This window comes from Engystomops pustulosus, chromosome 7 (genome assembly GCF_040894005.1).
Source record: "Engystomops pustulosus chromosome 7, aEngPut4.maternal, whole genome shotgun sequence".
In the NCBI taxonomy this organism is placed as follows: domain Eukaryota; kingdom Metazoa; phylum Chordata; class Amphibia; order Anura; family Leptodactylidae; genus Engystomops; species Engystomops pustulosus.
This window is the reverse complement of record NC_092417.1, coordinates 13,568,751-13,830,260: the sequence shown is the minus strand read 5'-3', so window position 1 is coordinate 13,830,260 and position 261,510 is coordinate 13,568,751. Positions and strand designations below refer to the sequence as shown.

Below are 261,510 nucleotides of genomic sequence, written 5' to 3'. Positions count from 1 at the left end.
CCGTGAGGTCTGCAGGAATCTCCTCCATGCCAGTTGCGGGCACCCGGTTACTCCTGACAATCCTCCTGCCCCCGGCTCTGCAGGTCACAGCCCGGGGGCACAGCGCACCTTTACCTGTTACTAATATTTCATTCTTCACTAATAGCTTTACATACACAGCAGAACAGTCCAGCCTGGTGCTATCCATGGCGCGGGGAGACTGTCCTGGTGGTCAGTGGTCCCATTGGTTCCCAGCTGGGCTAGTGGTCAGGGTCATTAGATAATTAGCATATTTTGGGGCAAAACTAAAGGCAAATAAATATTGCTTGGGTACGGGGTGGGCTAGAGAAAAAATTCCAACTGTGCCGGAATCTGTGGAGCGGCACCTATTAAAGTATTTGGTTAAAGGGGTGAGAGGTTCCCTTTAAGAACATAAGGTGAGTGTACATGAGAGCAGGGCAGGACATCTCCTGGTGTCAGTCTACACTGTCCTTCTAGCATTGTATTCTGGAGAGGTTGAGGTACAAGGTCGGAGCCCTGGGAGAGGTCGTGGGGTCGCTGCTGGTTTGTGTCTCTCCCTAAGCTCCCCGGATTACAGGCAGACAGGAAGAGCCGGATCCCCAATTACCTGCCGCGCACATGAGGGGGAATGGCGGATTTGATTACCAGATTACATGGAAAGTGCACATTTCCCAGAGAGATTGTCGTAGACTAAGGATTAACCTGGAGGAAAGAAGAGATGAAATAATAATTACCCAGATAAATGTGGAGGCTACAGCATCGGGGGAGGGGGGCACCTGTCATCAGAGAGCGGCAAGAGGGGGGGGGGGCACCTGTCATCAGAGAGCGGCAAGAGGGGGGGGGGGCACCTGTCATCATCAGAGAGCGGGGGTGGGGCACCTGTCATCATCAGAGAGCAGGGGGGGGCACCTGTCATCAGAGAGCGGCAAGGGGGGGGTGGCACCTGTCATCAGAGAGCGGCAAGGGGGCACCTGTCATCAGAGAGCGGCAGGGGGGGGGCCTGTCATCAGACAGCAGCAAGGGGGGGGGGGCCTGTCATCAGAGAGCAGCAAGGGGGGGGGGAACCTGTCATCAGAGAGCGGCAAGGGGGGGGCACCTGTCATCAGAGAGCGGCAAGGGGGGGGGGGACCTGTCATCAGAGAGCGGCAAGGGGGGGGGGGACCTGTCATCAGAGAGCGGCAAGGGGGGGGGGACCTGTCATCAGAGAGCGGCAAGGGGGGGGGGGACCTGTCATCAGAGAGCGGCAAGGGGGGGACCTGTCATTAGAGAGCGGCAAGGGGGGGCACCTGTCATCAGAGAGCGGCAAGGGGGGCACCTGTCATCAGAGAGCGGCAAGGGGGGGGGACCTGTCATCAGAGAGCGGCAAGGGGGGGGGACCTGTCATCAGAGAGCGGCAAGGGGGGGGGGACCTGTCATCAGAGAGCGGCAAGGGGGGGGGACCTGTCATCAGAGAGCAGCAAGGGGGGGCACCTGTCATCAGAGAGCGGCAAGGGGGGGCACCTGTCATCAGAGAGCGGCAAGGGGGGGCACCTGTCATCAGAGAGCGGCAAGGGGGGGGACCTGTCATCAGAGAGCGGCAAGGGGGGGGGGAACCTGTCATCAGAGAGCAGCAAGGGGGGGGACCTGTCATCAGAGAGCAGCAAGGGGGGGGCACCTGTCATCAGAGAGCGGCAAGGGGGGCACCTGTCATCAGAGAGCGGCAAGGGGGGGCACCTGTCATCAGAGAGCGGCAAGGGGGGGGGACCTGTCATCAGAGAGCGGCAAGGGGGGGGACCTGTCATCAGAGAGCGGCAAGGGGGGGGACCTGTCATCAGAGAGCGGCAAGGGGGGGCACCTGTCATCAGAGAGCGGCAAGGGGGGGCACCTGTCATCAGAGAGCGGCAAGGGGGGGGCACCTGTCATCAGAGAGCGGCAAGGGGGGGGGACCTGTCATCAGAGAGCGACAAGGGGGGGGACCTGTCATCAGAGAGCGACAAGGGGGGGGGGCCTGTCATCAGAGAGCGGCAAGGGGGGGGGGGGCTGTCATCAGAGAGCGGCAAGGGGGGGGACCTGTCATCAGAGAGCGGCAAGGGGGGGACCTGTCATCAGAGAGCGGCAAGGGGGGGGACCTGTCATCAGAGAGCGGCAAGGGGGGGGGACCTGTCATCAGAGAGCGGCAAGGGGGGGGACCTGTCATCAGAGAGCGGCAAGGGGGGGCGGCCTGTCATCAGAGAGCGGCAAGGGGGGGGGACCTGTCATCAGAGAGCGGCAAGGGGGGGGACCTGTCATCAGAGAGCGGCAAGGGGGGGCGGCCTGTCATCAGAGAGCGGCAAGGGGGGGGGGCCTGTCATCAGAGAGCGGCAAGGGGGGGGGGGCTGTCATCAGAGAGCGGCAAGGGGGGGGACCTGTCATCAGAGAGCGGCAAGGGGGGGGACCTGTCATCAGAGAGCGGCAAGGGGGGGGACCTGTCATCAGAGAGCGGCAAGGGGGGGACTTGTCATCGGTGAGTGGCAGGGCAGGTGTCTGGTGATTGGACCGGGAAGTCTAATGATGATTCTGGAACGGTACCTGTCCTTCTAGAAAACAGCACTTGTTGTGATGTCAGTGTTATGGGGGCTGTGGGTGTCAGTGTTATGGGGGGCTGTGGGTGTCAGTGTTATGGGGGCTGTGGGTGTCAGTATTATGGGGGCTGTGGGTGTCAGTGTTATGGGGGCTGTGGGTGTCAGTGTTATGGGGAGCTGTGGGTGTCAGTGTTATGGGGGCTGTGGGTGTCAGTGTTATGGGGAGCTGTGGGTGTCAGTGTTATGGGGAGCTGTGGGTGTCAGTGTTATGGGGAGCTGTGGGCGTCAGTGTTATGGGGGGCTGTGGGTGTCAGTGTTATGGGGGCTGTGGGTGTCAGTGTTATGGGGGGCTGTGGGTGTCAGTGTTATGGGGGGCTGTGGGTGTCAGTGTTATGGGGGCTGTGGGTGTCAGTGTTATGGGGGCTGTGGGTGTCAGTGTTATGGGGGCTGTGGGTGTCAGTGTTATGGGGAGCTGTGGGTGTCAGTGTTATGGGGAGCTGTGGGTGTCAGTGTTATGGGGAGCTGTGGGTGTCAGTGTTATGGGGAGCTGTGGATGTCAGTGTTATGGGGGCTGTGGATGTCAGTGTTATGGGAGCTGTGGGTGTCAGTGTTATGGGGGGCTGTGGGTGTCAGTGTTATGGGGGCTGTGGGTGTCAGTGTTATGGGGGGCTGTGGGTGTCAGTGTTATGGGGGCTGTGGGTGTCAGTGTTATGGGGGGCTGTGGGTGTCAGTGTTATGGGGGGCTGTGGGTGTCAGTGTTATGGGGGGCTGTGGGTTGCGGTGTTATGGGGGGCTGTGGGTGTCGGTGTTATGGGGGGGGCTGTGGGTGTCGGTGTTATGGGGGGGGGGGGCTGTGGGTGTAGAGAGTATATGTACAGTAACCTGCAGGTGTCCTGTTTACATCTGGTGCCCTTGCTCCGGCCAGGACTCCCATCTTATCTGCACGAGGTACGGGGGAGGATCGGATACACAGATGAGAACATGGAGCTGTTGATGTGTATCGCCTGCAGTCATCTGGCCCCTGTACAACATAGGTGTGTCTGGGGGGCCGCACCGGAGCAGGTCCTGTGGCGCTCCCGCCTCTGGGAGAGTGCGGTGACAACCAATATGGCCGACAACAGCATTTACCCTCCTGCCTGGTGTTATGAGCGGTATCTCTACCAGTTATGTAATAGCCCCCTTTATCTAGAAATATGACATCCCAGTACCAGTCATAATACACACCTCAGCTGCTGCGGAACCTCATAATACACACCTCAGCTGCTGCGGAACCTCATAATACACACCTCAGCTGCTGCGGAACCTCATAATACACACCTCAGCTGCTGCGGAACCTCATAATACACACCTCAGCTGCTGCGGAACCTCATAATACACACCTCAGCTGCTGCGGAACCTCATAATACACACCTCAGCTGCTGCGGAACCTCATAATACACACCTCAGCTGCTGCGGAACCTCATAATACACACCTCAGCTGCTGCGGAACCTCATAATACACACCTCAGCTGCTGCGGAACCTCATAATACACACCTCAGCTGCTGCGGAACCTCATAATACACACCTCAGCTGCTGCGGAACCTCATAATACACACCTCAGCTGCTGCGGAACCTCATAATACACACCTCAGCTGCTGCGGAACCTCATAATACACACCTCAGCTGCTGCGGAACCTCATAATACACTCCTCAGCTGCTGCGGAACCTCATAATACACTCCTCAGCTGCTGCGGAACCTCATAATACACACCTCAGCTGCTGCGGAACCTCATAATACACACCTCAGCTGCTGCAGAACCTCATAATACACACCTCAGCTGCTGCATTGCACATAATACACATTTCTCAGCGGCAGCAGAACCTTGTCCTACACATCTGAGCTGCTGCAGAACCTCAACATGTACATCTCCTATGCTGCAGCACATCATAATACACACATCAGCCTTGACATAACCTCAAAATGGAGTTGCTATGCAAGCAATTGTCTATCTCCTTGTGACCTTCCTGCCCGAGAGGGAGGTTCATCTGGTCATTCCTCCTGTCACACACACACAGATATCCCATAACTGGCCACACAGGTCCTGAGTGTCCTCCCCGACAGGAACGTGGGAACAGGTGTGAGGGTTATTTACCTGCCGTGACACCTGCTCAGACGGTGCCTCAGTACTTAAAGGGGAATTCCACTATAAATGATTTCCTGGAATGTCACAGGAGATAACACTGGAGGGACCTGTGAGCTGGCGGGGCAACTTCTGGCTATCTGGTAGTGGTCAGACCTTGTGTAGGACCTCAGTGGGTGACAAACCTCGTGCTCACATGGTTGTGTTACCAAAATCGGCAGAGAAGGGGGCTATATGCATGGCCGCAGATGGAGGGTCATGTGATCTCTTATGGTAAGGTCCTGGCAGGGTGATTTTTTGTGGACAGTTAGAGATCACATGACCCTCTATCTGCGGCCATTTTGTGGTCAGGAATCTCTGGCTGATGAGGTGAAAAAACAGGAGGCTTCACTTCAAATAAAGAAAGCGGAGCAGAACTATTAATAAATGTGTATTGGTAAATCACCTAATATCCTACTGCCCACACTTACACACACATTACAAAAAACATGAGGTAAAGTGACCAACCCCTTTAAAGGTTTTCTTAGAATTTAATTTGTAGTTGATTTCGGTAGGTACAGCATCTATATGTAGCACCTTTAAGGGTCATCTGTAGCATACACCCCTACAGGTGCTCCCTGGGGCCTATATTTATGTGGATGATTCTTTAGGCAGGTACTTTCTGCAGCCTCTGCATGCAGCAGCATATCCCCTTATAACAACACGCAGATGCTCCTGCCAGTATCTGCCTAAATCAACCAAATATATTCAACCTGCAGAGATATAATTGCCTTATGTAGAAGGACTTACAAGGCTAATGGAGACTCACATTTTTTTTTATTTCTTTAGGCAGGTACTTACAGGAGCCTAAGGGATCACCGGTACAAGGTAAGGTGTCACAAGTCCCATTCATTCAAGAATCAACATACACACAGCAAAATAAAAACAGATTACTATAAGAGTGTGGTAAAATATGGCGACCATGCTTTATTATTGAGGACCCAAAATTTATTCCTAAAATAATTAGTTAAAATATTCATAAAACCTCCACTAACAAAACATCCCGTCCAGATCCCAAGACGGTCGACACTTCTATATGGGAATAGCTAGGCTTATTAGCCAATCAAAAGGGTGCCTACAAATGTTAGCCTGGAAACACCATTTTTATTCGTCCAGTCCATGACCAATCGCTGCTCACCTTTCCTTATCACGAGGTGGGAAGAAAAGTGCGGGAAATTACCTCACAAAACACGATTACCTCAACCTGAGGTAAAATAATTTCTGTTAAGGGACACCATGTGGTACATTTACTTACCCGGTCGTGTCGCTATCACCGCTGTGCGTTGTCCGACGTTAATGGACGCGATTCACAAAGATTGTGCGCTTGATTTCCTGCTTGCGTCGCTCCCTCTTAATGTCCGTCGGAGTTCACCTTCTTCATCTCGGTGTATGTAAGTGTTTGGATTGTGACGCAATTTAAATGTTAAATTCCGCGCTCAGTCCGAATCCGTCGGATCGTCCCATGGCCTGTCGCATGACAGCCGGCGCCGATGCGGCAAAATCTTATGGTGTGCGACACAATCTTCATCTAGATCCCTGTCCAGGCAGCGCGATCCCCGAAAAGTCAGAAAACCCAACGAAAATGCGGCCGCATGACCCTTATTAAATAAGCCCCCATGTGTCCCCTTACACAAATAGTTCCAGGGAGCCCCTACAATTATGGGGCATCTATAGGGGCACATGTGGCTGGTATGTAAAGGGGTATTTCCATATAGGTAGGATATGCTATGAGATGTTTTAAAGGTGCGATATATTTGTCAGAGGTTGACATGGAGTTTTGGAGCTGCCACAATCTTTTTGAATCATAAGGCCATCCATGACTACACGGCTCCCAAGGTCCCTCAGATCTTCCTTCTTCTCCGAGACGTAGGGAAGGCGTCGGTAATGAGGCATCGCAGATTTAATTTACAAAAAAGCCATAATTACCCACATCCCATTTACAGCAGGGAGACGGGCGCTGCGTCTACGAAATACACAAACAGCTGCCGCCTGGAGCCGACGACTTCCAGGCGAGGTCTGAAATTGACAATTTTTTTTGGCAAAATCGAGATGCCCTTAAAGGGGCCACATACATTTCTGGTAGCCATCGTGGGTTTGCACCCTGTAGGGGTAACGTGTCGGGGGGGGGGGGGGGGGGGGGTCTTGAACCCGTTAGTGTGATGTAATGAGTTTCAGATGAGGTGACCCTATAGAAATATGACAGAATAATTCCAAAGTCACAGTGTTGGTCCAGAATTTGGCGCAGGAGGGAGTCATTGGAAAGGGGAGGGTGGCTAAAGGAGGGGGCACAGCTTCAACCAACTTCTTTCCCTTCTCCAGGGGGATGGCAGGTCTCATACAAAGCCTTTTCACTTTTCTTCAAAAGGACAGAAGGCGGTAGTCAGGGAGCAGGTCCTCACCCGTCACAGTACACCCCATCACCCGGCCCGCCTCTACACACTCATTGGGTGTAGAAGAATAGGAAGCAGAACACGCAGGGTTAACTCCTTGTGTAGCCGAAGACTGGGGTTTATTGTCCTACAAGCTACAGAGGACGGGAGGGCGAGGAAGGGGTTAACAGGAAAAGCCAGACAGTAAATAAGTAATGAGGAGGCAGAGTATAGAAATGTAAGGTGATCCACGTGTGGGAACTGCAAGGTGGAGGGAGACAGGTAGGTAGGTAGAGATAGATATGAGATAGATAGAGAGATATGAGAGCGATAGATAGATAGATAGGAGATAGATAGATAGGAGATATATAGGAGGTAGGTAAACAGATATGAGATAGATGGATAGATATTAGATAGATATGAGAGAGAGATGGATAGATAGATAGATATGAGATAGATAGATAGATAGATAGATATGAGAGAGAGATAGATAAGGGATAGATAGATAGATATAGATATGGGATAGATAGATAGGAGATAGATAGATAGATAGATAGATAGATATGGGATAGATAGATATGAGAGAGATAGATAGATAGATAGATATGAGATAGATAGGAGAGATACATAGATAGATATGGGATAGATATGGGATAGATATGAGATAGATAGATATGGGATAGATAGAGAGATAGGAGATAGATAGATATATATATATGAGATAGATAGATATGAGATAGATAGATAGATATATTAGATAGATAGATATATGAGATAGATATGAGATAGATAGATATGAGATAGATAGATAGATATATGAGATAGATAGATAGATAGATAGATAGGAGATAGATATATGAGATGGATAGATATGAGATAGATATGAGATAGATAGATATGAGATAGATAGAGATAGATAGATATGAGATAGATAGATAGATATAGATATGAGATAGATATGAGATAGATAGAGATAGATAGATAGATATGAGATAGATAGATAGATAGATATACGCACATGAGATGATACGAGATACTAATAGGACATCACATTTTGCCTTTGGGTTCCTCCTTACAGACATTTCTACTCTTTGTAGCTACTTGTCTCCCCCTGCTGGAGGATAGAAGTGATACTCGCTGATAGATAGTCACATACAGGAGTGGAGTATAACAGATACAGATGGTTTGGGGTGGTAGCCCAGGGGCCCAAGGCCACCCAAACCACCCACCAAATTTTATACTGAGAAGGACCATCCCCCATGAAATCTTCATATATCCGTTTTCGCTCTCAATATACAAGTACACAAGAGCCATTTCAGGACTTTTGAAGGTCCTCAAAAGGTCCGAAAACCACAGAAGGGCTGTGGCTACTGTGACTTGGCTACAGTGGGGCAATATGACTACTGGCCACTGTGGGGCAACGTAACTATTGGCTACAGTGGGGGCACTTTTTTTTTTTTAGTATAGCCTGCAATGGCAACGCCAGCAATTGCTAGGAACATTCGGGAACATTCTTGCCAGGCGATCGGGTGTATAATACCAGCGGTATAACAGCTTATGTCTTGCTTCTAAGTGTAACGTACTTCGAGGTGCTTGAAATTTGAATTCCCACTCCCCGTCATCCTACCTAACGCTAAAGAATAGGAGATGTGCACCATTATATACATATTTTGCTGCACATTCTACATCATGATATGTATATAACATATATGTGATGTATACATGCTGTGTATGGTGTGTATATATATGCTTTATGTCTGTATATGGCACTATATGTGGGTGTATATGCTGTACATGTTGTAAGAGTGTATAAATGTGTGTATGAGTGAAGAACTGTATGTTTATGTGTATATATAATATATGAATGTAATCTGCATATTTTAAAGTGGGAAGGGGGGCCCCATTCAGAAGTCTGCTATGGGGCCCTGTCTTTTCTAGTTACGCCCCTGCTCCCCTAAGAAGTGTCTAATTCTTAAGAATTTATATAAATCATTTCCGGGCACTTTAAATTTGTCACAAATGTCTGAAAATGCCATTAGGTGGTTTTGCTCCCAAATGTCAGCAATTGTTGTTCTCCCCCAATTCGACCCAATTGCCAATTCTTAGGTCCCCAACCAAATGTGGAAGCAATGCACAAGGTAAATCTGTAGAGAGCAACCTGATGTTTCCACAACCGCGTGGTTCCTCCGGACTCCCGATGTCTTGTTATTATCGGATATTTATTATTAAAATATGGTATATATAATGCTCTGTCGCAACGCGTTTCGGTCCGGTACCCGGACCTTCTTCAGGCAGTATATACAAGGTAAATCTGTCACTTTTAGAGAGAATAAGTTCTTATTTTTTGTGTTTTTCCCCCATATTTTCTAACCATTCTTTGCTATTGCCAGTCTAGGAGCAGGAAGAACTTGGCCTGTAATAGCTAGAGACCAAAGTTTAATCGGGAGTAAAGTGCCGGGGGAGGACATTGTTCTCTATTTGTACCCAATGTTTAGATTCTCATAATGCAAACCATTGTCTAGTTTGGTCCAAAATAGTAGCCTCATAGAAGCTTGGTAATCCGGAATACCGTACTTTGACAAAGTGGCCCGTAGATAATCTTGGTCCACTCTGTGAAAAGCTCCAGACCTACAACATATCTCCCACACCTCAGAGCTTTACATCTCTCAAACATCTCCCTTATCGAGATGACTGCTCCAGAGATGTTCCGCCCTCTTACTGTGCCGTACTGAGAGCCTGATAACAGTGCTGGGGACAAACAGACTAATCTAGAAAAGAGGATTTTTGCCAGAATCTTCCTGTCGACATTCAAGAGGGCAATCGGCCTCCAGTTCTTGATGTCACTAGGCTCCTTACCTTTGGACAGCAGAATAAGGGAGGACACTCTCATGGATGGAGGCATCAGGTGATTTTCCAGACAATTAGTAAACACATCCACAAGGATCGGGGCCAAGAGGTCTCTGAACTTCTTATAGAATTCAGCTGTAATACCATCAGGACCTGGTGTTTTCTTCAGATTCAACTTACCATTGGCCGCTTTAACCTCCTCCTCTGTTATTCCTGCTGTCAAAGGAGAAAAGTCCAAATCTCTAGTGTCAGGACCTGGAGTTGCCTCCAAGAATTGAGCCATTTTCCTCTTTATTCTGAAACAAGTCAGCACAGTATGATCTCACCAACCCCTTGTGAAAACACCCTGGTAATCTGTGAGACCTGTGATTGATTTCTTAGCCACATGTTCCCAGCAATTCTCATAGGGATCAGGGGCCCCTAATAATCCCGCTCAAGCACCAGGGACGTGTAGCGGCTGTACTGATACTGCTTGATCTCAGACTTCAGTCGGTCGATCGTTTGATTGTCATCCCCCACCCCCAGAACACAATGGGGCAAGTTTACTTACTCAGTCCCTGCGCGATTCCCGATATATTCTGCATGTGCCGCTTCCCCGCTAATGTCCCCGGAGTTCATCGTCTTCTTCCCTATGCCTGTAAGTGCTTGGCTTGCGACACAATTTTGAAGTTAAATCCCGCGGTTTGTCTGAATCCGTCGGATCGTCCGACGGCTTCCCCCGACTTGTGTCACATGAAAGCCGTCGCATTTGCACCAAAATCTGATCGTATGCGACAAAAACCCCTTTTAAATCCCTGTCCCAACGGCGCAAAGCGGAAACCGTTGGGATGTCCGCCGAAAAATTAGTAAATGAGCCCCAATGACTGTAATTATTTTCTTTTCAATGACTGTTACTCTTAACCTTCTTCACTGACAGTGTCTTTAAGAGGTTGACAATCTCCTCCTTGAGGTCCTCCCAAGAGTCAGCCATGTTGTCATAGACCGCTACTCTCTGGAGCTGGTCCTAAAAAAGGGAATGGGAAAAAAAAAATGTCAACCTAGATGCTGGAATTAAGTCTCCAATATGGGACGACCTTCTCACTCATCCCATCTAACAGACGTGCAAACGCAATGTCTATTCTGCTGTTCCTATCAGCACAGGAGTAGGTTTTTTAGGGTTAATACATGACTTAGATCAGCCTGTGATACGATGTTCTGTAGGACCCTGGAGGTTCCACTGCTCTGCCCGAGGACCTGTCACCTGATGACATGGCAAATATTGAAATCACCCGCCTTTAGCTAAGGTGGTCAGACGCGTCTCCTGCAGGGAGAAGACATCTCCGTTGAGATATCTCAGGTAGTCATATAGGGGCATATTTATCAGGACCTCTGCGCACCGCCAGTGGCGCAGAGGCCCTGAAATAATCTCAAATGCTAGCTTATTGCTAGTTTTTGCGATTATTTTTCTCAATCCGCCACCTTCACGCCAGTGGGGCGCGGCCGGCCGAGTGGGGGGCGCGGCCGGACTGGAGTGGGCCGGCGCGGGGCGTTACTGTCCCCGCGCCTGCGCACTCGCTGCTGCCGGCGACTTTTCATACGCAACTGGCAGCCCGATACAGCCCGAAATATCCCCCATAGTGTGTGTTTCATCCTTCTTACTTTGATGCTGTTGATGTTGCTAGAAGCAACTTTCAGAGAGAATCCAGCCACCAGAGCAGCGACCACCATCATCATATGTCAGAGTCCTCCTGTCTACCACATGTCTCCATGTCTGACTCCACAGTGGCCTCTACAGGAGGGGGCTTCTTTTTAGTTAGATGATACCAACCAATACATTCCAGCTCACGCTCATAATCTCCATCTGACAAATTATTATACCGGTTAGATAGAACCATGACCCCGGCATCACCACTGGCTTGTCACCTGGTCTTAGGCTCCGCACCGTACTCCTCAGGCTTACGGGAGGATTTATCCTTTTTCTTTGTCCTCGTTTTCAGTAGGTGTTGAGGTTGATGTCTTAGGCTGGTCCCGAGTGACAACCTCCACACTCCCCTGAGCACTATGTGACAGCCAAGGTTCTGGTACTGTATCACCTGACCCTTGTAGTACCTCCCGCCTCATTAGAATTTGTCCTGACACCAAGACCTCCTACATCATCTAATCATCTGAGAAGTTCCTGGAGATGTTGTGCCAGGCCTCTGGACAATCCTTGTGTGTGGGTGGCCAATCTCTCCACAGAGGTTACATTTGACCATCTCACAGTCGGCTCTGAGATGTCCGACCACCCCACACAGGTTACATTTCACCACTGTAGATATTTTGGCCACGTGACCGATCCTGCCACACCTGAAGAACTTTCGTGGTTGCAGACGCCTTTCTCTCTACTTATGAAGAAGGAGTTGGGGCGGTGTGGGGTGATGTTATCATACCGGCGTATCTTCCACCCTACAATCTAGATAACATCAGCCTCTCTGTTTTTGGAGAGATCAGACACAAGATCATAATGGCGCCTGAGCCACACCGGAATATCCTGAGGAGGAACTGACTCATTCCACAAGATGACGTTCACAACCACAGTATCCGGCTCGGAAATGTGAACAAATATACATGTACTCCAGCCATCAGCCTCCCTGAAACCGGGGAATCCATCCCAGAACCTGTCCAGACTAGACATGAGCTTAAAGCCGGCGTCATAGCCCTGGACTGGTAGGTTTCTGATTGTCACAATCTTGGATGGTGTCAAGCCCATCTGGTGACATAGAAGATGCGGCACCACAAACCTTACATGAGGGAGAACTTCCTTAGCGCCTTGTTTCTTAAACTACACCACATTGGTCCTACAACGCCTGCCCAGTGTGGTGTGTCCGCAGTTAATGGAGGGGGCGCCATGGCTCTAGGCATTTCTGGGAGGTTCCTGACGGGGATCACTGTGGTTTTTTGGGGGTGAAGGTCTGGTCTAGAGGGACCTGACTCATTTGGGGGGCTTTATCATAGTGGGAAGAAGTCACACATTATCCTATCCCACCTCCTATCCCCCTCCCACCTCTATGTTTTTATCAGACGGCTACACCTCACAGACAGACTGCATGTTATCACCAGTCACCGACCCCTAAGAATGTCCACCATTGTCACCAGTCTCATTCCCAACAACATAGTTCTCCTGGGTCACTGCATCATCCTGACACACAGATACATGTCCACTGTCCTGCTGCACAGTCACTGCTGGGACTTTTGATACTACAGGTCCATGCACCTGCTCAGAGACTGCTGCGGGGGCTGCTGCTGATCTTGTACTCATCCCTTCTGCAAAGAAAAAAAGTTTTGATAATCTGCTGTGTCACATGTTAGGGTGCTACTGGGGGAATGGATCCTGCCTGTGCTGTAGGGGTCCTGGGTCACAGCTCTGCTTCTGCTGGGCAAAATGATCCCTGTTGTTAAGACTCGGACAGTAGTTATATACTTGTACATAGGGGGCAGTATTATAGTAGTTATATTCCTGTACATAGGGGGCAGTATTATAGTAGTTATATTCCTGTACATAGGGGGCAGTATTATAGTAGTTATATTCTTGTACATAGGGGGCAGTATTATAGTAGTTATATTCTTGTACATAGGGGGCAGTATTATAGTAGTTATATTCTTGTACATAGGGGGGCAGTATTATAGTAGTTATATTCTTGTACATACGGGACAGTATTATAGTAGTTATATTCTTGTACATAGGGGGCAGTATTATAGTAGTTATATTCTTGTACATAGGGGGCAGTATTATAGTAGTTATATTCTTGTACATAGGGGGCAGTATATAGTAGTTATATTCTTGTACATAGGGGGCAGTATTATAGTAGTTATATTCTTGTACATAGGGGCAGTATTATAGTAGTTATATTCTTGTACATAGGGGGGCAGTATTATAGTAGTTATATTCTTGTACATACGGGACAGTATTATAGTAGTTATATTCTTGTACATAGGGGGCAGTATTATAGTAGTTATATTCTTGTACATAGGGGGCAGTATTATAGTAGTTATATTCTTGTACATAGGGGGGCAGTATTATAGTAGTTATATTCTTGTACATACGGGACAGTATTATAGTAGTTATATTCCTGCACATAGGGGGCAGTATTATAGTAGTTATATTCTTGTACATAGGGGGGCAGTATTATAGTAGTTATATTCTTGTACATACGGGACAGTATTATAGTAGTTATATTCTTGTACATAGGGGGCAGTATTATAGTAGTTATATTCTTGTACATAGGGGGCAGTATTATAGTAGTTATATTCTTGTACATAGGGGGCAGTATATAGTAGTTATATTCTTGTACATAGGGGGCAGTATTATAGTAGTTATATTCTTGTACATAGGGGCAGTATTATAGTAGTTATATTCTTGTACATAGGGGGCAGTATTATAGTAGTTATATTCTTGTACATAGGGGCAGTATTATAGTAGTTATATTCCTGTACATAGGGGGCAGTATTATATTAGTTATATTCTTGTACATAGGGGGGCAGTATTATAGTAGTTATATTCCTGTACATACGGGACAGTATTATAGTAGTTATATTCCTGTACATAGGGGGCAGTATTACAGTAGTTATATTCTTGTACATAGGGGGCAGTATTATAGTAGTTATATTCCTGTACATACGGGACAGTATTATAGTAGTTATATTCCTGTACATAGGGGGCAGTATTATAGTAGTTATATTCTTGTACATAGGGGGCAGTATTATAGTAGTTATATTCTTGTACATAGGGGGCAGTATTATAGTAGTTATATTCTTGTACATAGGGGGCAGTATTATAGTAGTTATATTCTTGTACATAGGGGGCATTATTATAGTAGTTATATTCTTGTACATAGGGGGCAGTATTATAGTAGTTATATTCTTGTACATAGGGGGCATTATTATAGTAGTTATATTCTTGTACATAGGGGGCAGTATTATAGTAGTTATATTCTTGTACATAGGGGGCAGTATTATAGTAGTTATATTCTTGTACATAGGGGGCATTATTATAGTAGTTATATTCTTGTACATAGGGGGCAGTATTATAGTAGTTATATTCTTGTACATAGGGGGCATTATTATAGTAGTTATATTCTTGTACATAGGGGGCAGTATTATAGTAGTTATATTCTTGTACATAGGGGGCAGTATTATAGTAGTTATATTCTTGTACATAGGGGGCATTATTATAGTAGTTATATTCTTGTACATAGGGGGCAGTATTATAGTAGTTATATTCTTGTACATAGGGGGCATTATTATAGTAGTTATATTCTTGTACATAGGGGGCAGTATTATAGTAGTTATATTCTTGTACATAGGGGGCAGTATTATAGTAGTTATATACTTGTACATAGGGGGCAGTATTATAGTAGTTATATTCTTGTACATAGGGGGCAGTATTATAGTAGTTATATTCTTGTACATAGGGGGCAGTATTATAGTAGTTATATTCCTGTACATACGGGACAGTATTATAGTAGTTATATTCCTGTACATAGGGGGCAGTATTATAGTAGTTATATTCTTGTACATAGGGGGCAGTATTATAGTAGTTATATTCTTGTACATAGGGGCAGTATTATAGTAGTTATATTCTTGTACATAGGGGGCAGTATTATAGTAGTTATATTCCTGTACATAGGGGGCAGTATTGTAGTAGTTATTTTCCTGTAAATAGGGGCAGTATTATAGTAGTTATATTCTTGTACATAGGGGGCAGTATCATAGTAGTTATATTCCTGTACATAGGGGGCAGTATTATAGTAGTTATATTCTTGTACGTAGGGGGCAGTATTATAGTAGTTATATTCTTGTACGTAGGGGGCAGTATTATAGTAGTTATATTCTTGTACATAGGGGGCAGTATTATAGTAGTTATATTCTTGTACATAGGGGGCAGTATTATAGTAGTTATATTCTTGTACGTAGGGGCAGTATTATAGTAGTTATATTCTTGTACATAGGGGGCAGTATTATAGTAGTGATATTCTTGTACATAGGGACAGTATTATAGTAGTTATATTCTTGTACATAGGGGGCAGTATTATAGTAGTGATATTCTTGTACATAGGGGGCAGTATTATAGTAGTTATATTCATGTACATAGAGGCAGTATTATAGTAGTTATATTCTTGTACATAGGGGGCAGTATTATAGTAGTTATATTCTTGTATACAGGAGCAGTATTATAGCGGTTATATTCTTGTACATAGGGGGCGATATTATAGTAGTTTTATTCTTGTACATAAGGGGCAGTATTATAGTAGTTATATTCTTGTACATAGGAGGCAGTATTATAGTAGTTATATTCTTGTACATAGGAGGCAGTATTATAGTAGTTATATTCTTGTACATAGGGGACAGTATTATAGTAGTTATATTCTTGTACATAGGGGGCAGTATTATAGTAGTTATATTCTTGTACATGGGGGGCAGTATTATAGTAGTTATATTCTAGTACATGGGGGGCAGTATTATAGTAGCTATATTCTTGTACATAGGGGCAGTATTATAGTTATATTCTTGTACATAGGGGGCAGTATTATAGTAGTTATATTTTTGTACATAGGTGGCAGTATTATAGTGCAGTATTATAGTAGTTATATCCCTGTACATAGGAGGCAGTATTATAGTAGTTATATTCTTATACATAGGGGGCGTTGTTATAGTAGTGATATCCTATACATAGGGAGCGGTATTATAGTAGTTATATTCTTGTACATAGGGGGCAGTATTATAGCAGTTATATTCTTGTACATAGAGGGCAGTATTATAGTGGTTATATTCTTGTACATAGGGGGTAGTATTATAGTATTTATATTCTTGTACATAGGGGGCAGTATTATAGTAGTTATATTCTTGTACATAGGGAGAAGTATTATAGCAGTTATATTCTTGTACATAGGGGGCAGTATTATAGTAGTTTTATTCTTGTACATAGGAGCAGTATTATAGTAGTTATATTCCTGTACATAGGGGGTAGTATTATAGTAGTTATATTCTTGTACATAGGGGGCAGTATTATAGTAGTTATATTCTTGTACATAGGGGGCAGTATTATAGTAGTTATATTCCTGTACATAGGGGGTAGTATTATAGTAGTTATATTCTTGTACATAGGGGGCAGTATTATAGTAGTTATATTCTTGTACATAGGGGCAGTATTATTGTAGATTTATTCCTGTACATAGGGGGCAGTATTATAGTAGTTATATTCCTGTACATAGGGGGCAGTATTATAGTAGTTATATTCCTGTACATAGGGGGCAGTATTATAGTAGTTATATTCTTGCACATAGGGGGCAGTATTATAGTAGTTATAGTCTTGTACATAGGGGGCAGTATTATAGTAGTTATATTCCTGTACTTAGGGGGCAGTATTATAGTAGTTATATTCTTATACATAGGGGGCGTTGTTATAGTAGTGATATCCTATACATAGAGAGCAGTATTATAGTAGTTATATTCTTGTACATAGGGGGCAATATTATAGCAGTTATATTCTTGTACATAGAGGGCAGTATTATAGTGGTTATATTCTTGTACATAGGGGGTAGTATTATAGTATTTATATTCTTGTACATAGGGGGCAGTATTATAGTAGTTATATTCTTGTACATAGGGAGAAGTATTATAGCAGTTATATTCTTGTACATAGGGGGCAGTATTATAGTAGTTATATTCTTGTACATAGGAGCAGTATTATAGTAGTTATATTCTTGTACATAGGCGGCAGTATTATAGTAGTTATATTCTTGTACATAGGGGCAGTATTATTGTAGATATATTCCTGTACATAGGGGGCAGTATTATAGTTATATTCCTGTACATAGGGGGCATTGTTTTAGTAGTTATATTCTTGTACATAGGGGGCAGTATTATAGAAGTTATAGTCTTGTACATAGGGAGAAGTATTATAGTAGTTATATTCTTGTACATAGGGGCAGTATTATAGTAGTTATATTCTTGTACATAGGGAGAAGTATTATAGTAGTTATATTCTTGTACATAGGGAGCAGTATTATAGCAGTTATATTCTTGTACATAGATGGCAGTATTATAGTGGTTATATTCTTGTACATAGGGGGTAGTATTTTAGTATTTATATTCTTGTACATAGGGGCAGTATTATAGTAGTTATATTCTTGTACATAGGGAGCAGTATTATAGTAGTTATATTCCTGTACATAGGGGGCAGTAGTATAGTAGTTATATTCTGGTACATAGGGGGCAGTATTATATCAATTATATTCTTGTACATAGGGAGCAGTATTATAGTAGTTATATTCTTGTACATAGGGGGCAGTATTATAGTAGTTATATTCTTGTACATAGGGAGCAGTATTATAGCAGTTATATTCTTGTACATAGATGGCAGTATTATAGTGGTTATATTCTTGTACATAGGGGGTAGTATTTTAGTATTTATATTCTTGTACATAGGGGCAGTATTATAGTAGTTATATTCTTGTACATAGGGAGCAGTATTATAGTAGTTATATTCTTGTACATAGGGGGCAGTATTATAGTAGTTATATTCTTGTACATAGGAGGCAGTATTATAGTAGTTATATTCCTGTACATAGGGGGCAGTATTATAGTAGTTATATTCCTGTACATAGGGGCAGTATTATAGTAGATATATTCCTGTACATAGGGGCAGTATTATAGTAGTTATATTCTTGTACATAGGGATTAGTATTATAGTAGTTATATTCTTGTACATAGGGGGCAGTATTATAGTAGTTATATTCTTGTACATAGGGAGAAGTATTATAGCAGTTATATTCTTGTACATAGGGGGAAGTATTATAGTAGTTATATTCTTGTACATAGGGGCAGTATTATTGTAGATATATTCCTGTACATAGGGGGCAGTATTATAGTTATATTCCTGTACATAGGGGGCATTGTTTTAGTAGTTATATTCTTGTACATAGGGGGCAGTATTATAGAAATTATAGTCTTGTACATAGGGGGCAGTATTATGGTTGTTATATTCTTGTACATAGGGGGCAGTATTATAGTAGTTATATTCTTGTACATAGGGGCAGTATTATAGTAGTTATATTCTTGTACATAGGGATTAGTATAATAGTAGTTATATTCTTGTACATAGGGGCAGTATTATAGTAGTTATATTCTTGTACATAGGGAGCAGTATTATAGTAGTTATATTCTTGTACATAGGGAGCAGTATTATAGCAGTTATATTCTTGTACATAGGGAGCAGTATTATAGTAGTTATATTCTTGTACATAGGGGGCAGTATTATAGTAGTTATATTCTTGTACATAGGGAGCAGTATTATAGCAGTTATATTCTTGTACATAGATGGCAGTATTATAGTGGTCATATTCTTGTACATAGGGGGCAGTATTATAGTAGTTATATTCCTGTACATAGGGGGCAGTATTATAGTAGTTATATTCTAGTACATAGGCGGCAGTATTATAGTAGTTATATTCTTGTACATAGGGAGCAGTATTATAGTAGTTATATTCTTGTACATAGGGGGCAGTATTATAGTAGTTATATTCTTGTACATAGGAGGCAGTATTATAGTAGTTATATTCTCGTACATAGGGAGAAGTATTATAGCAGTTATATTCTTGTACATAGGGGGCAGTATTATAGTAGTTATATTCTTGTACATAGGGGCAGTATTATTGTAGATATATTCCTGTACATAGGGGGCAGTATTATAGTTATATTCCTGTACATAGGGGGCATTGTTTTAGTAGTTATATTCTTGTACATAGGGGGCAGTATTATAGAAATTATAGTCTTGTACATAGGGGGCAGTATTATGATTGTTATATTCTTGTACATAGGGGGCAGTATTATAGTAGTTATATTCTTGTACATAGGGGCAGTATTATAGTAGTTATATTCTTGTACATAGGGATTAGTATTATAGTAGTTATATTCTTGTACATAGGGGCAGTATTATAGTAGTTATATTCTTGTACATAGGGAGCAGTATTATAGTAGTTATATTCTTGTACATAGGGAGCAGTATTATAGCAGTTATATTCTTGTACATAGGGAGCAGTATTATAGTAGTTATATTCTTGTACATAGGGGGCAGTATTATAGTAGTTATATTCCTGTACATAGGGGGCAGTATTATAGTAGTTATATTCTTGTACATAGGGGGCAGTATTATAGTAGTTATATTCTTGTACATAGGGAGCAGTATTATAGCAGTTATATTCTTGTACATAGATGGCAGTATTATAGTGGTCATATTCTTGTACATAGGGGGCAGTATTATAGTAGTTATATTCCTGTACATAGGGGGCAGTATTATAGTAGTTATATTCTAGTACATAGGCGGCAGTATTATAGTAGTTATATTCTTGTACATAGGGAGCAGTATTATAGTAGTTATATTCTTGTACATAGGGGGCAGTATTATAGTAGTTATATTCTTGTACATAGGAGGCAGTATTATAGTAGTTATATTCCTGTACATACAGGGCAGTATTATAGTAGTTATATTCCTGTACATAGGGGCAGTATTATAGTAGATATATTCCTGTACATAGGGGCAGTATTATAGTAGTTATATTCTTGTACATAGGGAGCAGTATTATAGCAGTTATATTCTTGTACATAGGGAGCAGTATTATAGTAGTTATATTCTTGTACAAAGGGGGCAGTATTATAGTAGTTATATTCTTGTACATAGGGGGCAGTATTATAGTAGTTATATTCTTGTACACAGGGGGAAGTATTATAGTAGTTATATTCTTGTACATAGGGGGCAGTATTATAGTAGTTATATTCTTGTACATAGGGGGCAGTATTATAGTAGTTATATTCTTGTACATAGGAGGCAGTATTATAGTAGTTATATTCTTGTACATAGGGAGCAGTATTATAGTGGTTATATTCTTGTACATAGGGGGTAGTATTTTAGTATTTATATTCTTGTACATAGCGGCAGTATTATAGTGGTTATATTCTTGTACATAGGGGGTAGTATTTTAGTATTTATATTCTTGTACATAGGGGCAGTATTATAGTAGTTATATTCTTGTACATAGGGGGTAGTATTTTAGTATTTATATTCTTGTACATAGATGGCAGTATTATAGTGGTTATATTCTTGTACATAGGGGGTAGTATTTTAGTATTTATATTCTTGTACATAGGGGCAGTATTATAGTAGTTATATTCTTGTACATAGGGAGCAGTATTATAGTAGTTATATTCTTGTACATAGGGGGCATTATTATAGTAGTTATATTCTTGTACATAGGGAGTAGTATTATAGTAGTTATATTCTTGTACATAGGGGGCAGTATTATAGTAGTTATATTCTTGTACATAGGGAGCGGTATTATAGTAGTTATATTCTTGTACATAGGGGGCAGTATTATAGTAGTTATATTCCTGTACATAGGGGGCAGTATTATAGTAGTTATTTTCTTGTACATAGGGGGAAGTATTATAGTAGTTATATTCTTGTACATAGTAGGCAGTATTATAGTAGTTATATTCTTGTACATAGGGGGCAGTATTATAGTAGTTATATTCCTGTACATAGGGGGCAGTATTATAGTAGTTATATTCCTGTACATAGGGGGCAGTATTATAATGGTTATATTCCTGTACATAGGGGGCAGTATTATAGTAGTTATATTCTTGTACATAGGGGGCAGTATTATAGTAGTTATATTCTTGTACATAGGGGCAGTATTATAGTAGTTATATTCCTGTACATAGGGGGCAGTATTATAGTAGTTATATTCTTGTACATAGGGGGCAGTATTATAGTAGTTATATTCCTGTACATAGGGGGCAGTATTATAGTAGTTATATTCTTGTACATAGGGGGCAGTATTATAGTAGTTATATTCCTGTACATAGGGGGCAGTATTATAGTAGTTATATTCTTGTACATAGGGAGCAGTATTATAGTAGTTATATTCTTGTACATAGGGAGCAGTATTATAGTAGTTATATTCTTGTACATAGGGGGCAGTATTATAGTAGTTATATTCTTGTACATAGGGGGCAGTATTATAGTAGTTATATTCTTGTACATAGGGGGCAGTATTATAGTAGTTATATTCTTGTACATAGGGTGCAGTATTATAGTAGTTATATTCTTGTACATAGGGGGCAGTATTATAGAAGTTATAGTCTTGTACATAGGAGGCAGTATTATAGTAGTTATATTCTTGTACATAGGGAGCAGTATTATAGCAGTTATATTCTTGTACATAGATGACATTTTTATAGTGGTTGTATTCTTGTACATAGGGGGTAGTATTATAGTAGTTATATTCTTGTACATAGGGGGCAGTATTATAGAAGTTATAGTCTTGTACATAGGAGGCAGTATTATAGTAGTTATGGTAGAAAGAAAAACGACAAGAATATGGACTCCAGCAGTGAGTAACAAGGAGATGATCTTAGGAGTAAAAAATGTAAAAAATTCTTCTTTTATTTAAATCTTCATTAAAAAAACTTGCAGTTAGCAAGAAAAACATACATGGGTGGCACACCAAGACATGACACAAAACACGTGGTGCTTGCGGTAACGCGTTTCGGACCTTAGGCTGTATGGTCCTTACTCATACCTCATATTCTTGTACATAGGGGGCAGTATTATAGTAGTTATATTCTTGTACATAGGGGGCAGTATTATAGTAGTTATATTCTTGTACATAGGGGGCAGTATTATAGTAGTTATATTCTTGTACATAGGGGACAGTATTATAGTATGTCAGGATCAGTGGTAGTGGATCCTCTGGACCATCGCAGACAATGACGTAAGCTAACACCCGGGAACCGGAGTCTAAGTGGCAACCGGTTTTCACCAGAGCCCGCCGCAAACGAGTTGGACTCGCAGCAGCGTGGTACCACCAGGTCATTCCAAAGGCTTCAGTAGCGGCCCAGGCGAAGTACATAATCCTAAGGCAAGATTGAGTCGGGGACAGGCAGAAGGTGAGGACGGGCAGCACAGGATCAGAGTCAGTGACATTACGGAAAGTCTGGACAGGCAGCACACGAGCAAGGTCATGAAAGGAATTGAAGTTACAATGGGAAATCAGGATAATTGCACAGGGCATCAGGAAAGATTTCTCTAAGGCTATGAGGCACAAAGATCCAGCAGGGGACACAGGAAGGGGCTAGAATTAATCAGTAACCTGTAAAAATTTAAAGGGCCAGCGTGCCAATAATTGGTGCTGGCAGGCCCTTTAAATTTTTACAGGCCGGAGTGCGGGCATCACGGAGACTGCCGATGGAGTGGGGAAAGGTGAGTTGCTCGCTGGGGCACAGGGGTATACACGTGTGCGTCTGCGACCCGGGATATGGGTAGCATGGGAAGCCGTGACAGTACCCCCCGCTTCGGCCACCCCCTCTTTTTGGACTGGAGGAACCTTTGTGGAATAGTACGATCCATGATGTTGTCCTTAGGCTCCCAAGACCTTTCCTTTGGCCTAAACCCCTTCCAGTCAACAAGAAAGAACCGCTTCCCTCTGAATGACTTCATACCCAGGACCTCTTTCACCTCATAGACATCAGTGGAATGCGCCTCAGGAGCTGGAGGTGGTACTTGCCGGGAGAAGCGGTTCAGGATGACTGGCTTCAGAAAGGAGACTTGGAAGGAATTCGGGATGCACATGGTGGGAGGAAGGTGGAACTTATTGGCCATGGGATTGATGCGCTTCAGCACCTCAAATGGACCGAGATAGTGAGGACCAAGTTTGTAGTTGGGAACCTTCAGCCTAACATATCTAGAAGACAGCCACACCTTATCACCCAGAGAGAAGACTGGAAGAGACCTGTGTCGCTTGTCGGCCTGGGTCTTGGTGCGGACGGAGGCCCGAAGTAGAGACTGCCGTGTTTACTCCCAGATGGACTTGAGATCTTGAAACTGGACCCGAGACAATGTGCAGGATCCATGCAGCCGAATGATGTGCAGGAAGAACAGGCTGGCACGACGTGGAGCTGACTGCAGACCTGGCAGATGGACAAAGTGGGACATCTTAGAGAAGCAATCCGTTAATACCCAGATGACCGAAAGAAGATGGGATATCCGTAATAAAGTCCATGGCTATGAGAGTCCACGGGCAACTGGGCATCAGCAATGGGAGCAGCAGACATGCAGGCTTGAGACATGATGAATTCTTACGGGCACAGGAAGCGCAGGAACCCACAAAATCTCAAACGTCCTTGACCAGATCTGGCCACTGGTAGTAACGATATATGAGAGCAATAGATCTCTGCACCCCAGGGTGCCCAGCCACACGAGAGCAATGTCCCCAAGTTAGTATCCACTTCCAAAGAGCAAGTCGGACATAGGTCTTGCCAGGAGGAAGCTGCCATAAGTCTACAGGAGCAGCAACAACCAGTCGTTCCAGAGGAACGATATGACGAGGAGCTGATTCTTCCCCAACAACATTGGAGGCACGAGAGAGAGCATCAGCTTTGACGTTCTTCTCAGCTGGATGGAAGTGAATTAGAAGGTTGAATCGAGAGAAGAAGAGGGACCAGTGAGCCTGACGAGGATTGAAACGCTGAGTAGTCTGGAGATACAGGAGATTCTTGTGGTCAGTGTAGATAAAGACCGGATGATGAGCTCCTTCGAGAAGATAGCGCCATTTCTCCAAAGCTAGCTTTATGGCCAGAAGTTCCCGATCACCAATGGAATAATTTCTCTCAGTGGCTGAGGGTTCAAGCTTTGGGCCCTTACTGGGTGAGGACGGCTCCAGCACCAACGGATGAGGCGTCAACCTCCAACTGGAAAGGCTTCTCCTTATCAGGCCATGTGAGAACTGGTGCACAGGCAAAGGCAGACTTCAGCTTAGGGAAAGCTTCTTCAGCCACCTGAGGCCAGAGTCTAGAATTGGCGTTCTTCTTGGTCAGCACCACAATAGGAGATACAAGAGAGGAGAAATGTGGAATAAATTGCCGGTAATAGCTGGCAAAGCCCAGAAATCTCAATATGGCACGTAGTACCACTGGGCAAGGCAGTATGGCAGACAATTTGGCAGGATCCATCTGTAGTCCTTTGTCAAAATGATGTATCCCATGTATGGAAGACTACTCTGATGAAATTGGCATTTCCCGAGCTTGGCATATAAGCAATTGGCCCTTAGGCACCTGAGAACTTGCCAGACGTGGATCAGAATATCGCCCAAGTAGACAACGACACTAATCTCTGAAGATATCGTTGACGAATTCTTGCAACACTGCTGGGGCATTGCGGAGTCCAAGATACTCAAAATGCCCGTCACGAGTATTGAAGGCAGTCTTCCACTCATCGCCTTCACAGGTGCGGATGAGGTTATATGCCTCTGCAGATCCAGCTTGGTGAAAATCTTGGTACCCCATGGGCGATCAAAAAGTTCAGTGATGAGAGGCAAAGGGAAGCGGTTTTTCACCGTGACTTTATTGAGACATGGTAATCGAAGCATGGATGGAGGGAACCATCCTTCTTGGCCAGTCGAGCAATGGAGTGCATTGCTACAACCATCGGAGACCCAAAAGGGCGTAGACTGGGGGAGCACATAAAATGACAGTCTCTCCTTGTGCAACGCCCCAATTTGCAGAGACAGGGGCTCAGTACGATACTGGAACGGGTCATGGAGAATCTGTCCACTGACGGAAGAACTAACCAGTGGCTTTTCTAGGCGAACCACAGGAAAGTGATGCTGGGAGACCAAGGCAGCATCCATGAAATTCCCTGCATAGTCCAGTAAGGCTGAGACTTAAAGCGGGTTGCCTGTTCCAAAACTGAGAAGAGCAGGGACATTCAGACGAGGAGAAGCTTTGCTCTCATTCGGGATGCTTGCGGTTGTTCCAGACGTTGCTCACCAGAGCACATCAGTAAACCGGATGTCTATTTGAGTGGTCAAAGAGATTAGATCACTCAGCTTAGAAGGGAGATTTCGTACAGACAGGGCGTCTTTGATCTGACGAGACCGTCCCTTTTTAAAAGTTGCAAGCAAGGCCGCCTCTTTCCATTCCAGCTCGGAGGCTAAAGTACGGAACTGGACTGCGTAGTCTCAAACAGAGGAGTCCCCTTGACGCAGGTTCAACAGTGCAGTCTCAGCAGAAGACGCCTGGGCAGGTTCCTCAAAGACCGACTGGAATACAGCGAGGAACGCGGTGAGAGTAGTCGTGACCAGATCGTTCCTGTCCCAGAGGAGAGTGGCCCATGACAGGGCTATCCCGTAAAGAAGGCTTATCACGAACGTCACCTTAGCCCGTTCTGTGGCAAACTGTAAAAGCATCAGTTCGATATATAGGGAGCACTGAGTAATGAAGCCCCTTCATAACTTGGCCTCACCATCATATTTGGAGGGCATGGATAGACGCAGCCTGGGCTCAGCAGTAGACAATGCAGCTGTAGAAACGGGAGTTACCGCAGGTACTGGAAGCTGATGCTGAGTAGCCAACAATTTCTGCAGGGTGGCGGTGTGTTGTGCAAGTTGCTGTCCTTGCGCGGCAATCTGTTGAGACTGCTGGACCACGATGGTGGTAAGGTCAGCCATCTCAGGTAGTGGAACCTTGGTGGGATCCATGGCCAGATATTACTGTCAGGATCAGTGGTAGTGGATCCTCTGGACCACCGCGGATGATGACGTAAGCCAACACCTGGGACCAGAATTTAAGTGGCACCAGGTTTTCGCAAAGCGGGTTGGACTTGCTGCAGCGTGGTACCACCAGGTCGTTCCACATGCACGACTTTGCACGTCCTCGGTGGCAGCCAAGGCGAAGTACAGAATCATAAGGCAAGATCATAGTTGGGGACAGGCAGGAGGATGAGACAGCACAGGATCAGATTCGTGGACATCGCGGAAGGTCTGGACGGGCAGCACAAGAGCGAGGTCAGGAATGGAATCAAGGTCACATGGGAAATCAGGATAATTGCACAGGGCATCAGGAAAGCTTTCTCTAAGGCTATGAGGCACAAAGATCCGGCAGGGGACACAGGAAGGGGCTGGAAATAATCAGGAAAGGCGGCTGGCCAGCAATAACTACCATTGCGCCGGCACTTTAAAATTTACAGAGCCGGTGCGCACCCTAGGAGACGGAACACACACCGGAGAGATTGTGGCCCAGTCCTCTATACAGATCTTTTGGGACTGGACAACATGTTCAACTCCCTCAAAAGATCCAGGACCTGGAAATGCTTCATACGTAACCTCTCCTTAGATGCCCTGGCTGTGTGTTTTGGTGCATTGTCATACTTGAAGACCGAACCACGACCCGTCTTCAATTCTCTTATTGAAGGAAGTAGGATGTTGGCCCAAATCTTGCGATATATATGGCCCCATCCATCCTTCCAAACACTATATTGGCTACAGTTTGGACATTGGCTACTGTGAGGACATAATAGTGACCTGTAGGGGAGCAAGAGAACTTTATTACCGTATATACTCGAGTATAAGCCGAGGTACCTAATTTTAACACAAGAAACCGGGAAAACCTATTGACTTGAGTATAAGCCGAGGATGGGAAATGCATTGGTCACAACCCCCCAGTATATAGCCTGCCAGCCCCTATAGTATATAGCCAGCCCGCCCCCTGTAGTATATAGCCTGCCAGCCCCCTGTAGTATATAGCCTGCCATCCCTCTGTAGTATATAGCCTGCCAGCCCCATGTAGTATGTAGCCTGCCAGCCCCCTGTAGTATATAGCCTGCCTTCACCCCTGTAGTATATAGCCTGCCTGCACCCCTGTAGTATATAGCCTGCCAGTCCCCTGTAGTATATAGCCAGCCAGCCCCCTGTAGTATATAGCCAACCAGCCCCCTGTAGTATATAGCCAGCCAGCCCCAATAGTATATAGCCTGCCAACCCCTGTAGCAGGGGGACGTATGTAAGGGCGCAAGCTTTCGGCTGCACATACGTGGGGGTGTCACAATTCATCTTGTCGATAGGATGTGTCCCCATCGATGATTTAACACAGTCAGGGGTGACAGGAGAAATGGTAACGCCTAGTTGTCAATTTATTCATGCATTCACGGAAGAATAACAGGAGCAAATTCCAAATTTGGGTAGTTCAAAATTGTTATTTCACTGAGAATACAAGTATTTACAAAGATGTCAGGATTGATGCTGCATCCACCTGTATAGTCTACAGGTGCAGAATATAGCGCGGCAGAGGTGACTGCTCTCTAATTGTTTTTGTCATGTGACACCCAGTGGTTCTAGTCACTTATGTTCTTATTATTTATGGATCCATTTCACAGCATAAGACTTCATTTACTTCTTTCCAGAAACATTGGACTATCACATGTAATGTTCCTCCAAGTGATGGTCTGACTGATGTTACTACAGGGAATTAATGAACCGCTGTTATATATCCGCTCTGCAGACTCCTATGTATACACTAGATGGCGCTAACAGCTCGAGAATCCGCTGATAGGGAGCGTCACCCCCTATAATACACTAGAAACAGCAGCACATTATTACTGTGTAATGTACAAGGAAGAGGCTTTACCATAGGAAGTATTCACATAGCACATCACAGGGAGAAAAGCATCACAATTATTTAGTACATCCCTATATCCAATCCAAAAGCAGATAGTAAGTCTGAAAGAAAAATGTACAGAAATATAACTACTATAATACTGCCCCCTGTGTACAAGAATATAACTACTATAATACTGCCCCCTATGTACAAGAATATAACTACTATAATACTGCCCCCTATGTACAAGACTATAACTACTATAATACTGCCCCCTATGTACAGGAATATAACTACTATAATACTGCCCCTATGTACAAGAATATAACTTCTATAATACTGCCACCTATGTACAGGAATATAACTACTATAATACTGCCCCCTATGTACAGGAATATAACTACTATAATACTGCCCCCTATGTACAGGAATATAACTACTATAATACTGCCCCCTATGTACAAGAATATAACTACTATAATACTGCCCCCTATGTACAGGAATATAACTACTATAATACTGCCCCCTATGTACAAGAATATAACTACTATAACACTGCCTCCTATGTACAGGAATATAACTACTATAATACTGCCCCCTGTGTACAAGAATATAACTACTATAATACTGCCCCCTATGTACAAGAATATAACTACTATAATACTGCCCCCTATGTACAAGAATATAACTACTATAATACTGCCCCCTATGTACAAGAATATAACTACTATAATACTGCCCCCTATGTACAAGAATATAACTACTATAATACTGCCCCCTATGTACTAGAATATAACTATTATAATACTGCCCCCTATGTACAAGAATATAACTATTATAATACTGCCCCCTATGTACAAGAATATAACTACTATAATACTGCCCCCTATGTACAGGAATATAACTACTATAATACTGCCCCCTATGTACAGGAATATAACTACTATAGTACTGCCCCCTATGTACAGGAATATAACTACTATAATACTGCCCCCTATGTACAAGAATATAACTACTATAATACTGCCCCCTATGTACAAGAATATAACTACTATAATACTGCCTCCTATGTACAAGAATATAACTACTATAATACTGCCCCCTATGTACAAGAATATAACTACTATAATACTGCCCCCTATGTACAGGAATATAACTACTATAATACTGCCCCCCATGTACAAGAATATAACTACTATAATACTGCCCCTATGTACAGGAATATATTTACTATAATACTGCCCCCTATGTACAGGAATATAACTACTATAATACTGCCCCCTGTGTACAAGAATATAACTAATATAATACTGCCCCCTATGTACAAGAATATAACTACTATAATACTGCCCTCTATGTACAAGAATATAACTACTATAATACTGCCCCCTATGTACAGGAATATAACTACTATAATACTGCCCCCTATGTACAAGAATATAACTACTATAATACTGCCCCCTATGTACAAGAATATAACTACTATAATACTGTCCCCTATGTACAGGAATATAACTACTATAAAACTGCCCCCTATGTACAAGAATATAACTACTATAATACTGCCATCTATGTACAAGAATATAACTACTATAATACTGCCCCCTATGTACAGGAATATAACTACTATAATACTGCCCCCTATGTACTAGTATATAACTACTATAATACTGCCCCCTATGTACAAGAATATAACTACTATAATACTGCCATCTATGTACAAGAATATAACTACTATAATACTGCCCCCTATGTACAAGAATATTACTACTATAATACTGCCCCCTGTGTACAAGAATATAACTACTATAATACTGCTCCCTATGTACAGGAATATAACTACTATGATACTGCCCCCTATGTACAAGAATATAACTACTATAATACTGCTCCCTATGTACAGGAATATAACTACTATGATACTGCCCCCTATGTACAAGAATATAACTACTATAATACTGCCCCCTATGTACAGGAATATAACTACTGTAATATTGCCCCCTATGTACAGAATATAACTACTGTAATACTGCCCCCTATGTACAAGAACATAGCTCCTATAATACTGCCCCCTGTGTACAAGAACATAGCTCCTATAATACTGCCCCCTGTGTACAAGAATATAACTACTATAATACTGCCCCCTGTGTACAAGAATATAACTACTATAATACTGCCCCCTGTGTACAAGAATATAGCTACTATAATACTGCCCCCTGTGTACACGAATATAACTACTATAATACTGCCCCCTGTGTACAAGAACATAACTACTATAATACTGCCCCCTGTGTACAAGAATATAACTACTATAATACTGCCCCCTGTGTACAAGAATATAACTACTATAATACTGCCCCCTGTGTACAAGAATATAACTACTATAATACTGCCCCCTGTGTACAAGAATATAACTACTATAATACTGCCCCCTGTGTACAAGAATATAACTACTATAATACTGCCCCCTGTGTACAAGAATATAACTACTATAATACTGCCCCCTATGTACAAGAATATAACTACTATAATACTGCCCTCTATGTACAAGAATATAACTACTATAATACTGCCTCCTATGTACAAGAATATAACTACTATAAATCTGCCCCCTATGTACAAGAATATAACTACTATAATACTGCCCCCTATGTACAAGAATATAACTACTATAATACTGCTCCCTATGTACAGGAATATAACTACTATAATACTGCTCCTCTATGTACTATAATACTGCCCCCTATGTACAGGAATCTAACTACTATAATACTGCCCCCTATGTACAAGAATATAACTACTATAATACTGCCCCCTATGTACAAGAATATAACTACTATAATACTGCCCCCTATGTACAAGAATATAACTACTATAATACTTCTCCTATGTACAAGAATATAACTACTATAATACTGCCCCCTATGTACAAGAATATAACTACTATAATACTGCCCCCTATGTACAAGAATATAACTACTATAATACTGCCCCCTATGTACAAGAATATAACTACTATAATACTGCCTCCTATGTACAAGAATATAACTACTATAATACTGCCCCCTATGTACAAGAATATAACTACTATAATACTGCCTCCTATGTACAAGAATATAACTACTATAATACTGCCCCCTATGTACAAGAATATAACTACTATAATACTGCCTCCTATGTACAAGAATATAACTACTATAATACTGTCCCCTATGTACAAGAATGTAACTACTATAATACTGCCCCCTATGTACAAGAATATAACTACTATAATACTGCCCCCTATGTACAAGAATATAACTACTATAATACTTCCCCCTATGTACAAGAATATAACTACTATAATACTGCCCCCTATGTACAGTAATATAACTACTATAATACTGCCCCCTATGTACAGTAACATAACTACTATAATACTGCCCTCTATGTACAAGAATATAACTACTATAATACTGCCTCCTATGTACAAGAATATAACTACTATAAATCTGCCCCCTATGTACAAGAATATAACTACTATAATACTGCCCCCTATGTACAAGAATATAACTACTATAATACTGCTCCCTATGTACAGGAATATAACTACTACAATACTGCTCCTCTATATACTATAATACTGCCCCCTATGTACAGGAATCTAACTACTATAATACTGCCCCCTATGTACAAGAATATAACTACTATAATACTGCCCCCTATGTACAAGAATATAACTACTATAATACTGCCCCCTATGTACAAGAATATAACTACTATAATACTGCCCCCTATGTACAAGAATATAACTACTATAATACTGCCCCCTATGTACAGTAATATAACTACTATAATACTGCCCCCTATGTACAGTAATATAACTACTATAATACTGCCCCCTATGTACAAGAATATAAATACTAAAATACTGCCCCTATGTACAGGAATATAACTACTATAATACTGCCCCTATGTACAAGAATATAACTACTATAATACTGCCCCCTATGTACAAGAATATAACTACTATAATACTGCCCCCTATGTACAAGAATATAACTACTATAATACTGCCCCCTATGTACAAGAATATAACTACTATAATACTGCCCCCTATGTACAAGAATATAACTACTATAATACTGCCCCCTATGTACAAGACTATAACTACTATAATACTGCCCCCTATGTACAAGAATATAACTACTATAATACTGCTCCCTATGTACAAGAATATAACTACTATAATACTGCCCCCTATGTACAAGAATATAACTACTATAATACTGCCCCCTATGTACAAGAATATAACTACTATAATACTGCCCCCTATGTACAGGAATATAACTACTATAATACTGCCCCCTATGTACAGGAATATAACTACTGTAATACTGCCCCCTATGTACAAGAATATAACTACTATAATACTGCCCCCTATGTACAAGAATATAACTACTATAATACTGCCCCCTATGTACAAGAATATAACTACTATAATACTGCCCCCTATGTACAAGAATATAACTACTATAATACTGCTCCCTATGTACAAGAATATAACTACTATAATACTGCCCCCTATGTACAAGAATATAACTACTATAATACTGCCCCCTATGTACAAGAATATAACTACTATAATACTGCCCCCTATGTACAGGAATATAACTACTACTATTATAAGTATTGATCTTTTTGGTTAGTGTATTATAGGCACAGAGTGTTGTGTGGGCACAGAGCGGGCGTTCTCTCTGGCACGGAGAGCTTTGGGCAACCTGTAATCTTCTCTACTCCAGTGGCTTCCAAACGGTGTGGGATGCCAGCCTGGCACCAGAGTGCGGTATAAAGTGTCTGCCAGCCTTGTGTAACAGATGTTATGGAAAGCAGGACGAAACCTCCACTAGTCAGACGCATGTAAACGGCCACATTATAAGAACTGTGCCCTGGCACAACAGTTTGGCAAAATGGCCGCCGGGCCCCTCTGGCGCCCCCCATTGTTGCTCAGTTTATAATAATAATAATGATCATAAAACATTCTGCTGTGATTTATCCCGCCAGTCAGGAGCCGCTCCGCGCTCGGGTGCCAGGCCAGGGACCCAGATGGCAGCGCCACAAAGACCCCGTGTTATGAAACAAAGTGTGCAAACAGATCCGTGTGTGCACACAAGATTATTCCGGAGCAGGCGAGGCGCCGCAGCAGCTGCTCCCCTGCCGGATTCTGCCGGAAAATTCAATCCCACAGTCAATAGAAGGAAGCAGATGAGGCTCCGCCATAGAACAGACCTTGAAAATCTGGAGAGCGACGGGCGAGCCGATCCAAGACGTCTCAAGGCCAATGGGTCACCCCAGGTGTAAGGTCACCGCTGCCGCAATGCAGGACATCGCTCCTGTACCTCCTGACTGATACATAGTGATACATCCTGCAGATTATTACACTACTGAACTCTCTACAGTTCTGCAGAACATCTCTACCACCTGGGAGATGCAATGCGATATATCCTGCAGACAGAGCAAAGTTCCTAAGTTATTTAGCCAACAGGGCGAAACTCAAATCAGCGGCCACCCGAAGTTACTAAAATCAACAAATTGCCTCTACCACGAATTAAAATACAGCTCCAGAATCAAACTCCTACAGCACCAGCACAAGGGGCTCTACAGAAATACACCAAGACCAGTTCCAGCCAAAAGTATAGCACCAAAACCAGACTCCAGCCAAAACTATAGCACCAAAACCAGACTTCAGCCAAAACTTCACCACTAAAATCAGACTCCAGCCAAAACTACAGCACCAGCATCAAGCTCCGTAGATTAATGCAGCACCAGCACTAGCGTTTCTACAGAAATACAACACCAGGACCAGTTCCAGCCAAAACTATAGCACCAAAACCAGACTCCGGCCAAAACTTCAGTGCCAAAACCAGATTCCGGCCAAAACTACAGCACCAGAATGCAGCTATGTAGATTAATACAGCACCAGCACTAGGGTCTCTACAGAAATACAGCACCAAATCCAAGCAACAGCCCAAAGTACAGCACCGGATCCAGGCTCCAGTCAGACATACAGCACTGGAGTAAGGCTCTATTCAGAAATACAGCACCAGGACCAGGCTGCAGACAGAAATACAGCAATAGGGCAAGGCTCATCCAGAAATACAGCACCAGAACTGGGCTCCAGCCAGAATTACAGCACCATATCTAGGCTCTAGCTACAAATACAGTACTCAAGCAAGGCTCTGTACAGAGATACACCAGGGCAAGTCTCCATCCAGAAATTCAGAACCAGGCTTCATCCAAAACTACAGAACCAGGACTCAGCTTTGTCCAGAAATACAGCACTAGTTCTAGGCTTTGTAAAGAATTACAGCACCAAAACCAGGTTCCAGACATAAATATAGCATTAGGGTACATCCAGATGGGCAGAATTGCTGCCATTTTATGGCTACAATGGAAGTCTATGGCTCCTGGTCATGGGGCGTTGGGTCATCGCACCTCAAAATATCAGTCTTGCCATATATTTAGACAGATTTGCGGCAGATGCAGGCTCCACCCAAAAATACAGCACCATAACCATGCTTCATCCAGAAATACAGCACCTCAGCAAGGCACCACCGGTCATAAATACAGCACCAGAACCAGGCTTCAGCCAGAAAAACAGATTTAGGCTCCTGCAAGAAATAGACCACCAGAGCAAGGCTCCATTGATAAAAACAGCACCAGAACCAGGCTTCTGCTAGAAATGCAGGGCCAGATCCAGGCTCCACTAGTAAATACAGCACCAGAACCAGGCTTCCGCCAGAAATGCAGGGCCAGATCCAGGCTCCACCAGTAAATACAGCACCAGAACCAGGCTTCCGCCAGAAATGCAGGGCCAGATCCAGGCTCCACCAGTAAATACAGCACCAGAACCAGTCTTTCGCCAGAAATGCAGGGCCAGATCCAGGCTCAACCAGTAAATACAGCACCAGAACCAGGCTTTCGCCAGAAATGCGGTACCGGATCCAGGCTTGAGCAAGAAATACAGCACCAGAGCAAGGTTCCATCCAGAAATAGAGCAGCAGAGCAAGGCTCTGTCCAGAAATACAGCACAAAAACAAGGCTCCAACCACAGATACAGCATCACACCGAGGCTCCTTTTAGAAATTCAGCACCATTACCATGCTCCTGCCAGAAATACAGAACCAGAACCAGTTTTTGTCCAGAAAAACACCAGAACCAGTATCCAGAAAGAAATATAGCACCACGTCCAGGCTTCAACCAGAAATATGCAACCAGATCAAGACTCCAGCCAGAAGTACACCTGTCCAGATATACACCAGAACCAACTCTATCCAAAGCACCAGAACCAGGCTCTAGACAGAAATACAGCACCAGAATCTAACAATTTTCAAAAATATAACTTCAGAACTGTATATTCAGTAATTTATATATAGGCTTCCCTGTCTGGACCCAATGATCAGCACCCTAGACAATCACAATATTGAGCCTGGTGACCATTTATGGCTATTTATGACCATTTATTTACAGTATCATAGTTGTACACTGTGGCACTGATATATGTTGTTTCCTTGATTTCCTAGACACAGTTAATCATGACATCTACTATAATGTAATATATAATGTATACTGTAATATAATGGTGGCAATGTTAGTTGTCCCCTTGGGTCCCTAGATACAGATGTAGATGATAACCTCCATGGTGATGTTATAATAGCGGCCATATTGGCTGTCACCTTCCCTCCTTAGACACAGATGTAAGTGACAGCCACTATGGTTGTGTTACAAATTCGGCCATATTGGTTTTCACACCGCTATCTTTGAAGGTTAAGCTTTAATGGCAGCTTTTATAGGTTGTCACTCTGCTTTCCTAGACTGATGTATGTGACAGCCATTGTGGTGATGTTATAAAGGCGGCCATGTTGGTTCTCATCCATGTTTCCTAAATGCAGATGTACATGAGAGCCTCCTATGTGATGTTAAAGTGGCAGCCTTGATGGCAGCCATATTTGTTGTGACTTTGCTGTCCTACAAGTCTTAGCCTTGATGGCAGCCGTCTTGGTTGTGACTTTGCCTCCATGGCAGCCATTTTGCTTGTCACTCTTCTTCTTTAGACACAGGAATAAGTGACAAACTCTAGGGTACAGATACAATGGGTGACAACCCTTGAGGTACAGGATGTAATGGCAGCCATATTGGAAAATCTGATCGCCATATTTTATTTCAAAAGTGTTTGTTTCTTTCATCTTTGGTAGATTTACAGCATCACGGTTGATAATATAGGGATCTTTATGTCCTGCCCTTAGACCGTATATACACTCACCGGCCACTTTATTAGGTACACCTGTCAAACTGCTCGTTAACACTTAATTTCTAATCAGCCAATCACATGGCGGCAACTCAGTGCATTTAGGCATGTAGACATGGTCAAGACAATCTCCTGCAGTTCAAACCGAGCATCAGTATGGGGAAGAAAGGTGATTTGAGGCCTTTGAACGTGGCATGGTTGTTGGTGACAGAAGGGCTGGTCTGAGTATTTCAGAAACTGCTGATCTACTGGGATTTTCACGCACAACCATCTCTAGGGTTTACAGAGAATGGTCCGAAAAAGAAAAAACATCCAGTGAGCGGCAGTTCTGTGGGCGGAAATGCCTTGTTGATGCCAGAGGTCAGAGGAGAATGGGCAGACTGGTTCGAGCTGATAGAAAGGCAACAGTGACTCAAATCGCCACCCGTTACAACCAAGGTAGGCAGAAGAGCATCTCTGAACACACAGTACGTCGAACTTTGAGGCAGATGGGCTACAGCAGCAGAAGACCACACCGGGTGCCACTCCTTTCAGCTAAGAACAGGAAACTGAGGCTACAATTTGCAGAAGCTCATCGAAATTGGACAGTAGAAGATTGGAAAAACGTTGCCTGGTCTGATGAGTCTCGATTTCTGCTGCGACATTCGGATGGTAGGGTCAGAATTTGGCGTCAACAACATGAAAGCATGGATCCATCCTGCCTTGTATCAACGGGTCAGGCTGGTGGTGGTGGTGTCATGGTGTGGGGAATATTTTCTTGGCACTCTTTGGGCCCCTTGGTACAACGCCACAGCCTACCTGAGTATTGTTGCTGCCCATGTCCATCCCTTTATGACCACAATGTACCCTGTAACATCTGATGGCTACTTTCAGCAGGATAATGCGCCATGTCATAAAGCTGGAATCATCTCAGACTGGTTTTTTGAACATGACAATGAGGTCACTGGACTCAAATGGCCTCCACAGTCACCAGATCTCAATCCAATAGAGCATCTTTGGGATGTGGTGGAACGGGAGATTCGCATCATGGATGTGCAGCCGACAAATCTGCGGCAACTGTGTGATGCCATCATGTCAATATGGACCAAAATCTCTGAGGAGCTTCCAGCACCTTGTTGTATCTATGCCACGAAGAATTGAGGCAGTTCTGAGGGCAAAAGGGGGTCCAACCCGTTACTAGCATGGTGTGCCTAATAAAGTGGCTGGTGAGTGTATAGCCGCACCTCTAAATAGAGTGGGATTACCCAATTTGCATCCATTTTCTGAAAATTAGGGACCATCCCGGCAAATTCCGGGACAGTTGTAAAGTATGAACAACAGTTGCCAACCCCTGAGATACAGGACACATTGGCGGCCATATTGGTAGTCGCCCACATTTTCTTGAAATTTTGTGATAAAACCTTGATGAAAAGGTGAAATTCTCTTGACTGTACCCCTATCTTCCTAATAGTCGCATGCGGAAGTGATGGCAGGGGGGGGCAGCGTGCGGCTCTTCTCCGTGGGGACCCTCCGCTGCCCGTGTACAGGCTTCCAGCTCAATCAGTACTTTCCCTTTCACTATGTAATGAAACAGACTCGGCCACACAATTGAATTTCATTCATTTTGCTAAAACGGTTGTGTAGTCCAGCTGTGCCCGGGCTCGGAGACCACTCAGGCAGCCTCTTCAGGAGACCCCCCCTCCTCGGCTACGCCGCCGCTGCTTCTTCTTCTTCTCCTTGGAATGAACATAGTGAGCAGCCAGTCTGTCGGCATGACGATGCCGGACGGCCGAGCTGAATGGCCATTAAGTGGAGGCTTTGTATGGTGTACAATGGCCGCCATATGTCAGCGGCGCTAACAATGGACATCCCAGAAGGCCCGCAACAGCGGCAGAGCGTTCCCTCTCCTCACACCGCAATCATCTGTTGCTCTGCACTCACTTCAAGCAACCTCTGGGAGCGGAGATGAGGAGGAGGGGGGCCCGCGCCTATTTATATTTACTAGGGAGGAGGGAAAATTGGATTTATATGAGATGTGACAAATAAATCCCATTGTTCTGGAGTCTGTAATAACACCGGAGAGACCGCCATCGCCACCGCCGTATTACCTCCTAGTCTGATGGCTGTGTGGAAATTAAAGGGATCAATGAAAGTGTTTGATGACCCTAATCAATATCTACTTATCTATCATCTGTCGATCTATCTCCTATCTATTTATCTATCTATCTATCTATCTATCTATCTATCTCATATCTATCTATCTATCTATTTATCTATCTATCTATCTCATATCTATCTATCTCGTATCTATCTATTTATCTATCTATCTATCTATCTATCTCATATCTATCTCATATCTATCTCGTATCTATCTATCTATCTCATATCTATCTATTTATCTTGTATCTATCTATCTATCTCATATCTATCTCATATCTATCTATCTCGTATCTGTCTATCTCATATCTGTCTATCTCATATCTGTCTATCTATCTATCTCATATCTATCTATTTATCTTGTATCTATCTATCTATCTCGTATCTGTCTATCTCATATCTGTCTATCTATCTATCTCGTATCTATCTATCTATCTATCTCATATCTATCTATCTCATATCTATCTAATATCTATCTATCTCGCTACCTATCTTATATCTAGCTCATCTCTATGTATATCTATCTATCTATCCCATATCTATCTATCTATCTATCTACCTCTATATATTTATCACATATCTATCTCATTGCTATATTTCTGTTATATTTCTGTAAGACCTCTGCCTGTCTCATGTGGAGTTGTATACGGCTATTGGCAGCTCGTTATGGACCTGTCTATAATGAAGGATGTGACATTAACCTCCTTTATCATCACATCAGATTAGATGTGACCATAATTGGGAAGCCCCTAGAAGGAGGATGTCATTGATCAGTGCAGTGCCTCACATCTGTATAGGTCACAGCGGAGCCGCTCACCGTCATATCCAAGGGCAGGCGCTTTGCCTGGTGACATCAGCACAGGGACAATAGTCCTGCCTATGAATAAGTAGTCCATGAGTACATGTGCACTAGTGATGAGCTGGTTGGGCAAAATTCAGGTACAACAAGTTTGGTAAAATCTGGTTTGGGACCTGCACTTGACACAAACACAAATGAAGACCTGAATTTTAACTCCCAAAATGACTGTAAAATTGGGATATTAATAACTAGAGGGCTGAAAAAGTGTGGCAGTAATAGGGCAGTAGCCCTGACAAAAATAGAATATAGAAAGTACATAAAATAACATAAAAAAATAAACCAAAAAATGATCATAAAATTTTTTTGTTAAAAATATACTTTTAATGTCAGAGCACTTAAAGGCATTCTGCGTGTTCAAACCCAGTTATTTATATAGAAAAATTACACACCCTTCCTTAAAATCCAGCTACTGCGGTATCTGACAATTTCAAGTTGTCAAGTAACACTGACATAAATACTTCTAAGACTGGTAGTGTGAGGTAACTGACGCAAATCGGTCTAAGACTGGTATTTGAACTTAACACTAAACTGCAAACTGTACTGAGACTGTGCTTTTAAGATATTGGTGGATGACTCTAGGACTACAAACCGTTCTGAGACTGTGCCTTTACTATATTGCTGGATAATGCTGGAACTACAAATTGTACTGAGTCTGTGCCTTTAAGATATTGCTGGATGATGATGGAACTACAAACCGTACTGAGACTGTGCCTTTACTATATTGCTGGATGATGCTGGAACTGCAAACTGCACTGAGACTATGCTTTTAAGATATTGCTAAATGATTCCAGGACTACAAACCGTACTGAGACTGTGCCTTTACTATATTGCTGGATGACTCTAGGACTACAAACCGTACTGAGACTGTGCCTTTAAGATGTTGCTGGATGATGCTGGAACTGCAAACTGTACTTAGACTGTACTTAGAAATGATAATAGTACTAAGTCTGGTCCTGCACTACAGAACCACTGGCATGTGCTGTATGAGGGGATGAAATCCGATTGCTTAAGGTTTCTCCAAACACGAACCTGTAGCACAAACCGCAGAAGCTGTTTGGCTTCAGGTGTCATGGGTGCCAAATCTGCCAAATTCGGTTAGACTAAATTTTGGTGGTAGAGGACCTACTCATCATTAATGTCCATCATTTCCATGATGACCGCCTACACTCATATATTATAACATGTTTTAAGTGGGTGAAATGAAGCAATGGCTCTCAAAGTGGGACAGGAAATGTTGTCATGGGGGATAATCATCTTATAGGAGCCGTGGAATTCCAATCTTTGATAGGTTAACGCCTTCGGAAGTCTTACATCTACCTTCAGTCTGATCACGGGCTGGAGCTGTGCTAGTTTACTTATGACCAATAGTCAAATACATGGTCAACCATAAGGAATAGATGACACGTGAGGGGCAAACACCAGGTGATGGCGGTCCACCTGCCCATTGTAATACCGGCTCACCATCTCTGTATAAACATATGACTGGATCATTGGTGGATCATTGCCTTGTCTGACTTTTGTCATCACTGTAAAGGTCACCTTGGTTAATGGTATGCATTACATCTCCTAAACTCGAAATTTGCATCTTTCAACTTCGCCTAGTATATCCGACGACAACGACTTATTACATTTACGCACTTCCAATCCTCTAAATATCACTCTGTGTTTACCTAAGGATCTGAGGTCGCATCTTTAAGAAGCTCCTCGGACACATCTTGCCCCCGTGGAGACATTATCTCCAGCACAGTAAATATTCAGCCAGGCGACTGGTTCAATCTCCATGCCCCCCTCTGTGTTCCCTTCTACTCTTCGCTCCCGGAGCTGGGGCGACATGGTAGCTCCAGAGGGTCATAAGCTTTTGCAAACATTGGTATTTATAGACCACAGCAAGAGACAGGGATGGTCCACCTCGAGCCAGTGACTCGTCCTCTTCACTTGGAAGCTATGTGAGGGTCCGATGGTTGCCCGCTCAGTAGAGCGTTGATTAAAATTCATCTTCTTGGATGGCGGATGGCCATTTCACACTCCTTCACTCGATTTTTCACTCTGATGTTGCCTATTTTTTTGATCTAATGCATCCCTGCTGGGAAGCGATGCTACCGTGTCCAACCGATTCTCTGAAGAAATTTGGAGCAACTGAACGAACAGCTGCAGCCCTCGTTCCCTGAGGGGACCCCCATGTTCTGAGGGTAAACAAAAGCAAAAACCATGGTAGAGCTAACCCCTTCCTCTCTGGTCACAAGCATTCAACAAGCAAAAGACATACTTGACGATTTCATAATTTTGGATCTTTTTTTTGGATGAGGCGCTCAGTAATCTCTAATATGTCTGAGAACCTTTCTAAAAGACTACCTCTTTGAGAAGGCCACTCCATTATCCAGAACAGATTATCTGTTTCACTTTGGATTGCACTAGTCCAACCTTCATGAAGAAAACCACCGCTCTAGAAGACCAATTTGTGACTTAATTTCGATGGAATTCTCAAAAAGGTTCAATGTATAATAAATATATGCCTCAAAAAGCATGAAACATAAAGAATGCACATAGAGTGGAGGAAGTCTTCTTCTTCAATGACAGTTGACCAAAAACTAGATCATCCAGTAGTCATGTTTCATGTGCGACAGAAGCCAGTTTTGACCACATGGACAATCAAACTTTGAGGGTAAAGTAGAGGCCTTTTACAGGCCTTATGCCGGAACTCACAGTATCATATATCTCCTATATGGAACAAATATTTGCACGTCCAGATATGACCATCTGAGATAGTCTTTACTGAAGACTGCTACTCCTCAAGACTCTTGTCACGGGTACCCCCGCAATCAATGTAACGGATCGCGGGTACACCCGCGGCCCTCTCCATGACGCTGCGCCCCCCCGGCCCGCACTCACCTCTCCACGCTCCTGCTCCCGTTCCTGGCTAGCCCGTGCGCGCCCCCGCTTGAGGATTTAAACGGCCAGTGCACCGCTGGTTGGCGCTGGCACTTCCAGGTTTCCCATAAAGACCGGCCGCTCCCATCACCCCCTGCTGGATCTTTGAGCTCACAGTGATAAGAGAATGCTTCCTGGTTCCTTGCTCCTCGTCCCCGTTCCTGTCTTACCTTGATCTCCTGTTGCTAACGTTGGACTTGAACCTTGTTTCTGCATCTCTTCCACCAGCTCTGATTACCACCCTGAACCTGACTACGACACTGTCTCCTGAATTGGTACCTCGACCTCAGCTGCCACCGCGGGCTAGTCGCACCTATGGAATGCCCTGTTGGCACCCCGCCGGAGCAAGACCATCCCGCTTTGCAACTGGCTCCGATGAAGACCAGGTGCCACTTAGATTCTGGTCTCAGGTGTTGGCTAGTACCATCTCCCGCGGTGGTTTAGGGGATCCACTGACCCTGAGCCTTGACAATTGTCAGCTTGGAAGAGAGCGACTCACCTGGTGGTGTCTTACATCAAACAAATGGGACACATTGAAATCCAACATGCCTAACCCTTCCTGCCCCAGCGTGAGAGCTTCCCGTAAGTCACAGGCTCACCCATTACATTTCCAGGGCAGTGTCTGTGACTTAGAAGCTACTTCCCCAAAGAGGTCAGAAGCCATTTTAGGAGATAACCAATGTGGCCAGAGAGCAGGACTATCCTACGTAGCCAATGTATTCCCAACTTTTGTTTTCTAGGTGGAGGATACATTGATAATCAGTTGCCCTTCCTGCCCATTCAATGCCATATAACAATCAATAAAGCCGCTCAATGGGGTTGCCATCCACTTCTTAAAGCATCATGTATGGATTCAAGGACACTAGGATGACCCCTTCGTTGTGGCCATATATAACGTCGCTCAGCTTTCCTTTAACGCTGAAGGACAAGGAGCTTAACTTGTCAGAACGAAGGAACCTTTGGTTGTGTAGGGGTTAATATTGGGACAGCTGCGGCCGGGGCTCATAAATGAGAATCCATCAGAATGACCTCTGGAGCGAGAGCCCCCCCCCCCCCCTTGATGGCGGATGATATTAACAAGGCGGCATCTACCAATCACAGCAACTTCAAAGACTCAATTACAAGTATTGATCAGGCCCAGGCCGGGTCACCGCGCCGCCTCCCATGTGGGAGCGAGGATGAGCCGGGTAATAGAGAGATGACACCCTCTCTTGGTCGCCTCCTTTGTCTGGTGATAAATGGGCACACCTCTCCGCCCCGGGCCTGCTGTCACCGCCATCTACACCAGGCCTGGCGATGATCTCCCCGGGGAAGACTCACACAGCTGACCCTGGCTTGTGCGGTCTTAAGTCATGGAGGGGCCTGTCTGCTCGGCCCATCTTCCCGCATCTCCCCCTCCCACCCATCTCCCCTCTGGCTTTTAATCTTCACACCCCCCTCTATACAAAGTGACAGAGACTCCAGCGGAGAGGGAAGTCAGCGACGAACAATGACTGAGGTCTATCATGTGGCCAAATACAGATCTGTGTCTAGAAAAGTCCGTCAGCGATATTCAGCCGTATACCAAGAATGCTGGGTAGTATACAGCTCTCAGCCTTCATCACACAGTAATGTCACGGTACAGGGATAATACACACAGTAATGTCACAGTATAGGGATAATACACACAGTGATGTCACAGTACAGGGATAATACACACAGTGATGTCACAGTACAGGGATAATACACACAGTGATGTCACAGTACAGGGATAATACACACAGTGATGTCACAGTACAGAGATAATAGACACAGTGATGTCACAGTACAGAGATAATACACACAGTGATGTCACAGTACAGGGATAATACACACATTGATGTCACAGTACAGGGATAATACACACAGTGATGTCACAGTATAGGGATAATACACACAGTGATGTCACAGTACAGGGATAATACACACAGTGATGTCACGGTACAGGGATGGTACACACAGTGATGTCACAGTACAGGGATAATACACACAGTGATGTCACAGTACAGGGATAATACACACAGTGATGTCACAGTACATGGATAATACACAGTGATGTCACAGTACAGGGATAATACACACAGCGATGTCACAGTACAGGGATAATACACACAGCGATGTCACAGTACAGGGATAATACACAGTGATGTCACAGTACAGGGATAATACACACAGTGATGTCACAGTACAGGGATAATACACACAGCGATGTCACAGTACAGGGATAATACACACAGTGATGTCACAGTACAGGGATAATACACACAGCGATGTCACAGTACAGGGATAATACACACAGCGATGTCACAGTACAGGGATAATACACAGTGATGTCACAGTACAGGGATAATACACACAGTGATGTCACAGTACAGGGATAATACACACAGTGATGTCACAGTACAGGGATAATGCACACAGTGATGTCACAGTACAGGGATAATACACACAGGGATGTCACAGTACAGGGATAATACACACAGTGATGTCACAGTACAGATATAATACACACAGGGATGCCACAGTACAGGGATAATACACACAGTGATGTCACAGTACAGTGATAATACACACAGGGATGCGACAGTACAGGGATAATACACACAGTGATGTGACAGTACAGGGATAATACACACAGTGATGTCACAGTATAGGGATAATACACACAGTGATGTCACAGTACAGGGATAATACACACAGTGATGTCACAGTACAGTGTAGATGACCCCATAGCAGGTGTTATTTCGGCCTCACAGGTTGTTACATCCATGTTCCTGATTTTCCTCCATGGGGCACAGCTTTCTTCCAGCCTGTTCTCTGATATCCGGACTATTGAGTCATATTATATATTATAGGACATTTTCTGTCCATTATCTGGCGTTGGGGGGAGGGTCCTGGAGCAGGTAGCACAGATGGCACTATACGAACCGGAAAAAAGCAGGGCTTGCCCTTTAAATTTTTAAAGGGGCTGACAATTTCATGGGCGGTAGCGTGCGGCTAATAAGATGTAAGATGTAGATGGCCGCGCGCCCTGTGGCCGCCTTCCCTTGGATCTCTCTGGATGGAGTCCTGGGTGGCGGAGGCTGGAGATATTGGTTCTGTCAGCAGGCATTATGTAGCAGTGTTAATACGGCGGCACAGCGCACATCTTCTCTTAGAAATTCAATTTCCTGATTAATCTTGTCATCCTGTGACACTGCCGAAATCAGGTTTGATTTACAAAGAATAGGATCTCAGGTCCGTCCCCTGGAAATTCATCTGGCCCCGTCCTTATGAATTATGTAGAGTGTGGATACAACAGATGTATCACTCCACGCCACGAATATCATTATCCGCCGAGACGTGGGGGTAGAGGTGCACCCAAATATGCCATCTATATTCACATGTACGTCAATATGATACAGAGCGGTGTATCTAAGCCATACCATATACCATGCCATACCATATGCTAAACCGATATATCTAAGACCACCATGCGTGATACTAGATCTTAACCAATATATCTAAGCCCAACATGTGTGATACTCAATCCTAAACCGATATATCTAAGCTCACCATGCGTTATACTCAACCATAACCCGATATATCTAAGCCCTCCATGTGTGATACTCAATCCTAAACCGATATATCTAAGCCCTCCATGTGTGATAATCCTAAACCGATATATCTAAGCCCAACATGTGTGATAATCCTAAACCGATATATCTAAGCTCACCATGCGTTATACTCAACCATAACCCGATATATCTAAGCCCTCCATGTGTGATACTCAATCCTAAACCGATATATCTAAGCCCTCCATGTGTGATAATCCTAAACCGATATATCTAAGCCCAACATGTGTGATAATCCTAAACCGATATATCTAAGCTCACCATGCGTTATACTCAGCCATAACCCGATATATCTAAGCCCTCCATGTGTGACACTCAATCCTAAACCGATATATCTAAGCCCTCCATGTGTGATACTCAATCCTAAACCAATGTATCTAAGCCCAACATCTCATCATAATCATAAACCGATAGATCTAAGGCCACCAAGTGCTCTATGCTAAACCGATATCTAAGCCCACCATGTGTGATACTCAACCCTAAACCGATATAAGCCTACATATCTGATACTCATTCATAAATCGATGTATCTAAGTCCACCATGTGTGATACTCAATCCTAAACCGATATATCTAAGCCCTCCATGTCTGATACTCAATCCTAAACCAGTATATGTAAGCCCTCCATGTGTGATACTCATCATAAACATAAACCAATATATCTAAGCTCACCATGCGTGATACTCAACCATAAACCGATATATATATATATATCTAAGCCCTCCATGTGTGATACTAGATTCTAAACCAATGTATCTAAGCCCTCCATGTGTGATACTCATCATAAACATAAACCAATATATCTAAGCTCACCATGCGTGATACTCAACCATAAACCGATATATCTAAGCCCTCCATGTGTGATATTAGATTCTAAACCAATGTATCTAAGCCCAACATCTCATCATAATCATAAACCGATAGATCTAAGGCCACCAAGTGCTCTATGCTAAGCCGACATCTAAGCCCACCATGTGTGATACTCAACCCTAAACCGATATAAGTCTACATATCTGATACATATCTGATACATAAATCGATGTATCTAAGCCCACCATGTGTGATACTCAATCATAAACCAATATTTCTAAGCTGGACCAGATGTATCATTTGTTTTTTCTGTTGTTTTTGCGCCTTTTCATAGTGTCGCACACAAAACTAGCTGCGCAGCAAAAATAACGATCTTTCCCTCATTTATCCTGCCAATCCAGATGTTTTGCTGTGCCTAATGATATTCATCATTAGCAACTGAGAAGCAAGCACTGAGCTCCTGAGCAGAGCAGCTTATCCCCAGCAGCAGAGCTCAGCAGACACTACAGATACTACACACACTACGGACACTACACACACTACGGACATTACACACACTACAGACACTACACACACTACGGACACTACACACACTACAGACACTACACACACTACAGACACTACACACACTACAGACACTACGTGCAGCCTCTGTTTACAATTCATGACCTTCTATTTACAAACAATCTGCAAAAGCAGCAGCTCAGAGCAGGAAAGAAGAGAAGTGAGTGGGAGCTGCAGACAGGACAGAGAATTGTCCCAGTGTAGCAGGATAGAAGACAAGTTTGTGGGAGCTGCAGCCAGGACAGAGAAGTGTCCCTGTGTAGCTGGATAGAAGAGAAGTTTGTGGGAGCTGCAAACAGGACCAAGAAGTGTCCCTGTGTAGCAGGATAGAAGAGAAGTGAGTGGGAGCTGCAGACAGGACAGACAAGTGTCCCCTGTGTAGCAGGATAGAAGAGAAGTGAGTGGGAGCTGCAGACAGGACAGACAAGTGTCCCCTGTGTAGCAGGATAGAAGAGAAGTGAGTGGGAGCTGCAGACAGGACAGACAAGTGTCCTGTGTAGCATGATAGAAGAGAAGTGAGTGGGAGCTGCAGACAGGACAGACAAGTGTCCCCTGTGTAGCAGGATAGAAGAGAAGTGAGTGGGAGCTGCAGACAGGACAGACAAGTGTCCTGTGTAGCAGGATAGAAGAGAAGTGAGTGGGAGCTGCAGACAGGACAGACAAGTGTCCCGTGTAGCAGGAGAGAAGAGAAGTCTGTAGGAGCTGCAGACAGGACAGAGAAGTTTCCCTGTGTAGCAGGATGACCACACTGGTGTCTGAGAAGGATACTGGCCAGAATTACAGCAGAAGATCAGCAGCAGAGGATCCCCTCCAGAAGAAGCCACTGCTGAGGAGGTCAGTGGGTGCTGGGTGTCACACACCTGGGTGCTGCTGTGAGGGTCAATCTCATGCTGGGGTGCAGGAGAGAAGCAGAGAAAAGCTTGTAGAAGGTGTAGAAGGAGCACATGTAAGAGCCCGAATCTAGCATTGTGCCTAAAGTAAAGTGATTAATAAGAGGCAATCTAAGCGTGATACTCTATCCTTAATTTTATATATATATATAATCCCACATGTGTCATAGTCACCAGGAAGCGATATCCACCACATATGATACCTCATCATAAACCCCATCATAAACTAATATATCTAAGCTCACAATATATGATACTCTCTGATAAACCTATACATCTAAGCCCACCATGGGTGATGCTTTATGCTAAAGTGAAATATCTAAGACCGTTATTTATGATGCCAAGTACTGAACTGTATATCTAAGCCTATTCTGAGAGATGATGTCTCCTGAGATTATATATCTAATTTTATTTTCTGCCCAGTGTATGCGTCATGTCGTCTTGTGAGCTGCTGAACACATCATTAGTGATACGGTCTGTTGATCTGTGTATCTCATCCTAAAGTGTGTGATACTGTCTGCTGAACTACAGTGTCTAAGCTTATTATATGTGATACAGCTGAGCCAGTGTATCCAAATCTGTCATGTGCGATACAGTCTGCTGAGCTAGTATCTGAGCCTGTCATGTGTGATACTATGTGCTGAGCTGGTGTATCCAAATCTGTCATGTGCGATACAGTCTGCTGAGCTGGTATCTGAGCCTGTCATGTGTGATACTATGTGCTGAGCTGGTGTATCCAAATCTGTCATGTGCGATACAGTCTGCTGAGTTGCTATGTCTAAGCATGCCATGCGTGATACTATGTGCTGAGCTGGTGTATCCAATCCTTTCAGGTATAGTACAGTCTACTGAGTTGCTGTAGCTAAGCCTACAATATAGTGTATCCAAGCTGTTCGGGTATGATACTGTCAGTTTAGCTGTATCTAATCCTATAACAGTGCATTTGTGTGTGGCCTCCCCTCAGGCCTGACGTTTACACAGCTGCCAAGGTTACACAATGAGAAGCGGCGGCCATCTTGTCTGAGTTGTTTACATCCAGAGTCAATGGCTTCTCCTCAGCAGTGAGTGCTGTATACACACAGGCCGGGGCGTCCTGACAATGGAGGTGAAGTGATGTATTGTGCGCTGAGATAACACACGCCCCGCCGCCTCTCTTGACCTGACATCAAATGCTCATTAAGAAGGGGATAATACGATGGCGGCGGATTACGTGAGAGCAGGCGACAAGAGATGCTGGGATCACAGACCAGGGTTCAGGAGTGATCAACTAAAACTGTTTCTTACATCGCAGGCTTAGATACAGTGCCTTATCACATAGTATCACACAACACAAGACTTAGATACTCCATTTATATAATCACATGTCATAGGTTTAGGTACGCCAGATAGTTTAGATAACTTTAGATACGTCGACTAAATAGACTGTATTTCACAAAATAAAGTTACATCAGTTCAAAGATGTGCTTAGACACGCCAGAGTTTAGCAGATAGTATCACATGTTATTGGCTAAGGTACACTTACTTCCAGCACAGTATCCACCAGATAGGATTAGATACGCCGCCTTAGTAGACAACATCATACATGATAGGATAAGTTTCATCTACTCTCCAGATTATATCATATAGGATAAGCATGGATTTGTCAGCTCAGTAGGCAGTACCACACATGATGTGCTTAGATACACTGGCTCTGAAGATGTACTAAACAAGATAAGCTTAGATATTCCAGCTTATACATGATAGGATTACATTCAGCAGTTCAGCTGCCAGAATCACACATGACGCACTTAGATACTGACGCACTTAGATACACCAGCTCAACAAACTGTATCACATACTATAGGTTTAGATACATTGGTTTAGCATACAGTATCACACATGACTCACTTAGATACACTGGCTTAGCACACAACAAATAGAATCACCAAATATCAACAAATATTGTCACGCATGATTAGTTTAGATGCACCTGTATCACAGTATCAGATATAGAAGGTTTAGATACACTGGTTATATTGCAGTATTCCCATGGTATAACTAAAAATATTATGTATCACACATAATAAGCTTAGATACAACAACTATTATGTGAAATATATTAATATTTAAGACCTAAGATGTTACCTATGTTGACCAACCCAGAAGTCGTCGATATATATAGGACTCCCCTGACCGGCTCATGTTTTTCCAGCAGGGGGCACACTTCTTTTCTCATAAACATGTAGGTACCGTATATACTCGAATATAAGCCGACCCAAGTATAAGCCGAGTCCCCTAATTTTACCACAAAAACCTGGGAAAACCTATTGACTCGAGTATAAGCCACGGGTGGAAAAATGCATTGGTCACAGCCTTCCCAGTATATAGCCTGCCGGACCCTGCCCCATAGTATATAGCCAGCACCTGCCCCCCAGTATATAGCCTGCCAGCCCATATCCCCCAGTATATAGCCAGCAGCGGGGGAAGAAGGAAAGCTGAGTTTTGATATATTTTTTTACTCGAGTATAAGCCGAGTTTGGGTTTTCAGCACATTTTTTGTGCTGAAAAACTAGGTTTATACTCGAGTATATATGGTAAGTAGGAAGTTTGACAACCCCCTTTAAAAGTCTCCCATTCCAGTCATATCAGATGATAAAATACAAAGGTGACAAATAAATAGACTGAAATGCGTTTCTCTGTTAATTTTTTTTTTTTAATCGAATCCTTCAACTTTTTTAAGAAATCATAAATAGTCTCCATTCTAAACACATAAAACATTGTCAAAATATTTACAGAATTTTTTTTTTTTCTTTTTCAAGAGCATATTTAAAGGTCATCGAACATATCTACAGAAGAGGCTCTCTGCGGCAGAACGGAGGTAAGACTTGAGTCCTGGATGACTGTGCTCGGTGGCCAGTGCCCAAGTCCGGGTGAAAATTTTTGTCTCGTTTTTCAAAGATTTTTTTTTTTGTTTCCTTGTAAAAAAAAGTGCACAACACAGCAAATAAATAATGACTCATATAAATAAATTAAAAAATAAATAAATTAATTTGTTAATTCCTGGCACGCACCATTTAAGGGGGTGGGGGGTGGGGATGGAGTTAAAAACATGAAACGAAGGCAACACTAGCTGGAAACATAATAGGGCGTCGATAAATCACCAACACTGAGGTGAGAACTTAGATTCGAACTTATGGGTTGTGTGGGTTTTCGCAACATTTTGGAGGATTTATAATCCATGGCAGCTCAGAAATCTAAGGCGGAAATTTCATCATTGCTCAATACATTTTATGGACTGTAGAGCTTTCTAGTAGATTTGAGGTGGTCTCAAATAGCAAATAATAGCTGGTTCTGGTTCTTGTCTGGTCCTGGTGGCCTTTTGACCAATTCTCACTGATTATGTTGACTTGTACTGGAAACCCCACCCACAAGGAACTTGGAGAACTTGTCCTCCTCTCTACTGGCTCCGAAGTAGACCTGCTTTCATATTAGGTATAACCTTCTCCAGAAGGTAGGACATTCTATCTGCATTCTATCTGTAATCTATCTAGTAAGTACAGAGGATATTACGTTACCTTTGGCTATGATGTTATTTTAGATTCTACGTGGTTGTCCATCATGCTCCTATCTAGAGTAGGTAGTATTGGTTGTTGCGTTGAGTCTTCAGAATATGAGTTACTGAGGTTGGAGTTATCGCATGGTATATCTTCTCTTCTACTCACCACCAATTAAGGTCATCAATGTAGACATATCTACCAACCAGAAGCAATTCAGACTCAAAGACGAAGCACTCTTGGTTAACGTCCAACGAACAAAGACTAATCGACTAGATATTGGTTTTCATATGAAAGGAAAGTGCACATTTGATACTAAATTCTCAGTGAGTAAAATCCTGCCTAGAAACGGACTATGTATTCAACTATGCCGATAGGAGACTGTACATGGGGTGGCAGTAGTAGCCTTTGAATGATGCGGTGAAAGGAGCGAAAGGTGAGACTTATGTTTAAAATATGAGTGCAATATGGTATCCATATGTGACGTATGGATTGATCAATAAATGGAGCTTAGTGGTGGAAGAGTTCTCCACCATTGGTTGTCCATCTAAATTTGCCTGAACAGGAAGATCTCAAAGGTTCCACCGCTGATCTTTCCATCATCTCAGGCTCCATCTATGTGCCCGGTGAATATCTGCCATGGAGGAGGAATCATAGCTAAACCACATTCTTGGAGATCAACCTTCACTAAAATTCAAAAGTGCAATTTGACCTGCTTTTTTAGAGTTTTTTAGCAATTATTTAAGAAGGTCTTTACAGTTGTTCTTCAAGGATGAGCTTGTCTTTGTCTTCAGTAAACTATATGTATAGGTAGCTATGATTGTTGATCTTGTTATGGAAGTAGCATGGAACAGTTGACCAGAATGGGTGATATCTGAAAGGCAGAAGCTTTACATTCTAGGTTAGGAGGTGGGGACTCTACAAGAAAATCCATGACAAAAGAGAAGACTTATGGTCCCACAGGTTCTCCTATGTCATAAAGTCCTACTTTGTAGCTGAATACAGCAGCATGACATAAAAAAGGATAGATTGCTCCATTTAGTGCACCTTGGATCACACATCTAAAACGTGGTTAAGGTAGGAGATGTAGCAGATAGCTAGTCGGAGAATCTCAATTTTAGACAGTTTCTTGTCTGGGGGAAGAGTTGGCAGAAGCTTCCTCAACTCTGCAAAGGCCAAGTTGAAGGCTTCGACCCTTATGCGTTCCCGTGTAGCGTGCGCCGTACGGTATTTGGCTGTTGCTCTCCTCCGTCTTCTCCTCTCCTCTCGACTTAAGTGCTGAAGCTCCCGTTTGACTGCATCACTGGCTTCGCAGATCCGTGTTTCTCCACACAAACTGATGCCACCTGCATCGTTAAGTCCTCCTCCACCGCCACAATCACTAAACACGGATTCAGTCTCGGAATGAGCGGGGATTTCTGTTTGTTCGGAGTTTAACATCATTCCTCTCTTTTAAGATTGTGTCCCTTTCAGATTCCTCAGATCAGTAGATAAAGTGCTTCACAATGGACGTCTTCCGGATCTCATGGATCACTTTGAAATGTACGCTTCACGGTGCAAAATGTGTGGCTTTTGGTCACGTGGTGGCGCGTTTGCAGGGCTCATATAATGGGGTTCAAGAGAAAATATTTAACTCGTAAAAGTCTTCAGCTGAGATTAAGCTTTTATTTTCCTCTCTTTGCTCTCTCGTTCTTGTTTTTCCCCCTGGAACAAAAGAGAAATAGAGAAATTACAAAAGGGTTCCTTAATGGCTATGAAGGGAATTGTGCCAACAAGATAAAAAGCCAATGTAATGGGAATGAGATAGTATGTGATGTCGGAGAAGAATAGAGCCATAGAATATAAAGCTAAATAAAAAAAAGAAATAATGCAATTAAAAACATTGTATAACGAAGCGGAGGTTCAGCCCAGGCATGATAAATAGAGCAATAGTAGATACAAACTATAGAACTCTGTTCACATCTCGTATACCGTAAGCATAGAATATGCTGGCATATCATTTTTTGGACAAAAATTTTTTAGATTTTTAAAGAGCAACACAAGTGGAAAAAATATAAATAATTAGTATACATTTGAAACCTACAGGTGACTTGAATATTCTATTCTATAAATGGTAAACCTAAAAGTTATAAGTTGGAAAATTATCCTCCTCTAGAAGACTCAAATTTGAACTCCGATTGAATTCAGTCTGAACTTATTATACCACATATGGGCAAAAAGACAGATTGCTCTAATCATAAAAAAAATTGCTTGCTATTATACGGTGATTATTAGTGTCTTTGAGTATGATAGGATAAAACCTAGATTTTGGTACCGTAATGGGGTCCGAATCAATACCATTCTTCATCAATAATAAAGTTATGGACTAGATAGACATATAGGACAAAAAATGTGTAAGCCTTTGGAGAAGGAAACCAGCACTTTACTTATCACTACGTATACATTGTCGAAGCAATTTCCATCCACTGAGATTGTTCCAACCGTAAAAGAGATCGTTATGGGATGAAAGTTCTGTTGAATAGACATCTGGAGCTTCTTGATTTCCAAGGCTTCATTCACACGGACGTATGAAAACGCCCATATCCGTACCGTTTTTTTACGGGTTACATACGGCCACATTCATTTCAATGGACAATACGTCTAACCATTTATATTGCCGTTTTTGCCACTGTAGCGTACCGTATACTGGCCGTATAAAAATATAGAGCATGTCCTATTTTCTCCCGTATTTCAGTCCTGTATGCCCTAGAAGTCTATGGGGACGTATAAAATACGGGTCACATATGTGCTGCATACGGATGAAAAACGTCACATATATACGGGCTCATACGGCCCGTAAATACGGGACTGGAGAAATCATACGGTCGTGTGAATGTAGCCTCAGACTCAGATTTTTGCTACCACGAAAATTCTATTATATGGTGATGATTAGTGTCTGTTGGTATGATAGGCTAAAACCTAGATGTTTGGTACCGTAATGGGGTCCAAATCAAGCCCATTTTTTTTTTTATCAATGGTATGATTTTGTGTAATCACATGGCGGTGTACTCTTTATAGCTATATGGTCCTGTGAGTGTGTGAGTAAACCAAGATATATGTTTAATCTTCCTCCAGAGATATTTATCAGACAATAAGTGATATGGTCATTCACTGTGATTATTCCAACCATAAAAAAATCAAAAAACCATAACCATAAACCATAAAAAGTTCTCTTGTATGTACATCTGTAGCTTCTCAACTTCATTTAGGCTTAGTGTTTGCTACGATCATGGGAAGCAGGTCAAGTCCACTCTCGAGACATGATAGACTCATGGTTTTTCTAAACAGATATTTAAAAAAGGAGAATTTTCTGTAATGACATGGTGGACTGTGGTGTATGGTGGAGGAGTGAAAGTGCTATGGGTGGGCATTCAAATATAGGGGTTTAATGAGTTTCATATTTGAATTATGACATGATCTAGGACCCCATGGCGGGACCTAAATACAGGTACAATGTAAATTTGAATACAAATGGGGGTCATTTACTAAGGGCCCGATTCGCGTTTTCCCGACGTGTTACCCGAATATTTCCGATTTGCGCCAATTTCCCTGAATTGCCCCTGGATTTTGGCGCACGCGATGGGATTGTGGCGCATCGGCGCTGGCATGCACGTGACGGAAATCGGGGGGCGTGGCCGAATGAAAACCCGATGGATTCGGAAAAACCGCCGCATTTAAAAAAAAAAAAAAGTGTCGCGGAGCTTGCACTTACCTTCACTCAGCCTCAGTGTATTCCAGCGCGTTTCGGGGAACTTCAGCGCAGCAGCGCCACCTGGTGGACGTCGGAGGAACTGCCTTAATAAATCCCGGCCGGACCCGAATCCAGCGCAGAGAACGCGCCGCTGGATCGCGAATGGACCGGGTAAGTAAATCTGCCCCAATATGTATATAAATACTGAAATCAACCTGTGGTAACTATACTATCCATACATATTTGAATTATGACATGATCTAGAACCCCATGGCAGGACCTAAATCCCCCTAAATCACACTAGAAGTGGGGGATGATATTTAAAGTCATCGACATCTGGCAAATCTACAATTTTCGGCTACAGAGTGGAGATGAAAGTTGAGCGTCCCCTACATGGCCATATTGGGTATCACTCAGCTTTCCCAGGAACAGATATTCCTAAATATAAACTGAATATCATATTTAACAATCTGACAAAAGAGGACAAATGAAGGACATGAGAAGGTATAAGAGAGGGACGTGGAGGGTTACGTGCGCATGTACAGCGTAATACATTAGTCATGAGAAATAAGATGTCATAGTAATGGCAGATATATTATGTGTCAGGGGAAGGGGACGGAAACATTAATGGAGAGAAAATAACCCAGAAACGAGCTCGGAACAAGGGAAAGATGGATGACAGGCCGGAGAGAAAAAATCACAAAGATTATTCCCTGAGTAAAGTGTCTTTTCCTCTCACACTAAGTGGAGATGACGGGGAGGACAAATGAGGGAGATGGAAGCGAGCACCCAAAGGCACCGGCCAGCGCCCCGGGGGGGCGGGGGGCGGGGGAGCCGCGTACATTTCATAAAGATAGATGTAAATGAAAATGCATTTTTCTCTGGGGTCTCCTGAGACAGGACAGGTGGTGGATGGATGGGAAGGAGAGACGGAGGGAGGGAGAGAGAGAATGGGTCTGGGGTGGGGGGGGGATATTAAATTAGCCCGTATGTCACAGATTCTACCACTGGAGACATATGGAACCCAACACAGCTGTTCTGTGCAACGTGTCTGAAAAGGTCTCAACTCTGTGGGGGTCCCAGAGGGAATGTGACATAGATAGAAGCCCCTCCCTGTAATGCTTCCTTATCACCCATGGAAACAATTTATCCATCTATCTATCTATCTATCTCCTATCTATCTATCTATCTATCTATCTATCTATCTATCTATCTCATATCTATCTCATATCTATCTATCTATCTCATATCTATCTATCTATCTATCTATCTATCTATCTATCTATCTATCTCCTATCTATCTATCTATCTATCTATCTATCTATCTATCTATCATCTATCTATCTATCTATCTATCTATCTCATATCTATCTCATATCTATCTCCTATCTATCTATCTATCTATCTATCTATCTATCTATCTATCTATCTATCTCCTATCTATCTATCTATCTATCTATCTATCTATCTATCTATCTATCTATCTATCTATCTCCTATCTATCTATCTATCTATCTATCTATCTCATATCTATCTCATATCTATCTCCTATCTATCTATCTATCTATCTATCTATCTATCTATCTATCTATCATCTATCTATCTATCTATCTATCTATCTATCTATCTATCTATCTCATATCTATCTCATATCTATCTCCTATCTATCTATCTATCTATCTATCTATCTATCATCTATCTATCTATCTATCTATCTATCTATCTATCTCATATCTATCTCCTATCTATCTATCTATCTATCTATCTATCTATCTATCTATCTCATATCTATCTATCATCTATCTATCTATCTATCTATCTATCTATCTATCTCATATCTATCTATCTATCTATCTATCTATCTATCTCATATCTATCTATCTATCTCATATCTATCTATCTATCTATCTATCTCCTATCTATCTATCTATCTATCTATCTATCTATCTATCTATCTATCTATCCCCTATCTATCTATCTATCTATCTCCTATCTATCTCCTATCTATCAATCTGTCTAACAGCTTATTCCAAGCAGCACAGTGCATAAACAAACCACAGATGTTCTGGTGGAAGCCTCCAAGGATTCAGCCAATTTTTCCAAAAATATCTGAAGAAAAGGTGAAAATCACTGAGCGGTGTATCTTTACTCCATGTAGTTGTCAAAGATCCACCACAGAATGATTTCACCTTACCCTTAGAGTACTGCCTTTTTCTTTGGATCTTTCTATTTCATGTCTATCTATCTATCTATCTATCTATCTATCTATCTATCTATCTATCTCATATCTATCATCTATCTATCTATCTATCTATCTATCTATCTATCCATCTCATATCTATCCATCTCATATCTATCCATCTCATATCTATCATCTATCTATCTATCTATCTCATATCTATCCATCTCATATCTATCATCTATCTATCTATCTATCTATCTATCTCATATCTATCATCTATCTATCTATCTATCTATCTATCTATCTATCTATCTATCCATCTCATATCTATCCATCTCATATCTATCCATCTCATATCTATCATCTATCTATCTATCTATCTATCTATCTATCTCATATCTTTCCATCTCATATCTATCCATCTCATATCTATCTATCTATCTATCTATCTATCCATCTCATATCTATCATCTATCTCCTATCTATCTATCTATCTCATATCTATCTATCTTATATCTATCTATCTATCTATCTCATATCTATCTATCTCATATCTATCTATCTATCTATCTATCTATCTATCTATCTATCTCATATCTATCATCTATCTATCTATCTATCCATCTCATATCTATCATCTATCTATCTATCTATCTCCTATCTATCTATCTCATATCTATCTCCTATCTATCTCATATCTATCATCTATCTATCTATCTATCTATCTATCTCATATCTATCTATCTATCTATCTATCTATCTATCTATCTCATATCTATCATCTATCTATCTATCTATCTATCTCCTATCTATCTATCTATCTATCTATCTATCTATCTATCTATCTATCTATCTCATATCTATCTATCTTATATCTATCTATCTATCTATCTATCTATCTATCTCATATCTATCTATCTATCTATCTCATATCTATCTATCTATCTATCTATCTATCTATCTATCTCATATCTATCATCTATCTATCTATCTATCCATCTCATATCTATCATCTATCTATCTATCTATCTCATATCTATCATCTATCTATCTATCTATCTCATATCTATCATCTATCTATCTATCTATCTCATATCTATCATCTATCTATCTATCTATCTATCTATCTATCTATCTATCTCATATCTATCTATCTATCTATCTCATATCTATCATCTATCTATCTATCTATCTATCTCATATCTATCTATCTTATATCTATATATCTATCTATCTATCTATCTATCTATCAATCTATCTATCTCATATCTATCCATCTCATATCTATCTATCTCATATCTATCATCTATCTATCTATCTATCTCATATCTATCTATCTATCTATCTCCTATCTATCTATCCATCTCACATCTATCCATCTCATATCTATCTATCTATCTATCTATCTATCTATCTATCTATCTCACATCTATCCATCTCATATCTATCTATCTATCTATCTATCTATCTATCTATCTATCTATCTATCTCATATCTATCTATCTATCTATCTCATATCTATCATCTATCTATCTATCTATCTATCTATCTCATATCTATCTATCTTATATCTATATATCTATCTATCTATCTATCTATCTATCTATCAATCTATCTATCTCATATCTATCCATCTCATATCTATCTATCTCATATCTATCATCTATCTATCTATTTATCTCATATCTATCTATCTATCTATCTAAGGTTTAGGAAGAGGCAGCACTCCAAAAGGTAGTTTCAAAAAAAGTGGGGTGTCTTTATTCCATGAGCGACGTTTCAGCTCCTTACGAGCCTTTTTCTAGCTTGAAAAAGGCTCGTAAGGAGCTGAAACGTCGCTCATGGAATAAAGACACCCCACTTTTTTTGAAACTACCTTTTGGAGTGCTGCCTCTTCCTAAACCTTATATTGCAGTCCCCCTGCCTGGGGACTTACGGACTTGCACCCACCGGAGTTGCTGTGCTGCTCTAAACTTTCCTTTTTCTTCTATCTATCTATCTATCTATCTCATATCTATCTATCTATCTATCTATCTATCTCATATATATCTATCTATCTATCTATCTCATATCTATCTATCTATCTATCTATCTCATATCTATCTATCTATCTATCTATCTATCTATCTATCTATCTCATATATATCTATCTATCTATCTCATATCTATCTATCTCCTATCTATCTATCTATCTATCTACTATCTATCTCCTATCTATCTATCTATCTACTATCTATCTCCTATCTATCTATCTTTCTATCTATCTATCTATCTATCTCATATCTATCTCCAATCTATCTATCTATCTATCTATATTTTATCTTTATATCTGGATGGCGAGTTTACTCACACGATCTTTCCATCTGAAAGAGTTAACATGAGATCCCAGCTGTTGGTGCTAGGTAAGGCATGAAATGCGGAGTTTATGGTAGATTAGGGGAACATTGTAGCCGCCGGCCATCCTCATCCCCATCTCCTGCACTCATTGTCAGGGACAACCTGTGGAGGACCATCTCCAGGTGTTTCCAGGAAGCTGCAAATCCCAGGACTGGGAAATCTAGTGGATGTGAGAACTTTGAGGAGAAGATGTGTATGAACTATGACTTATTAATACACAGATAATACATTACATATAAGGATGATAGATATGAGATAGATAGATAGATATGAGATAGATAGATAGATAGATATGAGATAGATAGATAGATAGATAGATATGAGATAGATAGATATGAGATAGATAGATAGATAGATAGATAGATAGATAGATAGATATGAGATAGATAGATAGATAGATAGATAGATAGATAGATAGATAGATATGAGATAGATAGATAGATAGATATGAGATAGATAGATAGATATGAGATAGATAGATAGATATGAGATAGATAGATGATAGATAGATAGATAGATATGAGATAGATAGATAGATAGATAGATAGATAGATAGATAGATAGATAGATAGATAGGAGATAGATAGATATGAGATAGATAGATAGATAGATAGATAGATAGATATGAGATAGATAGATAGATAGATAGATAGATAGATAGATAGATAGATAGGAGATAGATATGTGATAGATAGATAGATAGATAGATAGATAGATAGATAGATAGATAGATATGAGATAGATAGATAGATAGGAGATAGATAGATATGAGATAGATAGATAGGAGATAGATAGATAGATATGAGATAGATAGATATGAGATAGATAGATAGATAGATAGATATGAGATAGATAGATAGATATGAGATAGATAGATAGGAGATAGATGGATATGAGATAGATAGATAGATAGATATGAGATAGATAGATAGATAGATAGATAGATAGATAGGAGATAGATAGATAGATATGAGATAGATAGATAGGAGATAGATAGATAGGAGATAGATAGATAGATAGATAGATAGATAGATAGGAGATAGATAGATAGGAGATAGATAGATAGGAGATAGATAGATAGATAGATAGATAGATAGATAGATAGGAGATAGATAGATAGATAGATAGATAGATAGGAGATAGATAGATAGATAGATATGAGATAGATAGATAGATAGATAGATAGATAGATATGAGATAGATAGATAGGAGATAGATAGATAGATAGATAGGAGATAGATTGATAGATAGATAGGAGATAGATAGATAGATATGAGATAGATAGATAGATAGATAGATAGATATGAGATAGATAGATAGATAGATAGATAGATAGATAGATAGATAGATAGGAGATAGATAGATAGATAGATAGATAGATAGATAGATAGATATGAGATAGATAGATAGATAGGAGATAGATAGATAGATAGATAGATAGATAGATAGATAGATAGATAGATAGGAGATAGATAGATAGATATGAGATAGATAGATAGATAGATAGGAGATAGATAGATAGATAGATAGATAGATAGATAGATAGGAGATAGATAGATAGATATGAGATAGATAGATAGATAGATAGATAGATAGATAGATAGATAGATAGATAGATAGGAGATAGATGGATATGAGATAGATATATAGATAGGAGATGGATAGATAGAAGATAGATAGATAGATCTCATATCTATCTAGAAAAGGGGGAAAAAAGTTTTTTTGAAGCACAATGTGAACAAGCCCCAGTGTGTGCGTGTGTGTGTGGGGGGGGGGGTGCAAAACTAGGCTTCAAAATCCAGGTACATGACTTACATACATATACAACAAAACCTTGAGAGAGGTGCACACTGCACTGAAACATCGCTTGTCTTGGAATAAATCTCCTATTACACCAACTATCCGGGGTGCTGTTTCATATTTGTTGGATATCTATCTCCTACCTATCTATCTATCTCATATCTATCTATCTATCTCATATCTATCTATCTCATATTTATCTATCTCATATCTATCTATCTCATATCTATCTATCTATCTCATATCTATCTATCTCATATCTATCTATCTATCTATATATCTATTTGTAGGAAAGAGGCAGCACTCTCCTTCTTTTTTATCTATCTATCTATCTATCTATCTATCTCATATGTATCTATTATCTATCTATCTCCAATCTATCTATCTATCTATCTATCTATCTCATATCTATCTATCTCATATCTATCTCATATCTATCTATCTCATATCTATCTCATATCTATCTATCTATCTATCTATCTATCTATCTATCTATCTCATATCTATCTATCTATCTCATATCTATCTCATATCTATCTATCTCATATCTATCTCATATCTATCTATCTATCTATCTATCTCATATCTATCATCTATCTATCTCATATTTATCTATCTCATATGTATCTATCTATCTATCTATCTATTTGTAGGAAAGAGGCAGCACTCTCCTTCTTTTTTATCTATCTATCTCCTATCTATCTCATATCTATCTATCTCATATTTATCTATCTCATATGTATCTATCTATCTATCTCATATCTATCTATCTCATATTTATCTATCTCATATGTATCTATCTATCTATCTATCTATCTATCTAACTATCTCATATCTATCTATCTATCTATCTATCTATTTCATATCTATCTATCTATCTATCTATTTCATATCTATCTATCTATCTATCTCATATCTATCAATCTATCTATCTATCTATCTATCTATCTATCTATCTCATATTTATCTATCTATCTATCTATCTATCTATCTATCTATCTATCTATCTATCTATCTCATATCTATCTATCTATCTATCTCCTATCTATCTATCTATCTATCTATCTATCTCATATTTATCTATCTATCTATCTATCTATCTATCTATCTATCTATCTATCTATCTCATATCTATCTCTCCATCTCTCTTTCCATACATATGTTGCACTCTACAGATTTCTTATGCCTCCTCCCATCAGATGTGAGTCCTGTCTATACCATTTATAATAAGTGCTGGTAGTCCCTGGTGAGTGCCTCCGGATAATACCCATATGTCATCCCCCTCTCTCCATCTTATTCCATGGTGACATGGCGCTGGGCGGAGGGGCCGGGGATGATTAATGGGCACACCTATTGTCAGGAGGAAAGCAGGATAAATATGGCCTCTTTTCCGTCCCAGGCCTGGGAATTTCATCTGATTACCGTGGCCGAGAGCTCCGGATTGTAGGGCACCTCGCTAACCAGTAATGTAATCTCCGAGATTAGATTCTGGGAACAAGGTGCAAAATACACGGGAAGATATTATATCATCTCGGCAGCCATCATCCATAACCATTGTCATCATCAAATTACAGCAGGCACAACATATGTGTACACATGTCTATTGCTGTCCATTGTCAGGATTCATCTATCATCAATAAAGTTTAGCAAAAAATATCAACAAAATTGACAACTAGATAAATTCGTCACCAAAGTTTAGACATACACATAGCTAGGGTTGGGGTAGAAGAACGTTACAAGACTTTAGAAAACTCGAATTGGACAAAACTTGTACCAAAAAGTTCCGCTTTCGCGCTCCGATAACAATGCGGAATTCGTAAACCCCCAACCGTGACAGTCAAATGACAGAGAAGAGTGCAGGAAATTGGAACTTATGAAACGGGGAGGAATTTTTTAAAATCAAATTATCAACACATTTAGGTAGAAGTGATCATATTCTCCGTTTTGCTTGTCGCGTGAATTTTTTTTGTGTGTTTTTCTGACGTCGAACTGAATTTTTAAAAGAATTTTAAAGCTTCAATCTCAGTTTTTTTATGTCGTTTTATGAAACCCATTAATTTAACCCCTTATTTGTTTTCTACTCCTAATTTTTAGTGTTCACACAACTTTTTTTATGCTTTTGGCAGAAATTAAACAACTTCAAAAATAATTTAAAAAAAATACATGACTTGTTCTACCGAGTTTTGTTCATTTTATTTATATTTTGTAATTTCCAGCTCGTTTAGCCAAATCTTATTTTATATCTTAAGTTTTTTTAAATGAAAAAAATATTTAAAAAAAAAATAAAGTTTTTGTTACTGAATTCCCAGTAGGTTGTGAACAGAGAGGAGATTTTTTTTTTCCTTTCCTTTAATGAGTGAGGTAGCTCCACTCTCAGCTCATTAGTGAGGACAATAGGATTAATGTAGTGAAATTTCTCCCGCGCTTGATGGGATTTTACCGGCATTGATGCGGTTTTAAGATCCTACAGTAACGTAAGTTGTAAAGTTTTTTTTGTTTTTTTTTTTTTCTTGCGTGTCATACTCAATCCACAAAACTTGTGCACTATGAAATGTAATGTAAGAGGCATCCAGTTGATGCCGGCTGCTACGTCTCTGTGTATCAGCAATCACACGGCCCACTGGAGCCTCGTTAGAGGTGTTTATTGCTTAATGAAATGTGAGCTCCTGGAGAAAAAAAAAAAACTACAGTGACGGAACAAGGAAAGTTGGGATTAAACATCATCCGAGAAAATTCCCTAATTGCTTATAAATCCATGTAATAGGGGAAAAGTGGGAATTTCATGGGTTTTTCAGATAGTTCTGTATTCTGTATAGTTCTGTATAATTGTAACTGGGCTCTAAGGGGTTAAAAACAGCTAAAAAGAGATTTTTTTTTTTATGATGAAACTTTTTTTCTTTTTTTAAATTAAAAGCGATCAATTAGGAACTAAAATTTATAAGACAAAAAAAAAAAAAGATCATTTAATCATGTTAATTGAACAGATTTAACAAGTGATATTTAATGTTTCTAAAAATCTTTAGATATTCGTTTTATTGATAGTTTTAAATTTTCGATTTTGCATTTCATTTCTAAATAATTAATTGTTTATTATTATGTCACCGGTAAATCACATAGGGGAAGTTTGGAGTGTTTTTAAAGGGTTAAAACTATTTTTAGTTCCTATAATAATTTTTAAAAAAAAAAATTCAGTTAAAATAGTTGTTTAGTAGAGATGTAGAATTTAGGACAATCAATTTATTGGTGAATCGATAATAAAATGAATATTCAGAATTTGTCTTACGAACTATTTTGTTCAATCACATTTGGGATTAGTTGAAATGTTTTTGAACTTGTCGAAGTTTTCATCGTTTTTTTTTTTCTTTAATTAATTTGAAAAATTGTGGATTGTGTAAATTGTTGTGAAGGCGACATTCAACAGGGCAGAGAGATGTGAAAAGATTATCAGGCTGACATACGGCTCGGTATTGAATCGCCCATCTGTCACAAGTTAGGAGGATGTCAGTGATCAATTGTACAGAATTGGTAATTGTCCCTTTGTGTACAACATCCCCTCCGCCAGTGAAATCCTTCTATGCAACATATGTGCGGATGGAGAGATAGATAGATTGATAGATAGATATGAGATAGATAGATAGATAGAGATAAGATAGATAGATAGATAGAGATAAGATAGATAGATTGATAGATAGATATGAGATAGATAGATAGATAGAGATAAGATAGATAGATAGATAGATAGAGATAAGATAGATAGATATGAGATAGATATGAGATAGATAGATAGATATGAGATAGATAGATAGATAGATAGATAGATAGGAGATAGATAGATAGATAGGAGATAGATAGATAGATAGATAGATAGATAGATAGGAGATAGATAGATAGATATGAGATAGATATGAGATAGATAGATAGATAGATAGATAGATATGATAGATAGATAGATAGATAGATAGATAGATAGATAGGAGATAGATAGATAGATAGGAGATAGATAGATATGAGATAGATAGATAGATAGATAGATAGATAGATGTACACAGATAGATACATTAAATACATAGATAAAACATAAATGTATCTGTGATTTATTAATACTCTATTGAGGCATATTACTATATAAATATTCAGTGAAAAATATAAACCATAGATTGAAATATATACAAAATAATCAACTAAAATGAAAAGTTACATGAAATAAGAGTAACATGTATCATTATGTTTCCTGCCAGACATGTATAATCCTATACTGATACCCAGGTCACACATCTCCTGTCTGTACAGCAGTGACCATACACGCTGCTCCCGTTAGATTGTAAGCTCTTGTGACAAGGATATTTTGGTCTCTTTGTTTTCCCTTCCCCTGATTTTAGTCCTAATCCACAAATTTTACAAAGTGGATATGAAATCAGCGGGCGGGCGTTGTCCTCGCCCTGGGGTCACCAGTCACATCTCACTGTGTGATTGACAGCTGTCAGCCCGTTCATGTGGGTTAACCCTTTGCTGGCACCGCAGCCTGTCACCCTGCGGGGGATTGTGTTTTGGTGCTGAACAATGTTTGTTGTCAGTGGAGAAGATCCCACCCTGGACGGGGAGGAAGCATATGACTGACAGATGCTGGAGGTATCACTGCCATCCACTCTCCAACCACTGCCACAAACTTTCCAGACAAAGGGGAATGGGAGCCCTAGCAGGGGCTACACGGGTAGCTGGAAAGATGGATAGATAGATAGATAGATATGAGATAGATATGAGATAGATAGATAGATAGGAGATAGATAGATATGAGATAGATAGATAGATAGATAGATAGATAGGAGATAGATAGATAGATAGATAGATAGATATGGGATAGATAGATAGATAGATAGATAGATAGATAGATAGATAGATATGTGATAGATAGATAGATAGATAGGAGATAGATAGATAGATAGATAGATAGGAGATAGATAGATAGATATGAGATAGATAGGAGATAGATAGATAGATAGCAGATAGATAGATATGAGATAGATAGATAGATAGATAGGAGATAGATAGATAGATAGATAGATAGATAGATAGGAGATAGATAGATAGATAGATAGATAGATAGATAGGAGATAGATAGGAGATAGATAGATATGAGATAGATAGATAGATAGATAGATAGATAGATAGGAGATAGATAGATGGATATGAGATAGATAGATAGATATGAGATAGATAGATAGATAGATAGGAGATAGATAGATAGATAGATAGATAGATGATATATTCCAAACATGGAGCAGAAAAATAGACATGATATAGATACACAAGATAAATGTATTATACATTTGAATATAGACAGAAGACATTACACAGAAATATAGAAGTGACATAGATCTGTAGATAGATATGAGGAAGATAGATAAATACTTAGATAATAGATATTACATGGATGAGATGACTATATGGATATGATATAAATATAGACAGACAGATAATTGAATGTAATATTCTGTAACTACAAACTTTACCCATTTTCTGAGACCCCATTATATTCCTACGCCCCCCCCAGTATGTGTCTCTCTGGTCCTCACCTGCACATTGTCCTCCTCCTGTGTCTGCGGCGCCCTCCTCAGGTATCCATGTATTCTGGGGGTATCAGGGCGTCAGATAAAGTTTCCTTCCTGGGCTGCGGGGGGGACAGATCCCAGACACACATATAGGAGGTAAGCAATCATACACCCATGTGTATAGGATCTCCCTATATATATAGGGTGACAGCGAGCACACCACATGAGGAAGAGGTGGCCGCTCTCATTGGCCGCGCCACAGCCTTCCATCATACATATTAAACAGCTGGGATGGCAAGACATTGGCTGGCAGGATGGGAAAACCCTGGGGATGGGAGGGGGAGGCGTTGGAAGAGCTCCGGTGACTTGGCTGAGGGGCAGAGGGAGAGGACCAGGACTGGCTGGGGGATGAGGACATCTGTTCAGCATGCATATTTCATAAAGGGATGGGGGATAGATAGATAGGAGGGAGAGGGAGCCCGGATCTACGGGCTGGGAACACTCAATCAGGGAAAGCGACAGACAGCAACACCCGTCACCGCTCTGGCAACACCTCTCTGCCCTAATAAAGTTTCACAGCGCCGTTCGCCATGAACTTTCACTCTCTATGATGCATCTCACCAGCGCCGTGAACTTCCACTCTCAACAACGCATCTCAGTGATCACCTTAAAATTACGACCTGTACAACATACCTCATCAGCCGCCGTAAACGTTTCCACTCTGCGACGCATCTCACCGCTCGCCGTGAACTCTCACTCTTTACGACGCATCTCACCGGTCACCATGAACTTTCACTCTCTACGACGCATCTCACCGGTCACCAGGAACTTTCACTCTCTACAACGCATCTCACCAGTCACCATGAACTTTCACTCTCTACGACGCATCTCACCAGTCACCAGGAACTTTCACTCTCTACAACGCATCTCATCGGTCACCATGAACTTTCACTCTCTACGACGCATCTCACCGGTCACCGTGAACTTTCACTCTCTACGGCGCATCTCACCGGTCACCATGAACTTTCACTCTCTACAACGCATCTCACCGGTCACCATGAACTTTCACTCTCTACGACGCATCTCACCGGTCACCATGAACTTTCACTCTCTACGACGCATCTCACCGGTCACCGTGAACTTTCACTCTCTACGACGCATCTCACCGGTCACCGTGAACTTTCACTCTCTACGACGCATCTCACCGGTCACCGTGAACTTTCACTCTCTACGACGCATCTCACCGCTCACCGTGAACTTTCACTCTCTACGACGCCTCTCACCGGTCACCGTGAACTTTCACTCTCTACGACGCATCTCACCGGTTGCCATGAACTCTCACTCTTTACGACGCATCTCACCGTGAGCTCTCGCTCTATACGACGCATCTCACCGGTCACCATGAACTTTCATTCTCTACGACGCATCTCACTGGTCACCATGAACTCTCACTCTCCACGACATATCTCACCGCCCCCTTTGAACTTTCACTCTCTACGACGCATCTCACCGATCACCGTGAACTTTCACTCTCTACGACGCATCTCACCGGTTGCCATGAACTCTCACTCTTTACGACGCATCTCACCGTGAGCTCTCGCTCTATACGACGCATCTTACCGGTCACTGTGAACTTTCACTCTCTACGACACATCTCACTGGTCACCATGAACTCTCACTCTTTACGACGCATCTCACCGGTCACCGTGAACTCTCACTCTGTACGACGCATCTTACCGGTCACTGTGAACTTTCACTCTCTACGACGCATCTCACCGGTCACCGTGAACTCTCACTCTGTACGACGCATCTTACCGGTCACTGTGAACTTTCACTCTTTACGACGCATCTCACCGCTCACCGTGAACTTTCACTCTCTACAACGCATCTCACCGGTCACCATGAACTTTCACTCTCTACGACGCATCTCACCGGTCACCATGAACTTTCACTCTCTACGACACATCTCACCGGTCACCATGAACTTTCACTCTCTACGACACATCTCACCGGTTGCCATGAACTTTCACTCTCTATGACGCATCTCACCGGTCACCATGAACTTTCACTCTCTACGACACATCTCACCGGTTGCCATGAACTTTCACTCTCTATGACGCATCTCACCGGTCACCGTGAACTTTCACTCTCTACGACGCATCTCACCGGTTGCCATGAACTCTCACTCTTTACGACGCATCTCACCGTGAGCTCTCGCTCTATACGACGCATCTTACCGGTCACTGTGAACTTTCACTCTCTACGACACATCTCACTGGTCACCATGAACTCTCACTCTGTACGACGCATCTTACCGGTCACTGTGAACTTTCACTCTCTACGACGCATCTCACCGGTCACCGTGAACTCTCACTCTTTACGACGCATCTTACCGGTCACTGTGAACTTTCACTCTCTACGACGCATCTTACCGGTCACTGTGAACTTTCACTCTCTACGACACATCTCACCGGTCACCGTGAACTCTCACTCTTTACGACGCATCTTACCGGTCACTGTGAACTTTCACTCTCTACGACGCATCTTACCGGTCACTGTGAACTTTCACTCTCTACGACGCATCTTACCGGTCACTGTGAACTTTCACTCTCTATGACGCATCTCACCGGTCACTGTGAACTTTTACTCTTTACGACGCATCTCACCGGTCACCGTGAACTTTCACTCTCTACGACGCATCTCACCGGTCACCGTGAACTTTCACTCTCTACGACGCATCTCACCGGTCACCGTGAACTTTCACTCTTATTGACAATCCTTACATTTGTGGTGAACATGATGGCGCTGCAGCATCCGCCATGACACCGGGCGGGATATATGGTTATTACACCGCCATATAATGAACAGCGCTATAATATCCTGATTATTACTTTATGAGTTTCCTTTTTCTATTTCTGTTTTCCTAATAACGCGCCTCGCAGTTTCACTTTAATTATTTAGTGACTTGGAAAATGTGTCGCGTCTTCCTGTCAGGATACGGGATTGTGAAGCGGCGGGGTAGGGCAGTGGATGGCTGTAGCACCGGGAGAGAGGCAGGTGAGGGACGCAGGTGGGAGCGCAGCGGGTGAAGAGTTAAATAGGCTGGTTTTAGAGGTTGATGCAAGGATGGAGCGATGTGCTGCAGATCTCTATAAAGAGAAGTGGTGGGATTATCTGAAGGACATAGAGGAGCAATGTTCTGCAGATCTCTAGGGAAGCCACTGGTGTAATGATCTGCGGGATATATCACTATGTATCTGTCAGAAGATAAAGGAGCGATGCTCTGCAGTACTTTAGAGAGGTTTTTGGTGAAATAATTTGCAGGATATATCACTGTGCATCTGTCAGGGGACAGAGCAATGGTCTGCAGATCTCTAGAGAGGTCGGGGTGTGATAACCTGCAGGATCTTTCTCTATGTATCTTGGGGCAAAAGAGCGAAATTCTGCAGATCTCTAAAGAGGTGAGGGGTGTAATAATCTGCAGGATTTATCATTATGTATCAGGAGGTAGAAGAGCGATGTTCTGCAGATCTCTAGAGAGGTCAGGGGTGTAATAATCAGCAGGATTTATCATTATGTATCAGGAGGTAGAGAAGTGATGTTCTGCAGGTGTCTAGAGTGGTCAGGGGTGTAATAATCTGCAGGATTTATCATTATGTATCAGGAGGTAGAAGAGCGATGTTCTGCAGGTGTCTAGAGTGGTCAGGGGTGTAATAATCTGCAGGATTTATCATTATGTATCAGGAGGTAGAAGAGCGATGTTCTGCAGGTGTCTAGAGTGGTCAGGGGTGTAATAATCTGCAGGATTTATCATTATGTATCAGGTGGTAGAAGAGCGATGTTCTGCAGATCTCTAGAGAGGTCAGGGGTGTAATAATATGCAGGATTTATCATTATGTATCAGGAGGTAGAGAAGTGATGTTCTGCAGGTGTCTAGAGTGGTCAGGGGTGTAATAATCTGCAGGATTTATCATTATGTATCAGGAGGTAGAAGAGCGATGTTCTGCAGATCTCTAGAGAGGTCAGGGGTGTAATAATCTGCAGGATTTATCATTATGTATCAGGAGGTAGAGAAGTGATGTTCTGCAGGTGTCTAGAGTGGTCAGGGGTGTAATAATCTGCAGGATTTATCATTATGTATCAGGGGGTAGAAGAGCGATGTTCTGCAGATCTCTAGAGAGGTCAGGGATGTAATAATCTGCAGGATTTATCATTATGTATCAGGGGGTAGAAGAGCGATGTTCTGCAGATCTCTAGAGAGGTCAGGGGTGTAATAATCGGCAGGATTTATCATTATGTATCAGGAGGTAGAAGAGCGATGTTCTGCAGATCTCTAGAGAGGTCAGGGGTGTAATAATCTGCAGGATTTATCATTATGTATCAGGAGGTAGAGAAGTGATGTTCTGCAGGTGTCTAGAGTGGTCAGGGGTGTAATAATCTGCAGGATTTATCATTATGTATCAGGGGGTAGAAGAGCGATGTTCTGCAGATCTCTAGAGAGGTCAGGGGTGTAATAATCTGCAGGATTTATCATTATGTATCAGGAGGTAGAAGAGCGATGTTCTGCAGATCTCTAGAGAGGTCAGGGGTGTAATAATCTGCAGGATTTATCATTATGTATCAGGAGGTAGAGGAGCGATGGTCTGCAGATACAGCTATGTATTCTTTATTGCCTCTCTTGTCACCAGTAGGGGGAGCAGTTTTGTATGTAAATTAGGGGTCGTGTTGTCCTCACAACCAATCAGCGTTTTCCTTTTCGGTTGTATCATCAGTGGCTTCTTTATATTAAAGGAAACCTACCTACCTACCTGCGCGTTGAAGATGTCAGGGGGCATATAGTAGGGACTTCAATGTCAGGGGGCGTATAGTAGGGACTTCAATGTCAGGGGGCGTATAGTAGGGACCTCAATGTCAGGGGGCGTATAGTAGGGACTTCAATGTCAGGGGGCATATAGTAGGGACCTCAATGTCAGGGGGCATATAGTAGGGACCTCAATGTCAGGGGGCATATAGTAGGGACCTCAATGTCAGGGGGCGTATAGTAGGGATCTCAATGTCAGGGGGCGTAAAGTAGGGACCTCAATTTCAGGGGGCGTATAGTAGGGACCTCAATGTCAGGGGGCATATAGTAGGGACCTCAATGTCAGGGGGCATATAGGAGGGACCTCAATGTAAGGGGGCATATAGTAGGGACCTCAATGTCAGGGGGCATATAGTAGGGACCTCAATGTCAGGGGGCGTATAGTAGGGACCTCAATGTCAGGGGGCGTAAAGTAGGGACCTCAATTTCAGGGGGCGTATAGTAGGGACCTCAATGTCAGGGGGCATATAGTAGGGACCTCAATGTCAGGGGGCATATAGGAGGGACCTCAATGTAAGGGGGCGTATAGTAGGGACCTCAATGTCAGGGGGCGTATAGTAGGGACCTCAATGTCAGGGGGCGTAAAGTAGGGACCTCAATGTCAGGGGGCGTATAGTAGGGATCTCAATGTCAGGGGGCGTATAGTAGGGACCTCAATGTCAGGGGGCGTATAGTAGGGACCTCAATGTCAGGGGGCGTATAGTAGGGACCTCAATGTCAGGGGGCATATAGTAGGGACCTCAATGTCAGGGGGCATATAGTAGGGACCTCAATGTCAGGGGGGGTATAGTAGGGACATCAATGTCAGGGGGCGTATAGTAGGGACCTCAATGTCAGGGGGCGTATAGTAGGGACCTCAATGTCAGGGGGCATATAGTAGGGACCTCAATGTCAGGGGGCGTATAGTAGGGACCTCAATGTCAGGGGGCGTATGGTAGGGACCTCAATGTCAGGGGGCGTATAGTAGGGACCTCAATGTCAGGGGGCGTATAGTAGGGACATCAATGTCAGGGGGCGTATAGTAGGGACCTCAATGTCAGGGGGCGTATAGTAGGGACCTCAATGTCAGGGGGCATATAGTAGGGACCTCAATGTCAGGGGGCGTATAGTAGGGACCTCAATGTCAGGGGGCATATAGTAGGGACCTCAATGTCAGGGGGCATATAGTAGGGACCTCAATGTCCGGGGGCGTATAGTAGGGACCTCAATGTCAGGGGGCGTATGGTAGGGACCTCAATGTCAGGGGGTGTATAGTAGGGACCTCAATGTCAGGGGGTGTATAGTAGGGACCTCAATGTCAGGGGGCGTATAGGGCCCCAGCGCCATATGTCCATGGTCCATTGTACCATCTCGGATCCTTATTGTAAATAGAAATTCTATGGACCATGAAGGGCAAATAGGAAATGTCATATTACTAAAAATGACTACAGTCTGATAATAATACCGCCATCTCTACAAGGTCCAGCGTGTGCTACATACAGAGTAGACGTGCGCTGCTACGCGACAGGTTCTCATATTAACGAGTCCTATAAATCTTCTCATATACAGCAACGTCCTGACCCCGAGTTCTGTGTATGACTCTTTCTTCTCACCCCTTCCTCACTGGATCTTCTTATCTCTGTGCCATGTGTGCAGTATTATATCGGAGAGTATAGTAGAATTAGAGAAGTAGATAAGTGATAGATACGAGATACATACGGTACATACTGTAGATAGATAAATCTTGTCTGGATCTACTAGTCGATCAACTTCTGACTGAGAAAGACCACTGGGGGCGGATCCAAACCCCCGATCCAGGAGGCTCCGACCTCCTGCTTAATATCCGTCAGCGTAGACCTAATTGCGGAAGGTAGAACTTCTCTTTACCCTGCACCCGAACTTGGCACTGGCGTTAGATGAAGGGGGTCCGGGCCACGGGGGGACCAGCTATAACCTGCACCTTTTCAGAACTGACCACCGGCACAGCAAACCATGTAAACCTGCATAAACCTTTATTTCTATTTCAACCAAAAGGAGTTCAAAAACTCTGGGGGGTGGGGGTGGGGGGCGGGGATTCATTTAGTGCCGGCGTATGATAAATGTGCCACCAGGTCTAATATATCCAACCAGGGCTTTGGTAAACTTCCATTTTTATCCTCAACGTGTGATCATTTAGGGAATCTGAAATCCTCTATTTCTACGTCAAGCAATAGTTATCCGAAACCATCACATGGAAACATCAACTTCTACTCAACTCATTGGGGCACATTTACTTACCCGGTCCTGTCGCGATCCAGCGGTGCGTTCTCCGACGAGGATTCGGGTCTTCCGGCGATTCACTAAGGTCGTGCGCCCGATGTCCACCAGGTGTCGCTGCTGCGCCGAGGTCCGCCGGAGTTCACCATCCTATTCCTGGTGCACGTGAGTGATTGATTTTGCGACACAATTCGTTTTTTAAATTCTGCAGTTTTTCCGAATCCATCGGGTTTTCCGACGGCACGGTTCCTGCCGTACGTCCAGAAATTGCACCTATTCTCCACCTTATGCCTCGTCCATGGCAAGTGGGAGTGGTGGGGTATTAAGGAGGCACGGTCAGTAGCGTAGTGGGCGCAGTTTAAGGTCAGACCTGGTGTAGAACTATCTGCGGTGCATCACCTGCTCCCGCCTCCCGATAGTTCCGATGAGTGCCAGGTGGCAGGGGTTGCATCATTCCCTGCCTACGTCTACCTCAATCCAAAACCTGCATAAACCTTTAAATCTTGGCCAACCAATAATGCTTCCAAATCTCCACATGGATAGAGCAATTTATCCCCTATTGGCCATGCCTACTCAAAATTAACTACTTTTTCTACATCAACCGATGGAGTTTTTCGAAAACATACCATGGATAGACCAACATTTACTCAACTATCATCTCCGGCATAAAGCACATTGGAAATTCTCCAGAGACTTTAAGATTCTCAGCATCTTGGACGCAGATGACAAGGAGTTGGTTGATGATGACTTTTGGTTCATAGATGTACTTGATTATTATTTGAGTAATTAGCCTCCTGACAGAGCGTTGCGTCTGTGAGACACGGAGGCAAAACATTCTTTCTTCTCCATTGATCTCCACATACAATGGGTCATTTATTACAGAGCTGACAGATTGCCGTCTTCTCCAACCTGTTGCCCAGAACGAGGGTCTTCTGTGCTTCCCTTTAACATCTGTTTTACAACCGACTACATCTCCATTAAACAGTTTTTGTTCACCCAGGATCATATGTTGCACCAATCGGGTCCATCATGGTTGGCCATACTTTTGGGATACCCATTTTTTAGCTCCTTTTAGTCACATTGGGCATTTGAGTCATAGAGAACAACATAAGACAACTTGGTGGCACAAAGCTCTGACATTTATAAAAAAAAATCTCAACCTTTCCTTAAGGTTCAAAGATTCCATGTTAAAAACATTGCCCATTGTATAATCACAGGGATCTCCAGGTGAGGACTGACCAATACCTCCTGTAAAATAGCACATTGGACTCTAGTTCTCCATGTTTCGGAAACCCAAGACAATTTAGGGCACAAGCTCAAAAATATGCAGGGTTATCTCCCTCAAGAATTACCCTTCAGAAGATCTCATGGAAGAACATAACATCACGATGGAGATAACACACAAGAAGATAACATTATTCAGAAGACAACATCACCCCGGGGATAACACGTCAGAAGATAGAGCATGTCACAAGGGAGCGTCACTTGTCATATTGTGCCAGAGTATGGAGACATGTCAGAAGTCAACATGATTGATAAGATAAGACATATTCACCAATAAGATAGACATGTCTAAAGACAACTTCACAGAGAAGTTGGAGACATTTCAGAAGACAATGGGGGTCATTTACTAAAAAAAAAAAGTGTCGCGAGACTTGCACTTACCTTCACGAAGAATAGGCCGGTGTACTTCAGTGCATTCCAGCGGGCCTCGGGGAACTTCGGCGCAGCAGCGCCACCTGGTGGACGTCGGAGGAACTGCCTTAGTGAATCCCAGCCGGACCCGAATCCACCGCAGAGAACGCGCCGCTGGATCGCGAATGGACCGCGTAAGTAAATCTGCCCCAATATCACTGATAAAACAGAGAAATTTCACAAGACAATGGGGCAGATTTATTTACCCGGTCCATTCGCGATCCAGCGGCGCGTTCTCTGCGGTGGATTGGGGTCCGGCCGGGATTCACTAAGGTAGTTCCTCCGACGTCCACCAGGTGGCGCTGCTGCGCTGAAGTTCCCCGAGGCCCGCCGGAATGCACTGAAGTTCACCGGCCTATACCTGGTGAAGGTAAGTGCGAGTTCCACAACACTTTTTTTTTTAAATGCGGCGGTTTTTCCGAATCTGTCGGGTTTTCGTTCGGCCACGCCCCCCCCCCCCGATTTCCGTCGCGTGCATGCCAGCACCGATGTGCCACAATCCGATCGCGTGCGCCAAAATCCCAGGGCAATACAGGGAAAATCGGCGCAAATCGGAAATATTCGGGTAACACGTCGGGAAAACGCGAATCGGGCCCTTAGTAAATGACCCTCAATATCACTGATAAAACAGAGAAATTTCACAAGACAATTTCACCAATTACAAAGAAATATGCCAGAAGACAACATCCCAGAGAAGTTAGAGACATGTCAGGAGATAACACCACTGATAAGATGGAGACATATCAGTAGACATCATCTTTTGAAGCTCCGGAACCAGGACTATAACCGACATGAATAAATTGCATTACCCTGAAAGACACTTCTTGGGGGCGGTTCAATTTCGGACACTCATGGAACTTTTCCGATGTCGGAAGATGATGGTGGAGATGTTTCCAGTACTTCATTTTAATCCACTGGTAATATTGTTGCTTAGTCAATACCCTAGGCCTCATTTTCTTCAGATTTTGGTACCATCCATTCATAGGAAATACTTTCCTTGGTGGCAATGGTGAAGGCATCACAGTAAGCCTTGGCCCAGAAGATTCCAGAATCACAGTGAAGTAGAACTTTGCATCTTAACTTTACACAAAATAGTAATGAGTAAAGTTTCCTTCAAGGTCAAGAATCACCATGATGTAAGACACAGCAGAGGACAGCTTGCCGCCTCACGGATCGTATCAATGGGCCAAATGTTTCTCCTAAACTGTATGGTCCTTTCTGTTAATGATAAGAACAGATTTCCGAAGAATATGTGAGCCCACGTTAAATTAGAGACTAATAAGCGCTGGAGATCGGCCAGGGCTACTGCAACTTCTTCTCGTAATTCAATTAGACGTTCTTTACTCCGTAGTTTGGGTTTTTTTTTTTTTAAACAAATACCGTAAAATGTGACTTCTTCTGAGATTGTGAACAGGATGACATTACACAGTATAATATGGTTAGCCAAGCATGCAAATTTTGGCAATACTGTGCCAAGCATGTGATATAGTTTAGATTTTTGGCCTACGTTCTTTGGATATAGGGGAAATAAGGGATTGGGCATGTTGATTTTCAACATACCCAATCCTTTGTTTAAGATAAAGCAGTGGTGTCTGGTAGTTTTCTAGTCCCTTCAGAAGAATATGATAATGCTTGGCTACCAGCTATTGAAGAAGCATGGACTCCATTGAAACCAAGGTAGAGGTCATCTACTCTGTCATAAAGCATATCCTGGCTCAAAACTCATGTTGTACCAAGGATATGTAGGATATGCTGGTCCTTTAAGAAACCCTAAACCTTACAGTGTGTTACCAACCAACCTCTTGCACCTGAGGTATACTTAAGGCGCCTTCCTACACAGGTTTCTAGCTTGTTAGTTTGCATCTGCTCTTGTGTCTCCTGACTACTCGTGTTTTGACCTGGGCCTATTTACCTGACTGACCTTGTTCTGCCAGCTCTGACCCATAAACCGTGCATCAGATTAAACTAACTCTGCGTGCTCTGACCATAGATGGTCCATGGAGAACATCATAGATGATAGATGGTGCAGTGCACACTTGACGAGTCATCTGTCAACAAAGAGAGGCTATTCCTATAGTTAACAACCTGGTGGTTCCATGCACCAGGTCTATCAAAGGTTCTGATCCACCGCGATAGACTATAAAAAAAGAGTTTTGTGGACCAGATTGAACCAACAGAGATTGGTATTACATTTGACCACCATGTTGAAGAAGTAGAATCATGAAGAAACTGATCCCCAACGATGGGAAATACATTCGAAATCAGAGGGTATAGTCAACTTTGATGGTTCTTGGAATAGAAGCGACAATGAAGCTTATCAACCACAGTCTAAAATGAAGTATGGCTGGTCCTCCACCAATGAGCTCTATCAAGCATTACACATCTCTCCCCATTTTGGCCTTAAACATTTGCCTGTGATCATCAGCTACACCTACTACCCCACATTAGTGACAATCTATAACTGAAGGCACAATCCTTCCAAGCCAATACCATCTTTCCTAATTCAAAACCTGGCCTTGACCTTAGCCTTGTTTCTGGAATTTGCTCCTATAGATTTATCACCTGGTGCTTGCAGTGAAGGCCTCCTGGTTTATCTGATCTTGACCTCAGGTCATGACCTCTGACCATCCTCTGCTCTATGCATTCCTAGTAGCCTACCATCCACTAGCTGCTGATTACTCTGAAGGCTGCGGCTTGAAAAATTATTTAGAGGGTTCATAACTTTTACAGTGGGTGTGAGGACACTTTGAAGAAATGCCAAGTTTCAGCGAAAACCCAGGATGTGTCCACTTCCGCCCATCAGTGAGACCAAGTTGACCGGCCGACTGTGGAGACATCACTAGAACGGTGGTGATTGTCTCCAGTGGTGATGACCACTGTGACCATGACAAAAAACCTTTGAGGGAGCAGCAGAAACAGAACGACACAGCAACGTGGGATTCGGCTGGTAAACATTGCTCTGTTTCTTAACCTGTACCTGAAACCAGGCATCCCCTTTAAGAAAGAGGAACAAGTAGGTTCCTAAGATTCCCGACTTCAAGTTAGTCAGAAACTTAGCAATGATGAACTTCTCTGGAGAGAACTTTAAGAGTAACATGGAATTAAACCTACAAGGTCCATTAAGACGTGACCATGACTGAAGCCCACCATGGTCCAATGCTAAGACCATTCATGGAGACGGTGAAGATGTTTGTGTTGCTGAGTCTACGTAAAGATCTATCTTTGGAATAATGGAAGAGACATATCAGATCACTGAGTTATGAGATGACAACGAATATGAGAAACCATCTACGTCCTACAGATAATGGCGAAAATGATGTCTATGTTGTCCCCCTGTGACCAGTCGTTGACCCTCACAAAGTGATGTTACTTGAGGGCCACCTTGTATGTGCTCTACAGAAAGTCCATGGCCTTATTTCCCACTCAGAATTCCAGAGCGAGAGAGAAGCCGGGACAAGTTCTCCCTCCCACCAACTTGACACAGATGGTCTCGGAGGCCTTGCAGTAAGAGACATCGCTGCGGAGAAGAAGAGGGTGGTGAGAGGCAGAGTGGATCAGGTGTGGAGTGCAGGCTTGCATCATCGTTGCCATGGCACTGATTAAAAAACAATATCGGCCTAATGAGCTTGTGGCAATAACATCACCCACCCTGAAATTGAACACACACGCGCCCAGACAGACATCTGACACACACACACACGCGTGGAGACATTAACCCCTGCACTAAGTACACAAACACCTACACAATGCAGAGGAAACACAACCTGAGGGGGAGGCCGCCATATTATTAGATACCACAACACCAACGTCTACTGAGAGAGATAACAAAAATACATACCAGACAGAGAGATACAAAGATAGAGAGATAGATATGTGATAGACAGATAGATAGATATGAGATAGATAGATAGGAGATAGATAGATAGATAGATACAAAGATAGAGAGATAGATAGATAGATATGAGATAGATAGATAGATAGATATGAGATAGATAGATAGATAGATATGAGATAGATAGATAGATAGATAGATAGATAGATAGATAGATAGATAGATAGATAGGAGATAGATAGATAGATAGATATGAGATAGATAGATATGAGATAGATAGATAGATAGATATGAGATAGATAGATAGATAGATATGAGATAGATAGATAGATAGATAGATAGATAGATAGATAGATAGATAGATATGAGATAGATAGATAGATAGATAGATAGATAGATAGATAGGAGATAGATACATAGGAGATAGATAGATATGAGATAGATATGCGATAGATAGATAGACATGAGATAGATAGGAGATAGATATATAGGACATAGATAGATAGATATGAGATAGATAGTTATGAGATAGATAGATATATAGGAGATAGATAGATAAATATGAGATAGATAGATGTGAGATAGATAGATAGGAGATAGATAGATATGAAATAGATATGAGATAGATAGATATGAGATAGATAGATAGATAGATAAATAGATAGACATGAGATAGATAGGAGATAGATAGATAGATAGATATGAGATAGATAGATAGATAGATAGATAGATAGATAGATATATAGATAGGAGATAGATAGATATGAGATAGATAGATAGATAGATAGTAGATAGATAGATAGATAGATATGAGATAGATAGATATGAGATAGATAGATAGATAGATAGATAGGAGATAGATAGATAGGAGATAGATAGATAGATATGAGATGGATAGATAGATAGATAGATAGATAGATAGATAGATAGATAGATAGGAGATAGATAGATATGAGATGGATAGATAGATAGATAGATAGATAGATAGATAGATAGATAGATAAATAGATAGATAGGAGATAGATAGATAGATAGATAGATAGATAGGAGATAGATAGATAGATAGATAGATAGATAGGAGATAGATAGATAGATAGATAGATAGATAGATAGATAGATAGATATGAGATGGATAGATAGATAGATAGATAGATAGATAGATAGATAGATAGATAGATAAATAGATAGATAGGAGATAGATAGATAGATAGATAGATAGATAGGAGATAGATAGATAGATAGATAGATAGATAGATAGATATGAGATAGATAGGAGATAGATAGATAGATATGAGATAGATAGATAGATAGATAGATAGATAGATAGATAGATAGATAATAGATAGATAGGAGATAGATAGATATGATAGATATATAGATATGAGATAGATAGATAGATAGATATGGATATGACATAGACTATTAGATATCAGTGTTATGTGTTAGGGGGTCGCTGTGCACCACATAGATGTCCCAATCTCCGATGTTGCGTTGTCCTCTCCTCCCTAGTACGGAGACTTCTGATAGTTTCACTCCTCGCACGCTCCACAGACCCCCATCACCCTCATCCTCCGCCCCACGGGGCCTCACATCTCGGTTTCTGGGATGAGTTCCTATTTGCCCCCCGCAGCCTCTTTTCCTGCCTCTTCCTTCCAGCGGGGGAGGCACGGAGCACATCACAGCTGCCTCCCCAGCTGATCCTCCGCTGCAGTTTGGGCATCCTGCCGGCCAGTGGCGGAGGCCGAGGACGGTTTTCGGGATGTGACATGGAGGCCTCTTGATCTCATTCCCGATGGGAACTTTATGCAGAGCCGGGGGAGTGCGTCCAGATGAGGCTCCGACGCCGGCCCGGAATGTTCCATGTATCTACTCAGATTTCATGATAGAAACTTCCAGTTTGTGCATTTTATCCATCTATCTCCATCTGTTTCTTCACATCACTCATGATTAACTCCATGTTTCCCTGCCAGAAAGCGACTGATGCCGGGGTGTGCCTTTAAACTTCCGGGCCCCACTGCAAAGTCTATAATTGGGCCCCCACCGCCCCTGTGTTATGTATCATACTGGTATCATCTTGTGTAGCAGAAGGGTCTCCTCACCAGGAGTCGATATCAGCTCCTACCTATGACTGCTTTCTTCCAGAAACAGCGCCCCCCCCTGTCCAGGGGTTGTGTCTGGTATTGCACCTGCTTCCTCTGAGCTGCAGTAACACAACCAGTACATAAGACGTCCGTATTTTTAGGCCCCGGCACTTACTGTGGTTGGTATATTTAATTCCTATGTCTATTAGACCCTCTCCCAACCAGGCGTTTTTGAGCCCCGCCACCTGTTGTAGTCGATATCTTTAAGTCCCGCCCCCTCTACTCTGTCCGGTATTTCTCTAATTCCTTCCCAGTATGTTTGATTTCTGCTCCCTTTGGTAACCAATATTTTTGAGTCTTGCCCCGTACTATGCTTCACATTTTTAAGACCTGTTTAGGACTGTGACAGGTATTTTTGAGTCCTGCACCCCCTGTTGTTTCTATTTTTTAGTCTTTCTGGTATTTTTGGCTCAATCAGTCTCAATCACTGCTGTGGATAGGATTTTTTTGAAAAGTACCGTCTGTATTTTTGAGACCTGATCTCTGTTGTAGCTTTTTGGTCCTGAGTCCCGTGTTCTTGATGGTATTTTCGAGTCCTGATACCTGTCGTAGCCACTAATGTTGAGTCTTGTTGGTATTTTTGGGACACAATTCCTGTTCTTGTTGGTAATACTCAGTATTGTTAATAAAAGTAATAATTCTTTATTTATATAGGGTCTACAGATTATGCAGAACTTGCCAAATCAGTCCCTGTCCCCAATGGGGCTCACATTCTAATCAACCTAACAGTATGTTTTGGAGTGTGGGAGGAAACCGGAGGAAACCTACTAAGTCCCAATACCTGTAATACCCAGTATTGTTGACTCCCGATTCCTGTAATACCCGGTATTGATAAGTCCCGTTCTTTGTAATACCCGGTATTGATAAGTCCCGTTCTTTGTAATACCCGGTATTGATAAGTCCCGTTCTTTGTAATACCCGGTATTGTAGAGTCCTGATCCCTGTAATACCCGGTATTGTTGGGTCCTGTTTCCTGTAATACCCGGTATTGTTGGGTCCTGATTCCTGTAATACCCGGTATTGTTGGGTCCTGATTCCTGTAATACCCGGTATTGTTGGGTCCTGATTCCTGTAATACCCGGTATTGTTGGGTCCTGTTTCCTGTAATACCCGGTATTGTTGGGTCCTGATTCCTGTAATACCCGGTATTGTTGGGTCCTGATCCCTGTAATACCCGGTATTGTTGGGTCCTGATCCCTGCAATACCCAGTATTTATAAGTCCCGATCCCTGTAATACCCGGTATTGTTGGGTCCTGATCCCTGCAATACCCAGTATTGTTTGGTCCTGATTCCTGTAATACCCGGTATTGTTGGGTCCCGATTCCTGTAATACCCGGTATTGTTGGGTCCTGATCCCTGCAATACCCAGTATTTATAAGTCCCGATCCCTGTAATACCCGGTATTGTTGGGTCCTGATCCCTGCAATACCCAGTATTGTTTGGTCCTGATTCCTGTAATACCCGGTATTGTTGGGTCCCGATTCCTGTAATACCCGGTATTGTTGGGTCCTGATTCCTGTAATACCCGGTATTGTTGGGTCCTGATTCCTGTAATACCCGGTATTGTTGGGTCCTGATTCCTGTAATACCCGGTATTGTTGGGTCCTGATTCCTGTAATACCCGGTATTGTTGGGTCCTGATTCCTGTAATACCCGGTATTGTTGGGTCCTGATTCCTGTAATACCCGGTATTGTTGGGTCCTGATTCCTGTAATACCCGGTATTGTTGGGTCCTAATTCCTGTAATACCCGGTATTGTTGGGTCCTGATTCCTGTAATACCCGGTATTGTTGGGTCCTGATTCCTGTAATACCCGGTATTGTTGGGTCCTGATTCCTGTAATACCCAGTATTGTTGGGTCCTGATTCCTGTAATACCCGGTATTGTTGGGTCCTGTTTCCTGTAATACCCGGTATTGTTGGGTCCTGATCCCTGTAATACCCTGTATTGTTGGGTCCTGATTCCTGTAATACCCGGTATTGTTGGGTCCTGATTCCTGTAATACCCAGTATTTATAAGTCCCGATCCCTGTAATACCCGGTATTGTTGGGTCCCGATTCCTGTAATACCCGGTATTGTTGGGTCCTGATTCCTGTAATACCCGGTATTGATAAGTCCCGTTCTTTGTAATACCCGGTATTGTAGAGTCCTGATCCCTGTAATACCCGGTATTGTTGGGTCCTGTTTCCTGTAATACCCGGTATTGTTGGGTCCTGATTCCTGTAATACCCGGTATTGTTGGGTCCTGATCCCTGTAATACCCGGTATTGTTGAGTCCTGATTCCTGTAATACCCGGTATTGTTGGGTCCTGATCCCTGTAATACCCGGTATTGTTGAGTCCTGATTCCTGTAATACCCGGTATTGTTGGGTCCTGATCCCTGTAATACCCGGTATTGTTGAGTCCTGATTCCTGTAATACCCGGTATTGTTGGGTCCTGATTCCTGTAATACCCGGTATTGTTGGGTCCTGATCCCTGTAATACCCGGTATTGTTGAGTCCTGATTCCTGTAATACCCGGTATTGTTGGGTCCTGATTCCTGTAATACCCGGTATTGTTGGGTCCTGATTCCTGTAATACCCGGTATTGTTGGGTCCTGATTCCTGTAATACCCGGTATTGTTGGGTCCTGATTCCTGTAATACCCGGTATTGTTGGGTCCTGATTCCTGTAATACCCGGTATTGTTGGGTCCTGATTCCTGTAATACCCGGTATTGTTGAGTCCCGATTCCTGTAATACCCAGTATTGTTGGGTCCCGATTCCTGTAATACCCTGTATTGTTGGGTCCTGTTTCCTGTAATACCCGGTATTGTTGGGTCCTGATTCCTGTAATACCCGGTATTGTTGGGTCCTGATCCCTGTAATACCCGGTATTGTTGAGTCCCGATTCCTGTAATACCCGGTATTGTTGGGTCCTGATTCCTGTAATACCCGGTATTGTTGGGTCCTGATTCCTGTAATACCCAGTATTTAAAAGTCCCGATCCCTGTAATACCCGGTATTGTTGGGTCCTGATTCCTGTAATACCCGGTATTGTTGGGTCCTGATTCCTGTAATACCCGGTATTGTTGAGTCCCGATTCCTGTAATACCCGGTATTGTTGGGTCCTGATTCCTGTAATACCCTGTATTGTTGAGTCCCGATTCCTGTAATACCCAGTATTGTTGGGTCCTGATTCCTGTAATACCCGGTATTGTTGGGTCCTGATCCCTGTAATACCCGGTATTGTTGGGTCCTGATTCCTGTAATACCCTGTATTGTTGAGTCCCGATTCCTGTAATACCCAGTATTGTTGGGTCCTGATTCCTGTAATACCCGGTATTGTTGGGTCCTGTTTCCTGTAATACCCGGTATTGTTGGGTCCTGATCCCTGTAATACCCGGTATTGTTGGGTCCTGATTCCTGTAATACCCTGTATTGTTGAGTCCCGATTCCTGTAATACCCAGTATTGTTGGGTCCTGATTCCTGTAATACCCGGTATTGTTGGGTCCTGTTTCCTGTAATACCCGGTATTGTTGGGTCCTGATCCCTGTAATACCCGGTATTGTTGGGTCCTGATTCCTGTAATACCCGGTATTGTTGAGTCCCGATTCCTGTAATACCCAGTATTGTTGGGTCCTGATTCCTGTAATACCCGGTATTGTTGGGTCCTGTTTCCTGTAATACCCGGTATTGTTGGGTCCTGATTCCTGTAATACCCGGTATTGTTGGGTCCATCCCATCTTATTTTTGAGTCTCATCTCACATCCCGGCATATTTACTCCTCTTCCCAGCTGTGCGTAGTGTTTCCAGCTCTTAACTCTGCCGGAGTCCTGCTCCCTAATAAGCTCAATATTTTGGAAACTTGCATCTTATTGTGCCCAATATTTTTTTTAGTTTTGCCCCTAATGTTCCCTGAGTCCAATCTCCTTTTATGGCTTGTGTTCCTGAGCTGCACCGGGGCCCCCCTAGGTTTGGTAGCCTTTATGAAGCCATTGATGTAGAAGTGCTGGGAGAACATACTGGAGAGCCGAGGAGGATGACCCTGTGTATGCCGCTCCCTGGTTCTTCTCAGTGCTCCCACCTAAGAACACCTACGCCACAAAGCTTGTAGAGCCCCCTCCAGCTCCAGGATAACCTCCTCCTACCTGTCGCTGAGTAATCAGGTGGATCTGACAGATGGAGAAGATCCCAAAAGACCCATCCACCCACAGGAACGCTCCGAATAGACATGTAACCCAAGATGAACCAGACCCTCGATGGCCACAAATAACGCCACCTAGGGGAATACAGGTGGTAGCAGGTCCATTATCAGGCTGGATCTGGATACGCCTCATGTTCAAGGAGGAACTTCAAGGAGAACTTGTATCTTTATTTTTGAATTTTTCTCTCTTCATTTTGCGTTTTTTTTTTTTTTTGTATTTGCACATTTTTTTGTAACTTTTTTGCGCCTAATTCATCTCTGAAGTGGTTGATGTTGGTGCATGGTGTATCAATGGTTTGCGTCTTAAAAGTTGCAAAAAAATGTGCAAATACTCTCCAGTCCCCAACAGTGATTTTTGTTTAGGTTGTGCCAAAAACGTAACAAAAAAATTGCGCAATAAAAGAGCAAAAAGGTAAAGGTATTGAGCCCGGAGATACATCAAAGAGCAGACGTGCCCTGAGGTAGCAGTCCTGAGACTCCTCACCGGGGAGCGGCAGTGTAGGGGTTACGCGTAGTCTCGCCATCCCGGCACACGTGTAACTCACGGCAAGTAGTGACATTAAGCGCACAGCGGTGACCATTACATTGTACTATGGGGGCGGCCGGGGCGCGGGGCCAGCGCCTGCAGCCATCACAGACCTGGACGCCTGCCCCGCTCTCCATAAAACCTGCTGCCTTGACAATCCCCTCCAAGCAGAGACCTCCGCATAACACAGGGGTGGGCGGCCTAAGTGGGCCACAGGTGCAGCGTTTACACATGCCCATAGGGGCCACTAACTCTTACACAGGAGCAACGAGCCAAAGCAGCGCCGCAGCCTCCGTCACATCACCTCCTATTACAGCGCACAGCTCTATAAGCAGGGAGGGGGGGGGTATGCACCGCCACCGATATTTACTCCAAACTACAGCAGGACCTTGTATAGTGTTGTCCGCCAGCACGGCCGGCAGATACATCATGAGGTCTAAGCCCCCTGATATATCCACCATGGCGGCTGGGGGGCATTATCATATGATAAATATACCCTATAGTGTCTAGATCATATATCCACATAGGGGGGACGTTTAAAAAAGGCAAAGACTCATTTGAGCAAGAATTCTTTTTTTTCTTTTAGTCCCTGCAGTCACAGCACAATGTGGTCCGGACATTGTACAAGCTGAGACTTTGGGGCAGATTTACTTACCCGGTCCTGTCGCGATCCAGCGGCGCATTCTCCGACGAGGATTCGGGTCTTCCGGCGATTCACTAAGGTCGTGCGCCTGATGTCCACTAGGTGTCGCTGCTGCGCCAAGGTCCGCCAGAGTTCACCAACCTATTCCTGGTGCATGTGAGTGATTGATTTTGCGACACAATTCGTTTTTTAAATTCCGTGGTTTTTCCGAATCCGTCTGGTTTTACGAGGGCCACGCCCCTTGGATTTCTGTCACGTGAAAGCTGATTGCGCAAAACGAAAAAATTCGGGCAACCCGGCGAAAGTGCGGCCGCGGAGCCCTTAGTAAATGAGGCCCTTTATGTGCAGAGATGAAGCCCTGAACGTTCTGTCTCCTTTTTTCAATCTCGTTTCATTATTAGTCACAGATGAGATTTACTTTGTAGGGTAAAAATTAGAGACAAATTTGGGGCAAAATAAGGCGCAAATGAATCGGACATGTGAGAATTCCAAAGCGCATTTACTAAGGCAGAACTAGATCCATCATAACTCACAAGCCAATAAAAGAACAAACCAGGCGCAAAAATAGGCGAAACTAAGACCCACTATGATTAATGTCCCCCATTGTGTATTCTGTCGGAGAAGTGTAGGGGGCGCCAGATTTAGGAAGACCGTGCCGCGCCCTGTCCACTCCACAGACTGCACAAGGTTTGATATATGTGACCCTGTGTTATTTTGCAGGAAGAAGAATCCTGTGTGGAGCTCTTTCCTCTCCCTGCTGTGCTCTGCTCCTCAGCTCCATTATTCCACAGGTTCACTGTTACAGTCAGGGCCGGATTAAAGGAGGGGCTCCCGGGGCTCGAGCCCCGGGGCCCCAAACACTTTCACTTTTAAAGGGGCCCCCACCAGTTTCCGACTAAGGCTGGCAGGTTATATACTAAAGGAGCTGAAAGGCTATATACGGAGGTTGGCAGGCTGTATACTGCAGGGGCTGGCTATATACTTCCTAAAACATTGTTGGAAGGGCCCCCACCACCCTTGATCTGGTCCTGGTTACAGTAAAGAGGTCTTGTTGCCTATAGAGATTAACCTTTTTTTCCCATTAAACGTGTTTCCATCATGTATGTCCACCCACTCCAGGGCATTCTTTGTTATGGTAATATATTTAGGTAGTAACATTGGTCCTTGTATTGTATCTATGTAGTAATCTTGGTTCTGGTCCTGTATCTATCAAGTAATCTTAGCTCTGGGTATGCATCTATTTAGTAATTTTGGTTCTGTTCCTGTATCTATCTTGTTAGCTTGGTTCTGGTCCTGTATCAATGTAGTGATCTCGGTTCTGATCCTGTATCTATGTGGTAAGCTTAGTTCTGATCCTGTATCTATGTAGTAAGCTTAGTTCCGCTGTTGTATTTATGTAGTAATTTTGTTTTTTGGTCCTGTATCTTTGTAGTAATATTGATTAAAGTTATGTATCTATTTAGTAATTTTGGTTCTGTTTCTGTATCTATCTTGTTAGCTTAGTTCTGGTTCTGTATCTATGTAATGATATTGGTTCTGATCCTGTATCTATGTAGTAAACTTAGTCCCTGTGTTGTATTTATGTAGTAATTTTGGTACTGTTCCTGTATCGAAGTAGTAATCTTGGTTCTGATCCTGTATCTATGTAATAAGTTTAGTACTGGTTATGTATTTATGTGGTAATCTTGGCTTTGGTTATGTATCTATTTAGTAATTTTGGTTCTGTTTCTGTATCTATCTTGTTAGCTTAGTTCTGGTTCTGTATCTATGTAATGATATTGGTTCTGATCCTCTATCTATGTAGTAAACTTAGTCCCTGTGTTGTATTTATGTAGTAATTTTGGTACTGTTCCTGTATCGAAGTAGTAATCTTGGTTCTGATCCTGTATCTATGTAATAAGTTTAGTTCTGGTTATGTATTTATGTGGTAATCTTGGCTTTGGTTATGTATCTATTTAGTAATTTTTTCTGTTCCTATTTATGTGGTAAGCTTGGTTTTGGTCCTGTATCTATGTCATAATCTTGGTTCCAATCCTGTTTATATGTAGTAAGCTTAGTTCTGGTTTTGTATTTATGTGGTAATTTTGGTTCTGGTCCTGTATCTACGTAGTAATCTTGGCTCTGGTTATGTATCTATTTACCAATTTTTTTTTCTGTTCCTATTTATCTGATTAGCTTGGATGTGGTTCTGTTTCTTTGTTGTAATCTTGGTTCTGATCCTGTATCTATGTAGTAAAATTAGTTCTGGTTTTGTATTTATGTGGTAATTTGGGTTCTGGTCCTGTATCTGTGTAGTAATCTTGGCTCTGGTTATGTATCTATTTACCAATTCTTGTTCTGTTCCTATTTATCTGATTAGCTTTGATGTGGTCCTGTTTCTTTGTCGTAATCTTGGTTCTGATCCTGTATCTATGTAGTAAGCTTAGTTCTGGTTATGTATTTATGTGGTAATTTGGGTTCTGGTCCTGTATCTGTGTAGTTATCTTGAATTTGGTATTGTATCTATCTGGTAAGCTTGGTTCTGATCCTATATCCTATGTAGAAAGTGTAATTCTGGTGTTGTATGTATGTAGTAAAAGTTTAGTACTTCCCCCCATGGAATATGTTTAGTGTTATTATGTTTCTGTATTGGAAGTTTCCTTAAATTTACTGTTTTTTATGCACTAAACATCAAATTATCTAAAAACTTTAGACTCATTGGTGATGCCACAGCCCACGGCCCCTGATAATCTTACATTTATACTACTACACAACATCACAGAGATAAGATAGGGGAGGGGTGCACAAAATGTGCCAGTCAGGGAGCCTAAAATATATACATAATACCGCCCTATAGTACTATGATGGGAGCTGTGGGGGCTCTGGTTGAGTTGCGGGGCTCTGGTGAAGCAGGGGTTACGCTTCCCAGCACAGGAAGGGTTAAGGCCGTCTGTTCCTCCGCACAGCACAGAGCCGGGGATCTCCCTCGAGTGTCCGCCCGCAATATGTCACCTCCCGTCTGCCAGGACCGGCACTGCAGCCATAATGCTACACCAGGGTGTGAGTGCGGGCAGCCGGGGAAGGGATCACATCACTCCTCAGCACCTCTATCCCCAAAACCTGCACCCATCACATACTCACATACCCGACCTGTCAACCAAAGCCCCGCCCCCTTGTATAATTGAGACTGTAAAGGGTAACCCCACCATCCCTCACCGATAATAACTACAGCTGGATGACAATGTTCCCTTAATAAAGGGCGACAATCAATCTCCTGCTATTGAAAATAATAGAAAGGTTGTCACTGCCCCGCCCCCATGACCGGATGGAAATTTACAGGGTAACTCCACATTATTGTATCATTTACAAATAAAAAAGAAAAGAAGAAACTCCCTTAAATACTCTAATAATATATGTGACTTTTCTGATTATAAAAGTATAACAGAGGTCACGGCCCCGCCCCTTTTACTCCATTGGAACTTAAAGGAAAAGTCCACATTTCTTTATGACTTATACATCATGTTGATACTGTGGGTAATAATTCATCCATCGGTGGGGTCACAGACCATGAAAAGATTAATAAGTATCATATGTAAGAGAGTTAATATTTGGTGAAATATGGACTTACCCTTTAAGCACATCTATGGTATTGTAGGCGGGGCTGTGACAACTTATGCTACTTACGCAACATTCTTCATAGAAACGAAATAGAAGTTGTCACTTTTACAGGTCTTGTCCTTGGATATCTCAAGCTCCACCCCTATTGCCACACTTAAAGGACGCTTGTATCCAAACCGAGAGGTAGTCACAGCCCCGCCTCCATATTACTGAAGATTATTTTACACTTCTCTCTGATATATTATGATGATGCATCTACACCAATTATGGCGACACCCATTCTTCTCTGTATGAATGGGAACGAGAAGTAGTCGCTGCCACACCCCTTTTATTGTATGTACATTTAAAGGGTAAGTCCACATGAGTGTATCACTTCGATTTCAGGGCTAATGAAATATACTCTGACAATACTGATGAGACATTTATATATTATGGTGACAAGGACACTCCTGTTCTTGAATGGGAAAGAAAGGTTGTCACAGCCCCGCCCCCACTTAAAGGAATAGGCCACACAACTCAATAACTCATTAATATTAATGCTGTGAAATATTCTGACACCCGTGATTCAACTGTTGATGGTGACAACCACTCAGTGGCTCCTAAATGGGAGATATGGGGAAGGTGTCACAGCCCCGCCCCTGTAATTGTAAGTTGCACTTAAAGGATTTGTCCACACTTCTCTATAGCTTTGATTTCATGACACTGGTATGTACAGAACATATGGCTTCATCTATTGGTGGTGACAGAAAATCTTCGGTTCCTTAAAGGAAAAACAGAGGTTGTCACAGCCCAGAGCCTTAAAGGATTTGTCCACCTTCCTCTCTAACTCTCATTACTAAATCCATGTTGTAATATGTAGATTTTGGCAGAGGATGTAACCCCTTAGTGTTCACAGCTCCCGGTATCTGTCCTATCACTTAGTCACGGGTCCCCAGCCAGGATTTTGGTGATGTGTATGTGCTCCAGGTCCAGGTGTTGGAGAGCCGGATAGCTCATGTGTGAAGCGATAGGATTGGATGCCGGGCTCCAGGATCACTCGGAGCACACAGGATATTGATGCGCATGGATTTATCTATATCTTCAGTCTTCTGAAGCTGGGTGACAACTAATACGGCCGCCATAGGAGGATGTCACTCCTCCCCCTCTAGAGAAGGTTCTGCAGGAGGCCGGGGGCATCAGAGTGAGGAGCTGGAACATGGAGCATCCAGGTCACCCCCAAGGTCCTGGCAGCCATCGCTCCGGGGCCTGGCACCATCCAAGCTTCCTAAATGACAGTTCTGTCATCTCACTAGTCGTATGACCCCAAATCCACCGAGCAGAGAGCAATTATCTATCTATCTATCTATCTATCTCCTATCTATCTATCTATCTATCTCCTATCTCCTATCTATCTATCTATCTCCTATCTATCTATCTATCTATCTCATATCTATCTATCTATCTATCTCCTATCTATCTATCTATCTATCTATCTATCTATCTATCTATCTATCTCCTATCTCCTATCTATCTATCTATCTCCTATCTATCTCATATCTATCTATCTCATATCTATCTATCTATCTCATATCTATCTATCTATCTATCTCCTATCTATCTATCTATCTCCTATCTATCTATCTATCTATCTATCTATCTCCTATCTATCTATCTATCTATCTATCTCATATCTATCTATCTATCTCATATCTATCTATCTATCTATCTCCTATCTATCTATCTATCTCCTATCTATCTATCTATCTATCTATCTCCTATCTATCTATCTATCTATCTATCTATCTATCTCATATCTATCTATCTAACTATCTATCTCCTATCTCCTATCTATCTATCTCCTATCTATCTATCTATCTCCTATCTATCTATCTATCTCCTATCTATCTATCTATCTCCTATCTATCTATCTATCTATCTATCTATCTATCTATCTCCTATCTATCTATCTATCTATCTATCTATCTATCTATCTATCTATCTATCTCATATCTATCTCATATCTATCTAACTATCTATCTCCTATCTCCTATCTATCTATCTCCTATCTATCTATCTATCTATCTATCTCCTATCTATCTATCTCCTATCTATCTATCTATCTATCTATCTCCTATCTCCTATCTATCTATCTATCTATCTATCTCCTATCTATCTCCTATCTATCTCCTATCTATCTATCTATCTCCTATCTATCTCCTATCTATCTCCTATCTATCTATCTATCTCCTATCTATCTATCTCATATCTATCTATCTCATATCTATCTCCTATCTATCTATCTATCTATCTCATATCTATCTCATATCTATCTATCTATCTATCTATCTATCTATCTATCTATCTATCTATCTATCTATCTATCTCCTATCTATCTATCTATCTCCTATCTATCTATCTCCTATCTATCTATCTATCTCCTATCTATCTATCTATCTATCTCCTATCTATCTATCTATCTATCTATCTATCTATCTATCTATCTATTGGCACCATCCAAGCTTCCTAAATGACAGTTCTGTCATCTCACTAGTCGTATGACCCCAAATCCACCGAGCAGAGAGCAATTATCTATCTATCTATCTATCTATCTCCTATCTATCTATCTATCTATCTCCTATCTCCTATCTATCTATCTATCTCCTATCTATCTATCTATCTATCTCATATCTATCTATCTATCTATCTCCTATCTATCTATCTATCTATCTATCTCCTATCTATCTATCTATCTATCTCCTATCTCCTATCTATCTATCTATCTCCTATCTATCTCATATCTATCTATCTCATATCTATCTATCTATCTCATATCTATCTATCTATCTATCTCCTATCTATCTATCTATCTCCTATCTATCTATCTATCTATCTCCTATCTATCTATCTATCTATCTATCTATCTATCTCATATCTATCTATCTATCTCATATCTATCTATCTATCTATCTCCTATCTATCTATCTATCTCCTATCTATCTATCTATCTATCTATCTATCTCCTATCTATCTATCTATCTATCTATCTATCTCATATCTATCTATCTAACTATCTATCTCCTATCTCCTATCTATCTATCTCCTATCTATCTATCTATCTCCTATCTATCTATCTATCTCCTATCTATCTATCTATCTCCTATCTATCTATCTCCTATCTATCTATCTATCTATCTATCTATCTATCTCATATCTATCTCATATCTATCTAACTATCTATCTCCTATCTCCTATCTATCTATCTCCTATCTATCTATCTATCTATCTATCTCCTATCTATCTATCTATCTCCTATCTATCTATCTATCTATCTATCTATCTATCTCCTATCTCCTATCTATCTATCTATCTATCTATCTATCTCCTATCTATCTCCTATCTATCTCCTATCTATCTATCTATCTCCTATCTATCTCCTATCTATCTCCTATCTATCTATCTATCTCCTATCTATCTATCTCATATCTATCTATCTCATATCTATCTCCTATCTATCTATCTATCTATCTATCTCATATCTATCTCATATCTATCTATCTATCTATCTATCTATCTATCTATCTATCTATCTCCTATCTATCTATCTATCTCCTATCTATCTATCTCCTATCTATCTATCTATCTCCTATCTATCTATCTATCTATCTCCTATCTATCTATCTATCTATCTATCTATCTATCTATCTCCTATCTATCTATCTATCTATCTATCTATCTCATATCTATCTATCTATCTATCTATCTATCTCCTATCTATCTATCTATCTCCTATCTCCTATCTATCTATCTATCTATCTATCTATTATCTATCTCATATCTATCTATCTCATATCTATCTATCTATCTCATATCTATCTAACTATCTATCTCCTATCTCCTATCTATCTATCTCCTATCTATCTATCTATCTCCTACCTATCTATCTCCTATCTATCTATCTCCTATCTATCTATCTATCTATCTATCTATCTCCTATCTATCTATCTATCTATCTATCTCCTATCTATCTATCTATCTATCTATCTATCTCCTATCTCCTATCTATCTATCTATCTCCTATCTATCTCATATCTATCTATCTCATATCTATCTATCTATCTCATATCTATCTAACTATCTATCTCCTATCTCCTATCTATCTCCTATCTATCTATCTATCTATCTCCTATCTATCTATCTATCTCCTATCTATCTATCTATCTATCTATCAACTATCTATCTATCTCCTATCTATCTATCTATCTATCTATCTCCTATCTATCTATCTCCTATCTATCTCCTATCTATCTATCTATCTATCTATCTATCTATCTATCTATCTATCTCATATCTATCTATCTATCTATCTATCTATCTATCTATCTATCTATCTATCTCCTATCTATCTATCTATCTATCTCCTATCTCCTATCTATCTATCTATCTCCTATCTATCTCATATCTATCTATCTCATATCTATCTATCTCATATCTATCTATCTATCTATCTATCTATCTCCTATCTATCTATCTATCTATCTCCTATCTATCTATCTATCTATCTATCTCCTATCTATCTATCTATCTATCTATCTCATATCTATCTATCTCATATCTATCTATCTCCTATCTATCTATCTATCTCCTATCTATCTATCTATCTCCTATCTATCTATCTATCTCCTATCTATCTATCTATCTATCTATCTATCTATCTATCTCCTATCTATCTATCTATCTATCTATCTATCTATCTATCTATCTATCTATCTCCTATCTATCTATCTATCTATCTATCTCCTATCTATCTCCTATCTATCTCCTATCTATCTATCTATCTATCTCCTATCTATCTATCTATCTCCTATCTATCTCCTATCTATCTCCTATCTATCTATCTATCTCCTATCTATCTCCTATCTATCTATCTATCTATCTCCTATCTATCTATCTCATATCTATCTATCTCATATCTATCTATCTCAAATCTATCTCCTATCTATCTATCTATCTATCTATCTCATATCTATCTCATATCTATCTATCTATCTATCTATCTATCTATCTCCTATCTATCTATCTATCTCCTATCTATCTATCTATCTCCTATCTATCTATCTCCTATCTATCTCCTATCTATCTATCTCCTATCTATCTATCTCCTATCTATCTCCTATCTATCTATCTCCTATCTATCTATCTCCTATCTATCTCCTATCTATCTATCTATCTATCTCCTATCTATCTATCTCCTATCTATCTCCTATCTATCTCCTATCTATCTCCTATCTATCTCCTATCTATCTATCTCCTATCTATCTATCTATCTATCTCATATCTATCTATCTATCTATCTATCTATCTCATATCTATCTATCTCCTATCTATCTATCTATCTCCTATCTATCTATCTATCTCCTATCTATCTATCTATCTATCTATCTCCTATCTATCTATCTCCTATCTATCTATCTATCTATCTCCTATCTATCTATCTATCTATCTATCTCCTATCTATCTCCTATCTATCTCCTATCTATCTATCTATCTATCTCCTATCTATCTATCTATCTCCTATCTATCTCCTATCTATCTCCTATCTATCTATCTATCTCCTATCTATCTCCTATCTATCTATCTATCTATCTCCTATCTATCTATCTCATATCTATCTATCTCATATCTATCTATCTCATATCTATCTCCTATCTATCTATCTATCTATCTCATATCTATCTATCTATCTATCTATCTATCTATCTATCTATCTCCTATCTATCTATCTATCTCCTATCTATCTATCTCCTATCTATCTCCTATCTATCTATCTCCTATCTATCTCCTATCTATCTATCTCCTATCTATCTATCTCCTATCTATCTCCTATCTATCTATCTCCTATCTATCTATCTCCTATCTATCTCCTATCTATCTATCTATCTATCTCCTATCTATCTATCTCCTATCTATCTCCTATCTATCTCCTATCTATCTCCTATCTATCTCCTATCTATCTATCTCCTATCTATCTATCTATCTATCTATCTATCTATCTATCTATCTATCTATCTATCTATCGGTATCAGTCTATCTACCCATCTCTCTGTCCTGTGGATGCAGTGAGATCCCTCTTCTCTATCCTGGGTGGTGGTGTCTTCTCCAGGCTGAGGACTTCTCTGGCCCTTTGTAGTTGGGTGCTGGATGTTCTGGGAGGACCGGATATAGGCGGGGTGTTTCTATCTATCTATCTCCTATCCATATATCTATCTATCCATCGCTATCCGTCTTTCTATCCACCTATCTGTCCTGTGGATGCAGTGAGATCCCTCTTCTGTGTCCTGGGTGCTGGTGTCTTCTCCAGGCAGAGGTCTCCTTTTTACCCTTTCATGTTGGGTTTTGAATGTTCTGGGAGGACAGAATGTGGTAGGTGTCACTATCTATCTATCTATCTATCTATCTATCTATCTATCTATCTATCTATCTATCTATCTATCTATCTATCCATCTATCTATCCATCTATCTATCCATCTATCTATCCATCTATCTATCCATCTATCTATCCATCTATCTATCCATCTATCTATCTATCCATCGCTATACGTGTTTCTATCCATCTCCCTCTCGGGTGGATGCAGTGAGATCCCTCTTATGTGTCCTGGGTGCTGGTGTCTTCTCCAGGCTGAGGGCTTCTCTGGCCCCTTGTAGTTGGGTGCTGGATGTTGTGTGAGGACAGAAGGTGGGGGCTGTATCACCCAGGTCCCTCTCCCCCCCTTCTGTTTTGCAGATTCCAGGTTTTGTGTGCATTAGGTGACAGAAGGTCCCCATGCTTGATAACCAGACAATCTGTCACTGCCTGTGATGACAGATTTGAAGAGGTCTCCCTCCTTGGCGCTCCTTTGTTTTCCTCGGGCTCCTCTTGTATGAGATTGCTCTCTGGCCCCCCGACTGCCTTTGTCTGCGGCCTGCTAGCCAAATAGTGACAGCAGCCTCCTATCATAATATGGGACTAATCGAGTCTGCCGTAATCCCATCCAATCTAATTACACGTAGACCTCTTCCCGTGGCCTCCTTCTTTCTCCAAACCGGGCAGCTCCCACCTCCATCTGTCAGGCCGCCCTCACATTGTCCACCCATCTGTGGCCGCCTCTGCCTCTGGCTCCCCGTACCTTTCTAACCTCATTACTACCTATTGATTTCATCCAGTCTGCTGATTTTCTCACACGTCCCCTTAAAATATTCCTTAAAGGGCCCTGCCACATAAAAATCCAAGCTCCTCCGGTAAGTGGACGGGTCCTTGAGACTTCGCCTTCTGTCAAGTTACGGAGAATTGTATTCAGCTGTTTCTTAGTCACATCTGTTTCTGGGAAAGAGGAACGAGAACTATAATGGCTGCCGGTACAACGTCACACAGAAGGGGCACCCAGCTTTCCCAGAATCCGGAATGGCAGATGTTTCTATGATAGAAGAATAGCTACAACATAGATAGAACTATAGAACATTACTCGACCAATTATTACAGGCACATGTCATATATAGATGTGTCCCTTCTATAAATCTGTATGACCCAACTCTTTGCATAGAAATATAAAACCAAAAAAGAATCAAGAGTATTCACTTCCAATTAAATCAAAAAAAGACGTAAAAATAGATATGAATAACACACATATTAAAAAAAAATGTAATTAAAAAAATTTTTTTTTTAATATGTGTGTTATTCATATCTATTTTTATGTCTTTTTTTGATTTAATTGGAAGTGAATACTCTTGATTCTTTTTTGGTTTTATAGACCTATAGAACATGCAGTGAGACAATGGGGCTCATTTACTAAGTGCCTTGAATTGCCCCAGGATTTTGGTGCACGCGATCGGATTTCGGCACATCGGCGCCGGCTTTCACGCAACAGAAATCAGGGAGCGGGGGCGTCGGATAACCTGACGGATTCGGACAACGCGCGAGATTTAACAATTAGAAATGTGTCGCAAGACACGCACTTACAGGCATCGGGAAGAAGAAGGTGAACTCCGGCGGACCTCGCCACAGAGGCGACGGATGCAGGAACACAAGTGCACGATCTTAGTGAATCGCACCGGACCCGAATCCTCGTCCGACAACGCACCACGAGATCGCGACAGGACCGGGTAAGTAAATCTGCCCCAATATCTAGAACTTCAAAGATATCGTGGAGTTTAAGAAGTGAGAAAGTGGGATTTTTAGAAAGAGACTGGACTAAAGCTAAGGGAAGGGAAGGATCCTGCAGGCAGGGCATGGGTGGGGTTATACTCATAGAAACATAAGGGAGGGATCCTGCAGGCAGGGCATGGGTGGGGTTATACTCATAGAAACATAAGGGAGGGATCCTGCAGGCAGGGCATGGGTGGGGTTATACACATAGAAACATAAGGGAGTGATCCTGCAGGCAGGGCATGGGTGGGATTATACTCATAGAAACATAAGGGAGTGATCCTGCAGGCAGGGCATGGGTGGGGTTATACACATAGAAACATAAGGGAAGGATCCTACAGGCAGGGCATGGGTGGGGTTATACACATAGAAACATAAGGGAGGGATCCTGCAGGCAGGGCATGGGTGGGGTTATACACATAGAAACATAAGGGAAGGATCCTGCAGGCAGGGCATGGGTGGGGTTATACACATAGAAACATAAGGGAAGGATCCTGCAGGCAGGGCATGGGTGGGGTTATACACAGGGAAACATAAGGGAAGGATCCTGCAGGCAGGGCATGGGTGGGATTATACTCATAGAAACATAAGGGAGGGATCCTGCAGGCAGGGCATGGGTGGGGTTATACACATGGAAACATATGGGGAGGGATCCTGCAGGCAGGGCATGGGTGGGGTTATACACATAGAAACATAAGGTAAGGATCCTGCAGGCAGGGCATGGGTGGGGTTATACACATAGAAACATAAGGGAAGGATCCTACAGGCAGGGCATGGGTGGGGTTATACACATAGAAACATAAGGGAGGGATCCTGCAGGCAGGGCATGGGTGGGGTTATACACATAGAAACATAAGGTAAGGATCCTGCAGGCAGGGCATGGGCGGGGTTATACACATGGAGACATATGGGGAGGGATCCTGCAGGCAGGGCATGGGTGGGGTTATACACATAGAAACATAAGGGAAGGATCCTGCAGGCAGGGCATGGGTGGGGTTATACACATAGAAACATAAGGGAAGGATCCTGCAGGCAGGGCATGGGTGGGGTTATACACATAGAAACATAAGGTAAGGATCCTGCAGGCAGGGCATGGGTGGGGTTATACACATAGAAACATAAGGGAAGGATCCTGCAGGCAGGGTTTACACATGGAAGAAGGAGATAATGCAGCTCAGCTCTTTGTAAGATGGATCTCTGTATAAAGCAACTTAGTAACAGCAGCTCATATCCATGTCCAAGGTGGATCTGGTAACTATACACTAACCTACTTCTATTTCTCACATATAAAGGTTAATGATCTTTTGGAAAAGGCATGTCCAGCACCTGGTGTCATAAATCTTAGTGCACAGAGTAAGGTTGAAGGATTTACAATGCTTAAATTGAGAGAAACCACAGAAGATCAAAATGTAGTATGGCAGTTTGAGGCCCCTCTGTCTTATGGGCCCAGTCCCAACTTTGAACAATGCGACCTCTAAAGATACATTACTGGATTCTGGGCAAGAACCAAGAGGGGGTTAAGTAAATTATTAAGGGGGTAAAGCATTAGGCAGGACCTCGTTAGGTGAGGTTTAGGTAGAAAGACAGAAAGTAGGACCTAGATTGAAGTAAGTAAAGAAGGACTTGGAGAGAAGAGGTCAATTATAATCACAGAAGTCTCGGCAGAAGCTGGACATGACTCGAGGAGGCAGAATCAGAAGAAGAAAAACTGATTTGAAGCGAGATGAAAGGGCCGAAGCTGAGGCGGTAATAGATGCAGCCGGAGATGAGATGTCAATAACCGGAGATGGGAATGGAGATCGGAAACTGTTTATGGAGATTGACCAAGAAGCAGAGAAAATAGAAATGAGATAAGAACGTGGAGACGGGGAATCAGAAGAAGACGAAGGATTTCCACCAGGCTGTGATTACCTTGCCCTCCTTTAGGCCGAGGAACTTCACAACTCTCCTCTCGGTTTTTTTTACGTTTTTTCCTTCCTTGTGGATGAGTAGAGCGTTCCGCTGACTTCCCGATGTTTCATCACGAGAGATAACCCTCAGATATGAGTCATTGTGTTCACTAAGTGTTCCCGAGAGAGACACGGGGGCTCAGCTGTCGCCGCTATTTACCAAATAACATATGGCAAAAAGAGGGGAAAAAAATACTAATAATGCAAAGAAAGACCAAGCGTGCTAAATCAGATTTAATCAGTCTGACTGCCGCCCCAAGCCGCCTGATTTATCCGAACGCCACAATGTAAAGTGTGTACTACTGTATCCAAATCATGCACAGGTGATGGTTAACCCTTCCCGATAGCAAACGTGAAATAAACGTAGGGGGTCAAGGCCGAAGCCGCTGTGGAGGTCGCCCCATTACATTGTGGAGGAGAGGACCTCACATCCCGACACGGCTTCATTACTTACTTCATATCATTCAGATGTATCAAATAATTGTGGGAGGAAGAAATCACACTATTATTCTTTGAAACAAGGGACAAAGGACCATCAGGACTTCAATGGAATCAATGGCACCCTAAACAATTACAGTTGTGTGGTCTACAGACATCCATACTGTCCTTCTCTGAATAATGATCAGCAGGTCCAAAGTGGTGGAGATAGATCTCCATTTAAGACTGCCCTATAGGCCAAGGGATCAATGGGGCTTCAAGTTCTTGAAAGAAGAGGGCATCCATAAGAAGATGACATCCATAAGAAGATGACATCCATAAGAAGAGGACATCCATAAGAAGATGACATCCATAAGAAGAGGACATCCGTAAGAAGAGGACATCCAAAAGAAGAGGACATCTGTAAGAAGAGGACATCCATAAGAAGAGGACATCCGTAAGAAGAGGACATCCGTAAGAAGAGGACATCCATAAGAAGAGGACATCCATAAGAAGAGGGCATCAATATGAAGAGGACATCCATAGGAAGAGGGCATCCATAAGAAGATGACATCCATAAGAAGATGACATCCATAAGAAGAGGGCATCAATAAGAAGAGGACATCCGTAAGAAGAGGACATCCATAAGAAGAGGACATCCGTAAGAAGAGGACATCCGTAAGAAGAGGACATCCGTAAGAAGAGGGCATCCATAAGAAGATGACATCCATAAGAAGAGGACATCCATAAGAAGATGACATCCATAAGAAGAGGGCATCAATAAGAAGAGGACATCCGTAAGAAGAGGACATCCATAAGAAGAGGACATCCGTAAGAAGAGGACATCCGTAAGAAGAGGACATCCGTAAGAAGAGGACATCCATAAGAAGAGGACATCCATAAGAAGAGGGCATCAATAAGAAGAGGACATCCATAAGAAGAGGACATCCATAAGAAGAGGACATCCGTAAGAAGAGGACATCCATAAGAAGAGGACATCCGTAAGAAGAGGACATCCATAAGAAGAGGACATCCGTAAGAAGAGGACATCCATAAGAAGAGGACATCCATGAGAAGAGGACATCCATAAGAAGAGGACATCCATAAGAAGAGGACATCCATAAGAAGAGGACATCCGTAAGAAGAGGACATCCATAAGTAGAGGACATCCATGAGAAGAGGGCATCAATAAGAAGAGGACATCCGTAAGAAGAGGACATCCGTAAGAAGAGGACATCCGTAAGAAGATGACATCCATAAGAAGATGACATCCATAAGAAGAGGACATCCAAAAGAAGAGGACATCCATAAGAAGAGGAGCAAATGACCATCTCAAGGTATTATAATAAGTCATGAGAAGTACCTCCTGGAATGGCTCCCCAATTCTCCTGCTCTAAGGTGACCCAAGATAAGATACTATTCCAATTTTATGGTGGTTAATTGTGGGTAGAAGGTGCTACCAGATTATCATACTGGCTTTCTATGAGAAAATTGGAAAAGGGGAACGACAGGATGCTAAACCCTCAGTAGACAACTCAGTCATGTGTCTACGGCGTGGAACCAGCCTGAAATGCTGGTCAAGAAGACTTAAGATAAGTACTAAAAAATAGAGACTTTCCTACAGCTTTTCCCGATGTTTGTATTGGATAAAGTTTTCCAAATAAATGTGAATATGATTTGTATATACTTGTAGCCTGAAGTCAGTGGTGAAGTGTTTTGGTAATTGATGCACGCCGAGGTTGTGAGGTTACCTCATTTCTACCCTGGCTATACGTTCCTCTGTACACCGAAGCGTTTGCCTCTATATCTAAGTGGGGAATGACCATCAGGCCTTCTTCTACTAACACAGGACCTTCTCTTTCTTCTTTTTCAAATTTAAGAATTAAGAAATACGTCAAATTATTTGAGTTTTCTTACCTACAAACATTTAAAACTCACACACTCTTTGTAGAAGAAGAGGGCATCTAGTTGGTCCTATTGCTCTTCTATGAGTATGGGTCATATTGTTTTTGGATGGAATGGTGGGTGCTACCATGAACTATGAACAAAATGGGTGCAGACTACTGATCCAGTTAAATCTAGAGAAGAAAAAAATTTTTTTGGTATCACCAGCTCCCAAGTTGAGCATATCCTAGTATGTGGAGGTGGAAATGATGCTCCTTCCACTAACAGTTATTTTAGGCATTTTGGTACCATAATGTTCCTCACAACCCAGTTGTTCAATGGTACTCCATTTTTTTAAACAAATATTGTGGGGTGAAATCCAGAAGTCATACTGTCTTTCTATCAGGAGCAGTTGACCACCAGGACCTCTTGTTGTAGAAGAATGGCGAGTACCACCGGAAAAAACCGTCTTGACCTTCTATTCCCTTGTAAAGATTTTGTTTCACCAAACCATCTATATCTTGGTGTGACTCTCTCTCGAATCAATCGATGAAGCGGAATACAGAGATTTTTTTTCCATCTTCCTCCAAAAATGTCACCTGCATATTTTGGATCCACTGAAATGTAACATGAGAGATTTGTGGCGTCACGTATTGGCGAGCCGGCAGCACTGTTACCCTGCCGGTTATGAGCCGGTGTGGCGCCAATACTGAAGGGTGACAGCACGGTTTGCCAAAACAGATGGAAGCTGCGTCAGAAATGATGGGATATGTCAGGTGCACCTGCAGTTTTTGAGAAGCGTCTTTGAAACACAACCATCACAGAACAGAACAGAACATGAAGACCGGGCCGGGTTACACAAGGTGGAAGCGAGGTAGAGAAGGTGCAGAGTGATCCTTAGTTTTGCTCAAGGTGGTCAAGAAATATTCCATTGGTCAGTTTAAGGCTGAGTGACCTGGTCTTCTTCTGACGTTGCCATAGCCATCAAACACTTGAAACAGATATGGTCCCTGTCGTCTTAGTATAGTCTATGTAGGTAACCACCTGTGGAGAAGACCTACAGTAGTAGACTCAGTGTAGGCTGCATTAACCATAACTATGGACAAAAACTAAACCGGGTCACCTAAAGATCTTGAGAATTACAAGGTCCTTGTCCCTAATTTGTCCCCGACTATCTCTGCCTACACAGCGGTCAGAGAGCCCTCTGCAGTTCTGACGCTCGACCATAGCATTACCTAAACACACTCTACGATGGTCGCGCTAGCGTGAGAATAGCCGAGGGCTCTCTGACCGCTGTTTGGGTGGAGTCAGTCAGGCCGCAATTGTTGAATAATTAATTATCGGCGTAGTGGTCCCAATATAGATCTTGGGGGTCTCTCTCTTATACCATGAGTCCAGTAGTGGTCCCAGTATAGATCATGGGGTCTCTCTAACCATGAGTCCCGTAGTGGCCCCAGTACAGATCCTGGGGGTCTCTCTCTCTTATACAGTGAGTCCAGTAGTGGTCCCAGTACAGATCCTGGGGGTCTCTCCCTTATACAGTGAGTCCAGTAGTGGTCCCAGTATAGATCATGGGGTCTCTCTAACCATGAGTCCCGTAGTGGCCCCAGTACAGATCCTGGGGGTCTCTCTCTTATACCATGAGTCCAGTAGTGGTCCCAGTATAGATCATGGGGTCTCTCTAACCATGAGTCCAGTAGTGGCCCCAGTACAGATCCTGGGGGTCTCTCTCTCTTATACAGTCAGTCCAGTAGTGGTCCCAGTACAGATCCTGGGGGTCTCTCCCTTATACAGTGAGTCCAGTAGTGGTCCCAATATAGATCTTGGGGGTCTCTCTCTTATACTATGAGTCCAGTAGTGGTCCCAGTATAGATCATGGGGTCTCTCTAGCCATGAGTCCCGTAGTGGTCCAAGCACAGATCCTCGGGGTCTCTCCCTTATACAGTTAGTCCAGTAGTGGTCCCAGTACAGATCCTGGGGGTCTCTCCCTTATACAGTGAGTCCAGTAGTGATCCCAGTATAGATCGTGGGGTCTCTCCCTTTTACAGTGAGTCCAGTAGTGGTCCCAGTATTGATCCTGGGGGTCTCTCTCTCTTATACCATGAGTCCAGTAGTGGTCCCAGTACAGATCCTGGGGGTCTCTCTCTTATACCATGAGTCCAGTAGTGGTCCCAGTACAGATCCTGGGGGTCTCTCTCTCTTATACCATGAGTCCAGTAGTGGTCCCAGTATAGATCCTGGGGGTCTCTCCCTTTTACAGTAAGTCCAGTAGTGGTCCCAGTATTGATCCTGGGGGTCTCTCTCTCTTATACCATGAGTCCAGTAGTGGTCCCAGTATAGATCCTGGGGGTCTCTCCCTTTTACAGTGAGTCCAGTAGTGGCCCCAGTACAGATCTTGGGGGTCTCTCTTTCTATTATACAATGAGTCCAGTAGTGGTCCCAGTATTGATCCTGGGGGTCTCTCTCTTTCTTATACTATGAGTCCAGTAGTGGTCCCGGTCTCTCTCTTATACAGTGAGTTGAGTAGTGGTCCGAGTTTCCATCCTAGGGTCCTCTACGTATAACCTTAGTCTGTAGTGCACCCATGGTACCACCCAGTGGGGGCGCCAGTCTGTGCTGTGTTGCCATTGAGCTGGTCCTGGATATCCCATAGAGGAGAGCTGCCTGGGTCCTGAAGAATGTCTGGGCTTGTCCTCGCTCCATGTCGCCCGCTCACTTGTTGCTTCTCCTCTATTGTTCCTGTCTCTCGCGCTCCCACTTTTTCTTTCCATTTTATCGGTTATTGTTCTCTTTTATCTGCTGTCTCTTTTCTTCTGCTTTTATTCTCTTTCCCTCCCAATTAAATTGCCTCTCCATCTCTCTGTCTCGCACACTTAGCCACCTGAACCAGGCATGAAATACGGCTGGCAAACAATAACCAAACCGCACTCCGCTCCCAACACCGAGCCCACCTCCTCCATCGCCCGTAAATAATTCATGGAGGATCCCGCTGCACCCAGCCGCCACATCTCACTGTTATAGCGCTCCCCCATAATTCATAGGAGAGGATGGAAAGGGGGGCACGGGGACCCAGCGCTGGCCAACCACCACAGGCATTACATCTCTGCCACCCCTCAGGTTCTGCACGCCCCCAGTGGTGTCATTATGTAATTACATGATAAACTGTTCCCAATAAGTCCACGTCCTGTGCGAATATCCACAAACACGGAAGAAATCCCAGAGCCTGGGAATCATCACACCATGAGAAGTAGTACTGTGCACTGTATATATATACAGGAGAAGTAGTACTGTGCACTGTATATATATACAGGAGAAGTAGTACTGTGCACTGTATATATATACAGGAGAAGTAGTACTGTGCACTGCCCGTATATACAGGAGAAGTAGTACTGTGCACTGTATATATATACAGGAGAAGTAGTACTGTGCACTGTCCATATATACAGGAGAAGTAGTACTGTGCACTGTATATATACAGGAGAAGTAGTACTGTGCACTGTATATATATACAGGAGAAGTAGTACTGTGCACTGTATATATATACAGGAGAAGTAGTACTGTGCACTGTATATATATACAGGAGAAGTAGTACTGCGCACTGTATATATACAGGAGAAGTAGTACTGTGCACTATATATATATACAGGAGAAGTAGTACTGTGCACTGTATATATATACAGGAGAAGTAGTACTGTGCACTGTATATATATACAGGAGAAGTAGTACTGTGCACTGTCCATATATACAGGAGAAGTAGTACTGTGCACTGTCCATATATACAGGAGAAGTAGTACTGTGCACTGTATATATACAGGAGAAGTAGTACTGTGCACTGTATATATATACAGGAGAAGTGGTACTGTGCACTGCATATATACAGGAGAAGTAGTACTGTGCACTGTCCATATATACAGGAGAAGTAGTACTGTGCACTGTCCATATATACAGGAGAAGTAGTACTGTGCACTGTATATATATACACAGGAGAAGTAGTACTGTGCACTGTATATATACAGGAGAAGTAGTACTGTGCACTGTATATATATACAGGAGAAGTAGTACTGTGCACTGCCCATATATACAGGAGAAGTAGTACTGTGCACTGTCCATATATACAGGAGAAGTAGTACTGTGCACTGCCCATATATACAGGAGAAGTAGTACTGTGCACTGCCCATATATACAGGAGAAGTAGTACTGTGCACTGTCCATATATACAGGAGAAGTAGTACTGTGCACTGTCCATATATACAGGAGAAGTAGTACTGTGCACTGTATATATATACAGGAGAAGTAGTACTGTGCACTGTCCATATATACAGGAGAAGTAGTACTGTGCACTGTATATATATACAGGAGAAGTAGTACTGCGCACTGTATATATACAGGAGAAGTAGTACTGTGCACTGTATATATATACAGGAGAAGTAGTACTGTGCACTGTATATATACAGGAGAAGTAGTACTGTGCACTGTATATATATACAGGAGAAGTGGTACTGTGCACTGTCCATATATACAGGAGAAGTAGTACTGTGCACTGTATATATATACAGGAGAAGTAATACTGTGCACTGTCCATATATACAGGAGAAGTAGTACTGTGCACTGCATATATACAGGAGAAGTAGTACTGTGCACTGTATATATATACAGGAGAAGTAGTACTGTGCACTGTCCATATATACAGGAGAAATAGTACTGTGCACTGTATATATATATACAGGAGAAGTAGTACTGTGCACTGTATATATATACAGGAGAAGTAGTACTGTGCACTGTATATATATACAGGAGAAGTAGTACTGTGCACTGTATATATATACAGGAGAAGTAGTACTGTGCACTGTCCATATATACAGGAGAAATAGTACTGTGCACTGTATATATATACAGGAGAAGTAGTACTGTGCACTGTATATATATACAGGAGAAGTAGTACTGTGCATTGTATATATACAGGAGAAGTAGTACTGTGCACTGTATATATATACAGGAGAAGTAGTACTGTGCACTGTATATATATACAGGAGAAGTAGTACTGTGCACTGTCCATATATACAGGAGAAGTAGTACTGTGCACTGCATATATACAGGAGAAGTAGTACTGTGCACTGTATATATATACAGGAGAAGTAGTACTGTGCACTGTATATATATACAGGAGAAGTAGTACTGTGCACTGTATATATACAGGAGAAGTAGTACTGTGCACTGCATATATACAGGAGAAGTAGTACTGTGCACTGTCCATATATACAGGAGAAGTAGTACTGTGCACTGTCCATATATACAGGAGAAGTAGTACTGTGCACTGCCCATATATACAGGAGAAGTAGTACTGTGCACTGCCCATATATACAGGAGAAGTAGTACTGTGCACTGCCCATATATACAGGAGAAGTAGTACTGTGCACTGCATATATACAGGAGAAGTAGTACTGTGCACTGTATATATATACAGGAGAAGTAGTACTGTGCACTGTATATATACAGGAGAAGTAGTACTGTGCACTGCATATATACAGGAGAAGTAGTACTGTGCACTGTCCATATATACAGGAGAAGTAGTACTGTGCACTGTCCATATATACAGGAGAAGTAGTACTGTGCACTGTCCATATATACAGGAGAAGTAGTACTGTGCACTGCCCATATATACAGGAGAAGTAGTACTGTGCACTGCCCATATATACAGGAGAAGTAGTACTGTGCACTGTATATATACAGGAGAAGTAGTACTGTGCATTGTATATATATACAGGAGAAGTAGTACTGTGCACTGTATATATATATATATATATACAGGAGAAGTAGTACTGTGCACTGTATATATATACAGGAGAAGTAGTACTGTGCACTGTATATATATACAGGAGAAGTAGTACTGTGCACTGTCCATATATACAGGAGAAGTAGTACTGTGCACTGTCCATATATACAGGAGAAGTAGTACTGTGCACTGCATATATACAGGAGAAGTAGTACTGTGCACTGTATATATATACAGGAGAAGTAGTACTGTGCACTGCCCGTATATACAGGAGAAGTAGTACTGTGCACTGTATATATATACAGGAGAAGTAGTACTGTGCACTGTATATATACAGGAGAAGTAGTACTGTGCACTGCATATATACAGGAGAAGTAGTACTGTGCACTGTCCATATATACAGGAGAAGTAGTACTGTGCACTGTCCATATATACAGGAGAAGTAGTACTGTGCACTGTCCATATATACAGTAGAAGTAGTACTGTGCACTGCCCATATATACAGGAGAAGTAGTACTGTGCACTGCCCATATATACAGGAGAAGTAGTACTGTGCACTGCCCATATATACAGGAGAAGTAGTACTGTGCACTGCATATATACAGGAGAAGTAGTACTGTGCACTGTATATATATACAGGAGAAGTAGTACTGTGCACTGTATATATACAGGAGAAGTAGTACTGTGCACTGTCCATATATACAGGAGAAGTAGTACTGTGCACTGTCCATATATACAGGAGAAGTAGTACTGTGCACTGCCCATATATACAGGAGAAGTAGTACTGTGCACTGTATATATATACAGGAGAAGTAGTACTGTGCACTGTCCATATATACAGGAGAAGTAGTACTGTGCACTGCATATATACAGGAGAAGTAGTACTGTGCACTGTATATATATACAGGAGAAGTAGTACTGTGCACTGTATATATATACAGGAGAAGTAGTACTGTGCACTGTATATATACAGGAGAAGTAGTACTGTGCACTGCATATATACAGGAGAAGTAGTACTGTGCACTGTCCATATATACAGGAGAAGTAGTACTGTGCACTGTCCATATATACAGGAGAAGTAGTACTGTGCACTGCCCATATATACAGGAGAAGTAGTACTGTGCACTGCCCATATATACAGGAGAAGTAGTACTGTGCACTGCCCATATATACAGGAGAAGTAGTACTGTGCACTGCATATATACAGGAGAAGTAGTACTGTGCACTGTATATATATACAGGAGAAGTAGTACTGTGCACTGTATATATACAGGAGAAGTAGTACTGTGCACTGCATATATACAGGAGAAGTAGTACTGTGCACTGTCCATATATACAGGAGAAGTAGTACTGTGCACTGTCCATATATACAGGAGAAGTAGTACTGTGCACTGTCCATATATACAGGAGAAGTAGTACTGTGCACTGCCCATATATACAGGAGAAGTAGTACTGTGCACTGCCCATATATACAGGAGAAGTAGTACTGTGCACTGTATATATACAGGAGAAGTAGTACTGTGCATTGTATATATATACAGGAGAAGTAGTACTGTGCACTGTATATATATATATATACAGGAGAAGTAGTACTGTGCACTGTATATATATACAGGAGAAGTAGTACTGTGCACTGTATATATATACAGGAGAAGTAGTACTGTGCACTGTCCATATATACAGGAGAAGTAGTACTGTGCACTGTCCATATATACAGGAGAAGTAGTACTGTGCACTGCATATATACAGGAGAAGTAGTACTGTGCACTGTATATATATACAGGAGAAGTAGTACTGTGCACTGCCCGTATATACAGGAGAAGTAGTACTGTGCACTGTATATATATACAGGAGAAGTAGTACTGTGCACTGTATATATACAGGAGAAGTAGTACTGTGCACTGCATATATACAGGAGAAGTAGTACTGTGCACTGTCCATATATACAGGAGAAGTAGTACTGTGCACTGTCCATATATACAGGAGAAGTAGTACTGTGCACTGTCCATATATACAGTAGAAGTAGTACTGTGCACTGCCCATATATACAGGAGAAGTAGTACTGTGCACTGCCCATATATACAGGAGAAGTAGTACTGTGCACTGCCCATATATACAGGAGAAGTAGTACTGTGCACTGCATATATACAGGAGAAGTAGTACTGTGCACTGTATATATATACAGGAGAAGTAGTACTGTGCACTGTATATATACAGGAGAAGTAGTACTGTGCACTGTCCATATATACAGGAGAAGTAGTACTGTGCACTGTCCATATATACAGGAGAAGTAGTACTGTGCACTGCCCATATATACAGGAGAAGTAGTACTGTGCACTGCCCATATATACAGGAGAAGTAGTACTGTGCACTGCCCATATATACAGGAGAAGTAGTACTGTGCACTGCCCATATATACAGGAGAAGTAGTACTGTGCACTGTATATATACAGGAGAAGTAGTACTGTGCATTGTATATATACACAGGAGAAGTAGTACTGTGCACTGTATATATATATATACAGGAGAAGTAGTACTGTGCACTGTATATATATACAGGAGAAGTAGTACTGTGCACTGAATATATATACAGGAGAAGTAGTACTGTGCACTGTATATATACAGGAGAAGTAGTACTGTGCACTGTCCATATATATACAGGAGAAGTAGTACTGTGCACTGTATATATACAGGAGAAGTAGTACTGTGCACTGAATATATATACAGGAGAAGTAGTACTGTGCACTGTATATATACAGGAGAAGTAGTACTGTGCACTGTCCATATATATACAGGAGAAGTAGTACTGTGCACTGTATATATATACAGGAGAAGTAGTACTGTGCACTGTATATATATACATGAGAAGTAGTACTGTGCACTGTATATATATACAGGAGAAGTAGTACTGTGCACTGTATATATATACAGGAGAAGTAGTACTGTGCACTGTATATATATACAGGAGAAGTAGTACTGTGCACTGTATATATATACAGGAGAAGTAGTACTGTGCACTGTATATATATACAGGAGAAGTAGTACTGTGCACTGTATATATATATACAGGAGAAGTAGTACTGTGCACTGTATATATATACAGGAGAAGTAGTACTGTGCACTGTATATATATACAGGAGAAGTAGTACTGTGGACTGTATATATACAGGAGAAGTAGTACTGTGCACTGTATATATACAGGAGAAGTAGTTCTGTGCACTGTATATACAGGAGAAGTAGTACTGTGCACTGTATATATACAGGAGAAGTAGTACTGTGCACTGCCCATATATACAGGAGAAGTAGTACTGTGCCGTGCCCAAGTATACAGGAGAAGTAGTACTGTGCACTGTATATATATACAGGAGAAGTAGTACTGTGCACTGTATATACAGGAGAAGTAGTACTGTGCACTGTACATATATACAGGAGAAGTAGTACTGTGCACTGCTCATATATACAGGAGAAGTAGTACTGTGCCGTGCCCAAGTATACAGGAGAAGTAGTACTGTGCACTGTATATATATACAGGAGAAGTAGTACTGTGCACTGTATATATACAGGAGAAGTAGTACTGTGCACTGCCCATATATACAGGAGAAGTAGTACTGTGCACTGTATATATATATATACAGGAGAAGTAGTACTGTGCACTGTATATATATACAGGAGAAGTAGTACTGTGCACTGTATATATATACAGGAGAAGTAGTACTGTGCACTGTCCATATATACAGGAGAAGTAGTACTGTGCACTGTCCATATATACAGGAGAAGTAGTACTGTGCACTGCATATATACAGGAGAAGTAGTACTGTGCACTGTCCATATATACAGGAGAAGTAGTACTGTGCACTGCATATATACAGGAGAAGTAGTACTGTGCACTGTATATATACAGGAGAAGTAGTACTGTGCACTGTCCATATATACAGGAGAAGTAGTACTGTGCACTGTCCATATATACAGGAGAAGTAGTACTGTGCACTGTCCATATATACAGGAGAAGTAGTACTGTGCACTGTCCATATATACAGGAGAAGTAGTACTGTGCACTGCCCATATATACAGGAGAAGTAGTACTGTGCACTGCCCATATATACAGGAGAAGTAGTACTGTGCACTGCCCATATATACAGGAGAAGTAGTACTGTGCACTGCATATATACAGGAGAAGTAGTACTGTGCACTGCATATATACAGGAGAAGTAGTACTGTGCACTGTATATATATACAGGAGAAGTAGTACTGTGCACTGCCCATATATACAGGAGAAGTAGTACTGTGCACTGTATATATATACAGGAGAAGTAGTACTGTGCACTGTATATATATACAGGAGAAGTAGTACTGTGCACTGTATATATACAGGAGAAGTAGTACTGTGCACTGTCCATATATACAGGAGAAGTAGTACTGTGCACTGTCCATATATACAGGAGAAGTAGTACTGTGCACTGTCCATATATACAGGAGAAGTAGTACTGTGCACTGTCCATATATACAGGAGAAGTAGTACTGTGCACTGCCCATATATACAGGAGAAGTAGTACTGTGCACTGTATATATACAGGAGAAGTAGTACTGTGCATTGTATATATATACAGGAGAAGTAGTACTGTGCACTGTATATATATACAGGAGAAGTAGTACTGTGCACTGTCCATATATACAGGAGAAGTAGTACTGTGCACTGCATATATACAGGAGAAGTAGTACTGTGCACTGTCCATATATACAGGAGAAGTAGTACTGTGCACTGCATATATACAGGAGAAGTAGTACTGTGCACTGTCCATATATACAGGAGAAGTAGTACTGTGCACTGCATATATACAGGAGAAGTAGTACTGTGCACTGTATATATACAGGAGAAGTAGTACTGTGCACTGTCCATATATACAGGAGAAGTAGTACTGTGCACTGTCCATATATACAGGAGAAGTAGTACTGTGCACTGTCCATATATACAGGAGAAGTAGTACTGTGCACTGTCCATATATACAGGAGAAGTAGTACTGTGCACTGCCCATATATACAGGAGAAGTAGTACTGTGCACTGCCCATATATACAGGAGAAGTAGTACTGTGCACTGCCCATATATACAGGAGAAGTAGTACTGTGCACTGCATATATACAGGAGAAGTAGTACTGTGCACTGCATATATACAGGAGAAGTAGTACTGTGCACTGTATATATATACAGGAGAAGTAGTACTGTGCACTGCCCATATATACAGGAGAAGTAGTACTGTGCACTGTATATATATACAGGAGAAGTAGTACTGTGCACTGTATATATATACAGGAGAAGTAGTACTGTGCACTGTATATATACAGGAGAAGTAGTACTGTGCACTGTCCATATATACAGGAGAAGTAGTACTGTGCACTGTCCATATATACAGGAGAAGTAGTACTGTGCACTGTCCATATATACAGGAGAAGTAGTACTGTGCACTGTCCATATATACAGGAGAAGTAGTACTGTGCACTGCCCATATATACAGGAGAAGTAGTACTGTGCACTGTATATATACAGGAGAAGTAGTACTGTGCATTGTATATATATACAGGAGAAGTAGTACTGTGCACTGTATATATATACAGGAGAAGTAGTACTGTGCACTGTATATACAGGAGAAGTAGTACTGTGCACTGTATATATATACAGGAGAAGTAGTACTGTGCACTGTATATATATACAGGAGAAGTAGTACTGTGCACTGAATATATATACAGGAGAAGTAGTACTGTGCACTGTATATATACAGGAGAAGTAGTACTGTGCACTGTCCATATATATACAGGAGAAGTAGTACTGTGCACTGTATATATACAGGAGAAGTAGTACTGTGCACTGTCCACATATACAGGAGAAGTAGTACTGTGCACTGTATATACAGGAGAAGTAGTACTGTGCACTGCCCATATATACAGGAGAAGTAGTACTGTGCACTGCCCATATATACAGGAGAAGTAGTACTGTGCACTGCCCATATATACAGGAGAAGTAGTACTGTGCACTGCATATATACAGGAGAAGTAGTACTGTGCACTGTATATATACAGGAGAAGTAGTACTGTGCACTGTATATATACAGGAGAAGTAGTACTGTGCACTGCATATATACAGGAGAAGTAGTACTGTGCACTGTCCATATATACAGGAGAAGTAGTACTGTGCACTGTCCATATATACAGGAGAAGTAGTACTGTGCACTGTCCATATATACAGGAGAAGTAGTACTGTGCACTGCCCATATATACAGGAGAAGTAGTACTGTGCACTGCCCATATATACAGGAGAAGTAGTACTGTGCACTGTATATATACAGGAGAAGTAGTACTGTGCATTGTATATATATACAGGAGAAGTAGTACTGTGCACTGTATATATATATATATACAGGAGAAGTAGTACTGTGCACTGTATATATATACAGGAGAAGTAGTACTGTGCACTGTATATATATACAGGAGAAGTAGTACTGTGCACTGTCCATATATACAGGAGAAGTAGTACTGTGCACTGTCCATATATACAGGAGAAGTAGTACTGTGCACTGCATATATACAGGAGAAGTAGTACTGTGCACTGTATATATATACAGGAGAAGTAGTACTGTGCACTGCCCGTATATACAGGAGAAGTAGTACTGTGCACTGTATATATATACAGGAGAAGTAGTACTGTGCACTGTATATATACAGGAGAAGTAGTACTGTGCACTGCATATATACAGGAGAAGTAGTACTGTGCACTGTCCATATATACAGGAGAAGTAGTACTGTGCACTGTCCATATATACAGGAGAAGTAGTACTGTGCACTGTCCATATATACAGGAGAAGTAGTACTGTGCACTGCCCATATATACAGGAGAAGTAGTACTGTGCACTGCCCATATATACAGGAGAAGTAGTACTGTGCACTGCCCATATATACAGGAGAAGTAGTACTGTGCACTGCATATATACAGGAGAAGTAGTACTGTGCACTGTATATATATACAGGAGAAGTAGTACTGTGCACTGTATATATACAGGAGAAGTAGTACTGTGCACTGTCCATATATACAGGAGAAGTAGTACTGTGCACTGTCCATATATACAGGAGAAGTAGTACTGTGCACTGCCCATATATACAGGAGAAGTAGTACTGTGCACTGTCCATATATACAGGAGAAGTAGTACTGTGCACTGCCCATATATACAGGAGAAGTAGTACTGTGCACTGCCCATATATACAGGAGAAGTAGTACTGTGCACTGCCCATATATACAGGAGAAGTAGTACTGTGCACTGTATATATACAGGAGAAGTAGTACTGTGCATTGTATATATACACAGGAGAAGTAGTACTGTGCACTGTATATATATATATACAGGAGAAGTAGTACTGTGCACTGTATATATATACAGGAGAAGTAGTACTGTGCACTGAATATATATACAGGAGAAGTAGTACTGTGCACTGTATATATACAGGAGAAGTAGTACTGTGCACTGTCCATATATATACAGGAGAAGTAGTACTGTGCACTGTATATATACAGGAGAAGTAGTACTGTGCACTGAATATATATACAGGAGAAGTAGTACTGTGCACTGTATATATACAGGAGAAGTAGTACTGTGCACTGTCCATATATATACAGGAGAAGTAGTACTGTGCACTGTATATATATACAGGAGAAGTAGTACTGTGCACTGTATATATATACATGAGAAGTAGTACTGTGCACTGTATATATATACAGGAGAAGTAGTACTGTGCACTGTATATATATACAGGAGAAGTAGTACTGTGCACTGTATATATATACAGGAGAAGTAGTACTGTGCACTGTATATATATACAGGAGAAGTAGTACTGTGCACTGTATATATATACAGGAGAAGTAGTACTGTGCACTGTATATATATATACAGGAGAAGTAGTACTGTGCACTGTATATATATACAGGAGAAGTAGTACTGTGCACTGTATATATATACAGGAGAAGTAGTACTGTGGACTGTATATATACAGGAGAAGTAGTACTGTGCACTGTATATATACAGGAGAAGTAGTTCTGTGCACTGTATATACAGGAGAAGTAGTACTGTGCACTGTATATATACAGGAGAAGTAGTACTGTGCACTGCCCATATATACAGGAGAAGTAGTACTGTGCCGTGCCCAAGTATACAGGAGAAGTAGTACTGTGCACTGTATATATATACAGGAGAAGTAGTACTGTGCACTGTATATACAGGAGAAGTAGTACTGTGCACTGTACATATATACAGGAGAAGTAGTACTGTGCACTGAATATATATACAGGAGAAGTAGTACTGTGCACTGTATATATACAGGAGAAGTAGTACTGTGCACTGTCCATATATATACAGGAGAAGTAGTACTGTGCACTGTATATATACAGGAGAAGTAGTACTGTGCACTGTCCATATATACAGGAGAAGTAGTACTGTGCACTGTATATACAGGAGAAGTAGTACTGTGCACTGCCCATATATACAGGAGTAGTAGTACTGTGCACTGTATATATACAGGAGAAGTAGTACTGTGCACTGCATATATACAGGAGAAGTAGTACTGTGCACTGTATATATATACAGGAGAAGTAGTACTGTGCACTGCCCGTATATACAGGAGAAGTAGTACTGTGCACTGTATATATATACAGGAGAAGTAGTACTGTGCACTGTATATATACAGGAGAAGTAGTACTGTGCACTGCATATATACAGGAGAAGTAGTACTGTGCACTGTCCATATATACAGGAGAAGTAGTACTGTGCACTGTCCATATATACAGGAGAAGTAGTACTGTGCACTGTCCATATATACAGGAGAAGTAGTACTGTGCACTGCCCATATATACAGGAGAAGTAGTACTGTGCACTGCCCATATATACAGGAGAAGTAGTACTGTGCACTGTATATATACAGGAGAAGTAGTACTGTGCATTGTATATATATACAGGAGAAGTAGTACTGTGCACTGTATATATATATATATACAGGAGAAGTAGTACTGTGCACTGTATATATATACAGGAGAAGTAGTACTGTGCACTGTATATATATACAGGAGAAGTAGTACTGTGCACTGTCCATATATACAGGAGAAGTAGTACTGTGCACTGTCCATATATACAGGAGAAGTAGTACTGTGCACTGTATATATATACAGGAGTAGTAGTACTGTGCACTGTATATATACAGGAGAAGTAGTACTGTGCACTGCATATATACAGGAGAAGTAGTACTGTGCACTGTATATATATACAGGAGAAGTAGTACTGTGCACTGCCCGTATATACAGGAGAAGTAGTACTGTGCACTGTATATATATACAGGAGAAGTAGTACTGTGCACTGTATATATACAGGAGAAGTAGTACTGTGCACTGCATATATACAGGAGAAGTAGTACTGTGCACTGTCCATATATACAGGAGAAGTAGTACTGTGCACTGTCCATATATACAGGAGAAGTAGTACTGTGCACTGTCCATATATACAGGAGAAGTAGTACTGTGCACTGCCCATATATACAGGAGAAGTAGTACTGTGCACTGTCCATATATACAGGAGAAGTAGTACTGTGCACTGCCCATATATACAGGAGAAGTAGTACTGTGCACTGCCCATATATACAGGAGAAGTAGTACTGTGCACTGCCCATATATACAGGAGAAGTAGTACTGTGCACTGCATATATACAGGAGAAGTAGTACTGTGCACTGTATATATATACAGGAGAAGTAGTACTGTGCACTGTATATATACAGGAGAAGTAGTACTGTGCACTGTCCATATATACAGGAGAAGTAGTACTGTGCACTGTCCATATATACAGGAGAAGTAGTACTGTGCACTGCCCATATATACAGGAGAAGTAGTACTGTGCACTGTCCATATATACAGGAGAAGTAGTACTGTGCACTGCCCATATATACAGGAGAAGTAGTACTGTGCACTGCCCATATATACAGGAGAAGTAGTACTGTGCACTGCCCATATATACAGGAGAAGTAGTACTGTGCACTGTATATATACAGGAGAAGTAGTACTGTGCATTGTATATATACACAGGAGAAGTAGTACTGTGCACTGTATATATATATATACAGGAGAAGTAGTACTGTGCACTGTATATATATACAGGAGAAGTAGTACTGTGCACTGAATATATATACAGGAGAAGTAGTACTGTGCACTGTATATATACAGGAGAAGTAGTACTGTGCACTGTCCATATATATACAGGAGAAGTAGTACTGTGCACTGTATATATACAGGAGAAGTAGTACTGTGCACTGAATATATATACAGGAGAAGTAGTACTGTGCACTGTATATATACAGGAGAAGTAGTACTGTGCACTGTCCATATATATACAGGAGAAGTAGTACTGTGCACTGTATATATATACAGGAGAAGTAGTACTGTGCACTGTATATATATACATGAGAAGTAGTACTGTGCACTGTATATATATACAGGAGAAGTAGTACTGTGCACTGTATATATATACAGGAGAAGTAGTACTGTGCACTGTATATATATACAGGAGAAGTAGTACTGTGCACTGTATATATATACAGGAGAAGTAGTACTGTGCACTGTATATATATACAGGAGAAGTAGTACTGTGCACTGTATATATATATACAGGAGAAGTAGTACTGTGCACTGTATATATATACAGGAGAAGTAGTACTGTGCACTGTATATATATACAGGAGAAGTAGTACTGTGGACTGTATATATACAGGAGAAGTAGTACTGTGCACTGTATATATACAGGAGAAGTAGTTCTGTGCACTGTATATACAGGAGAAGTAGTACTGTGCACTGTATATATACAGGAGAAGTAGTACTGTGCACTGCCCATATATACAGGAGAAGTAGTACTGTGCCGTGCCCAAGTATACAGGAGAAGTAGTACTGTGCACTGTATATATATACAGGAGAAGTAGTACTGTGCACTGTATATACAGGAGAAGTAGTACTGTGCACTGTACATATATACAGGAGAAGTAGTACTGTGCACTGCTCATATATACAGGAGAAGTAGTACTGTGCCGTGCCCAAGTATACAGGAGAAGTAGTACTGTGCACTGTATATATATACAGGAGAAGTAGTACTGTGCACTGTATATATACAGGAGAAGTAGTACTGTGCACTGCCCATATATACAGGAGAAGTAGTACTGTGCACTGTATATATATATATACAGGAGAAGTAGTACTGTGCACTGTATATATATACAGGAGAAGTAGTACTGTGCACTGTATATATATACAGGAGAAGTAGTACTGTGCACTGTCCATATATACAGGAGAAGTAGTACTGTGCACTGTCCATATATACAGGAGAAGTAGTACTGTGCACTGCATATATACAGGAGAAGTAGTACTGTGCACTGTCCATATATACAGGAGAAGTAGTACTGTGCACTGCATATATACAGGAGAAGTAGTACTGTGCACTGTATATATACAGGAGAAGTAGTACTGTGCACTGTCCATATATACAGGAGAAGTAGTACTGTGCACTGTCCATATATACAGGAGAAGTAGTACTGTGCACTGTCCATATATACAGGAGAAGTAGTACTGTGCACTGTCCATATATACAGGAGAAGTAGTACTGTGCACTGCCCATATATACAGGAGAAGTAGTACTGTGCACTGCCCATATATACAGGAGAAGTAGTACTGTGCACTGCCCATATATACAGGAGAAGTAGTACTGTGCACTGCATATATACAGGAGAAGTAGTACTATGCACTGCATATATACAGGAGAAGTAGTACTGTGCACTGTATATATATACAGGAGAAGTAGTACTGTGCACTGTATATATACAGGAGAAGTAGTACTGTGCACTGTCCATATATACAGGAGAAGTAGTACTGTGCACTGTCCATATATACAGGAGAAGTAGTACTGTGCACTGTCCATATATACAGGAGAAGTAGTACTGTGCACTGCCCATATATACAGGAGAAGTAGTACTGTGCACTGCCCATATATACAGGAGAAGTAGTACTGTGCACTGCCCATATATACAGGAGAAGTAGTACTGTGCACTGCCCATATATACAGGAGAAGTAGTACTGTGCACTGCCCATATATACAGGAGAAGTAGTACTGTGCACTGTATATATACAGGAGAAGTAGTACTGTGCATTGTATATATATACAGGAGAAGTAGTACTGTGCACTGTATATATATACAGGAGAAGTAGTACTGTGCACTGTATATATATACAGGAGAAGTAGTACTGTGCACTGAATATATATACAGGAGAAGTAGTACTGTGCACTGTATATATACAGGAGAAGTAGTACTGTGCACTGTCCATATATATACAGGAGAAGTAGTACTGTGCACTGTATATATACAGGAGAAGTAGTACTGTGCACTGTCCATATATACAGGAGAAGTAGTACTGTGCACTGCCCATATATACAGGAGAAGTAGTACTGTGCACTGTCCATATATACAGGAGAAGTAGTACTGTGCACTGCCCATATATACAGGAGAAGTAGTACTGTGCACTGCCCATATATACAGGAGAAGTAGTACTGTGCACTGTACATATATACAGGAGAAGTAGTACTGTGCACTGCTCATATATACAGGAGAAGTAGTACTGTGCCGTGCCCAAGTATACAGGAGAAGTAGTACTGTGCACTGTATATATATACAGGAGAAGTAGTACTGTGCACTGCCCATATATACAGGAGAAGTAGTACTGTGCACTGCCCATATACACAGGAGAAGTAGTACTGTGCACTGTATATATATACAGGAGAAGTAGTACTGTGCACTGTATATATATATATATATACAGGAGAAGTAGTACTGTGCACTGTATATATATACAGGAGAAGTAGTACTGTGCACTGTATATATATACAGGAGAAGTAGTACTGTGCACTGTATATATACAGGAGAAGTAGTACTGTGCATTGTATATATACAGGAGAAGTAGTACTGTGCACTGTATATATACAGGAGAAGTAGTACTGTGCACTGTATATATATACAGGAGAAGTAGTACTGTGCACTGTCCATATATACAGGAGAAGTAGTACTGTGCACTGCCCATATATACAGGAGAAGTAGTACTGTGCACTGTATATATACAGGAGAAGTAGTACTGTGCACTGTATATATATATACAGGAGAAGTAGTACTGTGCACTGTATATATACAGGAGAAGTAGTACTGTGCACTGTATATATATATACAGGAGAAGTAGTACTGTGCACTGTATATATACAGGAGAAGTAGTACTGTGCACTGTATATATATACAGGAGAAGTAGTACTGTGCACTATATATATATATATACAGGAGAAGTAGTACTGTGCACTGTATATATACAGGAGAAGTAGTACTGTGCACTGTATATATACAGGTGAAGTAGTACTGTGCACTGTACATATATACAGGAGAAGTAGTACTGTGCACTGCCCATATATACAGGAGAAGTAGTACTGTGCACTGTATATATATATACAGGAGAAGTAGTACTGTGCACTGCCCCAGTATACAGGAGAAGTAGTACTGTGCACTGTATATATATATACAGGAGAAGTAGTACTGTGCACTGCCCATATATACAGGAGAAGTAGTACTGTGCACTGTATATATATGCAGGAGAAGTAGTACTGTGCACTGTCCATATATATATACAGGAGAAGTAGTACTGTGCACTGCCCATATATACAGGAGAAGTAGTACTGTGCACTGTATATATATATATACAGGAGAAGTAGTACTGTGCACTGTATATATATACAGGAGAAGTAGTACTGTGCACTGCCCATATATACAGGAGAAGTAGTACTGTGCACTGTATATATATGCAGGAGAAGTAGTACTGTGCACTGTATATATACAGGAGAAGTAGTACTGTGCACTGCCCATATATACAGGAGAAGTAGTACTGTGCACTGTATATATACAGGAGAAGTAGTACTGTGCACTGTATATATATATATATATATATATATATACAGGAGAAGTAGTACTGTGCACTGTTTATATATACAGGAGAAGTAGTACTGTGCACTGTATATATACAGGAGAAGTAGTACTGTGCACTGTATATATACAGGAGAAGTAGTACTGCGCACTGCCCATATATACATGAGAAGTAGTACTGTGCACGGTATATATACAGGAGAAGTAGTACTGTGCACTGTATATATATACAGGAGAAGTAGTACTGTGCACTGTATATATATACAGGAGAAGTAGTACTGTGCACTGTATATATATACAGGAGAAGTAGTACTGTGCACTGCCCGAGTATACAGGAGAAGTAGTACTGTGCACTGTATATATATACAGGAGAAGTAGTACTGTGCACTGTCCATATATACAGGAGAAGTAGTACTGTGCACTATATATATACAGGAGAAGTAGTACTGTGCACTGCCCATATATACAGGAGAAGTAGTACTGTGCACTGTATATATATATATACAGGAGAAGTAGTACTGTGCACTGCCCCAGTATACAGGAGAAGTAGTACTGTGCACTGTATATATATATACAGGAGAAGTAGTACTGTGCACTGCCCATATATACAGGAGAAGTAGTACTGTGCACTGTATATATATGCAGGAGAAGTAGTACTGTGCACTGTATATATATATATACAGGAGAAGTAGTACTGTGCACTGCCCATATATACAGGAGAAGTAGTACTGTGCACTGTATATATATATACAGGAGAAGTAGTACTGTGCACTGCCCATATATACAGGAGAAGTAGTACTGTGCACTGCATATATATACAGGAGAAGTAGTACTGTGCAGTGTATATATATACAGGAGAAGTAGTACTGTGCAGTGTATATATACAGGAGAAGTAGTACTGTGCACTGTATATATATACAGGAGAAGTAGTACTGTGCAGTGTATATATACAGGAGAAGTAGTACTGTGCACTGTATATATACAGGAGAAGTAGTACTGTGCACTGTATATATACAGGAGAAGTAGTACTGTGCACTGTATATATATACAGGAGAAGTAGTACTGTGCACTGTATATATACAGGAGAAGTAGTACTGTGCACTGCCCATATATACAGGAGAAGTAGTACTGTGCACTGCCCATATATACAGGAGAAGTAGTACTGTGCACTGCCCATATATACAGGAGAAGTAGTACTGTGCTCTGTATATATACAGGAGAAGTAGTACTGTGCACTGTATATATATATATATATATATATATATATACAGGAGAAGTAGTACTGTGCACTGTATATATATATACAGGAGAAGTAGTACTGTGCACTGCCCATATATACAGGAGAAGTAGTACTGTGCACTGTCCATATATACAGGAGAAGTAGTACTGTGCACTGCCCAGTATACAGGAGAAGTAGTACTGTGCACTGCCCCAGTATACAGGAGAAGTAGTACTGTGCACTGTCCATATATATACAGGAGAAGTAGTACTGTGCAATGTATATATATGCAGGAGAAGTAGTACTGTGCACTGTATATATATATACAGGAGAAGTAGTACTGTGCACTGCCCATATATACAGGAGAAGTAGTACTGTGCACTGTATATATATGCAGGAGAAGTAGTACTGTGCACTGTATATATATGCAGGAGAAGTAGTACTGTGCACTGTATATATATATACAGGAGAAGTAGTACTGTGCACTGCCCATATATACAGGAGAAGTAGTACTGTGCACTGTATATATATATACAGGAGAAGTAGTACTGTGCACTGCCCATATATACAGGAGAAGTAGTACTGTGCACTGTATATATATATACAGGAGAAGTAGTACTGTGCACTGCATATTTATACAGGAGAAGTAGTACAGTGCACTGTATATATACAGGAGAAGTAGTACTGTGCACTGTATATATACAGGAGAAGTAGTACTGTGCACTGTATATATATACAGGAGAAGTAGTACTGTGCACTGCCCGAGTATACAGGAGAAGTAGTACTGTGCACTGTATATATACAGGAGAAGTAGTACTGTGCACTATATATATACAGGAGAAGTAGTACTGTGCACTGCCCATATATACAGGAGAAGTAGTACTGTGCACTGTATATATATATACAGGAGAAGTAGTACTGTGCACTGCCCCAGTATACAGGAGAAGTAGTACTGTGCACTGCATATTTATACAGGAGAAGTAGTACAGTGCACTGTATATATACAGGAGAAGTAGTACTGTGCAGTGTATATATATACAGGAGAAGTAGTACTGTGCACTGTATATATATACAGGAGAAGTAGTACTGTGCACTGTATATATACAGGAGAAGTAGTACTGTGCACTGTATATATATACAGGAGAAGTAGTACTGTGCACTGCCCGAGTATACAGGAGAAGTAGTACTGTGCACTGTATATATACAGGAGAAGTAGTACTGTGCACTATATATATACAGGAGAAGTAGTACTGTGCACTGCCCATATATACAGGAGAAGTAGTACTGTGCACTGTATATATATATACAGGAGAAGTAGTACTGTGCACTGCCCCAGTATACAGGAGAAGTAGTACTGTGCACTGTATATATATATACAGGAGAAGTAGTACTGTGCACTGCCCATATATACAGGAGAAGTAGTACTGTGCACTGTATATATATGCAGGAGAAGTAGTACTGTGCACTGTATATATATATACAGGAGAAGTAGTACTGTGCACTGCCCATATATACAGGAGAAGTAGTACTGTGCACTGTATATATATATACAGGAGAAGTAGTGCTGTGCACTGCCCATATATACAGGAGAAGTAGTACTGTGCACTGCATATATATACAGGAGAAGTAGTACTGTGCAGTGTATATATATACAGGAGAAGTAGTACTGTGCACTGCCCATATATACAGGAGAAGTAGTACTGTGCAGTGTATATATATACAGGAGAAGTAGTACTGTGCACTGTATATATATACAGGAGAAGTAGTACTGTGCAGTGTATATATACAGGAGAAGTAGTACTGTGCACTGTATATATACAGGAGAAGTAGTACTGTGCACTGCCCATATATACAGGAGAAGTAGTACTGTGCACTGTATATATACAGGAGAAGTAGTACTGTGCACTGTATATATATATATATATATATATACAGGAGAAGTAGTACTGTGCACTGTATATATATACAGGAGAAGTAGTACTGTGCACTGTATATATATACAGGAGAAGTAGTACTGTGCACTGCCCATATATACAGGAGAAGTAGTACTGTGCACTGTATATATATACAGGAGAAGTAGTACTGTGCACTGTATATATATATACAGGAGAAGTAGTACTGTGCACTGTATATATACAGGAGAAGTAGTACTGTGCACTGTATATATACAGGAGAAGTAGTACTGCGCACTGCCCATATATACATGAGAAGTAGTACTGTGCACTGTATATATATACAGGAGAAGTAGTACTGTGCACGGTATATATACAGGAGAAGTAGTACTGTGCACTGTATATATATACAGGAGACGTAGTACTGTGCACTGTATATATATACAGGAGAAGTAGTACTGTGCACTGTATATATATACAGGAGAAGTAGTACTGTGCACTGCCCGAGTATACAGGAGAAGTAGTACTGTGCACTGTATATATACAGGAGAAGTAGTACTGTGCACTGTATATATATACAGGAGAAGTAGTACTGTGCACTGTATATATATACAGGAGAAGTAGTACTGTGCACTGTATATATATACAGGAGAAGTAGTGCTGTGCACTGTATATATACAGGAGAAGTAGTACTGTGCACTGTATATATACAGGAGAAGTAGTACTTTGCACTGTATATATACAGGAGAAGTAGTACTGTGCACTGTATATATATATACAGGAGAAGTAGTACTGTGCACTGCCCATATATACAGGAGAAGTAGTACTGTGCACTGTATATATATGCAGGAGAAGTAGTACTGTGCACTGTATATATATATACAGGAGAAGTAGTACTGTGCACTGCCCATATATACAGGAGAAGTAGTACTGTGCACTGTATATATATATACAGGAGAAGTAGTACTGTGCGCTGCCCATATATACAGGAGAAGTAGTACTGTGCACTGCATATATATACAGGAGAAGTAGTACTGTGCACTGTATATATATACAGGAGAAGTAGTACTGTGCACTGAATATATATACAGGGGAAGTAGTACTGTGCACTGTATATATATACAGGAGAAGTAGTTCTGTGCACTGAATATATATACAGGAGAAGTAGTACTGTGCACTGTATATATATACAGGAGAAGTAGTACTGTGCACTGCCCGAGTATACAGGAGAAGTAGTACTGTGCACTGTATATATATACAGGAGAAGTAGTACTGTGCACTGAATATATATACAGGAGAAGTAGTACTGTGCACTGTATATATACAGGAGAAGTAGTACTGTGCACTGTATATATATATATACAGGAGAAGTAGTACTGTGCACTGTATATATATACAGGAGAAGTAGTACTGTGCACTGTATATATATACAGGAGAAGTAGTACTGTGCACTGTATATATATATACACAAGAGAAGTAGTACTGTGCAGTGTATATATATACAGGAGAAGTAGTACTGTGCAGTGTATATATACAGGAGAAGTAGTACTGTGCACTGTATATATATACAGGAGAAGTAGTACTGTGCAGTGTATATATACAGGAGAAGTAGTACTGTGCACTGTATATATACAGGAGAAGTAGTACTGTGCACTGCCCATATATACAGGAGAAGTAGTACTGTGCACTGTATATATACAGGAGAAGTAGTACTGTGCACTGTATATATATATATACAGGAGAAGTAGTACTGTGCACTGTATATATATATATACAGGAGAAGTAGTACTGTGCACTGTATATATATATATACAGGAGAAGTAGTACTGTGCACTGTATATATATACAGGAGAAGTAGTACTGTGCAGTGTATATATACAGGAGAAGTAGTACTGTGCACTGTATATATACAGGAGAAGTAGTACTGTGCACTGTATATATATACAGGAGAAGTAGTACTGTGCAGTGTATATATACAGGAGAAGTAGTACTGTGCACTGTATATATACAGGAGAAGTAGTACTGTGCACTGTATATATACAGGAGAAGTAGTACTGTGCACTGTATATATATATATACAGGAGAAGTAGTACTGTGCACTGTATATATACAGGAGAAGTAGTACTGTGCACTGTATATATATACAGGAGAAGTAGTACTGTGCACTGTATATATACAGGAGAAGTAGTACTGCGCACTGCCCATATATACATGAGAAGTAGTACTGTGCACGGTATATATACAGGAGAAGTAGTACTGTGCACTGTATATATACAGGAGAAGTAGTACTGCGCACTGCCCATATATACAGGAGAAGTAGTACTGTGCACGGTATATATACAGGAGAAGTAGTACTGTGCACTGTATATATACAGGAGAAGTAGTACTGTGCACTGTATATATACAGGAGAAGTAGTACTGTGCACTGTATATATACAGGAGAAGTAGTACTGTGCACTGTATATATATACAGGAGACGTAGTACTGTGCACTGTATATATATACAGGAGAAGTAGTACTGTGCACTGTATATATATACAGGAGAAGTAGTACTGTGCACTGCCCGAGTATACAGGAGAAGTAGTACTGTGCACTGTATATATACAGGAGAAGTAGTACTGTGCACTGTATATATATACAGGAGAAGTAGTACTGTGCACTGTATATATATACAGGAGAAGTAGTACTGTGCACTGTATATATATACAGGAGAAGTAGTACTTTGCACTGTATATATACAGGAGAAGTAGTACTGTGCACTGTATATATACAGGAGAAGTAGTACTGTGCACTGTATATATACAGGAGAAGTAGTACTGTGCACTATATATATACAGGAGAAGTAGTACTGTGCACTGCCCATATATACAGGAGAAGTAGTACTGTGCACTGTATATATATATACAGGAGAAGTAGTACTGTGCACTGCCCATATATACAGGAGAAGTAGTACTGTGCACTGTATATATATGCAGGAGAAGTAGTACTGTGCACTGTATATATATATACAGGAGAAGTAGTACTGTGCACTGCCCATATATACAGGAGAAGTAGTACTGTGCACTGTATATATATATACAGGAGAAGTAGTACTGTGCACTGCCCATATATACAGGAGAAGTAGTACTGTGCACTGTATATATATGCAGGAGAAGTAGTACTGTGCACTGTATATATACAGGAGAAGTAGTACTGTGCACTGCCCATATATACAGGAGAAGTAGTACTGTGCACTGCCCATATATACAGGAGAAGTAGTACTGTGCACTGTATATATATATATATATATATATATACAGGAGAAGTAGTACTGTGCACTGTATATATATACAGGAGAAGTAGTACTGTGCACTGTATATATACAGGAGAAGTAGTACTGTGCACTGTATATATACAGGAGAAGTAGTACTGCGCACTGCCCATATATACATGAGAAGTAGTACTGTGCACGGTATATATACAGGAGAAGTATTACTGTGCACTGTATATATATACAGGAGACGTAGTACTGTGCACTGTATATATATACAGGAGAAGTAGTACTGTGCACTGTATATATATACAGGAGAAGTAGTACTGTGCACTGCCCGAGTATACAGGAGAAGTAGTACTGTGCACTGTATATATACAGGAGAAGTAGTACTGTGCACTGTATATATATACAGGAGAAGTAGTACTGTGCACTGTATATATACAGGAGAAGTAGTACTGTGCACTGCCCGAGTATACAGGAGAAGTAGTACTGTGCACTGTATATATACAGGAGAAGTAGTACTGTGCACTGTATATATATACAGGAGAAGTAGTACTGTGCACTGTATATATACAGGAGAAGTAGTACTGTGCACTGTATATATACAGGAGAAGTAGTACTGTGCACTGTATATATATACAGGAGAAGTAGTACTGTGCACTGTATATATACAGGAGAAGTAGTACTGTGCACTGTATATATATACAGGAGAAGTAGTACTGTGCACTGTATATATACAGGAGAAGTAGTACTGTGCACTGTGTATATATATACAGGAGAAGTAGTACTGTGCACTGTATATATACAGGAGAAGTAGTACTGTGCACTGTATATATATACAGGAGAAGTAGTACTGTGCACTGTATATATATACAGGAGAAGTAGTACTGTGCACTGTCCATATATACAGGAGAAGTAGTACTGTGCACTGTATATATATACAGGAGAAGTAGTACTGTGCACTGTATATATACAGGAGAAGTAGTACTGTGCACTGTATATATACAGGAGGAGTAGTACTGTGCACTGTATATATATACAGGAGAAGTAGTACTGTGCACTGTATATATATATACAGGAGAAGTAGTACTGTGCACTGTATATATACAGGAGAAGTAGTACTGTGCACTGCCCGTATATACAGGAGAAGTAGTACTGTGCACTGTATATATATACAGGAGAAGTAGTACTGTGCACTGTATATATATACGGGAGAAGTAGTACTGTGCACTGTATATATATACAGGAGAAGTAGTACTGTGCACTGTATATATACAGGAGACGTAGTACTGTGCACTGTATATATATACAGGAGAAGTAGTACTGTGCAGTGTATATATATAGGAGAAGTAGTACTGTGCACTGTATATATATACAGGAGAAGTAGTACTGTGCACTGTATATATACAGGAGAAGTAGTACTGTGCACTGTATATATACAGGAGAAGTAGTACTGTGCACTGTATATATATATATATATATATATATATATATATATATATATATACAGGAGAAGTAGTACTGTGCACTGTATATATATACAGGAGAAGTAGTACTGTGCACTGTATATATATACGGGAGAAGTAGTACTGTGCACTGTATATATATACAGGAGAAGTAGTACTGTGCACTGTATATATACAGGAGACGTAGTACTGTGCACTGTATATATATACAGGAGAAGTAGTACTGTGCAGTGTATATATATAGGAGAAGTAGTACTGTGCACTGTATATATATACAGGAGAAGTAGTACTGTGCACTGTATATATATATACAGGAGAAGTAGTACTGTGCACTGTATATATATACAGGAGAAGTAGTACTGTGCACTGTATATATATACAGGAGAAGTAGTACTGTGCACTGTATATATACAGGAGAAGTAGTACTGTGCACTGTATATATATACAGGAGAAGTAGTACTGTGCACTGTATATATACAGGAGAAGTAGTACTGTGCACTGTATATATACAGGAGAAGTAGTACTGTGCACTGTATATATATATATATATATATATATATATATATATATATATATACAGGAGAAGTAGTACTGTGCACTGTATATATATACAGGAGAAGTAGTACTGTGCACTGTATATATACAGGAGAAGTAGTACTGTGCACTGTATATATACAGGAGAAGTAGTACTGTGCACTGTATATATACAGGAGAAGTAGTACTGCGCACTGTATATATACAGGAGAAGTAGTACTGCGCACTGCCCATATATACATGAGAAGTAGTACTGTGCACGGTATATATACAGGAGAAGTATTACTGTGCACTGTATATATATATACAGGAGACGTAGTACTGTGCACTGTATATATATACAGGAGAAGTAGTACTGTGCACTGTATATATATACAGGAGAAGTAGTACTGTGCACTGCCCGAGTATACAGGAGAAGTAGTACTGTGCACTGTATATATACAGGAGAAGTAGTACTGTGCACTGTATATATACAGGAGAAGTAGTACTGTGCACTGTATATATATACAGGAGAAGTAGTACTTTGCACTGTATATATACAGGAGAAGTAGTACTGTGCACTGTATATATACAGGAGAAGTAGTACTTTGCACTGTATATATACAGGAGAAGTAGCACTGTGCACTGTATATATACAGGAGAAGTAGTACTGTGCACTGTATATATACAGGAGAAGTAGTACTGTGCACTGCATATATACAGGAGAAGTAGTACTGTGCACTGTATATATATACAGGAGAAGTAGTACTGTGCACTGTATATATATATACAGGAGAAGTAGTACTGTGCACTGTATATATATACAGGAGAAGTAGTACTGTGCACTGTGTATATATACAGGAGAAGTAGTACTGTGCACTGCATATATACAGGAGAAGTAGTACTGTGCACTGCATATATACAGGAGAAGTAGTACTGTGCAGTCTGTAGACCTCTGGCTATGGTGGTCTGCCATGCACCATGTGACCTGCTCGCCCTCCTCATCCCTGGTACATGTTTTGGATGGTGTGCGCCCCCTGTGCTGCCCGTCGCGTCCTTGGCAGGAAACACAAACTAATTATCTAGAAAGATGCTCGGGGTCCGCTAGATGCAAATGGAGAAAGTCTCGCTCCCTCAAGATCCCTTCATCTTTTTGCCTGTAAATATATTTGGAGCTGGCGCTGTGTTCAGCTACATCTTCCAGTACAGATGCCCATTACTGACCGCTGCACCCACTTGGTGGGTACTATGTGTCCTCCCCCACCATCAAAGTACAATGTGTGCAGCATCTCCGCAGAGACTGACGGTTACTCCATCTCCCAGGAGTAGTCAGTGATTAACCAATCGGAGAGCAGGAATCTCTCCATCCCTTTTATATGATTGGCTGAGGTGCTGTCTGTCAGAAACAGCGCCACTTCTGTCCACAGGCTGTGGCTGGTGTTGCAGTTCAGCTTTATTCCTGTAATACCAGCTACAACCTACAGACAGGTGTGGCGCTGCAATTTTAAATGGGTGATCCTAGAGGGCAGGGCTTATAGAAATGTATATACCGCAGAAAAACCTGACCTCTTCTTATACACGAGTAGATAAAAAAAAAATAAACGTACATACTCACCTTCCGCCGCTCCGTGCAGCTCCTCGTGCTTCTTCTCTTCAGTTGTAGCAGAGTGGATAGAAAAGCGATATAACCGAGAGCAGGGGCTCGCGCCCGGATCTCCTCAGGTCTGTGGGACATTTGTCCTCCCCACTCTCATCACGATCCGTGTCCTCAGGACATGCACACTGCTTTCTCCTGCAGCCTCCCGGAGAATATTACTACCAGGAGGCTGCAGGACCTGTGATGATCACGAAAGCACCGAGCTGGGGTGAGGGGGAAACATGATAGGAGCTAAGGGAAGGGGGAGAACATGGGGACATTACTGGGGGGATGTGTGTGTATTGGCACAACCACATGGGGGGGGGGGTGTACAGGAGGGGCCATTACTGAAAGTGTAACATGCATCGGGGCCCTACCACCCTAGCAACGCCCCGGCCGAGAGAAAGGTTTTTGATGAAATTCAAGGCAATTATTAATAACTCAGATCATCCACTATTTGAGACCTTGAATGCTAGGAAACGCTTGTTTACAGGTAGCAGGGGCGTAACTAGTAGAGGCCGGGCCCCATAGCAGACTTCTGAATGGGGCCCCCTTCCTGCTTAATAAACATATTACACTCATATATACACACACATCACAGATACACACTCATATACCGCATATATACATCACATATATGTTATATACATAATGGGGGTCATTTACTAAGGGCCCGATTCGCGTTTTCCCCACGTGTTACCCGAATATTTCCGATTTTTCGCCGATTTTTCCTGTATTGCCCCGGGATTTTGGCGCACGCGATCGGATTGTGGCGCATCGGCGCAGGCATGCATGCGATGGAGATCGGGGGGCGTGGCCGAGCGAAAACCCGACGGATTCGGAAAAACCGCCCCATTTAAAACAATAAAAGTGTCGCTTGGGACGCGCTTACCTTCACTTGGTCCGACTCGGTGAATTTGAGTGCGTTCAGATGCTTTTCAGCGCAGCAGCGCCACCTGGTGGACGGCGGAGGAACTACCTTGATGAATCCCGGCCAGACGCGAATCTAGCGCAGTGAACGCGCCGCTGGATCGCGGACGGACCAGGTAAGTAAATCTGCCCCAATATTCTGTACAATGTGCAGCATAATGGTGGTCATTTACGTTCTCCGACGAGGATTCGGGTCTGCTGGGATTCACTAAGGTCGTGTACCCGATATCCAGCATGTGTCGCTGCTGCACTGAGGTCCGCCGGAGTTCACCTGGTTCTTCTCGGTGCATGTGAGTGCTTGATCTTGCGACACAATTCGTTTTTTAAATTCCATAGTTTTTCCGAATCCGTTTGGTTTTCCGCTGGCCACGCCCCCGAGTTCTGTCGCGTGAAAGCCAGTGCGATTGCACGTGGAATTCGGTGCAAAACGGAAAAAGTCACGAAAACCCGATGAAAGTGCGGCCAAGGAGCCCTTAGTAAATGACCCCCAATATCTATATAATGGTGCACATTCTCCATTCTTTAGTGTCAAGTCAGATGTCGGGGGCCCCTGATACTGGGGGCCCCATAGCAGCTGCTACCCCTGTACTTTCCCCCTGAGTAGTAGAACTTGAACATGATTGAATAGCATCCTGAGATTGATCCTGCTCTTTATGTTGTGCTGTGCATATTTTATGACTTGTGTTTTTTTTTAAATATGTTTTATCTTGTGAATATCACGGAAGATAAGCAAAATTTCCCCTTGGGGATAATAAAGTTTTGTCCAATCTAATCGGACAGATGAATAGAATATATACTTACCTCCCAACCACTGTCCCTGCTCAAGCGGGACAGTCACTGGAGACATCAATTCTGCTGGCAGGGACGTAACTACAGTAGTAGCAGCCGCTATGGGGCCCGCAGTGTCAGGGGGGCCCCGTCATCCAACCTGACACTAAAGAATGGAGCATGTGCACCATTATATAAATATTGGGGGTCATTTACTAAGGGCCCGATTCGCGTTTTCCCGACGTGTTACCCCAATATTTCCGATTTGCGCCGATTTTCCCTGTATTGCCCCGGGATTTTGGCGCACGTGACTGGATTGTGACGCATCGGCGCTGGCATGCACGCGACGGAAATGGGGGGGCGTGGCCAAACGAAAACCCGACGGTTTTGGAAAAAACGACGCATTTTATTAAAAAAAAGTGTCACTGGACTCGCGCTTACCTTCACCAGGTATAGGCGGGTGAACTCCAGTGCGTTCCGATGCTCTTCAGCGACACCTTGTGGACGTCGGAGGAACTACCTTAGTGAATCCCGGCCGGACCCGAATCCACCGCGGAGAACGCGCCGCTGGATCGCGAATGGACCGGGTAAGTAAATCTGCCCCATTGTGGTGCACATTGTACGGTATACTATGTATATAACATATGTGTCATGTGTACAGGCAGTCCCTGGGTTATGTACAAGATAGGTTTCTTGGGTATGTATTTAAGTTGAATTTGTATGTAAGTCGGAACTGTATATTATTATTATAATTGTAGCTCCAGACAGATTTTTTTTTTTTGCTGTAATGGGACCAAGGATTATCCATAAAGCTTCATTACAGACACCTTACAGCTGATCATTGCAGCCTGGGACTATAGTAACATCCAGAGAGGTCACCAGAGGTCACAGTGGGCAGAGGGGTCCGTCTGTAAGTTGGGTGTCCTTAAGTAGGGGACCGCCTGGGGTTACAATAAGAGGGGGAGCCCTTTATATTATTTGTAAGAAGTTGGGTGTTAGGAAGGCATCTGCTCCGTGTTGTACTTGCCGACAGGTGGACAGTGATAGGTAGGTGTACATATAGAGGTAGGTGTAGATATAGAGGTAGGTGTACATATAGAGGTAGGTGGTGGAGGATGTGACCCCGGATCTGTCTCTGCTGTGTCTGGGTGCTGTGTCTGGGTGCTGTGTCCGGGTGCTGTGTGTGTGTGTAGGACATGTGTTCCCTTGGCACGATGTAGATTTTTCCAGCATCTTTTGCCCCTTAGGGCTGGAGGCAGCTGTCACCTCTCCCTGCGCCTCCGCCTCCGCCCCTCCCCCACTGCACAGGCAGCCGGGGTCAGAGGTCATGGGAGTCACAAACACCTTTCATTTCTGAATAATAAACCCGAGAATCTGAAAAGATGGAGAACAGAGAGATCCGGGAGTAGATAGAAATCTCATATCTATCAGAGAGACAGACTGACTGTATATCAGTGACTGGGGGACCACCCTAGAGACATCCCAGAAGATCTACAGAGACCCCATAGACCACCACATCCTGACCCGCAACCACTACCTGTCCGGGCGGCACAGACAGTACCAGGGCCAGGAGGTCCAACTCCTGCTACACTGCTCCAAATACTCAGCAGTGAGGGACACTCACTTCAGGAGACTCTCAGATCTTCTCCTGGACGGAGGGAGAGGAGACCACAATGGCCATAGCACAATATGTCACTGCCGGGCCATAGGGACACTGAGGACATGTGATATACCATATATATTTCTTATATATTCATATATTGTCACATATAAGAATTACTACAACCCCCGCACCCCATGTCCCCCCGCACCCCATGTCCCGCGCACCCCATGTCCCCCCGCACCCCATGTCCTCTTCTCCCACAATCCCACATTTTGTACATACTATTCTAACTTGTATTTGGTCCTGTCAATAAAGCTTCTTTGAATTGGATATATAAGAAGAAAATAAAGTCCAAGGCCGCATAGTGCGCCGGTCCCTGATCCGGAGGGGCAGCACCTGCATCTTGTAGGTGTATGGAGAAATATCTATTCATATACGAAGGCAAGTTTTTTTTGCCAGAATTTCATGTAAGTCCATTTCTATTAAAACTATTGGCCCCGATCTCTCCTGTACAGTAACCTCGCTTTCCTACAATGTCCCTTCTTATCCCGGCAGCTGCTCGGAGAATTTATCCCATGAAGTCCTCACCTGTGTCACAGGCTCTGGGTCCTATTGTCAGGGGAGGACTAATATTTCTTAGCCAGAAAAACAATGCACTAGGTCTTATTTTGTATATATCTGTGTGTCTGGTATCTGCACTGCTGTTATATATCTGTGTGTCTGGTATCTGCACTGCTGTTATATATCTGTGTGTCTGGTATCTGCACTGCTGTTATATATCTGTGTGTCTGGTATCTGCACTGCTGTTATATATCTGTGTGTCTGGTATCTGCACTGCTGTTATATAACAGCAGTGAAGATACCAGACACACAGATATATAACAGCAGTGAAGATACCAGACACACAGATATATAACAGCAGTGAATATATATACACACATATATAGAGCAGCAATGAATACACTGCACACCAGGGCGGCCATCAGGCACAGACATCACTGACTCTCTCTTAGGTTGTAGCTGGGTTCTTCCCCCTCTTCTTTCTGGTGGACTCCTCACAGGTGCCAATCCTTCTCCACAGGGAACAGAAAGTCATGTCCACTGGTCATTAAAGAATGTGCTGCCTTGGTGGCCTCTAGAGCACAACTCCACACCGCGTCCCTAATAATACCAAAGTTACAGTGTAATATCTCTTAGATTGCAACTATGTCCTTCACTGCGCTCCTTAGTGATTTAACTCTTATAACTGACCATGATGTGCCCCCCGCCCCGCCTATACAGGTAATATATGGTGACCCTTTAATATACTATGTATAGTGTATACTACAGTAGCTCCCCCCTCATTTATTCATATTTACCAAATGCCTTGTCATAGTGCACAGACACCCCTTTAATGTGGCAGAGCAACACCCTCACCTTTAATATGGCACAGAAATTCCAGCCTTAATTTAGGAAAGCACCCCCTCGTGGCACAGCAACCGAATATGCCCCCCCCCCCCCAGCAGCTCCTCTTCTTATGGTGCCTCCCATAGAAGATACTGCGCCCTGTCCAACAGGTAGCTGCCTAAATGTAGCACGGCGGCCCCCTTCGCGGCATGCCGGTGGCCCCCCTCTATTGACGCCTGGTGGCGCCCCCCCTCAGCCCTTATTGACGCCCGGTGGCGCCCCCCCTTAGTCCTTAGTGTTGACAGGGCCCCCTGTGTTATACATAGGATGCAGGTAGTGCACTGATTACTTTGTAGATTTGAGGTCTGGGATGGAACCTCCTAAATCTGGGTAACAGGTGGCGCCCTAGGTATGTGCCTACCTATTGCTCTGGTCCTTATAACACATGAGTGATAGATTATTGTATAGTATCTAAGCCTCTGCTGTGTGATACAGTCCTCTGTGGTGATACGTCCCTGGGGCCGTGTGACATTACGTGGAGTTTCATCAGCGCAGGACGACATTACACAATCCCCCGATGTGCACAGCCCACAGGCGGGGGGGGGGGCTCCATCACCCAGCTTTCCCAGGGGTGAGAGTGTTTGGGGCAGGTAAATGGTCACCAGAGTCATAAAAATTTGACAAAAATAACATGTAAAAAATTCCACAATGTTACATTATTATCAGTAGTGCAGGGGTTAAACCCCGGAGGATGAGGATCGCGCAACTCCGCTGTCATCTCCCATCTGTCACGTGACCCTCCGCGGGGTTAGACCCAAACAGCTGGAAGAGGGGAGAGACGTGGGTAACACCCCCCCCCCCCCCCAAAGAAATACATAGGAGGAGCGACACCTAGAGGCCACAGCCAGTACTACAATACTCTCCATAGAGATCTACAGGAGCAGCGACACCTAGAGGCCACAGCCAGTACTACAATACTCTCCATAGAGATCTACAGGAGCAGCGACACCTAGAGGCCACAGCCAGTACTACAATACTCTCCATAGAGATACACAGGAGAGACACCTAGAGGCCACAGCCAGTACTACAATACTCTCCATAGAGATACACAGGAGAGACACCTAGAGGCCACAGCCAGTACTACAATACTCTCCATAGAGATACACAGGAGAGACACCTAGAGGTCACAGCCAGTACTACAATACTCTCCATAGAGATACACAGGAGAGACACCTAGAGGTCACAGCCAGTACTACAATACTCTCCATAGAGATACACAGGAGAGACACCTAGAGGTCACAGCCAGTACTACAATACTCTCCATAGAGATACACAGGAGAGACACCTAGAGGTCACAGCCAGTACTACAATACTCTCCATAGAGATACACAGGAGAGACACCTAGAGGTCACAGCCAGTACTACAATACTCTCCATAGAGATATACAGGAGGAGCGACATCTAGAGGTCACAGCCAGTACTACAATACTCTCCATAGAGATACACAGGAGAGACACCTAGAGGTCACAGCCAGTACTACAATACTCTCCATAGAGATATACAGGAGGAGCGACATCTAGAGGTCACAGCCAGTACTACAATACTCTCCATAGAGATATACAGGAGAGACACCTAGAGGTCACAGCCAGTACTACAATACTCTCCATAGAGATACACAGGAGACACACCTAGAGGTCACAGCCAGTACTACAATACTCTCCATAGAGATATACAGGAGGAGCGACACCTAGAGGCCACAGCCAGTACTACAGTCATGACCATAAGTTGTGAGAATGACACAAATCTATTGTCACATGATGTGTTTGGTTTGTCAGGTGTTTTTATCACATACAGAGATACAAGTGCAATCATATTATGAGGAGCAGAAGCTTTTATTGTCAGGTGGGAGGAGTTACTGCAGCGAGTCAGTATCTGCAGGACCTCTCCTTCTTCTCCAGGACCTCTGCAATTCTCCCTGGCAGCTCTCACTCACCTCCTGCACCAAATCCTGACTGATCGCCGTCCATTCCTGCACAATCACTGCTGCATTCTGTCACAATGTGTTGGTTTTTGTTTGTCCAACAGTCTCTCGATAATTGACCAGAAGTTCCATCATGCTGGAGAAGGCATTGTTCATCACCATCTGCTCCTGGAGGGTCGGGAGAAGCGGCTCTTGGAGGACATTCTGCTCCCATTCTTTATTCATGGAGGTGTTTTTAAGCAGATTCCCTTGGCTGAGAAACCGCCCCCCCCCCCCCCCCCCCACACACACACACACACACACACACACACATGAATGGCTGCCGGAGGCTTTACAGGTGCAGGAGACAGGACTGGGGGCATCGCTCACCTTGTCTTCTCCCAACAATCACAAAGGGGATTCATCAGAGAAATGACCCCCCCCCCTCAGTCCTCAGCGTCCACTCCCTGCACCTCCTGCAGAATATCAGTCTGTCCCTGATGGTTTCTGGAGAGAAGCGGCTTCTTTGCTGCCCTCCTGGACACCAGGCCTTGCTCCAGGAGTCTCCGCAGTGTCACAGTGCGTGCAGATGCCTCACACCTGCTGCTGCCATTCCTGAGCTCTGCACTGCGATGCTGGGAGCCCCATCCCCAAGCTGAGACACTTGTAAGAGACGGTCCGGGCGCCTGCTGGTCCTTCTTGGGCTTCCTGGAGCCTTTTTGGTAACAATGGAGCCTCTCTCCTTGACTTCCTTGATGATGCGATAGATTGGTGACTGAGGTGCAATCTTTCTAGCTGCGATACTCTATCCTGTTAGGCCAGTTTTGTGCAGTGCAATGATGACTGCACGTGTTTCTTTAGAGATAACCATGGTTAACAGAGGATAAACAATGATGCCAAGCACCAGCCTCCTTGTAAAGTGTCCAGGGGTGTGATTCTTACTTAATCATGTCAGATTGATCCCCAGCCCTGTCCCCACCAGCCCCCCGCACCTGTGTTACTGGAGACATCACTGACACCATGACAGCTGCTCCACCTAAGGCTCCTGCAATGAAGCTGATATGTGTTTTGGGGGAAAAAGTTCATTTTTCTAGGCAAATATTGACTTTGCAATGAATTGCTGATAAGCTGATCACTCGTTATAACATTCTGGAGTATATACAAATTGCCATTATAACACCTGATGCAGGAGACTTTGTAACAATTACCATTTGTATCATTCTCAGAACTTATGGCCATGACCGTACAATACTCTCCATAGAGATATACAAGAGGAGCGACACCTAGAGGTCACAGCCAGTACTACAATACTCTCCATAGAGATATACAAGAGGAGCGACACCTAGAGGTCACAGTCAGTACTACAATACTCTCCATAGAGATATACAGGAGGAGCGACACCTAGAGGCCACAGCCAGTACTACAATACTCTCCATAGAGATATACAGGAGGAGCGACACCTAGAGGCCACAGCCAGTACTACAATACTCTCCATAGAGATACACAGGAGAGACACCTAGAGGTCACAGCCAGTACTACAATACTCTCCATAGAGATACACAGGAGAGACACCTAGAGGTCACAGCCAGTACTACAATACTCTCCATAGAGATACACAGGAGAGACACCTAGAGGTCACAGCCAGTACTACAATACTCTCCATAGAGATATACAGGAGGAGCGACATCTAGAGGTCACAGCCAGTACTACAATACTCTCCATAGAGATACACAGGAGAGACACCTAGAGGTCACAGCCAGTACTACAATACTCTCCATAGAGATATACAGGAGGAGCGACATCTAGAGGTCACAGCCAGTACTACAAGGCTTTAGACATCAGGTGATGTTTCCCCCTGCTGGTATCATAGTGGCACTACAAGCCCTTTTCCTGGCACGCAGTGGATACAGGAGTTTCCTACACATTTGATTTTTTTTTTTGTTTTAGTCCTTTTATTAAATTTTTGTAAAGTAGAACATAGAAAAACACAAAATCAATGAAAAAAAAAAAAAAAAATCCAAAAAAGTTGTTCTTTAAAATCATATGGCGACTTCTTTCATCCGAATAATTCTGCGGTTGGCGAATTAATTGCTCCGGATTTCAGAGGATTGAACAAAATCTGGAAAAAGTAGTGGGCACTGGTGTAGTGCGGGCGATGTGATGCCCATGTGTATCGCTGTCAGGGGTATAACCTCTGGTCGGCGGGTGGCTGGTTAGAGGGGGTTAACTGGACTGACCAATGAGAAGCCTGCAGTACATCCACATCATCTTTTCATTGGCTGGCAGACAGTGCAGTCCTACCCAACAGTCTTTCCACTAACCAATGAAAACCAGGTAGATCCGGGTGCGATGGCTACTAACCAATAGACAGACTGGACGTTACACTTGGTACCACCCCATCTTTCCATTGGCCGGCAGACATCCCATCCCTGTGACCCAGGCCTCCTATAGGCTGGGACAGGATTTAGGAGCTACCAGGAGCGCCTCCTCCTATGTTATAGGCTGGGCTCCACTTTGGAAATGAATTAACCCTTTGTAAGCTGCATAGTAAAGCAGACATCGACAGAGGATGTGTTTGGTCCTGGATCGGGAGCTCAGCGTCATCTTCTTGCACGTTATCTTTCCTATTGATTTATTTTTTTTTGGGGGGGGGGGGGGGGGGGGAGTTTTTATCTCGGTCACGGACGCTGCTTAAATTATAATAGGAACAAAAAAAAAAAAAAATGAACCATCGTAGTCCCTTCCAGTGTGGATCCATAATGAAAGCAGCCTGGGCATCGCACCCAACCAGTGCAAGCAGTAGATATCACAGTCCTCCGTCCAGCAGGGGGCGCTACAGTCTCTAGTAAGTCCCTGAGGCGTCTTCTTGTGCGCCGCTCGTGAACAGTATGTGCGCCTTGGAGTTGATAAAGTAAGTGGCTCCGAAGGATAAGAGGAGGACGATGACGCCCACCACCAGCGTTATCACCTGCAGGGGGGGGCGAGAGAGGACGACACGTGAGGAAGGCGATGGCGTCTGTACTAGAGCAGGTGACTGCAGGGGACACTTACCTCCAGCTGGTGACTGGGCACCAGGAATATGCGGCCTCGGATCTCCTTCCAGCGACTCTCCGTCCAGGTGGAATATTCGGTGGAATCCCACTCGTTCAACTCGAAGGCGGGAGACTCGGCCAGGTGACTGCGCAGGGTGCTGCGTACACAATACGGGGAGCGGGTGGTCGTATTGTTGTCTAACGGGCCCTGCACCCAAATGTATTCATAAAGCTAGAAATGGAAAGACGACAAAGATCAATGGAAGTCACAACAGAGGTGAGGAAGCAGCAAGGCATCCTGGGAGACCACTTACCTCTCTCTGAGGATCCGTCGCTTTGTCCGGGCTCTGACATTCCTCCTTGGTGTAATTCACCACCTGCCCGGTGAGGTTGGCGAGGACGGAGATGAGGAAGCTGGTGGGGGGGTTAGGGGTGGGCTTGCTCCCCAGGGAGGTGGCTGTCACATAATACTGGGGGGGCTTGTCCTCTACAAACCAAACAAAACCATTAATTACCCCATAGTCACAAAATTTCATACTTCAAAATTACTTAATTTTTGAATCATATTTTGTTAAAAAAAATAAAAAAAACTTGGAGGGGGGGGGGGCACTCACTTTAAATGAAGTTACAAAATTATTTTACATTTACATGCCAATTTTTGGACATTTGGTTCATACATCCAGTTGACATTTTTTTAAATAAAAATTGTAAAAATAAAATTATATTTACAATTTTTTTTTTTTATAACTTTTGTTCATTTTGACAGTTTCTTTGTGCATTTTATGTAATTTAGCAAACTAGAAAAAAGTTTTTATTTTATCCATTTAATTTTAACGCCAATTTCTAACCATTTATTTGCACAGGTTTTTTTTTTTTGTAATTTTTGTTACCTTTGAATTTTTTGGGGCATTTCCTAATTTTCATTTGCACCGTTTTGTGCACTTTTAAACCTTTCAATTTTTTTTTTTATAATTTTGTAATCAATTTTTTTTTGACATTTTAGTGTCACATCTACAAAACAAAACAAATTAAAACCCCTTGAAGGGAACCAGCCTTCAGATTCTGCCCCACTAAACTATAAGCACCCCCCCAGGTGAGGGATGAAATATCCTTTTTAGAATCCCCTCTTGTGTGTAATCTTCTTAGTTTACCTATTAAAAAAAAAAATCTCCTTCGAAGTCAGGCAAATATGACTCTTCTCAATCGTTTCCACATGAGAGGAGTCATTTGTAGGGGTGATGCCACTTCAGAAGTCCCTATAGTGTGTTCTATAGCACCTAGAAAAATGAGTTGTGTGTCATATTAAAGATACAATTCTCATCTTTCAGATGACATCAGATTTGTGGCTTGTGAGCTACAGAACCAGTGATACCGGCAGCTGCAGACACGGCTGGTAATGCAAGATGCAGATAGAGATCCAGTTCCTGCCTGTATGTCCAGTTCTGTAGCTCACAGAACCACACGATTGGAAATGTAACTTTTATATGACACCAGCTGCACGTTTCTAGGTGCTACACAACAAAAGACCGGGGCGATTATCACGGCTCCAGTGAGAGCAGATGTGGACGCGGTTCCAGAGACAGGAGAGATGGGACAGCCGGGTTTTCATCTGATACAAAGTCACAGCATCCAACATGTCCGGGGAATGCTGGGAGTTGTGGTTCTGCAGCAGGACCAGACTTACCTAGATGCCCTTTCCAGTCGGACCTAATGATGGACTGGAACCAGCTGTTGTTAGACATCACCAGGAACCCGTACAACATCCGAGTCACCTAAGCAACAAATATTACACAATGTGAGCGGTTTTTGCTTGAATTCAAAATCACCTTCTCCAGTCACATCCAAAGCTGCATGAAAAAAAAAAAAATTCTGAAGGCCACGTCCAAAACCAGGCATGTGACCCGGTAGCTCGGCCGTGACTGTGTAACTGCAGGATTTTTTACGCAGCTTTAGACCTAACTGGAGCAGAACTGTAAAGCTGTTAAGATTCAGAACTTGTGTTTGGAGGAGGAGTTTCTTACCGATTTCTCGTCGACCTTGATCTGGGCGGGGTCCTTACCGCCGGCCTGCTGGTACAGGGTCCTGGCGAGCAGCGTGGCCACATCTGTGAGAGACTGGGGAGAGGAGAAGACATTAGACTGTATGTCGGACCTCCTCTCGCTTCTTAAGGGGGTCCAAACACCAAGCAAGGATGAGTGACGTCATAGAGGAGCGCAGCCAATCAGGATAAGGGGGTGTGGCTTCTCCGCTAGACACACAGGAAGTGCCAATCATTAGCCAGTCCAGGCGCTTCCTGGGTACTGGAAGATACCACGATGCAGAGAGAGGGGGGGGGGTGCAGGCAGATTGGGATCTGATGATAATGTCTGATCAGTAATCAATCATTTCTTTTGTAAAATTTAGTCGAAAAATTACTTTAACCCGTGAGGCACTGCAATCATTACTGATCAGAGTAAGGGGGCGCTCCAGAGCAATCACTGGATGAGAGGAGGTGGCCGGAGAGCAGGCAAATTATTGGGCATCTACCACCAAAATTAAAGATTGTATGCAAATGAGCCTGATGGGCTCCAGGCTCCACTAACACCTATGGAGCCTGGAGCCCCTCAGATTCATTTGCATAAAATCTTAAATTCTGGTGGTAGATGCCCTTTAAAGGTCATGACTACTAAATTCCTTAAAGAGGTTTTTCCCTGGTTAACCACACAACCCCTTTAAGTCACCCCCGGGGGTCACCTGAGCGGCTTCGGTGACGTAGTTTAGAGCCTCCTCCTTGGAGAGTCCGCTGGGATAGTTCATGTTGATGCTGGCGGAGGTGTCGTACATGCTGTTGTAGTACCTGCAGGAGGAGGAGAGTACCGCGTCACAGGGTGCCCCCTAGTGGTCATAACAAGGAGGATGTGGAGGTAGTGATCATCTTACTTGTTCCGGTACGTTGCATTGTGGTCGGTCAGCACTATCCCCGGGATATTCCGGGCCCTCAGGAACCTCTGGAAGGAGGCAGGAGGGAGGGCCTGGGATTGGTCGACTTCTTGCAGTGTGACATTAGTGTCTTTGCTAGAATTTTTCAGCACATCAATCAGCTGCTCCACCTAGAGGCGATGTAGGGCATTACATTAGAGGGCTGATCCACTTCCCCTGCATCTAGAGGGAACAAAACTACTACAAGGTCACCTACCTCCACATTCACAGAGTCATTGCTCCGAGAGATGGGATCAGTGTGGATCCACAGGGAGGAGTCCTCCCTCAGCGCCACCTGGTGGACACAACACAGGAATGCAATACAAGATTAAAAAGGGATCCATTAGCAATGTTTATGTATGGTCCCTGGTGAGATGTGTCATCACACCTATGTGTACGTTAGTAGCAGCAGGACTGTGATATATGGATTTATATTCCAGGATTGTGGCATGTCCTCACACTGCTGTGCTCTTAGTTCTGTGCACTGCTCAAGAGTAAAGACTGTACCAAGCATCCGTGCGGAGCAGTTCAATGCAGAGAGCCAGGTGCGCAGCAGTGTGAGGGCTCCCCCCACCGTGCATGTGTAAAAGCTAAAAATCTACATTTCTATCCCAGGATTGTAGCTCCACTATGGCACTTCAGGGTGTATCCTCACACTGCTGTGCTCTTATTCTCATCTCCCTGCACTCCACTTCCCCCGAGTAATATCTGTAACGTTGTGATGACTACAGAAGTCATTTAGAGCAGAGTTGGTAAGTAGCTCAATGCAGGGAGCTCCGAGCACAGCAGTGTGAGGACACCCCATGGTGCGCTTAGAGAAGGCACAAACCCCTTCTGGACTTAGCGGTGGTTTGTGCATATTGCAGGATACTTGCCGCCCCATTTCTATAAGTGGTGATAGAGCGGAGCTGCAGTGTAAAGCGCAGGGGACAGGCGCCATACATTGTGTAATCACCTGACTCAGCTCCACAAAGGTGTGAATGTTCTGCAGCCGGACGGGAAACCTCCCCTTCTCCATGTCGTAGACCATCCGGGAACTGCCGATGTAATCAAACACTTCCTGGAGGGGGAGACACAAAGAGAAGGTCACCAAGGAGGACAAATCTGCACTGCAGAACTACAACTCCCAGCATGCCCAGACATCCCGCATGGAGAATACACAACACAATACAATGTCAAAGAGTGAAACAATAAAGCAGGGCATGATAGGTGTTGTAGTAGTCAGTAGCACCAGTTCTAGCTCTCTGATTGGCCAGAGAAGAGACTCTTACCCCCTGGAAGAAGGTAAACATGATATTCCTGGGTAGGTCCTGGGAGTCCGGCGCCTTGTGAATGGCCTCCGCCGCTGCCAGCTGCGTCACCAGACTGGACACGGTGCTCTCAGCCGCCGGCGCCAGGTTCCAGAAGAAGGAGCGGCCGTCCAGCTGGGGAGAGAAGGGGAGGAGTCACACAATCTGACTACATCTGACTACACAAGAGCGGGGGAGGGGCATCACTTACCCTCGCAGCCGACACCACCACCTGCTCCTCGGGCGCCAGGAACCCGGAGCTGTTGACGGGTCTCACGGTGCTCCAGACGTTGTAACCAGCGAGAGAATCGCACACAGCTTCTAAAGGACAGGGAGGGCGTCACTACATGGGAGGAGCTTACAATAATCTGACATGTGGGAGGGGTTTAAACAACTGAGCCACACACTCACCAGGGTTTATACTGAAGGACATCTGGATGGAGTTGCGCCTCATGCAGGTGACGGTGCTGGTGACCGCGTGCATGGCAGACACCAGCTGCATGGCGCACAGCGGGTACTGGGGGGCGGAGCCGTTACCAGGGACATTGTGATCTCTGTAACACTGCAGAGAGGGGAAACCGTCAGCAAGAAGGGGAGGAGGAAGACATGCACACACACACACATATATTATATATAATACCTGCTTAATAACCTCCGTCTCATTCTCATCCTGTAGGAGGAAGACGGGAAACTGGAAATCTTCATAAGACATCCCGCTACCCAGAGGATTCCACAGCGTCTTATTACAGTGCGAGTACTGAGCCCCACGCTGATCCGTGTACAGTCCTGCATATATGGCAGTATTATAGTAGTTATATTCTTGTACATAGGGGGCAGTATTATAGTAGTTATATTCTTGTACATAGGGGGCAGTATTATAGTAGTAATATTCTTGTACATAGGTGGCAGTATTATAGTAGTTATATTCTTGTACATAGGGGGCAGTATTATAGTAGTAATATTCTTGTACATAGGGGGCAGTATTATAGTAGTTATATTCTTGTACATAGGGGGCAGTATTATAGTAGTTATATTCTTGTACATAGGGCCAGTATTATAGTAGTTATATTCCTGTACATAGGGGCAGTATTATAGTAGTTATATTCTTGTACATAGGGGGCAGTATTATAGTAGTTATATTCTTGTACATAGGGGGCAGTATTATAGTAGTTATATTCTTGTACATAGGGGGCAGTATTATAGTAGTTATATTCTTGTACATAGGGGGCAGTATTATAGTAGTTATATTCCTGTACATAGGGGGGCAGTATTATAGTAGTTATATTCCTGTACATAGGGGGCAGTATTATAGTAGTTATATTCTTGTACATAGGGGGCAGTATTATAGTAGTTATATTCTTGTACATAGGGGGCAGTATTATAGTACTTATATTCCTGTACATAGGGGGCAGTATTATAGTAGTTATATTCCTGTACATAGGGGGCAGTATTATAGTAGTTATATTCTTGTACATAGGGGGCAGTATTATAGTAGTTATATTCTTGTACATAGGGGGCAGTATTATAGTAGTTATATTCCTGTACATAGGAGGCAGTATTATAGTAGTTATATTCTTGTACATAGGGGCAGTATTATAGTAGTTATATTCCTGTACATAGGGGGCAGTATTATAGTAGTTATATTCCTGTACATAGGGGGCAGTATTATAGTAGTTATATTCCTGTACATAGGGGGCAGTATTATAGTAGTTATATTCCTGTACATAGGGGGCAGTATTATAGTAGTTATATTCCTGTACATAGGGGGCAGTATTATAGTAGTTATATTCCTGTACATAGGGAACAGTATTATAGTAGTTATATTCTTGTACATAGGGGGCAGTATTATAGTAGTTATATTCTTGTACATAGGGGGCAGTATTATAGTAGTTATATTCTTGTACATAGGGGGCAGTATTATAGTAGTTATATTCTTGTACATAGGGAGCAGTATTATAGTAGTTATATTCTTGTACATAGGGGGCAGTATTATAGTAGTTATATTCTTGTACATAGGGGCAGTATTATAGTAGTTATATTCTTGTACATAGGGGCAGTATTATAGTAGTTATATTCCTGTACATAGGGGGCAGTATTATAGTAGTTATATTCCTGTACATAGGGGGCAGTATTATAGTAGTTATATTCTTGTACATAGGGGCAGTATTATAGTAGTTATATTCTTGTACATAGGGGGCAGTATTATAGTAGTTATATTCTTGTACATAGGGGGCAGTATTATAGTAGTTATATTCTTGTACATAGGGGGCAGTATTATAGTAGTTATATTCTTGTACATAGGGGGCAGTATTATAGTAGTTATATTCTTGTACATAGGGGGCAGTATTATAGTAGTTATATTCTTGTACATAGGGGGCAGTATTCTAGTAGTTACATTCTTGTACGTAGGGGGCAGTATTCTAGTAGTTACATTCTTGTACGTAGGGGGCAGTATTCTAGTAGTTATATTCTTGTACGTAGGGAGCAGTATTATAGTAGTTATATTCTTGTACATAGGGGGCAGTATTATAGTAGTTATATTCTTGTACATAGGGGGCAGTATTATAGTAGTTATATTCTTGTACATAGGGGGCAGTATTATAGTAGTTATATTCTTGTACATAGGGGGCAGTATTATAGTAGTTATATTCTTGTACATAGGGAGCAGTATTATAGTAGTTATATTCTTGTACATAGGGGGCAGTATTATAGTAGTTATATTCTTGTACATAGGGGCAGTATTATAGTAGTTATATTCTTGTACATAGGGGCAGTATTATAGTAGTTATATTCTTGTACATAGGGGCAGTATTATAGTAGTTATATTCCTGTACATAGGGGGCAGTATTATAGTAGTTATATTCCTGTACATAGGGGGCAGTATTATAGTAGTTATATTCTTGTACATAGGGGCAGTATTATAGTAGTTATATTCTTGTACATAGGGGGCAGTATTATAGTAGTTATATTCTTGTACATAGGGGGCAGTATTATAGTAGTTATATTCTTGTACATAGGGGGCAGTATTATAGTAGTTATATTCTTGTACATAGGGGGCAGTATTATAGTAGTTATATTCTTGTACATAGGGGGCAGTATTATAGTAGTTATATTCTTGTACATAGGGGGCAGTATTATAGTAGTTATATTCTTGTACGTAGGGGGCAGTATTCTAGTAGTTACATTCTTGTACATAGGGGGCAGTATTCTAGTAGTTACATTCTTGTACGTAGGGGGCAGTATTATAGTAGTTATATTCTTGTACATAGGGAGCAGTATTATAGTAGTTATATTCTTGTACATAGGGGGCAGTATTATAGTAGTTATATTCTTGTACATAGGGGGCAGTATTATAGTAGTTATATTCTTGTACATAGGGGGCAGTATTATAGTAGTTATATTCTTGTACATAGGGGGCAGTATTATAGTAGTTATATTCCTGTACATAGGGGGCAGTATTATAGTAGTTATATTCCTGTACATAGGGGGGCAGTATTATAGTAGTTATATTCCTGTACATAGGGGGGCAGTATTATAGTAGTTATATTCCTGTACATAGGGGGCAGTATTATAGTAGTTATATTCTTGTACATAGGGGGCAGTATTATAGTAGTTATATTCCTGTACATAGGGGGCAGTATTATAGTAGTTATATTCCTGTACATAGGGGGGCAGTATTATAGTAGTTATATTCCTGTACATAGGGGGCAGTATTATAGTAGTTATATTCTTGTACATAGGGGGCAGTATTATAGTAGTTATATTCTTGTACATAGGGGGCAGTATTATAGTACTTATATTCTTGTACATAGGGGGCAGTATTATAGTAGTTATATTCCTGTACATAGGGGGCAGTATTATAGTAGGTATATTCCTGTACATAGGGGGCAGTATTATAGTAGTTATATTCTTGTACATAGGGGGCAGTATTATAGTAGTTATATTCCTGTACATAGGGGGCAGTATTATAGTAGTTATATTCCTGTACATAGGGAGCAGTATTATAGTAGTTATATTCCTGTACATAGGGGGCAGTATTATAGTAGTTATATTCCTGTACATAGGAGGCAGTATTATAGTAGTTATATTCTTGTACATAGGGGGCAGTATTATAGTAGTTATATTCCTGTACATAGGGGGCAGTATTATAGTAGTTATATTCTTGTACATAGGAGGCAGTATTATAGTAGTTATATTCTTGTACATAGGGGGCAGTATTATAGTAGTTATATTCCTGTACATAGGGGCAGTATTATAGTAGTTATAATCTTGTACATAGGGGGCAGTATTATAGTAGTTATATTCCTGTACATAGGGGCAGTATTATAGTAGTTATAATCTTGTACATAGGGGGCAGTATTATAGTAGTTATATTCCTGTACATAGGGGGCAGTATTATAGTAGTTATATTCTTGTACATAGGAGCAGTATTATAGTAGTTATATTCCTGTACATAGGGGGCAGTATTATAGTAGTTATATTCTTGTACATAGGGGGCAGTATTATAGTAGTTATATTCTTGTACATAGGGGCAGTATTATAGTAGTTATATTCTTGTACATAGGGGGCAGTATTATAGTAGTTATATTCTTGTACATAGGGGGCAGCATTATAGTAGTTATATTCTTGTACATAGGGGGCAGTATTATAGTAGTTATATTCTTGTACATAGGGGACAGTATTATAGTAGTTATATTCTTGTACATAGGGGGCAGTATTATAGTAGTTATATTCCTGTACATAGGGGGCAGTATTATAGTAGTTATATTCCTGTACATAGGGGGCAGTATTATAGTAGTTATATTCTTGTACATAGGGGGCAGTATTATAGTAGTTATATTCTTGTACATAGGGGGCAGTATTATAGTAGTTATATTCCTGTACATAGGGGGCAGTATTATAGTAGTTATATTCCTGTACATAGGGGGCAGTATTATAGTAGTTATATTCCTGTACATAGAGGGCAGTATTATAGTAGTTATATTCTTGTACATAGGGGGCAGTATTATAGTAGTTATATTCCTGTACATAGGGGGCAGTATTATAGTAGTTATATTCCTGTACATAGGGGGCAGTATTATAGTAGTTATATTCTTGTACATAGGGGGCAGTATTATAGTAGTTATATTCTTGTACATAGGGGGCAGTATTATAGTAGTTATATTCCTGTACATAGGGGGCAGTATTATAGTAGTTATATTCCTGTACATAGGGGGCAGTATTATAGTAGTTATATTCCTGTACATAGAGGGCAGTATTATAGTAGTTATATTCTTGTACATAGGGGGCAGTATTATAGTAGTTATATTCCTGTACATAGGGGGCGGTATTATAGTAGTTATAGTCTTGTACATAGGAGGCAGCACACATGTTATTTAAAGACAAAACTCACCAAATCCATCATTAGGACATGGAAGGTCCGGGGAGAAGCCTTCGGGTGGAGGGGGTTTGGCGTACATCACTGCTATCCCAGATATCCTAGTGCTCTCCTTAAATTTCAGCATGGTGTCTCTGATGAAGATGAAGCATTAATTAATGATCTGTATAATTATTATCATAAAACACATGGAAACATCTATCAGTCACGTTGTACCTGGTGAACAGGTGACCCTCTAGCAGCACCATGTATGGAGGGTCGGGGCCGCTCTCTAGTACCCAGGATAAGTCGTCTTCCTTCTCCACCACATGAATGACGCCGGTGTCACCATTTCTAGAGGCTGAAGAGTAATAATGGGATTATTATTAATATTATAAGAGGTGACAGCAGGTCAGTTCTTCTTCTTATGATTATTAATTCCTTTATTTGCTTTCTTTTCAAGACATTTTCCGGTTGTTTCCTGGTCGCTGTAGTTTTGTATTTGTTCTGGTCTTAAAGGGCATCTGCCACCAGGATGAAGGACTGTATGCAAATGAACCTGGAGCCCCTCAGGTTCATTTGCATACAGTCCTTCATCCTGGTGGTAGATGCGCTTTAGTGTAATGTATGTGACCCCCCCTACTGATTGTACGGGAAGTTACGGGAGGCTTGAAGCCATATTCACTTTACACATGTGGTGTATACAGGGGAGTCACTCAGCTTTCACTAGACTCTGAATGGTACAATTAAAGGCGTTGTCCCAGAATAAACTTTGGATCAGTGAGGGGTCAGACAGTCACAGAAGCCAGAATAAGATGGCACTAAGGTCCGTATACAGATGCAGGGGAGGACAATGTGGCTGCTCAGGGTCTGGGTAAAGCTGGGTTGATACCTCATCCAGCAGGGTACTTACACTGGCAGCCGATCTGGTGGGTGGCGTTGAGGAGACGCACGCAGGGGGCTGTGCTGTTTAACTTGACGTAGATCTTCCTCTCGACCGAGCTGCCCCGGCACAGAGCTGCAGGGGAGACACAAGAGAAGACATTATAGTAACAGGAGGAAAGAGCAGACGACCATACTGTGGAGGCTAATTAGTTAATAATTGTAATGAGTGTATTTGACCTCTGCCAAGAATAGACATTGTACAGCTCTGAATGACAGCTGTAGCTGGACTCTGCAGGACACTTCCCCCTCACTAGACTTTCTAGCTTTATGTAAAGGACATACATGGCATCATGTCTTCTCATGTCCTATGTCATGTGTCTTAGATCGTGAGGGGCGGTCCCAGGATCTCACTGTAAATGATAAAGATGATTTGAATGCTCGGGGGGAAGTGGATGAGATGGAGCACTAAGCAACACGTGTCACCTGTGTTTCTGTCTCTACCCCCATCTCCTTAACCAAGGGGGGGGGGGTCTGATCTCCCTGTATGTATACTCTCACACCCACAGATAACTGGTCATAGCCACCGCAGCATCAATACAGATACAACTATAGAGAGAAGGAGGCCACACCACATCTCACCTACAGCTCACTCATGTTTTACCCTTTAATCAAGAAACTTAGAGGATTAAAGGGAACCTGTCACCAGGGACCTTATTTTCACTACAGACAGTTTGTAGAAGCCCATCACACCTGCATTACAATTCTGCCTTCGCTAAGCATTTGCATTACAATATTATTGTGTGTTATAACTTACCTGCAGAATCCTCTGTGTAGTCCCAGGGGTTGGGCTTTGGTTTGGATGCATTTAAAAAAACAAACATGTGACTTGTCTGTGCTGCAGACTGCTCAGCTCTCAGCCCCCACTTTTCTGCTCCTGTACAGCTCCTCCCTCCTGCTCCTTCATAGAGCTCACATCGGACATCAGAGGGAGAGGATGAGCTGTACAGGAGCTGAGGAGTGAGTAGCACAGACAAGTCACATGTTTGTTTGTTTTTTAAATGCATCCAAACCAAAGCCCAACCCCTGGGGCTACACAGAGGATTCTGTCAGGGAGCAAGGTAAGTTATAACACACAATTATATTGTAATACAAATGAGAGGCAGATGTGCACTGCAGGTGTGAGAAGCTTCTGTAACCTGTCTGTAGTGAAAATGAGGTCCCTGGTGACAGGTTCCCTTTAACTGGTAATATTGTCCTGGTATCTCCCTCCACTAGGAGGCGCCATTGTCACCAAATATTCAGTGTTTATGTGATGTCTATGAGGAGCATCACATGAGAACATCACATGCACTCAGTGCTCCCCCAGGCTGGGAGCACAGCGCCCCCCACAGGTCTCCTCTCACCTGCCAGCAGAACCAGGCACAGGCCCAGACTCCTCCATCCCGGCCTGGATCCCCCTTTCTCTCCAGCAGCCGCCATGTTCATCGTCCACTAGCTGCTTCCGCCTTACTCTTCCTAATCGGAAGTCCAGAGGAGCGGCCATAATGACAGCGCCGAGCACTTCCGCCCGTCTGTGATGTCACTTCCGCCCTTACTCTGTGACAGGAAGAGGGGCAGAACCGCGCTTGATGGTATCTGGGAGGACCAGTCTCGCGCATGCGTAGTAGAAGTCAATCAGGTCCAACGCGGCACTTCCGGGATAGAGGGTGACGTGTGCCGGAGAGAAGCGGCGGAGGAGACTGACGGAGACGGACATGCTGACCAAATTCGAGACCAAGTCTGCCCGGGTGAAAGGTATCGGGGTGCAGAATGTGGGGGGTTGCAGTGCTGTGCACCCGGCAGAGGGAGGGGTGAGGCCTTAGTGGGCGGGGCCTGAATGACTGGGCCATGGTGTACCTAAGTATACAGGGGGTACCCCAATATGTGGGGCCCAGACTCTGGCACCCCAGTGGCTTGTGGTATTCCACTACAGGATGTGACACCCCAATATGTCAGATACTATATCTGATACTTCAATATCTGTGGGATCGGACACCCCAATATATGAGAACCTTATTCAGAACCTTATTCCAGGCCGCATTATGTGTCTTCCCTCATATGACTTACAAGGATGTAGAGAAACACAAACCTAATTCTGAAATCTCCTACAAATGTCTGTTCTATTCCTGATCTTGGGATTCAGGACATGGGGTGAGCAACATTTATAGCTCCAAAGACCGAGTACTATCCTACTGGGCGGCACCAACAACCGCAGCGCAGCACAAAATACCAACCCAGAAATAATATATACCACAGGACAGAAAACAAACCCCCCTGCATTCAGAGCATCCAAAAAAAACAAAACATATACTTTCTCCTTCCTGCACCACACTGCGGCCCCTTCTCTCCTCCATGTGCACTCCAATTGATCAGAACCATCTACCCCTTTTAGTCAGAACAGAGGACTACAGGGGTGAGAGAAATTCCCTTTATCCAGACTGATCAGGGCTACTGGTCAGCTTGGTTATATTCGGTACAGGCGGTCCCTACTTAAGGATACCTGACTTACAGACAACCCATAGTTACAGACGGACCCCTCTGCCCACTGTGACCTCTCTGGATGTTACTATAGTCCCAGACTGCAATGATCAGCTCTAAGGTGTCTGTAATGAAGCTTTATTGATAATCCTTGGTCCCATCACAGCAAAAAATGTTGAAACTCTGATTGTCTGGATCTACAATTATAAAATATACAGTTTCGACTTGCATACAAATTCAACTTAAGAAAAAACCTATGGACCCTATGTTGTACATAACCCGGGGACTGCCTGTATAATAATAATAATAATTCTTTATTTATATAGCGCACACAGATTACGCAGCGCTGCACAGGCATGTCAAATTGGTCCCTGTCCCCATGGGGCTCACAATCTAAACAACCTAACAGCATGTTTTGAAGTGTGGGAGGAAACCGGAGTACCCAGAGGAAACCCACGCAAACACGGAGAGAACATACAAACTCTTTGCAGATGTTGACCTGGGTGGGATTCGAACCCAGGACTGCAAGGCAGATGTGCTACTCACTCAGCCACCGTGCCGCCCTAGTATAGTAACCCTTTTTTTTTGTGACTTCTAGGCCTGAGCTTTCACCCTAAGCGGCCATGGGTCCTGACCAGCCTGCACAATGGCGTCATCCAGCTGTGGGACTACCGCATGTGCACCCTGATTGACAAGTTTGATGAACACGATGGTGAGTGACATTGACACCTCTTCCCTTGAGCGGGCGTCATGTGGTTGGGACATCTCTCCTGAGCGGGCGCTTCCCCCTCTTCCCCTCAGCGGACGCCTTGTTATAGGGGCAACTCCTCTGCCCCTTAGCGGGCGCCATGTTATAGCCCATTGATAATGACTCTTGCCTTTCTCTGTGACAGGTCCAGTGCGTGGCATCGACTTTCACAAGCAGCAGCCGCTCTTTGTGTCCGGAGGAGATGACTACAAGATTAAGGTGAGTGGAGTCTGCTCCTGTAGTAACCTAAGTCTGCCTGCAGGGGGAGGGTATTATGCGACCGTCATCTGGTCATGTCTTCTGTCCCCAGGTCTGGAACTACAAGCTCAGGCGCTGTCTCTTCACCCTCTTGGGTCACCTGGATTATATCCGCACCACTTTCTTCCATCATGTAAGTGTCTGCACAAGATGTAGTCATGGGGGGAGGGGCTCGGAGTACAAGAGATTTATAGGAGTCAAAATAAAAGAATTCCACAGCCCCAATATTATGAGCTTGGCAAAACCTATGGTATGAAGCATTGCAAGCGTAACAATTCTTTTGCATCGGGGTCTGTAGGATTTGGGATGTTATATTCTGGGAATGTTGTTTTGCAGGAATATCCCTGGATTCTCAGTGCCTCCGATGATCAGACCATCCGTATCTGGAACTGGCAGTCTCGCACCTGCGTCTGGTAAACCCCTATAACCCGTCTGCCCAATGGGGGGTGAGAAGGGGATTGTTCCCAAATTCTAACCCGTCTCTTTCCTCCCGCAGTGTCCTGACTGGTCACAACCACTACGTGATGTGCGCCCAGTTCCACCCCTCCGAGGATTTGGTAGTGTCCGCCAGCTTGGACCAGACAGTGCGCGTTTGGGATATTTCTGGTGAGCTGCCCAGGTCAAGGGGGTCACCTGAGGGGGGCGTCTCACACTCTGAACTGCAGAAGCTGAGGAGCAAACATTAAAGGGAGTGCCCACAGATTGTGATTGATTGACCTATGTCAGGAAAAGACACCGGTCTCTGATCAGTGAGGGCCCGATGTGATGTCTGTGTGTCACAGATCAGAGATGGATGATCCTGCACTAGGGCTGTCAATCACAATATGTGGACTGCCCCTTAAAGGCAATGTCTCAGGAGTGAAACTGGTAGGTAGAGCAGGGATCCCGCGCCTCACATTTCATCTAGTAAATAGAGACGTCAGGCCTAAGGGTGGCAGAAATGAGAACTCCCACAATTCCTTGCTTTCTTTAGTAATTTGCATTCTAGGAAGTAAAACATTGAAGTTCAGAAATTAGTTGATAATCAGCAGAATTAGAAAGTACATCTGGACGTTAAAGGGGTTGTCTGGTGGTTTAAAAACATGGCTGCTCTCTCCCATAAACAGCGCCACACCTGACCATGGTAGGTGCTGGTATTGCAGCTCAGGTGTATAGAGATGAATAGGGCGCGGTTGCTATACCACGCTGGTGTGGCGGCCATGTGTTTTTAACCTCCAGACAATCCCTTTAATACTAACGTAGATGTAGATGCTCAGGACTCTTAAAGGGATACTCCAGCCTAGTAAGGCATTGCTGTTTCCATGTTTGGATTCCTCTTGTTTCTGCAGTTTTGAGTGAGTCTCGCCCCCACTCACATTTTCGGAGTACACGGCAGATACGACCAGTGGATGAGAGATTATGGCCGGGGTGGGGGGAAGGGCGACGCCGCGCACTTTACTCGCCCCGGCCATAATCTGCATGAACATGGAGGGAACGCTTCTCTCCACCTCTTCTAAAGCTATCGCTGCCGTCTACCTCCTCTAACTCATTGCATGAGCCGTTTAACCCTTTGTGAGCTGCATGCTGCCAGAGAGGGGAGAGTTTGTGAAGAGACAGGGGTCTTATGTGTATTAACATCACAATGTTACATGTTCTTCAAGGGAATGTCCTTAATCTTCCGGGGGGAGGGGGGGCGGCACAGTTATCTGTAATAACATAGACGTTTTAATGATAGGTATTGTGTAGTTTCATATTAATACCACGCTAGATGGCGCTGTTGCTCTTACTAAAGTTGTTTCCAATACATTCTCCGTTTCCGGTAGGGGTCACGTTATGGCCTCTGCTGGTCCTATGAGGGTGGGTGTCCACCCATAGCATGTCGTATGTGATCTAACCCGCAGATATTACACGCATGTCTGTCCTGCCGTAACCACGTAACGAGTATTAACCCCCTCCGGAGCGGGAAGCTCTCACTGGTCCATCGTCAGTGTCCTCGCCGCCCTCTTTATTTGTGCAGTCACAGACATTTTCCATTCATGCTGCTGCCATGTCCATCACCCCACCCGCCATCATCTGAGGAACAAGAGAAGGAGGGGCCTGACATGGCCCTCCCATAGGGGGCTGTGTGTAGTGGGGCGTCAGTGGAGCTACCCCGTAGGGAGCTGTGTATATTGGGGTGTCAGTGGAGCTCCCCCATAGGGGGCTGTGTATATTGGGGTGTCAGTGGAGCTCCCCCATAGGGGGCTGTGTATATTGGGGTGTCAGTGGAGCTCCCCCATAGGGGGCTGTGTATATTGGGGTGTCAGTGGAGCTCCCCCATAAGGGGCTTTGTTTATTTGGGTGTCAATGGAGCTCTGATATATTTTCACCATTCCTGGGGTGTAAACACTTGCTTTGTTCCGATGGATTTCACATCTGAGGGTTTGTTACAGTTGCATTGGGTCTAGTCTACACTATAAAAGCTAAACCACCCGGGTGACAAAAGGTTATAGTGCAAAAAGACCATAGTCCTGGCTGTTTTGCTCGCAGAGGAGTGTAACAAAGTATCTGCTGGGAAATATTGGGGTCTCTATTAGATTTCAGCCTCTCAACCTTAAAATTCCCTGACAGCAAGCAGAGAACATACATTGGGGCTTGTTTTGTAAATCGTTAAGGTCCATAAAAGCCAATCAGAGCGAAGCTTTCATATCTGAAACTGTTTAGGGAACTTGAAAGCTTATCCCTTATTGGTTGCTATGGGGCTTCCATGTAAGGCCCAGGCAGTGAGACTGCTTGTGCTATCCATAGCAACCAATCAGAGCTAAGCTTTGATATTTGTCTTACCAGTTTTACTAATGAAATCTGAGCTCTGATTGGATTCTGTGGACATAACTGAAAGTAAAGGCCTAGCTCCCTGTGTGGTCGCAATGAACCAATCAGAGCAGTGCTTAGAATTTTTTCAGCGCAGGGTTGAATATGAAAACTGGGCTCTGATTGGTTTCTATGGGCTTCAAGATGAGGCCTACTCAATACAGCTGCCTGTGGGATCCATAGCAACCAATCAGAGCTTAGCTTACAGTTATTTATACCAGCTTTATTAATGAAAGCTGAGCTCTGATTGGTTTCTCTGGACGTAACTGAAAATAAAGGCCTAATAATAATAATCTTTATTTATGTAGCGCCATCAAATTCGGTAACTTTACAAATCAAACAGCTGAGCCTTCATGTTTCCATTGCTGTTTGTGACCGGCAGAGGTTGTGCTGTTAGTACAGTAGAAGTGTCGTCACAGTGTGTCAGTCAGCAGGATGTTCCGTTCCCTGCCCCTGTTCACGTTGTCCTTCTTATATAACCTGTCCATCCTTTACTCTCCTCCCATGGAAAGGCCTAAGAAAGAAGAACCTGTCTCCAGGCGCTGTAGAGACTGACGTCCGGGGCCTCACCGGGGTCGACCTGTTTGGGACCACCGACGCTGTGGTCAAGCACGTCCTCGAGGTTTGTAATGCCGTGTGTGTACCAAAGATTTCAGGGAGATGGAGGGAAGACTCTTTATTTTTTCCTAATAGAGCGCCACATCTGCCATCAGGTCGTGTCTGGTATTGCCGCTCAGATCCAAAAAGTCTGACCTGCCATGCAAGACAAAATCTGTAGATGCCTGGGGTGCTGCAGCAGCTGCAGTACCGGGCACAGCCACACCAGGCTGTATGGTGCTGTGTTATTGGTTACCTATTATAGGTGAATGACACTATTATTCAATCAGGGTACATCCCCTTTAAGGCGAATGGAGTAAGTTCTTTCCTACTTTTACTCCAATAGGGTCATGACCGAGGAGTTAACTGGGCGGCTTTCCACCCCACCATGCCTTTAATTGTGTCTGGGGCTGACGACCGCCAGGTCAAGATCTGGAGAATGAACGGTAAGTGGCCCTCACCTCTGCACCTCCTTACATTGTGGGTCACATGGCTACAAAATGCCCATCTCCATGTCCCCTTAAAGGAGACCCTCTAAGTGCCTTTTATACATGTGCAATGAAGATGGACTCACCCTTGTCTGTATCTCTGTTTTCCAGACTACGCTGCGCCCCCTACAGGCCAATTCCCAATAGACCTGACTAGAGGTGTCGTCACGCATGTAGCATATGTGTGGATACAGAGCTCTGTAGTTCTACTCGCCCCCTATTACCCCATCCTGTCCCAATTGACGATGGAGGATGGAAAGTTTGCTCCTCCCACTTGTCCGCATCTCCTCTTGGAATTGAGTTATCACTTTAAAGGACACCATAATGTGGGCAGTAACACTACAGACGCCCTGATTACTGCAGTGATATCATAGAACTGTTTTTTAGCTGCTTTTTTTTCATGATCAGCTCCGCCCCTTCCTTGCTGCCTTATAGAACATGTGTGACTTCTGCACTGACAGGTTGTCTTTTATAACTATAACTACCAGCATGCACTGCTACTTCCTGCATCACTAAATATCACTTATAATAATCAGAAACTTTGGCCGAATAGTGAGTGCAGCTCTGGGGTATAATGCAGGATGTAACTCAGGATCAGTACAGGATAAGTAATGTCATGTATGTACACAGTGACTGCACCAGCAGCAGAATAGTGAGTGCAGCTCTGGGGTATAATGCAGGATGTAACTCAGGATCAGTACAGGATAAGTAATGTCATGTATGTACACAGTGACTGCACCAGCAGCAGAATAGTGAGTGCAGCTCTGGGGTATAATGCAGGATGTAACTCAGGATCAGTACAGGATAAGTAATGTCATGTATGTACACAGTGACTGCACCAGCAGCAGAATAGTGAGTGCAGCTCTGGGGTATAATACAGGATGTAACTCAGGATCAGTACAGGATAAGTAATGTCATGTATGTACACAGTGACTGCACCAGCAGCAGAATAGTGAGTGCAGCTCTGGGGTATAATGCAGGATGTAACTCAGGATCAGTACAGTATAAGTAATGTCATGTATGTACACAGTGACTGCACCAGCAGCAGAATAGTGAGTGCAGCTCTGGGGTATAATACAGGATGTAACTCAGGATCAGTACAGGATAAGTAATGTCATGTATGTACACAGTGACTGCACCAGCAGCAGAATAGTGAGTGCAGCTCTGGAGTATAATACAGGATGTAACTCAGGATCTGTACAGGATAAGTAATGCCATGTATGTACACAGTGGCTGCACCAGCAGCAGAATAGTGAGTGCAGCTCTGGGGTATAATACAGGATGTAACTCAGGATCAGTACAGGAAAAGTAATGTCATGTATGTACACAGTGACTGCACCAGCAGCAGAATAGTGAGTGCAGCTCCGGGGTATAATACAGGATGTAACTCAGGATCAGTACAGGATAAGTAATGTCATGTATGTACACAGTGAATGCACCAGCAGCAGAATAGTGAGTGCAGCTCTGGAGTATAATACAGGATGTAACTCAGGATCAGTACAGGATAAGTAATGTCATGTATGTACATAGTGACTGCACCAGCAGCAGAATAGTGAGTGCAGCTCTGGAGTATAATACAGGATGTAACTCAGGATCAGTACAGGATAAGTAATGTCATGTATGTACACAGTGACTGCACCAGCAGCAGAATAGTGAGTGCAGCTATGGGGTATAATACAGGATGTAACTCAGGATCAGTACAGGATAAGTAATGTCATGTATGTACACAGTGACTGCACCAGCAGCAGAATAGTGAGAGCAGCTCTGGGGTATAATACAGGATGTAACTCAGGATCAGTACAGGATAAGTAATGTCATGTATGTACACAGTGACTGCACCAGCAGCAGAATAGTGAGTGCAGCTCTGGAGTATAATACAGGATGTAACTCAGGATCAGTACAGGATAAGTAATGTCATGTATGTACACAGTGACTGCACCAGCAGCAGAATAGTGAGTGCAGCTCTGGGGTATAATACAGGATGTAACTCAGGATCAGTACAGAATAAGTAATGTCATGTATGTGCACAGTGACTGCACCAGCAGCAGAATAGTGAGTGCAGCTCTGGAGTATAATACAGGATGTAACTCAGGATCAGTACAGGATAAGTAATATCATGTATGTACACAGTGACTGCACCAGCAGCAGAATAGTGAGTGCAGCTCTGGAGTATAATACAGGATGTAACTCAGGATCAGTACAGGATAAGTAATGTCATGTATGTACACAGTGACTGCACCAGCAGCAGAATAGTGAGTGGAGCTCTGGAGTATAATACAGGATGTAACTCAGGATCAGTACCGGATAAGTAATGGCATGTATGTACACAGTGACTGCACCAGCAGCAGAATAGTGAGTGCAGCTCTGGAGTATAATACAGGATGTAACTCAGGATCAGTACAGGATAAGTAATATCATGTATGTACACAGTGACTGCACCAGCAGCAGAATAGTGAGTGCAGCTCTGGGGTATAATACATGATGTAACTTAGGATCAGTACCGGATAAGTAATGGCATGTATGTACACAGTGACTGCACCAGCAGCAGAATAGTGAGTGGAGCTCTGGAGTATAATACAGGATGTAACTCAGGATCAGTACCGGATAAGTAATGGCATGTATGTACACAGTGACTGCACCAGCAGCAGAATAGTGAGTGCAGCTCTGGAGTATAATACAGGATGTAACTCAGGATCAGTACAGGATAAGTAATATCATGTATGTACACAGTGACTGCACCAGCAGCAGAATAGTGAGTGCAGCTCTGGGGTATAATACATGATGTAACTTAGGATCAGTACCGGATAAGTAATGGCATGTATGTACACAGTGACTGCACCAGCAGCAGAATAGTGAGTGCAGCTCTGGAGTATAATACAGGATGTAACTCAGGATCAGTACAGGATAAGTAATATCATGTATGTACACAGTGACTGCACCAGCAGCAGAATAGTGAGTGCAGCTCTGGAGTATAATACAGGATGTAACTCAGGATCAGTACAGGATAAGTAATGTCATGTATGTACATAGTGACTGCACCAGCAGCAGAATAGTGAGTGCAGCTCTGGAGTATAATACAGGATGTAACTCAGGATCAGTACAGGATAAGTAATATCATGTATGTACACAGTGACTGCACCAGCAGCAGAATAGTGAGTGCAGCTCTGGGGTATAATACAGGATGTAACTCAGGATCAGTACAGGATAAGTATTGTCATGTATGTACACAGTGACTGCACCAGCAGCAGAATAGTGAGTGCAGCTCTGGAATATAATACAGGATGTAACTCAGGATCAGTACAGGATAAGTAATGTCATGTATGTACATAGTGACTGCACCAGCAGCAGAATAGTGAGTGCAGCTTTGGAGTATAATACAGGATGTAACTCAGGATCAGTACAGGATAAGTAATATCATGTATGTACACAGTGACTGCACCAGCAGCAGAATAGTGAGTGCAGCTCTGGGGTATAATACAGGATGTAACTCAGGATCAGTACAGGATAAGTATTGTCATGTATGTACACAGTGACTGCACCAGCAGCAGAATAGTGAGTGCAGCTCTGGAATATAATACAGGATGTAACTCAGGATCAGTACAGGATAAGTAATGTCATGTATGTACATAGTGACTGCACCAGCAGCAGAATAGTGAGTGCAGCTTTGGAGTATAATACAGGATGTAACTCAGGATCAGTACAGGATAAGTAATGTCATGTATGTACACAGTGACTGCACCAGCAGCAGAATAGTGAGTGCAGCTCTGGAGTATAATACAGGATGTAACTCAGGATCAGTACAGGATAAGTAATGTCATGTATGTGCACAGTGACTGCACCAGCAGCAGAATAGTGAGTGCAGCTCTGGAGTATAATACAGGATGTAACTCAGGATCAGTACAGGATAAGTAATATCATGTATGTGCACAGTGACTGCACCAGCAGCAGAATAGTGAGTGCAGCTCTGGAGTATAATACAGGATGTAACTCAGGATCAGTACAGGATAAGTAATATCATGTATGTACACAGTGACTGCACCAGCAGCAGAATAGTGAGTGCAGCTCTGGAGTATAATACAGGATGTAACTCAGGATCAGTACCGGATAAGTAATGGCATGTATGTACACAGTGACTGCACCAGCAGCAGAATAGTGAGCGCAGCTCTGGGGTATAATACAGGATGTAACTCAGGATCAGTACAGGATAAGTAATGTCATGTATGTACACAGTGACTGCACCAGCAGCAGAATAGTGAGTGCAGCTCTGGGGTATAATGCAGGATGTAACTCAGGATCAGTACAGGATAAGTAATGTCATGTATGTACACAGTGACTGCACCAGCAGCAGAATAGTGAGTGCAGCTCTGGTGTATAATACAGGACGTAATTCAGGATCAGTACAGGATAAGTAATATCATGTATGTACACAGTGACTGCACCAGCAGCAGAATAGTGAGAGCAGCTCTGGGGTATAATACAGGATGTAACTCAGGATCAGTACAGGATAAGTAATGTCATGTATGTACACAGTGACTGCACCAGCAGCAGAATAGTGAGTGCAGCTCTGGAGTATAATACAGGATGTAACTCAGGATCAGTACAGGATAAGTAATGTCATGTATGTGCACAGTGACTGCACCAGCAGCAGAATAGTGAGTGCAGCTCTGGAGTATAATACAGGATGTAACTCAGGATCAGTACAGGATAAGTAATATCATGTATGTACACAGTGACTGCACCAGCAGCAGAATAGTGAGTGCAGCTCTGGAGTATAATACAGGATGTAACTCAGGATCAGTACAGGATAAGTAATGTCATGTATGTACACAGTGACTGCACCAGCAGCAGAATAGTGAGTGGAGCTCTGGAGTATAATACAGGATGTAACTCAGGATCAGTACAGGATAAGTAATGTCATGTATGTACACAGTGACTGCACCAGCAGCAGAATAGTGAGTGCAGCTCTGGGTTATAATACAGGATGTAACTCAGGATCAGTACAGGATAAGTAATGTCATGTATGTACACAGTGACTGCACCAGCAGCAGAATAGTGAGTGCAGCTCTGGGGTATAATACAGGATGTAACTCAGGATCAGTACAGGATAAGTAATGGCATGTATGTACACAGTGACTGCACCAGCAGCAGAATAGTGAGTGCAGCTCTGGAGTATAATACAGGATGTAACTCAGGATCAGTACCGGATAAGTAATGGCATGTATGTACACAGTGACTGCACCAGCAGCAGAATAGTGAGTGCAGCTCTGGAGTATAATACAGGATGTAACTCAGGATCAGTACAGGATAAGTAATGTCATGTATGTACACAGTGACTGCACCAGCAGCAGAATAGTGAGTGCAGCTCTGGGGTATAATGCAGGATGTAACTCAGGATCAGTACAGGATAAGTAATGTCATGTATGTACACAGTGACTGCACCAGCAGCAGAATAGTGAGTGCAGCTCTGGGGTATAATGCAGGATGTAACTCAGGATCAGTACAGGATAAGTAATGTCATGTATGTACACAGTGACTGCACCAGCAGCAGAATAGTGAGTGCAGCTCTGGGGTATAATGCAGGATGTACATGTATTATTGGGGATATTCTTGGTGCCATTTTCTGATGCTTGTCCTGATTTGGTGCAGAATCCAAGGCCTGGGAGGTGGACACGTGTCGGGGACATTACAACAACGTCTCCTGCGCCGTCTTCCATCCTCGCCAGGAACTGATCCTCAGTAACTCTGAAGATAAAAGCATCCGCGTCTGGGACATGTCCAAGAGGTGAGTTGCGCCCCCTACCTGTGTGTAATGATAAATATAAAGGGGGGGCTCTTGTGACTGCGCTTTACTTATGTAAATGTTCTTCTCCGACTTAGAACTGGAGTCCAAACCTTCCGCCGAGATCACGACCGCTTCTGGGTCCTGGCCGCACACCCCAACCTCAACCTCTTTGCTGCAGGTAAGATCATTGGGGATCCAGGCATCATGCTGGGACTTGTAGTTGTGATGCAGCTGTGGACTCCCCCGCTGACATGTCGCTGATCTCCTCCAGGACACGATGGTGGGATGATCGTATTTAAGCTGGAGCGGGAGCGTCCGGCCTACGCCGTGCACGGGAACATCTTGTACTACGTCAAGGACAGATTCCTGCGTCAGCTCGACTTCAACAGCTCCAAGGACGTGGCCGTCATGCAGCTCCGGAGGTGAGATCCACTATATCAGAACCACATACTGGGTCATGACTACAAGAAACGGGACAAAAGTATCATTATAGGGGATACATTAACCACAGAAATTATTAATATCTTCCACATCTCCTCCCCACTGCTCTGAGTAAAAGCTGTAGCATGATTCTGGCTGAATGAACATGGATACAAGAATAGTATCTACACGTCCTGTCTCTATTCCAATCTAATTGTGTCTTCTCTGCGCAGCGGCTCCAAGTTCCCGGTCTTCAATATGTCGTATAACCCGGCCGAGAACGCCGTCCTGCTCTGCACGGTAAGAAAAGCCGCATTTTGTTGTATAAAGATCTCTGCTTCATGTCGGTGACTGGAGTCATTATCAGATGCCCAAAAACACATGAACTGACCCTGAACTGACAGAGCGGAGGAGTTTGTTACAGTGTATCAGTCTAGGTAATTGGTGTCCAGGGACAGCACCTAATACCGCCCCTTAATTTTAAGGGGCTCCTGGAGGTCTGTCCGGACAGGCCAAGGAGTGATCCACTATCCTGATGAAGTGTAGCTTACCAATACACTGTAACAAAGCTGCTGCGCTGTGGGAAGGGGAAATTTTCAGGTTAGGGTATGTTTAATATAGGATGGAGAACCTTTTGGGGGATTAATCCCAAATATTTTTGTTTCCTGTGGACAGAGGGCCAGTAACCTGGAGAACAGCACGTACGACCTGTACACAATCCCCAAGGACTCCGACTCCCAGAATCCTGATGGTAAGAGCTGGGGTTGTCGCAGAATTGTGACTACAGGTCTGGAGTATATTAAAGACCCCCCCCCCCCCTTCTATCTCTCTGCTGTACATTACCCATAACACCTTCTCCTTCATCCTCCTCAGCTCCAGAAGGGAAGCGTTCCTCCGGCCTGACCGCCGTCTGGGTGGCGCGGAATCGGTTTGCCGTCCTGGATCGCATGCACTCAGTGAGTGGCGGTGCTTGTGTTATATGGTATGACCTTCGCCCACCTCCGGGCTGCCTCTCTGACCTCTCCTCCCCCCACAGATCCTCATCAAGAACCTGAAGAATGAAATCACCAAGAAGGTCCAGGTGCCAAACTGCGACGAGATCTTCTACTCCGGAACCGGGAACCTCCTGCTCCGAGACGCCGATTCCATCACCTTGTTTGACGTACAGCAAAAACGGTAAAGACAAGCAGAGCACGACTTCCCTGGACACTGTACTTCCGGGGAGATGCAATACTGAGCCTCTATACAATGTAGTGAAGAGATTGCTGAGCACCTGGGACCCCAATATGAGATGAAGTTGTAAGGATAAGTTATCACTATCCCTTAGAGAAGTTTTGCCTTCAGACGATCCCTACTCAATAAGCCATTGACTATAATACTGATGACAAAATCATTTTTCACTCCGGTAATCTTTTCAGCAGCCTGACTGTAAGTCTTTAGTTTCCCTGCAGCTCCCCCACAGGAGAAATAGAGTATTACACACAGGACAGGACCTCCAGAGCTAAATATACACCCATTATCAGGCTAATCCTAATCTAAGATGGATCTATAGGGCCTGACCTTTAGGTTAGGGGGGTAACCATGCCATTGTTACCCTGGGCAGTGCTCCCCTATGATCAGACTATGAATACATTGCTGTTACACACTTATCTCTGCACACAGGACTCTTGCATCCGTGAAGATCTCCAAAGTGAAGTATGTGATCTGGTCTTCAGACATGTCTCACGTGGCGCTCCTGGCCAAACATGGTGAGTAAAGATATGCAGCACCCATGGGCAGGGGCACCCATTTATTTATACGGAGTGGCTCATTTCCATCCATCCATCCACAGCCATTATGATCTGCAACAGAAAGCTGGAGTCTCTGTGTAACATCCACGAGAACATCCGGGTGAAGAGCGGAGCCTGGGACGAGAGCGGAGTGTTCATCTACACAACCAGCAACCACATCAAATACGCGCTCACCACCGGGTATGTACAGGGGGAATAGGACGTATTCATGGAGTCTAAAGGGGCGCCATGCGTTATAGTCATCTATTTGTAGAAGTAACAAGGCTCACTAGTCAGTCATTGTCATTGCAGGGACTACGGCATCATCCGGACCCTCGATCTGCCCATATACATTACAAGAGTGAAGGGGAACAGCGTGTACTGCCTGGACCGGGAGTGCCGCCCTCGGGTGCTCACCATCGACCCTACAGAATTCAAGTTCAAGTTGGCCCTTATTAACAGGAAGTACGATGAGGTAGGTGTAAGCGTCTCCATTCTGTGTCTGCACCATGGTCTTATCCCATTCAGCACTCCTGGCTGGTGCACCCAAGGTGCCCCCCTACCCCCACCTAGGCCTTGTACCCGGTCTGGCGCTCCCCCCTCCTGGGCCACTGCCTGGCTTCATCCTCTCTGCGTCTCCCTAGGCTCTCACCCTGAGGCTCCTGCCAAATATTCTGAATTGTGCTGTGACAGTCGGCCATGAACTCTCTCTCTCTGCTCGTAGGTCCTGCACATGGTGAGGAATGCCAAGCTGGTGGGCCAGTCCATCATCGCCTACCTGCAGAAGAAGGGGTACCCAGAGGTGGCGCTGCACTTTGTCAAAGATGAGAAGACGAGGTTCAGCTTGGCCTTGGAGTGCGGTAACATTGAGGTAAGTAGCTGATCCTCAATTAACCTCTTCCCTAATGATGAAGGTCCTGGCAGGGCTCTACTTAAGCATTTCTATCACATATGTCAGCGTCCTCCACATCTTCAGATGTATTCCTCTATAGCTAGAGGTCGGCCTCTAACCTCTCCCTCCTCTGACCTCACCAGATCGCCCTGGAGGCGGCCAAGGCCCTGGATGACAAGCACTGCTGGGAGAAGCTGGGCGAGGTGGCTCTGCTACAGGGCAACCACCAGATCGTGGAGATGTGCTACCAGCGCACCAAGAACTTCGACAAGCTCTCCTTCCTCTACCTGATCACCGGCAACCTGGAGAAACTGCGCAAGATGATGAAGATCGGTAAGTGGAGCCGCAGGAGGCGGGAGGGTAGCAGGGCACATGGCCGGCAGCACGGGACTCATGTCTTCTTCTACTTGTAGCTGAGATCCGGAAGGACTTCAGTGGTCAGTACCAGAACGCCCTGTACCTGGGAGACGTGGAGGAGAGGGTAAAGATCCTCAAGAACTGCGGGCAGAGTAAGTACCCACCCACCAGTGGTGGTATGACCGACTTCTTACTCCTACCCCCTTATCTAATACACCCCCTTCACCTGCGCAGAGTCTCTGGCCTATCTGACCGCTGCCACCCATGGGATCACCGAGGAGGAGGAAAATCTACAGGAGACGTTTGACCCCGAGAAAGAAATTGTAAGTTCTCGATCAGGGGTACAAAGAGCGTCCCCTAGTGGGGAATACAGGCATAGGTTAGGGTCCTAGGGCAAGATATCTGGGGGGTACAAAGCATAGAGATGGCCATGTTTCCAGAACACCTGTAGGGGGCAGCACATGGTCACCTCGGGCCCCTGCTCTTCTGATATAATCACTAGTGTATAATCTGTGCTCACATTGTACAGATCCCAGAGGTGGATCCAGATGCCAAGCTGCTCATGCCCCCTCCTCCGGTGATGCCCCTGGACACCAACTGGCCTCTGCTCACCATGTCTAAAGGCTTCTTCGAAGGAAGCATAGCCGGGAAAGGTAGGTTGTCCTGGAGAGATGTGTAATCATACCTCTGTGTATGTAAGTAGCCGCAGAACTGATTGATTTATATTCCAGTGAATTCATCTAATGCACTGGAGATGTGTCCTCACACTGCTGTGCTCTGTGCTCTCTGAAATAAGGGTTAGGTATTTTCCCTGGAGAGATGTGTAATCAGACCTTTGTGTATGTTGTTGGTAGCAGCAGGACTGTGATATAAGGAATTATATTCCAGGATTGTAGCTGCTGCACTGGGGGTGTCCTTACACTGCTGTGCACTTGGGCAGTTTTTCAGCTTTTCCTTTTCGCTCTGGGTAAAACTTTTGGTTTAAAAAGTGCAGCAGTGACGTAGTGCAGAATACATGAGACATTTCTCTGTGCAGAGAGATCAGAGCACAGCAGTGTGAGGATGATGATGACAGCCGGTCTGGAATGATCTCCTTTTATCACCCATTAGGTAAAGGAGCGATGGCGGCTGACATTGATGTGGACACGGTGGGAGGAGAAGGCTGGGGAGAAGACGCTGAGCTGGCGCTGGATGAAGGTGAAGGCAGCGGCCCGTGTTCTGTGTCCTCCCTCCTCGTGTCTTCTATACGTGTGTGTGTGATCCTCACCTCTCCCACCTCTCATTCCAGATGGATTCGTGGACGCCGGTGAGACATTCGGAGATGATGCTCCCGGAAAGGGACAGGAAGAGGGAGGCGGATGGGACGTGGAAGAAGACTTGGACCTCCCTCCGGAGCTGGTGAGTAGACCTGGATCTTCAGGAGGTCTGGAGGTGGACTTCATCTTCAACTGTTTCCTATAACTTCGGTTGTCTTCTCCTCAGGACATTCCTGCTGGTTCCTCTGCTTCAGGAGAAGACGGCTTCTTTGTGCCACCTACTAAGGGCACTAGTCCTGGACAGGTAGGTTGCCCTCTACTACACCTGCCATGGTATCTTCTGCAGTATAATGGGCCTTCGATCATCTCTCTATCTTCTTCATCCCTAGTCTTGGTGTAACAACTCCCAGCTCCCTGTAGACCACATCCTGGCAGGATCCTTCGAGACGGCCATGCGGGTAAGTTCACCACAAGCCTTAGCATCGTCCTCTGCCATGGGATTGGCACAGCAGATGTGTGACCTCAGTCTTCTCCTCTCCGCAGCTCCTCCATGACCAGGTGGGGGTGGTGAACTTTGCGGCGTATAAGCAGCACTTCCTTCACACCTTCTCCAGGGGGCGCAGCACTTACCTGGCCCTGCCTGGGCTGCCAGCCATGTACGCTTATCCACAGCGCAACTGGTAAGGAGTTATTCTATATTTAGCCTACCTGCAGCTACCACTAGGGGGAGCTCATTACCTTACATGCAGACATACACAAATCTCAGTAGTCAGAGCCGAGACTGAGGCTCATTCGCACGTTGGAGCCATCTGCCGTCCCCTAATCATCACACAGGTCACAATATGGCTTCCCTCACCCTATAGGAAGGACGCAGGATTGAAGAACGGACTCCCGGCCGTGGGCCTGAAGCTCAGCGACCTGATCCAGCGCCTGCAGCTGTGCTACCAGTTGACCACATCCGGCAAGTTTGAGGAAGCGGTGGAGAAGTTCCGGCTGATCCTCCTCAGCGTCCCCTTACTGGTGGTGGACAACAAGCAGGAGATTGCGGAGGTGCGGCGAGGGGGTCCTGTAGTGTTAAAGGGGAGGTCCTATATGAAGCGAACGGAACCGGTGTTGATGCTGGATTCTCCTTTGTTGCAGGCCCAGCAGCTGATCACCATCTGCAGGGAGTATATCGTGGGGTTGTCTATGGAGATAGAGCGGAAGAAGCTTCCGAAAGACACCTTGGAGCAGCAGAAGCGCATGTGTGAGGTGAGAGCGCGGCCCCATCCTACGCGATTGGGGGGGGGCTATTCCTATTCTTTTACGTAAACGCTGTGACGCAACGTTTGCAGATGGCGGCCTACTTCACGCACTCCAGCCTGCAGCCGGTGCACATGATCCTGGTCCTGAGGACTGCGGTTAACCTCTTCTTCAAGCTGAAGAACTTCAAGACGGCGGCCGCCTTCGCCAGGCGACTTCTAGAATTAGGACCGAAACCGGAAGTGGCGCAGCAGGTAGGTAACTTCTGTGTAGTGAGATTGTGGGGGCGGCGGCCGTCCGTCCGTAAACTAATACTCTACGTATGACACAGACGCGCAAGATCCTGGCAGCGTGCGAGAAAAACCTGACGGACACCTACCAGCTCAACTACGACATGCACAACCCCTTCGATATCTGCGCCGCCTCGTACCGGCCCATATACAGGGGCAAACCGGTGGAGAAGTGTCCCCTCAGCGGGGCCTGCTACAGCCCAGAGTATAAAGGACAGATCTGCAGGGTCACCACGGTATGTACAGAGGCAGATCTTAAAGGGATGGAGCTCAGGCCGGACTCTGCTCCTTTAAGAAAAATCTAATAGTTTGGGGGGGTTTTTTTACCCGTTTTATATTCACAGGTGACGGAGATCGGAAAAGACGTCATCGGATTGAGGATCAGCCCCTTACAGTTCCGTTAGGACCTCACAGTCCTGAAATCAGCCTTATTTTTTATGTCTTGTCGTGCCCATCCTGATTATAAGTAGCCTGCGCTGCTGGCTCCGCCCCCTTCTATCCCCCCCCCCCCCCCTAAGCTTCATCGACACTTTGGGCGCCTGTTAGTAACTTGTAATGAATTAACATCCTTGTTGTATGCGAAATAAAATTCACCAGTAGGAAAATTCTGTGTTTTTGAGGAGTTTGTGACGGTATAAGTAAATGCGTTGTATTACTTCCGGAACGTCGTGACCCATGTGCATGAGTCAGGGAAGAATAACGTAAAAATGTTTATCCTGTTCGTAAGGTGCCTAAAATTGCATTTTATCTACCAGTATTACACAGTTCTGTGTCCAGACTGTGAAGGATACAGGTCTCTCTTCCCCTCTCGCAGCAGGAAATCTCAGAAATCATCAGTTACACCCAGTCTATTTAGCTTTATGTTATACGTTTTCATCAGAAACGCAGATGTAGCCTTCCTGTTTGCATATGGCTGGACTTTGGACCAAACAGAAACTCCTCGTCTTGTATGAAGTCAGTGACCAGTGATGAAATAGGAATTCAGTTACGGGGTTATGTTCGTTCTCCTTCACTCATGTGCAAACTGAAGCACATACAAAGAGTGATGGGTTTATGATGCTCCAGTACCTCACCACATGAGCATTTCAAGACTAAACCACCTCTGCTTGCTGGGACTGTCCTTCCCATGTATGTTCTCCGTGCCATAAGTATACAGTCAGGGAGGCAGAGATTAAATAACACTAAATGCCAATCAGCTGCCTCTAAAGCTCCAGGATCCTGTCATATATGAGAAGTGGTCTGGACTCTGGGGATAGGGATGTAATATTACCACTGTACAAGGCGTTGGTTCGGCCTCAGCTGGAATATGCTGTGCAGTTCTGGGCTCCGGTCCATAAAGAGCCACAAAAATGATAAGGGGTATGGAGGGTCTTAGTTATGAGGAAAGATTAAAACAACTGGATTTATTTAGTCTGGAAAAGCGACGACTACGAGGGGACATGATTAATTTATATAAATATATGAATGGTCCATACAAAAAATATGGTGGTAAGTTGTTCCAGATTAAATCAAATCAAAAGACGAGGGAGCACTGTCTCCGTCTGGAGAAACCAAGGTTTAATCACCGGAGGCGACAGGGCTTTTTTACTATGAGAACTGTCAATCTGTGGAATAGCCGAGCTCAGACGCTGGTCACAGCAGGGACAGCAGAGAGCTCAGGCGCTGGTCACAGCAGGGACAGCAGAGAGCTCAGGCGCTGGTCACAGCAGGGACAGCAGAGAGCTCAGGCGCTGGTCACAGCAGGGACAGCAGAGAGCTCAGGCGCTGGTCACAGCAGGGACAGCAGAGAGCTCAGGCGCTGGTCACAGCAGGGACAGCAGAGAGCTCGGGCGCTGGTCACAGCAGGGACAGCAGAGAGCTCGGGCGCTGGTCACAGCAGGGACAGCAGAGAGCTCGGGCGCTGGTCACAGCAGGGACAGCAGAGAGCTCGGGCGCTGGTCACAGCAGGGACAGCAGAGAGCTCGGGCGCTGGTCACAGCAGGGACAGCAGAGAGCTCGGGCGCTGGTCACAGCAGGGACAGCAGAGAGCTCGGGCGCTGGTCACAGCAGGGACAGCAGAGAGCTCGGGCGCTGGTCACAGCAGGGACAGCAGAGAGCTCGGGCGCTGGTCACAGCAGGGACAGCAGAGAGCTCGGGCGCTGGTCACAGCAGGGACAGCAGAGAGCTCGGGCGCTGGTCACAGCAGGGACAGCAGAGAGCTCAGGCGCTGGTCACAGCAGGGACAGCAGAGAGCTCAGGCGCTGGTCACAGCAGGGACAGCAGAGAGCTCAGGCGCTGGTCACAGCAGGGACAGCAGAGAGCTTCAAGAAGGGTCTAGATGCCTTTTTACACCTAAATAACATTGATGGTTATGTTATATAGAATTGTTTCCCCTAAATCCTCATCCAATCCCTTCCTCATCTGATCCCTACCCTTCCTTGGTTGAACTTGATGGACAAGTGTCTTTTTTCAACTGTATGTAACTTTCTGAATAGATATGAGTTGAGAGTAGCCCCAAATCTTCTGACCACTACTTGGTTGATTTGTCTCCAGTACCTTATGGATCTGACCATCGCTGGTAGTATGGGAAAGATTAGGTGCAGTTATACCTTTAATGTGAAGCTGACGGCTTCAGAAGGTCCACACATCAGTTGGGTTAATGTCCAGTGGCTGAAGGTCCAAGACCCTTCCTTCAGGAGATGGCTCCATTGGTTATAGGCACGAGATGCTACCTCCAGAGGTTCATGTGTGGTGGATGTAGACAGAAGACTATCTTCAGGAGATCATGTCCAGTGGTGAAGGTGCAAGATGATGCTACCTTTCAGAAGGCCATGTCCAATGGCTGAAGGAAGAAGACACTGCCTTCAGGAGATCATGTCCAATGGCTGAAGGCAGAAGATGCTACCTTCAGGAGATCATGACCATTGGCTGAAGGCAGAAGATGCTACCTTCAGGAGATCATGTCCAATGGCTGAAGGCAGAAGATGCTACCTTCAGGAGATCATGACCATTGGCTGAAGGAAGAAGACACTGCCTTCAGGAGATCATGACCATTGGCTGAAGGCAGAAGATGCTACCTTCAGGAGATCATGACCATTGGCTGAAGGCAGAAGATGCTACCTTCAGGAGATCATGTCCAATGGCTGAAGGCAGAAGATGCTACCTTCAGGAGATCATGACCATTGGCTGAAGGAAGAAGACACTGCCTTCAGGAGATCATGACCATTGGCTGAAGGCAGAAGATGCTACCTTCAGGAGATCATGACCATTGGCTGAAGGCAGAAGATGCTACCTTCAGGAGATCATGTCCAATGGCTGAAGGCAGAAGATGCTACCTTCAGGAGATCATGACCATTGGCTGAAGGAAGAAGACACTGCCTTCAGGAGATCATGGCCATTGGCTGAAAGTGCAAGACCCCAGCCTTAGGAGATCATGGCCATTGGCTGAAAGTGCAAGACCCTTCCTTCAGGAGATGGCTCCATTGGTTATAGGCACGAGATGCTACCTCCTGAGGTTCATGTGTGGTGGATGTAGACAGAAGACTATCTTCAGGAGATCATGTCCAGTGGTGAAGGTGCAAGATGATGCTACCTTCAGAAGGCCATGTCCAATGGCTGAAGGCAGAAGACTCTACCTTCAGGAGATCATGGCCATTGGCTGAAAGTGCAAGACCCCAGCCTTAGGAGATCATGTCCAGTGGTGAAGATGCAAGTACTTACCTTCAGAAGGAAGTGTCTGAGGGCTCAAGGAACAAGATGCTACGTTTTGAGGGCCATGTCCAGTGGTTGAAGGCAGAGGATGCTACCTTCAAGAGATCATGTCCAGTGGTGAAGGTGAAAAAATGCTTCTTTCAGGTGGGTTATGTCCAGTGGCTGAAGACGCGAGACCCAATCTTCGGGAGATGATGCCCAATGGCTACATGCACGAGATGCTACTTTTAGAGGTTCATGCTTGGTGGTTGAAGGCAGAAGACACTACCTCATGTCCCCTGACTGAAGGACCAGGATGATATCTTCTTTTGGAGATGACCAGAGATCAGGATGCTACCTTCAGGATGTCTAGTAGGTGAAGGTCCTGGGTGCTTCCTATGGTTGGGCCATGTTGATCCGATGACCTCATGAACCTGTGTACAGGTACAGCTTGGTGAATGCTTGGGGTGTGGTGACTGCAGCCGTATGTAATCAAGATGTATCCACCATAATCTCAGCTACAATTTGGTAACTACTCCTATTTGTTGTGGTGATGTAATAACTACCCCCAGCGGTTAAGATTTGATATCTTTGCCCCCCCCCCCCCCTTACGAGTGGAACATTAAAGGAACATATAAAGACTTTAAAGGGAACCTGTCACCAGGAATGTCATTTATAGCTGGTGACAGGTTCCCATAGAATACTTTATAATAGTTTGATTACCTGGCTCCCTACCAGCAGTGTGTGGTGAGTCCTGGGGAAGGGGCAGCTGCAGCCTGTGTGTGTGCCCCATCCATTCTTCCTCTCCTCTATACCATCCCCCTCCCCTGTTCAATGCACATGACCGGAAGTGGGGAGGAAGCTGGAGGAGAGGAGACTGACACATGCTGCAGCAGCAGTCCCACCCTGAGACTCGCCACCCCCTGCTGGCAGGGAGCCAATCATTTAAATCCAACTATTATAAGCTAATGGAACCTGACACCAGATAAAAATCACATTCCTGGTTACAGGTCACCTTTAAAAAATCATTGTTTTGAATATTTTTTTTGTAACAAAATAGTCCAATGTTCTGAAGCAGTCAAAAAAAAAAAAAGTCCAAATGTCCTTCATTGATCACGAGCAGGTGGGACCACCTCTATAACAGCATGCAGGTGCTCTGGTATTGGTTCTGGCAATTCCAAAGAGTTGAGACCTCAGCATTGCCCTGGTGGTGTCACTGTTTCTGCCCATCCATCTGGGGGAGGGGTTTTAAGGCCATTTCTAAAATATTTGAAGTTCATCATTTTACAGTGCGAAAGCTTATTCCCAAGGGAAGCAGATGTCCCCCTCCATGGAGACTTCCCCTCTATGTTCACCTACTCAGTAATGTACATCGCTATCAGGACTAGCAGCGATTGGTTAAATAGGAGGAGTTACAGCCCCGCCCCCTTGACTATCTAACTTCAAGAAATGGACTCTAAATAGTGTCACCTGCAGAGGATGTGGTTTGTTGGCAGAGGAAGAGGTGAAGGCGGGAACAGAGCGAGAAACGAAAGAGAAACCTATCCCTCAGATACCGAGACACAAAGAGGGAGCAGAGAGGTAAGTACCAGGCACAGTGACTGTATGTGTCTATATATGTCTATATATGTGTAGTGTCTGTATGTTACTGTATATATCCTGCACATAGCGTGAAAGTAACCCCAACAGGACTTGTCTCATACTCACTGTCTGGGGAGAACCCACCGCATAACTACGAAGCATGAGAGGATTAGATACACAGCTCAGCAGACTGTATCACACAGGATAGGATTAGATACACAGCTCAGCAGACAGTATCACACAGGATAGGATTAGATACACAGCTCAGCAGGCAGTATCACACAGGATAGGATTAGATACACAGCTCAGCAGACAGTATCACACAGGATAGGATTAGATACACAGCTCAGCAGACAGTATCACACAGGATAGGATTAGATACACAGCTCAGCAGACTGTATCACACAGGATGGGATTAGATACACAGCTCAGCAGACTGTATCACACAGGATAGGATTAGATACACAGCTCAGCAGACTGTATCACACAGAAGAGGATTAGATACACAGCCCAGCAGACTGTATCACACAGGATAGGATTAGATACACAGCTCAGCAGACAGTATCACACAGGAGAGGATTAGATACACAGCTCAGCAGACTGTATCACACAGGATATGATTAGATACACAGCTCAGGAGGCAGTATCACACAGGATAGGATTAGATACACGGCTCAGCAGACAGTATCACACAGGAGAGGATTAGATACACAGCTCAGCAGACTGTATCACACAGGATAGGATTAGATACACAGCTCAGCAGACTGTATCACACAGAAGAGGATTAGATACACAGCTCAGCAGACAGTATCACACAGGATAGGATTAGATACACAGCTCAGCAGACAGTATCACACAGGATAGGATTAGATACACAGCTCAGCAGACTGTATCACACAGGATAGGATTAGATACACAGCTCAGCAGACTGTATCACACAGGATAGGATTAGATACACAGCTCAGCAGACTGTATCACACAGGAGAGGATTAGATACACAGCTCAGCAGACTGTATCACACAGGAGAGGATTAGATACACAGCTCAGCAGACTGTATCACACAGGAGAGGATTAGATACACAGCTCAGCAGACTGTATCACACAGGAGAGGATTAGATACACAGCTCAGCAGACTGTATCACACAGGAGAGGATTAGATACACAGCTCAGCAGACTGTATCACACAGGATAGGATTAGATACACAGCTCAGCAGACAGTATCATACAGGAGAGGATTAGATACACAGCACAGCAGACAGTATCACACAGGATAGGATTAGATACACAGCTCAGCAGACAGTATCACACAGGGTAGGATTAGATACACAGCTCAGCAGACAGTATCACACAGGGTAGGATTAGATACACAGCTCAGCAGACAGTATCACACAGGGTAGGATTAGATACACAGCTCAGCAGTCAGTATCACACAGGATAGGATTAGATACACAGCTCAGCAGGCTGTATCACACAGGATAGGATTAGATACACAGCTCAGCAGACTGTATCACACATGATAGGATTAGATACACAGCTCAGCAGACAGTATCACACAGGATAGGATTAGATACACAGCTCAGCAGACAGTATCACACAGGATAGGATTAGATACACAGCTCAGCAGACTGTATCACACAGGAGAGGATTAGATACACAGCTCAGCAGACAGTATCACACAGGATAGGATTAGATACACAGCTCAGCAGACTGTATCACACAGGATAGGATTAGATACACAGCTCAGCAGACTGTATCACACAGGATAGGATTAGATACACAGCTCAGCAGACAGTATCACACAGGATAGGATTAGATACACAGCTCAGCATACAGTATCACACAGGATAGGATTAGATACACGGCTCAGCAGACTGTATCACACAGGATAGGATTAGATACACGGCTCAGCAGACAGTATCACACAGGATAGGATTAGATACACAGCTCAGCAGACAGTATCACACAGGATAGGATTAGATACACAGCTCAGCAGACAGTATCACACAGGATAGGATTAGATACACAGCTCAGCAGGCAGTATCACACAGGATAGGATTAGATACACAGCTCAGCAGACAGTATCACACAGGATAGGATTAGATACACAGCTCAGCAGACAGTATCACACAGGATAGGATTAGATACACAGCTCAGCAGACTGTATCACACAGGATGGGATTAGATACACAGCTCAGCAGACTGTATCACACAGGATAGGATTAGATACACAGCTCAGCAGACTGTATCACACAGAAGAGGATTAGATACACAGCCCAGCAGACTGTATCACACAGGATAGGATTAGATACACAGCTCAGCAGACAGTATCACACAGGAGAGGATTAGATACACAGCTCAGCAGACTGTATCACACAGGATATGATTAGATACACAGCTCAGGAGGCAGTATCACACAGGATAGGATTAGATACACGGCTCAGCAGACAGTATCACACAGGAGAGGATTAGATACACAGCTCAGCAGACTGTATCACACAGGATAGGATTAGATACACAGCTCAGCAGACTGTATCACACAGAAGAGGATTAGATACACAGCTCAGCAGACAGTATCACACAGGATAGGATTAGATACACAGCTCAGCAGACAGTATCACACAGGATAGGATTAGATACACAGCTCAGCAGACTGTATCACACAGGATAGGATTAGATACACAGCTCAGCAGACTGTATCACACAGGATAGGATTAGATACACAGCTCAGCAGACTGTATCACACAGGAGAGGATTAGATACACAGCTCAGCAGACTGTATCACACAGGAGAGGATTAGATACACAGCTCAGCAGACTGTATCACACAGGAGAGGATTAGATACACAGCTCAGCAGACTGTATCACACAGGAGAGGATTAGATACACAGCTCAGCAGACTGTATCACACAGGAGAGGATTAGATACACAGCTCAGCAGACTGTATCACACAGGATAGGATTAGATACACAGCTCAGCAGACAGTATCATACAGGAGAGGATTAGATACACAGCACAGCAGACAGTATCACACAGGATAGGATTAGATACACAGCTCAGCAGACAGTATCACACAGGGTAGGATTAGATACACAGCTCAGCAGACAGTATCACACAGGGTAGGATTAGATACACAGCTCAGCAGACAGTATCACACAGGGTAGGATTAGATACACAGCTCAGCAGTCAGTATCACACAGGATAGGATTAGATACACAGCTCAGCAGGCTGTATCACACAGGATAGGATTAGATACACAGCTCAGCAGACTGTATCACACATGATAGGATTAGATACACAGCTCAGCAGACAGTATCACACAGGATAGGATTAGATACACAGCTCAGCAGACAGTATCACACAGGATAGGATTAGATACACAGCTCAGCAGACTGTATCACACAGGAGAGGATTAGATACACAGCTCAGCAGACAGTATCACACAGGATAGGATTAGATACACAGCTCAGCAGACTGTATCACACAGGATAGGATTAGATACACAGCTCAGCAGACTGTATCACACAGGATAGGATTAGATACACAGCTCAGCAGACAGTATCACACAGGATAGGATTAGATACACAGCTCAGCATACAGTATCACACAGGATAGGATTAGATACACGGCTCAGCAGACTGTATCACACAGGATAGGATTAGATACACGGCTCAGCAGACAGTATCACACAGGATAGGATTAGATACACGGCTCAGCAGACAGTATCACACAGGATAGGATTAGATACACAGCTCAGCAGACTGTATCACACAGGATAGGATTAGATACACGGCTCAGCAGACAGTATCACACATGCTGGGATTAGATACATTGCTCAGCAGACTGTATCACACAGGATAGGATTAGATACACAGCTCAGCAGACTGTATCACACAGGATAGGATTAGATACACAGCTCAGCAGACTGTATCACACAGGATAGGATTAGATACACAGCTCAGCAGACAGTATCACACAGGAGAGGATTAGATACACAGCACAGCAGACAGTATCACACAGGATAGGATTAGATACACAGCTCAGCAGACAGTATCACACAGGGTAGGATTAGATACACAGCTCAGCAGACAGTATCACACAGGGTAGGATTAGATACACAGCTCAGCAGACAGTATCACACAGGGTAGGATTAGATACACAGCTCAGCAGACAGTATCACACAGGGTAGGATTAGATACACAGCTCAGCAGACAGTATCACACAGGGTAGGATTAGATACACAGCTCAGCAGACAGTATCACACAGGATAGGATTAGATACACAGCTCAGCAGACTGTATCACACAGGATAGGATTAGATACACAGCTCAGCAGACTGTATCATGCAGGATAGGATTAGATACATAGCTCAGCAGACATTATCACACAGGATAGGATTAGATACACAGCTCAGCAGACAGTATCACACAGGAGAGGATTAGATACACAGCTCAGCAGACAGTATCACACAGGAGAGGATTAGATACACGGCTCAGCAGACAGTATCACACAGGAGAGGATTAGATACGCAGCTCAGCAGACAGTATCACACAGGAGAGGATTAGATACGCAGCTCCGCAGACTGTATCACACAGGAGAGGATTAGATACACGGCTCAGCAGACTGTATCACACAGGAGAGGATTAGATACACGGCTCAGCAGACTGTATCACACAGGATAGGATTAGATACACGGCTCAGCAGACTGTATCATGCAGGAGAGGATTAGATACAGTGGACGGCAGTGATCTGTCTTAGGAGCTGTGTATCCAATAATACTATAGCCTTGGATACATCTTCATTAGGCAGCATTGTAAGTAATATTACAGCAATATGCTTAGATACACAGTAGTCACAGCAGGCAGCCATTTCCCCACTTATACGCCGGTCCTGTAAGGTGCGTTCCTCTCATTGTGCTACAGATGGACTCCAAGGTCACCGTGCTGGAGTTACAGAAGGATTTCTCAGTTACTCAACATGAGGTTCCTCTGAGGTTCCCCCGAGTCAGTAGAAACCGTCTCGTCATCGTCACCAACCAACGTAGTCATCTGCATCTCCTCAGCAGATCTGCAGGAGACCTGGGGACAGAGGAGGTAAGAGGTCCATGTATGAGGGACACGTGTCCACCGGCTGGTGGTGTGGACCTGTCTCCTATCTTCTCCTCTCTTCTCACTTTTAGACAGTCAGGTCTTGTTTCTTCTGTACACAGGGAGGTGTCCAAGAGAAGAACATATTCCACTATGGAGTGTCCACCAAAATCTTTGCCCTAACAGGTCCACATGACTGCGAGGTGAGGACCAACATCTTCCACCCTTCTGCCTCCTTATGGCTCCTGAGACTGGTTGTTAAAATCAAGTTATGTCCCACTCATAGACCTTTTATGAGACAGATGGGGTCAGCTTATGGGTAACCAACACTTGGCAAACCCCAAAAGGGTAAGACATCCCAGATTCTCAAAATGGTTGATAAATCCCTTTAAGGAGCGCATCATGCTCTAAAACGGGGCATGGCCTGGGCAAAGGGGGCGTGGTTTACCTGAAATATAGTACCTAAACCTGTCAAGTAGGTTGTAACCATTGTAGTTCTCACCTACAAGGAGGAAGGTCACATTTACTGAGAGTTGCTCCTCAATCTTATACCAGATCTCTCAAGATCCAGCACCATCTCTTTCCACCATATTCCCTTGACTTCTCTTTATTACAGGTCCACGTGCTGCTCAAACCCTCAGAGATCTCTCGTCTTTCCTCAAACTTTAACTTGACCGGTTTTGTCATTAGCTGTTTGGTGAGTATGTAGAGGTCTAAGATGGCTTCCATGTGTGAGGTGACCACATCCAACCAGATCTCCATAAGTTCCACCCATCTCCTGTAACTTACAGACAAAGAAAGAGTATCAAGAATCTGTCTCATCCATCATTGGTGGTCACGAAGCCAATGTGACGGAGCTATGTCGGGCGGCCGGTCAGTTCTGCAGCTTTTCCGAAGACAATATAGTCGATGGCTATTGTGAGGAGCTCATCAGGACCTTGAATGAAAAAGTTGGAGCATCGTTTGTCGGTCAAGAGAAGATGGAAGACATGAGAATTGGTGCTCTGGTGGCATTGGTGGCGGCTGAGCTGGCGGCATCTGTCCCGACGAGTTTTGATTATAGGGTTATAAAGGACAAGACTCAGGAGGATCAGGGAGAACAGGTGAGGAACGTGATGTCAAAGGGGACATTGCCAACACCCATACTGTCCCCGATGTGCACTAGAACCATTATTATACTCTTTTTTCATAGATTCAGCAGATGATCAAGGTTTTTGATGTGATGGCGGAACTGTTAACGGTCTCCCACCAAGGAAAGCGAGTGCAGATCATATTTAGGAATCCATGTCCAGATAATTGGGTGAGTAGAGATTTGAGAATTATTCTAGACCTCGATCCGTCCCTGTCCAAGAAATACTGATTTGCGAGTCTCCGTACTTGGTCATGACTTGAAGCCGTTGATAATAAGTGTATTATGGTTCTCCTCCTGTTGTCCACACCTTGGAAATACTACTGTCCTTTAAGCTACTTGGTGCCTTGGAGACTTGGACACCTCCCTATGTACAGAAGATACAAGACACGACTGTCTAAAGTGAGAAGAGAGGAGCACAGGTCCACACCACCAGCAGGTGGATAAGTGTCCCCCATACATGGACCTCTTACCTCCTCTGTTCCCAGGCCTCTTGCTCAACTGTTGAGAAGATGCAGATGACTACTTTGGTTGGTGACGATGATGAGGCCGTTTCTACTGACATGAGGAACCTTATGTGTGGTCTTTATGATTGCCCCCATCTTTATAGATGGAGCTTTGTGGGTTAGAATTTAGTTGTTCGGCCAACAATTTTAGTAGGTCTTCTGTCTGAAGTTTGCCAAAACTGCCTGAACTGCGCCACCTAAGGGGAAACTTGACAGAAATTTCTCCTCCTTCATGATGTCTACTCTGTCTATATTTCCAGGCATCAGGGGGTAAGAAAAGTGTCCAGTCAGGAGAAACTTTCATATTTGGATTATGTCACAAGGTGGTTTCCATCTCTGAGAACAAATCTGAGGTAAGATAACCGGTGTTACAGTTCTTATTGCTTGGACCTATGAAGCATCCAGGAATCTGGCCACCAAGCTTGGACAAGTCAGGTCTCCAGGTCCGGGTAATGGGTTCTTGACCAGTAAGAAGAATGACCCCATGGGTTATAGGAGGTGGTTGAAGTGGTTATGGATGGACACCTTGAACCCCTAACAATCCAGTTGACCCTTTCAAAGGTGTTGAAGATATTCTACAAATATTTGTTAAAAAGGGAGTCCATCCAGATCACACAATGGTCACATTGGGGCAGATTTACTTACCCGGTCAATTCGCGATCCAGCGGCGCGTTCTCTGCGGTGGATTAGGGTTCCGGACGGGATTCATTACGGCAGTTCCTCCGCCGTCCACCAGGTGGCGCTGAAGTTCCCCACCGAGCCGGGCTGAGTGAAGGTAAGTGCAAGCTCCGCGACACATTTTTTTTTTTTTTTTAAATGCGGCGGTTTTTCCGAATCCGTCGGTTTTTCGTTCAGCCACGCCCCCCGATTTCCGTTGCGTGCATGCCAGCGCCGATGCGACACAATCCGATCGCGTGCTCCAAAATCCCGGGGCAATTCAGGGGAAATCGGCGCAAATCGGAAATATTCGGGTAACATGTCAGGAAAACCCGAATCGGGCCCTTAGTAAATGACCCCCAATGTGACCGACTTCCTTCTTGGTGTCTCCAAGTTTCACCCTTGTAACTATCTTGTATTACAACCAAGCATTGATGAAATCCACCATGTTCTTTCAATGACTACATTGGCTCATCGTGGTGAGCAGTGCAAAATATATTCACTTAATTATTCACTTAATAGAAAAGATTATTATATCTTATAGCATTATATTATCATCATATTTGATGTCTAAAAAACTTTATTCATTGTTCTACAGATACAATTTCTTCAAAATTTGCAAGAATCCTACGACCTCGTCGCGGTCTTCCACCTCCCTGCTTTCGTGGAGCACTTATTGGTAACTGATATTGGTCGTACTTTGACCTTAAAAATGACTTCAGGCAAAAAGTAGATGATTACCATACAAGCCCCACCCACCAGCACCATGGTCCTCCCACTGCTGTTCTCTAAGCATAGTTCCTCACCACTGCTCAGAGTAACTGCTGTTGTCTCCAACCTGCTACAGCTTTTGCTCGTAGTATTTTGGAGGGGCTTTGGAGCACAGAACACAGCAGTGTGAGGAGACACATACCTTTGGAGAAGCTACAATCCTGGAATATAAAGCCATTTTTCATAGAAATAGAAATCTGCTGACAGGTTCCTTATGATGAACATTATAGTTTTAAGCCACAAGAATGATGGAACAACCTCTTCTACCAAAGGTCCACCGTAGTCCATGTGTAGCACCAATGTAAACCACTTATGAAACTTGGTTTTTATTAAACCCTTTTTACTCAAGGTGGAGCCCCCTATTGTGTTGCCAAAATGGTAACAGATGGAAAAGTCTGAACCTGCTGATGGAAAGGTCTGGAACCTCCAGTTTTGTAGCTTTGGCAAAGAAATGGGTCAAAAGAAGACAATGGATAGGGTTTCATAGCTGGGGCCCAACAGATTTCTAGTGGAGCGCTCCCTACTCTAAACCAGTTCCATATCAGTTTGAGATGAATATAACTTAGACTCGAGAACATTTGGTTGACATTGATGGTGGTATCTCTCTAGCTGTATCCATAAGACAATGTTTGTGTAGTGTTTTCGAGTAATTAATTCTCATATAACTTTTACAGATGACCTCAGCGTGGAGAAATAAGATCGAACGTTTCCTGAAGGAAGAAGATCACAGGAAGGAGATCGCTCTTGAACTGTCTTCCTTGGCTGAGAGGTTCATCTGCAGCAAGTCATGTCCAAAAAAGACCTTTGTGAAAGAATTTCAGGAGAAAATGATACAAAAGTGGTCAGGGGTAGATGCATTATCAGTGGGCGATGAAATAGTATGTTCCTTTGGAATTTTGGTTGCCATCTTGGCCGCAGTCACAACCAAATCTGTTGTAGACAGCAAAGACAATGAAGAGGTTGAGGAAACCTCAGAAGAGCTTGTAGACACCGTTGGTCCTCCAGGCACTACATTAGATGATGGCATCAATTCCTTTGAATCTATTACCACAGGGGTAGCAGATGAACATGGTGGGGCACAACCTAATTTATACGGCAGTCCCGATGATTTGGCCAAAATAGAACATAAGGGTAGTGACGTGGGTATAGGTCATGCTGAGTCTAAGATAAGCAGCACCGATGATCCAGGGACAGCTGACCAGGGAGACATCAAGGGTTCTCCAAAAGCTGGAAGATGTGACCCTGACCCTCCTGGTCCTACCCTCCTTGTGGACATTGTTGGTGCTCCAGGCACTACATTAGATGATGGCATCAATTCCTTTGAATCTATTACCACAGGGGTAGCAGATGAACATGGTGGGGCACAACCTAATTTATACGGCAGTCCCGATGATTTGGCCAAAGTAGAACATAAGGGTAGTGACGTGGGTATAGGTCATGCTGAGTCTAAGATAAGCAGCACCGATGATCCAGGGACAGCTGACCAGGGAGACATCAAGGGTTCTCCAAAAGCTGGAAGATGTGACCCTGACCCTCCTGGTCCTACCCTCCTTGTGGACATTGTTGGTGCTCCAGGCACTACATTAGATGATGGCATCAATTCCTTTGAATCTATTACCACAGGGGTAGCAGATGAACATGGTGGGGCACAACCTAATTTATACGGCAGTCCCGATGATTTGGCCAAAGTAGAACATAAGAGTGGTGACTCGGGTATAGGTCATGCTGAGTCTATGATAAACAGCTCCAATGATCCAGGGACAGGTGACCAGGGAGACATCAAGGGTTCTCCAAAAGCTGGAAGATGTGTCCCTGACCCTTCTGGTCCTGAAGCCTTAAATATTGTTGTCCAGAAGATAGACAATGATGATGGTAATGATGAGTTTGTTAAAAATCCAGGAACTAAATTCTGTGCTGGTCAGAGCAGTCCCACCAGTTCACAGGCTGAAGATGGTCTTTATCTTCAGGGCAGAAGTGGTGATCCAAATCTAGATGATTCCGAAGTCGATATGATTGGTAGAGTAGATCAGCCATCAAGTATTGGAGCTGGAGAAAACAAGAGTGCGGAAGTGGGTCTAGGTTGTGTTACGTCTAAGATTGTCAGCACCCATGACCAAGGAACACCTGACCATGGAGGTATCAATAGCTCTGCAAAAACTAGGGAACCCCCAACTGAGCCTCCTTGTGCTGATGAAATGGCAGAAAATCATGATGTTGATAAAAATATTCGAAAATATCTAGAGGCCAAAAACTATGATGATGAGACAGAAGCTGAAGGTGGTCTTCATCGTCAGGGAAGAGTTGGTGCTCCAAATCTAGATGGGTTACATGCTGATAGGGATTGTAGTACAGGAGGTCTAGACAAAGCTTTGGAAACAAAGGACTCTTCTAGAAACAGAGGCCTCAACAAAATTTTCATTGGTCTGATGTGTCTTCTGGTGGTTGCCATGCTGACCAATGTTTTGCCACAATCCCTTGGCTGGGGTCTTGTTGCCATCATTCTTGGCCTACTGGCTTTGGAATGGATAACAAGACAGCAACCTTTAGTGCCTTCTACTCCATAGAAGAGAGAGAATCTTTTTGAGGTTTGCTCCGGCAGTGTCGGTAAAGGATTGACCAATATGGCCGCCTTTTGTGGCTTCTAATTGTCTTATTAATTTCATCTATGTAGAGTAGTGAAGAAGAACCCATCACCAGAACATAATGCTCATCGTTGGTGGATGATAACAGTCAAGTTTTGGTCACACGAGGGTCACTTCTATTGCGTTTTCCGTTGACCTCCCTCTGATCTCTTTTAATAATGTGGCTTCTCTGTTCTGACACTGTCTAATAGCAGAAAACATTGGACCAACCAGGGTTGGGTCACATCTCTCCGAGGTTATGTTAGGGATCTCCACGTAGAACGAAATCTTAATGAGTATGAGGTAGAGGTCACTTCTAATTCCCTTCTAAGCCCTTTAGGTCTTTTTGGGTGCCGATATGCTATGACGTTGGTGAATCATTGGGATACCACACAGATGTCCTCAACGATGGAGCTTATCCTGGTGAGGGGGGCTTTGTAAAATAATCAACTTTTGTATCTAGACTTTTTTAGATCTAAGACAATGTTAATAAATTGTATACTTTTCCGAGGAATTTGTGTTTTTTCAATGTCTTCTGTGGACATCATCATCCAATATGGGAGTTTCTTTAATGAGAGACTTTAATTAACCCCCTAACCAGGGTAGATGGAGGACCCTGACCTACAGTAACATCAGAGGACATCCAGGATCACCTTGGGAGGCCACCGATTACTGAAGGTCGGACTCTCAGTGAATACCACGGTTGTGGGATTTAACCCCTTTAAAAGCGGAATAAACATAGATGTTTCTTATTAGATCAACCCCAGGGGTCAAGATGCTGTATCTATCGCTCCTTACTCACTCAATCGATTCCTGCACTAACCAGCAAAATAGTGAGCTAAAAACAATCAAACTTTATTCTACAAACTTTTTTTTATTTTAATAAAGCTCCACATTCCCAGGAGAGTGTCACAATATTGATCCAGATGTAGACAATTAGTAACAATCAACTGGACATCAATAAGACCAATAAACAGTCACCAGAGCCACCTCGACAGAAATTGGAAGAAAAAGGTCTCACCGGTTTGGTTGCACATATGGGTGTCCGGTATTGCCGGGTGGGGGGACCTGTACCGGCACTTTGGTTCGGATCGTGATGATATTTCCTTACTAGGGCAGAACCACCCAAATGTACACCCCCACCTTCACGCATGTCCTCCAAATTGTGGATTCACCAGAGGGTCCTACAGTGGATGCTGGAGTATCACTATATGACATACATGGCCCCTTGTAAGGGTTTATTGTCTGGGGATGTGATGGGAAGAGCTGGAGCACTAGCTCTCCCTCCGGGCTCCGAGTCAAGGATAACCCATCTCTAATCAATTAGTGTTGAATATAGATGAGACACGCTACCATTCTGGAACTTAAAGGGGTTTTCCTCACACAAAGACTTAGATGTACTCAGAATAACAAAATAACACATTCTCTAATTCACAGTTATTAACAAAAATACAACATTTCACAGATATAATTCTAACCTGTCTCTATCAGTCCTTCTATTTACATTTTGGCTGTCCCTGGATACGACCATAAACTCCTGACTATGGTCGGGCAGATTCCTGTCATGAATAGCTTCTCTTGTACTGCAGGGGGAGGCAGAGAGCTCTGCAGCCTGTAGACAAGTCCAGCTCTACAAACTACAAACACAGGCACTTCCAGTCCAGCTGCAGTTCTACAGATAAGCTCCGGATCCAAGGGGAGGGGGACGCATAGCCGTGCTAACTGTGTGTGTTATAGATGACGTAGCAGGGCTGAGTGTGTCATTGGGCCACATGTATCAAAAGTCTGGATTTGTCCTTCTGTTTTTTGGGACTTTTCTTTTCTGGGCTTTTCTGTGGGTCAGATGTATCTTAGCGTTTTTTCTTTATGTGACGTTTGTTCTCTAGTGAATTTGTGACTTTTTAAAACAAAAGTTGGAAAAAAGTTGCAATCCGTTCCAAGTTAATTTCTACGCCTGGTCAGATGCAGCCTTAGATTTGTGCCACAGCTTTTAAAAAGTCGCAACATTCACGTCTGCATTCAGGTGATAACTCAGGAAAGACTGCAAAAAAATAGACAATGGCAAACTTCGAAAGTAAAATAAAAGTAAAAAAGTTTGATACATATGCCCCAATGTGTCTTATATCCATCCCATGACTCTGATTTGTCTCATCTCTTTCTATGTGTCAGATGCTAGTGAATGTTCAGAAGCAAATAAAAGTGTATATAAACCCTGTACCCTGATAATCTAAGCACATTGTCAGCACACAGCATCTCACAGCACTAGAGGGATCATGAAGTGTCTGCTCAGAGAGTGACACACTCTTGGATCTTGGACTGACCATCACTCGTGTGGATAGGGTCTAACTTGTTTCATGGGAAAACCCCTTTAACTCCTTAAGAAGGTGACCAATTTGGGCTTCAAGACATGGCACCCTCTGAAAGTAGTATTTTTTTTTATATCACTAGTGATTTTAGAACATGTTTAATTTTTTCCAACATAATGCCAACATCTGGCTGTGATGAAATGTTTTTCAAGTTATTTATTAAATCTTTCTGTGGCCAAGGGGGGTTTAGAAAACACTAATTCTGAAGAATCCAAGGAAGGAACCAGATGTTGTAGAAGAAAGTTCTGATACTTGTATCACTCTGCCCTGTAGCTGTATGAGAGATCCAACTCCTGCTGCAGAAAACATTCCCCAAACCCTGACACTTCCTCCACCTCCTGTCACTGACTGGAGATCAAAATTAGAGAACAAGATCTTCCTCAATGTAGCGGTCATTGTGTCGTCCTATGTGATTATATCCTAATATGAGGAATATATCAGGATTTTAAGCTTATTTTATAAATTGTATCTATTCTAAAGCACAAAATAAAAATGTAAATGAGATAATTATAAAAGACACTGATAAAAATTACAGAAAACTTACAGATCCCTGCAAGTACCTGGGTTCAAGTTCCAGGGTCAACATCTACAATGAGTTTGAATGTTCTCTCTGTGTTTGCGTGGGTTTCCTCCGGGTCCTCTGGTTTCCTCCCACACTCCAAAACATACTGGTAGGTGATTAGATTGTGAGCCCCATGGGGACTGGGACTGATGTGACAAGTTGTGTGCAGCGCTACGTAATCTGTGTGCGCTATATAAAGAATTATTATTATTATTGGTGTTAATCTGGCACCTGGTGCTAATTTCCTTTAATTATTTGAGAAACCCGACGTAACTGGCCTTGCTCCTTAGGCTACACATTTTACAGGGGCCTTCCTCAGATTAGAATACCATATAGGTGTCATAGTGATAGGATTGGGGATAAATGTGTGTATTTGGGGGAATCTGAGAGGCGGGACCTCCGGTGATCAGCCTATCCTACCCTATGGGGTCAGGGACTGGGAGCGGATAGTCCTTTAACCTTTCCCTGAGGTGCCATAAGAACTTAATGGAGCAAAGGGTGAACTCGATGGAATGGTATATGACTTTCTCAGACGAGCCGACCCCAGAAGTCCCAGGTCGTATGGTCAGTACAAGGGGCTTCCGATCCCATACTGCATACCCTATTCTGTGTCACTGTGTTATATGTGTCAGTGTATCCGATCATGTGTGATACAGACTCCCGAGCCAATCTTTTATTATAACCTGATTGTTCTTCCTGTAAGTGTCCCCCGGGGCATGAAAACCCCATGAAGCTGAGAGCGTCTTGTGTAGAACATCAGAGATCCCTGATGCTCGGCTGGATGAGGAGGAGACCTGTGAGTACACACATTCTTATTATATTGCTGCAGTTTTTATTTTTCCATCCAAATTCAAAAAGACAAATTTTTAAAGGGGAACCTGTGCCGTCCCCTGGTATCAGGTAATGTGGCCACAAGCCCTATTCCTAGAGACCCCTGACACAAGTTTAGATCTCCACAATCATTTCTGACCAATCAAATCTAATGTTTGACTTGTAGCATCTGAAATTAGAATGTAGAGGGAGGGGCTACAGCTAATAAGAATGTCCTATAGCTTGTATGTAGGTAATTATGTGGGGGATGTATATGGGGGATTACAGTTCCCTATGGCTTGTATATAGTCCTACTATACTATACTCAGAGGTGCAGCAGTCATGAGGTGAGTTGTCCCTGTACCCTCAGGCGGCACCATCTGCAGCAAAATGTGGGGCTGCATGAGAGCAGCAATCACCTACCACTTACAAATAGTGTCTCTTCACACATGATGTCATCACGGGTTTCACACAATGTATTACTAAAATAACTTGATATATTGAAAGATATAACTTGAAAGACGAGAGGGCACTGTCTCTGTCTGGAGCAAACAAGGTTTAATCACCAGCGGCGACAGGGCTTTTTCACTAAGAGTACTGTCAATCTGTGGAATAGCCTGCCTCAGGCGCTGGTCACAGCAGGGACAGCAGAGAGCTTCACGAAGGGTCTAGATGCCTTTTACACCTAAATAACATTGATGTGTTATATAGAAGTGTTTCCCCTAAATCCCTTCCTCATCCAATCCCTTCCCTTCCTTGGTTGAACTTGATGGACATGTGTCTTTTTTCAACCGTATAAACTATGAATGCTCAGTTATACCTACATAGAGATTAGGATGCTCAGTTATATCTACATAGATATTAGAATGCTCAGTTATATCTACATAGATATTAGAATGCTCAGTTATAGCTATATATAGATTAGAATGCTCAGTAATAGCTATGTAGAGATTAGAATGCTCAATTATATCTATATAGTGATTAAAATCTCAGTAATATCTATATAGTGATTAGAATGCTCAGTATATATATATATTTATCTATATATATCTATATATATATATATATATATATGAGAGAGAGAGAGAGAGAGATTAGAATGCTCAGTTATTGCTATATAGAGATAAGAATACTCAGTTATATCTATGTAGAGATTAGAATTCTCAGTTCTAGCTATATAGAGATTAGACTGCTCAGTGATATCTTTATAGAGATTAGAATGCTTAGTTATATCTATGTAGTGATTAGAATGCTCAGTTATTGCTATAAAGAGATTAGACTGCTCAGTGATATCTTTATAGAGATTAGAATGCTCAGTAATATATGTGTAGAGATAAGAATGCTCAGCTATATCTTTATAGATATTAGAATGCTCAGTTATATGTTTGTAGAGATTAGAATGCTCAGTTATATGTTTATAGAGATTAGAATTCTCAGTTATAGCTATGTAGAGATTAAAATGATCAATAATATCTGTAAAGTGATTAGAATGCTCATTAATATCTATATAAAGATTTGAATGTTCAGTTATATCTATATAGATTAGAATGCTCAGTATTATCTATATAGAGATTAGAATGCTCTGTAATATCTATATAGAGATTAGAATGTTCAGTAACATCTATATAGAGATTAGAATGCTCAGTAATATCTATATAGAGATTAAAATGTTCAGTAATATCTATATTGAGATTAGAATGCTCAGTAATATATATATATTGTGAGACACTGAAGGGGTTAACTGTGGATGGGCGGTATGTTTCCCCTAGGTTTTGCTATTATGCAAGGCCTTAGTGCTGTGGTTGGGTGTCCAGCACCTTGGACACAGGTGATGGGAGCAGCCCAATCAGTCTTTTTTTTTTAAACCGCTCAGCAGAGCTGGAAGTGTTGTCTCTCTCTGGAAGGAGGCTGGAGAGCACACAGCCCTGACCTCTGTGCCTGGAGCAGCCAAGTGATTTTGTATAGTGGTGAGTTAGTGATCACCTGTATAGTTAGCACCCTGACGGGTAGGATTTTGTTTATTTAATGCCTGAATGTAAAGGCTGTTTTATTTTGCTGCTACAATAAACGCAGGCGAGACCTGTTTTGGACTGTACCTTGGTGTCCCTGTCTTGAACTGCATCACAGCACCCCGCTACCACGGTCTCTACTGGGCCAAATCTCCCACATATGGTGGAGGATGCGGGCAGTTCAAAAGACACACACCTGAAAGGCTCGCTACATCCTGCAACATTGCATGGCCTGGGTGAAAGCAGCAGGCAAATTGCAGGATAAAGCCAAGATGGAGGACTTTATTAAATACCTGCAAGAGGAGGCCAGAGCTAATCGGCAGCAGCAGCAGGCCATGCTCCAGCAGCAGCAGGCCATGCTCCAGCAGCAGGAGGAGAGGTCCCGCCAGCAGCAGGCCATGCTCCAGCAGCAGGAGGAGAGGTCCCACCAGCAGCAGGAAGAATCCCAGGCTAATCGACAGCTGCAGCAAGCCATGCTCCAACAGCAGGAGGAGAGGTCCCGACAGCAGCAAGCCATGCTCCAGCAACAGCAGGCAGAGTCCCGAGCCATGCTACAGCAACAGCGGGAAGAGTCCCGAGCCATGTTCCAGCTGATGATGGAAAAGTTTTCTGGCATTATGGCAGCACCGCAAGCGACGACGACTGAGGGGTCCCATACTGGTTTGCAAGGGTACCGGGTTGTCCAGCATTCCGCACGGGCTGCAGTGCAGAAGGCTTTACAAAAGATGACGGCGACCGACGACGTGGAGGCTTACCTCACTGTGTTCGAGCGAGTAGCTGAGCGAGAGGAGTTACCAGCTGAGCAGTGGGTAGATGTCCTGGCGCCGTTCCTGATAGGCGAATCGCAGAAGGCCTACTACGACCTGAGTGAAACGGAGGCCCGTGAGTACCCCCAGCTAAAGGCGGAGATTCTGGCTGGTCTTGGGGTCACCGTTCAAGTTCGTTCCAGCCGGGTCCACCAGTGGGCATACTCTGAAAAACTACCCCCGCGCTCCCAAATGCATGACCTGATCCATCTTGTCCGGAAGTGGCTACAACCCGATGACTGCACCCCAGCACAGATGGTCGAGAGAGTGGTCCTCGACAAGTTCACCCGTTCTCTGCCCTCTCGGCTCCAGCGGTGGGTTGGACAGGCCGGTCCCACAAATGCTGAGGAACTCGTGTCCCTAGTAGAGAGATATCGGGCTACGGAGGATCTTCTACTTATCCCTCCCACACGAAGCAGTGCCAGTGACAAGGCCATTAAACCATCTGGTAGGACTGCTACTGCAGAAAAAGGGAAACAAGTCAGGTTGGGAGGGGGTACACTGGGGGGCTTGGATACACAGAAACCCAGTGAGGCTCGTGACAGAGGTCATGGCCGTATCCAGTGCTGGCGATGCCATGAAATGGGCCATATTGCTGCCAACTGTCCCCTGTCAGTGGAGCCAATGGACTGCAACCAGACCCAGCGAATGTCACTGTTTGCCCGGCCGGTTCTGGCTGCCGAGTCAGTCACGGATGCAGAACCCCAAATGTGTATGGTCACAATCGGTGGTCACACGGTGAAAGCCTTGCTAGACTCAGGGAGTCTGGTTACCCTGGTGCGGGGAACTTTGGTTGATCCTGGACTGTACAGTGGGCGTAAAGTGGGAGTGTTGTGTATACATGGGGACACTCGCGAATATCCCACTGCTGTCATCAACCTACATACACCTTGTGGTACTATTACCCATGAAGTGGGGGTGGTGGGGACCCTGTTTCATGAGGCTATTATCGGCAGAGACTTACCAGTGTTTTGGGACCTCTGGAGACGAAGACCCACCTCAGGTGCTGTTGCAGATAATGGACGTCAGGTATGTCCGGCCTTGGCCCCTGAACCCTTTGAGGCCGATGTACCCACACCAGCAGTAGGGGTGACCCCATGTGATGAATTCTCTCCCCTAGAGGTCCTAGCTGGTGAGGTCGAGGGCCACGAGGAGGTGGCCGACATGCCGGACCTTGAGTTTTCCCGTGAGAATTTTGGGGCTGCACAGCTACAGGACCCTACCTTGTTTAAAGCACGGGAGAATGTTAAGGTGATAAATGGGGTACTCCAAATACCAGGGGCTGACAAAATATACCCCCGAATGGTGATTGTTGGGGAGCTGTTGTACAGGGTCGACCAGATACGGGGTGAGGAGGTTGAGCAACTTGTAGTACCCCAATCTCACCGTAGGCTGGTGCTAGAGTTGGCACACAAACATGTGCTGGGAGGGCACTTAGGTGCTGAGAAAACCCGGGAGAGGATCCTGCAGAGATTTTTCTGGCCCGGGGTGTGGGAGGAGGTAAACCGGTATTGTAGTTCCTGCCCCGAGTGTCAACTTACTGCCCCGGTGTCCCACTTCAGGAGTCCTTTGGTCCCGCTACCAATCATAGAGGTGCCATTTGAACGGATTGCAATGGATCTGGTTGGCCCCATAGTCAAATCCTCAAGGGGGCACCAATACATCCTGGTTATCCTGGACTACGCTACGCGGTATCCCGAGGCGATTCCATTAAGGAACACCTCCTCCAAAAATATTGCTAGGGAGCTGTTCCAGGTATTCTCACACACAGGCCTCCCCAAGGAAATCTTGACTGACCAGGGTACCCCATTCATGTCTAGGGTAATGAAGGAGATGTGTAAGTTACTGCAGGTTAAACAACTCCGCACCTTTGTGTATCATCCTCAGACAGATGGCCTAGTCGAGAGGTTTAACAAGACCTTGAAGGGGATGCTAAAGAGGGTGGTCAGCAAGGATGGGAAGGACTGGGATTGTTTGTTGCCCTATTTGATGTTTGCCATACGTGAAGTTCCCCAGTCCTCCACGGGTTTCTCACCCTTTGAGCTGTTATATGGCCGTTCCCCACGTGGGCTTTTGGATATAGCCAAGGAGACCTGGGAACAGGAGAGGACCCCCCACCGTAGTGTGATAGAACATGTCTCCCTTATGCAGGACCGCATAGCGGCGGTAATGCCCCTTGTAAAGGAGCACATGACAAGGGCACAAGAGGCCCAGTCTAGGGTCTACAATAGGTCAGCCAGACTCAGGACCTTTAACCCAGGCGACAGAGTGCTAGTTCTGGTGCCCACCGTTGAGAGCAAGTTCTTGGCAAAATGGCAAGGACCATATGAGGTCATGGAGAAAGTAGGGGAGGTAACCTACAAGGTATCTCAGCCGGGGAGGAGGAAACCCGAACAGATATACCACGTGAACCTCCTAAAGCCATGGAGGGAAAGAGAGTCCCTGATGGCTGTGGGAGTAGAAAAAGCGTCTGTCCCCAAGAAGGGGACACCAGAGGTAGGTGTACCCGATGCCAAGGTGCCTGAAGTACGGATCTCGGAGTCCCTCTCCAGGGCCCAGATTCAGGAAGCGAAGGAGTTTGTGCTCCGAAATGTGGATGTGTTCTCTAAGTTACCGGGACGTACTTCAGTCATCAAGCATGATATCATAACCGAACCCCACATCCGGGTACACCAAAAACCCTACCGGGTCCCTGAAGCGCGCCGGCTTGCCATATCCGAAGAAGTCAGGCAGATGTTAGACCTGGGGGTTATCGAGGAGTCTAAAAGTGACTGGTCGAGTCCTATTGTGTTGATTCCCAAACCTGATGGTTCCCTACGGTTCTGCAATGACTTTAGGAAGTTGAACGAGGTGTCCAAATTTGATTCTTATCCCATGCCCAGGGTTGACAAGTTGATAGAACGACTTGGACAGGCTAGGTTCTTCTCTACCCTTGACCTGACGAAAGGGTATTGGCAGGTACCCCTTACTGACAGGGCCAAAGAGAAGACCGCTTTTGTTACTCCTGATGGGCTTTTTCAGTACGTGGTACTCCCCTTTGGGCTACATGGGGCTCCCGCCACATTCCAGAGGTTAATGGATCTCGTGCTAAAACCTCACCGGAGATATGCCTCGGCCTATCTGGATGACATCATAGTTTATAGTAACGATTGGGAGAGTCACCTGGCCAAGGTGCAAGCAGTGGTAGACTCCCTGAGGGCAGCAGGGTTGACAGCGAACCCCCAAAAATGTGCACTGGGTCTGGAAGAGGTCCGTTACCTGGGGTACCGTATTGGGCGAGGTGTCATCAAACCCCAAGTAAATAAAGTGGAGGCGATCCAGCAGTGGCCACGACCTATGAGCAAGAAGCAAGTGAGGGCTTTCCTAGGCATAGTGGGCTATTATCGCCGATTTATCCCCGATTTTGCTACCATAGCGGCACCCCTGACTGACCTGACCAAGGGTAGCAGGGCGGTGATGGTAAAGTGGAGTGAAGAGGCTGAGGGGGCGTTTCAGCGACTTAAGACGGTTTTGTGCGAGGGACCGATACTGATCACCCCTAACTTCACCAAGACCTTTATTGTGCAGACTGACGCTTCGGACGTGGGCTTAGGGGCTGTCCTGTCCCAAGTAGTGGAGGGTGAGGAACATCCTGTAACATTCCTGAGCCGCAAGCTCACACCTCCTGAGAAGAACTACAGTATAGTTGAGAGGGAGTGCTTGGCGATAAAATGGGCTCTGTAATCCCTGAGGTATTACTTGATAGGGCGACAGTTTACACTAGTGACTGATCACTCTCCCCTCACCTGGATGAGTCAGGCCAAAGAGAGGAACGCCAGGGTCACAAGGTGGTTCCTAATGCTACAAAATTTCAAGTTCACGGTAGAACATCGAGCAGGAAAGCTGCATGGGAATGCCGATGCCCTGTCTCGTACCCACTGTCTGATGGCCAAAAGTGTTCGTCCCCACAGGGTCAAACAGAGGGGGAGGGTATGTGAGACACTGAAGGGGTTAACTGTGGATGGGCGGTATGTTTCCCCTAGGTTTTGCTATTATGCAAGGCCTTAGTGCTGAGGTTGGGTGTCCAGCACCTTGGACACAGGTGATGGGAGCAGCCCAATCAGTCTTTTTTTTAAACCGCTCAGCAGAGCTGGAAGTGTTGTCTCTCTGAGTGGAGGCTGGAGAGCACACAGCCCTGACCTCTGTGCCTGGAGCAGCCAAGTGATTTTGTATAGTGGTGAGTTAGTGATCACCTGTATAGTTAGCACCCTGACGGGTAGGATTTTTGTTTATTTAACCCCTTCGTGTCTATGCCATTTTAGACCTTTAGGACCAGGCCTGATTTTTAAAATTTGCCCTGTGTCATTATAGGAGGTTATAACTTTTTGACACTTTAACATATCCAGGGGATTTTGAGATTGTTTTACCGTCACACATTGTACTTCAAAGTAATATTCAAATTTTGATGATATCTTTTGTGTTAAGTTATGAAAAAAACTTAAATTTGGTAAAAATTTCTAAAAATTCTTCATTTTCATAGTTCAAAATGTTCTGCTTTTCAGGCAGATAGTCATAGCACCCAAGTAACTTTATAACTAACATTTCCCGAATGTCTGCTTTATATCGGCATGGGGTTTTATGCATCTTCTCTCTTTTCTAGGTTGTTAGGAGGTTCAGAATTTTGGGAGCAATTTTTCTCATTTTTATGTAAAACGCCAAAACCCTTATTTAGAGCCACCTGCTCAGCTTTAACTGACTCTGAGAGGCCTAAACAGCAGTAAACCCCCATAAATTATGCCATTTTAGAAACTACACCCCTCAATGTGTAAAAAATCAACTTTAAGAAGTATGTTAACCCTTTAGATGCTTCACAGTGGTTAAAACAAAATGGAGGTCTAATTTACAAGCTGTCATTTTTTTTTAGACAATATATTAATTTTGGCCAAAAATTAAACCGTCACAATGTATTAAATTACAAAAAACTCCACAAAGTTTGATACCCAACGTCTCCCGAGTCAGAGGATGCCCCATATGTGGTGGTGACTGCTGCATGGGCGCACGGCCGGGCATAGAACGGAAGGAGGCGCCATTCAGAGCAGATCTGCAACGTCACATCTTACAGGCTATAAAATGTTTATTTTTTTGTAATTTGGACATATGGGGGATTATTTTTTTGTGGATGAGATCCACTTTTCAGGTACATCATTTACAGGGGGGCTCAATAGCCAATAATCAGATTTTATTAACTCTTTCTTGGTGATGGTTAAAAAAATCATTAATTCTTGTTTATGGTTTTTAGCATTTTTTTCCTCGGACATTCACCGTACCATAAAAATAATGTGTTATCTTTATTCTATGGGTCATCACGATTACGGCGATACCCCATTTATATGGCTTTTTTATGGTTAACTTGTTTTGCAGAATATAGAGCTCATTTTGTGAGACATTTACTTGTTTTTGTATCGCCATGTAACAATGGGCAGAACATTTATATTTTTTTGTTTACAGCGCTGGTTTAGAGCTTATTTTTTGCGGGACAAGCTGTACTTATTCTTGGTATCATGTTGGGTTACATTTTACTTTTTGATCACTTTTTATGCACTTTTTATGCGGTCAGATGTGAAAATTTTATAATTTTTGTGAGGTTTTTTTGGTTTTTTTTTTTACGGCGTTCACCGTACGGGTTCAGTGACCATTTTATTTTATTGTACGGGTTGTTATGGACATTGTGATACCAAATATGTTGTGGTTTTTTTGGTGATTTTCACTTTTTTTATGTTTTATATGATTACTGCATGGGACGGGACTTAAGGGGACTTTTATTCTTTTTAAATAATTTTTTTTTAGTTGCACCTTTTTTTAAAACTTTTTTTTTACTGTTTTATTTTGTCCCAGGGTGGGACATGAACAAGTGATCATTTGATCACTTGTTCATTGTAATATGCTGCAATACTAATGTATTGCAGCATATTACATAGTCATCCTGTGCATTCTGCATAGGCTGACAGCTGCACTGTTAGATCGTGCACAGTGCACGATCCTAGCAGGCAGCTGCCATAGGCAGCCCAGGGGACCTGATCGTGCCTCTAGGTTGCCATGGCAACGATCGGCACCTCCGTGCCCTGCACGGAGGGTGCCGATCGTCGCGCCAATACACCATAGATGCCGCGGTCACTATGACCGCGGCGTCTATAGGGTTAAACAGTCGGGATCGCGATAGTCGCGATCCCGGCTGTTACTGCGGGATCCCAGCTACCGCGTACTGCTGGGATCCCGCGGCGATCGCAAGGGCTCAGCTTCTGAGCTCGGGCGATCGCCATGACGTGATTCTACGTCAAGGTGCGGGAACTACCCGCATCCTATGACGTAGAATCACGTCAGGGTGCGGGAAGGGGTTAATGCCTGAATGTAAAGGCTGTTTTGTTTTGCTGCTACAATAAACACAGGCGAGACCTGTTTTGGACTATACTTTGGTGTCACTGTCTTGAACTGCATCACAGCACCCCGCTACCACGGTCTCTACTGGGCCAAATCTCCCAATATATATATATATATATATATATATATATATATATATATATATATATATATATATATATATATATATATATATAGAGAGATAGATAGATTAGAATGCTCAGTTATATCTATATAGCGATTAGAATGCTCAGTAATATCTACATGAGTGGTTAGAATTCTTAGTTGTATCTATATCGAGATTACAATGTTCATTTATATCTACATAGAGATTAGAATTTGCAGTAATATTTATATATATATATATATATATTAGAATGTTCAGTAATATCTACATAGAGATTAGAATGCTTAGTAATGCCTATATAGAGATTAGAATGCTTAGTAATGCCTATATAGAGATTAGAATGCTTAGTAATGCCTATATAGAGATTAGAATGCTCAGTAATATCTATATAGAGATGAGAATGCTCAGTATTATCTATGTAGAGATTAAAATGTTCAGTAATATCTATATTGAGATTAGAATGCTCAGTAATATATAAGATAAGATAATCCTTTATTAGTCCCACAGTGGGGAAATTTACAGCGTTACAGCAGCAGAGAGGGTACAGAGAGTGAAGTACAAACTATGACAACAATATATATATATATATATATATATATTATAATGCTCATTTATATCTATATAGAGATTAGAATTTGCAGTAATATTTATATATATATTAGAATGCTCAGTAATATGTATATAGATATTAGAATGCTCAGTAATATGTATATAGATATTAGAATGCTCAGTAATATCTATATAGAGATTAGAATGCTTAGTAATGCCTATATAGAGATTAGAATGCTCAGTAATATCTATATAGTGATTAGAATGCTCAGTAATATGTATATAGATATTAGAATGCTCAGTAATATCTATATAGTGATTAGAATGCTCAGTAATATGTATATAGTGATTAGAATGCTCAGTAATATGTATATAGATATTAGAATGCTCAGTAATATCTATATAGTGATTAGAATGCTCAGTAATATGTATATAGATATTAGAATGCTCAGTAATATCTATATAGTGATTAGAATGCTCAGTAATATCTATATAGTGATTAGAATGCTCAGTAATATGTATATAGATATTAGAATGCTCAGTAATATCTATATAGTGATTAGAATGCTCAGTAATATGTATATAGATATTAGAATGCTCAGTAATATCTATATAGTGATTAGAATGCTCAGTAATATCTATATAGTGATTAGAATGCTCAGTAATATGTATATAGATATTAGAATGCTCAGTAATATCTATATAGTGATTAGAATGCTCAGTAATATGTATATAGTGATTAGAATGCTCAGTAATATGTATATAGATATTAGAATGCTCAGTAATATCTATATAGTGATTAGAATGCTCAGTAATATCTATATAGTGATTAGAATGCTCAGTAATATGTATATAGATATTAGAATGCTCAGTAATATGTATATAGATATTAGAATGCTCAGTAATATCTATATAGTGATTAGAATGCTCAGTAATATTTATATAGTGATTAGAATGCTCAGTAATATGTATATAGATATTAGAATGCTCAGTAATATCTATATAGTGATTAGAATGCTCAGTAATATCTATATAGTGATTAGAATGCTCAGTAATATGTATATAGATATTAGAATGCTCAGTAATATCTATATAGTGATTAGAATGCTCAGTAATATGTATATAGTGATTAGAATGCTCAGTAATATGTATATAGATATTAGAATGCTCAGTAATATCTATATAGTGATTAGAATTGTCATCTATATCTATATGAGTGGTTAGAATTCTTAGTTATATCTATGTGGATAATCACAATAATCACTTATATCAAGTAGTGAAGCAGAAGAAGAAGAAATCAGACGATAGCTTTTTCAGGATAACTGAGTGGTGGTTGGAGCTTTGGAGAATACTAGTTCTCTTCGTTAAAGACATGATGTTACGCATGAAACAGAAAATTCACAGTATTTTAGACACACCCGGCAGTGATCATCAAAGAATACTAAAAAATTTAAAATAACAAAATGATATAAACACAGAGATCTTATTTACAACCAGATAGTAATAAACAGACAAGAGAGCCCTGGATGTTAACTGCTTGTGGCCTCCAGGTCAAAGGTCAAACATCCCTTTAAAACCGTAATCAGCAAATTTTCTATAGTTCTATAGTGAGGTCCTCTTACTAGTTACTTGTGTTAATTTCGGACCTGGTGCTAATTTTCTTTAATCTGACAAATCCTATGTAACTGGCACAGAACTTTCCTGTTTTCACTGACTTTGCAAAAATGTTGTGCCGTTCCAAAGTGACTGAAACCCTCCAACAGCAGGTAGTCCAGATGAAGACCAAAGAGAGGTGACCTTACCAGCCGTAGTAAGAGAAGCTGGTTGTTCCAAATATGTGATTTCTAGAATATTGCATCTTTACACCACAAACTCCCCCAAAAATTCTGGTCGCCCTCGAAAGACAAATGCAAGAGAGGACAGGATAATGCGGAGAATCTCCATGGGTAATCATTTCATCACTGCAGCTGGAATTGCTGCCAGTGCAGCACTGACCAGGGGGATGATCTGTCTTGTCATACAGTGTCTAGATGTTTAAGATCATTTGGACCGATAGTCCACTCTGCAGTGTCCAAAACTCTCATTAGCAGAAAGAATCAAAGGCAAGACTTACCTTTGCTGAGAAGCTTGTTGTGTGGACAGAAGAGAAGTGTCCACAGTTTTACTGATGAAAGCAAGTTTGTTTTATTTTGGATTTTTGACAGCGTACTGGGTAAAGGGGTAAAGAATGAACTCAAAGTGTGTAAAGAAGTCAGTGACAGGAGGTGGAGGAAGTGTCAGGGTTTGGGGAATGTTTTCTGCAGCAGGAGTTGGACCTCTCATACAGCTACAGGGCAGAGTGATACAAGTATCAGAACCTTCTGGCTCCTTCCTTGTGTTCATCACTCAATCAGCAGCAGTTATTATGCAGGACAATGCCCCCTGTCACACAGCAAGGGGTAAAGCAGTTACTTGTAAAAGAAAACACTGACACAATAAAATGGCCATAGCCCAGAGTCCTGATCTGAACCAAATAGAAAACCTCTGGAAAATCCTTAGTGACAAAGTTCTGGCCAACCAAAACCCACAACAGTCACAGAAATGTAGAAAAGACTGCAAAAAGAGTGGAGCAGATCCCAGCAGAGACCAGTGATGTCCTGTGTCCTGTGCTCTCCCTACTGATTGATGACTGCTGGGACCTGCAGAGAATGTCATTGCTGTTCTCTAATTATCATCATGTATTATTTTTCAAAATAAAAGTTTTTATGTTGATACTTTGGTAATTTTGTAAAACCCAGTTCTAGTGACGTGGTGGCCCTTTACATATTCATCACATGTTCATCAATGGAGATCATATTATTGGAAAAAATCAAATGATCAGACATTGTTAATTTTGACCTCCAGTGTATATACCATTCTGTTGTTTTTAGGTTTTTTTTTTTTATCCTTTGATGATCACTGCCGGTGTGTGTATAAAATTTTCAGTTTCACACATTACATCATGTCTGACGTAGAGAAATTCTCCGAGGCTCTAACCATCAAATATACACATTTTTACTCAAAAAGGTATCAGCTGATTTCTTCACTCTTCTTCTGTTATAACTCGATGGGTGATTAGAGTGATGAGTTATATAATGACTTGGTTAATATATTATACTATACAGATGTAATCTACGATGGAGCCCGGGGGGCTTCTGATAACGTTAATGGGTGACGGCTCAGTGAAGACTGAAGAGCTGCCCAAGAAAAGTCACAAAAAGAATAAGAAGCCCCTGTACATTGTTACCAATCAGAAGAGCCGGGACTATGTGCTGTGCATGACTCCATCAAAGGTAAGACCGGTGCGGACCAGACCAGGACATAAGTGGTGGGAAGACGTTAACCACTCGGAGACATCTCAACAAATGATAGAACCGGGTGGTGATGGTTAAGGTAGATTTCCACTTAGAGAATTCTAGAGATAAAGCTACATTAAGTCCCCGAAGTCCTCGAAATGGACGTGTGGTTTCCCGAAGAAGCCGGCACTTACCAAACTGTAAGTAGAGTTGGTGAATCTACTGGAAAGGAGAACTTTTCTGCACCATGATTTGACAAAAGAAATGGTTGACTTGACACACTGCGTTGTGCGGCTTGTGATGTAGGCTCAGTAATGATGACATAAGGCAGATATGCAAATTAGCATCAATGGCTATAAGTCTCCACATGCCTCCGCACTCCCTAAACCCTTGACCCAAGGCAGTAATGGTGACCCTTTTAGAGACCGATTGCCTAAACCACAGCCCAAAACCATGCAAACACCATTGAACCTGAATAGTAAAAAAATATTTTGTGCCCCCCCTACCTACACCCCATAGCAGTAGTACCTTTAAGTATTGTTGCCAACCCCCACACTATTTTAGCACAGTCTCAAAGTTTGTGCCTCCCCTCTCCAATAGTTTCAGTATTGACTCTCAAGTTCTGTGCTCCCTATCTGTCCCCTATTGTTGTGTGCTCCTTCCTTCTTCATCAGGGTTTAGTGTGTCCCCCTCCCCCCCCCCCCCCAACCCAAGGATACTAATACCGTTGAAAGAAAGGTTGAAAATCTGAATTATCATTGGAGCATCAGTCCAGGGAAAATTGAGGGCCATTATCAGCTCCAATAATAATCCGGCCCTGTCCGGCTCTCCTTGTGGTGTCTCAGACAGCCCGGGATGTGTTGTTTTTATCGTGAAGTATAGTATGTCCTGGTCTGCCTGTGACTGCAGGACATAAGGCTCGGAAAGGGCTCGGAGCCATAGGTTCTCCATCATTGACATAAGGGATTGTCCCAAGGGCTGCCGAATCAGACAATGGGGGTTGTCCAATTGACAAAAAAATGCTAGTCTCAAAAGCAACAGAGGGCAGGAGCGGGAAGGTCTGATAATGTAGGGGGTTTCTCCAATGAAATGGGAGGTCCTTCAAAAAATACAGACCCATCCCTGATGCTGAATGAAGGCAAGTGATCGATCCTGTGGACGAAAAGGTGTTGGATCCAATTAGGAAACGGGACAGTCGCAATGACAGCAATCAGAGGACATGATGATGTAGGGGGGTCCTTGTTGTCACCAAAGCAATCAAATGGTATGAAAGTAGGTGGTCCGCATGACAGTAGGGGGTTAAAATGATGATGTAGGTTGGTCTGATAATGTGTAGCCTCCCTGGTTACTTGGAGCTCACAGCTGCGTTAGAAATTAGAACCTAACACTAGTAATTATAATCAGGACTACGTGATAATTAGTTGCCTAGCACTGGAGCGCTATAAGGACACCACACTATGATTCATGTCGCATCAAAACATTCGAGACACAACTGGGTTTCTTGTGGGATTATTTAGATCCATGTGATGTAGATGGGTTTTGGTCGGGGTCTTGACCTCAAATGGTGGAACCGGGCTCATGACATCACAAGGTCATGGATGCAGTTCTGTCATGTTGTATCCAATAATGAGGAAGGTCGGGTATCCCACCCATGGACTGGCTGCTTCCATAATGATCGGTGCGGTTGTCATTACCCGTAATTTTCATCCTGTTTGATCTATTTATTATGGTGTCCATTCAGGAATCCAAGGACAAAGAGAACAAAGGAAGTTCAGGTAAGAAATGTTCTTCTAAGAGGAAACCCCCGACCTGCCGAACGTGTGGTTGGTCCCTACCGCATGAAGCCGGACGGAAATTAAGTAAGGATTGTCTGATCGAAGAATCACCGGATCCTACATCCAAGGCCTGGTGCAGGAAGGTGATGGACTGGGTCGAGGATTACGTACAGTCGAAGGATCCAAAGGATGATCTTCTAGGGGTATGTATAACAAACTCCAACATACAGAGATAAAGCATACTGAGATACAGTGATACGAAATACTGATATACAGTGCCGAAAAATGATACAGTACATAAGAGCGGTCACACATAGTGCTTCCATGATACGGCTACACAATACTAGATGACTGGGGACGTGGGGAGAGACTACTGTGTGGGTCCATGTAGTGATCACCTCAATCTGATTGTGTTTACAGGACACAGAGAGAACAACTCACCAAACCATGTCCTTTCACTACGGAATTTCCAACAAGATTTTTTCGGTGGAGTCCGACTGTGAGGTCAGAGTTTAAAGAAGGGGCTTAAAAAATAGGGGGTCCGACATCCATCAGCTCCTCCTACTATTCAGTGTGAAGATATAAGACAACTGGCTGCAGCAGGAGCCTCCCCTCGTCTGCAGTATTGTCCATGCAGATGGTGGTAGGCAGCAGCCATAGTGAGATGTTTATAACTTTAAGTAGGTTTTGGGTCAACCCAAGAACTTTGATTTTGGTTTCAACCATGAAAATGTATAAAGGAGTAATTCTCACAGGCTGGAACCCATATGAGATGGTGGACAACTATCATAGCTCAAATGGGACCATTGATGGTCCAAGGGTGTAAGATTCCTTGATTATCTATCACCATTAGTTTTGTAGACCATGAATGGAGAGGAACTATGTGTGGTAAATGTGACCTCCCCTCTAGTCAAGATCCCCTTTCTCTGATTGTAAGGGAGCCCAAAAGTAGGACCCCTAGAGATCAGTTGCATCTCATAGGTAACAACATTTTTTGCAGGTTCGAATACAACTCAGCCAAGAAGAAATTTCCCAACTGTCCTTCAACTTCAACCTCCTTGGCTTCATTGTGTCCATCTTGGTAGGTAACGTCTATTTGGTCTTTGGAATATTTGCTACTTGGTATATAGACTAAACCACTTGCCACCATTGCTATGCTTATCAAACACATAATTTCAGACCTATGTTGGGTAGAAGTGCGGAATGTCAATAACGACCACAGTAAAGACATGTATTAAACAAAAAATGATGCCTTTAAAATCTACAACTTATCCCACAAAACACCCTCATACATGAAAATTAATAGGAAAACAAAGTTATGACTGTGAGAGGGAAACAAGGGATCTCTAGGACTTAAGAAATACCCTACTACGCTATTTCACCATTTGGTGTTATTTTGTCATCTTCTGAAATTTTTGAAAGCCTCAGAGGGGCAATAGCCTACAGTAACAATTTATTTTTTAGGCCCATGAGGAATATGTGGAACATCTGAGATCATTCCTCCAAGAGGTCAAAGATGTAGATGTCCTGCAGAAGATCTGTCGTCCAGCCGGAGATTTCTTCTGCTCCTCAGACTCGAATAAACGTCGACGACACCTTGAGGATCTAGAAGAAGTCTTGGAAAACAAGATCAAAGTAGCATGCAGCAAGTTAGGAGAAGCTACTGGGAGTTGGGTATGTGGTGCCCTGATCGCTTTAGCAGCTGCTGAACTGGCATTAACTCATGGAAGAGCTCAGGATTTTGATGACCGAGTGGAAAACATTCAAAGTTGTCCCGAGCCACCAAACATGGAGAAGCACCAGAAGGTGAAGAGCTCCAGTGATAAGCAGTAGTAACTTTTCTGGTGAGGTGATCATGATTCAGTCACATGGTGTTAGGAGAACCAGTTGTAATTTTTTTAGGTCTTAAAAAAGTTAATTAACAAATTAACTACACAGCTAACAAGTATGTTGTCAAGCAGATTAACATCTTCCAGGTCATGTTTCGTCATGGTCAAGTGTGTCAGTATCAGCCGGAAAATTGACTTTGAAGTAAATTGATTGTATAAAGTTATGTAGGTAGAGAGCTCAGAGCAGAAGTCAAGCTCTCCACGCCATAGAACGTCTCCTCCCCTGTGATGGACATCATGAACCAGACGTCAGGAGAGCTAGCTACTGATGTTCATGGTTGCAGTACCATCAACTACAGGACATGGGGCGTTCTGAAGTTAATATAGAATGTAGTTACCATAATACTGCCCCCTATGTATATTTCTTTCCAGTTGGAGAAGACGGTGAGGGACTTCGATGCTAAGACTGAGCTGAAGGCCGGCATACGATGGACCAAGGAAACATATTCACTTTACAGGAACAAATCCCTTAATGGCTGGGTAATGACGATTGACTGTGATGTTTTTTATTAGTTTTACACCTAAGATGACGCATGTCCTCCACAAATCCAGAAACCATCTCTCGACCAACCCAACAACTGGTTTAATCATACGTGTTAGTCCAACCCTGTTGCATCTTCTGCTCCAGAGCCACTTCTGATGGCCCTATAATGGTGCCCAAGAAACCACCTATAAGAAATGTAGGCCTTAAGGGACAGACTATGGAGCACAAGCCATCTAAAGTCATGAAGGCAACCCACATCTCATGAGATGTCAAATGTAAAGACCTAGTGATAGTAGATTTGATCCAAGCTACTTATTTGGGTCCAATAAGTCTTTGGGAATCTGTACAGAGTTCTTCTAACCACAACCAATGGGGGGGGTGATGGCAGATGACCACATTTTCAAAATGGCCTCCTTAGCTCGAAGGGTGGAGCGTTAGGAGGGGTCATAAACAAGGCTGTCCTAGGATCCTACGAGATTGTAAACCATTGGTAACAAACCCTACTACTATCTTCTTGAAGCATCATTACATGTAATTAATGTGTATTGCTGTTCTCCAGGTACCGGTGGGAAAGACCCTTGTACATTGTAGAAAAATATTCACTTTCGGCCTGTGCATTAAAAACTTCTCAATCTCTGGGGAGAAATGGAAGGTTAGTAATATCACAATAGTTGGAATATCCCCCTGGTAATATGTGTGGACATTCTTCAAGTCCAGGATAAACCTTCCAATGGTCATATTGCTTCACCATAAAACACTCGGGTCGTAGCTCTCTGCTTTTAACTTCTGACAGTCCTTGTCCTGACTGATGAAATGTTCAAGAAGCCTGATACAAGGCCGATTTATAGTCAATATCATCTGCTCAAAGTCATCATTGTCGCATTACATAAAAAAAATTACGCTTTTTTTTTGTCTTTGTAGGTCCAACTTTTTCAAAACTATGAAGATACACATAGTTTGGCCTCTTCCTTCCATTTCATGGCTTTCGCTCAACATCTCATGGTAGGTAAAGAACATGATTCGTTTCTAGATAACCTTGATCTAACCTGGTGCCACCCACAATTTGTGTGGGTTGTCCTTTATTTTTGATGTCCTAAATCTATGTTCAAACCAGATGGTGTTTGGACTTGATAGAAATTTCCACCCATACTCATGTTCTTTGTCATCTAGATGTTTCAAGAGTGGAGAACAAAACTGAACATTCTCCGAACGAGTATAAACCCGAGAGAAGACATCATACAGGACATTTCAGAGTTGGCCACCAGGTTTTTATGTGGCTACAACATGAAAAGAAATGGTTTTAGAAATCATTTTCAAAATGAATTAAAGAACAAGTGCAAGAACATCCAGAATTCTCCTGATGGAACAGCAGGACTTTGTGTGATAGGGGTAGGGGTGGTGTTGTTGGGAGCATTGTCTGCAATGTCCATCAAAACAGGTTCAAAAGATAATGATGGTAGATATGCTGAGGAACCTCTGTTTAATGTTGCTGGTGACAAGGAAGATGAGGCTCCTGGTGCACAAAGTGTAGATAGGGGTGATGAGGAAGATGTGTCTCGCAGTGCTCAGGAACGCATGGATGGTGGTCGTAAGGAAGACGTGTCTCGCAGTGCTCAGGAACGCATGGATCGTGGTCATAAGGAAGATGTATCTCGTAGTACTCAAAAACGCATGGATGGTGGTCGTAAGGAAGACGTGTCTTGCAGTGCTCAGGAACGCATGGATGGTGGTCGTAAGGAAGATGTGTCTCGCAGTGCTCAAAAACGCATGGATGGTGGTCATAAGGAAGATGTGTCTCGCAGTGCTCGGGAACGCGTGGATGGTGGTGATAAGGAAGATGTATCTCGTAGTGCTCAGGAACGCGTGGATGGTGGTGATAAGGAAGATGTGTCTCGCAGTGCTCGGGAACGCATGGATGGTGGTCATAAGGAAGATGTGTCTCGCAGTGCTCGGGAACGCATGGATGGTGGTCATAAGGAAGATGTATCTCGCAGTGCTCAGGAACGCATGGATGGTGGTCATAAGGAAGATGTATCTCGCAGTGCTCAGGAACGCATGGATCGTGGTCATAAGGAAGATGTATCTCGTAGTACTCAAAAACGCATGGATGGTGGTCGTAAGGAAGACGTGTCTTACAGTGCTCAGGAACGCATGGATGGTGGTCGTAAGGAAGATGTGTCTCGCAGTGCTCAAAAACGCATGGATGGTGGTCATAAGGAAGATGTGTCTCGCAGTGCTCAGGAACGCGTGGATCGTGGTGATAAGGAAGATGTGTCTCACAGTGCTCAGGAACGCATGGATGGTGGTCATAAAGAAGATGTGTCTCGCAGTGCTCAGGAACGCATGGATGGTGGTCATAAGGAAGACGTGTCTCGCAGTGCTCGGGAACGCATGGATGGTGGTCATAAGGAAGACGTGTCTCGCAGTGCTCAGGAACGGGTGGATGGTGGCCATAAGGAAGATGTGTCTCGCAGTGCTCGGGAACGCGTGGATGGTGGTCATAAGGAAGATGTGTCTCGCAGTGCTCAGGAACGCGTGGATGGTGGTGGTGAGGAAGATGTGTCCCGCAGTGCTCGGGAACGCATGGATGGTGGTCATAAGGAAGATGTGTCTCGCAGTGCTCGGGAACGCGTGGATGGTGGTGGTGAGGAAGATGTGTCTCGCAGTGCTCGGGAACGCGTGGATGGTGGTCATAAGGAAGATGTGTCTCGCAGTGCTCAGGAACGCGTGGATGGTGGTGGTGAGGAAGATGTGTCCCGCAGTGCTCGGGAACGCATGGATGGTGGTCATAAAGAAGATGTGTCTCGCAGTGCTCGGGAACGCATGGATGGTGGTCATAAAGAAGATGTGTCTCGCAGTGCTCAGGAACGCATGGATGGTGGTCATAAGGAAGACGTGTCTCGCAGTGCTCGGGAACGCATGGATGGTGGTCATAAGGAAGACGTGTCTCGCAGTGCTCAGGAACGGGTGGATGGTGGCCATAAGGAAGATGTGTCTCGCAGTGCTCGGGAACGCGTGGATGGTGGTCATAAGGAAGATGTGTCTCGCAGTGCTCGGGAACGCATGGATGGTGGTCATAAGGAAGATGTGTCTCGCAGTGCTCAGGAACGCATGGATGGTGGTCATAAGGAAGATGTGTCTCGCAGTGCTCGGGAACGCGTGGATGGTGGTGGTGAGGAAGATGTGTCTCGCAGTGCTCGGGAACGCATGGATGGTGGTCATAAGGAAGATGTGTCTCGCAGTGCTCAGGAACGGGTGGATGGTGGCCATAAGGAAGATGTGTCTCGCAGTGCTCGGGAACGCGTGGATGGTGGTGGTGAGGAAGATTTGTCTCGCAGTGCTCGGGAACGCATGGATGGTGGTCATAAGGAAGATGTGTCTCGCAGTGCTCAGGAAAGCGTGGATGGTGGTGGTGAGGAAGATGTCTCTCGCAGTGCTCAGGAACGCATGGATGGTGGTCATAAGGAAGGTGGGTCTCCTACTGCTCAAAAACGCATGGATGGTGGTCATAAGGAAGATGTGTCTCGCAGTGCTCAAAAACACATGGATGGTGGTCATAAGGAAGGTGGGTCTCCTACTTCTCAAAAACGTGTGGATGGTGGTCATAAGGAAGATGTGTCTCGCAGTGCTCGGGAACGCATGGATGGTGGTCATAAGGAAGATGTGTCTTGCAGTGCTCAAAAACGCGTGGATGGTGGTCATAAGGAAGATGTGTCTCGCAGTGCTCGGGAACGCGTGGATGGTGGTGATAAGAAAGATTTATCTCGTAGTGGTCAAAAACGCATGGATGGTGGTCGTAAGGAAGACGTGTCTCGCAGTGCTCAGGAACGCATGGATGGTGGTCATAAGGAAGATGCGTACCTGCGCACTGTGAGACACATGGATGGTGGTGATAAGAAAGGTGGGTCTCCTACTGCTCAGGAACACATGGATGGTGGTGGTGAGCAAGATGTGTCTCGCAGTGCTCAGGAACGCATGGATGGTGGTGATGAGGAACATCTGGCTCCTAGGGTTCAGGAAAGTGTAGATGGTGGTGATCAAGGAGATATGGCATCTAGTGCTCAGGAAGACATAGATGGTAAGGATGAGGAAGATGTGTCTCCTAGTGGTCAGAAACACCTAGGTGGTGGTGAGGAATATATGGCTCCGAGAGCTCAGAAAAGTGTAGTTAGTGGTGACCAAGGGGATATAACATCTAGTGATGAGGGGTATATAAATGGAAAAGATGTGACTTCTGGTGCTCAGGAACACATAGATGGTGGTGATCAGGAGGATGTGGTTCCGAGTGCACAGGAAACTGTAGATGGTGGTAACCAGGCGGATGTTGGCCCTATTGCATATAAAGGTGAAGATGGTGCATTTGGTGGCCTTCAAGAACAACGTGCACAAATATGTCATGACTCCATAATCCCCAGTGCCGGATCTCATGAACAAGGACAAGATTCGGGCATGGCTCGTAATTCAACCCAGAGATCTTATGGTGCTGACCCTCACACTCCAGAGTCTCTTCCAATCAGACCCTCTAGAATCTTCTGCTTTCTGAAGACTTTTGTTCCTTTCTATCTTCTCCTTTTGATCTTATCAATCATCTTGTTACTAATAATCTTTTACGTATGTGACATATCCGGCTTTAACCTGGTCGTAAATTTCAGGGTTCTTACAAAAAACCACAAAGCGGACATCCCCCCGTTCTAGATGCTTTCTCAATGAAGTTGGGCGTAGATTTTGGACAATTAATGCCTAGGAGGATCACCACATGTTGGGTTCTACCACTGGAGGAGACAATGTTTAGGTGAACTTTATAGGGAATTGCTGTTTATCTGGTTCCTGTGCAGACTACTTGACTGTATAGACTGGGGCTTGTCCTCATGAATCTGGTCTTAAAATAAAGGGTCAACAAGTTGTAGATGGAATCTATGCCGAATCTCCTTCCCAAGGCAGAGACTGTTAACCAACGGAGACATAAGAATACAGCTCTGCATTCAAGTCTATGGACAAGGGGAAGGTAGCACAATGCCGGTGCCAATTTAAAGTTCACTATTTTACCCCGAGCGTTATTAGAATGTGACTATTTGACCTGTACCGATGTGAATAGAGCACATGGATCAAGATATAATCCCTACTCTTAAAGGGGTTGGCCACTCTTTTACATAAGTTGCCTTTATAATAATCACTGAATATTCATCAGGTGATCAGCAGTCCTGCTACTTACTTTTTTTTTTACTGTGTGCAGACTCTCCATTCTTTTTTGTTTACATGTTTGAGCGCTGTTGAATAGGAGGAGCTGCAACAGGATATATGGGTCATCCTGCTCCCTGTCAGTTAAGACAGACAGTGAGAGAGACACAGTGGGAGACGCCATTAGGATGGACTGGAGCAGGGAAAGAGGAAGCGATGTATACATATATATGCAGCTTGGTGACAACAGGGTGATGCTGAATAGCAGGTGCTGTAACAGGAGTTATGAATCCAAGGAGAAGGAGAAACACTGGTGCAGGCAGAGGCTGCTGGAGATACGCTTCTATATCACCCCAAGTGCTTTGTTTACGTTAGTAATTCCTATTAATATCCAATATGATTCTGCTGATGCTGGTGTGTTACTTCTCTGTGTCCAGTGCATGGGAGACATGATAGCCGCCAGTTTCCTCCCTCCAGCTCTGAGCCAACCAAATTGTTTACTCCAAAAATTAACGAGATTTAAGGTAATAAAATTTGCAAGTTTAATACACAAGTCCCTGTATATGACTCTCATGGGGAATGCTATATACAGCGACTACTCCGACCTCGCGATGAGCGCCCCAATCCAAATCCATTGGTCACAAATCATTGTCCTACAGACTCCTGACCTCTTGATCTTACACGTCAAAATACGGCGAGCACCACGCGACAACATGGACAGTTCCTCGAAGACAAGCTCCTCCTACAAGCGGCAGCTAAGCTCCTCCTCATTCCCCCAGGATGTCTGCAAACATCTTGCGCCGCTTGTTCTCCGCCTGCTGATGCTCCTCCCAGTCTTTCCGCCGCTGCACAAAGTGAGTTAAGGCGAAATTTCGGGCGATGTGGTGTCCGATGGGGTGGTTCTGCAGCTCCCGGAGCCTCTCCACTGGTGAGAAGAGCAGAAAGATCATGTGTACTAGTAAATAAGAGGGTCCTAAGGGTCTGAAGAGGAGATGGGCTTGGTATTTGGACTGCGGTTCTTTACATACTGAGGTTTGGAGTGGGTCAGGGGAGGGGACAATGTGATACTAAAGTCTAAAAGAAGGAAACCATCAGCAGGACCAACATTGAGGTGGAGGCCTCTATAGTTACCGAGCTTCTCTGCAATCTCTACTTTCACCCCTAAGGTGGACGCGTTCCACGCCCGGTCCAGCACCCGGCTCCCGAACTTGTCACACGCCATCTCCACGCAGTTAGTCTAGAGAGAAAAGCTTGTAAGAAAATGGCGCAAAGTTTTTTTTTATACAGGCACCCAGATTAAATGACACCACTAGTAAGTACAACTTATCCCACAGAAACCGAGCCCTCATACAGCTCTATGATCTGTCCAGCCCTCCCCCACATAATACATACAGGACCCTCACCCCATTCTTACCCGTAACTTCTTTAAAACTTTTTTCTTCTGTTTTTCCGTGATGGAATCGCTGCTGATGAAAGTATCAAATATGTGACTCCCGGCCTGACTACAGGCGACAGTGTGGAGGTCTCCTGCCGCCATATTACCCAGACTGTGCAGCACCGGAGCCGGGGACTCAAAATGCAGGATGTGCTGCAGCAGTACAGAGCCATGATAGTTCACAGACTGCAGCTTTATGTCCGGGTTATCCTAAATATAACAACACAAGTGTATAAATATATAACTCCTATAATACTGCCCCCTATGTACAAGAATATAACTACTATAATACTGCCCCCTATATACAAGAATATAACTACTATAATACTGCCCCCTATGTACAAGAATATAACTACTATAATACCGCCCCCTATGTACAAGAATATAACCACTATAATACTGCCCCCTATGTACAGGAATATAACTACTATAATACTGCCCCCTATGTACAAGAATATAACTACTATAATACTGCCCCCTATGTACAAGAATATAACTACTATAATACTGCCCCCTATGTACAAGAATATAACTACTATAATACTGCCCCCTATGTACAAGAATATAACTACTATAATACCGCCCCCTATGTACAAGAATATAACCACTATAATACTGCCCCCTATGTACAGGAATATAACTACTATAATACTGCCCCCTATGTACAGGAATATAACTACTATAATACTGCCCCCTATGTACAAGAATATAACTACTATAATACTGCCCCCTATGTACAGGAATATAACTACTATAATACTGCCCCCTATGTACAAGAATATAACTACTGTAATACTGCTCCCTATGTACAAGAATATAACTACTATAATACTGCCCCCTATATACAAGAATATAACTACTATAATACTGCCCCCTATGTACAGGAATATAACTACTATAATACTGCCCCCTATGTACAAGAATATAACTACTGTAATACTGCTCCCTATGTACAAGAATATAACTACTATAATACTGCCCCCTATGTACAAGAATATAACTACTATAATACTGCCCCCTATGTACAGGAATATAACTACTATAATACTGCCTACTATGTACAAGAATATAACTACTATAATACTGCCCCTTATGTACAGGAATATAACTACTATAATACTGCCCCCTATGTACAAGAATATAACTACTATAATACTGTCCCCTATGTACAAGAATATAACTACTATAATACTGCCCCCTATGTACAAGAATATAACTACTATAATACTGCCCCCTATGTACAGGAATATAACTACTATAATACTGCCCCCTATGTACAGGAATATAACTACTATAATACTGCCCCCTATGTACAGGAATATAACTACTATAATACTGCCCCCTATGTACAGGAATATAACTACTATAATACTGCCCCCTATGTACAGGAATATAACTACTATAATACTGCCCCCTATGTACAGGACTATGACTACTATAATACTGCCCCCTATGTACAAAAATATACCTACTATAATACTGCCTCCTATGTACAGGAATATAACTACTATAATACTGCCCCCTATGTACAAGAATATAACTACTATAATACTGCCCCCTATGTACAAGACCATAACTACTATAATACTGCCCCCTATGTACAGGAATATAACTACTATAATCCTGCCCCCTATGTACAAGAATATAACTGCTATAATCCTGCCCCCTATGTACAAGAATATAACTACTATAATACTGCCCCCTATGTACAGGAATATAACTACTATAATACTGCCCCCTATGTACAGGAATATAACTACTATAATACTGCCCCCTATGTACAAGAATATAACTACTATAATACTGTCCCCTATGTACAAGAATATAACTACTATAATACTGCCCCCTATGTACAAGAATATAACTACTATAATACTACCCCCTATGTACAAGAATATAACTACTACAATACTGCCCCCTATGTACAAGAATATAACTACTATAATACTACCCCCTATGTACAAGAATATAACTACTACAATACTGCCCCCTATGTACAAGAATATAACTACTATAATACTGCCCCCTATGTACAAGAATATAACTACTATAATACTGCACCCTATGTGCAAGAATATAACTACTACAATACTGCCCCCTATGTACAAGAATATAACTACTATAATACTGCCCCCTATGTACAGGAATATAACTACTATAATACTGCCCCCTATGTACAAGAATATAACTACTACAATACTGCCCCCTATGTACAGGAATATAACTACTATAATACTGCCCCCTATGTACAAGAATATAACTACTATAATACTGCCCCCTATGTACAAGAATATAACTACTATAATACTGCACCCTATGTGCAAGAATATAACTACTACAATACTGCCCCCTATGTACAAGAATATAACTACTATAATACTGCCCCCTATGTACAGGAATATAACTACTATAATACTGCCCCCTATGTACAGGAATATACCTACTATAATACTGCCCCCTATGTACAAGAATATAACTACTACAATACTGCCCCCTATGTACAAGAATATAACTACTACAATACTGCCCCCTATGTCCAGGAATATAACTACTATAATACTGCCCCCTATGTACAAGAATATAACTACTATAATACTGCCCCCTATGTACAAGAATATAACTACTATAATACTGCCCCCTATATAGGATACATATAGACCCTACTTTATGCTCTGTAGGCTCCTCCTCCTCTTCTTCCGGGATCTTGTAGTAGGTCTCATAGGTCAGTAGAGACAGGAATAGCGGGACACATGTGACGCGGCGGGAGGAGGGTTTGGCGCAGTGAAAGGCCTGAGGGATATAGAGGACAATTTAGCAGTGGCAGATGTTTGGGGTACAGGTGCAGGTTTGTGTCGGGGGTCACTTACCTTCATGAGATGGGTGATGAGCTCTGTCTGGTGACTCTCCAGTCTCTTACAGGCCTCGGCCAGGGTAGTGATGACCCCCATGTGCCCTTTGGCCAGGATGTCCTCCAATGTCGGAGACAGCTCCTCAAATAGCTCGGAAAACTGAGGAAATAGCAATGAAGGAGAAGTTACAGCAGGTTCCTAGAGCCCATTTACAGCCAGAGCTTCCTAGTTCATGAACACAATGCGGGAATGACAGTAATGACTGCCACATGGGTAAAGCTGAAGGGTCGCTCACCAGCTTCTTGGATTTATTGGCGCGGATAAGTCTCTGCACCGTGTAGTTGGCGATGGGATGTGTAGCCAGCAGATGCAGCTGCTCTCTGAAATGGGCTTTAAAGAGGCGCCGCAGCTGCTTCCGATCAGAAATTTCCAGAATCTTCTCCAAGACGCGGCTGCTGGTCTCATCCTTCAGGAAAACCATGAGGGCGCTGAGAAAAAAAGTGTAAAAAACAAAAGCCAAAAATTAAATGGGGCCTATGAAAGCAGCATAGAGATGCGGAGGTTCCTCATGGGCGGGGCTTGTCAAAGATTCAGTACAACCAATAGAATGCAGCACAGCAGGATTGCTAAATTTTTGTATTATGACTACAAGGCCACACCCCTAATACTTAGCCCCTCCCCTAGACCTTACCTGCCTTCTCCCGAGACGGTCCTGGAGGACAGGTAAGTGATGACATCATCGCAGAGCTCGGAGCACATGGCCGGGGACTTCCGGTGTAGGACCTGTAGGGCGGTCTGCAGCCCGAGGCTGGCCACTTTATGCGTGGCAAAGACTGGAGACAGAACAAGGCGAAAGTCAGTAGTGAGCACCAGGGAAGTAACGGGTTAATAAAGAAGAGGTAAGTACTCACCCCCGATGGGACCTCTGAATAATCCTCTGATCTCCTGCAACTGCTGCAAGAAACTGGGAGGAACCTCAAACTCCGACTTTACTGTAATAGAAGGGGAGACATCACATATAATGTACAGCAACTTCTACTCTAGTCACACACCAAGCTGCATCCACTAACCAGCTGGTCTAATAGGGCGCAGGGCACCAAGGAATCCTGTTTCACTCACAATTTCTTGAGAGATTTCTATGCATTGGACTGGAGCAATGTACAGCACCAACAGCTCTAAATTCCTTTATGAAACATGGCCGGGGGTCGAAGTGGGTTCGGGGTCTGAGTGCGGCGGTGGGGATGCGGCCGGGGGTCATAGTTCGGCTGTGGGGTTCAGCCGGGGGGTCTAAATTCTGCTGTGAGGTCATGGTCTGGGATATTAAATTCCGTTATAGGATCCGGGTTTTGTGTAAATTCCAGACAGTCCCCGGGTTACGTACAAGATAGGTTCTATAGGTTTGTTCTTAAGTTGAATTTGTATGTAAGTCGGGACTGTATACTTTATAATTGTAACCTGAATGGTTTATATAAGAGGTTTGAGATAATTTCGTACCTCCATCCAGGGGTCATAGTCCTGGGTGTGGCCACACATGATGTTCAGTACTATTACAGTGTGACCTAGGAGAAGCCACTGTATCTGTGCCTTATAGATGCCAATACAATCAGTCACGTTACCTCTACATACGACACATGAGGACTATAAATAATAGCCTGCACCACTACCTGTGACCCCCTGCGTCCCCTTCTTGGCGGCCTCCTGGTTGAGGATGGTCCCGCTCAGCACTTGTAGCAGGGTCCGGACGATGAAGCTCCCGTGTGTGTTCTGGTTGTACGGCAGGAACTTGGCCTTCACCTCGGTGCAGAGGCTCATGATGAGATCCTCCAGGCTCGAGGGGGGATCACCCCCATCATCCTCCTCCTCCTCTTCTTCCGTTGCCTGGTTCTGCAGCCGCTCGTACTGAAGGAGGGCCGTCTCTACCACGTGCGCCCCGCTGCGGTGCCAACACACAATCTGCCAGCTCTTACTGAGGACATCCAGAACCTGGCACAGCTGTGAGGACGACGCCACGGACAGCAGCTTCTGCAGGACGATGCTCCCGGACATGTCTGTGGCCAAAGCCAACTCCTTCTCCTTCACCTCATTGAAGACATTCCGGACAAAGAGAACTGCGAGAAAAAAGGAGACGTCACACCCACCCCCAGAACAAAGTGGTATGGCCCTAGTCATCGGATGGCAGGGTATGCTAGACATGTTACATTCAAGATCTAACACTTCTCACAGCTGAGGGTCTGCTACAACTGAATCCAGCGTAAACAATCCTGCAAGAACAGCAGCTTCTCTTGTGCTGAGAGTTTGTTACAATGTATCAGTGGGCATAAATAATACGCTGACTGATTGCAGAAACAATTGTAACAAAGACTCATCTCTTAAAGGGGAGGGGTTTGTGATCCTCCAGGTGACATGTGCCTTTAAGTTAAGGTGGACTCCCTCCCACGGATCCCAATCATGATTATATATCTAGAACCATTGCCGAGTCTGGGGTAAGCCCTGGCCGGATTCATGGTGGAGGACCCTCTATACGTTCTCCACTGCCCCCCTGAGATCACGTTCTCTCGTCTCTTACCCCGATCTTCATCGGATTCAAATTTTTCCTTTAACGTATCCCCCACACGCCGGAAGTATCCCACAGATTTGGGGTCCAGCCTCGGTACTGGTTTTTCTGCTGGACCTTTCTTGCCCTGATCACCAGGTTTCTTGTCCTCTTTCTTCTGTCTTTTGGGTGGACGTTCCTCCTGTGGTGGCCGGTCCTTCACGTCATGTTGAGGTCTTTTCTTACCAGCAAATTTCTTACGATCCACGCCCATGGTCATGCCTTAGTGCTCTGCCCTGGAAGACAATGAAGATCCTTCAGCTCTTAAGTGTTGACCCCATTGTGTGGTTGATAGAACTCCTCAGGTACTGTGGATCATACCATTTCATGCTCATTTAAAGGGGTGTACCCAGAATCATATATTTACATCTATACAGTGTCTGATCATTGATGGGCCCCACCAACCATGAGGTCAAGGTACTGTGGGGGTCATGTATCTTAGTGGAGATGTAGGACCACTGTTCCATCCATGATCAGTCAGAACCCCTTCAATTGGACACTCGTCCCCTTAACTATGACCACCCCTTGTGGTCTGGAGCCCCCTCTACCATGTGAAGACTCCTTACCACCATGTAGCACATCGTATAATACTGTACATGTATAATATAAGGTTCCTGGACCATACCAACTAATTACCAAGGGGGATTTCCAGCAGTCAGACCCTTTATACTAGAAGAAAGTGCCACTACTAGTAGAAGAAAAGTAATAGTGTGGCACTATCCAAGGTGCACACAAGTCACTGAGCCCATGTGCCCTCATGAGTGACACTGCCCGGTGCCCCCTCAGGCCATTATTATCTCGGGTGTGCCGTATACACCGCTGCTGTGACATAATAACATGATTACAACTCACCTCCCGCAGCTGCTGGCGCTAGGACCCGTCTACTACACGTGCTTCCGGCGCGGAGTGATGACGTCACCGGGCAGACTCGTGGTAGGCGGCGCGATGACGTCACCGCTCGCTATAATATCGCAGGCGATTTAATCGCGGTTTTTTTTTTTGCACGTGCGGACTGATCTGATGTTGTCTTGTACTCTATTGTCACATAATATCCCCGTAGTCGCAATATTCTCTCAGCCTCTACTATCAGCCCCTATTCACACTTGTGTGTTAGTGCGGTATCGCCATGATACAGCCGCTCCATATCCCTGCAGCGCCACCACAGGCGGAGGAGAGCATTGCACCTGCAGAGATGCATCAAATATGTCTATAGTATAAGAATATATAATCGTTTACCGCGATGTGTGGACTGAGGCGTACACTTAGGCTGGAGCGGCATCGTAACCGCGGTCATGTGACCCAAGATTGGCGCATACGTGTGAATAAACCCAAAGAGGTGACCTACCCAGACCCTACTAATCAAGAGGGGTTTCCTAGTAGCCCCTGTGTGGTGGTCTTGGGGGCTATAGACACAATCCTGCCACCATCTGACCCGAATAATAGCCCATGAGGTGGTGCCAGTAATCCAGGTCCTAGGGCCGGCTCCAGATTAACATACGGAGCCTGTGGACATGGACAGAACGCATTGCACAGGACTGGAGTCCATGCATCATATAGGAATATGATACAAGGACTCCCTCTCTGTCGGCCAAACTGCAGCACAGGCCTTACAGAACCTACGCTGGAGTCCTTGCATCGTATTTCTGTCTGTGGGATTGGACCGACAGATTGCAGCCATTCTCAGTCTGCCCGTGCTTCCTCCTGGGATGAAAGCTGCACAGATACAGTGTGCGGTGTATGGTCTGAGCACTGACAGCCTCTGACCCCTCACCCCTGAAGCAATGCTGATGTCTCTCATACAACCTCTAGCTAGGATGCTGAGCACTGACAGACTGCCCCGTCACACTGTAACCTCTGCTGGAGGCTCTCATACAACCTCTGGATATGACACCGAGCACAGAGTCTTGTTACATCACTGTGTGGTTTTGGGCCCAAGCTGCAGTCCAGTGTCTGGATCTTATAGCCTCGCCCATCATTATGTAGATCCTCAAGAGAGTTCTGTGCCATGAGGAGCCATGTTGTTCTTCAAGTGACCAGTAAGAGAGGGATAAGAGGAAACTGCAGCCGGTGTCTCCTCCTGCATCCCTTCTCTGCTGGTCAATGCACATGGGGAGGGAGTGTGAGGCGACTGATACAGGCACCGACTGCAGCCGCCCCTCCCCATACACAGGCACCGACTGCAGCCGCCCCTCCCCATACACAGGCACCGACTGCAGCCGCCCCTCCCCATACACAGGCACCGACTGCAGCCGCCCCTCCCCATACACAGGCACCGACTGCAGCCGCCCCTCCCCATACACAGGCACCGACTGCAGCCGCCCCTCCCCATACACAGGCACCGACTGCAGCCGCCCCTCCCCATACACAGGCACCGACTGCAGCCGCCCCTCCCCATACACAGGCACCGACTGCAGCCGCCCCTCCCCATACACAGGCACCGACTGCAGCCGCCCCTCCCCATACACAGGCACCGACTGCAGCCGCCCCTCCCCATACACAGGCACCGACTGCAGCCGCCCCTCCCCATACACAGGCACCGACTGCAGCCGCCCCTCCCCATACACAGGCACCGACTGCAGCCGCCCCTCCCCATACACAGGCACCGACTGCAGCCGCCCCTCCCCATACACAGGCACCGACTGCAGCCGCCCCTCCCCATACACAGGCACCGACTGCAGCCGCCCCTCCCCATACACAGGCACCGACTGCAGCCGCCCCTCCCCATACACAGGCACCGACTGCAGCCGCCCCTCCCCATACACAGGCACCGACTGCAGCCGCCCCTCCCCATACACAGGCACCGACTGCAGCCGCCCCTCCCCATACACAGGCACCGACTGCAGCCGCCCCTCCCCATACACAGGCACCGACTGCAGCCGCCCCTCCCCATACACAGGCACCGACTGCAGCCGCCCCTCCCCATACACAGGCACCGACTGCAGCCGCCCCTCCCCATACACAGGCACCGACTGCAGCCGCCCCTCCCCATACACAGGCACCGACTGCAGCCGCCCCTCCCCATACACAGGCACCGACTGCAGCCGCCCCTCCCCATACACAGGCACCGACTGCAGCCGCCCCTCCCCATACACAGGCACCGACTGCAGCCGCCCCTCCCCATACACAGGCACCGACTGCAGCCGCCCCTCCCCATACACAGGCACCGACTGCAGCACACGCTGCTGGCAGTGAGCCAGGTAATGCAAATTAAACTTGTATAAAGTACTGAAATGATTTAAAGAAATGCCATATAAGCATTCTGAGTAGACTGAACACCCCGGCACACACCATTAACAGGCAGCATCATGTGTAGGAATACATTTATTTACAATAAAATACTTTTTTCATATATTTACAGCAAAACAAGGTGAATGTACAGAGCGGTATAGACAGGCAGCGGGAGATGGACGCAGGAGGAGGAAGGGAATACTGGAGGTCAGAGGTATCACATGCACAGAGACCGGGGCGAGCAGGGGCACGAGTGGCTATCCGCCTCTACACACATCTAGGAGAGAGGGGGCTACAGGGAGTACAAGGTGCGAGGGCATAACTACCGCCATATCACATCTACTTGTAGCCGAATGGGGAAGCCCTTGATGACAGAAGTTTCCATAATCTCTCCCTCATGGCTGCTGAGTGATAATACTATAGGCCAGGAGACCCTCCAATCTTTATAGACAAGCCTCAGCTTTTTAGGATCTCCTTCTTTAATGCCCTTATGAAAGGAACAAAGGCCCTTCCAAAACAGAGAATCCCTTTAAAGGGCATCTACCACTAGGATGAAGGACTGTATGCAAATAAGTCTGAGGGGCTCCAGACTCTATAGGTGTTAATGGGACCTGGAGCCCCTCAGGCTCATTTGCATACAGTTCTTTATCCTAGTGGTAAAAGTCCTTTAAGAGGCCTAAAAAGGTAAACCAGCACCTGTCAGGCCCCCAATACAGATGATTCTCTGAAGTATCTGCAGACCCTTAACAAAATGAGGGGAAGGATGTGGGGTAGATGTGATGCACAATTTATCTCCCAAAAACGGGACAAAGTTATGTGTAATACCACGCACAGCCACTACAGAATGCATGGCGCTGGGATGGTAATAAAGAGAGCACTGCTGATGGTTAAAAGGGGTTGTAACAAGTTATATTTGAGGGAACAACTATTGGGACCCCCAGTTGTCACGAATATGGGATCCTGCTCCCAGTAATGGGTGGAGCATGCATCCTATCCTTCCATACAATACTATGGGAGTGACGGAAATTGCTGAGCAGAGCGCTCTAGTATCTCTAGCACTCTAATAGCAAATGGAAGGTAACAAACATTGGGCACAGAGCTTTATGCTCTGGGCTCCATCAGGAGCCCATTAGCGAGAACAGAACCCACTCCGGATCACTGGGGGACCCGTTCTGAGAAATTATTGTGATCAGAGGATTCGCAGCACCAGACATCACTGCTCGGCTTGTCCCACCCAAACCTGTGGAATCTCCTAACTTGTTACAACAGCTGTTTTGAGGGGGTACATGGGTTTAGATCCCCACAGCCCCAAAATCCGTACTAAAATGCAAAAAACTGGGACCGGTATCACACAGATGAGTGCAGTCCCATCTATCACACTGCCAGCATTGGACCATAGTCCCTCCGGCACCGACATACAGAGCAAATCTCCTGTGTAAAAACACTTAGAGGATGGGGGTTGTAGTTCATCACAAGATGCAATAAATCAAGATCGAAAAGAAAGCCGAGCTCTGGCAAATCCCAAATCTCTAAGAACAGTGAGGATATGTCATGGCGGGACGAGGACTGGATGATATGGGGTTGGGGTAGAAGGGATCCCGTTTGCATCTCTTTACCTGCTCATAAAGTCTCCTTGTAATCAATCAATTAAAAAAAAAAAAAAAAAAAATCAGACGAGTGTGAACACATGCCCAATTATTGCTACAAGTCACTGCGGGGCCGGGTTGTGGCCGGTGTCTACGGGGCCATCCAGAAAGGGATGTGTTGTTTGGCCCGCTGCTGGGAGGCGGGATACTGGTATCCTACACCCCACCCCGGAGAGAAGGATCCGGAATTCTTGTGTCCTCCGTGCTCCTCCTCCTCATCAGACGAGTCCCCGGCGTACGCCACCAGGCTGAAGGGCTTATCAGTCTTCAGCTTCTTGGAGGGGGTATCTGTAAGATGAAGAAAACCGAGAGGGGGCGGGAGGAGGGGGAGAGAGAACAAGGGACACAACAGAGACAAAACACCCCCAAAATCCATTAAATTCATGAAAAAATAAAAGATATATTAGTTGGAAACCAGTTTTTAAGAAGCAAAGAAGAAGGGATCCCCCCGGGGGACGGATCACACATCAGGGTCAATCACAGCGACGGCGGCAGCAGCAGCAGCACCGGGTCCACGGTCATGGAAGACAAGAGAAAATGGAGAAGAGAAAAAAAAAAAAAAAAGACACAAAAAATACAAAAATATATAGTTAGAGATGACAACTGAGACACTGCAACAAAGCCGCCCCCCACCCTCTGGACGAGCGTCACACAGGGCGGCTGGGGGGCAGTATTATATACAATCCGGGGGAAAATGCACATCAGGACGTGGCACTGGCAGATGACCACCACCCGCAGGCGCACTACTCACCGTCTGCACCCTCCATGCTCCGGGCGCCTCGCTCCTCCGGACTCTTCTGTGACGTCAGAGGTAACCCTGGCGGGGGCATCAGCTGCCTGCATGGGGTAAGAGGCAAGAGTCAGCGCCCGACTATCAGAGCAGTGAGGTCACATTGCCGCAGCGGCACTGCTCACCTGTCCCTCTCGCGCTCCTTGCTGACCACGGGCTCGGGTTTGGCGGCGGGGGCCTCCATCGTGTTCTGGGCCGGGAAGCCTGTACCTAAATTAGTCATATGAATGGGTCCATGCTATGAGCAGAAAAATACACAGTGGCATTATTAGCGATCCGACAGGTGCAGCGCCATCTCCTGCTCAGACTATAGGCGGAATCCAATCCCGGAGATCGCCCACCCCAGGACTGCGCTAACTACTCATCCGTATCTCCGCTCTATAAGGGGATCCCCACTGATCCATAGGGAGAGATCCAGCCCAGTCACCTAACAGTGCCCACTGGTGGTCCGCTAGCTGCTACATCATCTCCATCACACAGGAGGAAGGAGGAGCTCACTGCCGTGTGGGAGACACAAGACACGGGGGAGGAGGAGGTAAAGCACCTGGTAGCCCAGTAAGCCAGAGTCTTGTTCTTCAGGTAGTTCTTCTGTAAATCGCCTTTTCTGACCTTGTGGGAGCAAACTAGGGGCCGGCTGAGGAGCAGCGACTGGTTTCACAGGTGCACCAGGGACATAAGGAGCAGCCAGAGGAGTCTGGGGAAGAGATTACAGAGATTATACTCCAGAGCTGCACTCACTATTCAGCTGCTGGTGCAGTCACTGTGTACATACATGACATTACTTATCCTGCACTGATCCTGAGTTACATCCTGTATTATACCCCAGAGCTGCACTCACTATTCTGCTGCTGATGCATTCACTGTGTACATACATGACATTACTTATCCTGTACTGATCCTGAGTTACATCCTGTATTATACTCCAGAGCTGCACTCACTATCCTGCTGCTGGTACAGTCACTGTGTACATACATGATATTACTTATCCTGTACTGATCCTGAGTTACATCCTGTATTATACCCCAGAGCTGCACTCACTATTCTGCTGCTGGTGCAGTCACTGTGTACATACATGACATTAGTTATCCTGTACTGATCCTGAGTTACATCCTGTATTATACTCCAGAGCTGCACTCACTATTCTGCTGCTGGTGCAGTCACTGTGTACATACATGACATTACTTATCCTGTACTGATCCTGAGTTACATCCTGTATTATACCCCAGAGCTGCACTCACTATTCTGCTGCTGGTGCAGTCACTGTGTATATACATGACATTACTTATCCTGTACTGATCCTGAGTTACATCCTGTATTATACCCCAGAGCTGCACTCACTATTCTGCTGCTGGTGCAGTCACTGTGTACATACATGACATTACTTATCCTGTACTGATCCTGAGTTACATCATGTATTATACTCCAGAGCTGCACTCACTATTCTGCTGCTGGTGCAGTCACTGTGTACATACATGACATTACTTATCCTATACTGATCCTGAGTTACATCCTGTATTATACTCCAGAGCTGTACTCACTATTCTGCTGCTGGTGCAGTCATTGTGTACATACATGACATTACTTATCCTATACTGATCCTGAGTTACATCCTGTATTATACTCCAGAGCTGTACTCACTATTCTGCTGCTGGTGCAGTCACTGTGTACATACATGACATTACTTATCCTGTACTGATCCTGAGTTACATCCTGTATTATACCCCAGAGCTGCACTCACTATTCTGCTGCTGCTGGTGCAGTCATTGTGTACATACATGACATTACTTATCCTATACTGATCCTGAGTTACATCCTGTATTATACTCCAGAGCTGCACTCACTATTCTGCTGCTGGTGCAGTCACTGTGTACATACATGACATTACTTATCCTGTATTGTCACTTACAGGAATGGCAGTCACCGTAGGTTGCACTTGTGTGATTGGATAACGTGTTTGTACGGGGGGTACAGGAGTGGGCATGGTGGGCACGACAGCAGGTACTGGAGGCACAGGGCTGCTCAGTGGTGCAGGTACCACATATGGCACTTGCACTGGTTGCTGAGGTGGTATGGTTGGCACCACAGGGAATCCAGTCTGGTAGCCATTGGTTGCATAGTATGGAGGCTGCTGGATGGGAACGGGGGTTATTTGTGGTGCCTGGACATAGCCTGAAAAATAAAATACTAGTTTAATGTAATATGGAAACAGACTATAAATATGTTACCCAGTATTCTCACAGCTGAGGGTTTGTTACACATGGCCTGGATGGTGTCAGACCACGCTGTATCCCCGGCCCCTATTTATAGGGAGGTGAGGGGTGCACTGGTCGCCTGCCAGGGTCACTTATAAACTGCGCCCCCCTCCCTATGTCAAGAGGAGTTGGGTTACCACAAGCTCAGATTACCAGCGAGACCAGGACGACATACCGGGGAGAGGAGCGGCCGAGCTGATCTGATTGACGAACCTCGAATACTCAGCGTGAACCTGAGGGACAGAAATATTCATATTACATTAGAGGGAATGATCACCAGAATGAGGGTCCTAGTGCGAGGACCACCATAGATGTAGCATGGCGCAGTCAGCCATCACTCTGCCTGGTAGCAGGGCTGCTCTCCGACCATACATTTCCTATAGGAGGGCAGTATCAGCAGAGCCTCACTCCACAGACTCTGCTTTCTTCACCCTCCATTATGCCCCTCCCTGTGGACACTTACTGTCTGTAGGAGGTTCTCGCACAGCTTCTTGGCCGCTGCCAGGCCTTCAGGCTTCGGGTGACTAAGGAGAAAGGGGAGACATTTAGCCACTGCCCTGTATGGGGTGCCCCCCCCCTGCCTTGTCAGTGTGTGACATGCCCTGTATAGTATATGGGGTGCCCCCCTGCCTTGTCAGTGTGTGACATGCCCTGTATAGTATATGGGGTGCCCCCCGGCCTTGTCAGTGTGTGACATGCCCTGTATAGTATATGGGGTGCCCCCCGGCCTTGTCAGTGTGTGACATGCCCTGTACAGTATATGGGGTGCCCCCCCCCCTGCCTTGTCAGTGTGTGACATGCCCTGTATAGTATATGGGGTGCCCCCCCCCCCCCCCCTGCCTTGTCAGTGTGTGACATGCCCTGTACAGTATATGGGGTGCCCCCCCCCCTGCCTTGTCAGTGTGTGACATGCCCTGTACAGTATATGGGGTGCCCCCCCCCCTGCCTTGTCAGTGTGTGACATGCCCTGTATAGTATATGGGGTGCCCCCCTGCCTTGTCAGTGTGTGACATGACCTGTATAGTATATGGGGTACCCCCCGGCCTTGTCAGTGTGTGACATGCCCTGTATAGTATATGGGGTACCCCCCGGCCTTGTCAGTGTGTGACATGCCCTGTATAGTATATGGGGTGCTCTCCGGCCTTGTCAGTGTGTGACATGCCCTGTATAGTATATGGGGTGCTCTCCGGCCTTGTCAGTGTGTGACATGCCCTGTATAGTATATGGGGTGCTCTCCGGCCTTGTCAGTGTGTGACATGCCCTGTATAGTATATGGGGTGCCCCCCGGCCTTATCAGTTTGTGACATGCCCTGTATAGTATATGGGGTGCCCCCCACTGCCTTGTCAGTGTGTGACATGACCTGTATAGTATATGGGGTGCCCCCCCGGCCTTGTCAGTGTGTGACATGCCCTGTACAGTATATGGGGTGCCCCCCGGCCTTGTCAGTGTGTGACATGCCCTGTATAGTATATGGGGTGCCCCCCGGCCTTGTCAGTGTGTGACATGCCCTGTATAGTATATGGGGTGCCCCCCCGGCCTTGTCAGTGTGTGACATGCCCTGTGTAGTATATGGGGTGCCCCCCGGCCTTGTCAGTGTGTGACATGCCCTTTATAGTATATGGGGTGCCCCCCACTGCCTTGTCAGTGTGTGACATGCCCTGTATAGTATATGGGGTGCCCCCCGGCCTTGTCAGTGTGTGACATGCCCTGTATAGTATATGGGGTGCCCCCCACTGCCTTGTCAGTGTGTGACATGCCCTGTATAGTATATGGGGTGCCCCCCCTGCCTTATCAGTTTGTGACATGCCCTGTATAGTATATGGGGTACCCCCCGGCCTTGTCAGTGTGTGACATGCCCTGTATAGTATATGGGGTGCCCCCCGGCCTTGTCAGTGTGTGACATGCCCTATATAGTATATGTGACGCACCTGATGTAGATGTACATGGGCTCGAAGGCTTCTCGTCCAGATGCCGGCTCAATGCAGCCCGAGCCTTTCCCGCGCAGGAACACTTTGGCTCCGGTTTCCAGCTGGATGTGCTGGAGGTAAGAACATCCGGGCCCCTCCACCTTCTCCTTCACATTGAAGGTGACCACCGCGTGCTCCAGCCCCACAAACAGCTTGTCCTGCACGTAATGCAGCTGTAAGGGGGAGAATAAAAAGTTCATTACCCTAAGCGGCCACCTGCCTCCATACCGCCGCAGTGCTAGCCATTACCATAGCTTCCCTATAGTGCTGTACCCCATAGATGTAGCATGGCGCAGTCAGCCATCACTCTGCCTGGTAGCAGGGCTGCTCTCTGACCATACATTTCCTATAGGAGGGCAGTATCAGCAGAGCCTCACTCCACAGACTCTGCTTTCTTCACCCTCCACTATGCCCCTCCCCAGAATACACAGGTGCAATGAGAAAGGGTCCCCCTCCGAGCATAACCTCTGTTATATGGGAACCATCTGCATATTGTGTCATGGTCACCATGTAGTCCGAGGGGAGGAGAACCAGAAACCTGATTGTTTTTCTACTATACTAACCCCTGACTGGAACGGCGGCTTGGCTGGTGCCACGGGGGCTACTGGCGTCACAGGGGCCGGCTGGTGATACACAGTCACTGTGGCGCCATTGAAAGTTGGGCTGGAACCCGTGGCAGCTTTGACGACTCCATTGGTGATTATTTCCTTGATCCGATTGACGGCTCCTGATGAAAGAGGAAGAAGAACATCTCATGGGTTATACAGAACCAGGGCTGTGATCTGGACCGCAATGATAGGTTACTGTACTTACTGTCCACAAGCTCCCGGGTCTGACCCTGAACATGGAGGTAGAGAGGCCGATCTCTGGGGAAACAAAGGGTTCATGAGGATCTGAGGATACACTGTGTCAGTGTAGGGACATGGTCAGGACTGAAATGTCCCATCCCAGCCAAAGACACCCAGACCCCAACAATCACACAATCCCCTCTCCATCCATACATACCCGGGCCCCACTGCCGCCCCCCCCCAATACATACATACCCCGGCCCCACTGCCCACCTCCAGCCATACATACCCCGTCACAATCCCCCCTCCAGCTGTACATACCCCGCCCCACTGCCCACCTCCAGCCATACATACCCCGTCACAATCCCCCCTCCAGCTGTACATACCCCGCCCCACTGCCCACCTCCAGCCATACATACCCCGGCCGCAATCCCCCCTCCAGCAGTACATACCCCGGCCCCACTGCCCACCTCCAGCCATACATACCCCGGCCGCAATCCCCCCTCCAGCAGTACATACCCAGGCCCCACTTTGGCTTTTTCCTCGGGTGTCATGTATCGCCCCCGTGTGGACACAGAAGCCCCGCTTAGTCGGCTGATCTATAGGTGATACACAAAAGTCGCACTTGTCACAAGTTCCTATCGCTGTGTCATATCAAACCTCAATGAGAACGTCACCCACCTCGTCCTGCGTCTGCCCCCGGGTCAGCAGGTTCCGGCAGTTCAGAGGAACATCGTTTATCTCCACTTCGGCCACCAAAAGGTCGTCTTTGCTTTTAGTCGCAGTCTGAGGTTTTCCAGCTACTGGGACCTAGAAATAAGAGAATAGAAAGTATAAGAAAGTGACAGATCTAGTGCTGGCCCCATCCTCTACCCTGGGGGTCTACAGTCACAATGGTGGTCGCATCTACTGGCCAGGATGTGAGGTGTAGGGGGTCAGACACTCATCCTATAGATGCCCCCATAGTGGTGCGGTATCAGTCACCTTGTCCGGGGTGTTCTGGGCCAGTTTAATCTTCCCCTTTGCCATCAGCATGGCGTTGATCTTGGCGGCTACAGCTGCAGCAGCATCGAGGGCACCAGAGGGGGCGCTCACTGTCTCGCTGGTGCTGACCGGCAGCTTCATCTCGACGGGCGGCACGTACATGGCAGTGCCTACAGGGGGGATCACAGGCATCACCCCAGGGAGCAGCAGGGTGGGGGCCGCGGGGCCCGGCTGGTCCCATTTACTTCTCCGTCTGTAAAGAGCAATGAACAGTTACAATTCATCATAAAAGAGGTCATAAACCTGCCGTACAACCAAAACAGGCCCCGCCTACTTCTGGGTAACAGTCTACCACCCCAAACACCCCAAATATAATAACACAAGTAGTCATAGCTGGAATAAACACTACATCCACTAGAGGGTGATCTTCTCTGACCCCAAAATACAATGAAATAAGATGTGCTAAACCTGACATTTACCCTAAAACAGAATCATCACCCCCATATAGTAAATAAGTCATGAAGCTGCTGTATACTCTGAAGAAGCTCTGCCCTCTTCTGGGCGACACTGTTTATCCCCATAATACAAGCATTATACCTGAGAACAAGCTCCTCCCACATTTGGGCTACGTTTCTAACTCCCAAATACAATCCTACAAGTTATTACCACACGGGGTACCTGACAAAAACTCCACCCACAACAGGGTCACATCCTGCCATTAACTATCAATAAATCCCAGTAAAACTCCTCTGTGAACCCAAAATACATTTCTATAATACATTATCATACAGTAAAGAAGGCTACAAGCTCCGCCCACTGCAGGGCAACATCCTGTCTCTCTAAAACCACACTTTAAGACAACAAATACCCCAAAATTGGCACCGCCCACTTCTGGGTGACATTTGGGGCAACCAATACAATCAAATAAGACATTAATAACGTATCACAAACACGATTAAGAGCCCCGCCCATATTGGGGTGACAACGAGTGACTTCCCACACCCCAAATGCAGATTAACCCTGTACAAACTGCACCCGCCACATGCCCGCCGCTAATGACCCGCATACACCCGGGCTTTCGCTCACCCGCCGGCCTGAGCGCTCATCGCTGACATGGCGACCGCACAGCTCTCCGCCTTCTCGTCGTCCTCCGGCTACGTCACGACGCACGCACGTTGGTGAGCAGACCACGCCCTGCGACTTCCCTCACCGCTGCGTACAGCGATGTCTGGAGCCCCGCCCTCTGTGTAGTCTGGAATAATCTGTGGGCGGGATCCGAGTATGTAAATAGAGGGAATCTGCTATCTATAGCGACCAATCAGAGATCATCTTCAGTACAGTACACGACGGTGTGAGGAATATAAACTGGAATGTGATTGGCTGCCGCTATCAAGAAAACATTTTCTTTGTTCTTTCTTTCTTGGGGGCAGTGTAGTAGATGTTGCTGTGTTGGGGGCAGTTATGGGGCAGTGTAGTAGATGTTGCTGTGTTGGGGGCAGTTATGGGGGCAGTGTAGTAGATGTTGCTGTGTTGGGGGCAGTTATGGGGGCAGTGTAGTAGATGTTGCTGTGTTGGGGGCAGTTATGGGGGCAGTGTAGTAGATGTTGCTGTGTTGGGGGCAGTTATGGGGGCAGTGTAGTAGATGTTGCTGTGTTGGGGGCAGTTATGGGAGCAGTGTAGTAGATGATGCTGTGTTGGGGGCAGTTATGGGGGCAGTGTAGTAGATGTTGCTGTTATGGGACCAGTGTAGTAGATGTTGCTGTGTTGGGGGCAGTTATGGGGGCAGTGTAGTAGATGTTGCTGTGTTGGGGGCAGTTATGGGGCAGTGTAGTAGATGTTGCTGTGTTGGGGGCAGTTATGGGGGCAGTGTAGTAGATGTTGCTGTTATGGGAGCAGTGTAGTAGATGTTGCTGTGTTGGGGGCAGTTATGGGGGCACTGTAGTAGATGTTGCTGTGTTGGGGGCAGTTATGGGGGCAGTGTAGTAGATGTTGCTGTGTTGGTGGCAGTTATGGGGGCAGTGTGGTAGATGTTACTGTGTTGGGGGCAGTTATGGGGGCAGTGTAGTAGATGTTGCTGTGTTGGGGGCATTTATGGGGGCAGTGTAGTAGATGTTGCTGTGTTGGGTGCAGTTATGGGGACAGTGTAGTAGATGTTGCTGTGTTGGGGGCAGTTATGGGGGCAGTGTAGTAGATGTTGCTGTGTCGGGTGCAGTTATGGGGGCAGTGTAGCAGATTTTGCTGTGTTGGGGGCAGTTATGGGGGCAGTGTAGTAGATGTTGCTGTGTCGGGGGCAGTTATGGGGGCAGTGTAGTAGATGTTGCTGTGTTGGGGGCAGTTATGGGGGCAGTGTAGTAGATGTTGCTGTGTCGGGGGCAGTTATGGGGGCAGTGTAGTAGATGATGCTGTGTTGGGTGAAGTTATGGGGGCAGTGTAGTAGATGTTGCTGTTTTTGGGGCAGTTATGGGGCAGTGTAGTAGATGTTGCTGTGTCGGAGGCAGTTATGGGGGCAGTGTAGTAGATGTTGCTGTGTTGGGGGCAGTTATGGGGCAGTGCAGTAGATGTTGCTGTGTTGGGGACAGTGTAGTAGATGTTGCTGTGTTGGGGGCAGTTATGGGGCAGTGTAGTAGATGTTGCTGTGTTGGGGGCAGTTATGGGGGCAGTGTAGTAGATGTTGCTGTGTTGGGGGCAGTTATGGGGGCACTGTAGTAGATGTTGCTGTGTTGGTGGCAGTTATGGGGGCAGTGTGGTAGATGTTACTGTGTTGGGGGCAGTTATGGGGGCAGTGTAGTAGATGTTGCTGTGTTGGGGGCATTTATGGGGGCAGTGTAGTAGATGTTGCTGTGTTGGGTGCAGTTATGGGGACAGTGTAGTAGATGTTGCTGTGTTGGGGGCAGTTATGGGGGCAGTGTAGTAGATGTTGCTGTGTCGGGTGCAGTTATGGGGGCAGTGTAGCAGATGTTGCTGTGTTGGGGGCAGTTATGGGGGCAGTGTAGTAGATGTTGCTGTGTCGGGGGCAGTTATGGGGGCAGTGTAGTAGATGTTGCTGTGTTGGGGGCAGTTATGGGGGCAGTGTAGTAGATGTTGCTGTGTCGGGGGCAGTTATGGGGGCAGTGTAGTAGATGATGCTGTGTTGGGTGAAGTTATGGGGGCAGTGTAGTAGATGTTGCTGTTTTTGGGGCAGTTATGGGGCAGTGTAGTAGATGTTGCTGTGTCGGAGGCAGTTATGGGGGCAGTGTAGTAGATGTTGCTGTGTTGGGGGCAGTTATGGGGCAGTGCAGTAGATGTTGCTGTGTTGGGGACAGTGTAGTAGATGTTGCTGTGTTGGGGGCAGTTATGGGGCAGTGTAGTAGATGTTGCTGTGTTGGGGGCAGTTATGGGGGCAGTGTAGTAGATGTTGCTGTGTTGGGGGCAGTTATGGGGCAGTGTAGTAGATGTTGCTGTGTTGGGGGCAGTTATGGGGGCAGTGTAGTAGATGTTGCTGTGTTGGGGGCAGTTATGGGGGCAGTGTAGTAGATGTTGCTGTGTTGGGGGCAGTTATGGGGGCAGTGTAGTAGATGTTGCTGTGTTGGGGGCAGTGTAGTAGATGTTGCTGTGTGGGGGGCAGTTATGGGGGCAGTGTAGTAGATGTTGCTGTGTTGGGGGCAGTTATGGGGGCAGTGTAGTAGATGTTGCTGTGTTGGGGGCAGTTATGGGGGCAGTGTAGTAGATGTTGCTGTGTTGGGGGCAGTTATGGGGGCAGTGTAGTAGATGTTGCTGTGTTGGGGGCAGTTATGGGGGCAGTGTAGTAGATGTTGCTGTGTTGGGGGCAGTGTAGTAGATGTGGCTGTGTTGGGGGCAGTTATGGGGGCAGTGTAGTAGATGTTGCTGTGTTGGGGGCAGTTATGGGGGCAGTGTAGTAGATGTTGCTGTGTTGGGGGCAGTTATGGGGGCAGTGTAGTAGATGTTGCTGTGTTGGGGGCAGTTATGGGGGCAGTGTAGTAGATGTTGCTGTGTTGGGGGCAGTTATGGGGGCAGTGTAGTAGATGTTGCTGTGTGGGGGGCAGTTATGGGGGCAGTGTAGTAGATGTGGCTGTGTTGGGGGCAGTTATGGGGGCAGTGTAGTAGATGTTGCTGTGTTGGGGGCAGTTATGGGGGCAGTGTGGTAGATGTTACTGTGTTGGGGGCAGTTATGGGGGCAGTGTAGTAGATGTTGCTGTGTTGGGGGCATTTATGGGGGCAGTGTAGTAGATGTTGCTGTGTTGGGTGCAGTTATGGGGACAGTGTAGTAGATGTGGCTGTGTTGGGGGCAGTTATGGGGGCAGTGTGGTAGATGTTACTGTGTTGGGGGCAGTTATGGGGGCAGTGTAGTAGATGTTGCTGTGTTGGGGGCAGTTATGGGGGCAGTGTAGTAGATGTTGCTGTGTCGGGGGCAGTTATGGGGGCAGTGTAGTAGATGTTGCTGTGTTGGGGGCAGTTATGGGGGCAGTGTAGTAGATGTTGCTGTGTTGGGGGCAGTTATGGGGGCAGTGTAGTAGATGTGGCTGTGTTGGGGGCAGTTATGGGGGCAGTGTAGTAGATGTTGCTGTGTTGGGGGCAGTTATGGGGGCAGTGTAGTAGATGTTGCTGTGTTGGGGGCAGTTATGGGGGCAGTGTAGTAGATGTTGCTGTGTGGGGGGCAGTTATGGGGGCAGTGTAGTAGATGTTGGTGTGTTGGGGGCAGTTATGGGGGCAGTGTAGTAGATGATGCTGTGTTGGGGGCAGTTATGGGGGCAGTGTAGTAGATGTTGCTGTGTTGGGGGCAGTGTAGTAGATGTTGCTGTGTTGGGGGCAGTTATGGGGGCACTGTAGTAGATGTTGCTGTGTTGGTGGCAGTTATGGGGGCAGTGTAGTAGATGTTACTGTGTTGGGGGCAGTTATGGGGGCAGTGTAGTAGATGTTGCTGAGTTGGGGACATTTATGGGGGCAGTGTAGTAGATGTTGCTGTGTTGGGTGCAGTTATGGGGGCAGTGTAGTAGATGTTGCTGTGTTGGGTGCAGTTATGGGGACAGTGTAGTAGATGTTGCTGTGTTGGGGGCAGTTATGGGGGCAGTGTAGTAGATGTTGCTGTGTCGGGTGCAGTTATGGGGGCAGTGTAGCAGATTTTGCTGTGTTGGGGGCAGTTATGGGGGCAGTGTAGTAGATGTTGCTGTGTCGGGGGCAGTTATGGGGGCAGTGTAGTAGATGTTGCTGTGTCGGGGGCAGTTATGGGGGCAGTGTAGTAGATGATGCTGTGTTGGGGGAAGTTATGGGGGCAGTGTAGTAGATGATGCTGTGTTGGGGGCAGTTATGGGGGCAGTGTAGTAGATGTTGCTGTGTCGGGTGCAGTTATGGGGGCAGTGTAGCAGATGTTGCTGTGTTGGGGGCAGTGTAGTAGATGTTGCTGTGTCGGGGGCAGTTATGGGGGCAGTGTAGTAGATGTTGCTGTGTTGGGGGCAGTTATGGGGGCAGTGTAGTAGATGTTGCTGTGTCGGGGGCAGTGTAGTAGATGATGCTGTGTTGGGGGAAGTTATGGGGGCAGTGTAGTAGATGATGCTGTGTTGGGGGAAGTTATGGGGGCAGTGTAGTAGATGTTGCTGTTTTTGGGGCAGTTATGGGGCAGTGTAGTAGATGTTGCTGTGTTGGGGGCAGTTATGGGGGCAGTGTAGTAGATGTTGCTGTGTTGGGGGCAGTGTAGTAGATGTTGCTGTGTTGGGGGCAGTTATGGGGGCACTGTAGTAGATGTTGCTGTGTTGGTGGCAGTTATGGGGGCAGTGTGGTAGATGTTACTGTGTTGGGGGCAGTTATGGGGGCAGTGTAGTAGATGTTGCTGTGTTGGGGGCATTTATGGGGGCAGTGTAGTAGATGTTGCTGTGTTGGGTGCAGTTATGGGGACAGTGTAGTAGATGTTGCTGTGTTGGGGGCAGTTATGGGGGCAGTGTAGTAGATGTTGCTGTGTCGGGTGCAGTGTAGCAGATGTTGCTGTGTTGGGGGCAGTTATGGGGGCAGTGTAGTAGATGTTGCTGTGTCGGGGGCAGTTATGGGGGCAGTGTAGTAGATGTTGCTGTGTTGGGGGCAGTTATGGGGGCAGTGTAGTAGATGTTGCTGTGTCGGGGGCAGTTATGGGGGCAGTGTAGTAGATGATGCTGTGTTGGGGGAAGTTATGGGGGCAGTGTAGTAGATGTTGCTGTTTTTGGGGCAGTTATGGGGCAGTGTAGTAGATGTTGCTGTGTCGGAGGCAGTTATGGGGGCAGTGTAGTAGATGTGGCTGTGTTGGGGGCAGTTATGGGGGCAGTGTAGTAGATGTTGCTGTGTTGGGGGCAGTGTAGTAGATGTGGCTGTGTTGGGGGCAGTTATGGGGGCAGTGTAGTAGATGTTGCTGTGTTGGGGGCTGTTATGGGGGCAGTGTAGTAGATGTTGCTGTGTTGGGGGCAGTTATGGGGGCAGTGTAGTAGATGTTGCTGTGTTGGGGGCAGTTATGGGGGCAGTGTAGTAGATGTTGCTGTGTTGGGTGCAGTTATTGGGGCAGTGTAGTAGATGTTGCTGTGTTGGGGGCAGTTATGGGGGCAGTGTAGTAGATGTTGCTGTGTTGGGGGCAGTGTAGTAGATGTTGCTGTGTGGGGGGCAGTTATGGGGGCAGTGTAGTAGATGTTGCTGTGTTGGGGGCAGTTATGGGGGCAGTGTAGTAGATGTTGCTGTGTTGGGGGCAGTTATGGGGGCAGTGTAGTAGATGTTGCTGTGTTGGGGGCAGTTATGGGGGCAGTGTAGTAGATGTTGCTGTGTTGGGGGCAGTTATGGGGGCAGTGTAGTAGATGTTGCTGTGTTGGGGGCAGTGTAGTAGATGTGGCTGTGTTGGGGGCAGTTATGGGGGCAGTGTAGTAGATGTTGCTGTGTTGGGGGCAGTAATGGGGGCAGTGTAGTAGATGTTGCTGTGTTGGGGGCAGTTATGGGGGCAGTGTAGTAGATGTTGCTGTGTTGGGGGCAGTTATGGGGGCAGTGTAGTAGATGTTGCTGTGTGGGGGGCAGTTATGGGGGCAGTGTAGTAGATGTGGCTGTGTTGGGGGCAGTTATGGGGGCAGTGTAGTAGATGTTGCTGTGTTGGGGGCATTTATGGGGGCAGTGTAGTAGATGTTGCTGTGTTGGGTGCAGTTATGGGGACAGTGTAGTAGATGTGGCTGTGTTGGGGGCAGTTATGGGGGCAGTGTAGTAGATGTTGCTGTGTGGGGGGCAGTTATGGGGGCAGTGTAGTAGATGTTGCTGTGTGGGGGGCAGTTATGGGGGCAGTGTAGTAGATGTTGCTGTGTTGGGGGCAGTTATGGGGGCAGTGTAGTAGATGTTGCTGTGTCGGGGGCAGGTATGGGGGCAGTGTAGTAGATGTTGCTGTGTTGGGGGCAGTTATGGGGGCAGTGTAGTAGATGTTGCTGTGTTGGGGGCAGTTATGGGGGCAGTGTAGTAGATGTTGCTGTGTTGGGGGCAGTGTAGTAGATGTGGCTGTGTTGGGGGCAGTTATGGGGGCAGTGTAGTAGATGTTGCTGTGTTGGGGGCAGTTATGGGGCAGTGTAGCAGATGTTGCTGTGTTGGGGGCAGTTATGGGGGCAGTGTAGTAGATGTTGCTGTGTTGGGGGCAGTTATGGGGGCAGTGTAGTAGATGTTGCTGTGTGGGGGGCAGTTATGGGGGCAGTGTAGTAGATGTTGGTGTGTTGGGGGCAGTTATGGGGGCAGTGTAGTAGATGATGCTGTGTTGGGGGCAGTTATGGGGGCAGTGTAGTAGATGTTGCTGTGTTGGGGGCAGTGTAGTAGATGTTGCTGTGTTGGGGGCAGTTATGGGGGCACTGTAGTAGATGTTGCTGTGTTGGTGGCAGTTATGGGGGCAGTGTAGTAGATAATACTGTGTTGGGGGCAGTTATGGGGGCAGTGTAGTAGATGTTGCTGTGTTGGGGGCATTTATGGGGGCAGTGTAGTAGATGTTGCTGTGTTGGGTGCAGTTATGGGGGCAGTGTAGTAGATGTTGCTGTGTTGGGTGCAGTTATGGGGACAGTGTAGTAGATGTTGCTGTGTTGGGGGCAGTTATGGGGGCAGTGTAGTAGATGTTGCTGTGTTGGGGGCAGTTATGGGGGCAGTGTAGTAGATGTTGCTGTGTCGGGTGCAGTTATGGGGGCAGTTTAGCAGATGTTGCTGTGTTGGGGGCAGTTATGGGGGCAGTGTAGTAGATGTTGCTGTGTCGGGGCAGTTATGGGGGCAGTGTAGTAGATGTTGCTGTGTTGGGGGCAGTTATGGGGGCAGTGTAGTAGATGTTGCTGTGTCGGGGCAGTTATGGGGCAGTGTAGTAGATGATGCTGTGTTGGGGGAAGTTATGGGGGCAGTGTAGTAGATGATGCTGTGTTGGGGGCAGTTATGGGGGCAGTGTAGTAGATGTTGCTGTGTCGGGTGCAGTTATGGGGGCAGTGTAGCAGATGTTGCTGTGTTGGGGGCAGTTATGGGGGCAGTGTAGTAGATGTTGCTGTGTCGGGGGCAGTTATGGGGGCAGTGTAGTAGATGTTGCTGTGTTGGGGGCAGTTATAGGGGCAGTGTAGTAGATGTTGCTGTGTCGGGGGCAGTGTAGTAGATGATGCTGTGTTGGGGGAAGTTATGGGGGCAGTGTAGTAGATGTTGCTGTTTTTGGGGCAGTTATGGGGCAGTGTTGTAGATGTTGCTGTGTCGGAGGCAGTTATGGGGGCTGTGTAGTAGATGTTGCTGTGTCGTGGGCAGTTATGGGGCAGTGTAGTAGATGTTGCTGTGTTGGGGGCAGTTATGGGGGCAGTGTAGTAGATGTTGCTGTGTTGGGGGCAGTTATGGGGGCATTGTAGTAGATGTTGCTGTGTCGGGGGCAGTTATGGGGGCAGTGTAGTAGATGATGCTGTGTTGGGGGAAGTTATGGGGGCAGTGTAGTAGATGTTGCTGTTTTTGGGGCAGTTATGGGGCAGTTTAGTAGATGTTGCTGTGTCGTGGGCAGTTATGGGGCAGTGTAGTAGATGATGCTGTGTTGGGGGCAGTTATGGGGCAGTGTAGTAGATGTTGATGTGTCGGTTGCAGTTATGGGGGCAGTGTAGTAGATGTTGCTGTGTTGGGGGCAGTTATGGGGGCAGTGTAGTAGATGTTGCTGTGTTGGGTGCAGTTATGGGGGCAGTGTAGTAGATGTTGCTGTGTTGGGGGCAGTTATGGGGGCAGTGTAGTAGATGTTGCTTTGTTGGGTGCAGTTATGGGGGCAGTGTAGTAGATGATGCTGTGTTGGGGGCAGTTATGGGCAGTGTAGTAGATGATGCTGTGTTGGGGGCAGTGTAGTAGATGATGCTGTGTTGGGGACAGTGTAGTAGATGTGGCTGTGTTGGGGGCAGTGTAGTAGATGTTGCTGTGTTGGGGGCAGTTATGGGGGCAGTGTAGTAGATGTTGGTGTGTTGGGTGCAGTTATGGGGAAAGTGTAGTAGATGTTGCTGTGTTGGGGGCAGTTATGGGGGCAGTGTAGTAGATGTTGTTGTGTTGGGGGCAGTGTAGTAGATGTTGCTGTGTTGGGGGCAGTTATGGGGGCAGTGTAGTATATGTTGCTGTGTTGGGGGCAGTTATGGGGGCAGTGTAGTAGATGTTGCTGTGTTGGGGGCAGTTATGGGGGCAGTGTAGTAGATGTTGCTGTGTTGGGGGCAGTTATGGGGGCAGTGTAGTAGATGTTGCTGTGTTGGGGGCAGTTATGGGGGAAGTGTAGTAGATGTTGCTGTGTTGGGGGCAGTTATGGGGCAGTGTAGTAGATGTTGCTGTGTTGGGGGCAGTTTTGGGGGCAGTGTAGTAGATGATGCTGTGTTGGGGGCAGTGTAGTAGATGATGCTGTGTTGGGGGCAGTTATGGGGCAGTGTAGTAGATGTTGATGTGTCGGTTGCAGTTATGGGGGCAGTGTAGTAGATGTTGCTGTGTTGGGGGCAGTTATGGGGGCAGTGTAGTAGATGTTGCTGTGTTGGGTGCAGTTATGGGGGCAGTGTAGTAGATGTTGCTGTGTTGGGGGCAGTTATGGGGGCAGTGTAGTAGATGTTGCTGTGTTGGGGGCAGTTATGGGGGCAGTGTAGTAGATGTTGCTGTGTTGGGTGCAGTTATGGGGGCAGTGTAGTAGATGATGCTGTGTTGGGGGCAGTTATGGGGCAGTGTAGTAGATGTTGCTGTGTTGGGGGCAGTTTTGGGGGCAGTGTAGTAGATGATGCTGTGTTGGGGGCAGTGTAGTAGATGATGCTGTGTTGGGGACAGTGTCGTAGATGTGGCTGTGTTGGGGGCAGTGTAGTAGATGTTGCTGTGTTGGGGGCAGTTATGGGGGCAGTGTAGTAGATGTTGGTGTGTTGGGTGCAGTTATGGGGGCAGTGTAGTAGATGTTGCTGTGTTGGGGGCAGTTATGGGGGCAGTGTAGTAGATGTTGTTGTGTTGGGGGCAGTGTAGTAGATATTGCTGTGTTGGGGGCAGTTATGGGGGCAGTGTAGTATATGTTGCTGTGTTGGGGGCAGTTATGGGGGCAGTGTAGTAGATGTTGCTGTGTTGGGGGCAGTTATGGGGGCAGTGTAGTAGATGTTGCTGTGTTGGGGGCAGTTATGGGGGCAGTGTAGTAGATGTTGCTGTGTTGGGTGCAGTTATGGGGGCAGTGTAGTAGATGATGCTGTGTTGGGGGCAGTTATGGGGCAGTGTAGTAGATGTTGCTGTGTTGGGGGCAGTTTTGGGGGCAGTATAGTAGATGATGCTGTGTTGGGGGCAGTGTAGTAGATGATGCTGTGTTGGGGGCAGTTATGGGGCAGTGTAGTAGATGTTGATGTGTCGGTTGCAGTTATGGGGGCAGTGTAGTAGATGTTGCTGTGTTGGGGGCAGTTATGGGGGCAGTGTAGTAGATGTTGCTGTGTTGGGTGCAGTTATGGGGGCAGTGTAGTAGATGTTGCTGTGTTGGGGGCAGTTATGGGGGCAGTGTAGTAGATGTTGCTGTGTTGGGGGCAGTTATGGGGGCAGTGTAGTAGATGTTGCTGTGTTGGGTGCAGTTATGGGGGCAGTGTAGTAGATGATGCTGTGTTGGGAGCAGTTATGGGGCAGTGTAGTAGATGTTGCTGTGTTGGGGGCAGTTTTGGGGGCAGTGTAGTAGATGATGCTGTGTTGGGGGCAGTGTAGTAGATGATGCTGTGTTGGGGACAGTGTAGTAGATGTGGCTGTGTTGGGGGCAGTGTAGTAGATGTTGCTGTGTTGGGGGCAGTTATGGGGGCAGTGTAGTAGATGTTGGTGTGTTGGGTGCAGTTATGGGGGCAGTGTAGTAGATGTTGCTGTGTTGGGGGCAGTTATGGGGGCAGTGTAGTAGATGTTGTTGTGTTGGGGGCAGTGTAGTAGATGTTGCTGTGTTGGGGGCAGTTATGGGGGCAGTGTAGTATATGTTGCTGTGTTGGGGGCAGTTATGGGGGCAGTGTAGTAGATGTTGCTGTGTTGGGGGCAGTTATGGGGGCAGTGTAGTAGATGTTGCTGTGTTGGGGGCAGTTATGGGGGCAGTGTAGTAGATGTTGCTGTGTTGGGGGCAGTTATGGGGGCAGTGTAGTAGATGTTGCTGTGTTGGGGGCAGTTATGGGGGCAGTGTAGTAGATGTTGCTGTGTTGGGTGCAGTTATGGGGGCAGTGTAGTAGATGATGCTGTGTTGGGGGCAGTTATGGGGCAGTGTAGTAGATTTTGCTGTGTTGGGGGCAGTTTTGGGGGCAGTGTAGTAGATGATGCTGTGTTGGGGGCAGTGTAGTAGATGATGCTGTGTTGGGGACAGTGTAGTAGATGATGCTGTGTTGGGGACAGTGTAGTAGATGATGCTGTGTTGGGGACAGTGTAGTAGATGTGGCTGTGTTGGGGGCAGTGTAGTAGATGTTGCTGTGTTGGGGGCAGTTATGGGGGCAGTGTAGTAGATGTTGGTGTGTTGGGTGCAGTTATGGGGGCAGTGTAGTAGATGTTGCTGTGTTGGGGGCAGTTATGGGGGCAGTGTAGTAGATGTTGCTGTGTTGGGGGCAGTGTAGTAGATGTTGCTGTGTTTGGGGCAGTTATGGGGCAGTGTAGTAGATGTTGCTGTGTTGGGGGCAGTTATGGGGGCAGTGTAGTAGATGTTGCTGTGTTGGGGGCAGTCATGGGGCAGTGTAGTAGATGTTGCTGTGTTGGGGGCAGTTATGGGGCAGTGTAGTAGATGTTGCTGTGTTAGGGGCAGTTATGGGGGCAGTGTAGTAGATGTTGCTGTGTTGGGGGCAGTTATGGGGGCAGTGTAGTAGATGTTGCTGTGTGGGAGGCAGTTATGGGGGCAGTGTAGTAGATGTTGCTGTGTTGGGGGCAGTGTAGTAGATGTTGCTGTGTTGGGGGCAGTTATGGGGGCAGTGTAGTAGATGTTGCTGTGTTGGGGGCAGTTATGGGGGCAGTGTAGTAGATGTTGCTGTGTGGGAGGCAGTTATGGGGGCAGTGTAGTAGATGTTGCTGTGTTGGGGGCAGTGTAGTAGATGTTGCTGTGTTGGGGGCAGTTATGGGGGCAGTGTAGTAGATGTTGCTGTGTGGGAGGCAGTTATGGGGGCAGTGTAGTAGATGTTGCTGTGTTGGGGGCAGTGTAGTAGATGTTGCTGTGTGGGAGGCAGTTATGGGGGCAGTGTAGTAGATGTTGCTGTGTTGGGGGCAGTGTAGTAGATGTTGCTGTGTCGGGGGCAGTTATGGGGGCAGTGTAGTAGATGTTGCTGTGTTGGGGGCAGTTATGGGGGCAGTGTAGTAGATGTTGCTGTGTGGGGGGCAGTTATGGGGGCAGTGTAGTAGATGTTGCTGTGTCGGGGGCAGTTATGGGGGCAGTGTAGTAGATGTTGCTGTGTTGGGGGCAGTTATGGGGGCAGTGTAGTAGATGATGCTGTGTTGGGGGCAGTTATGGGGGCAGTGTAGTAGATGTTGCTGTATTGGGGGCAGTTATGGGGGCAGTGTAGTAGATGATGCTGTGTTGGGGGCAGTTATGGGGGCAGTGTAGTAGATGATGCTGTGTTGGGTGCAGTTGTGGGGGCAGTGTGGTAGATGATGCTGTGTTGGGGGCAGTTATGGGGGCAGTGTAGTAGATGTTGCTGTGTTGGGTGCAGTTATGGGGGCAGTGTAGTAGATGTTGCTGTGTTGGGGGCAGTTATGGGGGCAGTGTAGTAGATGTTGCTGTGTTGGGGGCAGTTATGGTGGCAGTGTAGTAGATGTTGCTGTGTTGGGGGCAGTTATGGGGGCAGTGTAGTAGATGTTGCTGTGTTGGGGGCAGTTATGGGGGCAGTGTAGTAGATGTTGCTGTGTTGGGGGCAGTTATGGGGGCAGTGTAGTAGATGTTGCTGTGTTGGGGGCAGTTATGGGGCAGTGTAGTAGATGTTGCTGTGTTGGGGGCAGTTATGGTAGCAGTGTAGTAGATGATGCTGTGTTGGGGGCAGTTATGGGGGCAGTGTAGTAGATGTTGCTGTGTTGGGGGCAGTGTAGTAGATGTTGCTGTGTTGGGGGCAGTTATGGGGGCAGTGTAGTAGATGTTGCTGTGTGGGAGGCAGTTATGGGGGCAGTGTAGTAGATGTTGCTGTGTTGGGGGCAGTGTAGTAGATGTTGCTGTGTTGGGGGCAGTTATGGGGGCAGTGTAGTAGATGTTGCTGTGTTGGGGGCAGTTATGGGGGCAGTGTAGTAGATGTTGCTGTGTGGGAGGCAGTTATGGGGGCAGTGTAGTAGATGTTGCTGTGTTGGGGGCAGTGTAGTAGATGTTGCTGTGTTGGGGGCAGTTATGGGGGCAGTGTAGTAGATGTTGCTGTGTGGGAGGCAGTTATGGGGGCAGTGTAGTAGATGTTGCTGTGTTGGGGGCAGTGTAGTAGATGTTGCTGTGTGGGAGGCAGTTATGGGGGCAGTGTAGTAGATGTTGCTGTGTTGGGGGCAGTGTAGTAGATGTTGCTGTGTCGGGGGCAGTTATGGGGGCAGTGTAGTAGATGTTGCTGTGTTGGGGGCAGTTATGGGGGCAGTGTAGTAGATGTTGCTGTGTTGGGGGCAGTTATGGGGGCAGTGTAGTAGATGTTGCTGTGTCGGGGGCAGTTATGGGGGCAGTGTAGTAGATGTTGCTGTGTTGGGGGCAGTTATGGGGGCAGTGTAGTAGATGATGCTGTGTTGGGGGCAGTTATGGGGGCAGTGTAGTAGATGTTGCTGTATTGGGGGCAGTTATGGGGGCAGTGTAGTAGATGATGCTGTGTTGGGGGCAGTTATGGGGGCAGTGTAGTAGATGATGCTGTGTTGGGTGCAGTTGTGGGGGCAGTGTGGTAGATGATGCTGTGTTGGGGGCAGTTATGGGGGCAGTGTAGTAGATGTTGCTGTGTTGGGTGCAGTTATGGGGGCAGTGTAGTAGATGTTGCTGTGTTGGGGGCAGTTATGGGGGCAGTGTAGTAGATGTTGCTGTGTTGGGGGCAGTTATGGTGGCAGTGTAGTAGATGTTGCTGTGTTGGGGGCAGTTATGGGGGCAGTGTAGTAGATGTTGCTGTGTTGGGGGCAGTGTAGTAGATGTTGCTGTGTTGGGGGCAGTGTAGTAGATGTTGCTGTGTTGGGGGCAGTTATGGGGGCAGTGTAGTAGATGTTGCTGTGTTGGGGGCAGTTATGGTGGCAGTGTAGTAGATGTTGCTGTGTTGGGGGCAGTTATGGGGGCAGTGTAGTAGATGTTTCTGTGTTGGGGGCAGTTATGGGGGCAGTGTAGTAGATGTTGCTGTGTCGGGGGCAGTTATGGGGGCAGTTATGGGGGCAGTGTAGTAGATGATGCTGTGTTGGGGGCAGTTATGGGGGCAGTTATGGGGGCAGTGTAGTAGATGTTGCTGTATTGGGGGCAGTTATGGGGGCAGTGTAGTAGATGTTGCTGTGTTGGGGGCAGTGTAGTAGATGTTGCTGTGTTGGGGGCAGTTATGGGGCAGTGTAGTAGATGTTGCTGTTATGGGAGCAGTGTAGTAGATGTTGCTGTGTTGGGGGCAGTTATGGGGGCAGTGTAGTAGATGTTTCTGTGTTGGGGGCAGTTATGGGGGCAGTGTAGTAGATGTTGCTGTGTCGGGGGCAGTTATGGGGGCAGTGTAGTAGATGTTGCTGTGTTGGGGGCAGTTATGGGGGCAGTTATGGGGGCAGTGTAGTAGATGTTGCTGTATTGGGGGCAGTTATGGGGGCAGTGTAGTAGATGTTGCTGTGTTGGGGGCAGTGTAGTAGATGTTGCTGTGTTGGGTGCAGTTATGGGGCAGTGTAGTAGATGTTGCTGTTATGGGAGCAGTGTAGTAGATGTTGCTGTGTTGGGGGCAGTTATGGGGGCAGTGTAGTAGATGTTGCTGTGTTGGGGGCAGTTATGGGAGCAGTGTAGTAGATGTTGCTGTGTTGGGGGCAGTTATGGGGGCAGTGTAGTAGCTGTTGCTGTGTTGGGGGCAGTTATGGGGGCAGTGTAGTAGATGTGGCTGTGTTGGGGGCAGTTATGGGGGCAGTGTAGTAGATGTTGCTGTGTTGGGGGCAGTTATGGGGGCAGTGTAGTAGATGTGGCTGTGTTGGGGGCAGTTATGGGGGCAGTGTAGTAGATGTTGCTGTGTTGGGGGCAGTTGTGGGGGCAGTGTGGTAGATGATGCTGTGTTGGGGGCAGTTATGGGGGCAGTGTAGTAGATGTTGCTGTGTTGGGGGCAGTTATGGGGCAGTGTAGTAGATGTGGCTGTGTTGGGGGCAGTTATGGGGGCAGTGTAGTAGATGTTGCTGTCTTGGGTGCAGTTGTGGGGGCAGTGTAGTAGATGTTGCTGTGTTGGGGGCAGTTATGGGGGCAGTGTAGTAGATGTTGCTGTGTTGGGTGCAGTTATGGGGGCAGTGTAGTAGATGTTGCTGTGTTGGGGGCAGTTATGGGGCAGTGTAGTAGATGTTGCTGTGTTGGGGGCAGTTATGGGGGCAGTGTAGTAGATGATGCTGTGTTGGGGGCAGATATGGGGCAGTGTAGTAGATGTTGCTGTGTTGGGGGCAGTTATGGGGGCAGTGTAGTAGATGTTGCTGTGTTGGGGGCAGTTATGGGGGCAGTGTAGTAGATGTTGCTGTGTTGGGGGCAGTTATGGGGGCAGTGTAGTAGATGTTGCTGTGTTGGGGGCAGTTATGGGGGCAGTGTAGTAGATGTTGCTGTGTTGGGGGCAGTTATGGGGACAGTGTAGTAGATGTTGCTGTGTTGGGGGCAGTGTAGTAGATGTTGCTGTGTTGGGGGCAGTTATGGGGGCAGTGTAGTAGATGTTGCTGTGTTGGGGGCAGTTATGGGGGCAGTGTAGTAGATGTTGCTGTGTTGGGGGCAGTTATGGGGACAGTGTAGTAGATGTTGCTGTGTTGGGGGCAGTGTAGTAGATGTTGCTGTGTTGGGGGCAGTTATGGGGGCAGTGTAGTAGATGTTGCCGTGTTGGGGGCAGTGTAGTAGATGTTGCTGTGTTGGGGGCAGTTATGGGGGCAGTGTAGTAGATGTTGCTGTGTTGGGGGCAGTTATGGGGGCAGTGTAGTAGATGTTGCTGTGTTGGGGGCAGTGTAGTAGATGTTGCTGTGTTGGGGGCAGTTATGGGGGCAGTGTAGTAGATGTTGCTGTGTTGGGTGCAGTTATGGGGGCAGTGTAGTAGATGTTGCTGTGTTGGGGGCAGTTATGGGGGCAGTGTAGTAGATGTTGCTGTGTTGGGGGCAGTTATGGGGGCAGTGTAGTAGATGTTGCTGTGTTGGGTGCAGTTTTGGGGGCAGTGTAGTAGATGATGCTGTGTTGGGGGCAGTTATGGGGCAGTGTAGTAGATGTTGCTGTGTTGGGGGCAGTTTTGGGGGCAGTGTAGTAGATGATGCTGTGTTGGGGGCAGTGTAGTAGATGATGCTGTGTTGGGGACAGTGTAGTAGATGTGGCTGTGTTGGGGGCAGTGTAGTAGATGTTGCTGTGTTGGGGGCAGTTATGGGGGCAGTGTAGTAGATGTTGGTGTGTTGGGTGCAGTTATGGGGGCAGTGTAGTAGATGTTGCTGTGTTGGGGGCAGTTATGGGGGCAGTGTAGTAGATGTTGTTGTGTTGGGGGCAGTGTAGTAGATGTTGCTGTGTTGGGGGCAGTTATGGGGGCAGTGTAGTATATGTTGCTGTGTTGGGGGCAGTTATGGGGGCAGTGTAGTAGATGTTGCTGTGTTGGGGGCAGTTATGGGGGCAGTGTAGTAGATGTTGCTGTGTTGGGGGCAGTTATGGGGGCAGTGTAGTAGATGTTGCTGTGTTGGGGGCAGTTATGGGGGCAGTGTAGTAGATGTTGCTGTGTTGGGTGCAGTTATGGGGGCAGTGTAGTAGATGATGCTGTGTTGGGGGCAGTTATGGGGCAGTGTAGTAGATGTTGCTGTGTTGGGGGCAGTTTTGGGGGCAGTGTAGTAGATGATGCTGTGTTGGGGGCAGTGTAGTAGATGATGCTGTGTTGGGGACAGTGTAGTAGATGATGCTGTGTTGGGGACAGTGTAGTAGATGTGGCTGTGTTGGGGGCAGTGTAGTAGATGTTGCTGTGTTGGGGGCAGTTATGGGGGCAGTGTAGTAGATGTTGGTGTGTTGGGTGCAGTTATGGGGGCAGTGTAGTAGATGTTGCTGTGTTGGGGGCAGTTATGGGGGCAGTGTAGTAGATGTTGCTGTGTTGGGGGCAGTGTAGTAGATGTTGCTGTGTTTGGGGCAGTTATGGGGCAGTGTAGTAGATGTTGCTGTGTTGGGGGCAGTTATGGGGGCAGTGTAGTAGATGTTGCTGTGTTGGGGGCAGTTATGGGGCAGTGTAGTAGATGTTGCTGTGTTGGGGGCAGTTATGGGGCAGTGTAGTAGATGTTGCTGTGTTAGGGGCAGTTATGGGGGCAGTGTAGTAGATGTTGCTGTGTTGGGGGCAGTTATGGGGGCAGTGTAGTAGATGTTGCTGTGTTGGGGGCAGTTATGGGGGCAGTGTAGTAGATGTTGCTGTGTTGGGGGCAGTTATGGGGCAGTGTAGTAGATGTTGCTGTGTTGGGGGCAGTTATGGTAGCAGTGTATTAGATGATACTGTGTTGGGGGCAGTTATGGGGGCAGTGTAGTAGATGTTGCTGTGTTGGGGGTAGTGTAGTAGATGTTGCTGTGTTGGGGGCAGTTATGGGGGCAGTGTAGTAGATGTTGCTGTGTGGGAGGCAGTTATGGGGGCAGTGTAGTAGATGTTGCTGTGTTGGGGGCAGTGTAGTAGATGTTGCTGTGTTGGGGGCAGTTATGGGGGCAGTGTAGTAGATGTTGCTGTGTTGGGGGCAGTTATGGGGGCAGTGTAGTAGATGTTGCTGTGTGGGAGGCAGTTATGGGGGCAGTGTAGTAGATGTTGCTGTGTTGGGGGCAGTGTAGTAGATGTTGCTGTGTTGGGGGCAGTTATGGGGGCAGTGTAGTAGATGTTGCTGTGTGGGAGGCAGTTATGGGGGAAGTGTAGTAGATGTTGCTGTGTTGGGGGCAGTGTAGTAGATGTTGCTGTGTGGGAGGCAGTTATGGGGGCAGTGTAGTAGATGTTGCTGTGTTGGGGGCAGTGTAGTAGATGTTGCTGTGTCGGGGGCAGTTATGGGGGCAGTGTAGTAGATGTTGCTGTGTTGGGGGCAGTTATGGGGGCAGTGTAGTAGATGTTGCTGTGTTGGGGGCAGTTATGGGGGCAGTGTAGTAGATGTTGCTGTGTCGGGGGCAGTTATGGGGGCAGTGTAGTAGATGTTGCTGTGTTGGGGGCAGTTATGGGGGCAGTGTAGTAGATGATGCTGTGTTGGGGGCAGTTATGGGGGCAGTGTAGTAGATGTTGCTGTATTGGGGGCAGTTATGGGGGCAGTGTAGTAGATGATGCTGTGTTGGGGGCAGTTATGGGGGCAGTGTAGTAGATGATGCTGTGTTGGGTGCAGTTGTGGGGGCAGTGTGGTAGATGATGCTGTGTTGGGGGCAGTTATGGGGGCAGTGTAGTAGATGTTGCTGTGTTGGGTGCAGTTATGGGGGCAGTGTAGTAGATGTTGCTGTGTTGGGGGCAGTTATGGGGGCAGTGTAGTAGATGTTGCTGTGTTGGGGGCAGTTATGGTGGCAGTGTAGTAGATGTTGCTGTGTTGGGGGCAGTTATGGGGGCAGTGTAGTAGATGTTGCTGTGTTGGGGGCAGTGTAGTAGATGTTGCTGTGTTGGGGGCAGTGTAGTAGATGTTGCTGTGTTGGGGGCAGTTATGGGGGCAGTGTAGTAGATGTTGCTGTGTTGGGGGCAGTTATGGTGGCAGTGTAGTAGATGTTGCTGTGTTGGGGGCAGTTATGGGGGCAGTGTAGTAGATGTTTCTGTGTTGGGGGCAGTTATGGGGGCAGTGTAGTAGATGTTGCTGTGTCGGGGGCAGTTATGGGGGCAGTTATGGGGGCAGTGTAGTAGATGATGCTGTGTTGGGGGCAGTTATGGGGGCAGTTATGGGGGCAGTGTAGTAGATGTTGCTGTATTGGGGGCAGTTATGGGGGCAGTGTAGTAGATGTTGCTGTGTTGGGGGCAGTGTAGTAGATGTTGCTGTGTTGGGGGCAGTTATGGGGCAGTGTAGTAGATGTTGCTGTTATGGGAGCAGTGTAGTAGATGTTGCTGTGTTGGGGGCAGTTATGGGGGCAGTGTAGTAGATGTTTCTGTGTTGGGGGCAGTTATGGGGGCAGTGTAGTAGATGTTGCTGTGTCGGGGGCAGTTATGGGGGCAGTTATGGGGGCAGTGTAGTAGATGTTGCTGTGTTGGGGGCAGTTATGGGGGCAGTTATGGGGGCAGTGTAGTAGATGTTGCTGTATTGGGGGCAGTTATGGGGGCAGTGTAGTAGATGTTGCTGTGTTGGGGGCAGTGTAGTAGATGTTGCTGTGTTGGGGGCAGTTATGGGGCAGTGTAGTAGATGTTGCTGTTATGGGAGCAGTGTAGTAGATGTTGCTGTGTTGGGGGCAGTTATGGGGGCAGTGTAGTAGATGTTGCTGTGTTGGGGGCAGTTATGGGAGCAGTGTAGTAGATGTTGCTGTGTTGGGGGCAGTTATGGGGGCAGTGTAGTAGCTGTTGCTGTGTTGGGGGCAGTTATGGGGGCAGTGTAGTAGATGTGGCTGTGTTGGGGGCAGTTATGGGGGCAGTGTAGTAGATGTTGCTGTGTTGGGGGCAGTTATGGGGGCAGTGTAGTAGATGTGGCTGTGTTGGGGGCAGTTATGGGGGCAGTGTAGTAGATGTGGCTGTGTTGGGGGCAGTTGTGGGGGCAGTGTGGTAGATGATGCTGTGTTGGGGGCAGTTATGGGGGCAGTGTAGTAGATGTTGCTGTGTTGGGGGCAGTTATGGGGCAGTGTAGTAGATGTGGCTGTGTTGGGGGCAGTTATGGGGGCAGTGTAGTAGATGTTGCTGTGTTGGGTGCAGTTGTGGGGGCAGTGTAGTAGATGTTGCTGTGTTGGGGGCAGTTATGGGGGCAGTGTAGTAGATGTTGCTGTGTTGGGTGCAGTTATGGGGGCAGTGTAGTAGATGTTGCTGTGTTGGGGGCAGTTATGGGGCAGTGTAGTAGATGTGGCTGTGTTGGGGGCAGTTATGGGGGCAGTGTAGTAGATGTTGCTGTGTTGGGGGCAGTTATGGGGGCAGTGTAGTAGATGATGCTGTGTCGGGGGCAGTTATGGGGCAGTGTAGTAGATGTTGCTGTGTTGGGGGCAGTTATGGGGGCAGTGTAGTAGATGTTGCTGTGTTGGGTGCAGTTATGGGGGCAGTGTAGTAGATGTTGCTGTGTTGGGGGCAGTTATGGGGCAGTGTAGTAGATGTTGCTGTGTTGGGGGCAGTTATGGGGGCAGTGTAGTAGATGATGCTGTGTTGGGGGCAGTTATGGGGCAGTGTAGTAGATGTTGCTGTGTTGGGGGCAGTTATGGGGGCAGTGTAGTAGATGTTGCTGTGTTGGGGGCAGTTATGGGGGCAGTGTAGTAGATGTTGCTGTGTTGGGGGCAGTTATGGGGGCAGTGTAGTAGATGTTGCTGTGTTGGGGGCAGTTATGGGGGCAGTGTAGTAGATGTTGCTGTGTTGGGGGCAGTTATGGGGACAGTGTAGTAGATGTTGCTGTGTTGGGGGCAGTTATGGGGGCAGTGTAGTAGATGTTGCTGTGTTGGGGGCAGTGTAGTAGATGTTGCTGTGTGGGAGGCAGTTATGGGGGCAGTGTAGTAGATGTTGCTGTGTTGGGGGCAGTGTAGTAGATGTTGCTGTGTCGGGGGCAGTTATGGGGGCAGTGTAGTAGATGTTGCTGTGTTGGGGGCAGTTATGGGGGCAGTGTAGTAGATGTTGCTGTGTGGGGGGCAGTTATGGGGGCAGTGTAGTAGATGTTGCTGTGTCGGGGGCAGTTATGGGGGCAGTGTAGTAGATGTTGCTGTGTTGGGGGCAGTTATGGGGGCAGTGTAGTAGATGATGCTGTGTTGGGGGCAGTTATGGGGGCAGTGTAGTAGATGTTGCTGTATTGGGGGCAGTTATGGGGGCAGTGTAGTAGATGATGCTGTGTTGGGGGCAGTTATGGGGGCAGTGTAGTAGATGATGCTGTGTTGGGTGCAGTTGTGGGGGCAGTGTGGTAGAGGATGCTGTGTTGGGGGCAGTTATGGGGGCAGTGTAGTAGATGTTGCTGTGTTGGGTGCAGTTATGGGGGCAGTGTAGTAGATGTTGCTGTGTTGGGGGCAGTTATGGGGGCAGTGTAGTAGATGTTGCTGTGTTGGGGGCAGTTATGGTGGCAGTGTAGTAGATGTTGCTGTGTTGGGGGCAGTTATGGGGGCAGTGTAGTAGATGTTGCTGTGTTGGGGGCAGTTATGGGGGCAGTGTAGTAGATGTTGCTGTGTTGGGGGCAGTTATGGGGGCAGTGTAGTAGATGTTGCTGTGTTGGGGGCAGTTATGGGGCAGTGTAGTAGATGTTGCTGTGTTGGGGGCAGTTATGGTAGCAGTGTAGTAGATGATGCTGTGTTGGGGGCAGTTATGGGGGCAGTGTAGTAGATGTTGCTGTGTTGGGGGCAGTGTAGTAGATGTTGCTGTGTTGGGGGCAGTTATGGGGGCAGTGTAGTAGATGTTGCTGTGTGGGAGGCAGTTATGGGGGCAGTGTAGTAGATGTTGCTGTGTTGGGGGCAGTGTAGTAGATGTTGCTGTGTTGGGGGCAGTTATGGGGGCAGTGTAGTAGATGTTGCTGTGTTGGGGGCAGTTATGGGGGCAGTGTAGTAGATGTTGCTGTGTGGGAGGCAGTTATGGGGGCAGTGTAGTAGATGTTGCTGTGTTGGGGGCAGTGTAGTAGATGTTGCTGTGTTGGGGGCAGTTATGGGGGCAGTGTAGTAGATGTTGCTGTGTGGGAGGCAGTTATGGGGGCAGTGTAGTAGATGTTGCTGTGTTGGGGGCAGTGTAGTAGATGTTGCTGTGTGGGAGGCAGTTATGGGGGCAGTGTAGTAGATGTTGCTGTGTTGGGGGCAGTGTAGTAGATGTTGCTGTGTCGGGGGCAGTTATGGGGGCAGTGTAGTAGATGTTGCTGTGTTGGGGGCAGTTATGGGGGCAGTGTAGTAGATGTTGCTGTGTTGGGGGCAGTTATGGGGGCAGTGTAGTAGATGTTGCTGTGTCGGGGGCAGTTATGGGGGCAGTGTAGTAGATGTTGCTGTGTTGGGGGCAGTTATGGGGGCAGTGTAGTAGATGATGCTGTGTTGGGGGCAGTTATGGGGGCAGTGTAGTAGATGTTGCTGTATTGGGGGCAGTTATGGGGGCAGTGTAGTAGATGATGCTGTGTTGGGGGCAGTTATGGGGGCAGTGTAGTAGATGATGCTGTGTTGGGTGCAGTTGTGGGGGCAGTGTGGTAGATGATGCTGTGTTGGGGGCAGTTATGGGGGCAGTGTAGTAGATGTTGCTGTGTTGGGTGCAGTTATGGGGGCAGTGTAGTAGATGTTGCTGTGTTGGGGGCAGTTATGGGGGCAGTGTAGTAGATGTTGCTGTGTTGGGGGCAGTTATGGTGGCAGTGTAGTAGATGTTGCTGTGTTGGGGGCAGTTATGGGGGCAGTGTAGTAGATGTTGCTGTGTTGGGGGCAGTGTAGTAGATGTTGCTGTGTTGGGGGCAGTGTAGTAGATGTTGCTGTGTTGGGGGCAGTTATGGGGGCAGTGTAGTAGATGTTGCTGTGTTGGGGGCAGTTATGGGGGCAGTGTAGTAGATGTTGCTGTGTCGGGGGCAGTTATGGGGGCAGTTATGGGGGCAGTGTAGTAGATGATGCTGTGTTGGGGGCAGTTATGGGGGCAGTTATGGGGGCAGTGTAGTAGATGTTGCTGTATTGGGGGCAGTTATGGGGGCAGTGTAGTAGATGTTGCTGTGTTGGGGGCAGTGTAGTAGATGTTGCTGTGTTGGGGGCAGTTATGGGGCAGTGTAGTAGATGTTGCTGTTATGGGAGCAGTGTAGTAGATGTTGCTGTGTTGGGGGCAGTTATGGGGGCAGTGTAGTAGATGTTTCTGTGTTGGGGGCAGTTATGGGGGCAGTGTAGTAGATGTTGCTGTGTCGGGGGCAGTTATGGGGGCAGTGTAGTAGATGTTGCTGTGTTGGGGGCAGTTATGGGGGCAGTTATGGGGGCAGTGTAGTAGATGTTGCTGTATTGGGGGCAGTTATGGGGGCAGTGTAGTAGATGTTGCTGTGTTGGGGGCAGTGTAGTAGATGTTGCTGTGTTGGGTGCAGTTATGGGGCAGTGTAGTAGATGTTGCTGTTATGGGAGCAGTGTAGTAGATGTTGCTGTGTTGGGGGCAGTTATGGGGGCAGTGTAGTAGATGTTGCTGTGTTGGGGGCAGTTATGGGAGCAGTGTAGTAGATGTTGCTGTGTTGGGGGCAGTTATGGGGGCAGTGTAGTAGCTGTTGCTGTGTTGGGGGCAGTTATGGGGGCAGTGTAGTAGATGTGGCTGTGTTGGGGGCAGTTATGGGGGCAGTGTAGTAGATGTTGCTGTGTTGGGGGCAGTTATGGGGGCAGTGTAGTAGATGTGGCTGTGTTGGGGGCAGTTATGGGGGCAGTGTAGTAGATGTTGCTGTGTTGGGGGCAGTTGTGGGGGCAGTGTGGTAGATGATGCTGTGTTGGGGGCAGTTATGGGGGCAGTGTAGTAGATGTTGCTGTGTTGGGGGCAGTTATGGGGCAGTGTAGTAGATGTGGCTGTGTTGGGGGCAGTTATGGGGGCAGTGTAGTAGATGTTGCTGTCTTGGGTGCAGTTGTGGGGGCAGTGTAGTAGATGTTGCTGTGTTGGGGGCAGTTATGGGGGCAGTGTAGTAGATGTTGCTGTGTTGGGTGCAGTTATGGGGGCAGTGTAGTAGATGTTGCTGTGTTGGGGGCAGTTATGGGGCAGTGTAGTAGATGTTGCTGTGTTGGGGGCAGTTATGGGGGCAGTGTAGTAGATGATGCTGTGTTGGGGGCAGATATGGGGCAGTGTAGTAGATGTTGCTGTGTTGGGGGCAGTTATGGGGGCAGTGTAGTAGATGTTGCTGTGTTGGGGGCAGTTATGGGGGCAGTGTAGTAGATGTTGCTGTGTTGGGGGCAGTTATGGGGGCAGTGTAGTAGATGTTGCTGTGTTGGGGGCAGTTATGGGGGCAGTGTAGTAGATGTTGCTGTGTTGGGGGCAGTTATGGGGACAGTGTAGTAGATGTTGCTGTGTTGGGGGCAGTGTAGTAGATGTTGCTGTGTTGGGGGCAGTTATGGGGGCAGTGTAGTAGATGTTGCTGTGTTGGGGGCAGTTATGGGGGCAGTGTAGTAGATGTTGCTGTGTTGGGGGCAGTTATGGGGACAGTGTAGTAGATGTTGCTGTGTTGGGGGCAGTGTAGTAGATGTTGCTGTGTTGGGGGCAGTTATGGGGGCAGTGTAGTAGATGTTGCCGTGTTGGGGGCAGTGTAGTAGATGTTGCTGTGTTGGGGGCAGTTATGGGGGCAGTGTAGTAGATGTTGCTGTGTTGGGGGCAGTTATGGGGGCAGTGTAGTAGATGTTGCTGTGTTGGGGGCAGTGTAGTAGATGTTGCTGTGTTGGGGGCAGTTATGGGGGCAGTGTAGTAGATGTTGCTGTGTTGGGTGCAGTTATGGGGGCAGTGTAGTAGATGTTGCTGTGTTGGGGGCAGTTATGGGGGCAGTGTAGTAGATGTTGCTGTGTTGGGGGCAGTTATGGGGGCAGTGTAGTAGATGTTGCTGTGTTGGGTGCAGTTTTGGGGGCAGTGTAGTAGATGATGCTGTGTTGGGGGCAGTTATGGGGCAGTGTAGTAGATGTTGCTGTGTTGGGGGCAGTTTTGGGGGCAGTGTAGTAGATGATGCTGTGTTGGGGGCAGTGTAGTAGATGATGCTGTGTTGGGGACAGTGTAGTAGATGTGGCTGTGTTGGGGGCAGTGTAGTAGATGTTGCTGTGTTGGGGGCAGTTATGGGGGCAGTGTAGTAGATGTTGGTGTGTTGGGTGCAGTTATGGGGGCAGTGTAGTAGATGTTGCTGTGTTGGGGGCAGTTATGGGGGCAGTGTAGTAGATGTTGTTGTGTTGGGGGCAGTGTAGTAGATGTTGCTGTGTTGGGGGCAGTTATGGGGGCAGTGTAGTATATGTTGCTGTGTTGGGGGCAGTTATGGGGGCAGTGTAGTAGATGTTGCTGTGTTGGGGGCAGTTATGGGGGCAGTGTAGTAGATGTTGCTGTGTTGGGGGCAGTTATGGGGGCAGTGTAGTAGATGTTGCTGTGTTGGGGGCAGTTATGGGGGCAGTGTAGTAGATGTTGCTGTGTTGGGTGCAGTTATGGGGGCAGTGTAGTAGATGATGCTGTGTTGGGGGCAGTTATGGGGCAGTGTAGTAGATGTTGCTGTGTTGGGGGCAGTTTTGGGGGCAGTGTAGTAGATGATGCTGTGTTGGGGGCAGTGTAGTAGATGATGCTGTGTTGGGGACAGTGTAGTAGATGATGCTGTGTTGGGGACAGTGTAGTAGATGTGGCTGTGTTGGGGGCAGTGTAGTAGATGTTGCTGTGTTGGGGGCAGTTATGGGGGCAGTGTAGTAGATGTTGGTGTGTTGGGTGCAGTTATGGGGGCAGTGTAGTAGATGTTGCTGTGTTGGGGGCAGTTATGGGGGCAGTGTAGTAGATGTTGCTGTGTTGGGGGCAGTGTAGTAGATGTTGCTGTGTTTGGGGCAGTTATGGGGCAGTGTAGTAGATGTTGCTGTGTTGGGGGCAGTTATGGGGGCAGTGTAGTAGATGTTGCTGTGTTGGGGGCAGTTATGGGGCAGTGTAGTAGATGTTGCTGTGTTGGGGGCAGTTATGGGGCAGTGTAGTAGATGTTGCTGTGTTAGGGGCAGTTATGGGGGCAGTGTAGTAGATGTTGCTGTGTTGGGGGCAGTTATGGGGGCAGTGTAGTAGATGTTGCTGTGTTGGGGGCAGTTATGGGGGCAGTGTAGTAGATGTTGCTGTGTTGGGGGCAGTTATGGGGCAGTGTAGTAGATGTTGCTGTGTTGGGGGCAGTTATGGTAGCAGTGTATTAGATGATACTGTGTTGGGGGCAGTTATGGGGGCAGTGTAGTAGATGTTGCTGTGTTGGGGGCAGTGTAGTAGATGTTGCTGTGTTGGGGGCAGTTATGGGGGCAGTGTAGTAGATGTTGCTGTGTGGGAGGCAGTTATGGGGGCAGTGTAGTAGATGTTGCTGTGTTGGGGGCAGTGTAGTAGATGTTGCTGTGTTGGGGGCAGTTATGGGGGCAGTGTAGTAGATGTTGCTGTGTTGGGGGCAGTTATGGGGGCAGTGTAGTAGATGTTGCTGTGTGGGAGGCAGTTATGGGGGCAGTGTAGTAGATGTTGCTGTGTTGGGGGCAGTGTAGTAGATGTTGCTGTGTTGGGGGCAGTTATGGGGGCAGTGTAGTAGATGTTGCTGTGTGGGAGGCAGTTATGGGGGAAGTGTAGTAGATGTTGCTGTGTTGGGGGCAGTGTAGTAGATGTTGCTGTGTGGGAGGCAGTTATGGGGGCAGTGTAGTAGATGTTGCTGTGTTGGGGGCAGTGTAGTAGATGTTGCTGTGTCGGGGGCAGTTATGGGGGCAGTGTAGTAGATGTTGCTGTGTTGGGGGCAGTTATGGGGGCAGTGTAGTAGATGTTGCTGTGTTGGGGGCAGTTATGGGGGCAGTGTAGTAGATGTTGCTGTGTCGGGGGCAGTTATGGGGGCAGTGTAGTAGATGTTGCTGTGTTGGGGGCAGTTATGGGGGCAGTGTAGTAGATGATGCTGTGTTGGGGGCAGTTATGGGGGCAGTGTAGTAGATGTTGCTGTATTGGGGGCAGTTATGGGGGCAGTGTAGTAGATGATGCTGTGTTGGGGGCAGTTATGGGGGCAGTGTAGTAGATGATGCTGTGTTGGGTGCAGTTGTGGGGGCAGTGTGGTAGATGATGCTGTGTTGGGGGCAGTTATGGGGGCAGTGTAGTAGATGTTGCTGTGTTGGGTGCAGTTATGGGGGCAGTGTAGTAGATGTTGCTGTGTTGGGGGCAGTTATGGGGGCAGTGTAGTAGATGTTGCTGTGTTGGGGGCAGTTATGGTGGCAGTGTAGTAGATGTTGCTGTGTTGGG

General features: G+C 44.6%; 7 protein-coding genes, 1 long non-coding RNA gene and 2 other non-coding genes across 15 annotated transcripts; 4 read left to right on the top strand and 6 right to left on the bottom strand.

Annotated features, from left to right (window-relative positions):
- The first annotated feature begins 49,480 nt into the window (after nt 1-49,480).
- On the top strand, nt 49,481-148,342 carry LOC140069315 (uncharacterized). Its single transcript, XR_011848776.1, has 3 exons — nt 49,481-49,570; nt 51,264-51,322; nt 148,154-148,342. It is a non-coding gene; the product is annotated as an uncharacterized lncRNA (long non-coding RNA).
- NHLH1 (nescient helix-loop-helix 1) lies at nt 51,136-67,882 on the bottom strand. Its single transcript, XM_072114853.1, has 2 exons — nt 67,681-67,882; nt 51,136-53,702 (listed from the first exon to the last, which is right to left on the bottom strand). The coding sequence occupies exon 2, from the start codon at nt 53,439-53,441 to the stop codon at nt 53,052-53,054; it is 390 nt and encodes a 129-aa protein (XP_071970954.1). The 5' UTR covers nt 53,442-53,702; nt 67,681-67,882; the 3' UTR covers nt 51,136-53,051.
- On the bottom strand, nt 142,861-155,268 carry NCSTN (nicastrin). Of its 2 annotated transcripts, none has more exons than XM_072114851.1 (17): nt 155,122-155,268; nt 153,747-153,851; nt 153,071-153,194; nt 152,870-152,988; nt 148,118-148,263; nt 147,889-148,039; nt 147,689-147,798; nt 147,460-147,612; nt 147,144-147,248; nt 146,406-146,483; nt 146,150-146,319; nt 145,964-146,066; nt 145,252-145,344; nt 144,915-145,002; nt 143,545-143,717; nt 143,250-143,462; nt 142,861-143,166 (listed from the first exon to the last, which is right to left on the bottom strand). In XM_072114851.1, exons 1-17 carry the CDS (start codon nt 155,201-155,203, stop codon nt 143,041-143,043), a joined length of 2,139 nt encoding a protein of 712 aa, XP_071970952.1. In that variant the 5' UTR covers nt 155,204-155,268; the 3' UTR covers nt 142,861-143,040. The 2 variants fall into 2 exon arrangements, with proteins under 2 accessions (XP_071970952.1, XP_071970953.1); XM_072114852.1 differs by having other exon boundaries at nt 147,689-147,795.
- A 76-nt stretch (nt 155,269-155,344) lies between these two features.
- On the top strand, nt 155,345-173,773 carry COPA (COPI coat complex subunit alpha). Of its 2 annotated transcripts, XM_072114849.1 has the most exons (34): nt 155,345-155,512; nt 156,834-156,947; nt 157,129-157,202; nt 157,294-157,374; nt 157,578-157,654; nt 157,738-157,847; nt 160,583-160,692; nt 161,014-161,113; nt 161,267-161,314; nt 166,802-166,937; nt 167,033-167,115; nt 167,209-167,359; nt 167,591-167,657; nt 168,033-168,108; nt 168,231-168,313; nt 168,394-168,533; nt 169,020-169,105; nt 169,189-169,327; nt 169,439-169,601; nt 169,851-169,997; nt 170,162-170,351; nt 170,432-170,527; nt 170,610-170,698; nt 170,905-171,028; nt 171,486-171,572; nt 171,664-171,773; nt 171,858-171,935; nt 172,021-172,089; nt 172,175-172,311; nt 172,495-172,681; nt 172,772-172,882; nt 172,966-173,127; nt 173,205-173,399; nt 173,508-173,773. In XM_072114849.1, the coding sequence occupies exons 1-34, from the start codon at nt 155,473-155,475 to the stop codon at nt 173,565-173,567; spliced, it is 3,720 nt and encodes a 1,239-aa protein (XP_071970950.1). In that variant the 5' UTR covers nt 155,345-155,472; the 3' UTR covers nt 173,568-173,773. The 2 variants fall into 2 exon arrangements, with proteins under 2 accessions (XP_071970950.1, XP_071970951.1); XM_072114850.1 differs by lacking the exon at nt 161,267-161,314 and having other exon boundaries at nt 155,346-155,512.
- A 3,059-nt stretch (nt 173,774-176,832) lies between these two features.
- On the top strand, nt 176,833-189,710 carry LOC140069983 (uncharacterized). Its single transcript, XM_072116315.1, has 10 exons — nt 176,833-176,997; nt 178,297-178,413; nt 183,331-183,501; nt 183,618-183,698; nt 184,112-184,192; nt 184,287-184,598; nt 184,688-184,795; nt 185,391-185,483; nt 186,386-186,466; nt 187,233-189,710. The coding sequence occupies exons 1-10, from the start codon at nt 176,833-176,835 to the stop codon at nt 189,120-189,122; spliced, it is 3,099 nt and encodes a 1,032-aa protein (XP_071972416.1). The 3' UTR covers nt 189,123-189,710.
- Nucleotides 189,711-207,816: 18,106 nt separating this feature from the next.
- Nucleotides 207,817-210,487, top strand: LOC140068656 (uncharacterized). Its single transcript, XM_072114040.1, has 5 exons — nt 207,817-208,096; nt 208,314-208,397; nt 208,894-208,974; nt 209,358-209,699; nt 210,155-210,487. Exons 1-5 carry the CDS (start codon nt 207,845-207,847, stop codon nt 210,293-210,295), a joined length of 900 nt encoding a protein of 299 aa, XP_071970141.1. The 5' UTR covers nt 207,817-207,844; the 3' UTR covers nt 210,296-210,487.
- Nucleotides 210,488-215,962: 5,475 nt separating this feature from the next.
- Nucleotides 215,963-223,289, bottom strand: NOP9 (NOP9 nucleolar protein). 2 transcript variants are annotated; one of them, XM_072114847.1, is made up of 11 exons: nt 223,174-223,289; nt 222,295-222,557; nt 221,393-221,836; nt 220,640-220,720; nt 220,420-220,561; nt 220,024-220,216; nt 219,747-219,887; nt 219,544-219,669; nt 216,859-217,089; nt 216,576-216,681; nt 215,963-216,369 (listed from the first exon to the last, which is right to left on the bottom strand). In XM_072114847.1, exons 2-11 carry the CDS (start codon nt 222,539-222,541, stop codon nt 216,212-216,214), a joined length of 1,869 nt encoding a protein of 622 aa, XP_071970948.1. In that variant the 5' UTR covers nt 222,542-222,557; nt 223,174-223,289; the 3' UTR covers nt 215,963-216,211. The 2 variants fall into 2 exon arrangements, with proteins under 2 accessions (XP_071970948.1, XP_071970949.1); XM_072114848.1 differs by lacking the exon at nt 223,174-223,289 and adding an exon at nt 222,958-223,134.
- A 2,335-nt stretch (nt 223,290-225,624) lies between these two features.
- On the bottom strand, nt 225,625-235,219 carry KHDC4 (KH domain containing 4, pre-mRNA splicing factor). Of its 3 annotated transcripts, none has more exons than XM_072114845.1 (14): nt 235,064-235,219; nt 233,978-234,230; nt 233,675-233,803; nt 233,513-233,592; nt 233,019-233,071; nt 232,769-232,932; nt 232,167-232,378; nt 230,701-230,761; nt 230,413-230,470; nt 229,892-230,154; nt 228,530-228,679; nt 228,111-228,223; nt 227,947-228,032; nt 225,625-227,483 (listed from the first exon to the last, which is right to left on the bottom strand). In XM_072114845.1, exons 1-14 carry the CDS (start codon nt 235,090-235,092, stop codon nt 227,287-227,289), a joined length of 1,848 nt encoding a protein of 615 aa, XP_071970946.1. In that variant the 5' UTR covers nt 235,093-235,219; the 3' UTR covers nt 225,625-227,286. The 3 variants fall into 3 exon arrangements, 2 of the variants coding, with proteins under 2 accessions (XP_071970946.1, XP_071970947.1); XR_011848773.1 differs by having other exon boundaries at nt 227,420-227,483; nt 228,111-228,195; XM_072114846.1 differs by having other exon boundaries at nt 227,341-228,032; nt 228,111-228,195.
- Nucleotides 230,547-230,676, bottom strand: LOC140071472 (small Cajal body-specific RNA 4). Its single transcript, XR_011849167.1, has one exon. It is a non-coding gene; the product is annotated as a small Cajal body-specific RNA 4 (non-coding RNA).
- Nucleotides 232,484-232,613, bottom strand: LOC140071473 (small Cajal body-specific RNA 4). Its single transcript, XR_011849168.1, has one exon. It is a non-coding gene; the product is annotated as a small Cajal body-specific RNA 4 (non-coding RNA).
- Nucleotides 235,220-261,510: the final 26,291 nt, after the last annotated feature.

What these genes read in the sequence shown, in the direction of transcription:
- NCSTN (XM_072114851.1), bottom strand. Translation starts at nt 155,203, where the DNA reads ATGAACATGGCGGCTGCTGGAGAGAAAGGGGGATCCAGGCCGGGATGG. An exon ending in ATGTCCTAATGATGGATTTG is followed by an intron (nt 148,264 to 152,869) that starts GTGAGTTTTGTC and finishes CCATATATGCAG; the next exon opens with GACTGTACACGGATCAGCGT. An exon ending in ACGTCACCGAAGCCGCTCAG is followed by an intron (nt 145,345 to 145,963) that starts GTGACCCCCGGG and finishes TCCTCTCCCCAG; the next exon opens with TCTCTCACAGATGTGGCCAC.
- LOC140069983 (XM_072116315.1), top strand. Translation starts at nt 176,833, where the DNA reads ATGTCCAGTGGTGAAGATGCAAGTACTTACCTTCAGAAGGAAGTGTCT. An exon ending in GTTTTGTCATTAGCTGTTTG is followed by an intron (nt 184,193 to 184,286) that starts GTGAGTATGTAG and finishes TGTAACTTACAG; the next exon opens with ACAAAGAAAGAGTATCAAGA. An exon ending in AGGAGGATCAGGGAGAACAG is followed by an intron (nt 184,599 to 184,687) that starts GTGAGGAACGTG and finishes CTTTTTTCATAG; the next exon opens with ATTCAGCAGATGATCAAGGT.
- LOC140068656 (XM_072114040.1), top strand. Translation starts at nt 207,845, where the DNA reads ATGGTGTCCATTCAGGAATCCAAGGACAAAGAGAACAAAGGAAGTTCA. An exon ending in CAAAGGATGATCTTCTAGGG is followed by an intron (nt 208,097 to 208,313) that starts GTATGTATAACA and finishes TTGTGTTTACAG; the next exon opens with GACACAGAGAGAACAACTCA. An exon ending in ACATGGAGAAGCACCAGAAG is followed by an intron (nt 209,700 to 210,154) that starts GTGAAGAGCTCC and finishes ATTTCTTTCCAG; the next exon opens with TTGGAGAAGACGGTGAGGGA.
- NOP9 (XM_072114847.1), bottom strand. Translation starts at nt 222,541, where the DNA reads ATGACCATGGGCGTGGATCGTAAGAAATTTGCTGGTAAGAAAAGACCT. An exon ending in TGAATCCGATGAAGATCGGG is followed by an intron (nt 221,837 to 222,294) that starts GTAAGAGACGAG and finishes TTTTTCTCGCAG; the next exon opens with TTCTCTTTGTCCGGAATGTC. An exon ending in CCAATAAATCCAAGAAGCTG is followed by an intron (nt 219,888 to 220,023) that starts GTGAGCGACCCT and finishes CTATTTCCTCAG; the next exon opens with TTTTCCGAGCTATTTGAGGA.
- KHDC4 (XM_072114845.1), bottom strand. Translation starts at nt 235,092, where the DNA reads ATGTCAGCGATGAGCGCTCAGGCCGGCGG. An exon ending in AAAGCCAAAGTGGGGCCTGG is followed by an intron (nt 233,072 to 233,512) that starts GTATGTACTGCT and finishes TTGTTTCCCCAG; the next exon opens with AGATCGGCCTCTCTACCTCC. An exon ending in CTCGGCCGCTCCTCTCCCCG is followed by an intron (nt 230,155 to 230,412) that starts GTATGTCGTCCT and finishes TTTATTTTTCAG; the next exon opens with GCTATGTCCAGGCACCACAA.
- NHLH1 (XM_072114853.1), bottom strand. Translation starts at nt 53,441, where the DNA reads ATGATGTTAAACTCCGAACAAACAGAAATCCCCGCTCATTCCGAGACT.
- COPA (XM_072114849.1), top strand. Translation starts at nt 155,473, where the DNA reads ATGCTGACCAAATTCGAGACCAAGTCTGCCCGGGTGAAAG. An exon ending in CAAGTCTGCCCGGGTGAAAG is followed by an intron (nt 155,513 to 156,833) that starts GTATCGGGGTGC and finishes TGTGACTTCTAG; the next exon opens with GCCTGAGCTTTCACCCTAAG. An exon ending in AGGGCACTAGTCCTGGACAG is followed by an intron (nt 171,936 to 172,020) that starts GTAGGTTGCCCT and finishes CTTCATCCCTAG; the next exon opens with TCTTGGTGTAACAACTCCCA.